Raw genomic sequence first — 288,358 nt, 5'->3', positions numbered from 1 at the left:
CAGTCTAATATCACTTGAGAACATACTAGGATGATAAAAAGCAAATCATTATACAGTATCGGAATGGAGGAGACCTAAATCTCCCAGCCATGTGAACAATTAGCTGCTTCCTTTACCACAGCATAGGATGGTTTTCACCTTTGTAAGTAAAAATAGCTCCAGTAATTGCTTTTTCTGTGTTTTTCTCCAAAGAGTATGGATGTGTCACTTGCTTCCAGTTGGCCTAAGTTTGTTTCCTAGCAGGACTGTGTGCTAGCTTTTTTTCTCCTTGTCAGGAGGAACACTGGCTATTGCTGGCAATCTGCTCACCATCCTCTATCCCTTACCTACTGCCCAACACTTGCTTTCCTCAAGTTTTTTTTTTAATAAAACTTGAGAATCATTTGTTGACACCCCCTGCAGACCAGAGGGTTTGAAGAACCGTGAGGTTCTTCAAGTTTCCAGCATTTGCATGTCCCTTCAAAGATGTCTGGGCAAAACCTGTGGTCAGTCCTGCTCAGAACAAGCCACCCAGGCCCTGCCACATGCATTCTGCATGGACACACTGGGAATCAGCTGGCTGTACTGGAGCATTTATGCTCCCTTCCACATTTTGAAGGTTTCAGTAACACTGCCTGCAGCTGTCTACACTTTTGCTTCTTGATTTTAAAGCAACTTTTTGAGCTCAACTGCTTAGAACTCCCAGATGGGATTTTTAAATACAAAAGGAAAATGTTGAAAGGAGCTACCATTGATCCTAAGCAGAAAAGACAGCTCCTGACACAACATGCACATACTGTTGAGAAGAAAGCAAACAAGTGTGATGGGACTTGGAGGAGAAATTTGAGTAACACTAGTGCAAACATCAGAGACAAACTAAAAGCTGTGGCCTGATAATGATGTCCTGAAGGCCTTTCTTTTATGTTATGATTACTCCTGGTCTCTCTCCTCTTCTGCCTTCATCCCTGTATCTTGATTCTCCTACATCTCTTCAGTGGGAAAGGAAACTTGTTCCAAAGTAAAGACCATAGTAATGAGCTAATAGAACTGGCAGAAGCACAGAACCTGCTTTCCTAGCTATGGGGTGACATCCCCCGTGCCAGTAGGGACAGTCTTTCACTTGCCCGTAGATGTCTAACTGTGCTTGCAAATTGTGTTTGGATTTTGGTTTTACAGGCAGAGATGATGCGACTAGTCTTCAGATGTCCTACACCTCTCCTCTTCACAGAGTTTGTTTTCTGCAGTCCTAAATCAGTTTCCTGGGCCCAAGTTCCATGGGACATTAGTACTGACCCTGCAGAAGGTTTTGAAGATCTCTCCTGCACTGTATCTTCAGGTTTCTCATTTTGTTTTCAAAGGGGAGACCAGTTCTGTCTATGAATGGGCTTCAGAGCAGTATCAGTGAGAAAGGCTTTTTTTTCTTGTCTCTGCTTGGATATTTGGCCCAGTGAAAACAATAAAGTGATGATGATGATAATAATAATAATAATAATAATAATAATAATAATAATAATAATAATAAATTGCTGTGCATCTGGACAAAGAGCAGGTTAACAGGGTCACACTGCATGCCCACACCTGCTGTTGTATGGGAAGAGCTTTTGCTTAATGCAGTGTTCAGGCTATAGTAATCTGTACATTAGTTACCCTTATGAAAAGAGTTTGGAACTGCTCAAAAACTGATATTGCAAGCCTTAGAAAACTTTCAGGGTAGACTACTGTAGGCTTCAGCAAAACTTTACCAGTCCTTGGCTAAAAAAGCTTCATTTACTGTAAATTGTAAAAGTAAAAACAAATGCAGCAAATCCAATTACTGTGGAATACCAAACATCTGAGTGCAAGATGAAGGAAGCTGTACATGAGTGCTTGACAAGAAAACTATTGAACATAATAAATTATGTGCCTCTCCCAAAATAGCTATATAGTGCAGCAATACTCAATCAAGAACAAAAGTACAAGCCTGGTGTATATCAAACTTGGGACAACTTACTCACAAAGACTACTTTGAAAGTGAAGAAATAGCTTTGAACTGCACGCCGTGCCCTTGCACAAATACACATGCATGCAAATTAGAAAGCAAACTCTCAGTAAAAATGAAGTGATGTGACAGCATCCTTCTCTATAAACCAGGACAAAGGCTGTGGAAATAGAAAAGAGAGCTGGGAGGAATAGCTGAGCACAGAGCCAGCACCCCAGCTGGCAAATGCAAACTGAAGGCCACTGTGCCCTATGGCTGCAAGCCTGTTGTGTGCCCACTATTCTTCTGGGGGGCACAGCTGCAGTCAGGCTTTTCTTCTTGGTGCCTGATAACTCTTACAGTGACAGCCACAGAGGCAGGAGCAAGAAACTTCAGTGGAAGAGAAATGGCAGGGTTAAAAAAAAATGCCCCCCAACAGCTATGAATTATTATTCTCTCTCAGAGTTTCTTTCCAGACCTAGCACCATGTATTGTTTGTTAATAAGATAAACCGGGTTTGATTCCAACATTATATTGTAGCAAACATAATAGTTTTCTTCACTTGTTTCTTTAATTATGCAGTGTGGTGAGGTTTTCTTATTCAAGCCAAAGTGTTTAGATTTACCCTTAACTCAGAAATTTTGCATTTCAGCTGTGTCATGGTTTAACCCCAGTCAGCAGTCAAACCCATACAGACTCCTCCACCAGCAGAATCAGGATGAGAATCAGAAAGGTAAAAGCTGGAAAACTCCAGGGTTGAGACAAAGACAGTTTAAAAGGGAGACCAGAAGCTGTGCACACATGCAAAGCAAAACTGATGCCCCTCTTCTTTGCTGGTCTTAAACATACCAGGCTTTCCTTACTTCAAAGATAATATGAAGACTTTTGTATCTTGGTGTTCATGATAAACATCATATGAATTAATGTTAAACTCCTGATACAGTGCTGGAAGGAAAATTCAGTTTCAGTTATTCCAAATTAATTTCCAAATTTCCTAATCAATAGTTTTCCACTAATTTCTTCAAAAGCAAGGTAGATTTCAAACCATGCCTTAGCATACAATCAAAGGAATTGTGCTTGGAAAGTGGGGGGATATTCATTGGATAGGAATAATTTCCAAGTCATCAGTCTGTGTTTCCATGTGAACAGAATCCTCAAACCTCTAGCTTGAGAAGGGATGTGAGGATTGAGAGCTATTGAGGTGATGGGATCCAGTTTGTAGGGAAAAGCCTAGCACTGACCTATAAACTAAATACACATAAGATTAGGCTGGCCTTCCATAGCAAGCTATCAGGCTTTCTCTCATTATCAATTTCTAAATGAAAATGTTTGCTCTTCTAGTAATGTTAACATACAAAAAAGGGTGCCATTCAAGATTTTTGCTTTTAAAAAATAAGGTACAGACAATGTCATTTGGTTATTCTTTATCCCTGAGAAAAATCCAAATTTGGAGAAGTATATACTGCCAGCATAGACCTGTATTTACAGGGACCCACTCAGCTGAAACTTTTTTTTTTTTTTTCCCCAGTGAAAGCCTGGCTTTCACCCAAATGCATTTGGCTTAAATGTTTCTAGATAATGGGACTAAAGCATCTGTTGGTGTTAATGACAATTTGCTGCAAGCTCTGGTGCCTGTCATCCCTTCTAATAATAAGTAAATTACTTATTAGTCCAAGAATTAATTAAAAGAAAAAAGAAAAAATGAAAAAAAAAGAGGTGGTTCTTACAATAAAATTGATTCCAGCTATACATCTGGCCAAGATCTGTAGTACATACAGTATTGTGACAAAATCTGGTCCTAAGTGAGGGGGGAAAAAAGTCTAAAAACTTGGATTTTAGACTTGATATTTGTTTAGTCATGTAAAATTTGTGTTGCATAAAAATAGAAGCTGGGATTATGAAAGTAGACAAAGGAATTCATTCATGTCCATTCTATGTATTTTAATGAGATGGTAACTAAACCCTAAGTCATGTTGTCTTGGCAGGGTTCAATATCTGTGTACAGAGTACTCCAAGGATTTTGTAGTGCTCGCTATAAGCACCATGAATTAATTGGAAGGTTGCTCCTTAGCTGCATTTAATGCAAAACTTGAGCCATTTGGCTGAAATATTTTCTTTAGGTTTGTATAGTTTTGTTTTCTTTGGTGCTACAGCAGGTACTGTGGAAATTTCAATGCTGCCTGTAAGACCAGTGGGGAATATATCATTCATACACCTCTGTTATCACTGCCTTTTAGTTGGGGACGGAGAGGCTCATCCTGACATTTGAAAGAGAAATGACCATGCTCCAGCACCCAGCCTGGGAACGGTACAGAACTGCAACTCCCCTGTTCTGCTTTCCACATCCAGAAGTTGGGTAACAGTTTTGTTACCAGACCCAGAGACACACCTTGAACATTTCAGAAGCAGAAAAACTATGATTTGTAAATTGATGTACTTTTTTTTTTTTTGGATACAATTATCTAATAAATAATTTTCATAAATTACTGTTGCCCACTAGCTAAAGAAGCAAAGTATTTCAGGCAACCTGTTGTGACTACTTGTAGCACAGAAAACACACAGATGCCTTCTTTTGGATCCAAGTTTTCTGACAGCCTGATTTGTAAATAAGATTTGTATATTCACACAGTCCTAGTATTTTCGCTGGCAGGAAATGCAGTCAACAAGCTGTGAATAGTTTTCCACACTTTCATGCTTCATTTCCAGTGAAAGGATCATGTGTGAGTGACTCGAGGGGAAGGAGCTGCTGAGGCGTATAAATACCTCTGTTACGACTCTCTGCTGCTTGGAAGTGATCCCGTGTCTTGGTGCAGTTCTGCTGGGAGTGCTTTCTGCTGGAAATAAATCTAAACAGGATATGCACAGAGTTGGGTGGGTACTAACAGAGCCTCCTGTATGGAGTGATGGCTTGGTTTGAAAGACAGGTATCTGCTAGGGAGGGGCAGGGCCTCTCTAGGAGTGGGGAATTCCAATCCCCTCCCTCCAAATTATTGTAATTTAGAAAATTAAAGGGGCTTTTCAGGCAGCGGTATGGGGAAAGGAGTAACAGTTCTTTGGTAGTAAATACAACAGGACAAACAAACAACAACAACTACAGCATTAATAATAAACAGAACCAGGAACCTCGAGGGCCTTTGTTTCACAAAGCCCGGGGCAGTCTGATCCCTTGGGACCCCGAGAGCACCAAGCTGGAGCAGTGGAAATTCCTGGGCTGGTGGCTGGAGCAGCAGGATGTCCCAGGCAGGCAGGGGGAATGTCCCAACAGACAGGAGGGTGCGGAGCTACAGCGTAGCAAAAAGAGCAGTGCTGGAGAAGCCACGACAGCCGACAGCCGGACAGGGCTGGCCCAGCTCCAGCAGGGCAGGCGGAGGAGCTCAGAATTCCTGGGCACACGAGCTGATGATGGTAGGTTTCCCAGGACTGGATTTTCTGTTGACAGTGGATTTCTCCCACAGCAAGCAGCACCCTGGCCCTCCTCTCCAATGCCAAGAGCAAGAGAGAGAAACTGCCCCCAGCTGTGTCCTTTTCCCGCCCCAAAACTTGCTGTGATCTCCCCCCTCCTTGGTCACCTCTTTTGTGTTGGTCAAGCACCCCTAAGGACCAGTCTCCTAGCAACTTCTGGGGAAAAATTCTATAAGAAAAAGAAGTAACAAACCTAACCCCACAACAAGTGATGATTGCACAGGAGCAGAGGTATCGTTACCAATAGGTAAGGCTTTATAAAGGCTTAACATGGCTCCAGCCTGTTACTTAGGCTAAGTAGAAGGCAACTGTGGGAGAGTGACTCAGCTGGAATAGGGGTGGAGAGATGTGAGAGACATGCTGTGTGACTGCCACATGTCCACATCATGGTGTATGGTGGTTGGTTGACTTGGGCTTGTGCCTTAAAACTATGTAAACTGATAATTGGCTAACTGCTTTAAAAGGCCATGTGTTTGGCAGTAAAGAGCACTCCTTTGCATCTGCCTGGGGTCCCTGTGTCACTCACTGTCGCAACAGAGATATGACGTGTGCTCCCCTAATGTCATTGAAAGTACTGATCTGGCTTCCCACCTGATGGCTTTGCAAGCGCTGTACAGCGGTCTGTATCTGAAAGTGTGGGCTCACACAACTGGAGACATGCTGCTCTTTATTGGGAGCAGCTTTGGTTAGCTGGGGAGTTACTGCTGTAATAATGCATTGATATGTCATTATCTGCTGTCATAATGGGATGTCTTCACCCCTGCAGTGTCTGTATGTATGTTTTCATTAAAAAAGTGTTTCAGGGATGAGTTGTGATCCAGGAGGAAGCTGAGGTTCAACATGTGTGTGAAAAGTGCATATTGTATGGCTTTATGCAAGATATTTACTATATGTATTATGTTATATTGATTAGTAATGTATTAATATTTTGATAGTATGGTAAATGTAGTTTTGTAGTTAAAATGTAGTTTTTATATACCAACCATAGGAAAACGTAAATCTTTCAGAGAAAAAGAATTTATGACTTCCTTATCAGAAGAGACCAACTTCTCCTGCCTCGCTCAGCCCTGAAGATGCCATAGAGATTAAGGGAAAAAAAGTGACACTAACCAGAGACAATTCTTTGTTTGAATGGAATTTATGCATCATGTATGAAATGTATGAATATTCAACAGGCTATTGCTTTTAAGAGATAATCCTTTGTTAACGGGGGTCCTTCTTTGGAGTTTTTTGCTTGGGAAGGCACCCAGACATCTGTTACTTTGTTTTTATTGTCTCATATTGTCCTAACCCTAATTGTTCAATTTTTTATTACTCTAATTCTATTTTTATATAAGTTTTATTATTAAACTTTTAAAAATTTAAAACAAGTGATTGGCGTTTTTCACAATGTGGAATTGGTGTTGGATCTTTTCAGTTAAAATATTTATGTGGCAGAATGGTCAAACTCATTTATAAATTTGACACCTTTAAATAACTAGTTTTAGAAAAAAAAAATACTCAAGTGACATATAAACAACACATTTCATTTGAGCTCATTTTGGAAGTTAAGGTAGTTCACACAATAGTAATAGCTGAGTTTTGGCAGGTGCTGAGGAAACCATGAGCTAAATTTGGGGAGCCTGAGGAAGAAATTTCTAGTCCAAGAGGCTGGAGAACTAGTGTGGTTTTGGGGCAAAATTCCTTCTTTTTGAAGTGAGATTTGAGTGTGACTTCCCCTTTCCCAGGAGAATGTGTCTCACCGCAAGCAGTACTCTGGTCCAGGTCTCTTTCAGCACTGTTGATTGGGTTTAGCATGTAATAGAGACAATTGTAATATTCACAAGGCCAAAGAGCAAAAGATACCTTTTGGCAAGAGGATCTAAACTTGGGTTTAGAAACCTGAGGCATAGGAAAGCAGTTTAAACTTGAGTTTGTGTATTTTTGGTGAACAACAAGATTCTTGGTCCCCAAATTTTGAAGAGGAACTCCAGGAAAGGCTTCATGGCAGTGAATGCCTCTAAGAGGGAAACGCCCATGTTACAGGATGGGTCCACAGGGCCTTCCCACCACACTCCTGCTGCCTGCACAGAGTGCAGATCTTCCAAATCCTCTAGAGGGGCCTATGCTGGTGAGAGCCTGGCCCATGATCAGGGTGGGACTTCCTTTAAGTGCCTGCTACTAAATTTAAGCAGTGCTTAATCCTGCTCCTTGCCATCACTAAACTGATATTCAAAAATGCTTTGCATTGGGATAATGCTGCCATTTGAGCTGTTTTACAGCACATGAAAGCCTGTGATTACAGAATGATAATGTTTGACACAGTGATAAAAGCCAGGAAATTCACCATCAGTGGTGGTGTTTCTCTTTCTCTTGCCTTCTCTGCATGACAGCTCTTGTGTAGGCAGTAATTGAGTAGAAATGACAAATAGCAGTTAACTCACAGCCTTCTGCTTTGGTCTACATTTTAGCATTCCTTCAAGGAAAAATGTCCCTTAAGAGTAAATATTTGTGTCTGAGTGATATGTGTTATAAAATAGCACAGCTTGGAGAATCTGCTGTAAATATCAACATCAATGTAGGTGAGACTAGGATTTTTAATTGCCCTTGCAGGTTTTGCCATTAACCTGAATTTCTTCTCTCTTCTTCCCCAGTTTCATACTTTCCCTGTTACAGTAATTGCTCAGAAACTGAAGTTTAAATAATGTTCTTTACACAGTTACTATCAATTGGGTAAATAGGCCATTTTGGCATTGAATTTTTCCCCCAAAAAAGCCATTGAGTTTTTGTCTATGGTTCATTACTGTTTGCAATTAGCTGGGTGGGAAAAGAAATGGAAAATGCTGATTTATGTTTAATGAATGACAGCTCCCTATTTCTGGTTGCTCCATATTTCTGGTTTAAAGGCTGGTTTATTTATTAATAAGTACATTTTCTCTGTGTCTTTGATCATTAATACAATCACAGTGATACTGAATATTTAAAAGGAGGTTCCAGTTTATCTCTAGCATATGTGCTGTATCACAACACAAAGTATCACCTCAAAGGAACTATGCTCAGTGAATAAATACAAAGGAGGCTCACTCTCCTGTTTGGAGTGAATGTACTGCTGGTGAAAGTGATAGGTTTACCACTGATTTGGACTGATCAACTGTCAGGACAGACTATGAAATGTCTCCTAAAATAGCTGCTGATGAAATTCAAACAAAATTATTTTTTAAAAAATATGTATCTTAATAGCTAGATTTGAAAAGGAATAACCTGGTTGTTATAAATGAGATGGACCAAATTCGATAAATCAAAATTTGGAATTTTATTGAGAGACAAAATAACAGTCTCGGACAGCCACAATTAAAAGGACAGCGTGGAGCCCGGGGTCACCGCTGGGTGAACAACGATAACACACTCTGCCAGTCTGTTATCCCCCAAGCTCACATTTTTGGTTTGCAGCAGTCTTTTTTTTTACACTGGATCACGGAGAGAGGTTCGGGATGTCCACGGTCCTCCCTCTGGGGCATCTTCATTAAACATGCAGGTTTCAGTTTTAAGAGTCTGAATGGATCAGCGGAGGAGGACAATGCTGTTAATGGTTGGGTCCAGGTGTGGTGAGGAGATGTTAATTCCGGATGGAGACCATCTAGATACGGATCTGATACAATCATTGGGTCCTCCGGGCTATCATCCCCGTTTTCCGTTGCCTTTTGTTTCTTTTCAACGATTCCTGGCAGTGACAGTTTTCTGTCCTCCTTTCTGGTAATTCCAATCAAGCTTTCCTCGTGTCCCTCCCATGCCTTTTCAGGCTAGAGAAATTCTTGTATTTTATTAAGCCACCTTACAAAATGCTATTTTAAACAAAACTTAACTTCCAACATGCTAGTTTATACAGAACTTATAGAGTTTGTATTACATTTTATATTCTATTAACATGAATTAACTTTAGGACATATGTTACATTCCTTTTAATGATTCCCAGCAGAGCCATGTTTGTGTCTCCCTCCTGGTAATTCTAATCATGTTTTGTCTCGTGTCCCCCGCCCTGTCTTTTCAGGCAAGAGAAATTCCTGTACTTTTACTGAGCTGCTTTCTTCTGAGTTAACTCATAGCATATTGGATTAAAACAAAACTTATAGGGATGGTATTACATTTTATATCTTTTAACACGAATTAACTTTAGGACATATATCACACTGGTTTTCTGAAGTCCCGGACTTTTCAGAAATTTTATAGATTTTGGTACCTTTTAAAGTCAAGTTATTTCATTAAAATAACTGAGTTTGATCTACTACCTAATTAGGGGGGAAAAGTTCCTCTCAAAGCCAACAAACAAAACAGAAAAAATCAACTCCAACTTTCAACATCAGACAGCACCAACCCCTTCTAGGCTGAGGATCTGAGGATCTGTTTCATGTGAAAACTGCTCATGTAGACCTTGGTTTCCCAGTGTGAATAACGCCAATCACTTGTTTTAAAATTTTAAAAGTTTAATAGTAATAAAATGGTTATAAAAATAGTAATAGAATTAGAGTAATAAAAATTTGAACAATTAGGGTTAGGACAATAAAAGGCAATAAAAACAAAGTAACAGATGTCTGGGCGCCTTTCCAGGCAAATAAGCTCCGAAAAAGGACCCCCGTTAACAAAGGATTAACTTTTAAAAGCAATAGCTTGTTGAATATTCTCACATCTCATTCATGGTGCATAAATTCCATTCAAACAAAGAATTCTCTCTGGTCAGTGTCACTTTCTTGCCCTTAATCTCTACAGCATCTTCAGGGCTGAACGATGCAGGAGAAATTGGTCTCTTCTGATAAGGAGCTCATAAATTCTTTTTCTCTGAAAGATTTACATCTCCTGTGGCTGCTGTCTCTTTGTGAGTATCCCCTTCCTCTCTTTAAAAAAAAAGTCTCACATACATAATTTCTATTTTAACTATAAAAACTACATTTTAACTACAAAACTACATTTACCATACTATCAAAATATTAATACAGCATTACTGATCAATACAACATAATATATATAGTAAATATCTTGTGTAGAGCCATATAATATGCACTTCTCACACCCAGCCTGTCAGCATTTTGTCCCAGTTCATGCATAGCAGGTGAATTTAAAGGGAAAACTGTGTTTGGGATAAGACGCAGCAGTTCCTTCCTCATGTAATATCTTTCTGTTTTGTGTGTGCTGCGGGAAGCCTTGGATTCAGGTTGGATTCACAGTCCTTTCCCAGGACTGCGGCACGAGCCCAGACCAGCCGAGCCTGGCCCAAAGGGAAAAAGCGCTTCCGGGGGTGGGGGAGGAAATCAGGGTTGGGCTGGGCAGGACAGGGCTGGGCTGGGCAGGGCAGCTGACTGCTCCTGCAGGGAGCCGGGCAGGGCTGGTAGCATCCCTAGGGCCAGGACAGCATGCCTAGGGCCGGGACAGCATCCTTAGGGCCAGGACAGCATCCCTAGGGCTGGGACAGCATGCCTAGGGCCAGGAGAGCATCCCTGCACCAAGCACTCCCTCACCAGCCTCAGCGCCGCTCACCTCCAGCTTCAGCTGCTGAGAGCAGAGCCATACAGAGTCGGAGGCCAGTTCGCCAATGGGCAGTAAATCAGTGAGAAATAATTCCCATAACTTAGCCCACGTGTTCAGAGTTTAGTTGCAGCTGGTTCCATTAAACTTGGTAGATATATTCCAGGGTAATGAACACCTGAGTTGTAGCCTGTCTCAGTGTGTGTTCTGGGGGTAGATGTATCCCTTTGCTGAATGCTAGTAAGCATTTGCTTATATACTGTTAGTTTTACATTTGGGATTCGTTCACTATACAGCATTTCTGCTTGGAAAAAAATGCATTTGTGTGAAGCATGGTCCATTGTGAGGAGAGGCACTTGCTGCTGGGTGCACACCTGAGCTGAGAGCTGGTGCATGAAGGACCAGATACCAGGTCAGAACCCTTGAATAGCATGGAAAAACACTCAGGTGTTGGATTTCTTTAAGAGACTAGACAACAGCCGATGGCGAAAGGAAAAGAGTCTGCTCTCTTTCACCAGGTGGGATATAACAGCTTTTTATTCTCAAGTCCTGCCCTGCTTGGCTGGAGCCCTTCCCAATGGCTCCCCTGTGCCGAGAGACCTAAGCCCCTCCCGTGTCGGGGCTTTTTCCCCAGGGGGCAGGGCCCAGAGGCAGGGACAAGACACTACACAATCAGGGATAAAGTGGGAGGGGAACAGAGTTAGGTTACATTTCAGTGTGGGGGATGGGCACTGCTGGGCAAGGACAGACCACGTGATACAGAGAAAAAACAAAGCATTACAACATTTCCCCTTTTCTTGTTGAATTAAGAAGGAGGAAGGCTCGGTTCGTGGGATATGCTCAGAGTTCGGACCTTGAGTACCTTTAAAGTTGCAGAAGAAAAATGATCTTTAGTGCAAACAAACTGTCTAGAAAATCACTGTTAAGGGATAATGATAATTAGAAGGAGAAGGTTTGGTGCCTTCTCCTCCTCCAGGCAGCACTGGCCACTTGTGGGGCCTCTGCAGGCGGCTTTGCACTTTTAGGGATGAAAGGTTTCACCCACGCAGCTGGCACCCACTTGAGATCTGGGGGAGTGGACACATAGGCGTACCCACGACCCCAGGTGAACTGATCATGAGGACTTTTTATTTCTCTGGTCGCTGGATCCTTTACTATCATATCCAGTGACTTTTGCTGAAAGGCAGAACTGGTTAAAGCAGGATTATTTAGTTTAACATTTACATTTTCTATTTTTTTTGAAAAATTCCCTTTAGACCTTTGAGGCCTCCTGCCCCCATTGTCCCGAAAGTCCAGAAATTGCTTATTTAAAGGGCATTGAGATACCCAATGTCCAGCCCGATCGCACAGGAGACACGTTGTTCCTCTCTTGGGCGGTGGCCGTGGCACAGGTACAGGAAGCACGGTGTCTGCAGCAGCAGCTTTTTGTGGCGGCTTGACTCTGGCACTGTGGTTTTGATGAGCTTTTATGAAGGGAATCTTCCTGGCACACACCTGGAGCACGTCATGTAAAGTTGGAGCCGGTTCTATGGACAGGCTGAGGATAGCTGCCTTGCACTGTTCATCTGCATCGGCCAGAGCCATCTCCTCCAGGACCTGTTCCTGGGCTCCTTCATTCTTAACCTGTAACTCGATAGCTCCTGTTAATCGCTCCACAAATGTTACTAAAGGTTCTGATGGAAGCTGCTTTATTTTACTGTAAGGTTGGAAAGACTTATTGGGCTGGGTTGCTAATTGAATTGGCAGATTCTTATTATCAACAGCCGTTTCAGGATTTTGCCAAAGCTCCGGAAGTAAATTTTTTTGGAGGTCAAAGGGAACTGTAGTATTCCTTGCTAAATTTGCTTTTAAACGATTGCAAAAGTATTCTCTTTCATATCCAAATTTGGCCTGAGCTTTGCATAAACCCTGAATCGCTTGTTGGGGGAAGGGGTCCCAATTACTGTGGACAGCACTCCCTCTTTTTGATTGTTGGTATGCGAAAGGGGTGGCAGAAAAGCTGGGATTGCTTCCGGGTTCCCAGCTCCCCCCACTTCCTCCGGGGCATGGGAACTGGGAATGTGGGTGGGGAAACCGTGGGAACCAGGGGCAGGGAGGGGCCTGGAGGCTTGAGCCACACGGGGTGGAGTTGGAGGGCAGAGGTTTGAGGGTAGGGGGCAGAGTCAGAGGAGAGGGCAGTGCCGGGGGTGGCACCGAAGGGAAGGAGGTGTCTGGGGAGTAGAAGGAATTGCGGGAAGGAGGGACAGACAAAGGGAGAGACTCCTCATGGCTGGGGAGCACATGGCTTCGGCCATTTCGGAAAAAGGAATCCCCTCCATCTTGTGACCCCCCCACCTGGGGACCACTAAGATGGGAGGTTTGAGCACTCAGACTGCCTGCAAAGGTACAAGCTGGGGAAAATTCACAAAGAACTGGCTTTTTTCCCTTTTCATTTTGCTTTTGCAATGCAAACTTAATTTTTAAGCTATAAAAAGCAAAATTTGCATTTTATTTATTATTAGAGGAGCCAGATTCAACTATTTTTTTTCGTTATAGCCTCCCAACATTCTGGGAAGCTTATTTGCTCTAATGATACGTGTGGAAACTGAGGAAACAACCACAGAATTAATTTTTTTGGCTGTTTCTTTGAACAATGGGTCCCCCCATCATCCAAGGCACTTAAAATTTGGTAATAGACTCTTTTTTGAGACACAGACAGCCTAGCACCCATTTTTGGCTCAGATTTTGAGTTTCTGTGTCCCCTTTAACTATGACTGAGAAACCAAAAGAAAAAAAACCTCGCTGGAGAGAGAGGAAAAAAAAGCCAAAAGGGGAAACAGTTTCCTTTTCCACCCCCGCCCCAGGCTGCAGAAAGAAGTGTGCTATTAAAGCACTTTGAAGGTTTACTCTAAAAGCAAAAACCTTCCCTGAAAGAGAAAACCCCCTTTTCCCTGAGGTTCAATGCCTCTTAAAAAGATTTTCCCTTAGAAAACCAAAAGTGGTACTCACCAAAAATCCAGCATTCCTTTCCTTTCTTTCCCAATCACTCCTTTTGCCCGGGACTGACCCTTTTTGGTGCAAAAAGAGCTTCCCAGATCCAGGGTCATATTTCCACGAATTTGTGGTCACCTTCTCTGGGAGCAGCTTGCCATTCGGGGGGCTTCTTCACAGCACTCCGATGGGTTCTTTAAGTCCAAAGGAGAAAGCTACAGCCTTGCCTGGAATCCTGTGTTTCGGAGACTCCACAGCGAACGCCAAGCCTGACGGGTCTGTGTCTGCATGGGTGGGCTACGTTTCGTGACTCACGTACCTGCGTGAGATTCCTCAGCCACATGCTCCCTGAGTGGTTCTTCCAGCTTTTTGGGAACCTTTTGTGGCTTCGAGCCACACGTAAGGCATCAGATGTTGGATTTCTTTAAGAGACTAGATGACCGCCAATGGCAAAAGGAAAAGAGTCTGCCCTCTTTCACCAGGTGGGATATAACAGCTTTTTATTCTCGAGTCCTGCCCTGCTTGGCTGGAGCCCTTCCCAATGGCTCCCCCATGCCAGAGAGACCTAAGCCCCTCCCGTGTCGGGGCTTTTTCCCCAGGGGGCAGGGCCCAGAGGCAGGGACAAGACACTACACAATCAGGGATAAAATGGGAGGGGAACAGAGTTAGGTTACATTTCAGTGTGGGGGATGGGCACTGCTGGGCAAGGACAGACCACATGATACAGAGAAAAAACATAGTGCATTACAATGCTCAGGTGCAATAGAGTTGTTTCAGGTATGTTTGTCTTATTTATTCTCAAGTAAGACCATTTACTTAGTAGTTAATTTCTCTGGATATCTTCAGGCTAAAGATTTTTATGTGTGACTTTCAAAATATTTTTGTTTTTGAAGTACATTGAGTGCTTCTAAAACATTATTTTGTAAATTGCTTTTTCTGTATTGCTTATTTAGTTGTGAATAGACTTTTTAATTGTTTTAGTCTAGCTAAATTTTGAGTTCCTTGCCAAGGAGTTTGTATAGCTTCAAAGGTGGATCAGGCTTGAAGAGAACAGGAATGCTCTGGAGCTGAAATAAATGCATTGCTTGGTTTTCACTTCAGGGAAAATTCTAGTGCATGGTAGACATTACTTCAGACTAAATATTAGCAGTATGCTCTGAGTGCACTATGGGAGGTCAGCTTGTTCTGTTCCCAAAGAATATAGCAGGAGGTAAAGGCAGGAGAACAAAACAGTATGAACTGAGTCATAAACTTAGCTGCATGGTTGTCTCTTGTGGAAGTAAACAATAATTTGTTTAGGGAGAATTGTGTGGTAAGAATATTTTCTTTAATATTTTCTTTAATATTTTCTTAATCCTTAGTATTCCTTGTTTTTCTAAAATTAGCTACATGTTATATAAGACTGAGGATTTGGAGGAGAATAGAACAAGTCCTTGTTCTGTTTCTGTCTCTGCTCAAAATCCTTCATGGTCCCTCTTCTCTAAATTCTCCAAATCTTGTCTTTATTATGTTTCCTATCAGGTTAAACCACAGCTACCATGGCAATGCAATGTAAAGACAGAAGAGAGCCCTCATTGACATGTTTCAAACTGAACTGATTCATTTAGATTAAAATAACAGTGAAGGTGGAATGACTTGGATTTTTACTTTTACTTTGTTGTCCAGTTTAAATTGGTTGCTGCTTGAGAATCAGTGAAATCCTTCTGGCAATGTGCTGAAACAGTTAAAAGCAAATTGAATACATTTTGTTCAGCCCAACAGTTTGGAGGTTTAGAAGATAAGTACTTATCAGCATGAATGAACTGTGAAATATATTAGAGAATGAAGGTTTTGAGGAGAAGTTACATAAAAAATCCACCCAAACTTTTATTTTAGAGTAAAGCAAAATGATTATTCCTGCAGAGAAGTCTTATTTTTTGAATTTCAGGTGATTTTATTGTGTGGGCCTGACATTTCTACATCTGAAGAGACTTTAGCCTGCTAGCAGTACTAACAGCTTCCCAAGGGAAGAGTTCTCAAGAAAGTGTCTTCTCAAAACAGTCTTGGCAAAACAACTATCCTTTCCCAAAACAATCTTTCTCCAGGTGGTGTTTTGCTGTTTCTCTAGTTTAACCAATGGGATTAGAGAGGTGTCATTCCTATTCACCAATCATGTTAATCTGTATCGGAATACCTTATAAAAGGTAGTAAGGATTAGACAATAAAGCCTTCTATAATCTTTGCCTTCTGAAATACTTGGAGTCTTTAGGGTTTTTTTGTGTCCTACAGCGACATTACTGAACACATCTTTTAAATATATTTTAATGACAATTGACATCTGAACTCTCCCTTCAGCTGTGTAGGAGAAAATTATCTATTCTTGCATTTTCCTTGCTGCAGTTGTAATAACCCTTGAATGTTCTTGGCCAAATGCCTTTCCAGAGTGATACAAGGTATTGGCTCCTAGATAGTTGGTCTGAGCTGAAGAAAGCTTTACTGCAGATGGCATTGCAAACACTGCAGCAGAGTCATCACCAAGCAAACTTATTTTGTGGTTCCTTGGAGAGTACCAAGTGCTCCTTATTGTCATTACAGAGATGAATATAAAATAATTTTTCTAGCCAAGGTACATATGACACAGAAACTGCAGGTGGATGGACTACTGCCTATGTGTGTTTGCACGAATCTGAAAAGCATTTATTGTAGGAAATGTGTGAAACAAGTTAGATCAAGAAATGAATTGGAATTCTGGTAAAATTATATATGAACATAACCAAAAAACGGTTCTCTTGAAGCACTGAGAGAGACTGATAAAGTTCAAGTGACCATCATGAATGAAAGTCACAAAATGTAAGTTGTCAAGCCTAACACCTTTCACAAGCCTAGTGCCATTTAAGTATAATAGAAAACAAAATAATTCCACTTTCGCAAACATACAGTAGAACTCCTCTGAGTGTACTGTGGTCCATATGTGTTTTCAGAAATCCTTTAAAAATATAAACTATAACACAAAAAGGAAATAAACCTCAAGACAACTGATTCAAATGGAAGCATTATTCACCCCTTCCAAGGGTTACTATCTTTTTATCTCAATTAATGAGTTTTTTCACTTTTATGCTTCCAATTCTCTCCCCTTTCCCACTGAGGGAGAAAGAGAGCAGCTTCATGGGCTGAGCTTGATCAATTCCAAATTTGGCATTTTTACTTTTGTAATGTGGACCACCTCTAAGAGCACACTTTGGATGTGGAAAAGTAGCACCTATAATTTTCTAGTGTGGCTTGTAGTTGAGCTGGGAAATGCACTGCATACATCAGTGCTCATTACATATTGCCCCGGATGGGAGCAAAAACCATGCTTGTGGTCTTCACCTGGCAGAAATGCTTCCCTCTACAACACCAATTTCTTAATCACTGCCTGTACAGTGCTGTTCCTGTGGGCTGTGATGAGTGTGTGCACACAGGGCCTGGCTTACTGCTTGCTGGCTGTTAGTAGATGGTCATGCCGTGGAACTGCTGGTTTCTGTTCCTGCAGCAATTAACCAAAAGACCGTGTGATGCAGTAACAGAGTATCAGAAAAGATGCGAAGGAAAACAGTTTTCAGTGAAGAAAGAGGGGAAGAAAGATGGCCAAATGCCATGAATACTCGGTGCAGAGTGGGGGGATTGATTTCAGTGACTCGACAGCTGTCTTAAAATCTGTCCTGTAATTGCTTTAATGATTTGGAAAACATGGGTTTTTTAATGAAATGGCTTAATCTGAATGAAAGTATGAAAACATCTTCTATGTATAATCTACCAGATTGCTTAGTGACAGCAGGTATAGAAATCTCACAAGGGGGATGTAAGGGCAGGGATAATGCAAGTAGCAGCCCTGGCTGGAGACGCAACACAGATATGATCTTTGTGCCTACGCTGGGGATAAATGAAAGACTTTTAATCTCTAGAGCTTTCACTTCTATTAAAAAAAATTGTTATCTGTTCCCTTAAAAGATGCAGCTTTCTTTCTTTAATGTACATTTTATACTAACTTGGTTAGAAGGTAACTCAAAGCTTATTCTGCTGTAGCAGTGGATGGAAACATTCAAAACTCCCAATTTATCTGTTGTCAGAAGCAGCAAACTATATGATTTCTCATTTCAATGCCATCAAATAATTCAGCATTCAAATTAATCATAGACCTCAGGAAAATCAATACTACAATTATGCATGAAATAAAGCATGGCTTCTGTTTAAATAAGCCTGCTCATTTCTAGTGTATTCTGATTCAGCAAATCTTCAATATGCAGTTTGCCACCTGGGAAGGCTGCTCAGAGCAACGCATTGATGGCAGAAGTGCAGTACCTGTGTCTTCAGACAAATGTTCGTGCTTGGTTTTTCCTTATGATACAGGTAACAAAGAACTGCTGAAGGATCATGTAGGTAATAAAGAACTGCAGCATCTAAAAATAAAAAAAGCAAGTAAGTTCAGGTCTGCAGGTCCAAGATGTGCAATTGGCAGCTGAGATCTGCAGAGATAAACTGCAAGTTCTCATTCTATCGTGTGGCAACAGTGACCATCGTGTCCAGGGATGTTACAACCACTGGCAGGGAAACAGACGAGACAAGACTTTATTCTTAAGCACGAGGATCCATCTATTCCCCCCTACCCTGGACTAGGGAGGGGGTGAGAGCAAAGAGGGGTGAAGATGAAGAGAGCAAGCAGGGGCAGGGTCGTGGGTTTTATCTCGTATTTTAGGGAAGGAGTCTTAGAGTTTAGGTCAAGGGAGGAGATCAGATGTCAGACTCTTCAAAACAGGACTCCACAACTCCTCCATTTATAAATTGATTAAAAGGTGTGTTGAATAACTTATAATAAGAGGATTTGGGGGAATATGACTTACTGGTTTGCAAAATTAAAAAGAACATTATTAAGCTAAATTAATAAGTAACAGAAAAGCATTCGAGACTTAATTACAGAGTTAAAGTAACTGAATTGATGATACTGAATTAAATGAATACATTTTCACTTAATGGGTTAATAGTTCAGTGTCCTTTGGCTTTTGATCTTCTTACCAGAAGGGGTGCAGTTCTTTCATGTCCTCTTCTTAAGGGGCACAGTTCTTACTCTTTGGTCTTGGCTTTAGTACTGGTGTTGTGGGTGTTACTATTGTAGGTGATGCTGACTGTGAAGTGAGGAACGGTGTAAGCGGCAGTGGTAGAGCTGTCAGCAGGACATGGCAGGGTCTGGCCTTCTCTCGGGGCTCTGCAGTTCTACCACACTGTCGCGGTGCTGTTCCTCACGCTGATGAGCGCGGCCACGGGCTAGCTCAGTCTCGTGCACCGCGGCAACGTGTGAGGTCGGGGTGGCAAGCCGGGCGAGCCACCTCCTCCCTGTGGGGTCTTGGTTCCCCTCGCAGCGACAGCCAGCAGATGGCAAATGCAACCTACGGCAGCTAATCAAAAGGCGGACTCCTCTGGGCTCAGTTAAACAGGATTTTATTCAGGGGGAGAGGCAGCACGGAGCTCAGCACTCCCTGACCCACCGCCCAGAAGAGACCCCGGGGGCAGGCGTGCACGAGCTTTTAAAGTGGGGTGGAAACAGGGGTGGCGACAACCGGTCAGGCAGTCACAGGGATCGGGGGGGTTAACCGGGGGTGTGAACCATGGAACTGGGGACCAATCACAAAATGAGGGGAGGGGGTCTCCTGGGCCCCAGCCTATCACTCGGCACCCCTCCTGGAGGATTCTAGAAGCCAGGGAAGGGTCTCTGAGTGGCAGGCAGGCGACCATGAGGGCGGGGGGGGGGATTGACAGCGACAGGTGCAGGCAAGGGATGAATGACAGAAAACGTCGGGTTTTACAATAGACAAAACAACCGATGCAGAAGGGAAAACCAATGCAGAACACAGGGGTATACAGTGAACTAAACCATTATAAAAATAACTTAAAAATATTACAAAAATAACTTAATAACTTAATAAAAACAATTCTCACACCACCACATCTCCCCCTTTTTTGTTTTTTCAAGAGGAGTGGGACTGGAACGGAGGAGGGAGGTCAGTGATGCTGCGTTGGGTACCCCAGTCCATGCTCTTCTTCATCCGGATTTCTTTCTTCGTCTTCTGGGGTCCCCTCCAGCACCTCTTCCAACTCCAGTCCCTCCTCCTCATGGTCCTCTTCTGATGGCATGGTGACATGGTTAACTGTGGGGGAGTGTGAGGTGGCAGAAACCAAATTATACAACCTCTTTTTTAAAAGTCCGAAAGCAAGGATAACAAGTAATAAAACAAACACAGCAACCCAGTTTTATCATAGATGAAGCCCAACCGGAGATTCCCCAATTAGAAGACAGTCCGCCCAGCCAGTCCTTGGTCTCCCTTTTGATGTTGGTCACTTGTCGGATGGCGGTGTAGTTGTTCGGTTGGTGGACCAGCCATCCAACGACTGGGAGACTCAGGCTGAGCATTGCCAAGGCTCCGAGGGCTAGGTGGAACCTCCTCGGAGGGGGGAATCCGGCTCGGGTTGCTGTTATGAAAAACTGAAAGACACTAAACAAATATGTTACTTAAATTTGACAACAGCAGGGAAAGGGATGACTCTGCCCGGAGCTGATGTTCAGCTCTCCTTGTTTGAAGTTTTCCTTTTCCGCCTCCACGCTGCCATTTTGCGGTGGCTTGCGGACTGTTGATTTTGCCAGACCCTGGGCTTTTGGGAACATAGGGCCTCACCCACTTAGCTGGAATCCATTTTGGTCCCGTGGGGGTGGACACGCAGGCGTACCCACGTCCCCACGTGACCAGATCGTGTGGCCCTTCTGTCCCTCCAGACCCAGGATCTCTGACCATGACCTGCGGTCGTTCTTTGACCCCAAACAGCGAGCTGGCACCAAAGTGCCGGACGATGGGCGGATTGAGACCTTCGTAAGAACAATTCAGGAAATTAATGGTAAACAAAGCTCTGGCCAGCCTGACTGATGGTGACTCTGTCTTGAGGACCCTCTGCTGCTGATGTAGCACACGCTTGATGGTCCCATGGGTCCTCTCAACCATGGCTTGGCCTGTGGGGGAGTGGGGGATGCCGGTCTTGTGCTCCACCCCCCATTGCTGCAGGAAGCTATGAAGCTCCCTGGATTTATACGCCGGGCCATTATTGGTTTTCAGTTCTCTCGGAATGCCCATGAAGGAGAGGGCGTGGATGAGGTGTTTTATGGCATCCCCGGCCTTCTCCCCTGTGTGGGCAGAGGCGAACACGGCTCCAGAAAAGGTATCCACGGATACATGAATATACTTTTGTCGTCCAAATTGTGGGAAGTGCGTGACATCCGTTTGCCACACCTCACAGCTCTGCAGCCCTCGGGGATTAACCCCTGCATGTAGAGTTGGAACAGCCTGCTGGGAGCACGATGGACACGCGGCCACAATCGCTCTGGCCTGTTCCCGCGTAAGGTGGAAACGGCGAACAAGGCCAGACGCGTTTTGGTGGAAAAGCTGGTGGCTGAGTTTCGCCTGCATAAAGATGTTTGGCAGGGGGGCCATCTCAGCGGGGGCAGCAAGGGCATCAGCCTTCCTGTTTCCCTCTGCGATGAACCCTGGCAAATTGGTGTGTGATCTCGTATGCATCACAAAATAGGGTTGCTCTCGGTGGGAGACCAATCTAACTAATTTTGAGAGCAAGTCATAAAGTGCTATGTTGGACACCTCCTGTAAAATCGCCTGATCTGCTCTGGATACCACCCCCGCCACATAGGCGGAGTCTGTGACCAGATTAAAGGGTTCGGGAAACCGCTCAAATGCCCTAACGACAGCGGCCAACTCAGCGACTTGAGGTGATCCTTCCACCTCGGCAATATCAGCCTCCCACTGCTGAGTTTGAGGGTCCTTCCAAGTCAGAACTGATTTGTGGGACCTTCCGGACGCGTCTGTAAAAACGGTTAGAGCCTTGAGGGGCCTCCTACTGCGAACTTCTTTGAGTGATAATATAAATTTAGTTTCCGAATTAAAAATTTTGTGGGCAGGCCGATGAATAGAAATTTGCCCAGTGAAGGAGTCCAGAGCGAATTGGAGTGCTTCATTCTCCTGAAGCAAATGCTCCAACATAGCTTTTGAAATTTGGCCCGATCTCAAGCCAATTGGGATGTGAATACATTCGAAGTCACAACTGGCCAACTCTCTGATCTGGAACCTTGCCTTCCGGATCAGCTCAGCAACCAAATCCTGTGGCCGGGTCATCCTCTTGGACCGATGATGACTCAGGAAGACCCACTCTATGATCAAGAGTGGATCATTCCCTTCACGGTCCTTCTTCGGGATGCTCTTCCATTGGAAGATCATCCCATGGAGGTGTAGCAACTTTCCCATTATTATGAATTTGAAAGGAAGCTCTGGGTCAATTCTGTGAGCTTGCCTTTTGGACATAGCGTCCTGCACCTTTTCCAAAGCCTTTTCTGCCTCAGGGGTAAGCGCCCTAGGAGAACTCAGCTCCTCTCCCCCTTTCAATAAATTAAAAAGGGGGGCTAGGTCGTTGGTGGTGAGACCTAGCCAGGGCCTTACCCAATTCAAACTCCCACACAGCTGGTGGACATCTGCAAGGGAACTTACTTTTGTCCGAATTGTCAATTTTTGGGGAACAATGGTCCGCCTTCCGATTTCGAGCCCGAGGTACTTCCAGGGCGGCATCCACTGAACCTTTTCTTCCTGTAGCTCAAACCCTGCAGCAACCAGTGCATCGACTGTCAGACCAAGCACATGGGAAAGCATGTCATCATTCGGGGCGCACACCAGGACATCATCCATGTAGTGGTAGATGATGGCCTGTCCCGTGGCTGCGCGGACAGGGGACAGCAAGGAGGCCACATACCACTGGCAGATAACAGGTGAGTTCTTCATCCCTTGCGGGAGAACTTGCCAGTGATAGCGTCTCCTCGGGGCTTCCCGGTTGATGGTGGGAACCGAGAAAGCAAAACGTGGGGCATCGTCAGGGTGCAGAGGAATTTGAAAGAAGCAATCTTTTATATCTATTACAGCCAATTGCCAATTTTGGGGGAGCATAGTCGGGGAAGGCATCCCAGGTTGAAGAGACCCCATGTCTTCAATAACATTATTAATTTGACGGAGGTCCTGAAGGAGCCGCCACTTGTCCTTCCCTGGCTTTTGAATCACAAAAACTGGGGAATTCCAAGGGCTGTCGGTTTCTACGATGTGGCCCTTGGCCAACTGCTCCTTCACGAGCTCCTCGAGCGCTTTTAATTTCGTTTTTGAAAGCGGCCACTGCTCCACCCAAACTGGTTCGTTTGTCAGCCAATTAAGTTTTTTGGTGGGACGCTCTTCAATGGACGCTGCGGAAATTTCCATTGAGGGGTCGGGTATGTCAATTTTGACCCCCCACTGCGACATGAGATCTCTGCCAAGCAGAGGCTCCTTGTAATCTAAAACAAAAGGACGGATGTTAGCTAATTGTCCTTTTGGCCCCTTAATTTGCACTATGCTCCTGGATTGTCTCGCCAATTGCAACCCTCCGACACCTTGAACGTGTCCAGCCACGTCCCGCAGAGCCCAATGTGACGGCCAATCCTGGGCTGGCACAACAGTCACATCTGCCCCGGTGTCTAAAAGACCAGAGATGTTAATTGTTTCCCCGCCCACCCTGAACTCACAGTCTACCCGGGGCCTTTCTTCAGTGATGGCTTGCACAGGGCAAGCCACTGGGGTGTTGTTCGGTCCCCAGGTAGGGATGATTTGTGTGATCACCTGTCCCTTAGGAATAAATGTGGGTGGATGGGTGCAGCGCAGCCAGAGGACGAGATCTCCGGGATTGTTGATGAGAACCCCTGGAAGAATCTCGACCTCTTGCGGGGTGTACTTACAGTCCCCGATGATGACAAGCTCCTTTCCTTGGACTGGCCAGGCTCCTTGTTCTTTGGTGTTTATGGAAAGGAAGGTCCAATCCGCCGTCCTCAGATGGAGCGCTTCGGTGAGCCGCAGCCGATAAGGTTCATGCCTTGATGATGTTACTAAAATTGGCTTTGAAAGGTCATGGTCAGTACTGTATGTCAAATCTGGTATGTCACGTCCGGTATTATTGTCTGTCTCAGTGAAAGGCAGCGTATCATTGGCGCTAGATGTTTCTTCCCCCTCCCCCGCTGCTCGGTCCGCCCTATTTCTATCTTCGCGCCGGGCGGACCTGCGCTCCCCCCTTAGTTTAACTGTCGGGAGCTATCTCCCGACCCTCCCCTGTTCCCACTCCCCCCGCCTTCCCCCCTTTTCTTTTTCAAAGCTTCAACGGCATCCCTCAGTGGGCAGGTGTTCGCCCAGTGCCCGGGCTCCCGGCAGATTAGACACCGGTTCTTCTGGGGCGCATACGGTCCGCGTGTCGGTCCTTGGGTGCCAGACACTGCTGAAACTCTCGGTGTTATTGATTTCCCTTCCCGGTCATTTCCCTGCATGTAGGGGACCTTTAGCTGACACACCCTGAGCATATCTGGAAGGGTCGGAGGGGGGTCCAGAGGGAGACTCAAAATTGCACTCCGGCACACGTTATTTGCATTTGCAAACACCATCTCCCTCAAGATCCCATCCCTTACCGCCACTTCCGTTACTTGCACCTCGATTGCTCGGGTGAGCCGCTCGACGAACTTTGTGAAACTTTCCTTGGCCCCCTGCATGATCTTGTAATAGGGTACGACCGGGCCGTCTGGCACCATTCCAAAAAACGCGGAGACCGCATGCTCCCTGGCAATCTGGAGGGCTTTGATGGGGATATCTGAGGTTTGGTCCGATGGGTCGGCCCATCTCCCCTCACCCATAAGGTGCTCTAAAGTGAGGGGGTTCCCGTTGTCGTCCACCGCAGTCTCCGGGTCTCGCAGGAGACTGGGCAAGGCCTCCCTGAGCTGCTGCCTCCATGCCGCTACCCACAGTTTGAACTCTGTTGAGTCAAGCAGGCAGGAGAACAGCTGCTTCAAGTCCGCAGGAATAACAACAGCAGCATTGAGATCTGAACGGAGCAAACCCCTGAAATAGGGGCTGTCCCGCCCATAATCTCGATGGGTCTTGCACAGATCCCGGATGGTGGACTGGGGGAACAGGTGATGGATCGCTCGGACCCGCTGCCCTCCTCGGGAGCCCTTATAAACGACTGGGGATACTGAAGGAACAGGGGAAGGCTGATGCATCCCTGCAGGCTCAGGCCCTGGCCCCGCCCCCTCCGGGCCCAGACCGTGGGAACCGGAAGGGGGAGCGTGGGAACCAGCAGGGGGAGCGTGGGAACCGGAAGCCCAGGAGGCAGGTCTTCCGGCAGGGGGCGTGGTTTGGGAACCTGATGATGTAAAGTGGGTGTTCCCATGAGGGGAGTAACTGGGAGGAGCTGTGGGAGTGGTCTTGGAAGAGGGAGGAAGCATGGGTGGAGTCTTTTGGGGGATAGGAGGGGCTGAGGAGAGGAAGGGGTTGGGCTCATCAAGGGCAGGAAGAAAGGGATTGAAGGAAGGAGGGTAGGGGGATGGGGAGAACCGTGCCATGCAGTCTCCTCCATCTTGGGGATAAGGGGTAGGGGAGCCATTTTGTGGTTGGGGAGTCTCAGCTAGACTAAATCTAACACGAGGTTTATTAACTGGGTAAGATGGGGAAGGGTGGAATTCTTGAGCAGCCGGGCCAGGGCTGCCCAAGAAGCCCGCAGCAGTCTGGCTAGGACTGCCCGGGCGGGGGGGGTCGAGAATTCCTGGGGGAGCCTGAGCCAGCAGGTTGGGGTCCTGCTGCTCCCTTCAGAATTCCCTTCTGGGGACAAGGGGAAGGGGAACGGGGACAGGGAGAACAGGGGGAGGTTTGCCTAAAACTGGGCTTTTTCTGCACTCTCTTGGTGGTAGTTGAAGCAGCTGCTGAGAGCTGCACAGCCAGATTAAAGAATTTTGTGGCTTGCTTGTCCCCTTGGAACACCAGATCATGGATTTTGTTTTGTACAACCGTCCAAAACTTGGGGCGGTACACCTGCTCCGGGGACACACGAGGAAAGTGCAGGAAAAGCCACCTCACAAACCCCTTGAGCTCGCCCCTCGAAACCTTTAACTGGGCGAGCTCCACAACCGACTTAAAACTATAATACACACCTTTTTGGGCAGCGGAGAGTTTTGTGCCCATATCTCCGAAACCGAAACCAAAATCAGGGGCTCGGGGACACCTCAACCCGAACAAATCCCCCTTGCCTGCTGCCCACCCGATGACACCCAGACAAAAGCAAACTTAACAGAAAACGAACGCGGAGGTCACTCCCCTAAAACCGGGCAAAACCTGAAACCCAAACCCAGGGGGTCCGCATCGAAAAATAAAATCGCAGTGTCTAAAACCCCTGTGGACACTTCCACCCAAAAGACAACTGCCCGAAACTTAAAGTTTACAAAACGAAAAAGAACAAAAGAGCACCCCGAGGAGAGTAACCCGCAGGGGAATGAGGCTAACCACCACCCCCCCGAGCCGCGCAGCCTGGGATCCCCCCCACTCCTGGAGGATCCCTCCTGAAATTAGGGTCTCCACACCGGGAGCACCCTCCGAAAGTAAGCCCCCTCACGAAGAAGGCTTACCCCCTCCTGGGATGCGATAAAGCCTGGGGTCTCGAGATTAGCTGCCTGAAGAGGACCTGCTGGGCGCTTCAGGCTGTCCTCTTCGTCCCTTGGGAGCGTGAACTTACGAAGCCGCTCGACCAAGGGTAGCGGGGCGTCCAGGGACTTTTCTTCCGGCTCTTGCAGCCTCAGTCCGTGCCGCGGGGTCCACCTCGTGACCGGGGGGTGCCCCACGATGGACGCCAAACCGCTGTCGCGGTGCTGTTCCTCGCGCTGACGAGCGCGGCCACGGGCTAACTCAGTCTCGTGCACCGCGGCAACGTGTGAGGTCGGGGTGGCAAGCCGGGCGAGCTACCTCCTCCCTGTGGGGTCTTGGTTCCCCTCTCAGCGACGGCCAGCAGATGGCAAATGCAACCCACGGCAGCTAATCAAAAGGCGGACTCCTCTGGGCTCAGTTAAACAGGATTTTATTCAGGGGGAGAGGCAGCACGGAGCTCAGCACTCCCTGACCCACCGCCCAGAAGAGACCCCGGGGGCAGGCGTGCACGAGCTTTTAAAGTGGGGTGGAAACAGGGGTGGCGACAACCGGTCAGGCAGTCACAGGGATCGGGGGGGTTAACCGGGGGTGTGAACCATGGAACTGGGGACCAATCACAAAATGAGGGGAGGGGGTCTCCTGGGCCCCAGCCTATCACTCGGCACCCCTCCTGGAGGATTCTAGAAGCCAGGGAAGGGTCTCTGAGTGGCAGGCAGGCGACCACGAGGGCGGGGGGGGGATTGACAGCGACAGGTGCAGGCAAGGGATGAATGACAGAAAACGTCGGGTTTTACAATAGACAAAACAACCGATGCAGAAGGGAAAACCAATGCAGAACACAGGGGTATACAGTGAACTAAACCATTATAAAAATAACTTAAAAATATTACAAAAATAACTTAATAACTTAATAAAAACAATTCTCACACCACCACACCACACCTCCTCTGCCATGCCAGCTGCAGGGCACAGCAGGCCCTGGCACTCTGGCCAGCCCCACCTCACCTCCTCTGCCACAAGGCAGGAAGGGTAGGCACGGGACCTGAAGGGAAGGACTTCGGTGGGAAAGAGGGGATCTCAAAACCACGTAGTAGGTACCATTTTTTAGAAGGAGCACGTGGAACGGTACAGCCGCTGTCTTCTCGGGCAGGGAACAGGGGATATGGAAAGACAGGGGGCTAAGGAGGACACAGGACAGCAGGAGGACGGTAGCACACCTGCGTCACTTATGGACAGTTTCTGACCTTGTCCTGCCTTCAGGGAAAGGGGGATAGGGGTGAAGAGGGGCACAGGGTGATGGAGAGACGGTAGCAACTCTGTGCCATCCTGGCAGTTTTCACTCCTTGCCGCACTCTTAGGACCAAAGGGTAAGGAAAGGTATAGGCAGCTTCACAGAAACTGAAAAATATGATGGTTCACAGGAGGGAGGACCACTGATCTATAGCACCGATACTCTGCATGCAAATTGTCTGTAATAGTCTGTAAGTAACCACTAGGGCTATACCTCGTGCAAGTTGCAGCAAACGTGTTGGGAGAGTTAATAAGAGTTCCCAGCATGGTCCTTTTTGCAGGCAGACTAGCTGCTTGTAGCTCTTAAAAACTGTGTCCCATGAGGAATGAAAAGACTTGTGATGGTAGGTGTTAGTCCCATTTTTCAGTCCCAGTAAGCCAATCCCCTTACTGGATGTTTCCCTCCCCATAAGCCTTCTACTCCCATGTTTCTATGGGGGTCCCGCAGGGGTGACTTACCAGGTGCCGGTCTTGTTCTCATTGGTTGCCCGCATTCATCTACCATTTGTTGCATTGTATGGCAACAGTGACCATTGTGTCCAGGGAGGCTACAACCCCCAGCAGGGAAACAGACAAGACAAGTCTTTGTTGTTAAGCACAAGAATCCATTTATTCCCCTGTACCCAAGGCCAGGTAGGGGGTGAGGGCAAAGAGGGGCAAAGATGAAGAGAGCGAGCAGGGGCAGGGTTGTGGGTTTTATCTCATATTTTAGGAAAGGAGTCTTAGAGTTTAAGTCAAGGGAGGAGTTCAGATTTCAGCCTCCTAAAAACAGGACTCTACAGCAGCTATGGAATTTTACTCATAAAAACTCAAGTGTATATTAGCTTGATGAGGTAAAGGGTCAGAAAAAGGATCACTCAAACTGTGGCTCCAGCATTTCATTATAGCTGCTGGGACCATATAACTAGTACTTAGAAGATGAAAGCTTTTAATTTTACTCATGTCTTCACACCTGCTGGCAATTATAGCATCATCTAATTTGGGGTTTTATGCCTTTCTTCTGGCAAACTGAAGTCCATTCTCATTTAGAGAAGGTTTTAGCAATAGTTCTGTACAGTGTGAAGGTCAGTTCAAGAGTAATGAAGATTTTTGCGTGAAAAAGTGGTTGTCAGGATTGATGTTTGAGCTGCTTGAGGACAAAAGTGACTCATCTGGTGTTGCTTGCGAGGTGAGAAGGCAAACTGGGAGCAAAACCTGTATCTAATATCTACGTATCTGGATCTGTCTTTCTTTTCTCATTTTGTCTCTCATTTATTTTTCCTTCAGCAAAATCCAAACTAAATCTTTTCAACCCAATTCTATTAAAAAATTCAATTAGTGATACAGGTGGCTGCGCACTATCATCGTGTTGGCTTTTAATCATGCTATTGTGAGTCTTTTTCCTGAGCCCTGAGTGTTACAGAATAATTAACCTGAACATGCTGAGACAGAAAGCTTTTCTTAAAAAAGAAAAAATAAGTCTTCAAAGTATTGTGTATTTACTAGCTGTTTATGAGATGTGGTAAGAAAAAAAGGATAAGTGACCTATCCAGACTGGACAGGTGAGCTCTTAATGTTGACTTACTTGTAGCAGTCCTCTATGAGTGGAACAGATTGTCTTGTGTAAGAGAGTGCAAGCTGACTAATGAAATGAGCTGAAGGCGTCCAAAACTGAGCCTCCTTTGTGAAAGGACTGACCATAGCTTTCAGGAATCTCTGAAGGTTTTTGTAATTGCTTCTTATGGCTGTGTCTTAGTTATGAAATGCTTTCTTTTAATTAAACCATCATTTGTCTGGTAAGTACCACTTTTACTTGGTTTTTAATTAAGGGAAAAAACTGTGCTGTGCATTGTTGAGCATTCAGAGCATACTAAGTGAAGAATTAAGAACCGTACAAACAGAATGTCAAACCTTTTGAGTGTTCCTTCATTAGCCCCTTCCCCAGACCTAATTTCTACACTTGGGTTTTGCCCATGCTGCAGTTGTCATGGCTATAATGTCTATTAACACTGCTGCGATAAAATAAGTAGCAAAATTTTCATCTAAAGTCCCCCTATAAAATAGGCGTTGGGAGGAATAAAATAGATTGGACAGGCCGAGGGGGCCGAGGGATGGGGGAAAGGTCTGATCCTTTCTTCAAGAGTGACCTTGCCTCGCAGAGCACAGCAGAGCCCAAGGAATGCAAGGGCTGTTCTGGCCGTGCTGCCTCTGCTGTCACTGTGACTGAGTGTCCTGAGACTGGGGAGGGAGGAGCTGGCTTTCAGAACAGAGATTTTCACTTTTGAACACTTTAAATGTGTATTTTGTCCCATAATAGTTCCTTTTTGTAAGACAGTAGCAGTTATTCCCCTTTTAAGGGGTAGAGAATAGAAATCATATATTGAATCACCAAAAACCTGGAACAGATTCTCTTTGATGGGTTCATCAGGCAGAACCGGAGCACAGGACCCTATACTTGTCTCCTCAGTCTCTCAACTGAAGCAAAAGGACATAAAGCCACTTTTGCCCTTACAGATCTCTTCCCCCATCCAAACTGCCTGGATTTAGCCACAAATTTTAGCTTTTCTTGATGCTACAAATTGACCAGTGTGACCTATGACTCACTGGGGGCAGGGAAGTTGGGACAGCAAAAACCACTTGTATATGAGACTTAGGGATTTAAATGTGGGGCTGGGGAAGGTGAGAAAATCTTGGTGCTTTGGCAAAATTTGTTGCTGTGAAGTACTAATTTCTGCTGTTCTTTTCAGTGAAGGAGTCTCTTCCCAGCCCCAAAACCCTGCACTGGGTTTTTGTTGTAAATAATGAAAAGTTGAAGGATTTTTTTTTAGTTAGATGAAAGAGCACCATGCTAATTTGCAGAAAACTGTTATCATTACATGATTATATAAACTGTGTAGCTCTTCTGCTGTTTTTTTAAGTTTCATTCCCTTACTGAATTACTACAGTGACATTTAATCTGGTCTAAGCCAAGGCCTTTTTATTTAATATTAATACAAGTCCTTAAACCAAAGTATATGTAGATAAATTCAGTATAAAACAGTGCACAAGTTCCTTGAAGTTGTGAGTTATGAGAGTGTGTTTGAGAGAGTTACAGTGATTTTGTTTTTAAATGAGACATGGAAACTTGATAAATATCAAGACATCAAGCAGTTTGACTCCAATTTATTTAGAATGATTTATGTGTCACTTCCCATACCGCTGCATCAAACTGTCTTATGGAGTAGAAGGCAGAACCACGTGAAAAAAACCCTCCATGATCTTTCCAGAGTGTTTATGAGCCTAAATAACAAGTGTCATTGTGCAGGGTAGCTCATGAGGTGTTGAAGTCAGTAGAAGGTTGCTTGTTGACTCCCGTACGTTTTAAATCTGACACTGGAACAGGATGATCTGATGGGTTGTGGAGCTTGTGATGGAAGTAGCCCAAGCCTGACTCTAAACTAGCCTGCTGTATTTAACCCAACTTGGAATAGTGCTTTCCATCATCTTCCTAACATCAGCTGGTCTCTGATATTGTGTAAGAAAAAAAATATGTAAATGTCTTAATCATACAATAAAAGAATGAGTACATGAAATTGCAAATTTAAGTATTTAACAGAAGAAAGATAACTTAAAGTGAATGTTATATTTTTCTTGGAATAAATCAGGCTTTTCTGATATAGTCAGATGAAATTACAAGTGTAAGGATAACTTCATGATTGTTCTAGGAGGGCGTAAAGGAAGTTTACAAACTTCTTTTATTCTGTGTGCTGCCTATAATTGGGAATGAGATTTGCTCTGTCTGCATATGATTAGTTTCCATTGGACATGTAGCAGAGATAGACATCCTGGTTTCAACTGTCCTTGTTCATGTGTTGGGGGATAGGTTTGGTTTTTTGGTTTTTCTTTTTTTTTCTTTCCTATAGAATTCTTCCCCCATAAGTCGCTAAGAGACTAAAAACTGATGCTTAGAGGGTGCTTGACTCACACAAAAGAAGTGGCCGAGGGAGAGGGAAGATCACATAAGTTTGGGGGAGGGAAAAGAACAGGGCTGGAGGAGCTGAGCATTCTCTTCCTGCTCTTGGTATCGGAGAGGACGGCCAGGCTGCTGCTTGCTGCAGGAGGAGTTCACTGCCAACAGAAAGTCCGGTCCTGGGAATTCTACCATCATCCATCATCTGCTTGTGTGCCCAGGAATTTGGAGCCCCCTTCAGCTGCCCTGCTGGAGCTGGGCCAGCCCTATCCAGCAGTCACAGCTTCTTCAGCACTGCTCACTTTGCCGGGACATTATCCCTGCCTGCCGGGACACTCCCCTGCCTGCTGGGGACCCTCGCCGTTCCAGCCACCAGCCCCATAGTATCCACCGTTCCAGCTCAGTGCTCTTGAGGTCCCAAGAGATCAGACTGCCATGGGCTTTGTGAAACAAAGCCCCTTGAGGTTCCTGGTTCTGTTTATTATTAATGCTGTAGTTGTTGTTCGTTTGCCTTGTTATACTTACTAGTGAAGAACTGTTATTCCTTTCCCCATAGCTCTGACTGAAAAGCCTCTTTAATCTTCTAAATTATAATAAATTGGAGGGAAGGGATTAGAATTCCCCACTCCTAGAGAGGCCCCGACCCTCCCTAGCAGATAACCTGTCTTCCAAACCAAGACATCATGATAGATTAAATGTTGGCTCTCTTACTGCCATGTAGTAACTTGGATTTACTATCTGTGAAATAAGACAGTCTTACTCCAGTTATCACTGGCTGGGGGAGCCCTTCTCTGTCTGCTTTCACAGCTGGATATAATGCATGTTCTTGCTGATAGTATCAGCCAAGAGATCAGGCACACAAATATCCTGGCTCAGACTTTTCCAGGTAGTGCGGTTCTTTGCAAAACTTGCCAGTACCACCTTCAACAACATGGAAGATTTATGTTTACTGCTGTAAATCTTCTAAAGTCAGACATAAGATGAAGTGTAGGTACGGTTTATAATCCCCTTAGAATTTGACTTCTATGGGCAGAGGCTCTCATATGATGCAGCAGGTCTCTCACTTCTGGGCCTTCTGGCTCCAGTTGGAAACTCCCAACATTTATTCCCAGTGCACAGAGCTTAATAAAAAACAATTCCCTTCTTAAAGAAGGTGACATCTATGCCCTCCCAGAGGTACGAGGGGAAAGGATTTTAACGGGCTGTTGAAAATACCCTGCATAGGAGTCAGCCTTCAGCCATGCAGCCTTCTGCTCCAGCTTACTACTCATGTGTCCTAGGTTACAATGTAAGGTGTGCCCAAAGTATGTATTCTATCACCATCTACATGAGATATTGAAACTAGGTTGGGCAGTGTTTCCCTTGCCCCCTCCCTCCAGACTATCTTCTGTTAATGGCCCATCGATGTCCTGCTGCATGACTCATAGATAACTCCCTCTGGGAGCTATCTCTGCTTAATGGGCAATCAAGGACCCACTGCAAGACTGATAAAATTATATCAGCCCATTGTGAGATGCTCTGCCCAGGGGGAGGAGCCAAGCATTCCCACCTGGGTATAACCTGGGATTTGGGACAGCACAGGCAGCCTTACCCACTGGATTCCTAGAGGACAAGAGCTACCAGACCTTACTGCAGGAACACTGCTTCAACAAGACCACTTCACCTGGACTGCTACCACCACAGTTTCAGGTTGTGTGACACTGACTGTGTCAGTGATCCTTTGTACTATTGCATGTGTTTTATTATATTTTATTTTACTTCCTTTTTTTTTTTTTTTTTCCCTCTCCTTTTTTTTTTTTTTTTTTTTTTTTTTTTTAATGACTTGGAGTCTCTCGCTGGTTTTGCCTTCAAGCCAGCACATCATGGGGGGAAAAAAAAGCCTAAATTCAAATATTTTTCCTGTTTTGCCTTACAGTCAGTCTGGGTTTACTCCCTCTCACATAAATATATGCATAAAAAGTCTGCACATCTGTGCTGGAATCCTGGCAGGTTTAGGATAGGTAGAGGATCTTGAGGATTTCTAAACAAGCAAAACTGTGTTTTCTGAATCACTGGAGTTATTTTATTTTATTTTTAAAATTCTCTGTCTTTCTCTCTGTCATGTCATGCACAAATTAGTCCTTCAGAGAGTAATTTGAAAACAGTGACTGTGTGTGACAAGAAGGTACAATGTGAAATGTGTGGTACTTTTGTTTTCAGTTAATTAGAAACTTGAGATATCTCATTACTAGTAAAGCTTCAGGTTTCTGTTCTTTGAAGCAGACAAATTTCTAATCAGGCATAATTACTGAGAAGATCTCCTTGGCTGGATCCATTAACTTCCCCTCCTCTTGTTTTTAGGTAGTTTGGGGGTTTTTTCCCCCTCCTTTTTCTCATGTCTTGTCCTGAAGACAGCAAAATATATAGCAAACCTCCAATGATTACCTGAATGGCAGACATTTAATGGCTTTATAATGTATCTGAATGAAGGTTATCAAATCTGCTCTGCTGAGCTTTTCAGCTACAGCTCTTTTATTCTCTGTCTACTTAGAACTTAAAAAAATTCTCTATGCAAAAGAAGCATCACTTTCCAAGTACATGTTAATTAATTGTCCATTTGTATTGAACTTGGACATAATTTGTGAAAAATTCTTACAAAGTGCCTGTCTTTGAAAGTTTTTTTGGGTAGACCACAAAATACAAATGCCTCTTTATTGTTAATAATTGCCTCTCCCTGTGTCACTTTAAAATTACTGCTTTCTCCTGAGCAGTGAGAAATTATGCATTTCAAGTTACTCACCTGAAGCATTTTCCGTGGGGACCTTACTCACTAATTCCCTTAGTAGCCTCTGAGGCTTGCTCTCCTCGTGTCCAGAGCTGAGGTTCTTCTGACACTTTTCCGCCTGTCACCAGAGATTTTAAACTTGATGGCTGTGTGCTTGCCATGGCCAAAACAGCCCCAGTCTCCACTCGGCTCATGAGATCCACTCTGCTGACAAGGAGGGCATCTTTCCCAGTCGGCTCCCTTAGGGCCTGTTCCATAAAGTTGTCTTCCAGGTTTTTTAGGAATCTTCTGTCCCAGATTGTACCAGCTCTGTGATGCTCTCAGTTATTTTCTGGAAAGTAAGTCAGAATGGCTTTGTGGATGTCTGCTTGGGTAAAAGCAAAGGGTCTCAAGAGCTGCCTGTAAGGTTTAACGAGCTGCAGTCTGCTGTGACTTGCTCAGTGTTGAGTCCAAGTGTGCTCACTGTTCAGCAGAATTTCAAATGGGTTTATGAAAATTACTCCTTGAAATGAAATCTTGCTGGGAGAACCTGCTACTGGCCTGTGCTCTGTTTTCGAGTGTGCCTGGTGTCACCTGAAGGGGGAACAGAATTGTTTGTGATGGCTAACTGCAGATTTTGACAAAAAGTACCCGATGTTAGGCTATACTCCTTGTATCTTTAGATCCATCATGGGTTTTCAGCTGCTTATTAAGGCTATTTTTAACTTTTTCTCTCTTTGAAATATATATTCCCTCGAGGTTGGTTCAGTTAATTGACACATTTCTTGAAACAAAGGCAGGCATCTCTAGGTTGGATTAGGCAATAAGCAACATAAGTTTGGCTGGCACATGTGGCATGGATAAACTAGCTTTTATCTGATGTTTCTCTTCTTTTTAGTCTTGATTTGTCACTGTTTTCACTGTTTCCTTCTTTCTTTTGTCTTGTTTTCTTTCTCCCTTTGTGTATTCTTCTACCTTGTGTTCTGAGGCTTTCTAGAGGGTAAGACTACTCAACAGTGAATAAGGAATACTGAAGTTTTCAATTCAGTGATTTTGAACAAAAGGAAAATACACTTTAGTGGATGTAGTGGTTTCACGTTCACTAAATTCTGGTCTTTCTGTGGGAGAGAGACTAGGAGAAAAACAGAGCCAGCTCAACTTTAAAAATGAACAAATAGTTTTATTAACACACACTAAAAGAATAGAAAAAAGAAAGTTGGAAAAAAAAACTAAAACAGAATGAAACTCCAAAAACACTCTTCCCTCCCCTTACAAACTCTTCACTTTCCTACAAAACAACATAAAGAGACAACACTTGTAATTTTCAGTCAGTTTGACTATCTGACAACAGTCTTTCAGCAATTCTTTAGGGGAAGGGTCTCTATTAGAGTCATGGATCTCACCAACAACTTAGAACAGTTCTCTTGTGGGTTTTTTAACTGTCACAAAAAACAGTTGCCTGGAGAAATCTGCCTTTGTGACCCTTCCCATTAGCAGGTTCCCAAGCTGCTTATGGATCATGGGTCTTAGACTTTTTCATATTGGGGTGTCAGTTATTAAAGATGAATAACTCTAAAGGCAAAGGATTCTTCATCTCAGGGTGCAGAGATATCTTCTCACTTCTTCACTGGCGCAGAGAGCTTCTCATCTTTATCTCTGTTCAAGCATCTTATAGGATTAATATTACTTAGTCCATCACAAACACCTTTGCTCAAATCTACACACAAAACTAAACAATCATCTCCCCAAATGCTTATCTTTCCCATGATTTAAAGCAATGATCTAAATATAGAGTTCATTTCTATGGCTTAAGTAAGAATGGAACAACCAACTCTTTAACCCTCTGTCCCAACAGTCTTTTCACTCTTGCTCTACTGACTTCATGCTGGTTTTTTTTCTTTATGTTCACTCTGTCCCTTTCTTACTCTCTCAGAGAAGGGCTAAGCTCTGGAAGCTTCATGTTGCCAGGAAAGGGTTAAATATGCCTAGAGTCTTTGTCTCTCTCTTGGTATTCCTGATATTAGATGTTCAAAGCCACACTGGTGAGGGAGGAAGAACTCTCACAGAAACATCAGAGATCAGAGCACCTGGGCAGTCTGGAATCACAAAAAGACCAGGCAGGATCATAAATGCCTTCTCAGCCCACCCCTCAGTGTCAATCGGGGTGGTCTCAGCTTAAATGGTGCCCATAGCTCTTATCAGGGGCCCAGCAGAGATCTCTCCCTGCTCCAGGGAAGTTTAGAGAAATTAGTTGTTGTAAAGTAGCAACCTCTCCTTCCCCTCCTCCACCCGGGAGCCGATGGAATCCGGCCAGGCCTCAGGCCAGCTCACCCCCAAAAAGGGGGGACCAGCAGGCCCAACTCAATGTTATCTGTCTCTCCCTGGCCAAAGGAAAAAAAGGAAAAGGCCAACTTGCAGGAAATCAAGGGAGTTTATATGGTACTTCCCAAAGTTGTAGCTGACAATTTTCAGTGGTCAGAACAGATGCCAATATTCCAACTAACCCTCTGATAGGTCCCTGTCCTTTCTAAAGTAATTCCCAGGTCCTGACCTGGAGAATTATTCTACTTTCTTCTATAACTAAAAAACCAAACTGTACTAACCCATGACAGTGGATAAGTAATTGAGAACAGTATTAAACAGTATTGCAGTTAGGAAAAAAAAGTGAAGGCAGAGGTGTTTATAAACCAGAGCCCAAATAATTTGGAGTCCAGAAAGAAGGCAGAGTACCAAACTAAGCTGCTTCAAAAACTCAAGAAGCCTAATCTCTGTCCCTGACTTTCCTTCAAGAAAGTATTCTTTTGCTTTCTTTCATTTTTTCTTGCTAGAATTTTCTTTGTGAAATAATCCAAAAATGTAGGCAAAAGTTCTATAATAGCAGTAGTAGTAAACTCCTGTGTGGTATTTACCTAAGACAAATTTCTACCGAAATAATCTGCCTGTTTGCTTTCTATTGCTGCTGTTTTCTTATTACACAGGTTATATGACACTATCTCCCCTTTCTTAATAATTTGCTGTATTTCATTGCACTGTAAAATTTAAACCTCATTTAAGCAATGTAGTGTACAAATCATATCATCCAGAATTGGAAAAAAATACCACAAAAGTGCAGTTCTCAGGACTTAGTTCCATTTTGTTATAGCTGGGAAACTGGGATCTTTGCTTCTCAAGAAATAATGCAGTACTGTGAGAAGCCTCAATTGCAGTTCCAGTTCCTAAAACAGCTAGTGAATATTTCCTGCTGATCACATATGTTAAAACAGATTTTATGGGTTGTTTTATAAGCAGAAACTGAAGCAAAACTAGCTTGAGATTTTTCCCTTCTTTAATCCTAAGAAGGAAAAGAGGCAGAGACATGAACTGGTAACTTATAAAAAAATTGCTGTGAAAGGGAATTTAGCACTCTTTCTCTGTAAGAGGTTTTCAGGCAGAACTGAAGAGCTGCTACTCTTACACTCCTTGAATACATCAGGCTTTAATATCTGAGCTAAGACCCAGCAACAAGTAAATAAAAAGGCGTGACTGAAGGGTTCCTGTAGCTGCCCTTTGCCTTTGCTGATTTTTGCTGTGTATTGAGCACATGCTCTGTTGGTAGAGCAGGGTCTTGGAGGAACTTTCTAAGATGCCTCCAAATAGTGCACCCTAAATGTTTTGATACACAAGGCTTACTCTGCACAGAGATTTATGCTGCCAGGCCTTGCCTTGATCTGAGGAAGTTCATCACTAGTTTAATATTATGTTCAGACTACTATTTAAAATTACCCTTCTTCTGTGTAATGACAGGAGGCTCTGGGCGAACCTGCTAGCAGCTGAGTCCCTCCAGCTTTCCTTGGTTGTGCAATGTGGATCAGCTCTGGAGTGTGACTGGGACTCCAGCAGTTGCAGTAGATGTGTCTTGCTGGGTCTTACCTCTCCCACCTTTTTCTGTGATTACAATTAGCTGGAAAGCAGAGGCTGGGAGGAGAAGTTAATGAAATGAGAACATGCAACTTCTAATGAATTATAGCTAAGATAATTGGTTAATTACAGAAACTTGCTACTTCTCCATTACTAGAACTACCTTCCCCTGATGGCATTTTTGGTAACTGATTTCTGTATTAAAATGGAAATGTTGGTATATGCCTTTTCCTAAGTCACAGCAAATCCACAGATAATGTGACCAGCGTCTGATGTCTTACTGAGCACCATTACACAAAGGGGACCCCAGACTGGGGCCTCCCTGGAATGCAGTGAGCTGAATATATATTTATTCCCTATCTGTTGGTAGAGCAGACCAGAACTATTTTTTCAAGGAATTTGTTTTAAAATTATGCTGATGAGACATGGGAAAGGACTAGTTTCTTCCCATGAGTCATTGAAAACTGATATAGTCACGAACAAAGACCCTCTGACTAATTAAAGTTAGAAAGTGGTATGTTTATTCACCGGCGGGCGGCACGGGAGTCATCTCCGAAAGGCGTGGCCACCCCAAACAAGGCTCTTTGCTCTCTATTTATTTTCCAAGATCTTACCTACAATACATATGCATAACCCCAGCGCCTCCCATCCCCGCTCTGTATTAAAATGAGGCTATTAGTCCTTCATGCATGCGCAATTCTTCTCTTGAATTGGATCGGTGGTCTCGAATTGGGTCGGTGGTCTCGAATTGGATCAGTGGTCACAAAGGATGAAGTCAGGAGAGTCTTCATCAGGTCTCTGTGACCCTCTGGCACTGTCCAAGGTCCCCTGTTTCATGATTGATTGATACCAAATCCAGGTGCTGGCCATTGTTCTTACTGGTTTCAATCTGTTCTTATGACGGTTCACTTACTCCACTTTTTCTATAAACAAGCTCATAATATAACAGCTCTAGCTTGGGCATCTAATAATCATTAACCTACCATTTACTAATCTAACTTACATCTTGATCAATATAAGTTGTTTCTAACCCTTAGCTAAAATCTTAACTCTTTAAAGTCATGTCTCATTTTCCCACTCCTTCTTCAAAGTTAGTAGATTCTTTTACTAATATGTAAATTCCTCTTCATCTAGCAAAACTGTGTGGTAGGGGTCCTTTAAAACTGTACTATATGCTCTTAATATTAAAGTTAAAGCTGCTAGTTGCTTCAGCATTCTCCAATTCCAAAGAAATATTATAACAAACAAAATCAAACTTATACCAACTAAATTAAACAAAACAATAATCAAATAAACCAAGGTATTGACCCAACCAGTTGCAGATGGTGACTACCCCAAAAGCACATCCCAATGATGGGATGGGCCTTCTACTAACTTTTAAATACTCTCTGTATAGTCTCTGTGCCATGATGCATTGCAATCAAAGTTCTCTTTCTTTCTATTTTTTTTTTCTTTTCTTTAATCCATGGTGTTTCAATAATTGTGCAACTAAAGTTAAGTTCATCTCTATAGGCACAGGCAATATTTCTTGAACAGTAGTCAAGTTTGCCTTTATACAACAGGTGCCTAATAGGAAAAATCACATTCTTCAGTTTTGACAAAGTTACAAATGGACAAGTTAAATTAAGTTTACTTACACAGTTGCATTTCTAATTTTTAGCATCTGAATCAGAGACTTACAGGAGATAAAATCATAAGCTTTCCCTTGGCACTTATATTTACCAGTCACATTCTAATGCAGTGGTGCTGCATTAGCTGTGGCTACAGCAATGGTCATAAATGCCACGACTTTCCAGGCTATACCTATTTGATTACCCATTACAATTACAAGCTTTCCTATTTTTCAAAAAGTTGTTATATTAGACTTATCATTTATTTTCCCAAGAAAGTTTTAATTTTAGTTCATTGTCACCCAGTATAACTTTCTAAAGTTTCTCAGGAGCTTTCTTCACTTGTGAGTGATGGATCCAGGTGCTTTGTTCCTTGATCTTGATTGTATTAAAGATGAGGAGGCGCACTTGGAATGGTCTCTCCCACCGTGGTTCCAAAGTTTTTTCTGCAAAAGACTTAATGTATACATAATCCCCAGGCTATACATGATGACCATGTACTGGTCCATCTAGTTCTCTGGTTTGAGCCCCAGTTTTATAATTTGCTGCTTAATTTGCTGCACAATTTTGAAATAAAATATGGCCTCCTATCTAAAAACATTGTGGCTGGGACTCCAAAGCATGGTATTATTTCTTATAAGACTGCTTTGGTTACCTCTTGTGCTTTAGCAGTTCTGGAAGGGAAAGCTTCTGGCCACCCTGAAAAGGTATCTGTTAATACCAATAGGTATCAGTACCCTCTTTTCCCAATTTGCCCAAGCTTTGGTTTAAAAATATTTTTGGGATTAGTTTGGAGGCAAAGGCTACATTGGCAAGTCACCTATGTTACTATATTTTACAAATTTCTAGCTATGATTCTATCCTTCAAATAATTATATAAATCATCTATTCCCCAAAGTGTTTTTTCATGTTCCTCTTTCACTAATGACTATAGCACGTAAGAGGGGAACAAAAGTCTTCCTTTCCTTTTATCTGTAATAGCCCACCCCTCTTGTCCTTTATACTGTGCTTTGGCTTACCTTCAATGGAAATTTGCTCATCTGGAATTAAGGCTGCCACAACAGTTTCAACAGTTACCTCACCTTTAGTGGTTTCTTTTGCCTTTCTGTCCACCAGCTTGTTTTCTTCATCCAATTCAGAGCTCACTTTTTGGTGTGCCTTGATATGCATGATGGCTACCTTTTCAGGTAGCTGGACTGCCTCCAAATTTTATTATCTCTTGTGCATGTTTAATACCTTTTCCTTGTCAATTCGACAGTCCTCTTTCTTTCCAGATGGCTCCATGTGCATGAACTACCCCAAATGCGTACCTTAAGTCTGGGTAGATGTTAACTTTCTTTCCTTTTGCCAGCTCTAAAGCCTGAGTTAAGGCAGTTATTTCAGCCTTCTGTGCTGAGGTGTTGGTTGGTAATGGTCCAGACTCTATGACCTCTCTGCTCATGGTAACCACATACCCAGCATGCCTTCCACTGATGACACAGCTGCTTCCATCGGTGGACCAGGTCTCAGTATTCTCAAGCAGGGTATCCTTCAGATCTGGGCAACTGGAGTAGGTGGCATTGATGGCCTCCAGGCACTCATGGATCACTGGTTCTCCCATGCTCCCGCTGAGGAAGGAAGCTGGATTCACAGTGTTAGTTACCACAATCTCAACATCATCTTGTTCTACCAGTACAGTTTGGTACTTCAGAAATCTCTGTGGGGAGAGCCAATGTCCCCCTTTCACTTTTAGGACTGCAGACACTGTGTGGGATACTAGCACGGTCATATTCTGGCCTAGGGTGAACTTGGGTGCTTCTTGGATGTTCACTGCCACTGCTGCAATGGCTCTGAGGCACCCTGGCCGTTCCTTAGCTGCTGCATGCAGCTGCTTAGGTGACTGCCCTGTGACACAGGCCCAGGTTTTGTGCTGGTATTCCCAAGGCAATCCCCTGCTTCTTGTATGAGAACAAAAAGAATGGTTTACTCACATCTGGAAGTCCCAGGGCTGGAGCTGACATGAGGGCCTTCTTTAGCTGGTCAAAGGCTTGCTTCTTTTGGAGATCCCTGCTCCCTTCTGTGATCAAGGCATACAGAGGTTTAACAAACAACCCATAGTTAGAAATCCACAGTCTGCACCAGCCTGTCATGCCTAGAAAAGTTCTCAGTTCTTTTACTGTCTGGAGTTTTGGAGTCTGGCATATTGCTTCCTTGTGATCCTGTCCTAAGGTTCTTGGTCCAGTACTAACCTCGTAGCCCAAGTAAATAACTGTCTGCTTCACCATCTGGGCTTTCTTCTGGGATATGCAGTACCCCTGTAGGCCCAAAAGTTTAGGAGGCTTACCATCCACTCCAGACATGCCTCTTGAGTTTTAGTAGCTATCAGGAGGTTGTCCACATACTGTAACAGTTGTCTTCCTGATGGAGCTTCCCAGGATTCCAGATCTTTTGCTAGTTGTTCTCCAAACAAGTTGGGCAATTTTTTGAACTCCTGCAGAAGCACTGACCATGTGAGCTGAGTTTTTTATTCAAATGCAAAAATTTTCTGGCTGGCTTCATGGAGAGGAAGGCAAAAGAAAGCATCCTTTAAATCTAAAACAATAAACCATGTTAGTTCAGGTGTTAAACAAGTTAACAAAGTGTAAGGGTTGGGAACCACGGGGTATAAATCCTCAGTTATCCTATTAACAGTTACGATCCATCAGGCTTTTTAACAGGAAAAAAAAATTCAATCACTAGGCTAATCCCTTAACTTTTCTTCAGGGGGTATTGCTTAACTCTAACTAGTTAACTAGTGGTGGTTTTTTTTTTTTTTTTTTTTTTTTTTTAACTTAACTTGCACTGGGGGTGCATTCTTTGCTCTCCTGGTATGTTAGAAGCTCAAACCCCAGAAAATACCTGATCTATTATTTTCCTGTAAATCTCACCTTCACTTTTAACTTTAGCCTCATTAGTTACCTACATCAAGCTTAACTATTCCACATATTGTTGGTCCTCAACCTCCAAAGTAATCTCTCCATTTTTAATTTTTTGTTTGTTTGTTTGTTTGTTTTACCTCTAATAGTTCCAATAGATCCCTGCCCAAAAGTGCTGATGAAGCCTTGGGCATATATAAAAACCTGTGAATTCCCAATTGTTTCCCAAGTTTATATTTCAATGGCCCACAAAAATAGGCTTTTTCAGATTGGCCAGTTACCCCTTTTACCATAACATAATCATCTGTTATTGGTATTAAAGCTTTATTTAACACTGAACATGTTGCCCCTGTGTTTATCAAAAACTTCATTTCTTTTTCTTTGTTCCCTAGTTTCATTATAACTAGAGGGTTTCCTAGGGTAAGATCCTCCGGTCCATCTTGGTTTTTCTTAACATGAGCAACCACTGCCTCCCCGTTGTGATGTTCTGTTCTTTGGTTTGTTTCTGAGTCCAGGATGCTGTAGCTTCTTCCTCACTGTCACTGCTGGGCAGTGGGAGAGATTTAGGAGTAAGTGGAGTACTCGGAGTAGGGGATAAAATAGAAGATGAAGCTGAACTTGAAACAGAAATCAGAGTTGATTCAGCTGTGCTTAAACCACTTAGGCAAAGGAATTCCTTTTATTCATCTGGCCAGATCGAGTTCTCAGACCGAAGTTACCCTTATTTTAATTCCAACAATCTACAAACACAGTTTCCATACCTAAAATCACAACTAAGCTCTTGTCAAGGGTTTCTATTCCTTTTTGCCAAACTGGTTCTGTCCTTTGTCTGTCCTCAGTCTATTTCAAAAACATTCACGCCTCAGCTCTCAGAGGCTAATCAACTCTTTCACTCAGCATGTGCTGCACTTAAAACTTTTAACACAAGATGGATGTTGCCTCAAAAATACAGTTGCAGTGAATACCATCCCCGTAATCAAACACACACACCACAGTCACAGCAGGGAGGGGGCTTTAAGGGTTTTCATACACCCCACTCGCTTCGTTTTTCCCCGGCCGTTTCAGTCGCCCGAAAACGGAACCGCGGGTCCAAACTCCTCAATCGCTTTGTGCTGGTAGCACGTCTCAACAAACTCTCAATCGTTCTCACAGTCAGGACACATTCACACAGTGTAACAACCACAAATCAGGATTTGCCCTGACAATTGCTAGTCCCGGATTCTAGCAAACTGAGCCCTCTATGGCACAGCAAATGGTAAAATCCCCTTCTGCCAGCAACAACAATCCAAGCTCTCCACGGCCCGGTACAACAGCTTAACAGCTTTCTCTGCTGGCAACCAAGTACAACTGCCCAGATACCAATCAAGCTTGCAAGCACACTACAGAGGCACAAGTTGTGCGTGGGACGTCTCCCACGACTTACCAACAGCCTTTCCTGACCATGCCTATGCCTTACAGGTCAAATCACTTACGACACAAACTCTTACAAAACACAACACACACGGTGCGCCAATAATTCTTCCACAGCCTAGACACGCAAACCCACAAAACACAAATCTGTGCACACTACACACACACCCGGCATGTGTGGAGCCGCAATCAGGATATTCTGCAACCCACGATGGGACACTTTGCATCCTAAAACTCAGGCTAGCCGCTCAAATTATGGATGACCAAGGTACCTTTAAACCACAAACTGACAACAAAACCGGTTGTCCTACTGCCGCTGTTGCCCGCACCATGGGACACAGATTATCAAGGCACAACAAAAACCGGTTGCCGCTCCCCACCACGGGACACGGGTTACCAAACCAAACCAAGCCAAACCAGGCTCTGCAGAGCTGTCACAACTTAGGCATGCGTTGTGCACGAGACGTCTCTCAGTGTCTTACCAACTGCCTATAGCAAAAAGGTACCTATTTTTCAAGTATAAACATACCTTTTTGTCCGGAGTTTTAGGAGTCAGGAGTTCTTGTCTGCTGCTGGATGAACAGGTCAGGCAGTGGAGCCCACTCTTCCAGGAATATCCTGGGGGCGCCCTGAGGGGGTCCTCCACCCGAGCTGGACCCACAGCCGAGCAGAACTTTCTCGTGCCTGGCTCAACAAATTGAGTCATTGAAAACCAATATAGTCACAAACAAAGACCCTCTAACTAATTAAAGTTAGAAAGTGGTATGTTTATTCACTGGCGGGTGGCCACGCCTTTCGGAGATGACTCCCGCGCCGCCCGCCGGTGAATAAACATACCACTTTCTAACTTTATTTAGTTAGAGGGTCTTTGTCCATGACTATATCGGTTTTCAATGACTCACCCAAATGACTACCTGGAAGATGAGTGTCCTTGTCAGCATGTGAGTTGCTGAGCTCTGAGAGGCTGAAATTTATATGAAGAGGTTATAAATATTCTGTGACATATAGTTATTTTCTAGAGCTAAGGATTATGCTGATACCAATGCTTGTTTCGTGGCATCGGTTTGCCCTGTTGTTTGTTTCACACTGAACTTTGCTCTGTGGGTGCCCCATGCTGTAAATTCCCAGTGTTGCACAGTAGTGAGCACACTGATGGGGACAGCCCTCTGAGGCAGCACCATTACCTGCTTAGGTGAGGGGGCCAAAGGCACAGCTCAGGGCAGGTGGGTCCCTGAACATACCAGCATGTTTTGGTGTCTGTGACTTGGCTGTGGTTTCATAACTTCTGCCCAGCACAGCAACCAGGTTTCTGAAGTGTTATAAACGGATAGCCAATTTGATTAATATAAAGAATTTATTCCATAGTAAAAGTACAATTGAAAGAAAAACACAAGCAAAAATCAGTTCAGCACTGTGCCAGGCAAACAGTACCAGGTGAGGCAGGGAGGGGATCTCTGGCACCGCTTCTCCGTGTTTCATGACATGCTGCTATCACAGAGTCCTTTTTATATGCTCCCAGGTTTTTTGGGGGTCCTCTTCTTCTTCTGTTGGTCTTGCCCTCTCTTACATGTTGGGATATGTTTCTCTCTTTATGGCAGTGCTAGACAAATCCTTTGGAATGCACACCTTCTAGACAAATACTCATGCTGTTTTCGTTAAAAACTCCCTGGAATACACATCTCCCAGATGAATATTCATGCTGGTTTTCTTTTTTCTGACGAGATTATTTTTGTTTCAGCATGAATTTATTTATATAGTGTATTACATGAAGGCTTGGGCTCACATACATCTTTCTTTTTGTGACTCCCTGTGACATACTAGGAACAAGAAAGGGCTGACATGGACCACCTATTAGTTATTGCTTCACAAAGTAACAGCATTTGCGTGAATCACCTAGCAATAACTGAGGAGTACCACAACAGTGGTGACACAGAAACACCTCAGCCAGGCAAGAACAATGACAGAAAAAGGACAATTCCAGTATCCTAGAGGTGTTGACTGAGATATGCCCAAGAGAAAAGTAAAGGTGGTAGAAATAAAGGTAGCAGCAAAGCCAAACTATTAGGTGTTTTATGGATAGTTTTAGGCAGAATTACAGGTGTGCAGAAAAGGACTTCCCATACCTCCCATGTAAGCTTTATGTGTCTGCAGCAAGCGAGCCTCCAGCAAGCTGCAGTGTGCCTGTGATGCCCTGGTGATTTGTTTGTGTGTGTCTCATACAGAGCGTGGTGAGTTGATCCTGCTTCACTGCTGTGTGGATATGCAGGAGGGACTCCTCATCCTTTCCGTCCAACACACTAAGCAAGAGCTGGGTGGCAGAAATTGGTCTCATGAAGGCTCCATCTCAGTGTTTGCAATTCATGATCAAGGTGCAGCTTTACTTTCACGTACAGCCCCAGTATAAGATTTGTCAGTTTAGCTTTTGTTAGCACCAAACAAAAGCTTGTCAACATTTTGGCACTGTTAATTCCCCCGTTGCAGTACCTTGGAGTTAAAGTAGAGACCAAAGCAAAGTCAGTTGAGTGTCTGTAAAGTTGTCCTAGGTTACAATGTAAAATGTGCCCAAAGTATTCATTCTATCTACATGAAATGTTGTTGTGCACCACTGTTTCCCGTGCCCCCTCCCTCCAGACTATCTTCTGTTAATGGCCCATCAATACCGTCCTGCATGACTCATAGATAACTCTCCCCAGGAGCTATCTCTGTTTAATAGGCAATCAAGGACCCATTGCAAAACTGATAAAATGATATCAGTCCATTGTGAGATGCTCCGCCCAGGGGGAGGAGCCAAGAATTCCCACCTGGATATAATCGGGGCCTTGGGACAGCACAGGCAGCCTTACCCACTGGATTCCCAGAGGACAAGAGCTACCAGACCTTTCTGCAAAGAACACTGCTTCAACAAGACCACTTCATCTGGACTGCCACCACCATGGTTTCAGGTTGTATTCTGACTCTGTCAGTGATCTTTTGTACCATTGCATGTGTTTTATTTTATTTTACTTTTTTTTTTCCCTCTCCTATTAAATTGTTTTTTCTGACTTAGAGTCTCTCGCTGGTTTTGCCTTCAAGCCAACACATATATTTTGGTGCCCAACGTGGGGCAGGAGGTACTGAGAAAAGTCAGAATTACAATTTTGTAGTGAGGAAAAAAGAAACAGCTGTCCGCTATGATGCTCAACATGCTTTCATATATCTTATACCTAGCTCTCTACATTTTCCCACACATGGGGCAGTATTTGCCGGTCTTAATGCTCATGTGTAGACCAGGGTATGGTACCAGAATTGCTGTATTGGTCTATTATGTTTATTGTATGATAACCTCTGAGGCAATGAGCATCATTCGGAATATATACTCTATTTTGTGTTCTTGTCCTGGTCCAGAATGCTACATCTGGGCTCTCAATAATCGCACCCAGCCCCTGTGGGGAGGGGTAAAGAATGATTTTTTCCAGTCTTTTAGGTATGGCACAGCAGTTTTCAAAAGTATTAAGTTCTCTCTAAGTGCCAAGGACAGCATAATATTGTTGTTAGTTCTGCTTTGCCTTCTCTGCACGGCCTGCACCATGCTCACCATGTTTAGAAATCAAACACTACATGGGGTGGTGCAGCGTCTCCTTGAGGAGGAGGGAAAAAGAAACAAATGCAAAACAATGGCATCCGTGTCTACACAAACTGTCGTAAAGGAAACAGGAACCGCATCTATGCAGACTGTCACAGAAGAGAAAAGAAGCAAAAACAAGGCAACAGTTTCTGCATCTACTCAGACCATCACAGAAGAGAAAGGAACCAAAAACAAAGCAACAGTTTCTGCATCTACTCAGACCATCACAGAGGAGAAAGGAACCAAAAACAAAGCAACAGTGTCAGTGTCTACACAAGCTGTCACAGAGGAGAAAGAAACCAAAAGTGCCATCAGCATCTCCACACAAACTGTCACCGAAGCAGAACAACCTAAACCAGTGGCAGTTGCCCCTGTTCAGAAGAAGAAATCAAAGAGCAAATCAGTCCGCATAATGACTGATGAGGATGTGGCAGGACCTTCGCACCCAGCAGAAGAGACAGAGCCAGAGATCATCACCCGCTCTCTATCCCTGGGTGAACTGCGTGACCTGCGGAGGGAATTCACCCGCCAGACAAACGAGTCCATCCTAACCTGGCTGCTCCGCATCTGGGACGCTGCAGCCAATGACACCATTCTGGATGGAAGTGAGGCCAGGCAACTGGGATCGCTGTCTCGGGATGTGGTCATTGACCAGGGGATCGGGAGAACCCAACAAACTCTCAGCCTCTGGCGGCGACTGCTAACAAGTGTGAGAGACAGATACCTTTGTAAAGAAGACCTCCAGGTGCACCAAGGAAAATGGAGCACAATGGAACAAGGTATCCGATGCCTGAGGGAATTGGCTGTGCTGGAGATCATTTTCTCAGAAGACGAGAGATTTCCTAAAAGCCCAGATGATGTCCAGTGCACATCGCAGATGTGGTTGAGATTTGCACGGCTTGGACCAGAGATGTACTCCCGTTACCTGGCAACGCTGCAATGGAGGGAAGGTGAGGACAAGGTGGGCGTCTTGGTCAATAAACTAAGAATTTACGAGGATACTGTCACCGCCCCATTTCGTACCCATGTCTCATCCGTGGAAACAAGGCTGGCTGAGCAAGTCCGGAGCTTGATTGAAGAGGGCCATCAGAAACTGAAAAAGGAACTTAAGGAAGAAATTTACCACATCTCGCCAGAACCAACAAGAGTCTCTGCCATTAGGAGCAGGTACCCACCAGCCAGGGAGAGAGGATACACTCCACGGGGTAACCTCTGGTCTTTTCTTCGGGAACATGGAGAAGACATGAGGAATTGGGATGGAAAACCCACCTCCTCCTTAGCAGCCCGGGTACGTGAACTGAAGAGAGAGACACCTACCACGAAGAGCTCATCTAGAGCCAACACTGCTCCAGTCTCAAAGGCACAGAACCCCAGACAGTATAAGAAGAATGATATGACTGATCCACTTGAAGGGACCTCAGGAACATATTTACAGGAAGAAAGCAACGTGTACCATGACCAGGAATAGGGGGGCCCTGCCTCTAGCCAGGTAGAGGAAAGGGACAATCAGATCTATTGGACTGTGTGGATCCGATGGCCTGGCACATCTGACCCACAAAAATATACGGCTTTGGTTGACACTGGTGCCCAATGTACCCTGATGCCATCAAGGTATGTAGGAACAGAATCCATTTCTATTTCTGGAGTGACAGGAGGGTCCCAGCAGCTGACTGTATTAGAGGCCGAAGTGAGTTTAACTGGGAATGGGTGGCAAAAACACCCCATCGTGACTGGTCCAGAGGCCCCATGCATCCTTGGCATAGACTACCTCAGAAATGGATACTTCAAAGATCCAAAAGGATATCGCTGGGCTTTTGGGATAGCTGCTGTAGAGACAGAAGACATCAGACAACTGAGTACCTTGCCTGGTCTCTCAGATGACTCCTGTGCTGTGGGACTACTAAGAGTTGAAGAACAACAGGTACCAATCGCCACAACAACAGTACACCGACGGCAATACCGCACCGACAGAGACTCTGTGATTCCTATCCATGAGATGATTCGGAAACTGGAGAGCCAAGGGGTGGTCAGCAAGGCTCGTTCACCTTTCAACAGCCCTATATGGCCAGTGCGTAAGTCCAGTGGAGAATGGAGACTGACTGTGGATTACCGTGCTCTGAATGAAGTCACCCCACCACTAAGTGCTGCTGTGCCAGACATGTTGGAGCTTCAGTACGAGCTAGAGTCCAAGGCAGCAAAGTGGTATGCGACCATTGATATTGCCAATGCCTTCTTCTCCATTCCTGTGGCAGCAGAGTGCAGGGCCCAGTTTGCCTTCACCTGGAAGGGCGTACAGTACACCTGGAACCGACTGCCCCAGGGGTGGAAACACAGCCCCACCATCTGCCATGGACTGATCCAGACTGCACTGGAAAAAGGTGAGGCTCCTGAACATTTACAGTACATTGATGACATCATTGTATGGGGGAACACAGCAGGGGAAGTCTTTGAGAAAGGAGAAAAGATCATCCAGATTCTGCTGAAAGCTGGTTTTGCCATTAAGCGAAGTAAAGTGAGGGGACCGGCCCAAGAAATCCAGTTCCTGGGAGTAAAGTGGCAAGATGGACGGCGGCAGATTCCCACTGAGGTCATCAATAAGATCATCGCCATGTCCCCACCGACCAGCAAGAAGGAGACACAAGCTTTCCTAGGCGCCATAGGTTTCTGGAGGATGCACATTCCTGAGTACAGCCAGATTGTGAGCCCTCTCTACCTGGTCACCCGCAAGAAGAACGATTTCCACTGGGGCCCTGACCAGCAGCAAGCCTTTGCCCAGATCAAGCAGGAGATCGCTCATGCGGTAGCCCTTGGCCCAGTGAGGACGGGACCAGAGGTGAAGAACGTGCTCTACTCAGCAGCCGGGAACAATGGCCTGTCTTGGAGTCTTTGGCAGAAGGTGCCTGGGGAGACTCGGGGCCGACCACTAGGATTCTGGAGCCGAAGCTACAGAGGATCTGAAGCCAACTACACTCCCACAGAGAAGGAAATCTTAGCCGCCTATGAAGGACTTCAAGCTGCCTCAGAAGTAATTGGCACTGAAACGCAGCTGCTTTTGGCACCTCGACTACCAGTGCTGGGATGGATGTTCAAGGGAAAGGTTCCTTCCACGCATCATGCCACTGACACCACATGGAGCAAATGGATTGCCCTCATCACACAGCGCGCCCGTATTGGAAACCCGAATCGCCCTGGGATTCTAGAAATCATAACTAACTGGCCTGAAGGTGAGACTTTTGGATTATCTTTTGAAGAAGAGGAAGAACAAGTGACACGTGCCGAGGAAGCCCCACCGTATAACGAGCTACCAGAGACTGAAAGACAATATGCCCTTTTCACTGACGGTTCCTGCCGAATTGTAGGCGCTAACCGGAAATGGAAGGCTGCAGTATAGAGCCCCACACGACGAGTTGCACAAGCTACTGAAGGACAAGGTGGATCAAGTCAAATTGCAGAACTTAAAGCCATCGAGCTAGCTTTAGATATTGCCGAACGAGAGAAGTGGCCAAGACTCTATCTCTACACCGACTCGTGGATGGTAGCTAATGCTCTGTGGGGATGGCTGAACCGCTGGAAAAAGGCCAATTGGCAGCGCAGAGGGAAACCCATCTGGGCTGCTGAGATTTGGCAAGACATCGCCGCCCGAGTAGAGAAGCTGACCGTTAAGGTTCGACACGTGGACGCACATGTGTCCAAGAGTCAGGCTAATGAAGAGCATCACAACAACGAGCAGGTGGACAAAGCCGCCAAGGTGAAAGTATCACAGGTGGATCTAGACTGGCAACACAAGGGAGAAGTATTCTTAGCCCGTTGGGCCCATGATGCGTCTGGTCATCAGGGGAGAGATGCAACATACCGATGGGCCCGTGACCGAGGGGTGGACCTTACTATGGACAACATCTCACAGGTCATCCACAACTGTGAGACCTGCGCTGCAATCAAACAGGCCAAGCGGGTAAAGCCTCTGTGGTACGGTGGAGGATGGTTGAAGTACAGGTATAGGGAGGCCTGGCAGATTGACTACATCACCCTTCCCCAAACCCGCCAAGGCAAGCGCTATGTGCTAACTATGGTGGAAGCCACCACTGGATGGTTAGAGACCTACCCTGTGCCTCATGCTACTGCTCGGAATACTATCTTAGGCCTTGAAAAGCAGGTCTTGTGGAGACATGGCACTCCTGAGAGAATCGAGTCAGACAATGGGACCCATTTCAAGAACGGCCTTATAAACACCTGGGCTAGAGAACATGGCATTGAATGGATATATCACATCCCTTATCATGCACCAGCTGCCGGGAAAGTTGAACGGTGCAATGGGTTACTTAAGACTACCCTGAAGGCGCTCGGTGGGGGGACTTTCAAAAATTGGGAACTGAACTTAGCAAAGGCCACCTGGATGGTCAACACTCGAGGGTCAATCAATCGAGCTGGTCCTGCCCAGTCTGAACCCTTGCACACAGTAGATGGAGATAAAGTCCCTGTGGTACACATGAAAGGCATCTTAGGAAAAACTGTTTGGATTAATCCCACATCAAGCAAAGGCAGACCCATCCGTGGGATTGTTTTTGCTCAAGGACCTGGTTCCACTTGGTGGGTAATGCAGAAAGATGGGGAAACCCGTTGTGTACCACAGGGAGACCTAATTTTAAGTGAGAACTGAGTGTAGGGTTTCATTCTGTATATGTGTATATTTATCTATCTAGCTGTAAGAATGTATTAATTTAGGTATAATGTAGATGGTCATAGAATAAGGGGTGGATTATGTCCTAGGTTACAATGTAAAATGTGCCCAAAGTATGTATTCTATCACCATCTACATGAAATGTTGTTGTGCACCACTGTTTCCCGTGCCCCCTCCCTCCAGACTATCTTCTGTTAATGGCCCATCAATACCGTCCTGCATGACTCATAGATAACTCTCCCCAGGAGCTATCTCTGTTTAATAGGCAATCAAGGACCCATTGCAAAACTGATAAAATGATATCAGTCCATTGTGAGATGCTCCGCCCAGGGGGAGGAGCCAAGAATTCCCACCTGGATATAATCGGGGCCTTGGGACAGCACAGGCAGCCTTACCCACTGGATTCCCAGAGGACAAGAGCTACCAGACCTTTCTGCAAAGAACACTGCTTCAACAAGACCACTTCATCTGGACTGCCACCACCACGGTTTCAGGTTGTATTCTGACTCTGTCAGTGATCTTTTGTACCATTGCATGTGTTTTATTTTATTTTACTTTTTTTTTTTCCTCTCCTATTAAATTGTTTTTTCTGACTTAGAGTCTCTCGCTGGTTTTGCCTTCAAGCCAGCACAAAAGTTAACATAACCAGAACCCTTAGCTGACAAAGTTTAAGGCTGTTGTATGGCATTTGCAAGTCTATGTGCTGTCTAATGCCCCCTCTGAGCGCAATTATTGTATAAACTGAACAGAATGTATTGAATGAACATGCCAACTTCACCTTCTACTTCTAGAGTTGTAACAGTGAAATTCTGTTAGGTTTGAGATTATATTAATTGAGAAGATGCTATTTCATTCTCCACTGACTCTCATAGCACTCTTTTGTGGTTCAGGAAGATCTATGTTTATATATCTTCCACTGGAAAATCGTTTATATTCAGGTCTGAAAGAAACCTAAGTAATAATGCTTATGGATGGTTATATCCTAACAAGAGACTGCCTACCTGCTATCCAGGAGAAACACACAGGAATTGGATTTTTGCACAGGTTAGTACAGAAGACCACAGCTTTGCAACCTGGCAACAAACTGGAAACTTCCTTCTTGCTTAGATCAGTTATTTTAGCAGAATCCATGTCAGTTTGCTCATGTGTGAAATCAAGTGGTTTTTCACTTTCCTGTTTTGATGATATTGGAGCTAGCAACTGAATTAGGAATAGTGCACTTTGTGGAACTGGATGATTTCAGAGGCTTGCAAATAGTTTTCAGGCTCACAAGGTTTCACATATTCACAAATATTTTTATGTATCTTTTCCAAAATAACCCCTTAATTGTGATTATTCATATGAGATTTTCATGATGCCTTAAGATTCAGATGCATTGTTCTTCTAATGTAAAAGCAATCCCTCTTGTAAGCAGACCATGCAGCTGAAATGGTCAAAGTAGGCAGAAAGACACTAATGCTGCCAGCTGAGCCTCTGTTCCAGTTTGGTTGTAGGCAATAGCCAGTCTGTAAAGGCCACCAGGCCACCCCTGACAGTCAGATATTGCAATAAACAGTGGGAATGGAGGGCAGCAAATATGGTGTTTTCTCAGCATAGTTCATCCAGCTTCTCTTAAGCAGACTAAACCTTGATATAGTAGCTCGAATGCTTACATTTGCAGCACCCAAGTGCTATAGTTCTCTCTAAGAAGCCTAAACTTTCAGAATGATTTCATGATTTGCCACAAAATTTTTAAAAATTTTGCCTGCCTTCATTGCCCAAATGTTAGCCTGCACACTTTTGTCCTGCAGGGAAGCATCCTTCAATTCTCAAGGCCTAATGCAAATGGGATCCTTCTCAGCAGTTTGTTGTTGAGTAGAGAGTTGTTTGGATGTGTGCCATGGGGTTTTTTTCCACTCTAGAAACAGCAGAGATATATCTCTAGAATTCATATCAGTACTTTTGTTCAAATGTACCTGGAAGATAATCCTAGTAGAAACCCAAGTGTATTGTGGTGCATGTTTTCCTGATGACTAGCAAGAGTTAATAGTAATTAGTTCCTTGCTGTGAATGTAAAATGCTTAAGGATAGAGAAATCTCTAGCCAAGGATTCTTCAATGTACTAAAGAGTGTTTCATGTTTTACATTACCTAACTGTTATTTCCAATACCTCCAGACATAATTCGGCATCATTGCTGGATTTGGGTTCTTTTCTTCCCCTGAGAGCAGTCTGAACAGAAAAAGTACTGACAAGTGAAATACCCTTTCATTTCATCTAAGTGTGTTGCCCTCCAGGCCTGAGCAAGGACGTATTTGGGCAGCAGAAAAGCATGCACTGATGCATCCAAACTGATGTGTAGTTTAATAATGGAAATTAAGCTTTGCACTTTTTTTCATGAGAATGTAACTTGCAACTAACTAGTAAGCTGTAGTTTAGTTAAATTGCAGGGAGGACAGGGAAAGTCGTGTCCCCTGTCATATCCTTTCCAATTAGATAGGATGTGTTCCAATAAGCAAATTGACAGGAATATTTAAGTAGAGACAAAGGTTTATTAAAATTTCCAATTAATGGTATGGACCATTGTGAAAATATCTAGTTAATTGGGATGGACATATTTGATCAAGTTTTCCATAAAAATGTTCTTTGAGTAGTCCACTGCAGTGTCCTGGAGAATAATGATCTTCCTGTACTTGAAGTGATTGAAATTTGGATTGACAGGAAACTGGTCCAGCACAATTCACAATGGGATTTAGCCTTTGATCTCTGTACATTGCATACTGTGTATTTGATTTTTATCAAGAATTGTCATACTACAACTGATAAAGCTCATCACATGGTTGTTTACATATGGACACCCAGGGAAAACTACTTGGCTCACAGTGCTGATGTCAGGTGTGTGCTGCTGTAGAGCAGCTGTTCCTGGAGAGCTCTGAGGTAGGAGTCTCTGGAATTGCTGGTATCCTGCAGACATTGGCAGAAGCACTCCAGTTGTGTGCTCCAGTGCTTCTAATATGCACTGAACTGTGTCCCTAATTCTGGAACCTGGTTTTATCCCATTCAGCACTGGGATTAGCCTAAGAGGTGTATAATTCCTTCAGAGGCTGAGTGCCTCTGCAATAAGATTCAAAATTTTTCATGCAGATGAATGTTTCTCTAATCAAGGAGCTGGCTCTCAAGTGTCTTGTGGTTTTTTGGGGGGGAAAAAAAGTTAGACTTTGAGTTTTGCATGTTGAAGGCCTTTGAAGAAATTCACACACACACACACACCCTCACATCTATACATCTGATACCATCTTAGAATGGAAATGGAACTGTGATTCAAGAGGACTGTGGAATACTGGGGGAGTATTCTGCCTGCTCAAGTGTGCATGATACTTGCTTGGAATATTTTTAGATACATGCAAGGGAAGACACATGAAGGAGGTTTATTATCTGAGGCTGCTGCTTAGCTTTAACATCCTAAGTATAGTTTCTGTCATGTGCTCTTCATGTGCTTTGTTTCCATGAAAGTCAGCCTACCTGTGTCATGTCAAGGAGCAGAATTTCAGTAGTGGTTCCACTAGAGGAGCAGTTAAACTGTAATTCATAAGTCAGGGACAATCTGGTTAACTCTGAGAGTTTACCCCTCTACTGAGTGCAGATTACACGGGTCTGCTGCCATAACCTTATAGTGGGAGCACTGCTGGCAAAAGAACAGGCCAGCCTCCTTTCCAGACAGCCCTCTAAAAGCTCTCCTACTCTCTGTGTGCTTAGAACTACAGCATAAACTGGCATTTCATCTTTTGCTGCCTATGTTTCTTGTGATCGCGGCACACAAAGCAATAACACGGGGACCAGAGATTTGCAGGGCAGAGTTGCTCCTCAGAGAGAGACCCCTGCCTGTTTATTTCTAACTTTTTATACATTTGTGGGTCTGGCTGTGGATTGGCTCCTGGAGTTATCACCTCCCAGCCGAATGGCCAGACCAGCTGTCAGTTACAATTGTTTTCAGGTTAGAAATATACAAACAAAGGACAGAGAATGAAAAACAAAAAGTTTGTTTATGTTACCTGTGATGGAAAAAGGGAAAAACTGCTCCTAATATTGTACAGAAGCTAAAGAGACTGACTCCATCTTATGAACAATCAGAAGGCTTTAAAAAAACTCAGAAAAACCAGGGTGACAGATTCACAAACTAGTTTAGAAAGTTTGACTTCAGACATTGGCTTTATAAATGGGCCTTTTTGTTTGCTAAGAGTTTTGCTGATTGGTAGATTCCAAAAATTTTTGGGATAGTGTAATTTGAAACTATGATGTAGCTAAAATAGTGTGGTACTACTTCATAATTTACTGTGATGTATCTAAAATATGGTTAGTTTTACACATTTTCATAATTCTTTCATGAATTTATTACTCTGATCTTCTAGTAGTTGTGGCACTATCTAGTATAATTATGCAAATATCTAAGTAAATTAAATCTTTTGAGCTGGGTGTACAATACAGATTACAGATGATAAAAACCTAAGTGCAACTATTGCATAGATGGTAAAATGAATATGAAATGCAGGCAAAGAGTCAACAATAATATTTAAAGGTAATTCCTCATACAACAGTTCAGTAAATGAAAGAAATACAGGCTTATTTAGAATTTTGTGTGCATGTATTCATCCCTTGAGGTCAGTGATCACTTAATGTCACTTAAGAAATCTAGAACAACAGGAAAAATGGTGAGAAAGCATAGTTTAATGTAACAAAGAAATAGTGATCTTCAAGTCGAGTGTTTTTCAGTGCTTAAGCCTGTTGTTACTAAGAAAAATGTATGAGATTACCTTTATGGGCAGTATTTTTTATAATTCTTATGCAAAAAATGAGGGCATAATTTAATACGCCACTAGAGTGTGAATTAAAAATGCACAAAGCAAAGTGATTCTTTAGTTTCCCCCTCAAAAATAAAGAAAAATGGATAAATAAGGGGGTATCTTCATTGGAGGCTGCCAGAGCTGTGATGAGGCCACTGCAGCCTGAGATGATAGCAGAGGCTTTGAGCTTTATGCCTCTTAACTGCTTCCAGACAGTGATTGCCAGTGCAAGGGAGGGGTCACATTTCCTGATTCTTGTGGCAGAAATTCAGTCAACAAGAACCTGCCACTGCAAAGCATATCTGTCTCCTGGTTATTTGTGGGGTTTAGCAGCTTCTTTTGGCTGCTTGTTACTCATCAGTGATGCGTTTCTGCTGGTGAAGTGTGCTCGCCTCTAAGTACAGGTTCTGGGGGAAATGCTCAGCTGGGTGTGGGGCTCAGCACAGGTTGGCTGCATGGACTCATGCAGTGGCATTTTCCCTTTTTGGAGAATGAGCCTCCAGAATAATTGAAACATCATGTTTTCTATTTTTGAACGGTTTCATGTTGTACATAGTCCCATCCCAGTCCCTCACAGATCTGTTCTTTCCATTATATGCCCTTATGCATTGTTCCTTATTTCAGCCTTGAAATACCCTCTTTTTCTGTTTCATCTTTTAGCTTTTCACCGTCTCTGCCCTTATCTTTTCCTCACAGCGTGTGTCCCCCTCAACTTTCATTGCCTGTTTAAAAGTGGGACAGTGAGAAACATCCTCCAGCCTTTCGCTGTCTCCTCTCCTAACGCAGCTGAGGTCATTAAGTGATTGCTAGCAGTCCATCCAGCCTCAGGAACAGCATGAAAGGACAGCAAGTTTGGTGCTGGAGAACTTCCTTGGGTCCATCCTGAGAGCAGCCACTGCATTTCTGCTAGTCTGAGAGTGATGTGATCTCAGAGGAGGCTGCTGGGTTTGCTGCTCTGGTTTGTGTACCTGGGTTGGTTTACAAATAAAAATCTAGAGAAATAGGTGGAAAATAGAAGAGAAAAGTGAAATAGAGCTTGTCAAGGATATTTAATAGTTAGGAGAGGTTCTTATTACTTTTTCATTAATTATATATTGCCTCCATTGCAGTTTCAGACTGTGCATGTAAACTGTGGTTCAGGTTAGTCCTTCCAGGTTCCCGGTTGCTTTGTTAGTTGCCAGTCTTATGACCTGGGTGTGCATTGCTAACACCGGGTTTTGCCATCATGAGCTCCAGGGTAAAGCCAAATCGTCACTTTGAGGTGGGATGTGCTTGTCTGTGCTGCCAACACTTCTAGAAAAAGTCAGGAATGATGGATTAGATTTCTGGAACCTTTCAGAGCTATTCCTGTGTGTTGTGAAGTTGATGATGTGAATTGTGCCAACAGGCGTGAGAAGGCTGAGAATCACTGGCTCGAGGCAGTCCTCTGAAAGGGAGGGTCCTCCTGCTTCTCCTCATGGGTCTGTGGGTCCTTTAACTCCACAACCCCCTACCACTGTCAGCAAGCAGGGAGATTCTGAGAGCACAAGGATAGCAGCGCCTTCACATGAATCAGAAGAACTGAACTAAGGAGAGAATGTTAAAAGAATTATAGCTGGTTTTGTTATGGCAGAAGAATTGATACTGTGTCAGGACAAGTCTTCATCTGTGGCTTATTTCCCTGTGCTCACACAGCAAGGAAAGGGCAGCTGAAGAACTGAGCTCTTTATTCCCAGTTCCCTGGGTAGCACTAGTAGAAAAGCATCCAAATTTCTGTTATCCAAACTAAGGAGATAATTCTGGTTCATCTAACTTTATACTGAATGGCTACTGACAAAAATGGTAAGTAGTAATTAGCCAGGACTTAAAATTATCCTAGCTGGTGAATAACTGCTGGGAAATACCAGTGTGATCTGAAATCCAATTAATTTGCAGGCAGAAGGGTCAGGCTGGAATTTTAATGGTGCAAATGGGCAGGGACCTGAGCTCACTGGCACTGAATGGCTGTTAGTTCAGCTGGAGATTTTTTGGACTTGCTCTAAATCATCAATCACTTAAACACCAGACTTCTGAATTTACTCACACCTTTTTGTTTTGTTTTGTTTTGTTTTTTGTTTTAATTGTAGTCAATAGTTATCAATAAGTGTTTTTTCCAGCACACAATTTGCAGATGACACAAATTCCTTGGGGATAGTGAGATCCAGAGAAATCTGAGAAATACAGATGGGGCTTAATCACCTATCAAGAACAGGACAGAGAAATGACTAAGGCAAGCTGGTAAAAATACTTTTGTTTAAGTAGTAAATATCATTGCTTAGGAGTAGGTAAGTTAAAGTCAGTCACAAGAAAGGCCTAGTTTTCATTTTGGTTTGAATAACTTTAAATCAAAAGGGCAACAAAACCAGCTAACTTTATGTACACACAAAAGAACTCATTGGATAAATGGGTATGGAATAGTAAATTCATACTCTTGATGCTGCCGTGCTGTGAATGATTTCATTATGTCACTTCTAAAACAAAACAGAAGTGGAAGGTCTTCAGAAATCTGCAGTGGAAATAGATTTATGGACAGCAGCTATGTAAGAAGACCGTTCAGGACTGCTGAGTGTCAGAAGATTGGTAAAAAGAACTGCTCTGGGGATGTATGAAATAATGTACTCTGCAAGAAGAATTGCTCAGATGTTCCTATTTATTCTTTAGCATAACACAATAGCAAAGGAAAAGTTCATCAAAGTGACAAAAATCTAATATTTAGAGTTTTAAACCAGGCAAATCACAGAATATCACCAGGGTTTTCTTAAAGGTATGGTTATTGAGAACATGTTATGCTGCATCTGTATCATGCAAAATGAGGAAAAAAGTCCTCCTGTTCAAAAGTGTAAATCTGTTCCAAATACCTTGGTCATTGGAGAACTTCTGCTGAGAGGAATTTTTTTTTCCATTTTGCTCTGATTTTTTCACCTTTGCATGATGCATTTTTTCCCCAGCCACTTTTAAGAGCTGATTACAGATTGCATAAATAATTTATATGATTCATCATAGCAATTTTTTTATCACCAGAAAATCCTTTTCATTACATGTTATTTTGGTTGATCTTCATAAAGTTCTCACATTCTCAGAGGGCACATGTTGTGCATACCTTTTTTTTTTGCAGCTAATTGAAGCATTCAACTCCTTTTGCTGCATGTGAGAGATGTGTACAGTAGGCACTAGCAGGATATCTCTATTATCAGAACATCTGGTATTTTAACATTAGGCATTTTACATCCTCGTTCTTTAAGATTTGGTGAAAACAATGCTTATTGCTTCATTGGTGAGCTTAACCTTTTCTGTATATAACTAGAAAAATGTTCTTCCAGCTGTTCTGCAAAATCTGTTGATCAGTTTCTACAGCAGAAATCCAGGCAGTTTAGTTCGTGCATTTTATTCCACGTGTGATTCTAGGTAAAATCAGTCCCTTGAGCTGCCTAACCTCTCTGAGGATGACAGCATGTATTTTGCAGCAGATTAGAAATGTTTGGGAGGCATCAATCCAAAAGCTGGTTATGCGGCATGGTTTTTAGATTGTAGAGCTCTGTAGAAATAATAAAAATTTTTTAAAAATTTTTTAAAAAGTCACACACAGTATTTATTTGGCATTGGTTTGGGTTTTGCCTCATTGCTTCAGAAGTGACTCAAATAAAATACCTAATAATACCTTAATTAATATTTCCACCTCTTTTTTAAGAATTGATGATCCTCTATTTCTACTGGAGAACTAAGCTGGATAGCCTTCCTTTGGTTTAAATCAGAGAACCAATCTCTCTCATTTGCTCAGTTACTACAATAAAGAATGTGGCTGTAGGAAATGGACCCAGCTGAGGGAAAGCTCTATCCCTTACTGACATTAGTTCTTATGAGGAAAACACACATGAATATTTGGGTCCATAGGATTTGCTTCTCATGACTCATCTGTAGTCAGCTCTTCAGTCAGTCACTTGTGATTATGTGAATGTTTAAGAACAGCAGAAAGCTGATTTGGGTTAACCATAAACCATAACAGTAGGTCAGTATGTGGCTTCATAACTGGATTGTTGGATGGATGGGGGGACTTGGTGCTCTGCATGTCAGGCAACTTAACAGCATTTTCCATAAAGTTAGAACAGCCCTGACATGAGCTCAACATAAGGAATCCCTGTTCTTGGGTCAGAAATGAACAGGTGAACAATGAACCAAGTTGCAATTTTGGGTAGTTTTGTGAAGTGGGAGAGAAAAAGCAGCATCCAGGAGGAACTGCTGGCATCAGGGTAATCCCAAAGCAGCCTGAATATCCTGAATGGGAAAGTTCTCATTCAACATTCCCTCCAAGCTTTTTTGAAAACTGACTCAACCTCAGAAAAATCATGATTTGGCCTTGACAGCATTTGATATATTGTCAAATGAATTCTGAGCTTCTGGCATGCGCAAATTCTTCAAGAAGCGAGCACTCAAGGGAACAAAACTGCATATTCTTTTGGAGCTGCTTGTATCAGGAACACCTAAAGCATCAAACTTGATGGACTTGGCATAAATTGCAGTAACACAAGCAATGGAACTCACACTTTCCTGTGTCGTAATCCCCTTCTCTTGCTGGGGTGCTGCTGCAGGGCTTTAGGAGCTGCGGAGTTAAGACATTACAATGAGAGAACCATAGAATTGCAAGACACACCTTTGGGGAGTCAGGTGCTTTGAGTTTCATTACTCATTATAGCATCATTTTTTGACCTTTTTTTTTTTTTTAGTAATAATTGGATTCAGTAGGTTTGTGCAATGCTGGGAAGAAACTTTGTGACTAATTTTATCTGTAAATAAAGTGCCTGTGAACAAGTGGGTGAAGTGGGCTCTGATTCTGTGCCCTCTTTAGGATCTGTCGACTTAAGGAGTCTGAGAAAACAATGCAAAGCTGACCAGACAGCCAGTAAATCTGACAAACATTACTTCCATAGACAGGAAAGAACCTGGCTATTTTTATGATGAGGGGTGTGGGGGTTTTTTGTTAATTTGGGAATTTTGTGTAGTACTGGTTTGGTTTCTTAATGGGAACAGGACATGGTAAACCAAGAAATTATCTAAGTGTTTTGAGGTCTGCTTATCATGTTAACTCTTTCAAATTTTTCTCTCTTTATCTGGGAGAGATTTGACAGTACAGTGATTTCAGATCCTTGATAGTTTTAAAACTGGATGTGTTAATCTGGAAGATATGAAACACGATGTGGCATTGCAGCCCGTCGTACAGCTAGGACAATGAAAACCTAATGTGGCAGATGCTCCGGAGCACTAAAAAGTGCTTTGGTCTAAAGTGTTCATCAGAAGTGGCTTTGATATGATGCCACTGAGCTCTGGGAAGGTGTGGATGCCCATGGCAGAGAACCCGCATAACACATTTGCTAATGTGTTCTCCTCCTTGCCCAACTGCATACAGGAATAAAGCTCAAATTCAATTAAACTGCTTATTGCTTGTTGACTTGATCACTTATGTGTGTGTAAGCACTCTGCACCTCCATCCTAGCTTCACTCTGAGCATTTCTCAGCAATTCAAGTGCGCTATTTAGTTACTGTGCTGCACAAAAGCTGTTGAGATTCTGCACCTGATGCTGGTGTTCGCCAGCAGTTTAAGGCAGAGGCAGCTCCAAGAGAAGCTGTGGACCAGTATGGAGGGGGAAAGGCAGCTTGCCCTGCTCACTGTGGACTGCAGGGAAAGGGAGCTACTGACAGCAAGAACTGGGTGGGCTGGAGTATGGGTGTAGCTGCCTTTTGTGTCCTGTAAAATAAAAGGCATTGGTGAGCTCTGTTCTCCTGAACATCCTGCATGGGAATACCAGCATCTAATAGCATCCTTGAAAAAGCTAGCTTTTACTGCTGTTGCAGTATTGCATCTGCCATGCTGATAAAATGCTCACTCTGCCAAGTGTTTTCTCATCTGTGGTGAGAATGGGGAAATAAATACATAATCAGCATGTGAGCAGTCCACAGTGCTGCCCAGTGCCAGCAGACTGGAGAAACACTGAGATGAAATGGTGGAAATCACTCCTCTGCTTGCAAAGGGGGGCTTGTTCAGCCAGCCTGGCCCACCCTGGTGTGGATGCACTGGAGTTGCTGGGGTGCACTCTTGTCTGTCCAGCTGTACCCCAGGGGAGCTGCTAACAGACAGAATTACTCTGCAGCTCCTGGGCATGGATGTGGGAAGTATGGTTTTGTTTATCCCAGCATGTTGTAGGTGGGGAGAGGCATTCAGATAAGGAAAGCCCTTTCCTCCCCTACAGTGTCCCTTATTCTCTTATGCAGTACAGAGGAGGCATCAACAAAAAGCATCTGCACTGGTAGAATTACTGAGAAAATCTCAAATGCAACTGGTATCACAGGTATTTAAACAAAAAATTGTGTGAGATATTGCTGAGGCTAGCAGCACAATCCTCAGTTGTTCCAGAACAGAGCAAACTCCTGAGAGAATTACCCTGAGGTGAAAGAAAATAAAACCGTAGGTTATAGTTCATTGCAGAAGTTGCCTGCATGTAAAAAAAAAAAAAAAAAAAAAAAAAAAAAAAAAAAAAAAAAAAAAAAAAAAAAAAGAGGCAAATGGGAGGGGAAGGGGAGAGGTTGGGAAAGAGGGAGTGAAAGAGTGGGAGAGGGGAATGTGCTGTGCACTTAGCTGAGCAGCAGGAAGGAAAGCTTGAAACAGGATTTCTCAGCTTCTGATGTCTGGCAGTTGTTTGCAGGCACACTAGTGGTGTCCGTGTGGTGCTTTGCAGGATGTGGACTAAAGGCGAGTCAGAGGGACTCCAGACTTTAGGGATTGTGGTGGTGGTGTGCTCCTCTCTGAAACTTTTGCACTACCTTGGGCTAATTGACTTGTCAGATGGTAAGAGAACTCCAGTTTTGCAGCTCCTGTTTGCTTGTGTTTAAATGTATGTGAATGTAGGCAGCAGATGACTGTGGAGGAAAGTGGTGTCTGTCAGTGCAGAGATTCTCAATGTGGGCTTCATCTTTATTAAGAATCATACAGGCTACAAAGAGGCAATTCTGTTTTATGCCTTATTGAGGACTTTTGTTTGCTTTTGATATATTACGTTCGCCAGAAAGAGAGCCTGAAGCTGTGATGGTTTTTGCCTTGTGTATTATTTTTTAACTTCTCCTAATTATTTTTTCTTACTGTTAATCCTTGTTCTCTATTGAAAATAAATTAGTACCAAACTTGAAAAAGGAAAGGCCCTCTTGGGATAATGGAACCAGAACTGATAATTAGGTGTATGATTTCGTGGGGCTACAAGAGTTTTGTTGTGACATTTGCAGATTAAAGATATGAATTGAATGCAAACAAAACAAAACTTTGCCATAATCGCTGTTCCAGACACTTCAGCAAAATAACCTAAGAAATACTTCTGTTTTCACCAGCTGAAAGATTTGGTCTCTCTTTGACTTGTAGTGAATCAATGTAATGAACTCAAAAGAAAATAATGAAGTTTTTTTGTCTTAAAGGTTTTCCTGGATTAGTAAAGCATACAGGTTTTAACAACTAAGTGTGCTTTAGGGTTCATCTTTTCATAAAGGAAGGTAGGTATCGCAGAATTTTTAAAGAAAATAACGTCTTGATTATGCAAATGAAGTATTTTTTAAAACAAGGGGACCCCCATGTCACTGATTGCATTCTTGCTTCAATAATTAACTGTCAGGTTTATCTAGCAAAAGAAATAGTAGGGATAAAATGCTAGCATAAACACCTACGTTACTTTATTCAGATTTCCTCAAGATATGGGTTAGTACAGGCTGGCAAAAGATTCTAAAAAAATAAAGAAAAATTATATATTAAAATCTGTTTTACTGGATCAAGAAATGTAGATGGAATTTTAACCCTGCTACAGTAAAATCAATGCTGTCACATAATCCTAGATATCCTACTGCAGAATTATGAAAAAATATTAAAATTTGCTTAATTAAGAGTTATTTCTATTAAGAGATATAAATTGACATGTATTTGTTATTACATGATTGATTTCCTTATTACAAAATGAATACTGTGGGAGCTTTTAGTTTACTCCTAGAATGTCACTGGATTGCAATTACATAATTACAAATAAATTAAGATCTCCAACAATGACAACTAATTTTAAGTAATGGAGCAGAAATACTTACCTTAAAATAAGCTACTAAGTCAAATGTTGAGAAATTTGCATTGCTATTTCATTTGTCTTGCATAAACCGCAAGAATGTTTTTATACCCCCTTTGCAGACCTAATTACTATAATTCCAGTGTCTGTGGTTCCTGAAGCAATTACTTTTCCTAGAAGAAAACACTCACTAGTGTTTCCCCAGCAAAGTCAAGTATGTGACAGGTGAGAAAGGTGTCTGTGTGAAGGTGAAATGAGTAAAAGTGAAGAGATAGCCCACACTGTATTCATGGAACAGCTCTGCCTGTTCTTGCTCGTGGTCAGCAGTCAGTGACTGCTCCGTCTGTGCAGGTGCAGGAGGGGCTGCATTTACCTCTGTAAGGGACCACAGTTACGCAGAGCTCTGATTGCATGGGCTGCCCCACATGTAGGAGCACAGTATTATAAACCTGATCAGATTTGGATAGTTTTTTATCGGAATTCTGTGTTTCCGGCTGCAAAATAGTTCACTTCAAAACCAAGATATATTTACTAGGTACTTATTATATGAGCCTATGTTTTTCCCTTTTGACTCTGTTCCTATGTTAAGAATTATTTATATGTGAAAATAGAATATTAGTATAATGTGGGTGGTTGTTAATGTCATGCAATACAGATTTCAATAGGTCAGAGATCTTTAGAGGTGGCATTAAGTTATTTTCTTTGATATGCTGGTGCCAGCAATGGAGAAGGCAAAGTTAATGCTTACATTGCAATGTATTAAGTATTTTTAACATGTTTATACTCAGTAGAAATGATCACTACTTTTACTTATAGAAATTCCAGGTGCGTTCTCATAGCTGTGCATAATAACACTAAAATATGACACTGCAGTTGGCCACATATACTTCTTTTAGAACTGTTCTTTTCTGAAGATGGAACAGGCTTACTTAAACAGTGTTCCTTTGTTCTGTTTAAATAAAAAATACTACTACTAAAAACAAAACAGCAACACCACCACCACCACGAAACAAAAACAAAAACAAAACCAAAACAAAACAAAAACAAAACAAAACAAAACAAAACAAAAAAAAAAAAAAAACCACCACACACACAGAAAAAAAAAAAATGGCTGGCAAAACCTGTTCCTGTGTGTACTTCTGGGCAAGTCCTTGCTGTCTTTGCAGCCCCCTGAGAGACCAGTCATTTTTGTTCAACTCCTGACTCAGGATCATGTGCATTTCTCCAGCTGTACCTGTGTGCTTTACTTTGTTGTCGAACTTATAGCCCTTGACATCTGTCTTTACTGAAATCACTCAGTAGGAATCTTCAGGCCTTTTCTCAGTTCTTTCCAGCTGTCAAGTCAGTTTCCATCTGACCCACGGCCCTTTCATAGACAAATCTTTTCCCCAGCTTCTAGGAGTGAATGATTTGTGAGACAGCCAGCAAGTATTACTGGGATGAAGATGTTTGTCTTCTCTGCACGAAGATGCACTCTGACAAACATTCTCCAGCACTTCTGGCCATTCAGTGACCCATGCTGAAAGCATGCAAGAACTGAAGTGAAAGGTCCTGTATCTCTTCCTCTCCTTTAGCTGTTTCTCCCTTATGGGAGAAAATAGAAGGGCGCATCATTAGTGTCCCAGTTCCCTAAAGACAGGGAAAACACAGTGATCAACAGTCCTCGGAAGCTAGGAATGACCACAGGATGAGAATATCACAGGACACATTTCACACAGCCTCATGTTTAGGATTGTCTTACAGAGGTTCTGGTTGAGAAACGGTTCCCCTCTTGCCTTTCTCTTTTTGCGTGGTGCAAAGCTCTTGGTGCAGTGTCAGCTCCCAATAGGCAGCACAAGGCAGGGCAGGAACAGCTGCCTCTGACCCCTTGCTTTGGGTTGATTGTAGTAGATACTAATGCTCTATAAGGAATTTGAAAGTAGGGGTGTCATCTGACTGACTTATTGGGCAACACCCTCCCCCATGTCCTGTTCTTTAATTGCAGGTATGGGACTGATCATGACTGGAATATAGAGGTGCCCTCCTTGAAATTCTGGAGCAGATGGCCAAGAGAGGGAGAAGAATGGGATGTGTTCTTAGTGGGATGGGCAGAGTGTGGAGGGGAAGATAAAAAGTATACTAGTGTGTGAAGTAGAACTGTTTATTGTGCTTTATGCCTCAGTGTTTGAAGAACTTGGGTGCTGAGCTGACTCAGAAGTTTGTTAATGGTTTGAAAGTCAAAACCTTTGTAATGATGATGAAACAGATAGATAACAGTCTTGATTAGGTATTTTACTAAGCACAACTTCATATGGGCCTTTCTTAAAAGACATGCAAAAAGATTATACCAGTATACCACAGCAAAACTTCTAACACATCCCACACCATATTCCATGATTGTTGTGCTTCTGTTAATTCCTCATGTATGTAAAAATGCCGTAGTACATGAATTTTGTACCTGCATATGTATCTTTCCTTGCATCTTGCCTCTATCCCTTCAGACTCCCTCCCTACATCCATCACTTTATCTGCTGGGCAGCATGTTGTTAGAAGCACTTAATATTCTGTAGACTATTTTAAAATAAAATTAATAGAACTGTATAAAGTTTGATGGAAATCCTCATTTTTATTTCAAGAATTTTTGTTTGGCTTCAGTTTTTTTCCAAGATAAAATGCACTGATTATAAGCTGGTCTAACAGATTTCTGAAGAGGGGGAGCTTATGCTTTACCCATTTTCTGGACCTGCAAGAGAGACTGTGGACTATAACTACTGCCTCAAATCCACCTTGCAAATTCGCAGACTTCAAGTGGGTGTGCATGTCAGAAGTGCAGTTCCCTGAGCCAGGATGTGGTGCTGGGTGCTGCCCTTGATTTATGGGGATCCACATTCCATCCAGCTGCAGCAGGGGTAAAGGCATCAGGTAGCCAGAGGGGAGATGGATGCAAGCTTTGGGACCTGCACTGCCTGCAAGGCAGGGGTTGATTTTAAGGAAAAGCTAATGTGGTTCAAGAAAAAAAAAAAAAATCTAAACTAAATGGCAGCATCACTGAAGCTGAATTTGTCCTTGCACAGAGCTTGTAGCTGGCAAAGTTATTCTTCATTTATAGCTGTGGAAGGTAGAGATTTTCTGATGCTCTTGATCCAGCTGTCAGGCTGCTTTATAGATGTTTCAGTGTGTGTGATCGATTGTTGCAGACCAAACTCTATACCTGATGAGTCTGTTTTCTGTTCTCTCACTGTTTATTGTCTCTTCCCTTGCAAGACTTTCCTCAGATGTACTGTGGAAAGCAAGAGCTGTTGGATGATGAGGGATTCAGGCAGAATTGTGCATCGGTCCCATGCAGGTTACTTTGTTTAGTGGAGTGTTTCCAAAACAAGGTAATGAAAGAACCAACCCAAACCTCCTGAAGACTGGAACAGAATTCCGAAGTGTAATCTGAAGGGATTTAATTTTCACAGGAAGATTATTTATTTTTCTTTCCAATAGTGGGGAATACAGCCAATATCTAATAGAAAATGCATACAGTAAGGATAATAACTTACTAAAGGAATTGGCATCCCTGCCTGCCCTGCTCAGCCAGGCCAGAGTGATGCCCCCATGTCCTATCCCTGTGTGCTATCCCTGTGTGCAGTCTGGATTACACAAGTCATGAACAGCTCCCCAAGTTCTGTGATTTGTCTCTTCAGTCCTGCCATTGCGTTACAAGTGCGTTCCTAGGTGTTCCTGGAATTATTTTCCTGAGTGAAGGAAGCAAGCTGGGCTCAGTGCGTAACCACGAGGTTGGGTGTGCCCAAAGAGCTGACCCCTTCTTTGTGTGGTGGCCATCAAAAGTCTCCAAAATAGGAATGTAATAATCTGACATTCGGGAAGAAATCATCATCAGAGATAATTGCTGTCTGTCAAGAGGTAAAACATTAGCAAGTGTGGAAAAGAAAAGATGCTTTCCATGTATACCCTTAAATGTAGCCATCAGTTGAAAACTTGGTTGTTGGTTTTTTTTGTTTGTTTTTATATGAGAATTTAGCAGAAAGAACAGAAGATATTTTCATTTTTCATGATTTTTCATTTTTCTTCATCATCAAAAAAATCTTTCTTTTTCTTGTTTCTCCACCCTTCTTTTTAGTATTTCTAAAGTGATACTATAAGGCTCTTTAAACGAGTTTTATTACAGTTAATTCCCCCTCTCCTCAGGCAAGCTGCAGCTTTATGTACCAGATTTTTATTATACCCAGAAGCTTTCTGTCTGCTAATAAATAATGGTGGTAAATTTTATATGAAATAAATGTGATTTCTTATTGCAGCAGAAAGGAAAATAAGTGTGGAATTTTTTCCCTCTTGCCACACATGTTTAAATTATAGAAGTGAAATAGTGTGAAAACAGCATTCGCTTTAAAGAGACATGGCCAGGTTAAGAAATAGGTTTTTGGCTTGTACCGTTAAAGATGACTTAGATCATCATTACACAAAAAGTGCTTGAAATCTTGCAGTCAGATGTGTTTAGTAATTTTTCATCTGGCCCGTGAGGTGCAGCCAACTGTGGTTTTTGTTCCCATTACTGCAGTGAGCTCCTGTGAGCAGTGCCAGCCTCGGCATCCTGAGAGCAGGTGAACAGCCCCAAAACAGCGTGAACAGCCCCAAAACAGTCCAGCCAGGACAGGAGATTATCCTCTCCCTGCAGGAGGAGAGAGGGAAGCGAAAGGGATACAGAGCTGGAAGGAACAAGAAGTGTGTGACCTGAACCTAACTGTGTGAACTTTGAAGGAGCCCATGAGGGTTTTGAAGATGTGTCCTTCCACCAGCCCCAGGGCAGTATCTGAGATGATTTTGGTGAGATGTTAAAAATTGCTTGTCTTTTTCACTGATTTGCCAAAGTCTCATGGACACACTGTTATTAGAAAATCTTAAAATCGGAGTTGTGCTCCAGCTTCCCCCACGGATGCTGAACCCATTCTCACTGACTTGAAGCATCACACATCTAGATACAGACCTGCCTGTGCTTTCATGGTTGTGTCCTTGTTTTTGGAAACACACAAGAACCACAAGAAAGCAAATGTCATGTTTTGAAATCAGGGATAATTTCACTTGGCTTAATATATTTATGGTTGTAGGGGGAGAGATTTCTTTTGGCTGAAGAGGATCCTCAAGAATTTCAGGGTAAGACTGCTTTTCTTGAAGAAATTGAGTCAGAGGTGCTTATAATTGGAAAGGGATAGCTATATAAATTGTCAATATAAATGTAATATAATTAACATTACTTTAAGCCCTCTTCTGCAATTGTTAAACCCACACATGGGAACCTTGAATTGAGGATGCATATCCAAATGTATCTTAATTAAGTCCCAATTAATCTTAATGTATCTTAATTAAGTCCTAATTCAAGTTAATTCTTTCTCTCTTAAAAGGAGATTTCACACAGTTGAAAGAGTAAAACACTTAATTTGTCCATTTTATGTGTACCACCCTTCCTGACAGCAGTGTTGTGGCAGTCCCTGGCTCCCTGCAGCAGCCGTGTGGCAGTGGCTATGGCAGTGCCAGTGCTGGGGTCTGTCACTGCACCTTGTGCAAGGGGCTGCTGCGGCTACCCCAGGGCCAAATTGAGGGCTCCCAGGTGCCAGAGCAGAACTGGCAACTCGCAGAGACTCTGTGTGTATTTGCACATACAGTGCTCTAGCTCTCCATTTCTAGCAGTCCTATTATTTTGGGATTAGGCCAAAACTTATTTAAATTTCTTTCATGTAGATGAATAAAAGGAGTATTGACACTGCAAGATGAAATCTGAAGCATTCTGAAAGAGAAGTTTATCTTCTTTATTCTTCACGCACACCATTTAAAATATTTCAAGCTAATTATTTCTTCCTCCCTAAAATAAATAGGACTGTGTACCTGCAGACTGCTCAGGCTTCTCTAGGTTGATCCTAGATCAGTTCTCATCACTTTTTATGGGTCTGGGTTGCCTTTTCCCTTTGATGATCCACACCCTGATGTCAGAGCCCAGAGCAAAAGGGAAAGAGCCACAGGGCTCCTCTGTGCAAGGTTTAGCTCTGGGATGGGCTTACCCATGATGGCACATTCATCTTAACCTGTTCCTTGTGCCTCATATTCTTCGGCAGATTTCCTCCTACGGTTTGCATTAGAGCTGCTGCTGACTTCCTTAAAACAGAATGGAACAACCAGAATTTTGAAGTCCAATATATTCAAATATTTTCATGGCATCTTTAAAATCAACTGACTGGTAAAAGCGATCAGTGCACACGTGTGCAACATTTGCTCTAGTGACTCTTTTCCAAATCTTGCTCATATTGCCAGCCATTTCCCAGTACTCATGGGCACTCTATCTCCTCATCCTGGTTTAACATCTGTGCTGCTAAATGAAAGTAATCAGAGTCAGCATGAAAATTTAATAAGCTGGGTTCTGGCATTGGTCATGTTCCTAATTCTGTATTTGTTTTCTGCCTGCAGAAGTCCTCAGACATTGTCAGCGAGAACAGCTCAGGTGATTACAAGTACTGGTGTTTATTAGTCTCAAATCACTCTATGTTGGTGGTATTTTGAAAACAGACCAGGTCTCTGAATTTGACAATGCTTTTAAGGGACTTATCAAAGCCAGACCCCAGCTTGGGAAGATTTAAACCTCATGGCCTTCTTTTTCTAGGCAGAGAATTACTGAGTTTCAGAAGCAGAATAATCCTTAGACAGATTAGTTGAATCTAAGTCTTCTAACCCTGAGCATGGTAAAGTTGTAAAAAATATTTTGGCTTCATGGCAACTCATCACGAGTATAGTTGGTTGCATTTATGTCCTAGTAAAGTGTCGTGCAACCATCCCTTTTGGCCTTCCAGGAGAAGCAGAATAAGGACACAGAAAAATGGAAGTTTTGTGCTTGTCCCAAATAACTTTTCTTTTTTTGCCACAGGAACTAAGTTGTAAGGTTCCCAGCACCACTATCTGGGCCAGGTTTAAGAAATTGTTAAACCACTGTCTGTTTCCTGAAGCTCTCCTATCTTCTCTGCTGGGCTTTCTGCTCCCTGCCTGTTTGCTTTGCTGCCTGGCTGGAGCTGCTGGTGGTTTGGCTCTTGCATGGGAGTTCAGGGAGGTCTTAGTTTCACCCCTGCTCCGGTGCTGCCACTGAAACACTCCAGACCATGCACCACTCATTCACTTCCTCCCTCCCCCTTCAGTGGGATGGAGAGGAGAAGTGAAGGGACAGAAAAGTAAAGATCATGAGATCTAGAGCCAGCAGTGAAATAAGAAAACAAACAGTAACAGCAACAATGCTGAGTGTACAGGAGAGGCAAACAATTCAAACCCCTCAGTCCACTCACTCCCTTCCTGAGGGAATAACCCTAGCATCCAGGTGTACTCCTTCTGGCTGCTGCAAAAGTTAACCCTCTCCTAGCCAGGACCAGGACGCCGGGAGAAGCTGAGGGATGAAGGATGGGGAAGAATTTGTGGCCAAGGCAATTGGCTAAAACAGCTGTTCTTGGGAACATCACCACAAGCCAGGTATGGCCGTGGGGAAAGGAATTCCTTGTAAGGAATAAACTGTTGGGAATCTTGAAAAAACTTCCTGCTTTCACACCAGATTCTTACTGATGCCAAAGAATATAGTGTATTGGATGGGGGTTTCTAATTTTTTTTTTTTTATTTTTTTTTTTTTTTTAAATTTCCATCAGGAACTGACATTTATTTGGATAAAAAGTTTTAGGGAGGGAATGCTCTCACCCTGGACAGCAGTGTGTATGTGTAAAAACCAGTACCTGATTTACAGCTGCCTGCTTTCAAAATGCTCTGTGGGAGAAGAATCTGAGTGAGTACAGGTACCCAAGCAGCTTTATCTGAGTCAGGAAGAAGTATGTAATCTGTACGTAAAGGAACTTAGGTGGCAGCAAGGTGGTTCAGGGACTGTCCTTTTATCTTAGTGTCCTGAAGCCTCCATTCTTGTTCTGCTTATTGACAAGCCAAAAACTGAGACATCAATGTTTTTATGAAGAAGACATCCAGGCACTATTGGTTGCCCGAGATCAGGATCCATTTAAATACCTGTGAGGGTGCTGTCCATACAAGCACATCTTGAGAACACAGCCTGCGCCCAGCAGGTGTCCCTGAGTTGTGGCAGTTTGTCCCCACCCCACCGGGTGTGCGCCGTGTGTCAGCAGAGAGATTGCTCACAGCACCACACACATTTCAGGATATTTCCTCTTACTGAAACATCTGGATATGTATTGGAACAATACTTTTTGAGCTGTTTCTTCTGTGCAAATAGAGCTTAATTGGTATTTGTGTTCTGCTTAATTATGCTTCACATTTTGGAGCAATCTGTTCAACTTGAACAGTTCTCTGAAGTGGGAAAAGTGGTCTTCTGGGAAGTACTGGCTCATTTGGATGGGATCTTCAGCGTGCTCATTTATGGAGGTGTTTCTCTCCTCAATTCTGCCTGGACCAAACTAATTTGTTTTTTTCCTAGTCTTTGCCCAGGTAAATTGCCATAATGCAGTGGTCCACCTGTTAAAAGAGGAAAATTGCTCCCACATTCACACTGCCACTGTTGCATTATATTTCTGTGGCAAGTTCTGTTTTATATACTGCTGTTTCTGAATCTGAAAGGAAGTGCATGCTAACACACATACACACAAATTTCCTTAATAAATGTGAGCAAACCTCCATATGTTTTCAGCTTGGAAAAATAAATATTTTTGTTTTAAAAACCTGAACCAAAGCTTCATTCAAAAAACAACAACAATCCAAAGTCAAAGTAGAAAAAACAGCTAATTGTTTTTTTAAAATCCTTAGCATGAAATTGCTGCTTTGCAGAATTCCAGTGTAGGTTATTAGCATGAATGTATCTGAGCTCTGCTTATTTGCTGCAGAGTTCCCCAGTGAAGAAGCAAAATTTTATGGAACCGGGTAACTTCAGAGAGGACAAGCTGCAACGAGCTGCTGTGCTGTCAGTCGACTTTGACAAACTGACCACAAACATGGTGCAGGGGGGAAATGGATTCTGGCTGTATCACAGTCACGTGAACATTTGTGAGAAATAAAATTTGAAAGAGTGCTCTGGCTGTCCCCACCTGGGGCTGCTCCTGCATCTCCCAAGATCTGCATTTGGTGCTCCCCCTACTCAGGGTGCCTTGGGGAGGACACAGACAAGCCCTCTGTGGAAAGGGGATGCATGAACACTTAGAGGCACAAGTTCTCTCTCTCCAGGTGAAAAGTCCCAATCCAGAATAAAATCTCAGGAGAGGCTACAGCTTTGTGATCCATTGCAATTGTGCTCTTAAACACTGTACGTGGTTGAGAGTGCCCTTACACGGAGTTTGTGTGGTTTAACTTGTGTTTGTCCCTGTGTCATTACCTTTTCACCTTCTTTTTCTGAATGTTTTATAAGTTCTCCTGTCAAATCTGCAGCCAGTGCCAAGTGTGTGTTAGCCACTGATCAGAAAAAGTGCCTCTGAGAGGGGAAAATACCCTTAGGTTTTACATTGTAGTTAAAACCTGCCCGAATATACAAATACACAGTTCTGGTTTTCCCATAATAACTCAGGGATAAAATGTCCTTGAATTAGGCACTGAACATTACTATTAATTACTAGTAATAATTACTATATTTGATTGCTTGATTTCACCCCATTATATATTCATTGATTATTGCTCTTCCAAAACCCATTTTCTAACTCAAAGCTAGAGCAAACCAGTCTAAATGGAAATCAGTGCAGTCATAAATCAAGAACCTGAAGTGTCTGATTTGCTTTGCAATGACAAAAACCCCCCACATCCACAGCAAGAATTCACAGAGAGAATAAGTCCATTTGTGATGCATTGTCTTGGCTCATCAGAGGTTTTTTATTAAATTACCTATTCCATAAAAGGAAAAAAAAATAAGTTCACTTACCTAATTCATAATTCAGAAGTCTCTTGCAACTCTTTAATGAAGTGTCCTCTGTAGAGTTTCTGATATTTCTTCTAAAAAGCATCATGTTTGTGTGCTTGACATTCTCATGACTTTTCTTTTCTCTTGCTGTTTTGGAATCAATCTTGCCTTGTTTCCGGCTCAACCTGCATTTCCTACCTTGGGAAACCAGTTTAAGGCCAGTAGCTCCTGCCTGCATATCCTTTGTGTGCAGTGGAAGGACACTCTGCAGTCTCCTCTGGAAATGGTCACAACAAAAACAGTTCTAATGAGAGCTGGACTTCATACAGTGTCTTCAGAAACATTTGAATTCAAATTTGACATTATATATTTCACATTCAAACCATTGTACCTGATCTTAGCTGTGTGCTAGCTAAGCACACAGCTTTGGGATGTACCTCAAAATTCCGGTGTCTCCTTTTTTGGAGAATAACATTGGATTTGCATCCCTGTGTACAACTGTGAAAATAATTAAAGGAGAGGCAGAGGGCAGTATTTATACATTGTGAATAGTTTATTGTAAGGATTAGACAAGAAATCTAAAAAATCTAATTTTTAGTAATTTTATTATAATTAGCCATTTTTATCTTGGAATTTTATATGCTGTTGGGTTTTCAAGTATCTTCTCATCAAGTGGTGGTTTTGCCGGTTCACATAGGCAGAACAACCCTACTAAGCTTGGCTGTGAAATTAATTTGATGTTGCTGGGTTAGTGGTGAAAATCACAGAATCACAAAATATTCTGAGTTGAAGGAGAACCACAAGGACCATCAAATCCAACTTAAAATAGACCTGAAAGAGTCAAAAAGTCACATCAAAAAAAAAAAAAAAAAAAAAAAAAAAGGAGTGAATTAGGAGACACCACTCTCTTTTTGGTTTATTGCCTTGAGTGAGTCCCTTTTGAAAACTGAACTCTCCAGCCAGGCAGAATAATATTAATAATTATTTTTAATAATAATAATGGCTGTTCAACTTAATTGTGTTTAATTTTTACATCAGTAGGTAGATCAGTAGGTACCCCTGTGCCATTTTTTACCTGCTGTTTGCCATGAGAAAATTTTCCTTGTCCCTCTTTTGGGATCACAGCGGAGTCTGAGCTGCCACTCCTGTCCCTGTGCGGCTCCAGGGGTGTGCAGGATGTGCCAGGCAGGGTCGGTTAAAGCCTGGGACATGGCGTCCACAGGCTGGGACACTCTGGATGTGCTGGGGGAGAGCACATGGCACAGCACAGGAATGTGCTGCCAGATGGCGAGGCTGGGGATGGGGAGGCTCAGAGCCCCAGGGACATCCCAAAGCTCTTGCCCAGCTCCTGCCCTAGTGAGCACCTATGCACTCAGGCCTTGAGTTATGTCTCTTAGGAAATTTCCAAATATTTGCAGCTGATCTCTCGCAGGTCAGACCGACTTCCTGCAAGACCTGCCCAAAACCACATTCTCTCTGGAGATTAATTTCAATATACCGTGGGTAAACTAGAGTTAATTTTTTCTTCAGGTCCTTGCTCTGAAAATATAGCTATTTTTTTTTTTTTTAATAAAAGCAAGATGCAGTCTAATAATTCTTGCATGTAATTTAATCCCCTTCAGTGTTTGTAAAATTACCCATTTCATCTAATGCCTGTCAGTTTTATAATTAACACTGGGCATATTAGCTGCACTTTATGCCTTGATTTTTTTCCTTAAGAAAAAGTGAATTTATTACAGGCAACTTGTTTTCAAAGTCCTCCCATGAACCATGGAGGCTGGTGTTCTGCATTTTTACCTTGCAGCCTTCAGATGCAGGGGACAGGTCATTTGCATCTTTATTAAAATCATCATTTACACCCTTTAAACTGTTTGAGGCTCTGGGTTGTCCTTGGCCAGCTCTAGCACTGTATGAGGCTTCACTATTGCTTATTTGGCAGGCACGTGGGCTGGAAATGATGCAGGATCGCACCTGAGGAAGGTGGTAGGTGCTGTTTGATGCTTGTTTCCTCAGCACGTGTGGCCCAGCAAACCCAGCCCTGGGCAAGGCAGGTGGGTGCAGGGGCAGCTGCCAGCACCAGCAAGGATGGGCAGGCTCAGAATCGTGGCTTCTCAATCCCAGAGCCGAGGCAGTGGCTGGGGAATAACACACAATTGTTTTATGGTGCACAAATAGGCTTGGGATTGGTGGGAGCTGTCCCTGCCTGTGACAGGGGGCTGGAACTGGATGATCTTTAAGGTCCCTTCCAATCCAAACGGTTGTGTGAAATGCAGGACCATTTGCAGGCACTCTGAGTATGAAACTTCCCAAATTGTAGATATAATAAAAGGCAAAATTGGAACAAATATGAAAAGGTGAATAAAGCAAGCCTCATTAAGTAAATTCTAAAGTGTATTCTGTTAAAACAGAAAAAGGCTTTGCTAAGCTTTTCAAGCTCATCAAGCTCTCACTGAGCAGCTGCATGGTGCCCAGCCCTGGGTGTGTGTCTCCATCAGCCAGGCAGGGATGTCCTGCCAGCTTAGGAAGGATAAGGATGCTGTAAGCATCAGGCAGGTACAGGTGTCACTGAGCTGGGGAGGTAACTGCACTCACCCCTCGCAGTGGGTGCAGTCAGTCCAAAGGTCTGTTCATGCATCTGTGAACTAAAGAAGAAAATTAACTTTAAACCAGCAGCAAGGTTGTTTCCTACAATCAAATCTCTCAGGAGCAAATTGTAAACATGGTGAAACTGAGGAAGAATGTGGTATTAGATAAAATATCTTAACATCATTCCTATCAAAAGTTTAAATTTGTATATGTTTACGTATATACACTTCTGCTTGCTCTCACCACCTTACAGTGAGCTTCAGTTTAATAAAACTGTAGTGGTTATAAATGCAAGAGCTCATATTTCATACAGTGACACCTCTGAAGAGCTGGGGGTACTGAGCCAGCATGGTAATGAAAATGTAAATAAAGGAAAAGACAATGCCCATGATGAATAGTGAGGGCAGAGGAGGAAGTGCCAATCTCCTGGTTTGCCACTGAGGTTTTTGTGGTTAATTTATAGGGTATCAGGGAATGGAAGAAACAGGTTGAAAAGAGCTGACTAGAGGGCAAGCACTGAAAGGAAATAGATAGCAAAAAGTCCCAAATCTTTGTGGAGGGTGAGGTGCGGCTGGTTCTGTCCCCACACCAGGTGGGGAACTGGTGGGGAACTGGTTCAGCTAGCCGGGCTGAACTCCGGCTAGCTCTGGTCAGCACAGCTACAAAATGTTCCCAGTTCGGATAGGCATGCAGGCTATTTTTACCTGCTGGTCGCTGGACCAAGTAGTGTCTTGACAGCAGCAGCAGCAGAAGAAAAGGATGGCTCTCAGCTTTGCAGGTTAAAAGATGTTTATTCAGGCCCAGCTGCGGGAAGTCCGCAGCTGGTCCAAACCTCAGGCCAGGGGGGCCAGCAAGCAAGAGAGAGCAGAGCAGAGAGAGTTTGAATTTCCCTCCTCCACCTTATAAGCGGGGGAGGGGTTCAAGGGAGGTTACAACAAGACAAAAAATCAGGGGATTCAGGGGGTAAATAAGGTGTGCCCACCCCCAAGCCTCTGACCAACCATCTCCAGAGGAAAGGAATTCCCCCCAGGAGACCTATCACCTGAAGCCCTCTCCCTGAGATTTCGCAACCTGGGAGGACTCCTGAAGTGATAGGCAGGTCGCCCCAGAGCGAGGCAGGGCAGAGGGGATGGACAAAGATAGGTGGGGGGTGGGATGATTGACACAAAACACCTTATATTATACAGAAAACACAAAAGGGTTACAGAAATGGGGATACAGTGAAATGAACCATAACATAAACTTCTTATAAAAACCTAATAAACAATTCTCGCACCGCCACAGTGAGGACTACTCAGGTGGATTTTTCTCTCCTTTTTTCAACCATTCATTTCTCATCCCTCATTTTAAAGAATTTCTTCCCCACACTTTTCTCTCTTCATAGCTTCTGCATTCCTTTGTTTTGTGGCATTAATTCTCTTGCAAAGAAATTGGCTTTCCCCCTTTTTTCCCATTTTCTTTTCTTCCTGCAGCAGACATCCTTTTTCATCTCCTTTCTTCTAACAGGAGCTGTAATTTCTAGACTCTTCTTTCTCCCTTTGTGTGGGGAAGGTGTGTCCTTCAGGCTTCTTTTGGCCCCTTGCCAGCCTTCAGTCCCTTTTTCTGCACCACAAACAGCTGATACTCTGCTCCTGTCCTGTGCTGTTACAGCCTCACACCTTTGTTCCCCTACTGTGCAAGGGACCTTCAGAACAGGATTTAGGAAGATATTTTATCTGTTCAAGACCTACAAATGTTGACTGTGATGATGCCAATGTAGTGCATTAAGAGGATGGCTGGATTCACCAATATTTTGAACCGATTTCTTAATACTGACAGAATGAATCAATGTTAATTAACCATTAGCTTTTACTGACTTATGCCCTTCATTAATAACATTCAATTTAATGTGTGTATAGGTATGTATATATATGTGTGTGCATATGTACTCTGCAGAATTATTTAGCTTATGAAAATACACCTTTGGGCTGGTCTGTTCTTTCACTGATCTAGCCTGCTCTGAATTCATGCCTTTTCTCTATTGAGGGTGCCTCTATTTCCTTGCAAAATCCTACTTAAATTGGTGGTTTTCAGCAGAAATTGGTATATTATGCTTGAGCCAAATAACCTAAATTGTTTTTACAAGACATGAATTTTGCAGGTTTCACGGTAAGGGTAGTGTTTGCTTTTATGCCAAGCAACTTTTGGATGAGGGCTGGATTTCCATGTCAGCTGAAGGCTGGATCTGGTCCTTGAAGTTTATAGAATCTCAAACTAATAGACAGTGTCTACATGTTTGGACATTGCATACACTGCTGGGGGATGGGCTTGTCAGGGGAAAATATGCATCACAATTGAAGTGAGGTTATGGTAATTCAGGATGTGATAGTATTTTTCTTCCTTTTAGAAGAACACGCTCTTGAATACAATGATAGAAGTGTTTTTCATTTTTTATCTCTTTCCCCAAAAAGTCCTTATAAATTCAGGCTGAATTAATTCCAGATTCTGCAACTGTGGACAAAATTTGAATTTCTCCTAGGACTAAAGTGACCTTCAACCTCTCTAGAGCAAGCTTTTTGGTTAGCACACAGAGGATTTCCCTCACTGTTTCCCCTCAGCATAAAGTTGTTGTCTGATACACCTGAGGATGTCTGCTCTCTCAGGTATATTTGCACAGCTTTCTCTAAAGTCAGTACTTTGGAAGTACCATTCCTCCACACTGTTTCAATATTTAGGTATGAAATATCTGTGGTTGCCTTTTGGAGCCATGTGTCTGCTGCTGCCCTGCTGCTCTTGCCACCATTTTGACATTATGAATGGGCAGATAATTGGCAGCCCAGGAAGAAATGTGAGCTATGGCTCTGCTCCTGTGGCTTTTATTTTTATTTCAAGAGGTTGAAAACAGTTACACAGACCAGTTCTGTTGGTGGTTTCTTTTTTATCTGTTGCTCTTGAAATCCAGTCTGTCCTATCCATCATGTTAAAAGAGCAAAGGTAACAACCAAAATAAATATTTTTCTGTCTTTTCTTTCAGATAAGATTGAAGATGAACTAGAAATGACGACAGTGTGCCATAGACCCGAGGGACTGGAACAGCTTGAAGCACAGACCAACTTCACTAAAAGAGAACTTCAAGTTCTTTACAGAGGATTTAAAAATGTAAGAACGGTACCGTAATGAACAGAGTCTAATATGTATGTCCCTACCAGCCTCAACTGCTCAGCTTGATTTTGTATTATTCCCCTGCTACACGTTAGTAGTTTTGTATTAGGTCTCCCTTACCACAGCAAAATGAGCACAATCTGCCTCTCCATCTAATATTTATGACATTGCAATCTGCCTAAAACTTGGTTTGGATGAATATTCACCACATAATGGTCTCATCAAACTTGTTCCCCAAATGTCAGCAAGCACACTTCAAGTACTTGAAGATAACCTGGAAATATTTTTATAGCTACTTATTTAAGCCTTGTTGTCGTTTCCTAATGTTCAGATATAAGTGGTGCTGTTCACTCATGATCTCTAACTGCAGAAATCTTGCTCTTGTAGTAGGGTCTCTGAGGAGCACTTTAGGACTTTAGGGTCCTGCATAAGCAGGGACCAAGGCTGGTGTGGCAGGAGCCAAAGTGAAATCAGAAGCTGAATTTGTGTTAAGACTGAGGAGACCAGAGAGAGGCTGCAGATTTCTGGGCAAGCAGGCAGCAGTGCCAGCTGGCATGACTGGGTGTGCAGAACAGCTCCGTGCCCAGCCTTGTGAGCCACTGTTCCAGCCAGGCTCTCTGGGAGCCCAGAGCCACAGCCTGGCTCTACTGCTACCTCTCAGGGGCTGCTCGCAATCAGGATAAATGGATGAGGAATGTTGAGGCTACATGGAGCAGATGCTTTATGGACCTTGAAGAATGAGTACTCATTACATGTTTGCCTGAGGGTCAGTGTCACCCAGGTGCTTTGTGCCAGCTGATGTTTTAATGATGATTAACAGGTCAGAATCAAGCTGGCTCAATAAACACAGAATGGTTTTTATATATTCTTGCAGGACAGCTCCAGAATTCAGAGACCATCACAACAAAATGCTGACATTTCTCTGTCAAGTCTGTTGGGTAAAAACTTGCAAAAGAAAGCTGAGCTACCTTAAATACAGGCAGTTCTGAGGAACCTGTGGGACTTTGAGAAGGGCCTTTCTTTTTGACAGATTTTTGAAGTTTGATCAAATCACATTTCCAGTGCATATTTGACTTTTCCAAGGAGTCTAGTGGTTTCACCCTTTGTTTCATCTGAGTGAGCCAAAGCACAGCTCAGCTTTCTGTATTTTTGTTTGGTGTGTGTGGCATATTTGTGCAGCATTTGCTGCACACCGGAGGTCATTTCACATGTGAGGCTGCTTAACTGAACACTGACCTCTTCATGCTTTTGCCAGCCAGCAGGAAATCACACGGCTTTTGAGACAGAGCTTGGCAGGTTAACACCCCAATATGACATGACTGCGTATAGAGAGAGGATAAACCCAGTTTTGCTAAGATCTCTGGAGTGCCTTCTGTATCACTGTTGGGTGCAAATCCTGTGTGGGAGAGCTCTGCTCTGTACTGGGGGGATTTGCAAGCTGCAGATGCAAACCAGTGACCAGACTTGGAGCACTCAGCACACAGGACATTTACCCACTGCCCTTCCCAGCTCCACTAGAACTTTACACTACAGAGGCATTACCTCCCAGGGCAGTAGTGGTAAACAAGGGTATTTAACTTGTGATGCAAACCTAGGACATCACTGAAGGTCTTGGTATTAATTGGCAGTGATGGCAAGGTCTTGGTTTATATCTGGTATTAGGACAAAGCAGGCTGTTTTTATCCAGCTGATCCGCACACAATATACACAAAGTTTTGTATCTAAGGTTTAAATTGACATGGAAGTGCAGCATTGACAGTGGTAGCCTGGAAATCCTGGTTTCAGTGGGATGAGTAATTATGCAGAGGAGGCAAGCTGGCTCATCTGTTACCATATTTGCTATTGCACCAAACCATCTGTTCCTTGGGATGATGTTACAGTGCCATCTGGAGATTCAAAATCCCTATGGGAGTACAGTCATTTTCCTCCCTGGCTTTCACTTACTGCTTGCTCTCAGTGATTATTGCACAGGCCCTGTTTAGTCACAAGGCAACACCTGGATAATCACAGAGCCATTTGCAGGAACTTGTGTTGGGCACAGAGGGATTGAGGTCCTGGCTGCAGAGGATTTGGTGTGCAGAACCAGGGATGGTGTTCCACCAAATGCAGCTCAGCACAGCCTGGGCTGGCCTCTGGACTAGTGCCTGTCTGACCAGGGTCCTAATTCTCAGTACCTTTAAACCTGTTCTTTCTTTGTCTCTGAATTCTGTTCCCCCTGCTGCCTCCAAGTCCTGATCTTTACCCAGGGTGTCACTAGTCTGGCCTGGTGTTTTGCCCCAGACTGATTGAGGCTGCCAATAAATTAATCTCCAGAGAAGTCGAGCACAATAACCAGGCCTGTATTATTGCTGCCTGGCCAAATGTACCCTCTCTTTGCCTTCAGCTTGCTTTTCCAGTCGTGAAAGTGTGCCACCCTCCAGCATTTCTTGGTTTGAGGACCAACAGTTCACATTTATGTTAGCAGTTTCCTCTGCCCGAGGGATTCTGCAGTATGTGAATGATCGCCTGTGGATTCCTCCCGTTTTAAGGAGGCTGTAATCTGATTTTACTCTCCTTGTGTTAGTTCCTCCCTTGACCCAAACCCTAAAACTCCTCCCCTGCAATACCTTATAAAACCCCACGACGCTGCCCCTGCGAGTCTTCACCTTTACCTCACTCCCCAGCCTGGGAGAAATAAATGGATTCTCGAGTTTACGAAACAAAGACTCCTCTGGAGTGTTCCCATGCCGGCAGCTGTAACCTCCCTGGACACAATGAACGTTGTAGCAACACGATGCTACAGACTCCTTCGCACCTCTCCATTACCTGTGGTCAGACTTGAGCCAGAGAAACGTGAGGTGTTTGGTCCCATCTCTTTGGTTGGGATTCTATAAAAGCAAAGTTACAGGCAAACCCAGCAGAGCCTCTGGTGGGTCTTGCCTTGGTACAACTTAACAGAAGAAAATGTGATACCTTCTGTCTACAGAACTGTAATAGACTATGAACACGAAGAAAAGTTCCAATAAGAATTTATTACATTGCAGCAGGCAAAGCAAAGGCAAATACAGCGCTGGACGGCAGGGGAGTCTCGCTCCACCAACTGCCGTGCCTTGGCAGGTTTTTCAGTCTTGCTTTTATCTTGCTTCTTTCCTCCGATGATGTATGTGTGACGTGTTGCTAGGAGGGTCTCTTTCTGTCCCTCGGTGGTCGCAGAGATGAAGGCTGTAGTTGTAAGCTGGAATTCCTGAAACTTAAAGCTGATTAAGCAAGTAGAGAAGGAATGGGCAAGGGTCTGTTTGCCTATAAGCTTAGATAGTGACATAGTAACTTCCTGTTATCTTGAGTTATTTGATCTCCAGTGAACAAAAAATAGTTAATGTTTATCACAATTCCCCCATTTCTCTTGTTCTTACTTATTTTTGTTCACTGTATCTTTGCAGTTCTTGTCTAGCTAACTCTAAAGTTTCTAAATTTTCTTCTTCAGGTATCTGATCATACTTAGTCCTAAGAAGCATAAGATGTGCCGCTTCCAGCCGGCTTTTCACTATAGTAATCAGTTTATTAAATATACATGGTCTAAAGTCTGCTTGCAAATATTTATCATGCCCTCCCCTGGGTGTCCAGTCAGAGGCGATTGTTTTACAGCCCCAATATCCACAAAAATATTCCCCAGGATAATTACAATATCCTTTACTGTGATTTGAGCTTGGGCACATGTAAAATCCCATTAGGTTCAGTACTTTTCTACAATGATCTATGTTGGTCAGATCACACAATCCTACTCTGAAACTGGGTGCTCCTACAGTAGTTACAGTTTGCAAAATCTCATTGTCATCCCATCGCCATAGTGACCATTTAAAGGGTTGGTGTGGTAGATTGTCTAAGGCATTAATCCCTCTTAAGTATAACATCAGCAAAAGAAAGTAATCGGCTGGGTCACGTGGTGAGCATCATTGGGGGCATAGGAATGGGAGTATATTTGAGGATTGTTCCATTTCATAGACCGCAACCTGTCTCTCTGCCCAGGGTCCTTGCTCTAATTCCTGTTCCTGAGGCAATTCCTCAAATATTGTTTTGTTGTCCCACCCCTGGGGTTTCTTTCCTCCACAGCTTTTTACCCCTCTGCCTTTCCCGTCGACTCGGTTGCCTCGAGCCACGGGGGGTACCATCTTCTCGGCAGCAGGGATATTCTTCAGGAGGTCCCCGGGGGCGACTCTGTTGCCTCTTGACATAGGAATCCCAGTTCTGATACTTAACTGGGGGTGTATCACACTGGATTCCCTTTAGGCGTGTGCGGCAGGTGCAGTCAACAATTTCAGCTATGAACGGGATGGGTTCATTAGGGTGATAATAATAATATTTTGGTTTAATCCTTAATGCAAAAATCCTCCACCACTCTTCTGATTCTCCTACTAATCCCTCATATTTAACTTTATATTCTAGAATCCAATTAGTTATGTTCTGCTGCAATACCCAACAGGGGCTGCAAATTCCTCTAGGAGGGGTTCCTCGCCTACAATGACTCCACCACCTGTCCCCGCAGATTTTACAAATATAACAAACAAAGGGATAACAATTGCACTCTGGGTCTCTACACTTTATCTTAACATCAGAGTTACAAATTAATCTTTCCTCCGTGTAGTGTGGTTCTGGTGCATATTTTACACGGTGTCCATTCATTGACGATCTCTCCTCTGGATCCGTAACTTCAGGTCTCCAGGATTGCTTGTTACCTGCTACTCAGGAGTCGGTTTGCTCACTGGCCCTTTAATTCTGCTAGCATGGGTCCCTCCCTTCTCTGCTGTTCTGACTGCAGTATCTGTAGTAAGCAATACAAGGTAAGGGCCCTCCCATTGTGGGGCCAAGGTTGCTTCTTTCTAGGACTTTATCATTACTCAATCTCCTGGTTGCACCTGGTGCAGTTTCAAATCTAGTGGGGGTCTCTGAGCTAACCTTCCCTTATTCTATAGATTTTCCCTATATTTCATTAGGCTGGTAATGTATACATTCATATTTTGATCCCTCAACTTTGGATGATCTTGCGGTTCCTCTATATTGTAGGGCATTCCATACAACATTTCAAATGGAGATATTCCCATATCCGATCTAGGTTGTGTCCGGATATTAGCAATGCTAATGGTAGGCATTTTACCCATGACAATTTGGTCTCAATCACGAGTTTGGTCAATTGTTTTTTTAATTTCTCCATTCATTCTTTCTATTCTTCCCGAACTTTGGGGGTGCCAGGGGGTGTGATAATCCCATTGTATTCCCATTATTGCCATGGTTTCCTTAATTATTTTGGATGTAAAGTGGGGGCCTCTGTCCGAGTCAATGGTTTCCGTGACCCCATATCTGGGAATAATCTGCTCTAATAGGGTCTTGATCACTGTGCCGTTGCTCTTGCCGTAGGGAATGCCTCTACATAATGGGTTAGGTGATCCACTATTACCAATAGATATTTATACCTCCCAGTCTTTGGTAACTCAGTAAAGTCTAGTTGGATGTTAGCAAATGGCCGGTATGCTGTAGGTCGTCCCCCCATTAAGGTTTTTCTTAAATTGGCCTTATTTACTTTTAGGCAGGTAACGCACCCCCTCACTACCTGCTTTGCCAAGTTATCTGCCCCAATACACATATGTTTGGTGGCAAATTGATCTACTAATGCTTGTGCCCCCCAATGTGTTTTGCTATGTATTCTCCTCATAATATCCATAGCTATGGATTTAGGCAGTACAGTTCTATTATCCTCTGGAAGTCGCCATTCCCCTTCTGGGTCTTCTCTCAACCCCATTCCTTTCATCTTTTCTTCTTCCTGCATAGTAAAACTATATATCTTTTGCAAATTCCCTCTGCTAGTCTCACGCTCTTTTATTTCAGCCTTCGGATCTTTCTGGGGGGTAGATTGTGACGTCTGCAAAGCAGCCCTTCTTGCTTCCTGATCTGCTGCATTATTTCCCCTGCTTTTAAAATCCAATCCCTTTTGATGCCCTTTCAGGTGAACAACAGCAATTTTCCTAGGTCCCCTCAAGGCCTTCAGCAGTTTCCTGATTAGATCCTGGTGAACCAGGTTTTTTCCCTGGGAGTTTATCAACCCCCGTTCTTCCCATATTTTCCCAAAAGTGTGTATAATCCCATAGGCATATTTTGAGTCAGTATAGATGGTACCTGATTTATCCTTCAACAACTGCAATGCCCGCAGTACAGCATAAAGTTCACAGGCCTGCGCCGACCAAGATCCACTTAGAGGGCCTGATTCGATAACTGCAAGTCCTTCTCTCCCAACTATTGCATAGCCAGAGACCTTTTTTTCCATTAATTACTCACGATGAGCCATCTACAAACAACCTACCCCCCTCTGGGGAGATGGGGTACTGTTTAACCCTTATCGGTGTCTCTGGATATTTAATGATTACCGAGAAGGGGGGTATATTCAACCTTCCTACACTATCAGGAGTGTACCATACTTCTGAGTTAATTTTTTCCTCATCCTCTGCCCTCAAGGGACAGAGTTTTATTTTGATTTCCTCATTTACTACTTCTATATTAATACCCATTTCTATAATTAAGTCTCTCCCTAACAAATTATAATCTGCTTCTGGTACTAGCAGAAGGTTCCCTATTCCCATTTTGGACCTCGATTCCACCAGTACATTCTTAATAACAGGGACTTCAAAGGGCTCCCCCTTCGCCCCTACCACTTGAGCAGTTTCCTTTGATATCTTACATCCCTCCGGTAGTACCTGGACTGTCGATCGCTCAGCTCCAGTATCTACTAAAAACTCAAATTTCTGCTGCTGAGGACCTATTTTTAATTTTATCAAGGGCTCCTGATGTTTTCGTGTCCCCAGCAAATGAAGCCCCTGACTCCTTCAGTCCTCTTTGAAGACTCTCTCATCCCTCAGCCGCTTCCTGCAGTTTCTCCGAAAGTGTCCTTTATTTCCATAGTAGAAACATACGCCTCTATCCTTTTTCTCTACCCAGGGAACCCCTCCCCCATTTCTCTGGGCCACTTGACTTGTTTTGGGAGGGGCATCAATTCTCCTAGTCTCCCTTACTGCTGCCACCATCATTCTTACTTGTCTCTTGTGACTCTCTTCATCTCTTCTCACACATACCTTCTGTGCTTCCCTCAATAGTTCATCCAGGTCTCTATCTTGCCAATTATCTAATTTTTCTAACTTCTTTCTGATATCTTCCCACGATTTAGCCACAAATTGTGTTTTTAGTAGTGCTTGCTCTAACGGTGTCTCAGGATCTAAGCCCGAGTACATCTACAGGTTTTGGTTTGTTTTTTTTTGTTGTGGGTTTTTTTTTTTTTTTTTTTTGTTTTTGTTTTTTTTTTTTTTTGTTTTGTTTTGTTTGTTTTTTGGTTTTGTTTTTTGGTTTTGTTTTTTGTTTTTTTTTTTTTTTTTCTCAAGCGTTCTAGCTAATCCGTAGGTGTCTCCTCCTTTTTCTGTCTCTCATTAAATGCTTTGTTGATGTTCTGCCCCGTAGGCACCGCTTCCCGGATCCCCTGTACTATTATCCCCCTCAGATCCTGCATATTGATTCTGTGATCCTGCTGCTGATGATTCCAATTGGGATCCTGCAAAGGCCACTTGGTGTCTGCTAAAGGTCCTTGTGCATGTTGTGAATCTCATATCTGCATCCTCACTCGTCTAATCATATTTCTTTCCTCGGCCGTGAAGAGAATATTCAATATGGCTTGCAACTCGCCCCAAGTATAAATACTGGGTCCCAAAAATTGGTCCAGTCTCTCGGCCACCCCCAAAGGATCTTCCAGGAGGCTCCCCATCTCCCTCTTAAATTCCCGAACATCCCCAGAACTCAAAGGTACTGAAACAAACCCTATCACTGGGTGAGGTCCCTGCCCCCCCCCCCCACAGGCATTTCTCTTAGGGGATATAGGTTATGCTGTCTAGCCCGACCTCGGGTTATGGGTCCCTGCACTTCCTCAGGGGGCTCGGGATTACTCCCTGCTTCATGAGGCTCCATTGGAGGTGCATCTGGAATCTGGGGTTTCTGAGGGGATATGTAAGGAGGTGGGAGTAGTAAGGCTTCTTCCTCTTTACTCCTGTCTTTCTTTCGTCCTCCCTCGTTGAGGGGAAACAGGAGCACTTCACCCCCAGGTCTTGTAACCCATACATTAGCATATTCACTTTCTTCCAGACTAAAAGGAATTTTAGTGTTTACCCACAAGTTGAGTTTTTGCCTCACCCAATCTTCTGATGATCCAAAAATAGGCTAAAAAATATTCCAGGAAATCTCTTTTCCACCCCATACTACCACACAATAATGGATCATTTTAGCTTTATCTTTACCCCCTGTGTTAGGGTAATGTTTCCAATTGTCTAATATGAACCCCAGTGGGCTATCTGTTTTATGGGAGTAGAGGGCCTGCTCTTCCCCTGTCCCATCTTCTGGAGTGCCCTCACACAAGTGTGGTGCAGAAATCACTCGCTTCCCCTTGTTCGTGGCTCACGCCCTCTCGGACAATGAGAACCACACTACTGAGGGTCCACAATCGCTTGGAAAATCCGAGCTGCCAGTTCTCCTCTCACACACACACACACTCGCAGCACTCCAGGATACCTGACCTAGACCGAACGGAATCTTCCACACAGATACTCACGCGTCTTGCGTCTTCGTCCGGACCTTTGTGCACAAAGTTTATAGGGTCTGCTGGCCTCCTTTGCCTAATGCTTTGAATTTAGGTTCGTCGGTCCAACCGAGACAGGAATCGGGTCTACCAGGGCCGCCGACTGATCGGCGGGGCGCCCCCCAGGCAGAACCAAAAGTCCTATCTTGCAGGTGGATCCGAGTCACGGCACCAAATTGTAATAGACTATGAACACGAAGAAAAGTTCCAATAGGAATTTATTACATTGCAGCAGGCAAAGCAAAGGCAAATACAGCGCTGGATGGCAGGGAAGTCTCGCTCCACCAACTGCCGTGCCTTGGCAGGTTTTTCAGTCTTGCTTTTATCTTGCTTCTTTCCTCCGATGATGTATGTGTGACGTGTTGCTAGGAGGGTCTCTTTCTGTCCCTCGGTGGTCGCAGAGATGAAGGCTGTAGTTGTAAGCTGGAATTCCTGAAACTTAAAGCTGATTAAGCAAGTAGAGAAGGAATGGGCAAGGGTCTGTTTGCCTATAAGCTTAGATAGCGACATAGTAACTTCCTGTTATCTTGAGTTATTTGATCTGCAGTGAACAAAAAATAGTTAATGTTTATCACAGAACCACCAGAATTGTTTCAGCTAAACAGCAATATTGGCCCAGGAACAGAATGGCCATGAGTAGGCACGGGCTGGAATTAGAAGAAAGTTTCTGTCCTCCAGAGGAGTAAAATTTGGTGAGCAGTTATGGAATTGTAGGGAGGACAGCATTGAAGTATTTTTATTATTAAAATTGGTAAATTGATGAATTGACTAATGAAGTGACAAACAATACAGAGATTTGAGCTTGGTAATTTGGAATCTTCCACTTAGGCTGTTTATAACAGCTTGCATTCTTTGGAATCGAGTACATAGATTTAAAGGAATTGGGGGGTTTATGGGATTTTTTGCTCGGTTTGGTGGGGTTTGTGCTGTTAGGGGAAATACTTGTTAGCTGCAAGGGATAATTTCTTAATACTAAATCAGGAAATGGACAACCCAAATAACTGAGGGGCTGCTGGAGACATCCTTGCTTTAGTATGATTATTTTAGCAAATCTGTAACAAAGTGTAGTATGAGATGTAATTGTAACAAAGTAGGATTGTAGAGATTAAAGTGAGCAGTATAAGCAAGGGAGAAATGTTCTGATACTTTAATAATCCCCAAAACATCTCCAAAGTGTGAGAACATAAAGCAATAAACTATACGGGATGTGTGAGTGCTTAGAGATGCAAATCTGGATTATGGGTTTGTGTGTGGTCAGCTAATTTACCACCTCTAATTTAGCAAAATGTGACGCCTGGATACTCATCCTCATGTTCTAGCCAAGTGAACTGAGGAGGGTCTGACAAGCAGGTCATGCTCAGCTCCCCTGTGGTCCCTGCATTTCTGCTCTGCACATCTCTGAAAGCAATCTAAAGTTTATTTCTGATTGCAGCAGAGGAAAAATGCAATTCCTGATTTATTTTCCTTTTGGTTTTGTGGGTTGGTGCGTTTGAGTTTGTTGGGGGTTAAGTTTTAGAATTTTCCCCCCCCCCCATAAGTTGCTAAGAGACTAAATACTAATGATTAAAGGGTACTTGACCCACACAAAAGGTAGTAGATCACTTAGTCTGAGGGTGAGGAAAAGGCTCCGGGGCTCCGGGGCTCCAGGAGCTGAGGGTGGTCTCTTCTGCCCTCGGTCTCGGAGAGGAGGGTCGGGCGACTGCTGGCTGCGTGAGGAGCCCACTGTTAACAGAGGGTCCGGTCTGGGGAATTCTATCATCTGCTGGAGCACCCAGGAATTCGGAGCCCCTCGCCTGCCCTGCTGGAGCTGGGTCAGCCCCATCCAGCCGCCGCGGCTCCTTCAGCACTGCTCACTTTGCCTGCCGGGACACCCCCCTGCCTGCTGGGACATCCCACCGTTTCCAGCCATCAGCCCGGGAGTTTCCACCGTTTCGGCTTAGTGCTCTCGGGGTCCTCCTAAGAGATCAGACTGCCTGGGGCTTGTGAGACAAAGACCCTTGGGGTTCTTGGTTCTGTTTATTATTATTATTATTATTATTATTATTATTATTATTATTGCTGTTGTTGTTTGTTTGTCCTGTTATATTTACTAGTAAAGGACTGTTATTCCTTTCCCATAGCTCTGACTGAAAAGCCTTTTTAATGTTCTAAATTATAATAACTTGGCGGGAAGGGATTGGAATTCCCCATTCCTAGAGAGGCCCTGCCCCTCTCTAACAGATACCTGTCTTTCAAACCAAAACAGGGTTTTATGGATTTTGGTTTTATGGATTCAGCTCCTTTGTGGTTTAGTGATTTGAAAGAAGATGGTAAGTTCAGATGCACAGCTCATGCTGCCAGAGCTTGATAGCTAGCCTTGTGAAAATGAGGGATTTGTTCTGTGCTTGACAACAGTACAACAAAATGTTAACTGTTCGGCATTTTTAAAGAATTCAGATGTTAAGGAAATGAGAGATGTTTACCTAAAACCCTGCTATCAAAGTAAAGCCTTATGAATACTACAGTGAAGGACTGTGCTTTTCTTACTGACAAGAAATTTTCTTGAATGAGTGAAACTCTATTAACTTCAGTGGAATTAAAACTGACACTAAGCTCACCTGCTCTGTTTCACAAGAGAGATTTCTTTTGAGTCAGCAGAATTAAGTAGTACTATAGCACTAATGAGGCCTCTTGAGCATTATTTGGCTCTTACAAAACAAAAATTGTGATCAATTAACTGCAAATGAATTGGTAGTAGCATATGTGTCTGAAAGCAATCCAGTTCTAGAGAGCTAAATGGGCTGATCAATGTCAGCGCTGGCTCTCCCCAGCACTCCGAGAGCTGTGATGCAAACTTTCATTTGGCTTCCAGATGGATCATCAGAAGAAATAAGGATCATGTGGAAATTCAGAAAATTAAGCAGGCCCAATGCCTAAAACTGCTAGGATGGCCCTTGCCTCTGTGAGAGAGCATAGGCAGTGGCAGCAGCAGGCACGTGCCCATCTCTGGTAATAAACAGAGGGAAGGGACCTCAGGGACTCTGTAATTGTGGGAAGCATAGAGAAAAGAATGATCAGTCCCTCATCTACAAACCATCTTTCAGCAGGTGACGTGGTTCTTAGAGAACGTAATGGTTGTGTTATCATGGGAAGAGAAGGAAATAAATCTTGGTGTAGCACTGTGCTGGGAAGGATCGGTTTGGTGTGCCAAGCTTGGTTTTAAAAAGAATGACAATTTGGTGAAATACACTTCAAGGGCCCTATGTGATCTCGTAGCAGCAGCACTTGATTGACCAAGGAGAACCGTTCTACCCAAGCATGGCTGTGGATGCAGTTCTGGGTCTGATCAATGATTAAAAGATACCATAAATAAATATCAGATTCTTTATTTAATGTTTGTTAGCTTACAAGCTTCAGAAAATGTGAATGTTTAGGAAATATTTAGATGAATCTCTTATGGTAGGTGTTAGCTTCTATTTATTATTATCTTCCTTTGATGATTTCTGCTTTACAGATGAAAAAGTAACCACTTTTCTTGTGATAAGGAAACCAGGCAACGGATGTTTTAGGAGGAACTTTGGAACAATTTGAGAATACTCATCTAACTAGTGTGAAAAATGCTAATCACTTGTTTTTAAAATTTTGAAAGTTTAATAGTAAATAAGATGGTTATAAAAATAGAATTAGAGTAAAAAAATGGAACAATTAGAGTTAGGACAATACGAGACAATAAAAACAAAGTTATGGACGTCTGGGTGCCTCCCCGAGCAAAAAAGCTCTGGAGAAGGACCTCTGTTAACAAAGGGTTATCTCTTAAAAGCAATAGCCTGTTGAATATTCATACATTTCATACATGATGCATAAATTCCATTCAAGCAAAGAATTGTCTCTGGTTAGTATCACTTTTTTTTTTTTCCTTTAATCTCTATGGCATCTTCAGGGCTGAGCGAGGCAGGAGGAGTTGGTCTCTTCTGATAAGGAAGTAGTAAATTCTTTTTTCTCTGAAAGATTTACATTTTCCTGTGGTTGGTATATAAAAACTACATTTTAACTACAAAACTACATTTACCATACTATTAAAATATTAATACAACATTAACAATCAATACAACATAATACATATAGTAAATATCTTGCGTAGAGCCATATAATATGCACTTTTCACACTAGGAACCCTGCAACCTACAAAATCACAAATGGCACATAGAGAAGTTGTCAGATTGACTGTTCACTCACTCTGTCTAAAGAGCAGTTCAGGACTACCAGGCAAGGTGGTAGGAGTCAGGTTCCAAGAATGGAAATCTGGTGGTTCATTGTGCAAAGAGTTATATTTTGTGAAGTTCCCAGCTGAAGGATCTGTGTTAAAGTGAGGCAGGGATCATAGCATGACACAGAGAGGGATGCATGGAGTGTGTATAGTGCCAGGAACAGAGGACCTTTCTTGATCCCAAGTCTACCCTGGAGCTCAGTATAAGCATCAAGCCAGGCTATGTGTTCCAGTTCTGTGAGTTTTGTGAGAGTTAGTCTGCTCAGATAATCAATCTCCAGCACATCCTACCAGCAGGGACAGTGTTGCCCTGAGATTTTAGCCTTCTGATTGTTTGCATTTTTGTAGTGGAGTCTCTCATGGATTGTAACATAAACAAAGTGATTGTTTTCACATTCTTCTTTGGAGGAGGGACAATTGCTGGACGCCAGTGGGGTCGGAGAGGTGGCAGCCTCATTCTCCAATCCCTGGTCATTGTCCAGAAACTATAAAAATCGAGGTCAAGAAATAAACTGACTTCTTTTTGCCCTGCATACAGACTGTGTGAGTATCACTCTTTTTCGTGTCCTCTAGTGACAGGACACTGCTCTTGCTTCCTCCTCCCTCCCTGATGGGAGCTTGGGGAATTTAATGGCTGAGTGGGGTCATTGCTGCAGCAGGACACAGACCCCAGGGTCTCTTGATCGGTGCTTCTGGGTGTGGGAGAAAGCTGACATTTCTGTGCTCTGTTAAAAAGGCTGAGTGCTGTGGTTATTTTATTGGTTTGTTCTGGTTTAGTTTTCAAAATTGGTTGATAGGCAAATTTGAGGAATAGTGCCATCAGCTGGGAAGTATTTTCTGTAACTGAAAACATCACATGGTTAGATAGCAGTGCTCAAGGCTCTGTAATGTATGTTATAGCAGCACTGAGCTGGTGGGGGTATGTTTATTATTGAGGTTTGTTTGTAAGGATTTACTAGTGTGCTATGGACTGTTCACCTCTGTGGATCTGTAGTCAGGCTTCTGGCTACAATCTGCTGCTGAGGATTATTGGGTTCATATCTGTGAAGGCATTAGACAGGGAGGTGTTAACTGACGTGAACATTATTTGTAATTATTAGATGAAAGCTTCATATGACATAAGGCATGGGCTGCGTTTCTAGGTCATTCTATAAAACAGCAATGAAACTGCTGAAAGCACAGTTAGAAATGTTAATAATTGTGAATCAGCTTTGTGAGATGCTTAAGATGAAATTGCAGTCTGAATTACTTTAATTTCTCCAGCTGCACAGCCTGTGCATGCAGATCACTGTGGGAATAGAAAGGTGATTTGTTTCATTGCTCTCTTTGGGCTTGTAGAGTTTTGCAAATGAACATTTACAAACCTGTGTTTTTTCTTTATTCTCTTTCTGTCTTTTTTTTTTTCCCCCTTTTGTCTTCCAACAGGAATGTCCTAGTGGGGTTGTTAACGAAGAAACATTCAAACAGATCTATGCACAGTTTTTTCCTCATGGAGGTAAGTGGAGTGCTTTGTGCCTGTCAGGGTTCTTGAAGCCCTAACATTGCCTACTGCCAGGTGGCTGCAAAACTGCTGCAGATTATCTGCATGAGAAATGGGAATTGAGCTGAAGCTTTGAGGGGTTTTAAGCAGAAGCACAGACATCACGGTAATAAAATTTTAGCCCCTTTGAACAGTTATTTCACACAGAAAAACCCCCATAAAGATTGCCCCTCAATGTCATCTCTTTATTCCCCAATCCAAAGTAGAAACTGGGGGTTGATGCTTTGTTCTATTCTGACTTTCTGTTGGCAGAAAGGGAAATTGCTTCCCCCCAGTGTGTCTTTGCTTCCCTTCTGTTGGACTGCTGGGCATGTAGTGTCTAGCACAGGAGAGTCCCAGACTTCTTTTTGGCCTGAAAATTAATCAAAACCTCCTTAAAATTCTTAAAACAATTTTTAATTGATAAGTAAACTCCTGGCTACCTGAAATGATCATTTTTGGTGTTTATGTGACTAAGACAGGGCCATGTCATGAATGGGCATATTAAGGTATTGTATTAAATCTCTCAAATGATACATGTTCTTGCCTTCTAAAAACGTCAAGAATCTATATATTCTAACTGGATATGTTCTGTGGGGATGCTGTCGTCAAATTGAAAGAAGTGAGTAATTTAAGTGGTTTTTTAGCAAAAGATTAAGTACTTGAGGCTTTCCAAAATATCTCACTCTGTAGTAGCTGCAGAACACGCTCTTTGGGGAATGATGACTGACCTTTCTGCAAGGATGTATGTGTGCATGTGCATTTACCTAAAGAAGGTCATTAACAAGTGTTTTTTCAACTAAATTTCTAAATAGAACACATTATGCTTATGTTTTACAACCCATGTGACCTCAAAAATGTACACCTATAAAAAGTTTGCATTAAATTTCAGTATGAACTTGATGATTTCCTGTTGTGATTTTCTAAACCCAGCAGTTTAAGATTCAAAAGGACAAAAATATTCCTCTAGGTGAGATTGCTCTCCAGCAGCCATGGGTCAAACTCAAGTAACTGGAGCAAGACCCTTCTGAAGTTGAGCATTCCCTGGGGGTCTCTGCTGTGTCTCCCACAAAACAAAAAGGTAGAAAAAGAATGCTGCATATTGAAGTCACTCTTTGGTATTTTTGCTGTGTTCACCACCATTCGAACTAGAGACACTGTGGGATGATTGGGGATTTTCTGCTCTTTCTGCCCCAAAATCCAAATAGTTTCCAGTGTAATAAAAGCTTTTGCGTTTCAAGGCAGTTTTGAGGGAGGATGCCTAGATTTTGCAAGACCATGATAACATTTATTGATTCATAGAACACTGGGTAATGCTTCAGGGTTGAGTTATATACAGAAGGAAAATATGTTCATAACTTGTTTAGAGCCATGGGGTGTGATGAGCTGCTGTCCCTGCCCTTTGTGCCTTTCAGATGCCAGCACGTATGCACATTACCTCTTCAATGCCTTCGACACTACACAGAATGGCTCAGTGAAGTTCGAGGTGATTACTTTGCGTCTTCCTTCCATTCTACTTTCTCAGTTTTGTGCTTTTTAACCTTTTTTGTCCAGTTTTCATTGCAAAGTAGTAAGAGTTGTTGGATTAAATTTTGGAGATTTCAGTCTAAAGTCAGTCGATATTTTCAAATCTGGTTCAAATTAGTTTATGCAGATGAAGTTCCATGTCAGTAAAAAAAGATCTAGATTGTGCTAGTCAGGATCAGAGGGAGAAAGTGCAGAGGTTTATGCAGCAGAGTGGAGTGGCTGAGGAGAGTTCCATGTGAAATGAGATGAGGGACAGAGAAAACTTGCATCTTGTCATCTGCAGTCATCATGCATTGCATGATGCATTGAACAAGCATCTCAGGTACTTGGAAACTAAATGCGCCCTTTAACTAAAAAGGCATGTTGTAGTGGCTGCATACAACCTCTCTTCATGCTCAGCTCATAGCTGTAGGTGTGCAGCAAAGGGATATATTAAGTCATAGACTTCTGGAGGATGAACTTCATAATTTTGAAGACTATGAAACTCCTATAAAACTACAAATCATAGGCAGTTTTGCCTTTGCTGTCAAATGTCCAAAAACCTCTGGTAATTTCCAGATAAGACTGGGAAATGTGTTTGTTCATTAAATGTAAAATGGGGGTGTTTCCATATGTATCTGTGTGTCTCTGTGGCAAGGGCTGCAGTGGGAAGTTCACATGCAGCAGCTCCTCAGTAATTAAAGGTGTTCAGAAACCTAAACAGACTGAGAACAGAAAGATACTGTTAAAATAACAAAAACAACAAACTAACAAAAAACCCAAACAAAATTTAAAAAAAAACCCAAACCCACACAACAAAAACCACAACCAAACCTAGAAAATGCTGAACTTTCATTCCTGGCAGATATGTCTCTTAACTGGTTGTCAAACAGAAGAATTTTGTCCCCTTTCTTGTATTATTTAACATATTCAAATTCCTTGGAGGCTTGGCAAAAAGGAGCAGAGGTTTCTAAGCAGTGCTGCGCTGCCCCATGCAGAGTTCATGGAGATGAATAAAGATATTAAATGAGTTACCAGAACCCGTATATCTCTGTTTGCCTGAAGGTCTGCCTGTGCTAAAAATCCCCTGTAGCTATGTGACTATCAGTGCCTGAGCCACCATGCAGTATAATTAATAAATCACAATTATCAGAAGCAGTAAATTTACTGTAAACAAAGAAAACCAATGAAAATTATGTGTGCCACACTGAGTAATTAGTAGTGGGAATCACATCTGGTCAAGTCTGGCCTATTTTGGCAGACAACAAAATCTAAGGCTCCCTATGTCAGAGGAGTTTATCTCTCAGATAGGATTTTCTCCCTTCTTTGTGAGCACCTCGATCTGGAGGTAAGAAAGCATCAACTTCTATTTCCACAGACACAATCCATCTGTGTTTAACCAAATGGTGGCAATCTGAGTGACAGCCCCTTGCAGCAGGGAGGAGAAAGGCTGCTGGAGCATGTGGCAGTGCTCTTAAAAAGCAGACATCCCAGTGATTGTTTCAACCATTGAGTTCAGTCAGACAGGACTCATTTTTGGAAAAAGGAGCCAGAAGAGGTTGATAAGTATATGCTGCATCCTAAAAAGATAAATATTTAGACTGACATTGTATGAAGAGGGTGATTTAGAAAAGGATACTATGAGAATTCACACCTCTCTCTCCTCCCCAAACCAGGATTTTGTGATGGCATTGTCCATTCTCCTGCGGGGAACTGTCCACGAAAAGCTGAGATGGACATTTAATCTGTATGACATAAATAAGGATGGCTATATAAACAAGGAGGTAAGGCTGTTCCTGACAAATGTGGTTGATTTTGGAAGGGAGAGTTGATTGGGTTTTGTTGCAGAACACAATTAATTTTACATGCAGCTAATTAAATGCAAATCAGAACGGACTCAAGCATTTGTCTGTGTCTAAGCAAAGTGCAGAGTGATCTTATTGCATAATTTTCCAGACATATTTTTCTGCATTATGGTGTCTTTAATGAATTGTGTTAGCCAGGAGCAAAATGTTGATTACAGCTCTGAGCCACATAACCTTTGTGAAGGGGAGGGTGAGGGTGCAGTACATGGTGACTGAGGCTCAAGGGCTTGCTTTCTGCATGGGAAGATACTGTGGGTGTCATCTGAAGCTGTACAAGCCTCCAACACCATTCCCAAATCCTGCAGTGTCATCTGTTTTTGTCTTCTTATCTGGTATTCTTGTTTCCCGTTGTGGGAAGCCTTGGTTTTGAGCGTGGTGACCTTGAATATGTGTCAAATGCATCTTGGTCAACTCTAACCTATTGTGCATCCCTGGAGGGTTTGCAGTTACAGCCACTGGTTGTGGATCTGAGGGGTAATTTGTGCAAGGTGAAGGGAGGGACCAGATTCCCAGTTCCAGCTGTGCGAGTCCCTGGCCCTGGAGGAGGCCTTGAGACAGAGTTGTTGCCACAGCGCAGGGTGAGCACAACCCTTGTTCCCAGCACCTGCTGTGCCAGAGCCAGGCCAGGGGAGGGGAGGGAGCACTGGGAGCATGTGGCACAGCAGGGGCAGAGAGAAGCAATTCTTCCTACAGGATGTTTGTGTGTCTGGTACATCTGTCTCTGTGAACATGCGCAGGCATTCCAGGTGCTGGTTTGTCACAAGAGGAGGGTGAAGAATAAGGCAGTACAAGACAGAAATTGGCTCTCATTTATCTTAATTTCTTTTTTGTGCTTTTGTTGGCATGCTGCCATGGCAGGAAATGATGGATATCGTAAAGGCAATTTATGATATGATGGGAAAATACACGTATCCAGTGCTCAAAGAAGATGCACCAAGGCAGCACGTAGAAGTGTTTTTCCAGGTACCCGGGTTTTGATGCGTTTTTCTTAACACTTGAGCTATGCACGGGTAGACTTTCCTGGAAAGTTGAGTATATACTTTGTTATATATTCCAAAATAAACCCAAGCAACCACTCAGCCTAGCACTGCAATGCCTGCTGATTTCCTAGCTCCAGAAGTATCTCTCTGGTCTCTTAGCCTGACCCTTTGCCTTGGGATGTGCCACATCCAGTAAGTCTGAAGCCTCTGCATGTGTTGCAGCCCTTCTGTGCTGCTTCTCTCAACTGCCTTAAAGAATGACAGGAATGTGGGTAGGGGTTGGTCAGGCAGTGAATAAATAAATGATGGAATAAGGACAGAGGTTCTGGTGTGTGTCAAGAAAGCAGTTAGAGGTGACCTCAAAAGTGCTCCAAATCCCAAAGTAAACAAGTCCTTAGCAGCTGGCCAATCCAGCACTTAGTCTGTGAGCTACACTTGTTAAGTGCCCAACTTTATTCAGGTTGCATCAAGATACTGTACTGTAATCAATGTAAACTAAATTTTACATTATTTTATTTTGCAGAAAATGGATAAAAACAAAGATGGAGTTGTAACTCTAGATGAGTTTATTGAATCATGTCAGGAGGTAAGGACTAAATTATAACTGCAAGCAAGCTCTGTCTCATGTCACATCATTTGCTTCCCTTTGGATAAACCCTATTTGAGACAAGATGCTTCTCAGGATCCTGGGTTTTCCTTGCTATGTGAAATAAATAACAAAACCAAACCAAAACAGCTTCCAAACTGAGTTTGTGATGCCCTGTGAAGCCTGTGACTCAAAATTGATATAGGGTCAAGCAGAATATGGGAGATCATATCTCCATGTGCAGTGCTGGGACCAGTGCTTTTATTTTCCTGAGGGGACTATAGTGCCTCATTCTACAGACAAGCAGACAACTGTAGAGAAAGCTCTTAACTGTCTTAGGTTGTTTTGGGGTTCTGTTGGTTTGTTTTTGTTTGTTTGGTTTTGGTTTTTTCCCCTTCATTTTGAGAGTCTGCTACTGCCTCTGTGTGTTGCCCTAGATGTCCTTATCAGGTACATTACTGAAACTGCCCAGAGTCAAAGATATCTCAAATTCTTGTAATTACAGCATTGAGTTATAAAAGCAGCTGATGTTTTCACGGTCAAACATTATTAAAGCAAATGATGTCATCATAGCAATGATTTCAAATTTTGCTCTTTTGGAAGTAAGCCCCCTCCTGCAAATTCCATATATGAGGTTGGCTATGATGTGTTTTTGTTGGTATTTTTAGGACTGGCATAAAGAAACATCTGTATTAACATGCAATTGGCCTAATGTCTGTTGTCTTAGACCTTGATTGTGTGAATATTCGCTCAGAGAGATCTCTAATATTTAACCAGTACAATAATGGTGTAAAAGGCAACCTCTGCCTTTTGGAATGTTCACATTCGTGCACAGAATTGAATATTGGCCCTTCTGTGCCTTTCTGCACAAATTCTTTCCAGTTCTGCAGCCAGACAGCTCTTCTGTCCCTGGGCAAGGGGAAGGTGCTTGCTGTGGAGGGCTGGGCTGGCTTCTGCTGGTTGGGTGTCAAACCTAGCTCTGGCCACATCCAGTCCAAGTCACGGACTTCAGGCAGCAAAATCCTTGTTTAGCAGATGCATAATAGAAGTCTAATGTTTTTCAGTTACTTCATTCTTGGTCCCCCCTGATTGTTTGGCTTATTTTTGGCACCATCTTTATTTGATCGTTATTATCCTATTATGTGTATTATCCTTCACATTCTTAACTTGCCTGTAGGTGTGCATATGATCAGTGGTCTCAGTATTGAAGTGGCTTTACTTTACCTGTAACTGTTTTAATTCTCTGACCCCAGTTGTGTTGGGTTCCTTCTGCTGCCGTCCTGGCACTGGGAGCAGGGCAGGCTGATGCACTGTCAGCTGTTGTTTCCTGGCAGGCAGGAGCAAGCTCTGCAACACCAAGATTTATTCCTTTCATCTATATGAAGAACAAACCAAAGTATGCAGCAGTGCTCACCTGTGCCATTGCAGTGGCTCTGTGGACAGTGAAGCCCTGGCATGACCCTGGAGAGAGTGATTGGCTTCCCATGGCAGGTTATGCCTTGCACCCACTGAGTGAGCAGTGACAGGGATGATGCAGCGTCACAAAACAACTGAGAAATGCAGTGCAATAAATCTCTTAAGCTGCTCAATGTGGAAAATTGTTTTCATGTTACAGGCAAACATCTGTTCTAACTTTTGGAATAACTGAATTCCTGGGGGCTGGGGGGGAGGCCACCATTATGTTTTTGAGTACTAATCTGAGTCTTTTCTTGAATTACAACAATTCAGGAGAAATAATCCAGGATTTCCCTTGAGTTTGTCTGTAACTTTCTCATTTGGCTCTAGGAGCCTCAGAGAGGCTAAGGTTGCACAGATTTGATTGCATGTGTTTTGGGTCTGAGCTTGAATTTCTAGCAGGAAGTGCTCTCTCAAGGCAGTTTTCTTGTCGGTTCAAAACCTGCCATTCCATTTGGACTTGTGGAGTACATTAGCCAAGAGCACGTTTGCATACCTAGGGTCAGGGATATCTGAGGGTTGAGCACAGGCATCAACACGGTGCCCTGCCTGGCATAGCCTGTGCTGGACGTCAGGCTCAGGAAAAGACCCTGTGCTTGGTGTGCCTCAAACTAACCCAGGGCTGAAGCACGAGCCAGCTGCTGTGCTGAATCAGGCTTGGGCACTGAACCAGCCCCAGCTCACAGAGAGTGAAAGCATTCCCACAGCAAGGCTGCTGCCTGCAGGAGCAGCTACAGAGCTCCCTGGTGTCAAGGTAGAGCTATGAATTCTGCTTGTCCATGCTGGTTTCATGGAAATATTTTCTCCTTGCTTTCAGGACGACAATATCATGCGATCCTTACAGCTCTTTGAGAATGTCATGTAACGAGACGAGCACAGGAGGAGTCTGAGACTTCTATATAACAAAGATCTCCTTTCTGGGTGAAAGATTTTACAATTGAGCCATGTCCAGTGTGTGAGGATTTTGTATGACATGTCCAACCAAATGGCAACTGAATGCAACTGATCCCACCTCTTCTCCCCCAGAAGATGCTGGTGGACCTTTGTTTCATTTTGGAAGCATGTGAATATTTTAATAAATCCCTACAAGAGAGAACTGCTGCTCAAAGTTCAATGAGTAATACAGAGCATTGTTTTCTAGACAAGTCCTGCTTTTAATCTAGCGAGCTTAATTCCCTATGAGAGCACGTTGATAGCTATTCAGCCATCTATTGCAAGTGACAGCTCAGTCTGTACCTCCGTTCAGCACAATGTTCTGTGGATGTCTTGCCATTAATCTACTTTGACAAAACCCCAATCTACCAAGGCAGTCTGTGAAAAAATGAACAGTCAATGTTCTTGAGACATTAAACAGATAGCCCATGTAGCTGGTATCCCCATTTCTGCAGAGATCATGCTTATCCTCTCACATGCACTGGTGCCACCATGTTGACTTTGGTGGAGTTCTTCCTGAACATTTTAACCAGGAGGTCTTCATGACAGGGTGAGCCAGAAAGGAGCATAATATGATACACATAATAATATAAAAGTACAGAATAAATCCTGTTCAGGAATGGTAAGTTCCCAAGAGACCAGGCAGGTGTGTAAGGGCTGGTACAGAAAGATGAGCACCTGCTCTGGTCCCAGCCTCCTGCTGAGTCCCAGGGACACCAGGTGATGCTCCACTGTGCATCTCAGTAGCACCATGACCATGTACTCTGGTCCTTTTGCTGTAGTTTGGCACACACTTTCTAGGTTCATCACTGGACATTACAGTAAGGTCTTGCCCCTTTGGATTTATTTAAGCTTTCTTGTTTGACTTAGTGAAGAACAAAGATGCAGCTGTGTTTCAGCATACAGACCTTGGCATTCACAAAGTACCCAGCACATTTGAGTGGGAGCTCTTGAATTGTTATTAGCCTCAGAATGAGCTGCCATGCCTGTATTTTTTTTTTTTCCTACAAGGTGGTAGCATGCCTTGTAAAAGCCCCATTGGTTTAGGGGTTTTGTTTTTAATTAATAAAACAGAAAAGTTCATATAGTGAATTTACACCAAGGTTGGATGATGTGTCAGCTGGGGAACGTCAGAGCCTTCTGTGAAGAAGCCTCTTAGGCAAGCTGACCCACCAGAGTGCCATTGCCACCTCCAGGCAGACGATGGCTGAGAAGCAAAGGGAAGGAAGAAAACAGCCAACTTTTCCAGCTGCTCAAACCACGCAGATGGGACAGTCCCTGCCATAGTGCTATATCACTCCCATCTAGTAAGCATCTATTTTTATTGTATCACATACTATTTTACAGACAAACTGGTAGCACTGAAGATATATTTAAAAATTATGTAAGTGGAAGGTTTTTATAATACAGAATATGTAGAATGCCTCAGTTCTGTAGCCCTAATTTTATAAAAATTTCATCTATTGAGGCATTCTTGATTACAGAAGTAGGTCTGATCGTCCTAATACAATGATAACGCCAGTTCCCCAAGATGAGGCATTTGCAGCAGTGATCCAGCAGCTCTGGTGAAGGGCTGGGATTTGCAGGAGGGAGGCCATGCTGCGGGAGTACCTTTTCTCCAGTTGTTGGGTATTATCATTTAGGCTTTATTTAACAGGCACTTGGTAAAGACATCAGTTGTAGCTGAAATAATAAATGCACAGTTTACACCATTCCTTCTTGATTCTTCCTGCAATCACTTTAGCAAATGACAGAATCTAATATAATTACCAGGTTTTCCCTCCCATCAAAACTGCTTAGTCTAATTTTTTAAGCAGTTCATGTCAGCAGAGGGAGAAGTGGTCAGGACAATGGAAATGAAGGATTTGAATCAGGCTAGCACAGTGCCTTTTTCCTTTAATAGTCTTGCTTCAAGGGTGCTTATGAGATGGCTCATACAGATAGAAATGTTTGGAATGTGACCTTTTCAAAATAAAATATTATTAGTTGCTTGATGCCATTGTCCTTGAAGCTAAATTAATTTCTGGAGTTATTGTGATGAATTTGGCCTCAGCGGTGTTTGCTGGCCCTGCTGGCAGCAGTTCTGTGGTGGCTGCCTTTGTCACCAGGGTGGTCACTGCTTTCTCTCGAGTGTGGCTCCAGCTCAGCAGCAAACAGCTGGTGTCACTGTCCGTGCGTGCTGACATATATTACTGAAATCAGGGTACCAGTACCAGCCCTGCACTTCTGCTATCTCCTTTCCTGCTCCACTGTGCCTGCTTTTCATTGCCAGGAACAATGAGGGTGCATCAGAGAGGGAGATGCTGACAGCTACACCAAATCTTCCCTTAGAGGATAACGAGCTTTGATTTCTATCCCACCGGGGTAAAACCCCTCCCACACACCCCAGATGTTCAGGGCTGAGTTGAGCTCCATGTTTCCCCTGAAGCCCATAGTAGGTGACACAGAAGAACTTGCAAAGTGCCACCCACAGCTGAGTTTTCCCAAAGCTCAGATCGCAGAATCTATCTGTGTCAGAGTCCTTGCCATTGCAAATCCAATTATTTTCCTGATCCCGCTGTTTGTCCATGATCCCACTGTTACAGCCAGAGGCTGGGATGCACTGGTGTATAGAAGGCCTCTTGGTTTTCCATCAGCAGCTTCTGTCCATGGCAGGTGTGCTCCAGCCAGCAGGTGAGACATCAGTGACTGTGAGAGAGCTGCTCTCTGCATGGAAGTGGCTTTGGGTTTGCTTTTCACGTTTTCTGTGAATGTTACTCTACTGTAAACTTGCCAAGCCTCTGCTTGCTCATAAATGGGGCTTGCAATATTTATGACAAGCACTACTACAGATTTCTAAATAAAACACACTATGCTACTCCAGTCTACTACCCTCATCAATCCCCCTGCCAGTAGGCAGAAGGCAGTTTCTGTTACAGTCAGATTCTGTCAGTGCTATCAACTGTGCACATTTCCTCCAAGTTATGAATTTTTAAATAATGTCTGAATCAGGACTCTGACTGTTTCACTAGTTACAAACATTAGTCTGCATCTTCATGCCAGCATTTTATAAAGAAAGCCTTTCTAACATGCATTTTAGGTAACAGTCTATTGACAAATAGGAATGTGATAAATGATAATTAAAAAAAAAAAAAGGTACTGTGCCTGTTCTGTGGCTGTTTGTTTTCCTGTTCCTCTGAATGCAATGCACTATTGTGAATAACCATGAGCCAAAAGCTTGAGCCATAAATACCCTGAGGTTCAGGCATCGTGGGTAGTGGCATTTCCTGACTGCAATATGTGTTGAGAACAAAAACCCTTGTGTCTGTGGGTCACCTCTGATGAGATGGTAGCAGTAGTGTGTCAAACTTCTTCTTTATATAAGTGCCATGAAAGATCTAAGGAAATGTGCAAATAATGTAAATTGTGGTAACTAAAGCCATGTTAATGGATCAGCCATGTATAACTTCACTGTTACAAATGCTATTCTCTGACGGCAATTTGTATTCAATTTTGTTGAATGGTTTTAAAAATGTTGATTTTAATAATAAAAGGAAATACCTGCAGGAGGGCATCCTTTCTTAAACCCAGTATGTATTTTTTCTCAAGGGACACTGTCAGGTTAAAATTTGCAACTAAACTTTTAAAAGTGTAACTCAAACATGTATCCTTGGCGGGGGGTGGTGGTGGGGGGGGTGGAGGTGGGCTTTGAAACTGAACTGTGCTGTGAGCTAATGCATGCCAATGATTTATTTGCATCACTAATTCAGGGGTGCTCTTCCATCTGAGGTGGTAACATACACTGAACTGATAGTTTGGCCCTTGTGTAAAGTTCAGAAATGTTCTTCTTGCTGCACCACTGATAGTAACTTAGGGTGGTAAAAACTGAAAGCCTACAGGCATGTCTTCTCCCTTCCGCAGTTCTGCTTAAGTATAAGCAGGAAGGCAGACAATCGCATAGAAGAAAAAATGAAAACATTATTTTATGTTATAGATAAGAAAAATAACCCAAAACCTCACAGTGTCCCTTTAGCTTTGGTTTATTGTAAGCAATCATTCTGACACATGGAGGACTGCAGAAACGATTTTGCCAGACTATATATATGTGTGTACATATATATATATATGTTTGCTAAACTCCATTTTGTAGAGTATTATCTGTCTACCATTACATCCCAGGAAAACAAACATTCATCCATGCAGAAATATGAAAATAAAGGTGCCTGTGTGAAATGTGGTCTTGGTCACTGCAGTGCCTGCCCAGCACCTGCTCCTGCAGGCAACTCCTGCTCCCAGAGACAGCAGGGCCCTCTGGACAATGCCAGACTGGAGTTCTTGCTCCTTCTGCAAGAAGAAGGTGCGCTAACTGCCTGTTCAACATCTCTCACTCCCTGGGATGTGTCCCAGCTGCTGCCAGGCAAAGCAGGCTTGGGCTCAAAGCACGTGCGTAGGCTTTTTGTTCACTTTTTGGCTGAGGTGTGTTTGAGTGGCTGGTGAAGCCTGAGTTACTGCTGCGAGATACTAGCTCTAATGGTGTGCAATCGCGGTGCACAAAGCAACCACACGGAGACAAGAGATTTGCAGGGCAGAGTTGCTCCTCAGAGAAAGTCCAAGGCCAAGCCAAGGCCGAGAGCTTCTCTGCCTATTTATTTCTTACTTTTTATACATTTGTGGGTCTGGTTGTGAATTGGTTTCTGGGGTTATCAGCTCTCAGCCCAGTGGCCAGACCAGCTGTCAGTTACAATTGTTTTCATGTTAGAAATATGTAAACAAAGGACAGGGAATGAAAAACAAAAGGTTTGTTTATGTTACCATGTGTGAGAAAAGCGAAAACTGCTCCTAATATTGTGCAGAAGCTAAAGAGACTGACTCCATCTTACAAGCAATCAGAAGGCATTAAAAAAACTCAGAAAAACCAGGGTGACAGTTGTGTTCTGAGCCTATCACTACTGCAGTCTGAGCATCCTGTCCTGCTTCTTCAGGGGTCCAGGGCATTGCACCTGGATGGAGGGGCACTGGGGAGGGAGCAGCTCTGCACTGGCCCAGGGGCTGTCTCTCACTCTGGGGCACAGCAGGGGAACCTCAGGCATGTGCCACAACTCAGCATATGCAAGATTAGTTTTAAATCCAATAATAGCTTTTTTTTTTTTTTTTTTTTTTTTTTTTTACTGACAGCTTAGTTCTTTAACCTTTGCTTTACCACACAGGTCCAGCAAACTGGAAAAGGAGTAGGCCTGGACGCATTGGCACATGAAATCCTTTCATTGCATCAGATCTGCACTGTACACCATCAATCAATGGGAGCTGCAGGAGCAGAAATTCCGTGTGATGGAGAGCTGCTGATGGATCCACCCCTGCTGCTTGGCCAGGAGAGCCTGGTTCTCTACAAATGGACCCCTGTCCCTATCACCCTCCAGAAGGTGGGAAATAATGAACTGAAGATCTCCAGAACCTCAGTGGATGTGGTTATTTCCAGCCCGTTCTGTTAAAACTTACCTTGTTGTCTTGCAGAGGAGAAGTCTCTCTCCATCTGCTCTTGTAGAGACTGGGAATTGCTGTGGGGCCCTGGCTGGAAGCCCCCACAGAAGAAAGGTGCCTCCTGAGCACAGGATGAGTTGTCACATTGCCTGGGACATTCTCCTGGAAACTCACCTACTGTCCTGTCCCTGTACACAGCAGCCTGTGAGGAGCCTGGGAGACATAGAGTTGTAATAAATTATATAAATAAATTTGTGCGGAAACTAAAATAATCTCTCTGAAAAAAAGAAAACCAACATGAATATTCATCTGGGAGATGCATATTTCAGAGGATTTTCACCCAACAAGATTACATCGAAACCAGCACGAATATTCGTCTAGAAGGAGTGCATTCCAAAGGATTTGTCCAGCACTGAGATAAAGGGAGAAACATGTCCCAACTCGTAAGAGAGGGCAAAACCAACAGAAGAAGAAAAGGACATCTCCCTCTGCCCCCGAAAAGCCTGAGAACATATAAAAAGGACTCTGTAATATTCGCATTTCGTGAAACACGTGAACACTCTGATAACTATTTGGTGAAACACGGTGACACAGTGCCAGAAAGCCCCTCCCTGTCTCACCTGGTACTGTTCACCTGGCACAGTGCTGAACTGATTTTTGCTTGTGGCTTTTTACAATCGTATTTTAATTATGGAATAAATTCTTTATATTAGTCAAACTGGCTATAAATTTATAATACACTGGTGACCCCACTGTGATCGCAACTTCGGGTCTGTGACTCTTCCTCTCCGATCAGGGGGTGCCCCACTATTAATTAGTGGCCTGACGGTGTGGGAACCCCACAGCAACCCCACTGCGTCTGAACATTGAAATTAAAGTAAAAGCCATAAGCAAAAGAGAGAAACAAGCTTGGTGCTCCCAGGGGCCCATAGAGGCCCCAAAAGAGGGTTCCTTAAACCGCGGTAATTTATACTCATAATTCTACGTGCACAAAGATCCATGCGGCAAAGAGGAGACCGTAAGTACCGCTGGTTGAGTAGGGGTGACTGAGCGTGTGAAGTGAGATGTGACGTAGTCACAAAGCCAGTGTGGACCCCTGATACCCCACATTTCCCATATCCCGCGAGGGATAGGGTCGGCAAAAGGACGATGCGATTTTGAAGAGGCTCATTTCGTACATAAAATCTGAATTTCAGGAAAAGGGGTTCGGACATTGGTCACGGAGGGGGCTAAAAGGAAAGGTACGCTCTCAGGAAATCCAGGGATGAGTAAGCCTTTTAGCCTGAGACCAAGAAGGTCAAAAAGAGAAGGAAAGAAGTAAATAAAAGGGAGCACATTACCAGTCAGAACTCTGTGGGGCAGTCCCCTGTCAGCTGGAAGATTGGTAACCCAACTCATCAGGCAAAGTAAGTACCAACTAAAATTGAAAATCAGCACGCGACTAAATAAGACACCATGAAAATTGCCAAGACAATTGTAGATCCTTTAGAGGTGTGTTGCCAGCACCCTGTGAAGGGCCTGGACACTGATGAGAGAGGTGACTGAGAATCAGACTGAAACATCCAGTAAAATGGGGCAGAAAAAAAAAGAAAGTAAAGTTCAGAAAGGATTCCAAGAAAAGTCTGGGAGAAAAGAGGAGGGAAATCCCAGAAATTCCATCAGATAGCCCACTGGGATTTATGGATTTATGTTAGAAAATTGGGAAGATTGGCCTTCATAGGAAAGAAAATCTAAGGGAAAGGGAATTCACTACTGTATAGAAGCCTGGGGGGGAAAAGAGATTAGAAGCCATTTGATGTGGCCCATGTTTAAGTCTCTTGAGAACTGGATGCGTCAAGCTCTAAATACTTATGTAAATAGTAAGGAACGATCAGATCAAGAGGAAAGGGACTATGCAAGGATATGGACAGGATCAGCAGTTAAGATTATTTACTATTAAAACTAAAAAACCAACCGAGACCAAGAATGAGGCTTGGGATCCGCTCGACCACCTACTACCCCTATACCTTGCCCCGCAGCCCCAGCGTGGCCAGCCTCCACAACCCCCACCCCAACCCACATACCCGACACTGCAGCCTCAGCCCATTCAGTCTTCACAACTGCCACCCCAACTCGTGCAGACCAGGAGACCAACCGCTCCCCCTGCAGTAATGTGTTTTCCCCCTTCAAGGAGGACACGGAGAGAAATAAAAGAAAAAATTAGTAGTGAGAATAGTGAGAGCAACAGAGATAAGGAAAAGGGACACAACCTCCTCCCTTTGAGGGAAGTACTGACAGGTCCCCCTTAACACTAGAGATGTCCGAGCCTTTAAAAAGGAGATGGGTAAACTGATAGATGACCCACCCCCCCAGGGGTGTCAAGACAGGTTAGACCAGGTTTGGGGACCCAGTATGTACACACAGGATAATATGCAGGCAATACTAAACACATTGTTTTCTACTGAAGAGAGAGAAATGATAAGACAAGCAGTAATGAGAGGATGAAAATACCAAAATCCACAAGGGGCACCTGAGAACCAGAAGTAGCCAAAACAAAAATCTGGGTGGGATCCCCAAACAGAAAGGAGTCATTGAAATATAACAGATCTAAGGGAAATGATAATACAAGGGGTTCAAGAGGCTGTTCCCTGAAGACAGAACATTAGTAAAGTATTCGGAGAATATCAGGAGAAAGACAAATCTCCTACAGATAAGCTCGAGAGATTACAGAACGCCTGCAAATGTACTCAGGGGTGGATCCGAATTCCCCAATAAGAAAGGCATTGTTAAAAACAGATTTTGTAGCAAAATCATATGAAAATGTACGAAAGAAACTCAAAAAGTTAAGAGAATTAGCAAGGGAAAAGTTGACAAGAATTGTTAAGAGAAGTTCAGGTTTATGTGAGGAGAGATAAAAAAAACCAAAAAAACAAAAGGTTCAGTTATTAAAGTATTAGTCACAGCTGTTAAAGAAGCTCAAAAGCAAGAGCATTCCCAAAGCCCCACAAGATCAGCACAAAAGCAGGGAGGCCAAAAGAAGCAGTCTGTCCCACAGAAAGGGGCAGCAGAGAGTCCCCAAGACAGACGACCTGAATATTATTATTGCAAAAAGAAAGGGGGAAAAAAAAAAAAAAATATATATATATAGACAGAAATTGCGAGGTAAGAAAATTTTTCAAGAGGATTAGGGATGTCAGGGGCTCTTTATTTTGAAGTCCAAGCCACCACCTGAGCCCTTAGTAAAGTTAAAAATAAAACCAAGAAAAAAAAAAATTAATAGATCTAAAAGATGCCTTTGGAGTTGTCTATTAGTAAAAGGCAGACAGGATTATTTTGCCTTTCAGTAGGAAGATCCAGAGACAAAAAAAATCCAACATCTTAGGTAGACAATGCTTCCCCCAAAATTTGTTAATTCTCCCAATTTATTTAGACAAGCACTAGAGCAGTTTTTAAATCAGTTCGTGCCAACTGAGATAATCCAGCTCTTGCAGTATGTCGATGACTTATTAGTAGCTGGTCAAAAAGAAGAAGTAAGGGCACACAACATAACATTATTGAATTTCTTGGGGAAAAAAAAAAAAAAAGGATTAGAAGTATCGAAGTTGCAGTTCACCAACCAGAGGTAAAGTACCTAGGGCATTAGATCACAAAAAAGAAAAAGAAGTGAGACCCTGAGAAAGTGGCTGTAAATGAATGAAAGCATATATAATATAGAATGTAAATTTTGAAGTTTAACCTTGTTTTTCTAGAAAAGGGTAGAGTGAATTGTATTGTTAAAAGAGAAGAGTCTCTGTGCTGTACGAGGTAGGTAATGTTTAACCTGTCCGGAGAGTAGAATTCTAAGCAAGTAGGACAGAGGACCAAAAAGTCAGGCTTGTAGAGAGGGAAGTGAGAGGAATGACAAGATTTGTTTTTACAAGCAAGCCCTGGGTCTGCTGGTAGATAAAACTAGCAGAGAGATAAGAGGAACAATGGGAAGGATTCCACTGAAAGCCATAGGTTTATTTATAAATGAAACTGGATATCGAAAGATGAAAGTAACAATGGGGAAACCCCATAAATCCCATAAGAATTAAAAATTAGCGGGGCTATACATTAAAAGGGGAATCTTAGGCATTTCAGAAAGTCTGTACCTCTCAAACACCTCAGCCAATGGGGAAAGAGACGGAAATGCAGCCAGGAAATTGGGATAAAAAAGAGGCTGCGCCCTCTGAAAATTTGAGAGACCCCAGGGGAAATGCCCCATGGCCTCTCCCTTTATTTGAATAAAGTAAAAGGACTCATCTGCCTCCTTTCTGGACATAAACCTCTGGTGTCTGTGGATTAATCTTCCTAACAAAAGACAAAGAGAGGCTAGAATCTCTTTGCCAGATCTTCCACGCAGCCCCTGCAGGCTGCACCGTTTGCTCTACAGCCCGGGGCAGCCGCGCTGCCTGCGGCTGTGCTGCCCCCGCCCCGCCGCGGCCCGTGTCCGCTGTGCTGCCCGTGACCCCGCCGCGGCCCGTGTCCGCTGTGCCGCCCCCGCCCCGCCGCGGCCCGTGTCCGCTGTGCTGCCCGTGACCCCGCCGCGGCCCGTGTCTGCTGTGCTGCCCCCGCCCCGCCGCGGCCCGTGTCCGCTGTGCTGCCCGTGACCCCGCCGCGGCCCGTGTCTGCTGTGCTGCCCCCGCCCCGCCGCGGCCCGTGTCCGCTGTGCTGCCCGTGACCCCGCCGCGGCCCGTGTCTGCTGTGCCGCCCCCGCCCCGCCGCGGCCCGTGTCCGCTGTGCTGCCCGTGACCCCGCCGCGGCCCGTGTCCGCTGTGCTGCCCGTGACCCCGCCGCGGCCCGTGTCCGCTGTGCCGCCCCCGCCCCGCCGCGGCCCGTGTCCGCTGTGCTGCCCGTGACCCCGCCGCGGCCCGTGTCCGCTGTGCTGCCCGTGACCCCGCCGCGGCCCGTGTCGGCTGTGCTGCCCGTGACCCCGCCGCGGCCCGTGTCCGCTGTGCTGCCCGTGACCCCGCCGCGGCCCGTGTCCGCTGTGCTGCCCGTGACCCCGCCGCGGCCCGTGTCCGCTGTGCTGCCCGTGACCCCGCCGCGGCCCGTGTCCGCTGTGCTGCCCGTGACCCCGCCGCGGCCCGTGTCCGCTGTGCTGCCCGTGACCCCGCCGCGGCCCGTGTCCGCTGTGCTGCCCTCGCCCCGCCGCGGCCCGTGTCCGCTGTGCTGCCCGTGACCCCGCCGCGGCCCGTGTCCGCTGTGCTGTCCGTGACCCCGCCGCGGCCCGTGTCCGCTCTGCTGCCCGTGACCCCGCCGCGGCCCGTGTCCGCTGTGCTGCCCCCGCCCCGCCGCGGCCCGTGTCTGCTGTGCTGCCCGTGACCCCGCCGCGGCCCGTGTCCGCTGTGCTGCCCCCGCCCCGCCGCGGCCCGTGTCCGCTGTGCTGCCCGTGACCCCGCCGCGGCCCGTGTCCGCTGTGCTGCCCGTGACCCCGCCGCGGCCCGTGTCGGCTGTGCTGCCCGTGACCCCGCCGCGGCCCGTGTCCGCTGTGCTGCCCCCGCCCCGCCGCGGCCCGTGTCCGCTGTGCTGCCCCCGCCCCGCCGCGGCCCGTGTCCGCTGTGCTGCCCGTGACCCCGCCGCGGCCCGTGTCCGCTGTGCTGCCCGTGACCCCGCCGCGGCCCGTGTCCGCTGTGCTGCCCGTGACCCCGCCGCGGCCCGTGTCCGCTGTGCTGCCCGTGACCCCGCCGCGGCCCGTGTCCGCTGTGCTGCCCCCGCCCCGCCGCGGCCCGTGTCCGCTGTGCCGCCCCCGCCCGTGCAGCAGCCCGCCCCTGCGCCAATGACTCCCGCAACAAACGCTGCCCGTGCCCCACCCCCCCTCCCCCGCCGTGCAGCGTTTAATGCCCGCAGCATCTGTGCCAGAACCCCCCCCGCAGCCCCGGCCACCCCGTTCACGTTGCATGCGCGACTGCCGACACAAAAAGCCACCTCAGCCCTGCCGTGGGAGGCGCCGCTGCCGCAGACTCCAAACACATGGGCCGTGCGAATAGCACCGCATGTCCCACAGGACCATCTCTACCCCGACCTTGAAGCAGTTCCTGCCCCAGACCCCGCCTACATCCCCCCCTCACTACTAGAAAACTCGAGTTTAAGACAAAACTCCACTTTACCTTCCACTCTCTCTCTGCCTGAAAGGAATTAATCTACAAAACTAATTCTGCTCTCATATCTGCTATAAATGCCCCTGTTTATGATATAGAGAACTGTGAAAAGTGCATATTATATGGCTCCACGCAAGATATTTACTATATGTATTATGTTGTATTGATTAGTAATGTTGTATTAATATTTTAATAGTATGGTAAACGTAGTTTTGTAGTTAAAATGTAGTTTTTATATACCAGCTACAGGAAAACATAAATCTCAGAGAAAAAGAATTTATGACTTCCTTATCAGAAGAGACCAACTCCTCCTGCCTCGCTCAGCCCTGAAGATGCCATAGAGATTAAGGGAAGAAAAGTGAGACTAACCAGAGACAATTCTTTGTTTGAATGGAATTTATGCATCGTGTATGAAATGTATGAATATTCAACAGGCTATTGCTTTTAAGAGATAATCCTTTGTTAACGGGGGTCCTTCTTTGGAGCTTTTTGCCCGGGAAGCACCCAGACACCTGTTACTTTGTTTTTATTGTCTCTTTTTGTCCTGACTTAATAAAGAAATTATGGGTATTGATCTAGTATCGATACCCAACTGTGACGGACAAAAACTCTCTAACAGTTTAAAGCTAGAAAGTGTATGTTTATTACGGCCGGGCAGCGTGTGGGATAGCTCCCTAATACGCAATGCCAAATTCACAGGTAATTACAAAGCCTTTTATTTACAAAAGTGTTGAATACCCAAAATACAAATGCATATTCATACCCCTGTCACCTCCCATTTCTTGCTTCGTATGCTAATTGGCAAAAAGGCTATTAAGCATGTGTACTTTGTTTCCTAAAATGAGTCAGGGGTCTATTCTGGGGAGGCGTCACCCAAAATGAGGAAGTAAGATGAGTCTTCCTCGTCCTGACCTTTCTACCTTTTCAATGCATTTGTGACAACATGTGTTCCTTGGTAGAACTTATAGTTTCCTGTGTTCAATGGGTCCTTGAAGCAGGAAATCTGCAGCTATCTTATGTCCTATTTACCACATTTTGTTTTTCGTTACATGCACAGCTACATAAACAAAAAGCTGACAAGCAATGAGTTACTAAATCTGGGATAGCTTATCTAAGATCCGGCTTCTGTTAACTGTGAACAAAGCTTACCTATCTACTTCAGCTAATTCAGCAACTAATTATCTTAACTTTCCTAAAAATCCTTAATTCTTCAAATTTAATGTCTCATTCCCCACTTCTTCTTTGAAATAAGTAAATTCTTTTACTCAGTATACAGAGTCTTCCTCATCTATCTAAGCTGTACAGCTAGTGTCTCTCAAGACCAAGCCATATGCCTTTGACAGTGATGTTAAAGCTGCCACTCATCGTGACATCCTCTAAGTCTAAACAAGTATTACAACAGGTAACACTAAACTTATGCTGACTAAAATAAGCAACACAACTACAGGGTGGATTAAGGCATTCAATATACCGGTTGCTGTTGGTGACCACCCAAAAAGCACATCCCACCAATGATGAGACAAATGTTCTTCAAGCCTTTTAAAAACCCCTTTGATGGTCTCTGTGTCATGGTGTATAATTTCTCTTAAGATTTCTCTCAATTTGTGATGTTTCAACAATTGAGCAATTAAAGTCAAATTCATTCCTATGGGCACAGGCAGTATCTTCTGCACAGTGGCTAGGTTGGCCTTTACATATTGATATGATATTATAGGTGCCCGATAGGAAAAATCACATCCCTTAATTCTAACAAAATTGCAAACACACAAATTGAATTGAGTCTCATTCACAATTTGGTTCTATCTTTATGATGAGGCATGCGGTCCTAAGACAGACCTTGTCCTATACACACAAGTGAAGTTGTCTGTTTGCCTGGATGCATTTACTACAACAGTTACAACTTTCCACATAATGTCCATAATAACTATTAGTCTATTTATTTGTTGTTCCGAGTGAGCCTCAGCTTCAGTTCGTTATCACCTGGTGTGACCTTCCAAATTCCCTCTGGGCTTTCTTCACTCAGGAGTGATGGATCCAGGCCTTCTGTTCTTTGATCTTGATTGCAGTGAAGGTAGTGAGGAGCACCTGGAATGGTCCTTCCCACTGTGGTTCTAAGGTTTTTTCTGCAAAAGACTTAACATGCACCTAATCCCCATGTTCTACATTATGTACTGGCCCATCTAGTTCTCTGTTTTGAGTTGTTTGGAAAGATAGGCCACTGCCCTCCGGTACGGGCCTAAGTTCTGTGCTAATATTCCCAAGGCAATCCCTTTCTTCTTGTGGGAAAAAAGGAAAAATGGTTTACTCACGTCTGGAAGTCCTAGGGCTAGAGCTGACATGAGGGCTTTCATTAGTTGGTCATAGGCTCGGGTTGCATCTTTTGTCCACTGAAGATCTCTGCTCCCTTCCGTGATCAGGGCATACAGAGGTTTAACAAGCAACCCATAGTTATAAATCCACAGTCTGCACCACCCTGTCATGCCTAAAAGGGTTCTTAGTTCTTTCACTGTCTGAGGTTTCAGGGTCTGGCATCCTTGTGATCCTGCCCCAAAGTCCTTTGTCCAGCACTGACTTCGTAACCCAGGTAAATGATTGCTTGCCTCACCATCTGGGTTTTCTTCTGGGATACTCGATACCCTTGCAGGCCTAGAAAGTTCAGGAGGCTTACCGTCCAGTCCACGCATGTCTCCTGGGTCCGGGTGGCTATTAAGAGTTCATCCACATACTCGAGTAACTGTCCTTCTCCTGGTGGAGGTTCCCAGGACTCTAAATCCTTTGCAAGCTGCTCCCCAAATATAGTGGGGTAGTTCTTGTACTCCTGCAGTAACACACACCATGTGAGCTGAGTTTTTCTCTAGTTTTAGGGCTTTCCTACTCAAATACAATAATTTTCTGGCTGGCTTCATGGAGAGGGAGGCAAAAGAAAGCATCCTTTAGATCTAGAACAGTAAACCAAGTTAGCTCAGGTGTTAAACGGGTTAACAAGGTGTAGGGATTGGCAACTACTGGATACAAGTCTTCAGTTACCTTGTTAACAGCCCTTAAATCTTGTACTAATCTGTATGACCCATCAGGTTTCTTTACTGGCAGAATAGGAGTATTAAAATCAGATTGACACTCTCTCAGTAGTCCTAGCTGCAGAAAGTTCTCAATAATTGGGCTAACCCCGTCTATATCTTCTTTCTTTAGGGGGTATTGTTTAACCTTTACTGGCTGTCCTCCTTCTTTAAGCCTGATTTGCACTGGTAGTGCATTCTTTGCTCTACCTGGTATATTGGAGGCCCACACTCCTGGAAATACTTGATCCGTTATTTTCCTAAAATTTTCCTTTTCACTTGCCACTTCAATTTCTTTCGTTATAAGCATTAAACTTAACAGTTCTACATATCCTTTACCTCCAAACTAATTTCCCCATTTTTGAATATTATTCTTGCTTTCCAGCTCCATTCTCTCTTTCTAGCAAATCTCTGCCCAAAAGTGCAGATGGAGCATTAGACATGTATAAAATCGATGGATGCCCCACTGTTTTCCCAATTTATACTTCAATGGTTTGCAAAAATAAGCTCTTTCAGATTGGCCCGTTGCCCCTTTTACCATAACATAGTCATTGGTTACAGGTATTAGGGCCTTATTCAACACTGAAAATGTTGCCCGTGTGTCTATCAAAAATTTCATTTCTTTTTCTTTGTTCCCCACTTTGACTATAACCAGAGGGTCTCCTAGGGTAGGGCCCTCCGGTCCCCCTCAGTCCTCCTTTACATGAGCAACTACTTTTTCCTTTTTCTGATCATCTTTTTTATGTTCTTCACCCTTTCTTAATTCTGGGCACTGCTTTTTTCCCCTAACAAAATGTCAGCAAAATCTTGTTGCCAAAAGCACACACAGTCTAATTCCCCTCCAGCACACAATCTGGATACAATACAAATACTTTAAATCCTTCCGCTCTCTTAAATAGAGGTATCCCTCCACTGATCAGGTGGGGAATTCAAAAGGCTTTTAAGACTTCAGGCTTGCAAAACTCCTAAAAACACCTACACGGGTTACTTACACACTCCAAAATCGCACAAATCAAAATGCTTACAACACAAACTCTCACAGACCACGATACATACGGTGCACCAATAATTCTTCCACAGCCTGAACACACAAACACACAAAACCACAAGATCACAAAACACGGATCCGTTCACACCACACACACCCGGTGTGCGCGGGGCCGCAATCGGGATTTTCCGCGACCCACAACGGGACCCTTCGTGTCCCAGCACGGGCTCGCCACTCGGATTGTGGATTGTCAAGGTACCTTTAAACTGAAACTGGAGCCACCACTGCTCCTAATACACAACAATAAAACCCGTTATTTCACTGCCGCCGCTGCCCCATCACGGGACACAGATTACCAAGGCATCTTTAAACTGCAAGATGACACAACAAAGACAGGTTGCCGCTGTCCCCACTACGGGACACGGACTACCAAGGCACCTTTAAACTGCAAGATGACACAACAAAGACAGGTTGCCGCTGTCCCCACTATGGGACACGGACTACCAAACCACTGACACCAGGCTCTGCAGAGCTGTCACAACTTTTACAAACAAACCCAAGAGGCGTATGTTGTGCACGAGACGTCTCTCAGTGTCTTACCAACCGCCTATACCAAGGTACCTATTTTCAAATATAAACATACCTTTGTCCGTAGTTCCAGCAGATTCTGGTCTTTCCCCGGGTGGTCAGCAGGACCGCAGGAGCCCTCTTCCCAGAAAATTCTGGGTGGGCGCCCAGAGGGGTCCTGGACCCCGCTGGCCCCATGGCCAGAGAGAGCAGTCTCCTGGCTGGCTCACCAAAATGCCTTATTAAAGAAATATGGGTATTGATCTAGTATCGATACCCAACTGTGACGGACAAAAACTCTCTAACAGTTTAAAGTTAGAAAGTGTATGTTTATTACAGGGCAGCACGCGGGATAGTTCCCTAATTCGCACTGCGAAATTCACAGGTAATTAAAAAGCCTTTTATTTACAAAAGTGTTGAATACCCAAAATACAAATACATATTCATACCCCTGTCACCTCCCATTCCTCGCTTCGTATGCTAATTGGCAAAAAGGCTATTAAGCATGTGTACTTTGTTTCCTAAAATGAGTCGGGGGTCTATTCTGGGGAGGGGTCACCCAAAATGAGGAAGTAAGATGAGTCTTCCGTGTCCTGACCTTTCTACCTTTTCAATGCATTCGTGACAAATGAATCCTTGGTAGAACTTATAGTTTCCTGTGTTCAATGGGTTCTTGAAGCAGGAAATCTGCAGCTATCTTATGTCCTATTGTGATATATGTCCTAAAGTTAATTCGTGTTAAATGTTATAATATGTAATTCATTCTCTGTAAATGTAATGATAACCATAAGGAGCAAGTTTTATTTCTAATCGAGTATACAACAGGTTAACTGTGACAGGTGGACACAGGGAATTCTCTGTTGAAGATTACACGGAGGGACACAAGGAAGCTATGCCAGGAAATACACGAAAAGGGACACATGAAAATTTCTGCCGGGAATCGTTAGAGGAAAACACAAAAGGACGGAAAAGGGAGATGGAGAACCCGGAGGACCGAATGATTACATCAGATCGATATCTTATCCGTCCCCGCCCGACATTAACATCTCTACACCGTACCCAGACTCAGCAATCACGACATTGTTCTCCAGCGCAAATCCATTCAACCGCACCGGAACCCGAACATGAATATCTAATGAAGCTGCCTCGGAAGAGGGAGTCTTAGGGTCCCGATTTTCTCTCAGCAAACCAGTGTATAAAAATCGGCAGCCCCAGACCAAAATGTGAACAGAGGGGGTGACAGACTGACAGAGTGTGTTACCGTGTTCACCCGGCGCCGAAACCCCGGGGTTCGACGCTGTCCCTTTTAATTGTGGCTATCCGAGACTGTTATTTTGTCTCAAAATAAAATTCTAAATTTTGATTTACTGAATTTGGTCTATCGTATTTATTGCACTATTTACCACATTTTGTTTTTCATTACAAGCACAGCTACATAAACATAAAGCTGACAAGCAGTGAATTACTAAATCTGGGATAGCTTATCTAAGATCCGGCTTCTGTTAACTGTGAACAAATCTTACCTATCTACTTCAGCTATTTCAGCAACTAATTATCTTAACTTTCCTAAAAATCCCTAATTCTTCACATTAATGTCTCAGTCCTAACCCTAATTGTTCATTTTTTGTTACTCTAATTCTATTTTTATAACCATTTTATTACTATTAAACTTTTAAAATTTTAAAACAAGTGATTGGCGTTTTTCACACCCAGCATTTTAGAGTCTGTGTTTGCTTTTTACATTGCAGAGAGCCAAGGAGTGAATATGTTGATGTTGTGAAGGATGCAGGGGAAGGGCCCACTGCTAGTAATGTCCAGTCATCTTGCTGTTAAAATGTCTGTGAAAAGTTAGTGCTTGATCCAGGATTTTCCAGAAGAATAATAAAATATTGAAAAATGTTGATTAAAAAAAAAAACAAACCAAGATTGATTTTTCAATCCCAGGGTTACATTGAATTTGTTGATTTTTTCACAGAAACCAATCCAACTTTTGTGTTCTAATTATCTTACCGATTTACTTATAAATAAATATAAATTGAAAATATATAACAGTGTAACTATACATGAAGATAAATGTCAGCACAATGTTTTCTGTCTGAACAAATCTTCTAAATTTTAGAGAACTCAGAACACAAAAAAGCACCAAAGCCTTGTTCCCTTCACAAAGCACAAGCTGTTATGGAAAAGCATTTGTCACCAACCAGTTATAAGTAAGAATATTACCCATTGTGATGAGTGAGAATTGCACTGGTGGGAGGCACTGTCTGTGTTGTAACTGATAATGAGGAAAACTGTTTGGAAAAACCTATCTGTGTGTATGACAAACTGAGTTGTAAAAATACTTCTAAAGTGTTCTCAATATTTGTTTCAGACTGTTGGGGTTGGGTTTTTCTTTCCTTTTCCTTGTGGAATTTTTTCCCATTGAGTTGCAAAGAAGCAATGATGACTGGGTGCTTGAGACTTCGGGGAGGGAAAACTCTCGCTCGCTTGATCTGGGCTTTCGGAGGGGGATGGTGGAGCTGCTGCTTAGGGAAAGGAACATACTGCTGCTGTGGGAGCCCAGCTCGGTCCTGTTCCTTCTGCTGTGGGGTGAGCTTCTGCTCCCACTGGAACTGGGAACTTGTTATTGCCTGTCTCACTAAAAGAGGGGCCTGTCACCATTTTCTCGGGTGTCCGGGGATCCTGAGCCTGCCCCTCTTTGCCCTGCTGGGATCAGGGTCGCTGTTGTCCTGCCCCCGCTGGTTCTTCAGCATTACTCTTGAGTTTTTCACTACTCTGTAGCCCGCACCCCCTCTCTGCCGAGACCTCCCGCATCTTCAGCCACAGCTCCGGAGTTCTGATGCATCCCTCCCATCCCTTCCCGTCTATCGGCCACAGCTCCAGAGGTTCTGATCCATCCCTTCCCATCTATCAGCCACAGCTCCAGAGGTTCTGATCCATCCCTCCCATCCCTTCCCGTCTATCAGCCACAGCTCCAGAGGTTCTGATCCATCCCTCCCATCCCTTCCCATCTATCAGCCACAGCTCCAGAGGTTCTGATCCATCCCTCCCATCCCTTCCCGTCTGTCAGCCACAGCTCCAGAGGTTCTGATCCATCCCTCCCATCCCTTCCCATCTATCAGCCACAGCTCCAGAGGTTCTGATCCATCCCTCCCATCCCTTCCCGTCTATCAGCCACAGCTCCAGAGGTTCTGATCCATCCCTCCCATCCCTTCCCGTCTATCAGCCACAGCTCCAGAGGTTCTGATCCATCCCTCCCATCCCTTCCCCCGTCTATCAGCCACAGCTCCAGAGGTTCTGATCCATCCCTCCCATCCCTTCCCATCTATCAGCCACAGCTCCAGAGGTTCTGATCCATCCCGCCCATCCCTTCCCATCCCGGACAAAGCCGCCACCACCACGTGCTCCCTGAGCTCGCCCCACAGCGCCCCCTGCAGCCAGGCGGGGGTCATGGCACCTGCCCTGCCCACCGGGAGCCACCAGCGCCCCTGCTGGCTGTGCCCGGAACTGCACCAAAGGGGAAAGTGCCGCGCTCAGGGAAGATAGATGTCCCTGGGTTCCTGGATCTGTTTATTGTTAATGCTGTAGTTGTTGTTTGTTTGCCTTGTTATACATACTAAAAAATAACTGTTATTCCTATTCCCATAGCCCTGCCTGAAAGTCCCCTTAATTTTCTAAATTATAACAATTTGGAGGGGGGGGGATTTGAATTCTCCATTCCACGGGAGGCTCCTGCCTTCCCTAGCAGACACTTGTCTTTCAAACTAAGACACAGACTTTTTTAAAATTTACCCACTTTGTTTGCCTTACTTTATTTTGCACTAAGCTGTGATATCATAATGCTTAAGTCTTGAAGAACATCTGTTGCAAACCAGTTACTGAATTGCTTTTAGTTCCTTTGTTATTCAAACAACAGAGCTGTGCACAAACAACAAGATGCTTTGAAAGGTAAGGAAAGTAAGGGATTTCTACCTCAGCAATACATTGTAGTGATTTCACCAATGAAATAAAATTAACAGAATAACAAAGGGTTTTGTTTCTGTCCTATTCTAGCAATGAATATTTAGTGCAGGTCATAAATAAAAAATTGGAATATAAGGTGTAGATTTCAGCAAATTCAAAGTGTCCAAAAGCAGAATTTCAGAGCTTAAAAAATTTCCTTTTCTGGGAGCATATTTAATCCCAGCCTGGAACAGAAATCATGTTCGAGCCTGTGAAGAGGATATTCCAGGGCTTGAGCAGCCCGGCTGAGCACAGCCCAGAGACATCTCTGTAGAAACAGGTGTGACAGTTGCAGAGTCCTGCAGGTAATTTTAGATGTAAATAAAAGTCACGTTCAAAGGCATCCTGTTCCTTTACTACAGCTTTACTCTGGGTTTGGTATGAACTTGCAGTACCTGGGTGTAATACATGATATAAAAAGTCATGCTGAAACCAAAGTAATGTTGTCTAATAAAAAACCTGGCATGAATAGTCATCTGGGAGATGCATATCCCAAAGGATCTCCATCCACAAGATTACCAGCCTGAATTGAAACCAGCCTGAATATTCTCTGGGAGATGTGTATTTCAGGGGATTTTTACCAGCACCAATATGAATATTCTCTGATCTTTACCAGAACCAACATGAATATTCATCTGGAAGGATTGCATCCCAAAGAAACTTTATGATAAAGGGAGAGACATGTCTCAACATGTAAGACAAGACCACCAAAAAAGAAGGGACCCCTCGAAAAGGATTGAGAGAGTATAAAAGGAACACTCTGATAACTGTGTTTGGTGAAACACGGTGGAGTGGTGCCAGAGAGCGCTTCCCTGTCTCACCCGGTACCGTTTGCCTTGCACAGTACTGAGCTAAGTTTTACTTGTGGCTTTTTATGATTGTGTTTTTACTATGGAATAAATTATTTATATTAATCAAACTGTCTATCCATTTATAACATGGGGGAGCTCTGTGCTGTCACTGTGGGAGCATCTGGCCAGCTCCTGTGTCCCCAGTCCCACAGAGCAAGGCCTGGAGGAGCTGCTTGTTCCTGATGGAGCTAAATGGAGCCAGAGGACTGGAGAGGAAATTTTGGCAGCTGAGAACTAAGGTAGTGCTTCACAGACTGGATGAGTACATTAGCTGTGCCTTTCCTCCAAGGATGAGTCCGCGGAGTGAGGAGATGCCTTGTTGTAGGGGTTTGGAGAAAGTCAAGAGCAATGGGCTGGAGCTGCCCTGAGGGAAGAGCCAGAGGTGTCTCATGGCACTGACACAGTCTGGAAGGGATGGACAAAACCCTGCCTGGGTCTGTGTTAGTAGGGAGAACACAAAAATATGACAAAGCTGGTCAAACCTGTTCCCTGTGCTGGGATTTTGGAGATTTTTTTTTTGCACTTGGTAAAGAAGGGGCAATACTAGTGTTTGGCTGGTCTTTTGTGGTTGTTCTTTCCTGATACTCTGTGTCCTGCTCTGTGGGCACCTGGGCCCTGGCTCTGCAAGTTTTTCCCTTTTTCTCAATGAGGGGCAGCACTGCAGCTCTCAAGCCCTCAGCTTCCACCGATCACACATGCAGAGTTGGGGATTAACCCAGGGGACAGCTGACGTTCAGGTACTGGAGTACTGACATGGAAACATACAAATGGTCTGACACTTCCATGGGGAATAGGCTGGACCCATCCCATGGCTCGAGATACCTCTGAGTGCTCCCTACTCCCTGCATGGAGCTGGGCAAAACAGCCAGTGTTATCATCATGTGTGGAACCTATGGATGTGTATGGGTGTGTGTGGAGGAGTGTGGATATATGGAGCATAGGGATAACGTCACACATTCTGCAGATTCTGTTGTCACAGGCTATATAGGCTGTTACAGGACATTTGGGGATGAAAGGGTTTGGAGTACTAGGACAGGAGTCTCCAGTGAATGTAGTTTGCTGTCGTAGAGCAGGTGCTGGTCATGCCCTGGACAGTCCCTGCCTGGCAAATGGAAAACAAAAGGCTGTGAGTTTTCTCAGAACAGCTCAAAATTTATTCAAATGCAACTAGAAAATATGTGGTGGTAAGTTATTGGGATTTTAAGAGAGACAGTACCACAGGGAGATGTCTTCAGACCTGATTTATTGCTCTTCTTCTGCAGACTCATGGAGAGTGAGAACGTCTTCATCACATACGTCAGGAGTTTGTGGCCAGTCGTCACCAGTGGTCACAAGATCACAGCTTGCAAGGTCTTTTAAAGGTTAACTAGCCAATAATCTACTGCCACACATATTGTTTTAACTTTCACACCAATAGCTAATGATACTGTATCATGTCCTGCTGCAATGCTGTGAAAAATGAAAGTTCACTCTTAGAATAAATTTTTAAAGTTTAATAAGGGAATAAAAAGGTACATTGTCCAGCACTGGTGTGTTCCTGGCTATCAGCCAATGAACACACTGGTACATTAAGATAGAGCTATTTACTTTACTAAGGTACATACATCCATATTCATAAGTTTCATGCATTATTCAAACATTCCTGGTAGCTTTTGATGTTGTAGAAAAATTCCTTTGTTTTGGTTTTTTACTCTGACTTATCTACATGACATTTTGCAGATCAGGACAATAAATTTTATTCCTTCTTGTGGCTTCATCTTGTTCTTTCACACTTCTCTGATAATGAGTTCTCAACATGTTCTTCTCTAATTCTCCTCCAGTGCTCTGGTTTGTGTCATGGTTATCTTATCACTTAGAGAGGTCAGTCAGCAGATGTAGGAAACAACTTGATTGCTTTATACAGTTTTCTTGGTTACACAGAAGTATTTTAACATCTTATATTTTGCCAAGGCCTACAATACATTTATTACACTATTACTTTTATAAGTTTTAAGGTGTATACATTAACATAATACATTCATCACACTACTATTTCTATAGGCTATACAGTGCATACTTAAAATGAGAAATTAGGTTATATCAGCAAACAGCTAAAAGGAGTTATAAACTGTGCTATATTTAAATACTTACAATTAATAACAACATGTAAAAGCTAATACATAAATGCAAAAGTCAATATTATAGGGTCATTTTTAACAATGCGGACAATATTGTCCAATCATATAGTGACACACAATCCTACAAAACCACAACTTAAAACTTCTTATTACCTTTATAACTACTTCTGTATCTTCACTTTAAAACCTTAAACTCTCCACTACCTAGCTTAATCTGTTTCTGCTTAAACTACAAATCCACATTCTTGCTTTATGGTCTTGTCTTGGTTTGAAAAGACAGGTGTCTGCTAAGGAGAGGCAGGCCTCTCTAGGAATGAGAAATTAAATCCTTCCCTCTGTGTTATTATAATTTGGAAGATTAAAAAAAACCTTTTCAGTCAGAGCTATGGGGAAAGGAATAACAGTCCTTTACTAGTAAATATAACAGGACAGACAAACAACAACAGCAATTATAATAATAGTAAAACAGAACTAAGAACTCTGAGGGCAAATGGTGGAAGCTCAGGCGCTGATGGCTGGAAGCGGTGGATTGTCCTCAGCAGGAAGGGGGGTGTCCTGGCAGGCAAAGTGGGCAGTGCCGGAGAACCCACAGCGGCTGGACCCAGGCTGACCCCAAAATCCAGCACGGAAGTGAAGAAACTCCGAATTCCTGGGCACTCCAACAGATGATAGAATTCCCAGGACCAGACTCCTCCGTTAACCGTGGACTCCAGGCAGCTACCAGTAGCCCGACTGTCCTCCCCGGAAAACCAAGAGCAGTGAGTCCACCACCCTCAGCTCCCGGGAGCTTTTTCCCTCCCCCAAAACTAAGTGATCAACTTCCTTTGTCCGGGGTGAGCACCCTTTAACTATCAGTATTTAGTCTCCTAGCAACTTATGGGGGGAAAAAATTCTACAGGAAACTTAACCCTCAACAGGTCTCTAAAGCTGGAACCCTTTTCCAAGGCTTCAAGTTGAACCTTGTATTCTCTGCTGTATTTGGGCCTGCATGCACGAGGTTTTGAGAATTTTCTGTGCCTTGATTTCCCACAGTAAGTCCCATAGAATTACTCTTTATTAGACTTATATTTTCCCTTGCAAATGTGACATGGCATCAGGTGTGTGTCTCAAGATCGTGTTTTTCAGGACATCACAGGGAAGAGTGCAGTGTTCCCAAAGTGGCCCTCAGTTTTCCCAAAGCATGTTCAGTGGATGAGCCTTGCAGAGACCCACTTGTCCTCAGCGAGGGTGGCATCTGAGCCACGGGGACAGCTTGTGTCATTCCACCATGTGACACAGTCCAGCTCTGGACACGAGCACAGATCACCAGGGTTGCCAGGCTGGAGCCAAACCTGCACAGCAGTTCTGGGGGGCTGCCGCTTCTCCCCTCAGCCATTGCTATGTGAGTGCTGACTGCCTGCATGTGGCGTAGAGGCAAACTATAGCTGCATGAGCTAATCCTTCCCTCTGATAACAAGGCCAGAACTGCACATCAGCTTTATTCCTTCTCGTGCCAAACTTCCAGTCCTCTGGCAGGGAGAGATATGGCCCTGGCATACACAAATTCCCTGTGATAATTGAACCAAGGCTCTGCCAGGGCACTGATGGTCCCCATGGTGGGGACATACTGGTCAGTACTTTTCCAGATGCCACAAAGCTTCCTCAGGGGTGTGTGATGATGTGGCGTGACCACAGGTGTAGCAATAAATAGGATATAGAGCCTTTAAGGACACCAGACATTTTCACCCTGTCAGATAATTATCAGTCTCATACCCAAGGGCATGTTCTCCATCAACTTACAAGTGCTTCCATGATTTTTTGGTTATTTTATTTTTGCCAGGTCCAGAGGTATTTTATACTGTAGCAAAGATAAACTAAATAATCATGAGGGAAAATGTCAGACCTTTTCATCCATTTTTAGGGATTCCCTTTTGGTTTGGTGTGTGCATTCCCAGGCAGACAGGTTTATGTCTCTGACACAGATCAAGATCAAGGATGACCCTGGGAAGGAGTGGCCTGAAACTTGCTCTATCCCAGATGCCCAAGGAACACCAATCTGGCTCCAGCCCAGAGCCTGTGGGGGGCTGCCTCCAGCTCCTCACACACAGAGGGCAGGGATCCCTGCAGGTAGCACCCGCTGAACCGTGAGGAAATGCTGTAAAGACTTTTTCTGTCCTTTGAGATGCAAACCTGAAGGTAAGTCTGCAGTGATTTGGTTTCATCCCTTTAAACGATTTTCACAGTTTTTTGGGAAACTTCTGTCATAAAATTCTCTCCTTTTCCTTATTTCCACAGTGTTCAAAACTATCTACTCCAAAGGTAAACGTTTCAGTGAATGCTTCAGTAAAATGAAAGGGTTTTTTCATACCATTCACAGCTTTGAAGACCTCTGAGTTCATGCCCTCAAAAGCAAGTGCAGCAATGTTTTTGTTCAGGCTATTTACACCCCGTCAGAGCTCAGAGCTGAGTTAATGTTTCACCTCAAACTGCAGTAGATTAGATAAAATTTCCTCATTCCCAGAGTTACCCTTTTATTTTGTCTGCCCTGCCCCGTTTGCTGATACAGGAAAAACACATTGCTTAATCCCTTTTTACAACTGTTGAGACTAATTTTAAACACAAAATATGTTTCTGTACTGCATTGCTTTTTGCTGAGGCAGTTTCAAGACTACCAAGTCTCAACCCATGCCAAGTAATGAGAGCTGTCTTCCTGCTGACAAAACTACCAGCACTGTTTGATAGGTTTAGCAAGATAAACCCATGTGAACCTCCGTGATTTTTCTCATTTTGTTTCACCCAAAAGCAGGAAAGGCTTTCTCCTTGGACATTAATTTTGGAAATTCTGAAGTGCTCTTTGGGGAAACTTTTCAAAGAGGTCCTTCGCAGTGCAGATAGCACACACACCTGGTGGCTGACAAACCTGTGCCCGAGGGACTTTGCCAAGGAGCAGCTCCCAATCCTGCCATGCTGGAGCTTCTGGGGACCAGTGCTCACCTGTAACAGTAGAGGACAAGAGCTTCAGGTGAGACATTTATCTGCTCTTTCACTCCTCTGCTGGGAGCACACATATCCCACATGAATAACATGGAGCGACAATCTTCCAATGGCCAGAACTCTTCAGCAAGAATTATTATTCTCAAATAGTGAAAATAATAATAGGAGGTGTTGTCCTATAATCAACGTCCAGCTACCTCAGCAGCAAAACAGTGGGATGTGTCTGTGTCAGCTCTCTATGACTGTTCAGGACAAAATGAGAACACAAAAGATTTTGAATTGGGTATGTTGCTGCAGTGCTTGGAGACATGCCAAGAGCGGTGGGGGTCCCTGCTGCATCCTCACCTCCCAAGACACTGTGGCTGTTCAGTGGAAATATTGTTGTGCCCCTGGGATGGATCCCACAGGTAAGTGCCATCTCATTTGCAGAGAAGCATAAAGCAATCATGGAATAATGTAAAATGTTTTGGGATTTTTTTCCTTAAAAATATTCCTCACCCCTCTCTTCACAGAACAATTCAGGCCTAGGTCCTCTGGGGGAAAAGTTAAACTAAAAGAAAGCCTTTTAATTAAGCTTCTTTGATGTTTATGTTGTTCAGAACAGTTCAAAATACCAGGCATTATTAGCAGAGATAACTCTCTGTCTCTTGTATATGAAAACTAGAAGCTAGTATTTACTGCAGCTCATTTGTACTCATCAATGAGTACATCTTGATCTGATTTGCTGTCTCTGAGTGTATTTCATCCTATTAACATAAAAGTATACAATTATTTCCAATAAATCCTAATCTGGGTTTAGGATCTTTATTTCCACAAAATCCTAACCTGGATTAGCTGGGATCTACCCAGCTTTTGACAGCTGAAGTCACTTGTATGGATGAAATATTTATTTAACAAATTAGGGAGCAAAAAGGAATGACATCATATCAGGTAAGAGCTTTGGTCAAAGATAAATTGTGCATTTATCTGAGATAATAACAGAACGTTGTGCACTTAAAGCTGAGTGTCCAATTAATTGTCAGTTCCCAAACTCATTCCTGTATCTGACGAGGTTACACCAACCTTCTTCTACATTTGAATTGTATTCTTTCTCTTTAAAGTGGAGTTAAAAAGCATGAACACTGCGTGCTGATGTGTACGCAGATAAAATGTTTTCAGGTTAAAATAGGCAGTGTCATAATGGAAATAATTAAATGGGGTTACAGACTGGAAAAAAACCATGCCTAGTATCAGTCCAGAACTTTTGCTCTTACTTGAAATGTAGTTCTGGTTCTGGTATGAGCATCACAGGCATATGGGCTGTATTCAGAACACAGCAGGTTTGGTGACAAAGCATTTTCTGTGAGCACTGCATGTTTCTCGAAGAGCAGCTGGAACCTGCAGGGCATTTTCACCGCAGGAGCGGCTTCACCGTGGGTAGTGGCTGGTTTTGGGGGCTGCTGCAGTGCACTGGGCACCCAGAGGCTCTGAGGGGCTAAGGCCTCCCTGAGCTGCCCCTCAGACACAGCAGCTGAGAGCACCCCAGTCCTGCTCCCCTCTGCTGGGGCAGCCTGGTCCCTCTCTGCCCTTCCATGAGAAGTGAAGATGTCACTTGAGGCACAGGGATGACAGGGCTGCATTTGCTTGGTTTTTAACTAAGCACTTTAAATTGTGGGGAGAAAAAATTGCAGTGTTGGATCTACGATGCAAACAACAGGACAAAATACAGTCCCACTAATGATATCGCCCATAGCTATGGGGCTTGAGCTGTAGTAGGAACCTGTTGCATCAAAGTCCCTTTTCCAGAGCAGGAGGAAAGAGTGGAGATGAGATGGGATGGGGCTGGGCACTGAGGGTATTGGTGTGTCCTGAGGGTGGGAAAGGGAAAGGGAAAGGGAAAGGGAAAGGGAAAGGGAAAGGGAAAGGGAAAGGGAAAGGGAAAGGGAAAGGGAAAGGGAAAGGGAAAGGGAAAGGGAAAGGGAAAGGTTATTACCTGGATTTGTGTTCCCTGGCAAAGGCCTCAGCTGATGGTGATGGCTGAGCAGCCCTGCAGCCTGGGACCAGGGCCATGGGTGAGAAAGCACTTGTGTTCACTTTATCATTTCACCCAAAGAAAGCAGTAGGAACTGAGTAACAACTGGTAAAGACTGAGTGGTTTATTTTCTCTGTTGCTGTAGACACCGTTGTCAAGTCACAGAGTTCGCTGTAAATAAGTCTACAGTATAAAACACAATATTTCTTATTCACAGAATGTCAGTTTTCTCCCTCCTCTTTCTAGCCTTTCAGGCATTTATTTTGGAAAATCTAGAAAGATTAAGTTATGCAATGATGTGGCTTGGCAGTCACCTTAAAGGCTGAAGTGGGGCAGTACTGCTGCTGGGATGGCATTTGGCTCAAGGTCACTGCTGGTGCTGAGCTTCCGCCTTGTCCTGCCTGTGCTCTTTTCTGCAGGTATTCTTTGGCAAAAGTCCCACCCTCACCTCTCCCTGTAGTATGAGAGGGTGTTGCTTCTGTTTGAAGCTGCCAGGAGCCCAATGCACAACTACAGAGAATAAATGTGCTATGAACTGATGATTTATCTGCATTTTCTGGCCAAGCAATTAATTCTGCTCTTGGAAGGCAGAACCAAAGCAGCAAGCAGGCTGTAAAGCTAGATCAGGGCTGATAAGGTATTCCTCCCTCTGGCCCTGTGCTAGAGCAGCCTATTAAGGAATCATCTCCCTCAGGATCCCTGGCCCCAGCGAGGATCAGCTCCGGCTGCACCGCGGCGGAGCTGAGCCTGGCAGTGCCCAGGGACAGAGCAGGGACCCCGAGGTGCCAGGACAGGGGTGTGCAGTGCTGTGACACTGCGCAGGGCTGGGACAGAGGTGTGCACTGCTGCTCCCCTCCCACGGGGCTGCAACCTGCTGCTCAGGGCTGGCAAGTCGCTGCTCTCACCTTACCTTTTGCAGACACTCTTAGTGCACAGGCGCATCTTTCCATCACCTGAAGAGTTCGGTGGTCCTAAATGTGACAGCCGTGTGCTAATGGGTGGTGGTGTCTATGTGGGGTTGAGGGGAGAGCATTGGCCCCTGCGCAGTGGGGCCAGCTTGGGGCTGGTGGCTGCATGTAATTGTAAATGTGAGGCCTGTGGGGAAACTGAGGCAGCTGGGAGTTCTGGCCCAGGATTTTGGAAATGAGCTACCATGGGAACTTCAGGCAACTACAGGTGCTGGTGGATGCCTGAACTTCCCGTGGTAGCTCAGGCACCACAGTGGGTTCTCAGTCCTGGAGATGAGGGGGCGAGTAAGGAGAGGAGAGTGAGAGCTGCTCTTGTGAATCTCTCCCTCCCAGGCAGACTGGACCCCCTCTCCCTGTCCACACTCTCTTTTTGTTTCAATTTCTCACTTTGGAGACCTGCATTAAATTTCTCTCAGCCCTCGGAGAGCTCAGAAGGGAATTCAGATGCTGTAGGTAAAAGCTGCAGCATACAAGCAGCATTCCTGCTGGGAGGGTTTGTGTCCCAGCAGCTCAGCAGCTCACTGATACATCCCTTGGGCATGCAACAGGAACCTGTGAAAACCCAATGCAGCAAAGAGAGGGCGTGGAGGAGGAGGAGTCTGTTGCCATATTATGTGAGCTTTTTGAGATGTTTACAGTTCTGTAGCTGAATTCTCCCAATCTGTACTATAAACAATCATTGTTTTCCACATTCCTCTCTGATGAGAGTCAACTGACTGACTTGTAGCCTGGCCAGTGAGATAGAGAGGTAGTAACCTTGTTCTCCAATCCCTGGTCATGGTTCAGAATCTATATAACTGAGGTCTTTATAAAAAATAAGGTTCTTTTCTTCAGTCTTCTTAGAGTCAGATTCTGTGAGTATCTATTCGTGTCCTCTAGCAACAGGAGTCTGCTGCCAAGGCAAGCTCCTTGAGCCACTTGTAAAATTCTCTGTGTTTAAGGGTCTCTGTGTGCGGCTTTCGATGGAATTTTCTTCTATCTAGGGCAAAAGAAGTAAGCTGAATCTACAGACTCTTCTACAAACCTTTTTGTTTCAGTCAAGTGGAATCAGCGTGGCTCTTTTTCAGTCCTGAATTGTGTCCTTCATGTGTATCTTGCAGTTCTTAACTGTTTGTATGTACAAACTGAAAAGTAAAAACTAGAAACATTTCATCTACTTTTGAGATAAAATTTGACCTCAGAGCAAGGCAGAATGGCTCCTTCCAGCCTCGGAAATCCAGATGAGGTTTCTCAGAGCTGGTGACCATGCTCACCTCCAGCACCAATAGGAAGAAGGCAGCAGCACAGATTGCTGGCCAATGCCAGCAATCACTGCCGATGGCACTGGGCCCCTGGGGCAGAGCTGGCCTGGCCCTGAACTGCCTTTGGAGTTTGGAGCAGGCATCTGTATCTTTGCAGAACCAAAACTGTGCAGCCCAGAGTAAGAAAATGTAACAATTTTCCGGACTCTTCCCCCTCCCTTCCCAAAAGGATGCCATGAATTTGAGTTGACAAAGCAGTCCATTTAAAGCAGAAGACTAATGAATATGGCAGCCCTTGCTCTTTTGCAAGTTTAAACACCTCACCTTTGGTCAAAGAACAGCTCTAAATCATTTTACTTGCAAGCCCTAAGCAGGAATTTGTATTCATGGTAAGACACTAATTGAGTTAATTTGTTTAAGGCTGGGACATAATTTCTAATAGTGGAGGAGTCTCTAGGCCCAGTGCAATTGTCTCCCTGATAGGGCATTAATATTTAAAGGAGTTATAATACTCTGCCAATCTGTGTCTTTTAGGAAGTAGGTTAGCAGTTATCGATGGTCACTTGTGTGAAGGATTAGCTTGACTAAAGCTGGTACTTGGTAGACCAGTGCCTGCCCCTGGCCTTTCCCATGGCCTGGCAGGGAGGGGCCCGGCGCCTGGGGCAGAGGATCCGAATGGAATGTGGATAATGCGGAGGGAAATAAGGCGGTGCACTTCTGGAGGGTGCTGCTGCGACTGCTCCCTGCTCCGCAGGGCTGGGCTCGGGCAGCGGCCGGGGGAAGGCTGCAGTGCTTTCATGTGGCTGCCAGTGCTGCTGCCGTCAGCGTTTCTTGGGGAGGTGTGAGCCGGGCATGGTCTGAGCGAGGAGCTGTTGGTACGTGTTCATCTTGACAGTGTGTTACTGATGGCATTCAAGACAAATAATTTGACCTCTGAGTGCCTTAATTTCTCTGTTCTTAGAAGTGGGGAACATTTATGCTATTTCTTGAGTGATTTAAAATGAGGACAGTTCCAAATTTAAAAAATTCTTGCTTGTTTTACTGCTCTATTAAGTTCCACATTGCACTAAGAGACATGGTGCTGAATGGTCATTAAAAATAAGGTAGTGTGGAAACCAATCCAGATGAAATACCTTTGTGCTTATTGTAGATATTGAGTATTTGTTGAGGAAAACTGAACGTTGGTCTGGAAGGACATGCAGCTGCAGTGCAGCTTTGACTGTGCTGCCTGCAAGAGTAAAATAAATGTGTTGGGTAAATGTGGGCTATGGAGGTGCTCAAGAAAATATGTGGCTGGTTTTCCCCCAAAGCTTCTGCAGTGAGGAGTGTTTCACTGCCCCGCAGGAATGTGGACATGTGTAAGATGAATGATTGTGTCTGAACTGTGCTCTTCGAGGCTTCATCTCCTAATTTTTCTGTATGTGCTCATCTGTCAGTGTATTGCCAAACCTTCAATTAATGCATCACTGGCATCTCCTTTCACCCTCCCTCCCTTCAGCCCCACCGGCTCCTTTCCCGTCCTGGGGAGGTGCTGCTGAGGCTGGTGCTCAAGCAGAGTGGAGACACAACTTCTCGATCCTGTCTGTCACTCCTTTCCTGCTGGGAGAGGTCAGCGAGTCCCTGCTGCTCCTCCCCTGCAGGGGTGGCCTGGGACACATCGATGGCAGGATTGAATGCTGAGCTCCCCGAGCTGTGCCTGCCAGCACAGGGCTGCAGGGAAATACAGTTCTCTTTGCCATGGGCATCAGAGATGACCAAGGAAAGTAATCCCAAATTACCAGGGGAGCTGGACAGTTTATTTGACATTTACCTGTTACCTGGAAGCTTGGAAGAAAAATTCCCACATGTTCACTGAGGATTTTGTAGCCATGTGTTTGCTGCAGCTTCTTGGTGTATTGACTATGCCCTTGGTCATCAAACAGTGTTTAAGGCTACATTTTCTGTTAAAATGAAACCCTTTACTGGACAGAAAAATATAAATACACAACTGACATGTCTCTCTCTCTCCCGGAGCCCTGGTTCCATTTTTGCCTCGGCTAGCTTGAGAGAGAAACCACGGCTGGAAGGATTTTTCCCTTCAGGGTCCCAAAAGATCCCTGAGGCTGCAAACCTTTTCCTTTAGAGAGAAAAAGGTCCTCATTGATGGCAAAAGGTCCTGCCTGTGGTCCTGCCTTCACAAGGTCAGGAGCCCAGTCCAGTCCCCATCCCTGTCCCAGAGATATTAGCATGTGGTCCCATGGCTTTTATCCAGGGGGAAGGGGCTAGAGGTAGGGACAAGCCCCTACCCAATCAGGGATAAGGTGGGAGTGGAGAATGGGCAGGGAAAAGGATCAGGGACAAACCTCGTGATGCATTTTCCGAGGGAACAGGGTTATACAGAAGAAACCATTACAAAACCCAATATAAAAATGAAATACAATATAAACCCAAATAATGCACTACAACACACAACCTTATTATAATTTCTTCCCAGTACTGGTAATCTCTGACTAAAGCCCCTGCCCTATATCAGCAATTACTGTTTTATTAACTGACACACTGAGCAGTGAAGAAATGCTCTGGCTATATTCAGCTCTGAGCACTGCTGTCAGCTTTTTCTTGCCCAGGAGTACTTACAGATTTCCATTTCACTGCCTCCCAGTCTGATATATTTATTATCTTTACAGTCATCCTGTGCAAAACACATTCATATTCATCAGGAATGCTCATGAGAGGTTCCTCAGCTGAAGTTTATGAAGTTTCATACTTTAACTGAAGTCTAATTTGTAAAATTGACTTCTTTCTACGAGGTTTTTTTTTTTTTTTTTTAAATGGACCAATCTTCCTTCTTTTCAATCAAAATTGTGGTCTAATATTGCTGTAAGTGGGTAAATTATTCTCTCTGGTCCAGCATTTTCACATTATAGTGAGGAGCCCTTGAGAGCATCTAGAAACATCTGAGTACCATTTCAGAGAATGGGCTAGAAGAGCAAAGCCTTGTTGGAAATGCTGATATGGGACCGGTATTAGAACATACTTTGTTTTGAGAAAACCCCATCCTTTCTCCAATGGAACGCCCCGGATTCATAGTACTTGAATGTTCAGGTGTTTTACTGGCTGTGTGTGGGCAAAGTTGTCATTTCCTGGTGCTCTGCTTGCCCATGGCACAGTACCACAGCTGTGCATCTGGCTGAGGAGGCAGAGTGTCCCCTGGGCTGTGGGGAGCTACAACAAAAAGGATCCAACCCTAGCAGAAAACTCATTGTAATATTTGTGTTATTATGGGGCAGCCACATTGGAAGCTGAGGCCCTAAATGCCTCATATGTGATGAGAGAGGTGCTAGGTCTGAAAAACAGGTGTGTGACTGGAACAGCACTTCCAGCAAGGAGCTGGAGATCAGAGTGGAGCAGAGCACAGCACAGCTCAGAGCTGCCACTGTGGCACCTGCTCCATGGCCAGCACAAGGCAAACTTAGTTCCACTCCCAGAAAAGTCAACAAAACCCATTTGAAGTGCAATGACCTCATGCTGTGCTGCACGAGGAGTGGCTTGCCAGCATTGCTGTTAATAGCAGGCATTTATCCCAGGTACAGTCAATGGAGCACAGAGTTACAGCGCTTCTGTGAGGCTGGGCAGGGGAGCCTGAGACTAAAAGAAGCTGAAACTGCTGTGTGTGGGCAGGCTTTCTCTGAGCTTCAGGGTCTGACTGCTCTGGGAACTACCCACATATTTTCCTATTTAATCAAACCCTTCCCATGGTGCCATTCTTAACATCAGCTAATTGCCATCCCATACTGATAGGAGAGGGGCTAGAATTTGTTGAGGACTTCACAACTTGAGTTGTCACCAGGATCTTTTATGTGGTAAGCGATAGAAATGCTGAAAAGTGATACTAACCAGAAAAAAGGGCAGGAGCTACTGCACATCAAGTATGTTAAATATCACTCTGTGATGGTTCTGACCATGCAGCATTTCTTTTCCCTGTCTCCTTCCCTTAAAATGTTTTTTCTTAAACCACAAAACTTTTTCTTTCTTTTCTTCTTCACAGACAAGCAGAGCAAATACAGAAAAAATCTCCAGACATGTTCTGCAGATATTTTTTCTTCTTCAGTCTGTGTCTTTTCCTTCCAACCCAAAGGTAAGTGGAGAGTTTGTTTTGCTTTAAAGGGAACATTTGAATTATGTTTCACATAAATAATGTGGGTCAAAAGGAAACTATGCTTCCAGTTATCCAGCCCATCCAGAGGAGGCAGGGTGCAGTCAGGGATGCGGTAGAGGAGAGAGCAATCTGCATAGATCCCTAAACCACTATATGTCCATTAACAGTGCAACCCCTGATTTCCTGTTCAGAACCAGCACAGTTTTTTGGGTTGTGGTTGTTTTTTTTTCTTGGGTTTTTTTGTTTGTTTTTGTTTGTTTGTTTGGGGGTGGTTTTTTTGTTGGTTTTTTGGGGGGGGTTGGGGGTGTTTGTTTGTTTGTTTTGTTTTGTTTTGTTTTTTTGTTTTTTGTTTTGGATTGGTTTGGGTTGGGTTTTTTTGCCAGAAATGCCTCCCACAAGGCTCCCAGCTCTGTTATTACCATCCTTGGACCTACAAGTCCCACATTTGTTGAAATATTTACATCTATACTGTGCAAAACCTGGTTCTGCTGTAAGGTCCTGTTTAGTCTAAATCCTGTAGGCTCCAAGACCCTATTAACCCAGCTGTGAAGGAAACAGAAGAAAAACTCTTGGTGAGAGCTGTGAGTAATTCCATGGCTGCTTCCTGCTTGGAGCAGGGTCCTGGCACTGAGAGCAACAAAGGCTTGGCCTCCCACCTCCTCCTGCCCAAAGCAAGAACAAACTCCTAACTCTTCACTCAGTTACACTTTTCTCAGGTGAGGCTGCGCCACCCTGCATCATAACAATCACCTTTTACAGATCAAATCCCATCCCTCTTACTGTCTGTGTGAGGGTGCAGATCTGTCAGCCTCATAACCCAGCTCCTGCCTTCAATGTCCAGCCACAAAATATACATTTTGGTGTTGTAATTTAGAGTTGGATGCTCAGTATGCCCAGCATCTGGAACAGCACTGCCAACAGAGCTGAGGGGTGTCTGTGAAGTGCTCCTTTCCCCTCCAGTATTACTCCTGACAGCAGCTGTATGAGCTGACACATGTTAGGAGGATGAACCTTAATCTAGGGATTAGAAAGGAGGAGCTTTAGGGCTGTAAGATTTGTCTCAGGTTGTCATAAATGGGAGGAAAAAAGAAATGGATATTCCTTCTATAGGCTGTACAAGAAGCAGTGGGAAGGGGAGATTGGGGTTTATTGTTTAGGCATGTGATCTACAGACCTTGCTTGGTTTTTCAGTGATATTTTAAGAACATTCTTAAAATACTGTATGTGCAACCTGTAGCTATCAGCCAAGTCAATTTGTCATTTTCCCACCTCTTGAATGTGCTAATTATTCGGCCAAGACAGCAACTTGAGCAAATGCTTGTGATTTCAATTATCTACTTGGTTTTAAAAAAATTCTATACAGTTTGTTTGTTTGTTTGAACACAAGCTGGAAGCAGCTGCAGCTGCACACCAGATGTGCCCAGCCCGGCATGTAACAGTTGGTGTTTGTATCCACAGGAGCTCTCTGGGCCATGGATCCAGCTTGCACGGCAGGGGCACAACATTCTTTCCTGGATTTGAGAACCTCACCATGGGATACAACAAATACCTCCGGCCCTACTTTGGTGGTATGTTGGCTCTGCACAAGGGAGCATTTAAAATCAGTCTGTAAGGCTTATGTGGAGGAGAGAGCAGGCTTCAAGTTTTCTGCAGTTTCAAAGGTTGTGTTTCTTTTAAATTAGTTGGTGTCCCAGGCTGCTTTCCTTTCTATGCATCCACTGTTGTCTTGAATAGCTGGTGCACTTTTGTGTGGGGCTTGGGAACATGTCCAGCTGTGTGGCAAAGAGCAGGAATTTACAAACTTTAACATCTCTGTGAAAGACCTAACTAAGTAACTAAATTCTACTCTAACTGTACAGGCTTTTGTTTAGCGCCTGACCCTTCTGCTTTACTTTTGGTTATGTACAGCTATTATAGCTATTTATGCAGCTATAGGGGAACAAAGCCATTCTTCTTGCCAGGATTATTGACTTTTGATATGCTTTCACCTCACATGGAGACACAAACCTGTTCCAAACCCTGGTGAGACTCTGGAGAATTGGGAGCAGGCAGAAATTTAGGAACTTATCTGAGGCTATTGAGCAATCTGGGTGTCTAGTCTCCCACCTTCCAGGTGAGTGCTGTCACCACACAGAAGAAAGGGTTTCTCAGAATGACATTCTGAACCTGAAAAGTATTCAAAGTTTAAGAAACAGCAATGACCATTTTTATTTCTATTCATTTTGGTTTTGTGCCTGAACCATTAATGAAACCCTGTTTGACAGAAAAATTTCCCATCAGCTTTCACAAGGCCATGGATATTTCCCAGTGCAGACTCACCTGCTGCTACTGGCAGCCCTGAGTTTCTTCCTTTTTCTGGCCATGGTAATAAATGTCTGAGAGAATACAGAATTTACCATCTTGTTATGCCTAGAATGGCTGACCTGATGCAGGACTAGAAAAGCTCCTCTAAATCCTGTGACACTAGTGAGCACATGCTTCTTTAAGACATAACAGAGATCCACTGCATCTGCAGCAAATGTTAAACAAAACCAGCCAGGACTCTGGTGTGACATCCTCCAGAGGCTGAGTCCTCAGTTCTGTTCTGTGCTCAGTAAATGCCGTGGGCTTGAGTCTGAATAGTCAGAGATGTGAACAACGGCTGCTTAAAAACCCACACATCTTCTGCAAATGAAATATAATTACGAGCAGTTTAAAACAAAAAATCAAAGCCAAAACCATCTGGAAAGAGTTTCGGAAATCGTGTCCATTTGTCGTTCCTCACTGTGATTTAGATGCTGAACAGCAGTTTCAGTAGTTCCACGAGAAAAGGCACAGCTGTGCTGTCACCCAGGCAGAGAAGGCTGTGCTGGAAAGCGCCAGCCGCGCTCGGAGCCCCACGGTCCTCCGACATCGGCGGAGCCCGGCCCGGCTCGGGGTCCCCGTGTCTGTGTTACCGTGTCCCTTTGTCCCCCTGCCCCCATATCTCTGTGTCCCCCATATCTCTGCGTCCCCCTGTCCCCGTGTCCCTGTCCCTCTGTCCCCGTGTCCCCGTGTCCCGCTGTCGCCCTGTCCCCCTGCCCCGCTGTCCCCGTGTCCCGCTGTCCCGCTGTCCCGCTGTCCCCCGTCCCCGTGTCCCGCTGTCCCCCTGTCCCGCTGTCCCCCTGTCCCGCTGTCCCCCTGTCCCCGTGTCCCGCTGTCCCCCTGTCCCCCTGTCCCCGTGTCCCGCTGTCCCCGTGTCCCGTGTCCCCCTGTCCCGCTGTCCCCCTGTCCCCCTGTCCCCGTGTCCCGCTGTCCCCGTGTCCCGTGTCCCCCTGTCCCGCTGTCCCCCTGTCCCGCTGTCCCCCTGTCCCCCTGTCCCGCTGTCCCCGTGTCCCGCTGTCCCCGTGTCCCGCTGTCCCCCTGTCCCCCTGTCCCCGTGTCCCGCTGTCCCCGTGTCCCGTGTCCCCCTGTCCCCCTGTCCCCCTGTCCCGCTGTCCCCGTGTCCCGCTGTCCCCCTGTCCCGCTGTCCCCCTGTCCCCGTGTCCCCCTGTCCCGCTGTCCCGCTGTCCCTCTGTCCCGTGTCCCCCTGTCCCCCTGTCCCGCTGTCCCCGTGTCCCCCTGTCCCGTGTCCCCCTGTCCCGCTGTCCCCCTGTCCCGCTGTCCCCCTGTCCCCCTGTCCCCCTGTCCCCCTGTCCCGCTGTCCCCGTGTCCCGCTGTCCCCCTGTCCCCCTGTCTCCCCGTCCCCGTGTCCCGCTGTCCCCGTGTCCCGTGTCCCTGTCCGGGGCGGTGCTGCCCTCTCGCGGTGGCTCCTGGCGCTGGCGGCTCTCGGGTCGCGGATCGCTCTCGGGTCGCGGATCGCTCTCGGGTCGCGGATCGCTCTCGGGTGGGAGCTGGAGCTGGGCAGAGGGCGAAGCTCCTCCGCATTTCAGGAGTGCCTGTGCTCGGCAGTCAGGGACCTTCTCTCCTCTCGGTGGCTCCTCCCCAGGAACTGGGCTGCACGGGGCTCCCTGAGCTGTGGGAAGTGCTCTGTGCAGAGGCTCCTGGCCTGGCTCTGTGCATGGTGTGGGCTGGGATCGAGGGACAAAGTGGCCCTGGCTGCCTGTCCAGCAGCAGATGCCACTGGAATGCTGCTGATCTAAGCTGCTGAGCTTCGCAGCCGGTGCTGCTGTGTATTTAGCCCCCTTCTACCGTCACCAAATACAGAACTCCACCTTCCTAACACTGACAACTGCATTTTGGATCATGTAATTTGTGAGCCTAATGGTCTGAAACTGTCTGACCCTCTGGGCCTCTGCAGTTCTAGTGACAGCGAATGAACCTGAGGACAGTGACCACCCTGCACAGCATCCTGAGTGGCTTTACTGTGCCCTTCACACTTCCATTCTCTCTGCTGAAGCATTTCTTTCCCTCTGCAGGAGAACCCGTACAGATTGCAATGAGTCTGGACATTGCAAGTATTTCTAGTATATCTGAGAGTGACATGGTAAGTGAAAGAGCTTTTATTTTTACAAGATAAGACTGGGATATGCCTGAGAGACTTCACATGTATTCCTGAGTGTCCAGCACAGAAACGGTAATTTTGAAACTGCTTTGTTGTTGAACACTGTCAGTGGTGGGACGAAAACAGAGCTTATTTATGACTGCACACTGTGTAGATGCCATAGTAATGTAGGCTTACAAGTAAATAGAAGTGGTTCCAAAAGTCCTACTGGTCAAAAACGCAGCACCTTCTGGAAATCCGACCTGGTGGAAAGAGAAAAAATCAATCCCTTGTGGCATCCCTTGTGAGGAAGGAGGTTGAATAGTCCAGCAGTGTCTGTGATGTCCAGAAGGCTCAGCAAAGCATCAGATTCACAGCTGAGTGGGTGCTGCTTATTCTTTTCTGGTGGGGCACTGTGAGAATGCTCTAGTCACTGCAGGTTGATTTTGGCAGGCCAAACTCAGGTTAATCCCAGTGTTCTTAGATTCAAAATTCCTGTTAAAATTGAAGGCACAAGTTTTCTTTTTTCACTTGTTTGGGATTTTTTTTAAGATGTCCCTGACATAACAGGTTGGATTCACTTACCTTTTTTCTCCAAAGTGCCAATGCCTCTTTGATGACCAAATTTATAGTATGTTTGGAATTTCCCAGCTCTTGGCAATGACTGATCTGAATTGTCAATGACTTGTGGCTTGGCCTCAAGTGTATGCTTCCCATCTGTTCTCTTACCTGTAAAATGGGCGCAAAAACATCAGTTACAATAACTGCTCATTAAAAACATAAAGTACTGTAAGTATAATACTTAGTCTTCAAACTCCACACCTTAGAGTGGAAGTGTATTAGAAATATTTCAGAATGAAATCTGTGATGAAAGTGAAGCTTGAAGCTTGGCTGTGACAGGTTGAACAAGGATGTGTTCCGTCTCTTGTCTCACACACACGTGGTGTGCCCAGCTGTGCTGTACAGGTGCCTGGACACCCATCCCCAGGCTCTGCTCTGTTTCCCAGGATTACACAACCACCATCTCCCTGCGGCAGCGCTGGACAGATCCTCGGCTGGTCTTCCATGGCAACAAGAGCTTCACGCTGGACGCTCGCCTTGTGGAGTTGCTCTGGGTGCCAGACACCTACATTGTGGAGTCAAAAAGGTCCTTCCTGCATGATGTCACCGTGGGCAACCGCCTCGTCAGGCTGTTCTCTAATGGCACTGTCTTGTACGCCTTAAGGTACAGAGACCTCTGGCTTTGCTGTTCCTGGCTCAGAATAGATTTCCAGAATTACCCTGGGCAGGAGCAGGTACCAGCTGTCATGGGTCATGAGTTTGGCCAGCTGTGACCATTCTCTGCTGATCCATCTCCCCTTGTCCTGGCCTCTGGAAATGCCCGTCAAGGATCAGGATCTCCTATCACAGTACCATGCTGTGTCCTAAGGCCTGCTCAGAAAGCTCTTAACTTTAGGTATCACTAAAGAAAAATCCAGTCAGATGGGGCAAGGGAGGAATGGAAGGAGGACATCACAACAGTAAAAGTTTAATGGATAGTGGGAAACCATTCGCTTATCCAGTGCCACATAGTGATGACTTCTGTTTTTTACCAAGACATGTATTTGTCCATGAACTGCACGAAGATGCACAGCATTTGAGTTAGCACTTCCTACTGTGCTCTCCTTAGCTTGCAGTAACTGAGTCCCAGTTGCCTGGGAGTAACTGCAGAGTAAAACTCACCTACCTCCATGTCAGAGCAAGCCAGCGTATATGTGCAGTTAGTCACTGTGCCTCATGTCACAAGTGCTGACTCCTTAAGATGAGCAAATCGTAGCAATGGGGAAAAAAAATGTGAATCTACACTCTATATCCCACCAGATCAAAGCAAAATTCCTCTTCGGGCTACATTTTCATAGGGGTGGCTGCTTGAGGGTTCTCAGTTAATTCATACCATAGGTCTAAATAATCTAACTGACAGAGCAGAACATTGTGATCCAGTTTGCTGTGTAAAACATGTTTTTATTGCAATTTTCAGAGTTCTTTCTCTTCCTACAGAATCACTACTACTGTTGCCTGCAACATGGACCTATCAAAATACCCTATGGACACACAAACATGCCGACTGCAGCTAGAAAGCTGTAAGTATAACCTTCTAGAAAAGTCTAATTTTGTTTATTCATGAGTAACTACATGTCTTGAATATTTGGATTAACCACAGTGGCTTTCTGGAGTAGATTTTTATTCCTGCAAATTATAATGTCCAAAAGAAAACAACTTCTGTGTCATCATTCTTCAAATGTTTGTGTTGTAATCCACAGCCCAGAGAATTCCTATCACTGTGCAGTTTATGCAAAAAGTGGTAATAAAGAATATTTTACGAAAGTCTTGGTAATTCAATCTTCCACAGAAAGCATGAGGTAATGTTAGTTGGTTTTCAAAATTCAGGTCTTTGTGAACACACAGCTTCTTCAGAAATGTACTTGTGGGGGAAGTGCATGTGATAGAGTACAACAAGGAACAATTCTCACATGTTTAGATAGCTACTACCTACTGCTTTTTTTTACCTATTTACTACCCAAATCCCCACTGTAAAAGGACATTGGGAAGGGTGGTTCCCACAAGAACTGAAGTTGAGCATAGCTCTCTCAAACTCATGAGCTGAAATTAGGTGCCAAGTTTATGGCACCTGCCCCCCAACTAGGGAAGGGATACAGAGGATGGAGGCCCTTGTCAACAGAAGAGTCTCAGACTGGGGAGTTTCTAGAAGAGGAATTATCAGTGAGTTCTATTCTCAGTTAGATTAAAAGCTCACCTATGGCAGTGCTGGCTGAGAAAGACTCCAGGGCAATGTGGACCACTGCAGGGGTGTTACCCCAAAGCTCAGCCAGCGCAGTGCTGCTGCTCCGGACCTGTGCTGAGCAGGCAGCCAGCTCCTGCTGCATGGCACAAAACCAAACTTCCACTGTCTCAGCATGGAAAATTCATACTAGCTTTTAAACTTCTGGGGCTGCAGCATGAAACACCTAGGGAAGCACATATTATTTTCACATTAAAATCATATTATTTCACCATGGTTAACTTTATTACAAAGAATACCTTCTGAAATAATAATGATTGGCCTGTTCTGCTAAAGTGGAACATGTTTAGGCCTGGTTTAAAATTGATTGGGTCCTACATCATGCTCAGTTGCTGTATAATTCCAATGAAATTACATATATATTGCCCACTGGAGATTTCATTAGGATAAGTGCCCAGAAATAATGCTATTTAAATATACGCCAGATGAATTAACAACAATCTATCACTTATTATAAAATTTTCCTGAGTAACCACAATTTATAAAACCACTTAGCAACTCTGAAAAGTCACATGTTTAGGATTCTGCTCAGGGATTCATGCTTTGAACACCTAATTTAGGAGTTCATCATGCCCAAGCTCTGGTAATTTGTGTCTAATAAGAAAACACAATTAGATGTAAACAGAGCTGCAACTGCATCTGATTTCTTCTATCAGGACAAATGGTTTATTATCAGAATCACAGCATCCTTACTCATGGTCTCAAAGAAGGGCTCTTAATAAAAGAATTAAATCCGTGAAACCGATGTACTTGTTTCCTAAATTAAGTCAAATTTTTGAAGGGAATGGCAGACTGGCGACTCAGTACAAGATTTGTCCCTCAGACTGAGGTATCCCTCAGTCTAACCTGAGGTCATCACTTACGTCCCTGGAGTCACGCACTCAGATGGCATATATGAAGTCCCACTGCTTTGAGGCAGGAATTTGGTGTTACTCAAATGTTGTGTGCATTTATTTGTCCTCAGTAACTTAATGTCTTTGAGGAGAAGAGGAATGATGTGTAGAAAAGGTTGTTTTTATGAGCAGGTTTTCTGGACAATGTGTACCCAGTCAGAGCAGCCTGGTTCATAACCACATAGTCTCAACTGTAAGCTCCTGACTAACTGAAAATGCATTTTTGATGTTTTGAAACACTTGAATAGATGACTCAGTGAAATGTGCTTCTGGGCTGTGGTAAGGGGCTCATTAGGATCTGAATTCTCTTTTTTAACCACTGTGTTTCTCCTGCTCTTCTCTCAGACTAAAGAGAGAGACCATGTTTGAGGGTTAACCACGGCAGTACTAATATCCCATGGTATCAAGCTGTGTATGTCAGGAATGGATTATCCTTGAAAACATAAACACCCTACGTAAACAACTGCAATAGGCTCTCAGCAGCCTTGCACGTTGTGTGTCATTCCCAGAGGTGTGTGCTCCTGTCCACAGCTGGAGCAGCAGACTGAGGGAAGGAAGCACAGCTGATGTCCCCCCATGGTCAGACACAGCTCAGGGGCCTCTGTCCAGTTTGCAGTGCCCGGGTCAGGACTCTGCTCCCCGCAGGAGACAGCAGGGCACAGCTGGGCACTCCCTGGCCACAGCAGTCACACAGTGTCTGCACTCCTCAGGGGGCTACGATGAGAGCGATGTCACCTTCACCTGGCTGAGGGGAAACGACTCCGTGCATGGCATCGAGAAGCTGCGGCTCTCCCAGTACACGGTGGAGCGCTACCGCACCCTGGTCTCCAAGTCACAGCAGGAGACAGGTAAATCTGGGAGAGAAATAAGCAGGGTATTCCCCATCCTACCTCCTCTCCTCTTGTGGGCTAGGATGGTCTGACTCAGTCCTGAAGCACTTAAAGCCTTTAGCAGATCTTAATCTCACAAAAAGAGATGAACAGAAAGATGATGACATCCTATTAGTTGTAGTCCTGATATTCTGTAATATGGAAATCCACAGAAAGATGGAGGTTTAAAATATACTGTATTCATTTGATGGATTTCCTTATCTTCCTCCACACATATCTGAAGAAACTCTATTCCTTCTATCCAGGTATGCAATCTATAGATATTGCAGAGAGCAATGTTTAAAGTAACTAGGAGTGAAATTAATTTTTTAAATATACATTTGTTTGTAAATTACAATTCTATCATGATAGAATAACATATTTTTGTAGATCAGAATTCAATATCTTTTTCATTATCAGTGTAAAATACTCTTTTCTCCAATTACAGGTACTATGAAAGGAGGAAAAACTTCCTTAGAATGACATGGTTTTAAAAATAACAACATTTTGTTGTTTTGTTGCATACACAGCCCATGAACAACATGGACTTTGTTTCTACACTTCAAAGGGAATTATTTTTTATAGAGCAGAACTATATCCTGAAAACACTACTGTTCCAGCCTCAGAACCCATATGTCAGTATTTACAACAAATTTGTATTTAAAAGATGACTGAATTTTTTTGAGCACAAAAAGATACCATTGTTAAAAACCACAAACCACTAATGCAAACGGGGGTCTGATTCTCTGTGATGATAAGGCACAGGGATGCTTTGGTAGGTGAGCCAGAGCCTGCTGACATCAAGAGACAAATATTTTGTCTGTTTTTCAGCCATCAGGTAAGGCTGACCCTGGCAGTACCTTTCAGAGCATGTCTTGGGAAAGGTGTGCTTTGCTGAGTGTGAGAAATCAGGTGAGAGCATCAGCCCTGCTCTCCTTGGAGCTGAAGCCCTGCTGTAACATTCCCGCTGTGCTCAGAGGCAGGAGCCCCTTTGCAAGGCGTGTGCTGTTCAGATGGTGTTCAAATTCCTCTTTGCCTCAGTGCTGTGCATGTTCTCCCTTGTCAGGTGTGTTACCTGCATAAACTCTGCTGAGCTCCATCAGCTGAAGGGCTGGTGCTGGGCTGTCCCAATTTTACTTCAGCTGTCCTTGGGAATCTCACATTCACCAAGACTCTTCCTTTCATAAACAGGCAATTACCCACGGCTGATATTACAGTTTGAACTGAGAAGAAATGTCCTTTACTTTATTTTGGAGACCTATGTTCCCTCCACTCTTCTTGTCATGTTGTCTTGGGTTTCTTTTTGGATCACACTGGACTCAGTGCCTGCAAGAACCTGCATTGGTGAGTTCTTACCTGAGGAATGGAGAACACTTAAGCAGGCAGAGGAGCCTTTGAAGGCTGGGTAGACAGTACTTTTCTTGAGCTACCTGCTCAGGGATAAATGGTCTGCTTGACTTCTGCTGTTCTATGGGGCAGAGATGGGTTGTTGTGGAAGAGATACTGTGGAAGGGACTTGTGCCCACCTGTAGGGCTGTGTGTGGCTGAAACTCCCAGGAGATCCACTGCAGCAAGTAGAGCACACAATCTTTGTGGTGTGCTTTGGCAGGAGGAGGATGGGGGGATTTTTTTCCTGAAAGCATGAAAAAGACAGCCAACTGCCTCTTGGAGCCAAGCTGCCAAAGACAGGGAGAGCCTGTGTGAAACTAGTGACTGCTACAAAAGCAGCTCATTTGCTATGATGGATGATTTGGATTTGGTCAGAAGTTTTATGCTTTATCTGGGCAGCAATAGAGGGCAATGACATGAGCAGAAGGGTAGGCCAAGACTTCTCTGAAGTGTCCACTAGAAGAAGGTCTCTCTGTTTTCCCAGGAGTTACAACAGTGCTTTCTATGACAACTCTGATGATTGGCTCACGAAGTTCACTTTCAAAAACCAACTGTTTCATTAAGGCCATTGATGTTTATCTTGGCATCTGCTTCAGTTTCGTCTTTGGTGCCCTTGTGGAATATGCAGTGGCTCACTATAGCTCATCACAGAAGAGTGCAGCTAAAGTACCACAAGAGGTAAGGACCGAGGTACCTTAATAAGGCCGGTGGTCTTGGACTGAGAGCAATTAGTCCTCTATTAACTGAATAAGACAAATGGTCTTCCTGCTATGGATATATCAACAATGCTTCTCCTAAATGGCAATAAATCTAAACCTTTGTGTGTAACAAACACACAAATAACACAGGAGTGCTTTGTCTTTGACAGACATCTGAGCAGCGGCCTTAATTGGCGGTCCTGTTGGGTTCATGGGACCACATCCAGAAAGGCATTTGGGCCTGGCTCTGGATTTGGTTCATAGCCCAGATTTGAGCTCGTGTGAGCAGGAAGCACCTCTGCTTCTTTCAAATGCACCCAGAGAAGAGCCAGTATAACACAACTCTTCAGTCTTCTGTCAAATAACTCCAATAAGGGAGGTACTTCCTCCTACCAGGGGAAAGCTGAACCCTTCTTCCTCTCTTCCCAGAAGATGCTTCCAAACATCTGTACCACAGTGTTCTGTGGGGACTGTAAGTTGTCAAGGACTCTGCTTCAGTGTGAGAAATTAAATAATCAGGTATGACTGTAGTCCAGTGGTCATCACGGGCTCAGATCCTGTCAGGGGAAAAGGAGGCTTCCCACCTCAATATGGAGTTCCCAGGCATCCAGTTACTGCATAGACAGGAAGAGATGGATATCCTGTAAGAGATGGATGTTGGATTACACAGAGTAAGACTTGCTCAAAGATCTAAAAATATCGCTAGAAATACAGTGGTGGAAGCAAGCATCTCTAGGACCTCAGACCCTCCTAGGATTAGGCAGCAGCTGAAAGGTGCGTTTGAGTATTGGGATGACCACATATGAAGCTGTGCTTTTGCCTTTATCCTCGTGGTCTCCTTTCTCTCCAGGAGAAGACAGACCTTAAAACTGTGCACTCTTGTTTCCTAGGGGCCTGTAAATGAACTGTCTGATGAAATGGAAGAAGTTAACATCACCAACATCCTCAACAACTCCTTCACCAGCTATAAACAGAAAATCAGCTTCACAAGCATTGAAATTTCCAGCGATAATGTTAACTGCAGTGATTTGACCATGAAAAGTCATGAGAAAATCAAGTGTGTCTTGAGAAACAAAATGCACAGGATTATTGGTTTTTTCACAATTCAGAACCCCAGCAATGTGGACCATTACTCCAAATTGCTTTTCCCTTTGTTTTTCATGGTGGTCAATGTATTTTATTGGGCTTATTATCTATATTTTTAGTAGAAATTATTTGCTTCATTCTCCTACTTCAGCAGGAAGGGAATTATGCCAGTGGGCATCCAGGTACCTAACCTCAGTGAATTCAATGTGGACAAAAAGATTCCTTGTGTTTCCTGAGGTACCAAGCAGAAGTGTGTGAGATGGGCATGCATCAGCAGCACTGACTCTGACAGCATCTGTTCAGCTGAGTGGCTGTCCTGGGCTCTTCTGCTCATACCTGCATTTCATTCCACACCTCACCTGGCTGGAGGTGGGTGTGCAGGACTCCTCTGGCAGCTACAGAGAACTACAGGCGGCAGAATTATTTTGGTACCTTGGAGCAGGTTAGAACCTTTGAGTTGAGATGTACCAGAGGATGTATAAGATAATGACTGGGTTTTTTTTTTTATTTTGTTTTCCAGAGAGAACAGAGAGACTGTGATTGCTGGCTCAATAGCTGCTCTGTTGCAGTGAGAGCCCTGAGGCAGCAGCAGTAGCTCAGTGCAGTGCAGCACAAAGGGATGCTCCCGTGCGTGGTGCTGCTTTGTCCCGGGTGCTGCAGTGCCAGGACAGTGATTCGGTACTGCACAGTGGTGCCTCACTGCTTTTAACATCTGTCACTCACTGAGGTAACCCTCACTTGCTGAAGTTCTCCATTCCTGAGACAGATGGAATGTTGTTGTTTGTAGAGCAACATTTTTTCAGAGATTTGGAAACATGAAATAGAGGCAGCAAAATCATTTTCTAACCCATGTCTTATACTCTTCCTGCTGTTTTGCAACTGAACATATTCTACCACTTTCCATGTCTTCCTCACAAATTATTTTTTTTGTCCCAGACAGTGTTACCTTCAGCCTTCACTGCTACAAGCAGCTCAGTCCTTGCCAGCCATAGGTACAAGTGGCCCATTTGTCATCCCCTCCTTTATGTGGCTATGCAGCTGTGGCAAGTCAGCAGTGCTGCTGGGTGAAAAACGTGCATGGGTTGAGGTAGGCTAGTCTAAATCACTCTTTCACTCTCTATTTTAGGCTGAAACACTGTTAATTTTTTGAGAATAGTCATATTCTAAGTGGGCTTTGGAACCTGCCAAAAGTCAGCTTTGTTTATCCTGCAATCAGCAGGAACCAGAGTTTTCTTTTAAATATAAATGAAAAGTGGATACACAGTTACATTAAAAACCAAATGCCATTTGGTACCATGTAGCTTAAGAGTACGGTAAATCTTTATTTGCTGATTGTAAAATGAACATGTTATGGCAGGGTCCCCCACCCCAGCACCATTTTTTGGTCTGTGCTGCTTTCATCACTGAGAGGGGGAAATCCTGCAGTTATGTGGGCAGAACTGGAGCTGCTTGCAGTGGCTGCATTCAGCAGAGTTCTGGCTGGGTGAGGCCTCTTAGTTTGTAGCTTATGCTACAGTCTCAGCAGGCAGTGTTTGCTTAGCTTAAGGATCTTTTCTTGGGGGTTCCTAGGGAAAGTGAGCAGAGCATGTGAAACTATAGATTTTTTACTTCAATAACTTTTTATTGAACCACTCCACCATGCTGTACTGTGAGGGATCTAACCCACATATTCATAAATCATCACTTTTACAAAGAGCAGTGCAAATAGACAGAGGGGAACCGGCTGACAATGGCAAGTAGATAAACACAAACTCCAATAATGAAGTGTTGGCTTGTATATACTGGCACTTGAAGTCCATTCCATTAAATCTAATAAAGTGAATGTTTGTGATATGAACACAACCCCTCAGAGAGATTCTCTACTAAAAAAAAAAAAAAAAACAAAAAAAACAAAAAAACACCAAAAAAACTAAAAAACATTATTTCTTTTCTGTGTTGGTTTCTTTCTTTAAAACCCAACAAAAATGCCCTAATGTGTTTTACATTAGCTGCCAAATATTAATGTTAACAAAAGGAATTTCTTTGTATAGAGTCCTCCAAGATGATCAAGTCCAGCTCTTCTTTTCCCCAGCCCTGCCAAGGCCACTGTTAGCTCTTTTCCCCAAGTACCACATCCATATGGCTTTTAAATCTCTTCAGGGATGGACACTCCACCACTGCCCTGGGCAGCCTGTTCCAATGCCACCACCTTTCCAGTGAGGAGATTTTCCATAATATCCAACCTGAGCCTCCCCTGGCCCAGCTGAGGCCGTTCCCTCTGCTCCTGTCCCTGTTCCCTGGGAGCAGAGCCCGACCTTCCCGGCTGTCCCCTCCTGTCAGGGACTTGTGCAGAGTCACAAGGTTCCCCCTGAGCCTCCTTTTCTCCAGGCTGAGGCCCTTTCCAGCTCCCTCAGCCTCTCCTCATATGACTTGTGCTACAGACCTTTTCCTAGAAAGGCCTTTTCCAGCCTGAACAATTCCCTGAATTCTGCAGGTGGCTGCCCACAGGGCTTGCTTTCATTAGCCACAGCTTTTGTTGCAACTTTGATGTTTTGACATGGCTCAAGTCTGGCACCAGAGGTGAATCCTATTTTCCTCAAGGGACAGGAGTAGTTTATGCAAGATCCATGGGGAGCAGAGACAAGGTGAGAGAATATTGCTTACCTCACAGCTTGGTTTCTGGTTGCTTTCCCAGAGTAGGACCAATATAGAAATATCTGTGCATTCATTGTCATGGAGAACACTCAGTATTGCTGTGAGAGAAAGCAGGAGCAGCTGAAGGAACACCCCCCATATTTCCTCTCTGTACCTCATTTCCTGGCTGGTTTTAGAGACAGGTAGTTTTTGCTAATGTGACTTTCCATTACAAAGTCTTTATTGCTTTGTGTAATAAATGATCAAGCCCAATTTCATGAATCAAAAGATAGAGTTTTATTTCAAGATTTAAACTCAGTCTCTAACAGCCACAATTAAAAGGAACAGTGTTGAACCACGGGTTTCGGCACAGGGTGAACACAGAAACGGACCCTATTGCTCCAAACCTACCCTGTTCACAAAGTGTGTCTTGACCTGCTGGCTTTTGTACAGTCTTTCGCTGAGAGTGGAGAGCTACCGTGTTACTCGTGTCCTTTTTTTGCTTCATCAGGTATTCATGTCCATGTCTCCGGTCAGTTGACTGGGTTCCTGTGGTAGCACAATGTCGTGATTGCTTACTCCAGAGTGGTGTTTAGAGATGTAAAACTCGGCTGGAGCACATAAGATACCTATCTGGTGTTGATCACTGCGTCGTTAGCAGATTCATCTCTGGGGGAGACGCGTTTTATTTAATCATCTCTTCTATTCACTGAGTGAATGGGTGTTCTGATGGCTTCCCGGCAGAGACCCTCCCTGTTTCTCAACCCTCATGTCCCCCTCTCACATTCCTCTTTCAAACCCCAAGTACATTTTATATTTTACAAAGCTTAATTCAGATCGAACGCGAATTAACTTTGTATTACATATCACAAGACTGAACACGAATTAACTTTATGTTACATATCACACTTTGGAAAATATTAACTTTGCTCTGTAGACAGAGAGGACCTACAGTTATTAGTGGAATATGCTAAAGATTTAGTTCCCAGTAATAATAGGGCTAAACCACAGCAACACCAGAGGCAAAACCAATATTATTTGAAATTAAACTTCTCATAAATATCCAGCTATGAAGTAATTTTTTTATCAGCTGCTCCTATATAAACTGGACAAGACAAACTGTCCTATCAGTCAGCATTACGGTTGCTGAGAAAAATGTCTCTGTATTCATTGTCTGCAAGTTTTGGAGCTCTCCCTTTCCATTAGACTTTCCCCAGAAACACTGTGGTTGCCACTCTGAAGAACTTTGTTGGTAGCAGCACCAGTATCAGGTTTGGGCTTCAGCCTCCTCATGTTCCTCCTGTCTCTGCCTCTGCAGGGGATGGATGGACAGGCATCCATAGCAGGCAGAGCTGACACTGCTCAGACTGTCAGCTAAACACACACTGAAACATTGCTGAAGTCAGAACCATGCGGCTTTGGGGTTTTCTATTTTGTTTTCTTCCAGCTGCTCTCCAAATGCTTGGAGCACATTTTTTGCAGGTCTGCAGTAAGAGCTAGGCCAGTCTTCCAACTCCTGTTGCATGCTGAACCCAGAAGGGGCTGAGAATAGCGAGGGGCCCACATGGACATGGCTGGACACTTTCACACTCATGCCAACTACACCCTAGGGTCAGAGGTAAGTGGGTGCTGTGATACATGACCTAAAGTTAATTTGTGTTGTGAAGTGTAATTACTCTACGATGAAATGTAATAATATGCAATGTAAAATTGACCTGCTTTCAGTCTAAGTTGTGATCGGTAAACCTAAGGTATGTTTAGGGTTAACTAAGACTAAAACAGCATGGAGGGACACGAGGGTCAAGAGAAAGAAGGAATTTCTGCTGGGAATCGCTCCGGGACAAACCTACAGAAAGGCACCACTAGCGGAAAATGGGAGATGGGCGCGCTAACGATTGAGTGATTAGATCAGATTGATATCTTATCTGTTCCGGCCTGATTTAACATTTCCAAACCTCCTCCGGACACGGCAATCACGGCATTGTTCCACCTTGAGAATCCATTCAACGGACCCAAGACCTGAACATGAATACCTAATGAAGCTACCACGGAGGGGGAGTCTTACAGTCTCGGTCCACTCTCAGCGGAAGACTGTATAAAAACCAGCAGTATTAGACCCAATTTGTGAACAGAGGGGGTGACAGGCTGACAGAGTCTGTTACCGCGTTCACCCAGCGTCGAATCCGGGATTCGACGCTGCCCCTTTTAATTGTGGCTACCGGAGACTGTGATTTAAGTCTCAAAATAAAATTCTAAATTTTGATTTACTGAATTTGGCTTGGCGGTTTATTACACATGCGAAGCAGAATCCTAACTGTATTTCCCAATGTGATATATGTTTTGAAATAAATTTGTGTTTCAAGTGTGTTATATGTTATAAAATAAAACTGTGTTACAAGTTAGGGTTTCCAAAAATTGTGAAGACATTTCTGGCTGCTGAAACTAATTTGCAACTGTAAGAATTCCAGACAATTGCAGGGTGAAGTCCAAATTTGCAACCGAAAAGGACTGGGGGACAGGAGATGCCTCTTCCATCAAAGGTGGGTCCGCTACTTCTCCAGTGATCAACACCTGATACGGATCTAGGAGAGGGGAACCCAGAGATGTCGCTATCAGCATCCCAATGCCAAGTTCTCAGAACCCAATTCAAGCCCTTGACTTTGCCAGGAAAGGCATTCAAAAACCAAGCAGCAAGAGAAAGAAAGTATATGAATATTCACAGTAGACAAAAACTAACAATAAAATTGCCTCAAGGAAGAAAAACTGTATAGAAGCTGCTCCCTGAACCTAGGAGTTTGTGAATGGGGAGGGATTGGTTCATTTGTGGCCGTCCTTGCATTCACCCAACTTCGATACCCGGGATCAGAGTTGTTTCTTTTATTGTGGCTGTCCCAGCTTGTTTTCAAATGGCGAAATAAAATTACTTTATATTAAATTGGCTATGTATCCTCTATAATACCCAACCTTTGCTGCCCTCTGCCTGCGGGACCCCCAGCCCACTGCCCAGTTTCTGTCCTGCTGCTTGTAGCTGCTGCGTGTGCAAGACTCCTTCTTGTATTGCTCTTTTATTCTCTGGGTTTGTGTGCCAAGGTCTGACGTGTTTTCCCCAAGCCCTGGTGTGTTTGAAGCCCTGCTGTACCTATTAGCACTCCAATGACACTGGTGATGTACACAAAAATTGCATTTGACACAAAAATCGCTTCATTCTGCATGAAACTGCAGTAAAACATGACACCTTGAGGGTACTGTGATAGATATTTTGAGATAAATTCGTGTTCTATATGTTATAAACTATAAACTGTATTACAAGCAGAGGGTTTCCACCAGGCTGTGGAAATCCTCCTGTTTGCCAAGACTGATTTGCAAATGTAGAGACTCCAGACAATAGCAGAGCAAAGCCCAGATTAGCAACCAAACGGAATGGCCAAAGAGGAGATGTCCCATCCATCAAGGAAGAGCCACCTGCCTCCTCAGGTGATTAACAGATACCACTCTAGAAGAGGAAGACCCAGAAATGTCACCATCAGTATCCCAATACTGATTTCTCGGAACCTCATTCAGGCATCCAACTCTGCTGGGAAGGAGCATTCAGGACCAAGCGGCCAGAGAAATAAAACACATGAATATGTATTTTAGATATGAACTAACAATAAAACTGCCTCAGGGGAGGAAAGCTGCATAAAACCTGACCACTAGATCTAGGCAATCGTGAACGAGGGAGGACTGGTTCATTCGTGACCATCTCTACATTCACCCAACTTCAATAACCAGGGATCAAGGTTGTCTTTTTTATTGTGGCTATTTCAGACTGTTTTTATTTTTAAAATGGCAAAATAAAATTACTTTATATTAAATTGGCTACTGATTTGTCCATAACAGTACTATGGTCTGTGGAAAAAAGAGGGCTAATGGAAAAGCACTCCCAAAACAAAGGAAGAAGGAGGTCAGAAGTCCATGTCCTCCTCTCAACAGGAAGAGGAATGATGATGGCTCTTGCTTCTATCTGCAGTACATGATAGGAGTGTACAGAAGAAGGGTTAAGAGGAGCAAGCTGGATTTGCCAGGGTGGAAATGTGGGCAAGGCATATGGGTGAAATGGCCTCCTGGTATTTTCTGTGAAAGTCTCCTCGTTGCAATTCTCACCTCTCAAGAGAATTACTTCAGGGAAATGCCACATTAACAGCTGCTGATATTTCCAGCACCACCTATCTGTTCTGGGGTGGGAGGCTCAGATGTTTCTGGATAAGACTGCAGAATTTTCAGAAGTTTAGTCTACTTAAAGGACAGCAGAGACAGGGAACAGACTTGAAAAGAGCGCTTGATATATCTCTCTTCTTGGAAAGAAATAACTTGTGGGAAAAGGAATCAATATGTCTTCATTGAAACAAACCCAGTATTTGGTACCAGCACAGTGACATCAGGCACTTCTTTTGTCTTTTCAAGTTAAAATTTGGATGTCTGCAGTGACCAGCAATGAATATGCTGAAATACATAACAGGAGAAATCTACAGTCAGCCACTGTTGGAGACAGGTGCGATGTGAGTCACCAAAAGTCTGGTCAAAGACTTTCATGGAAAGGTCAGCTTACAGGTAGGGGGTAGATATTAATTCTGATTTTTTTTTAAAATTATATGTGAAACCTTAAAAAAATGAATCTCCATTATAACCTACAAAGATAATAATAAAAATTTTATTAAAATATGCAAAATTTATAATTTCATTATGCAATTAAAGTCTTATAGTCTAATAGCCCTGCTGTATTTTGCATATTAGTGAGCAATTGCTTTCTTAAAGCTCACAGCAGAATCATTTACTTGAAGCTAGAGAATAAGTTGATTATGGTTCTCCTGCTTTTGATTAATGGATTTAATAATCATTTTACAGTAGGATTAACTTATAGTTCATGTGCTTACAGCACTAATGATGAGATTCATGAAAGCAGTGTCAGCACATAGGACTGGCCCCAGAAAAGTCCTGGAGATCCCAGGACTGCCCCAGTCAGCACTTCTGGGAAGAACCAGCACATGGCACCCTCATTTGCCACTTAACTTCAACAAAATTAAATACTGCTCTCAGATGAGCTAAGCACCTCAATTGCAGCTCAGTTCTGGATACTGTGGGGGGAAAAGTTTTCCTAGGAGATGGGTACAGCAGCAGGTAATGCACATACCCACAGGGGACAGCCACCTGTAACCTGCTATTACCTAGTACAACAGGCTGAACATTCTTTAATGCTTCTTTTGGGCACATAATATAAGTATAAAATTCCTTGGATAAGAAACACTGAGGCAGCCAAGATTACCTGTTTCTAAGGAACCTCAAGTACAGGTAGTTAGTACAGCCTAAGAGACAGAGCACTCTGGATTCTAAACTTGGCTCTGGATGTTCAAGAAGAGGAACCAATTGCAGGACAGAGAAGGCAGAAGGAACACGTGGAGTATTTTTGTACTTTGCTGTTAATCCTCACAGGAGTCCTGTGCATGTCTACGTAAGAACCAGGTCTACAGGTATGGCAGGAACCACACTGAGAAACCTCTACTTAATTAAAACTCACGTTGACACAAATAAAAACAGAATAAAGAGCCAAACCATATTTTATCTGAAAGAGCAGTACCTCAAAAATCACTAGCAACAGGATTTCAAATTGCATCAGCCGCATATCTTATCTATTATTACACAAAGCAGAACAATGTGATACAAATCAGAAGCTGAGTGTAATACAGCCCAGGACTGCTTTGCCATGTCCTCTCTCTGCCCGTAATCCAAACCGTGTTTCCACAGGAACGTGGCAGAACCCCTTGAACTGATCATGCCATGTGGAAATATTGGGGGAAAGCCAGGGAAATTTCTGCACAGCCAGTGCAGCCCTTCCTGCTGAGACCAGGGCACATGAATGCTGCTCCACCTCCCTGTTCAGGACATAATTCTCCAAGGTGTCATTTCCCAGACGATGGCAGCTGGCTCCCCATACTGCTGCCTCCTGCCCTCACTGGGCTGTGAGCCTCCTGTGCCCTCGCCCTGCAGGCAACACCTGGGGGCTGCTGACTGAAAGATCAACGCTGCTTGTCCTGCAGCTCCAGCAGTGAGTGACATTCATCCACTGCTGCTTTTGTTTCCTTCTGGGAGACATTTAGGGTTAATTCAAGGTTTGTGCTGAAAATCAATTTTTCCCTACCAAAGCAAGCTTCAGGGATTAGGGACATCCTGAAATAATGAATATTTCATTCCAGAAGCAGATGGGACTATGCCTTTAATGTGACTCTTCAAACCCGGCTGTGCATCCTGCTCTCTCTCCCTCCCCCTCCTCTGCTCTGACTGCCACACATCCATCCAGTGCGGGGAGTTCTCCTCAGCTTGTCATAGCTGGCTCGATAATGAAAGACATTCAGAGGATTACCAGACCATTTCTCCATGTCATACCACAGTCTTTTAACCTCAATTTGTTCCATATGATCTCAAGAATCTCTGACCAAGTAACCCTCAGCTGCAGATCATCCACCAGGTGGCAGCTGTTTAAACAAGACTGCAGGCACTTCCAGTTCTTAATTTAAAGACTGAACTCACCAAGAACTCATTTTAGAATTACATGAGTCAGGTAAATGCCAAAAATGCTTTCTAGGATATCTATGATGGATTTCCTCTGTGCCAGCTCACAGGAGGTACTTCCATGCAATACACTCACTGTTTTACAGCTTGAAGATCCCAGGCTTCCTGAGATATGCCAGATAAAGCTCACCCTGGTAAGGGTGAGCAGGGGTGGTGCTGGCCTGCAGCCCCTTCCTGCTTTGGCTCAACTTCGCACACATGGCTTCATCCCTATAAAGATTCCTTCATATATGCCTTAGCCAATCCTTGTCCTATAGGTACTCATCTCCTACAGCTATACAGACAATGAAATAGACTGTGATGAGTAGACCCTATAATGCAAAACTAGATGTCCAATTAGAACTTGATAAAGAAATGTGAAATAAAACACATCAAACAGGACGAAAGACTCAATTTCCCGTTAAATTAAGTGGTTAGAGGGTGTTTTTGACTCTCAATGTTAAAGCATCAATTACACACATGATTTACTTGTTTACAGTCTGATTCAGAGTTCAAAGCAAAAACTTGCACCTACAGAATATGAATTTATCCTAGTGATCAGAGGAAAAAAAAAAAAACAGTGTCCTGCAGGTGTCTCCAGGCTGGCTTTGAGAAGCATTATCAGTATAGGCTGAGGGAAATTGCACTTTGTGCAGTTTGGGAGAAGTACATTATTTTGAAGCAGCCTGCTACTTAACTCAAAGGAAGAGGTAATCTAAAATGGTGCAGAAGATATGGAGCTGAATTTGGGAAAAGCCGTGGAAATATTTGGAATGAAAAGTAAACGTATGACCTCAAAAGATTTGCCTTTGTGAATACAGCCAAAGGATGCAAGGCTGGTACAACAAAATGCATCCTTCACTGAGCTTATACAAGCAGCTACACACCATGAACAAAAGAAGAGGAGGAAAAGCTGCTTGTGGAAGATTTAAGGAAAAGTAGGCACGAGCATATCTTTTATTTCAGTATGTTGACAGTATCTTAGTTTTATGTGTTTATCTTCAAACTGTGATACATGTATGGTTATTTTAAGCTAACACCCAGAGATATTTACTTTGTAGGCAGTGGTGATCCTTTATCCATGGCATTATGTTTGCAGGGCTGCAGGTCCGTGATGCCTTGCTTCCACCTCAACAGCAGGAAAGATAGATTGCTGGTGAGCTGCACGTGGTTTGAACAATAGTAAAAGCAGCCTGTGGGCCAGCGATACAAAATCTCAGCAGCAGGGCAAGGGAAGGGAGATCACAGAATCACTAGGTAGGAAAAGACCTTCAAGCCCATCATCAAGCCCAACCCAACCCTAACGCCTCAACTAAACCCTGGCACCGAGTGCCACATCCAGTCCTTCTTTAAACATGTCCAGGGATGGTGACTCCACCATCTCCCCGGGCAGACCATTCCAGTACTTTATCATCCTTTCAGTAAAAAACTTTTTCCTAATATCCAACCTGTACTTCCCTTGGCACAGCTTGAGACTGTGTCCTCTCATTCTATCAGTTGCTGCCTGGAGAAAGAGGCCAACCCCCACCTGATGCAACCACCCTTCAGGAAGTTGTAGAGAGTGATAGTTGTAGAGAGATTTCTCTCAGGAAATAGGGAGCATGTCTAAACCCTAAGGTGGAGAAAAAACAGTGCAACACCAGGTGAGAAATCACCCTGCAAAGCCATATCCCTGAACTGGCAGCCATACATGCAAAGAAAATGCATGAAAAAAAAATCTGTGTAACCTTTCCTCTTCCTTCATAACCTGCAGTATAAGCACATCTTAAGACACTGAGGCAGAGAAGTGCTTTGAAAAAATGAGCACACCATCTAATATTTCAGCAGAATCTCCTTCTGAAGCTGTAGAACTTTGCTCATGTTTGCCTGTGTTCTAAACCTTTTCACATTGTTCTTAGAGCCAAACATGGACCACATTATTTTGTGTTGCGAAGCACAGACACTCATAAACACCGAAAGGAAAATATATGGAGACACAATAGGTCCTTTAATGGTTACAGGACTATTTCACGTTAAACCTGAGAGTTTAAAGTCAATTCCAGCTGTCATGGATTGCCTCTTGCTTGTATAGAGCCTGTAAATAAAGTGTTAATTCAGACCCCCTAGCTGTGATCAGGAATGGATCACATTTGATGTTGCACCAAGCCCTAGTCTCTAGAGCACTGGCCTTTGGGGTGTTAATTTGTACACATATTTATCTTTTTATGATGGTCTATTTCACCTGATGGAGGGGAGGGGCACTCATAGCAGTGACTTTTTTCATTTTACACTCCTTTACCCTGTTCTCCTTTCTACAACAGCTGCAATGTAATGTTTCAGTAGAGCAAGGCTTTGCAAATTTGGCTCAATAAGACACAGAGCAAAAAGCTTTTCAGAGAGCTTCAACTCAGCTGTCAGAAGGGGCAGTTTGGTCTCTGTGCAAGCAGTACTCACATTCCAAACTGCATTAGAGAAAAGCTGCTGGAGTTTTATGCATTTTTATTATCAGTTCCAGATTAGGAATCTGATACTAATTTTTTCTTAAATTTTGTGTTTTGAGTACAGCTTATATTCTAAAACAAAACCAGGATTGTGATGTTTTTCTCTCACTAGCTTGCTCTTTTTTTTTGGTTTGCTTTTTTGTCCTCTCCCTGGCTTTATTCCAAAGACCTTTTTTTTCTGCTTTTTGTTACACTCTTGAGATGAAGCACTGCATGGTTACAGCAGTGCTGGTAGCACTGGTACAGGTTTCACAGAGTTTCCCTGCCTTGTACCACCGAGGCTGGTGGAGGCTGCTAAGAGAAGGAGATAGCTGTGGAAAATGTGATTTGGCACTCTGCTCTGAGCCCAAGGACTGTCCGGCCGGGACTGTGCTGGATCGCTGTGGCTGCTGTCCTGAATGTGGGAACGTGGAAGGTCAGACCTGCGACTTGGACCAGGGCAATCATTTTTATGGGCAGTGTGGAGATCACCTCGAGTGCAGGTTGGATGCTGATGAAGCAAGGTTTGGGGAAGTCCCTGAACCCCAGTGTGTGTGCAAATCTCAAGAGAGCATCTGTGGACCTGATGGGAAAACCTACGAAAACATCTGTCAATTCAACAAGGCTTATGCTGCAAAAAGAAACATCAGCATGAAACATAAAGGGCCATGTGAATCAGGTAATGTGTACAGAGGCACTTAAAACAAAAAAAAAAGAGCTCATTCTTATCTTCAGAGGTGTTACTAGCTACTTTAGCCTAACTTCATTAAACTAATATTGTGGTTTTGTTACAATTATCATTATTCTGTTATAATACTACTTTGTGTTTCAGCATCTGGTACAGACATCTTGGTCTGTTATAAACCTCTATATTAGACTAGTCGATTAAATCTCATGGTGACTAATAAGACATCAATCTACAACCTGGGTCTGTTCTGAATAATCAGAGTAGGAATTTTTTTTTACAGAAGTTGTATGTGTAGTTGGGAATCGGTAAACAGATGGGATAGTCTGGGAGGAATGGGCAAATGATTGTTATTGTAACATGACTGACCTATTTTTAAAGTGATGAAGTAAAGTGGATCTCATTGATATATATATACACATACATATATATATATGCTGTGTATACATACACACACACAAGTACATGTATGCATGTGTGTATGTATGTGTACCTGTGTGTATCCACCTGTGAGGATACATGGTAAGCAGTGAAGCAGAGGCAATAGAAGAAGATAGGGTTTAATTAACAGCTCTGTTCTTTTTACCAAAAAGGTCCAAAATAATCCGATTCAGAATCATCGTAAAATCTAGCTAACCCATGAAAGAGAAATCCAAAGACTAGAACCGAATCAAGCTGAAACAATTTCCCTAAAGGACTCTTAAAGTGCATAGTGGTCTCTGATGATTGCTAATTGAAGGATTCTTAAGTGGGCATAGAGGGGTCTCCTACTCCCTGCTCATATGCTGTTCCCATTCTTTGCATTACTGCAAGTCATTACTCCTGGGCATTTTTCACTTAAGACACGACTATAAAATGAAATTGTGAAGAGGCTTTTGTTGGTTTCTAAATGAGAAATTACAGTGACTTTTTAAGTTAATCAAATATTTTCCCAAATGAAGTAAGTAAAAGAGGTCTGTGGGTCACAAATGGGTCACAGTTCTGGGAATCTAAAATTGCAGCTCTGGCAAAGGACTACATATGGGAGTAACTCAGGTATATTTTACCCATTCCTCTCTAGCACTCTTAGATTGTGTGCTGTGGTTTTATCTTGAATGAACAAGGGATATTGAACACTTAGAAAGAGTGATGAACAGCTAGTATCAGGCTTCTTTCCTCTTTCTCTAGCTGCAAGAGGAAGATGCATTAAGAGAATCCTTCATTTGCTATCAGGGTATTAAGCTGGGAAATGAAGCTTGTCAGGAAAGGGACATTCACACCAGCCTGCAGTACAACTGCAGGCCTGTTAACTTGGGAAGGAGTCCTTGTTTGGGATTAAGTAGAAGTAGTTCTTGTGACATAACAACCCCAGAAGATTTCTGCCAGAAATGCCACTTCCTTAGGGAATGCCGGTAACTTTGCAGCAGCGGCAACTGCTCAGGCACACACTGCTTAAAGCAGTGGTCCCTCTAACTAATTTAGCAGAACTAGCCACATACAAAAGGCTTTTTAATTTGGAAGTACTACCACTTACAATTGCTGGTGTCATCCAGCAGCTCCCTGTCGCCCCAGAGGCGCATGGCACTGCTGCTCTGCATGCAGGCATCACCACCAGCTCTTTCCCACTGCTTCCCTGGCTCCCCAGAAAAGCTGGAGCCTCTCTCCAGGAATGCAGAGAATTATTCTAACCGCTCAGCTTATTGAATTGCACAGGAGCTTACAGACAGCTGTGTCGTTGCTGTGCAGAGTTTAGTTAAGAAGGAGGTTGTGGAGGAGGAAAGGGCCCAGCTGGAGCGTGCCTGAGCTAGGCAGAGCGCTGAAGCTTGGGCAGAGTGCTGAAGCTTGGGCAGGGTGCTGGGCTGGCAGCGACAGGGGTCATAAATGTGCTTCTCTTGTCCCCCAGCTGCCGCTCCCTATGCTGGCCCGGAAGGTTCACCGCCCGGCCGGAGCCCGGGGCTTGGAGGGGCTGCAGAGGGGTTGCAGGGGGCTGTAGAGGGGCTGTAGAGGGGCTGTAGAGGGGCTGTAGAGGGGTTGCAGGGGTGCTGCAGAGGGGTTGCAGGGGGCTGTAGAGGGGATGCAGGGGGGCTGCAGAGGGGCTCGGAGGGGTTGTAGAGGGGCTGCAGGGGGGCTGTAGAGGGGCTCGGAGGGGCTGTAGAGGGGCTGCAGAGGCATTGCAGGGGGCTGTAGAAGGGCTCGGAGGGGCTGCAGGGGGGCTGCAGGGGGCTGCAGAGGGGCTTGAAGGGGTTGCAGGGGGCTGTAGAGGGGCTGTAGAGGGGCTGTAGAGGGGATGCAGGGGGCTGCAGAGGGGCTCAGAGGGGCTGTAGAGGGCATGCAGGGGGCTGCAGAGGGGCTGCAGAGGGGATTCAGGGGGGCTGCAGAGGGTCTCGAAGGGGTTGCAGGGGGCTGCAGAGGGGATGCAGGGGGCTGCAGAGGGGCTCAGAGGGGCTGTAGAGGGGATGCAGGGGGCTGCAGAGGCGCTCAGGGGGGCTGTAGAGGGGATGTAGGGGGCTGCAGAGGGGCTCGGAGGGGCTGTAGAGGGGATGCAGGGGGCTGCAGAGGGGCTCGGAGGGGCTGCAGCACGCCCAGCAGGGCTCGGAGGGGCCGCCCCGGCTGTCCCGGGAGCCCCCAGCCCAGCCCAGGCCGGGCCGGGCAGGGGGCACCGCGCTCCTCCCCGGCTGCTCCAGGGGCAACCGGTGACAAAAGGCAGCAGGACCCTGGCTCTGAGAGCAGCAAACGCTGCAGCACGAGCTGTCCTGATTGCAGTTTGCATGCGAAACAAACACTGAGCACTGTGGGGTTTTGGTACCAAGCTATAAATAAAACCTTCACTCAGCTCAAAATACTTTGTTTTGTTTTTCTCTCTTTCAAAGCATCTGCTGTTTCCTCTTGATGCCAAATGGATTAATTATATACAGCAACCCATGAATAAACAAATAACAATAAACTCCTTTCATCAGAGGAGTACAGCATTTCATCTTTCTTCTCTTGCCAGAAAAAGGAAAAGGCTTAGCTCGCTAAAGAAACGTGGAAAAATCCTTTCTTTTCCTGAAAGCTAGTTTTGATCAGTTTATCTAACAATTTACCAGGTACAATTTACTAAGTACGTTGATTATATACAGATTTTCCACACTTAAACCATCCCCATTCACATTCAAAGAATCCTTGTTTATAATTTAATGAACTAACAGAACAATCTAACAGTGGTTCTTTTTATATTTAGCTGTGTCACATGATTTATTTTAAATGTAAATTTTAGAGTAAAAACAAATAAACAAGCCACAAAAATTTCTACCACTTCCATCTAATCAGACATGGATTAGCAAAAAATTATAATATACAATATGAGAAAAAATCCTATTAATTATGCAATTTATTGGTCTGGAGTGATATAGGGTTGATTGTGAAAGGTAAAACAGTATTTTGACTTTTCTTGGCTTCTGGTTTATGTCTTCTATAACACAGAGGGATAATTCATGACTGACTGGGACTGTAAAAGGAAAGAAGCAGCTCCTGCCCATTCAGCTCTGGATGCCAGGACATCAGAACTCTTTCCATAGCTATCAACAAAAACTTATCTACTCCAGGAATTAAAATGACAGGTTATCATAAGACTACAGCTCTGTTTCTGATCTGTTATGCAATCAAAGTACACACAGTTATGCATGGGAGAATTTTTTAGAACAAAAAACCTGAAACACTCAAAAAATAAAATTATAAACTTCTGTTTAAATTGTAGTACATTACTTCAATTTTCTTCCACAAAATGCAAAATTATGTTGTAGGCTGTAATATTTTATTTCTGAAGGCACTTCAAGTTTGGGTGGACAGTGAAAGTACTGGTGGTGTGCTGAGATTCAGAAAGGGCAGTTTGGTTAGATCAGAACTGCTGCTTGCTGTGAGTTTGGTCTCAGGTGATGCTCAGCTGAGGACTGGGACCAGGGCCAGACATTTCCCAGCTATCTGCTGTATTCTCCTCACAGTTACTGGCAAGAGGGTTATTCCCAGTATGGAATTATCCTGGTGCATGGTATGCAGTGCTGGACAGCCGTAATGTGGATTTATAATTCAGACCTTGGTGTCCTTCAGACTGCAGACGTGTTCCCATGGGTGGCTGAGCCACGGCTGGGGACAATGACATGGGCAGGACCCAGTCCTTGGCCGCACATCAGTGTTGGCAGGGGATCCACAGGACACCTGAATTAGCAGCACGTAGTGCTTTCACGTTCACTAAATGTTGGTCTTGGTACTTACTCTTTTTGTGGGAGAGAGACTAGTAGAAAAACAAAGCAGGCTCAACCTTAAAATTAACAAACAGTTTTATTAATATACACTAAAAGAATAGAAAAAAAGAAAGTTGGAAAAAAAACTAAAATGGAATGAAACTTCAAAAACACTCTTCCCTCCCCTTACAAACTGTTGTTCTTTATGTTCACTCTGTCCCTTTCTTTTCTCTCTCAGAGAAGGGCCATGCTCTGGAAGCTTCATGTTGCTAAGAAAGGGTTAAATATGCCCAGAGTCTTTGTCTCTCCCTCTGTAGCTTGTGGTGTTAGATGTTCAAGGCTGTGCTGGTGAGGGAAGAAGAACGCACAATGAAACATTAGAGATCAGAGCACCTGGGCAGTCTGGAATCACAAAAAGACCAGGCAGGATCATAAATGCCTTCCCAGCCCACCACTCGGTGTAAATCGGGGTGGTCTCAGCTTAAATGGTGCTCATAGCTCTTATCAGGGGCCCAGCAGAGATCTCTCCCTGCTCCAGGGACGTTTGGAGAAAGTAGTTGTTGTAAAGCAGCAATCTCTCCTTCCCCCTCCCACCCGGGAGCCGAAGGAATCCGGCCAGGCCTCAGGCCAGCTCACCCCCAAAAAGGGGGGACCAGCAGGCCCAACTCGATGTTACCTGTCTTCCTCTGGCCAAAGGAAAGAAGGAAAAAAGACCCAGCTACAGGAAATCAAGGGGTTTTATAAGGTACTTCCCAAAGTTGTAGCTGACAATTTTCAGTGGTCAGAACAGATGCCAATATTCCAGCTAACTCTCTGATAGGTCCCTGTCCTTTCTAAAGCAATTCCCAGGTCCTGACCTGGAGAATTATTCTACATCCCTCTATAACTAAAAAACCAAACTGTACTAACCTATGACACAGAGCAACAAAAATACTCACCAAGCAACATCTGCCTATTTGAAAAGTTTTTTACACTGTCTCTCTGTGGGAATAATTTAAAGAACCCCTGTGAGTCAATGTGGACTTTTGGTTTCTTTTGTACATTTTAAGCTTAACTACAGTGGCTGTATCATTAAAAGGAGTGTGGTTTCAATTAATTTTAAGATTTAAAAGTATGTTTTAATATCAGACCCTCTGTGATCTGTTCATAGGCAAAAAATTTCTCATCCAAGATATTCAATTAATGCTGATATGAATAAAGATTTATGAAATAACTGACAGATTCTGAATGTATGGTTCTCATGAAAGAGCAAGCATTTAAGGATTTAAGTTTCCTACTTTGAAAAGCCTTACTTTTGAAGAGTAGCAGGATTGTTTAATGAGGCATTTATAAATGGGAAATTTGATAGTTTTCAGTATAATTTGTTTGAAATTGATTTTAATCAGTATGCATTTAATGTCTTCTGCACAGACATCAATCCTGAAAAAATGACAAATATGTTATAAATTATTGCTTGAAAGCATGGAACAAGTTGTTACAGTTTCAAATGCCAAAGAATAAATGCTGCACCTAGGTATTGATTCAAATTTTGCAAGTAAAATATATTGATTGTTTTATTATTAGTATTTTCTTATTGTTTCAATTTAATATTTTATTATTAATAAAAACTTTAGGTCTCTATTTCCAAACATCTTGGATGTGGGGGGGGAAAAAAAATTAGTACAAGCCAAATCACCCAGAAAATGCATTCCTTTTTGAGCACTTGTCTGGAAATAGATAGAAAACAGGTTTTAGAAGGCAAAACATTTCTTGTTATCGTTACATAGATCGGGGGGGGGGGGGGGGGGGGGGGGGGTGGAAAAAATAGGCAGAGATCTCCAACTCAGGAAATCTTTGACAACAGTAAATCCACTGTTCTGTCTCTGCCACCGGACATGCTCATCCCCTGCGAACACGGGAGATGAGCAGACGCTGACACACGCGGGGGGATGGATGTGCCGGGCGTGGAGGAGTCGGGGATGGCCGTGCGCCCGGTGCCTCCAAACCCCCGCGACGGCTCCCTCTCGTGGCTGCCGTCAGCTTTTGCTCCGGGAAAAGGGAAAAATGAGAATTCCGAGGCAATCAATAAACACTGGAGGGGGCGACAGTACGAGAACATGAGGAAACAAGTAAGTGGAAATGTAACAGGTGTAATAAGCACAACATGAAACCTTACGGAAATAATTGAATTTCAATCCCTTTCATTCCTATCACGAATATTGGATGACATCCATAGCATTTGAGGATAAATGTAAAATGCATTAATGCTGTTGTAACATGTGACGTCCATGGGTAACAGAGAAAAAGCCAGCAATAGCAGCATTTTGGCTTTTAGGTAACCAAAATGTAACACATTCAGAGCTGTCACACAATCAAATCACCCTGTGACTCCTGTGCAGTAGAATTTCCTCTGAAGCCCAGGCTGGGTCCCGGTGGCTCTGCTGTGGGGCCTGAGCCTGGTCCACAATGGCACCTCACAGGGCAAAATTAAGCCCTCAATTTCAGCTCGGCTTCCACAATCATCTGCAAGGGGAAGAACAGACCTGAATAAGCATTTTTAGAAAGCACAGATGCAAGGTTTTCTGAGCTTTAAAGGATGCTTGGAATCGCATAGATCTACACAGGTGAGAGCCCAAAAGCAAACACAGTCTGATGGTATCCTGTGAAGCAGGGATTAATGTTAACAAAACTTTTGTGTTTGTGTTCTTTGTGTCTTCTAAAGCACCCTGTTGGCTCTTTGCAGCTCCTGTTATTTCTATGCCACCTCAGGATGCCCAGAATTACACTGGCAATGATGTCATTTTTGGTTGTGAGGTGTCGGCCTATCCTATGCCACAGCTTGAATGGAAAAAGAAGGGGAATAAAATGTTTCTGCCAGGAGATGATACCCACCTCTCAGTTCAGGTAAAACTTGAATTTACCATTGCATACAGTTTGGGAACAGGAGCAGGGTGGTTAATCTGTGAATTCCTCCTACAGAACACAATAGTGTTGAGGTAAATCGATTCCCAACAGGGGCCCTGTGACTATGCAAAGAACGATGATTTCCCTCAGTGCAGCAAGATAAGCACTCCTGCACATGTAGGACAATCGTCGTCTTCCCTTCTCGTCAGGGCTTCAGCAGTCCCAGCAGAAGGAACAACAGCCAGGGTACCACTTACCCTTCTTTAGGAGGCTTTAATCCAAGCCAGCTGAAACTGTCATGAAGTGTGAAAGTTCCCACGGAATGTCATGCAAATCCATAAAACCTGGCTGCTGAGTGTCAGCTTGGTCAGACCACCTTGGCCCTCACAACTCCCCCAGAGTCACTCCCCATCTCACCCCGAGCTTGAGCACTGGTGGAATGCTTTGAAGAAGCAGCAAGTGGTGCTGGGACAAAGGACAGGGGTAGCATGGGGAAGAGTGGCACCATGAGGAACAGGGATATGAGCGCTGTACAGGGCAGTGAAGGTGAAAGAACAGAGATGGGAAAGCATGAACACAGAGGTGCAGAGCAGCAAGATGTAAAACACAGGGCAGCAAGAACAAGCAGAATCAAAGCATGATGGCTTAAAAAAAGAGCAAAAATTGTAATGATACTTAATCCATACACAATTATTTTGAGAAACATCATGGTGTCTCCTAGCTACTTAATTTCAACCATTTCTTTCCCTCTCAAAGGCAAGAGGTGGGCCTCAGAAGCATGGTGTGACAGGCTGGCTGCAGATTCAAGGCCTCAAAAAATCAGATGAAGGCATTTATATCTGCCACACCAAAAATAAGCATGGTGCAACATATGCCTCTGCAAGATTGAAAGTCATTGATGGTAACTATTTTTTTTTAATTGGGTGTAAAAAATATAAAAATGCATACAAGCAAGGTGCAAGGGATGGGGTTGTTGGAATGCAAATGAAGCATAGGAGAAAACTATCCTAAGCTGCCTACATTTTCACTCTTCTATGTGCTTTTCTTTCACTTTTTCCCCAATGGGTTTATAGAGTAATATTTTGCTGCAAATTATACCAGCTTCCAGAAAACAGGAAGCTGTGGAGGGGAGCCATACAGCTGTGACACATTATTCCTCTGCCCTTATCCCAGAGAAGTCCTTTGATGTTAGCAGGACCCAGAACAACAGCTGGTGTAACTGAGGGAGTCTTTGAATCATGGCAGGTCTGCTTAGCTGTTTACTTTTCATAAAATTAGGCAGGAAACAGTTGTTGTTCCTTAATAAGAGTGGTAGAAAGATGTAAGAAATAGCTTTATTATTGATTTGCATTGGGCCCAGCCCTGCAGAATAATTACCTTCTTCCTCCACAGACAACTGTTTTTCTTGGCAAATTCACAATAAAGATGCATTGTCATATTTACCTGCTGGTCTAGGGGACTTTGTCACTTGTCCAGTTTCTACAAGTGGCTTTCAAAATTTTATTTTCTCTGGGAATATTTGCAGATGCTCAGCTGCTGCAGAGGACTGGTGTAACAGTTTACTAGTATCAGGAATTAAATGCATTTTCAGCATGTCCTCAGCACAGGAAAGATGAGGAACAGTTAGAGTGGGTCCAGAGGGGGCCACGGAGATGCTCCAAGTGCTGGAGCACCTCTGCTCTAGAGACAGACAGAGCAAGCTACTGGTAATAAGCCTGGGGAAGAGAAGCCCTTCCAATCCCTAAAGGGGGAGTTCTAGAAGGAGGGAGAGGAACTTTTTTATACAGGCAGATAGTGGTTGAACAAGAGAGAATAGTTTTAAACTAAAATAGGAGAGATTTAGATCAGATGTTAGGATGAAATTCTTTACTCAGAGCATGGTGAAATGCTGACACAGGTTTTCCAAGAAGCTGTGGCTGCACCATCCTTGAAGTGTCCAAGGCCAGGCTGGATGGAGCTCAGAGCAACCTGGAATAGTGGAAGTGTCTCTGCCCATGGCAGGAGGTAGAACAAGATGTGCTCTAAGATCCATTTCAAATCAATCTATTCGGGGATTCCATGATTCCATATAGAAATTTACTCATGACCTCCAGTAGTATGAGCTCAAGCCATCAGCCAAAACCCCTGTCCTTTTCACAGACAGCAAGGATTGAGAAACTCTGAGCTTGCTGTACAAATCGAGACCCATGCTTTCCTCTGTGTTCCTATCTTCAACTAATTTAAACTAATTACATCTTGCAGACCCATCTCCTGCATTTGCATTTACTGCTGGCAGTAGAAGTGCAAGCTACAGCATTGAATACGAGGAGTATTATGACAATTCTGATGAGGAAGATGATGAAGAATATGAATCCGGGAACTACAATAATGAAAACAACACTGAATAATAATTTTATACATCTGTTGTCCAAATCCTTTCGCACTGTTATATTTACCAGTAGTATCTCTTCTGTAAATGGCTCCTCTCATAACACACGTACTAACTTGTGTATCCACCTTCCTGAAATGCAGCTTTGGATGAAGTGTATCATGCTACTCAACAGAAATAAGAACAGATGTAACACCATATATTTAGACTATTAAATAACATCCTTCACAATGCACCTTTCTACTAAGTATGCCAAAGGGATCCAATTTTATATTAATTTAAAAATTATCTTATAATTTCTTTCACACGTTCTAATTTGTCTAGCAAAAATGCCAATAGCTAAACAAAATTTTTACTTTGTATCAATTTTCTTTCTTTTTTTTTTTTTTTTCTTTCCCTGTGAAGTACTTACTAAGAAATATCAAGAGATTGTTCACATGGCAACAAGCCTAAGTATGGAGGTTGCAAAACAGTCTTTAATCTTCTTAGTTCATGTTTTCTCATAAGTTTCAGTAGGATTTTTCTTCTCATTTGAAATTTTCCATGTGTCATCAAAGGCATCTGTTTTTTGCAGGATGATTTTGGTTATTGTTAATAGATACATGAAGCAATCATGGCCTAAAGCCAGTAAGTGCTGTTTTACTGTCAATACTCAAACACAGCCAAAAAAGATTCTTTGTGCATTCAAACCTATGAGCACAGGTCTCCTTTGGGAGCCCAAACCTTTGGGCTCCTTCTTGTAGCAGCTGCTGCATTGCACCCCACAGCAGTGGCTCCCTTCCTGCAGCCTGGGAGCAGTTCAGGGTTCGGGATCATGGTATTCCCCCTGTACAGGATGCTGATTGGTGGGCATTCCTGCAGTTTGGAGGCAGTAGCTCTGTAGCTCCCCTTCAAACACACAGGGATTGCACTCCAGAGTCAGGATGTGCCCTTTGGCTGTGAACAGGGTGCCCTATCCCCGAGCCATCAGCATTGCCAGGCTGCTGGAAGTGCAACAAACCACAGGAACACACGAACATTGTTCCAACTGATCCATGAACCAGGCAGCAAAGGAGATGGAGTCAAAACCACAGCACTTCCAAGGGCTTAGTGAGCACCCTGAGAAATTTCTCCAATGGCTTTTGTTAACTAATCACATGAAGGCTGGCTCTGAGTTAATGGGTAATGGAAAACACCAACCCTGCACTTACACCTCTGGTTCCCACTGGCTGAGGGCAGATGAGCAGCAGTAAATTACTGAACACATTCAGGACTAAAGAAGCAGGAGCTCAGGCATCTGCAGGGAAAACCCTGGTATGTGCAGGTTCCTTGGGTCGAGGCACAGCCCTGCACAGTGATCCCTGCACACACTGAGGTGACCACCAGCCGGATTCATGGTGACAAGGAGGCTTTAGGGGCACTGTACACACACACTGCATAGGATTTTTAATGCATATACACTGCCTCAAAAATTCTTCTTTTAATGTGCTTTTATTTTATGTTATTTTATTTTTCTTTCAGAAAGATTTTTCACTTTACAATTCTTTAAGAAATTTGCTATAGACTGTGTTTGCCTAGAGGTATTATTGACCTCTGTCCAGCAAACAGGGAAAGAGTAATTTATTGCATTTCAGGCTTCATGGGACATTGTCAGCTTATGAGAAGAAACTGTGTCATTGTGTTATTGAAAAAGACTAATTTGTTTTAATTAGAAATAAGAAGTGGCTTCATATTTAACTACTGATTTTGTTTTTATGGACTCTTCTTGGTCTTCTTAGTGATATGTTAATAACTTTTTTTGCTTATCCACTATATATTAACTTAAACATAACATTATCTGATAGAAATTACTGTTTAGTTTTTATGAAACTATTTAATATGCAGACATATACTCAAGATCAATTGTGGTCTGCATTGCAAATTAATGGATTAGATTACTAAAGTAATCACTAAATGGTGGCAATATATATTGGTATAGTATAGTATGTGGCACAGAAAATAATCTTGAAATCATTTGCCATAGAAAGAAATTAAAATTCTTCAGAGCCTTTTGCTGTTGTTAATGGAAAATGAAAAACAGAAAGAAAAGAATGTTTGAATGAGAAAATGTGCAGCAGAACTCTAGCAAACACCGGTCTGCAAGTGTTTGGTCTATTTAAGCAAAGCTAACTGTCCCTGAACAAGGAATTTTAAATTAAATATATCGCATTTCTCTCTCTATGTATTTTTATATGTATTTAATAAGTTCTTGTAAATTATCAGCTATTCCTTTCAGTAAGAAAATTGCATTTCAGGAAAAATCCCAGTGTGATGCAAAAAAAAAAAGGAACACTGATACCTTGAAAACTTCCTAGTTTCTTCTTTGTGGGAGGGGACACAAATGGCTGGTTTTGTTTATATGCTTTAATCAAGTAATTTAGCATTAAATTTAAAGCAGCATGGAAAAGGTTCAGTCCTCTCTAAGCAGTACACTGGAATGGATCTCATTGTGAATGTACTGTCTGTAGCAACAGATCTGTTTACATAACCCAACGGAACAGCAAGTTCAAGAAGTGAGGTTTATTCAATCCAGTAGGAAATTAGTATGGCATGAGCTGAAAACAAAGTATTAGTCCTGTATTTTGCAAGGCAGACCTAAAGCCTTCTTTAATTGAGCTTCCACAGAAGACTGTTAGTTACATGCAAGTCTGAACTTCATGGCACAGCTTCCTCCTGTCACACAAGCATCTTCACTGTGTCATTTCCGCCTCCCTCCTGAAGGTAAAGTAATTGTATAGAAGTTGCTAAAGAAATGACACTGCTTAATGCAGAAGGTTCTTCAGGCAGGGCCCTGACATAGGCTGGGGTACTTTCACAATCTAACATTATTACTTGCTGTGTTCAAATTCTGTCAGCTATTAGTCTAGGAATATGCTAATTCTTTAACTGGAGCAATTTTTTTCCCCTTAAAATAATTAGGATATAGCTTACAGAAATCAGATATAGAAAGTCTGTGTTCCAGAGATTCAAATGATTCAGGTGATGGTTAAAGGGGGTGCCAGGGCTGCCCTGCACAGCTGAGCACAGTGTGGTCTCCCTGCCTGCCCCCTGGAATAGCTTTGTGCTCTCCCCTTCTGTCCGTGCTCAGCCATCCACTCGGGCAGAAGACCCGGGCTAGGGGAACAGACATTTCTGGCCAGGAACAAACACATTACACACAAACTGGCAATTTCTGCTGGCTCATCCTGCTGAAAGCCCAGCTCTCACTCACACTTAGGTACATATGCTATCCACAGACTCTGCTCGTGAACCATTTATTTATTTACTTATTTACCCAATTTCCATAATTTTGCTTCAGACAAATAATTAATGAAGTTATTTTCTATAAAATCACATAGTTCAGTGATTTAACTGTGATAGTTTATGTACGAAGAAACCACTCTTCCTACCCTGATTAATTGACATAATAATTATTTCTCGACCTCACTGCTTAAGATTCATCCAGCAAATACACCCAGTCCATGTTTTCCTTCCAGGTCTAAAGCAATTTCCATTTCCAGAGACATCCTACCGGTGCGGGTCCTTCTTCGGGGCTACTGGGCTTCACATGGGAATCTTTGCTATGCGGGCAATAACGCACCAGGGAAACATTAACAATTTTACATCAACTGCTCGGGCCCATTATGATTGCGAGGCGGCCGCCGCGCTGCTCCGGGCGGAGCTGGCAGCGCCCGTGTCCTCACCGCCCCCGCGCCGCCTCCGCCCGTCCCTGGTCCGCCCCGCCCGGCCAGCGCAGCCCGCAGCCCCGGCCGGCCCCGGCGCTGCGGCTTCCCCCGCAGGGGCCGCCCGCTCGGAAGGATGCGCCGCGCCTCCAGGTGGGTGCGCCCGGCGGGACCTCGGCCGGCCGCTGCGACGCGCCGGGCGGTGCGGGGCCGTGGCCGCCGCGGGGCCGGGCCGGACCTCGGGGCAGGAGGAGGATGGGCGGTGCTGAGGTCCGCGGTGCGGGGCGGGGGCCGTGGGATGCGCGGGGCCGGCGGGGCGCAGGGGCCAAAGGTGCCCGGGTGCCGGCCGGCCCAAGGAGCTGCGGCGAGGCCGTGCCGGCGGCCCGGGCTGTGCCGCGCATGGGACACGCGTGGGGCCGGGATGCCGTGCGGGGCCGGTGCTCCCGTGCTCCTATCGCCCTGCTCCCGGTGTTCTGCTCCCGCCACCCAAGCTGGGACCGCGGCGGCTCCACGCCGGGGGAGAGCGGCCGCACCTGCTGCTCCGTGCCGCTGCTCCCCGAAGGCAGCGCTGGGCTCCTGCGCCGCTTCTTCCCCGAAAACCAGAGGCAGCCCCGCTGCAGAACTTGTCCGAGACGAACACCAGCCACTGAAACGGACTCGAACGAGGGGGGAAGGAACCGGTGGCGGGAAAGGGTTTCGGGAGACACCACTGAGGTGTCACGCATGTGTCTGGCATCGCTTGCGGCTTTGCTTCGCTGCTGGCAGCAAGGGTCTGGCAGCGTGAGAGAGGCCATTTTCGGCATTTATTTAAATAGTTCAGTACAAGGCACATAAAAGGACCACTAAATTTTGGGGTTTTTTTCCCCTCAACTGTGACAATTCAGGAGTTATCCCTGTCAAGTTGTTCTTGGGTAGAGCTGGTTGAACTTTTTCAATAGAGTGTTTTCAGTCAGCAAGTGTTGATTAAAATCAAAATGTTTGTGGGAATTTTTCTGTGTCAGCAAAGTTTTAATTAGGAACCTCCCTGGTTTCCTGCCAGTTTGCTTGGCTCCGTGGCTGCCTGCCCTGGTGACCTGCTGCAGAGCTGGGCCACCAGCATTTCTGGTTCTTGGTACTTTTACAGGCTGAGGAGGAGAGATGCCTGGGACTTCGGGGACCTGGAGCAGTGGGACTAGAACTACCCACAGAATTTTGTTCAGCTTCTTCTTGAGTGTTATGAAAAAGTGAGAAGTGTGGGGGGAAAAAAAATTGTATCTAATATTTTCCATTAAGATGTAAATCTGTTTCTTTGAAAAAGTTGCTGTTGTTTGTGATTAAAAAAGCCACTTCCTGTTCATGTCTTCTTCTACTCCCAAATCAGTTAAAGCAGCCAGGATCTGTCTGACTGCTGGACCATCTCTGTTGACACAATTGTTTTCTTAGGAATCACCTTTTAGCCGTTGATAAGGGTTTGAGCGAAGGAGGTGTCTGGATGTAGTTAGAACAGAATTTCTACCACTTCAAAGTCCATTACGCAGTGGGATCATGAAGATTGAATTGAGAACATTCATAGGGACCCTTTCCTATAAAAACTTTAATATAATTGGCTGTGAGAGCTGGTGTTCCGTAGTGAAATAATCAATGCCCACTGTATGGGACCAAAATGAATAATTATTGTTTTACCTGCTAGTGTTCTATGAATTCAAAAACTGCTGTCACGTGTCCTAGAATAATGACTATGTGATGTTCTTTGTGTGACTAAATGTTTACCTCTGTTTAATGTCAATTATTGTACTAACCATAAGAATTCTTTAAAAAGAGTCCGTGGCTCAAGTTTCTATTAGAACTGTTCAGCTCATATTCTTTATAGAAAACTTGTCTTGCTAATGCTAAAATGCTTAATTACAGGAAATTACATTCTGAACCACATAGCTCCTCAACCCAAACTGGCTCTTTTTGTCATCAAGCTCTTATTTAAGCAGTTTCTAAAATTACAGAATTAGGATGGCCTGATGTACTGAAAATCAGCTTGTCTTCAGAGACATTATTGCTGATGTTAAAAAAAAAATAGTTTTGGAGGTAAGGAACAATTGTTCACTTCTGCTTTTTCTTTTGTTTGTTTGTTTGTTTGTACCTCTTCATTTATAGCTATTGGCATGTTATCTTCCTTGGTTTGATACTGGGGTGGAAAAAGTGTGAAACGCATTGCTTGAAACAGATTGTCCCATGGGGAAGGACCAGGGTGGGTTTGCTGCCTTTGTGAGTCTGTGGGGTTTGATGCCTCACAGAATCCATAGTGCTGTCCTGGCTTTTTCTTGGTTTCCTTTTTCAGATCACTCCTTTATAGTGTGGTTGTAAAATAGTAGCCCTTGTTGTCAAGCCATTCTGTTCAATGCCTCCATTTTTTCTTCAGCTCCTCTAGAAACACATTTCTGATACATGATACACCTTCTGTGTGAAGGTTCACCCTTTCTTAATTTCTGATTAGAAAAAGCAATGGGAAAATTTATGCTCTTTCACAATTTACTTGGAGGATGATCCATTATGTGTGAATGTGTTGGTGATCCTGGTAACTCAGCAAGGAAGTACAATGTTAACAGTCTTTTTTATCCTTGCCAGTGAGGTTCTCATTTGCTTTTCAGTCTTACTTTGTTTGTAATACTGATCAAGTTAATGCACTCTTTGAGTTACTTTGGGAATGTCTAATAAAAGATAAGTTGCAATAATCTGTTTATTAAAAACAAACTCAAGTACACTTCTCCACCATTTTGCAGTTATTTTTATGAATGTACTGTTATTGGAGTTTGCATTTATTATTAAAATGATTGCAGCGTGACTCTTCAGTGTGCAGCTCATTAAAAACAGTGATTTAAATACAAAATATAGTTTCTTAAGAGATTTCTTTAGTTAAATTAAAAATTTCTGCAGAAAAGCAAATTAAGCCATAGATCTAGTGAATTAAATTTTATATAAAAATTGAAGAAATAATCCCTAAACAATACTAATATATGTAATAATTAGCATATGGTTTCAAATACATATACTTTAGCATTTCAGATTGAGGTTCATCCAGTGTGAATTTGAGCGTGATTTATCATTGGGAAAGGGATTAGCATTCAGGTCTGCAGGTTTTTTTCCCAGCTCCTTCATAATTCAGCACCCAACATTTCACACCTGGTGAAGGGGAGGGCGCATTTTCCTTTTTTGCCTGCTTGTGTGATCTAAAGAATATCCCAGAAGACTGTTTAAAGAATGTGGAATGTAAAAGACAGAGAGGGCAGCAATGTAACTTTAGCCTGAGAGCTCCCCTAAGCTGTCTCTCCTTGTGCTTTGGTGCAAGTGACAGTACAGAATAGAGGACAGTGAGAATCAGGCCCCTTGGTAAATAGCCAGATTTTTCATTAGTTAAACTCTTGGTAGTCTTCAGAGTTGTAAAAAGGAATGTGAATGCAACAAATAGTGGGAAAATATTGACAAGGATGACTTGGTGTTTCGGACACGGGGGGAGATGGGGCTGCAAACTGCAATTGTAAAAGTACACAAAAACATTCTCCGGATTAAATGGTAAGGCCTAATTGATTTTGAGGCACTTGGTTTTAGTTGTTTTAAGAAGGAGCAGATTTAATTATTCTGTAAAAGCTTTGGCACAGCCGAATGAAGACAGTTAAATTTTATTAGTTAATTGCACAATTCTGCGTTTTATCTCATTTTGAAACATTCCAAGGATCTTAAGCCATGATGATGAGATTGCATCTTCACATGGAATATTGAACACCCCCTGCATCGCATTTTAGACACAAGTTCTCCGTGATGGAATGTATCATTCAGTTCAAAACAATGTTTTGTAAACTACTGTGGAGGGAAGAGACTGGAGTTTTCTGATAGGTAGCATGTACTTTTGAGAGGGCCTTCTGATCTTTTTCATCCTTGCACATAAGCTGTGGTTTGAATTTCATGCAGCTTGCATTTCAAGTGCTAGAATACTGAACCTCTGAGACCTATGAGAAAAGTGCAGGGGTGAATTTCTAGGCTGTAGTTCCTTGGAGTCTGTTTTCAGATGGGTTTTTTAATCTGACAATTCTTAAAATTTATGATGAGAGGGTTTTTTCAGAGATAATTAGGGAGTGTAAAGGTCTAGGTCCATTAGTGTTAATAGCCTAACAATTCATCTTCATTCTAGAAATGTTGGAAAATATTAAATATGGCCTGATTCTAGTAATGTTGGAAAATGGTAACTACAAGGCCTGATGTTTATACAGTCTTTTTTCCCCCATAGGGCATTGTGGATTATTGTGTAACAGGAATGGTTCTCTCAGAACCAGGAAATGGATCTGGTAAGCATGGTTGTTTTTTTCCTTCTGCAAGGGATGTTCATAAAGCCTTTAATGAGAAATATTTCTTAGCCAAGAAGGGATTAAAACACCTTTCTTCTCTGACAAAAATACATATAGACACGGGAAACTCAGGGACTCATCCAGTACTATACACATCAGTTGTCTCTTCACAGTCATCAGAACTCATAAAGCAAAGTGAACAGCCAGTTGTAGGTAAAATAAAAGTCACAATACATCTTAACCTGAGGAAGTGCTCAGACCTGTCCATTCAGAAAGAGAAACAACATTGAAGGAAAAAAATGAGGCAAGTCAGGAACCTGATGAGACCCGCATTTAACGCGGGGCCATAATTTTCATTTCTGATGTCAAATAATTAATCTGCCAAATATCCATCTAGCTTTAGCAAGGAAGGAACATGGTTTTTTCTGTCCTTACTTTTCTTAGGTTGATTATTCAAGACCTTCATCAAAGCCTTGTAAAAGAGCTGCCTCATTTTGTGACACCTCTCTGAGGGACATACTGCTGATTGTGTGCTCTTTTGAAGGAGGTGAGGCTTTTCATTATTGAACATAAATTGCTCACATAATTGCCCCTTAATTTTTCTGACTCGGCAAATTCTGTGCTTAAATGAATTACATAGTAACCAATTAAGCTCCAGTGACCAAAAATGGTTCAAAGACAAAAATTCCATTCTTCTTTCTTCCATGTCTCTCTTGCTGTCTCTCAATTTCTCTGCCATCTCTCTATGTCTTGCCATAAAGGTTGGACTGTCTAAATTCTGAGCTTGTCTTCTTTTTTTATGTTTTTCTTAATTTAATTGTATCTCAGTTTTGCTGGGTCCTGCCATCTCAGCATTTGCTAAAATAATTATTTTATTGAACCAGGAGCAACCAAGAAGTAAGACAAATTCTTGTGGTAAGGCAGCTTCGTCAGATCAGGCCAAGATGTTTTTCTCCTTGAGCAGTTCCGTCATCCTCTCTGTAACGTTTTGGAGCAATTAAGTCTGTAATCTCTCCAGATCCTTGGCAAAAGGGGGTGAAGGGCTTTTATTTGTGCGTTCCACAAGTGTAGATTTTATTACTTGTGAGTTCTGGTTGCTGTTTTCTGCAGTACTTCCTTTACATTAATTATTGTGGGTGAAGAAGTACGGAGGAGCTGCTGGTCAACAACTGGAAATTTAGTCTTATTTTTAGACTAGAGCTTCAAATAAAAAAGGCTCTAGATTTAAAAATGTGCATACTAGAGTCCTCCTTTTGCAGTGAGCTGGAGATTATTGTGAATGACTAATTTCTTGTGGCAAAAATTTTCTTAATCCTTGTGCATGTTTGATTCTGTTCTTTTCCATTCACTAGCTAACATATGAAAAAAGATATGCAGCTTAGAAGTGGAGAAAAAGCTTTACATTTTCTCCTTTGTTTCTTACCTTCCTAATCTACCCTGAGGCTCTCTAGTGTTAGCAATCTTTCACTATGTTTTTATTAAAAGTGAAAGGTTTTAATATACAGGTTTACAGATGAAGTAGCTACTGACTTCTAATCCAGTGACTGTGTATATCAGACCTGACAAAAAGTGGGAATTAATTTTTTTAATTGCTAGGGAATTCGAATTTCAAGGAATAGGTAGCAGAAGACCTTGTGCGGTTAAACAAAGGAATACTCCTTTTAAAAATTAATTAAATTTTCTTGGCTGACACAGACTGAAATTGATTCTTTGAACTCGATCCTGATAATGTGGAGATATTTACCAGGTAAGGATCTCGGTCGGAAATAGCATTGGTTTAGATGTGTTAGGACAGACAGGAGTGGAGGGGGAGTGAGGCTGACACTGCATTATATGGTGCATATGTAAATTTGTTTCTAAGTACAACAGCCTCAGTGTCCAGGGAACCCAAACTACTCTTCTGCACGTGCAATTTGAGACCCCTGTTTCTCAAGTTTATGTTTCTTTCAATATGGAAGGGATGCTCTAAGGAAAAAAAAAAAAAAAAATCAGAGCACTTTTACAAATTCACCACAGTTTAATACACACATCTGAGGAAATTTCAAATGACAAAGTAATTAGAAAAGCATTATGTTGATGTTTATGTTTAATCATGGTCAATTAGTCTAATTAGCATCTAAACAAAACAAAATCTTAGAAGAACCTTAAACCTGGGTAAACAAAAATGGCTGATGAATTCCTAAAGAAATTGGCTGTGACACTACATTTTCATTTGAGAATTCTTCCTGAAATATTTGTTTGTGCCATTAAGAGTTTTCCAGATGATCTCTTTGATGAATGGCCAGTTACCCCAGTACAAAAATGAAGATGTAGGGCTGGCAGTTTTGTGGTTCTTGGATCAGAGTGTGAGAGCCCAGCTTCAGCACAGCTCAAAGGTAAATACTTTTTGTAAACCACACAACATTTGAATTTAGAGTATGCAGAAATGAACCTGCCAATACATCTCACCTATTAAAGCTCTTGAACTCAGCTGAGGGAAAATGACTGTATGGAGAGAGAGAGAACCACTTAATGTGATGTTCATCTTATCAGGCTTCTTACCATTGCTTTGGAGTTTTGGCATGCAAGGAGTTAATATTTTAACAGCTATGCTCATTAAACATTTTTAGGGTACTTTGCATTTCAATTTTTTATTTCAAACATTTAGCTGGGTTCTGCTATATTGTGTTATATTTCACAGCTGGGTACACAAGATTTATTCTTTTAATAGTTCTATTCTTTTGACAGTTATTCATTTATGTGGTTTCCACTGTATTTCTCACATTACTTGGCTTTTCTGCATTTTAAATACAGAAGAGGGAAAAGTAAGATGCATTTTTGAGGAAGCAGCAGTTAATTCACCTTAACTGTAGGGGACAGTCATAATGTAGATGTTATAAAGAGAATGTCAGTAAGATGAGATCAATTGATCTTGAGAAAGAATTCTGTTGGAGCCTCAAGCAAGCCTTTAGCAAGAATTGTGACAATGACTGAGGTTTGGCTTCACTTTTGAAGCCTTCCTTGCTTTCTGGTGGACAGTCCCAATCTCCAGAATATTTTTTCCTCTTCAGGTTTGAAATGTACTTTCTCACTTAATATTAAAAAGAAAGTTTTATACTATACTGAATTATTTTTCCATTAAAGCAATGTGTTTCCTTCAGTTATCAAAGCTGACTTTTTATTTTAAAGTCTGGTGGACTTCTCTAATGCCAAGGAACAGGAGGTAACCAGTAAAAGTGTACTGGTGCTCCATGTATTTTCATGAGCAGAATTCCTACTGATGGCACTTCAAAGGCAGTGTGGCTCTACAGTAGTTGTCATCCTGATCTGTAATTTCTCTTTATTATTATTATTATATTTCTTATATTTATTCTTTTATTCCTAATATTATTTTTATTATACCTTTATAATTACTCTTTTCCCTTTATCTGATGTTGTGGGTTTCTGTTTCTCCTGTTATCTTGCCTGATTCCGGTGTAACTGCCTGGAGAGGCCCCATCAATGTACAGTGTGCTGTGAGGGGTTGGGTAGGACACTCTACCCCAGACATTTTATATCCTTAGAGAGAGCTGTAGGAAACATTTGTGTGGGGGGGAGCAGCAGGCAAAAATGGGCAGTGCATTATTTATATTTAATCACCTGGAACTCTGTCATCAGTAGGAAAAATATCTAAGCTGACCCATTGCCAGCTCAGCAGTGTGCTGTGAGTGACCACAAGCCTGGTCACTGTATGGGGAAGGTTAAATGGTTAATTACTGAGGAAAATTCTGGTTAATATTTCCAACTGATTTATTGGAGAGCACTTGGAACAGAAAGAAATACCCTGTACTGAAAGGATATGGTGAAACACTATCAATTTAAGAAAACAGTTTTGCGTCGGTTTATTGTTTCTGGTTTTCTCCTACCCCATCAGTGGACATGAATCAAACTGGTGATAAATCATATTTCATACACTGCCTTTGCCCATGGCATGTGCTCCTTTGGAACCAGGCTGGGACAGGAGGAGTTCTGCAAGGCTCTCCTGGTGTGTAACCATTCAAGGGACATTCCCAAATTCCAGCCCCAGTCTTGAACACTCAAGTTGATTGCAAATGCATTTCAAAGTTTTTTGGTGGTGTTTGTTTGTTTTTTGGGTTTTTTTTTCCAATGGTTTGATTACATTATCTGCCAGTACCCTTTAGTTTTCAGGCCTGGTACAGCAGCCTCTCACCTGTGTGGATAGATTCCCATGGTTTGGAGCACAGTATTTGCCAGCTTGTTGAACAAAAGCTGTGTGTGAAGGTATGTGAACACCCTGTTTTGGCGCTTTTTGTAAACATTTTCAATCAGGCAGGCTGTTTGTGCGTGCTCCAGGAGCCAGAGGCAGCAGAAAGCAGCGCTGGGTGCTGCTGTGCCGGTGCTGCTGTAGCAGCTCCGAGAGCAGCAGATGGCACGCTGCCCCCATGCCTGTAAATCCTTACCTACGGGTCCCGCTGGCAGCTCTCTGCAAACTGGCTGTAAACAGGCTCACGCTTGGAAGCAGAAAAGTCAGGCATCAATCAAAGGACTAAGTTAATACACACTTAAATAAATATTCAGGACTGCCTGGATTGTTTTATTTACAGAATGGATAATGGAAATTGTGCCTGCTTCAGCCATGTTGTAATGATTCTGTTTGCTATATGCTTGCATACAGACAAACAGAAAATGGTTAGAGAACCGTGAAGAGTCTAAGGAAAATGTAGAACAAGTCTTCCAGATAAATATACAAATTTGATTCATTAATTAACTCGTAATCTTAAACTTGTACATATAATAAAAGCAAACTCATTGTAGAAAAAGAGATCTGGCTAGGTAAATTAAGGCATTCTTATTAATAAGCCCACTGGGGCTTGCTGTCTGAGGAAGGAGAGCAAAACCTCTGAAACTTCTTCCATGATGCTGTAATACACTTCTAGTGCCATAACCATTCCAGTACAAAAATAATGCATCAAGACACTGTCTTTGGAACTGGCAGACCTTTGAATACATAGATATTAAATTTCTGTTGAATACTGGACTGGACTCTCTGGTACTGTACAGGACTGTTAATACCAGTCTATCAACTGTCTATCAGTACATATTTTGTTTTAATGCTGGCATGACTTAGTTTTCATAGTGTCACGGTTTTGTGGTGTATTGCTGGTTTGGATGCTGGAAGGGTAGGAGGAAGAAAGTTGTCTGGAAAAGCGGTGCTGCCAAGAACAGCAGACATTTGCCCTTGGAGGGGGAAAAGGCAACAGGAGAGGTTTGTAGCATTCCCTGGAGCAGTTCATTGTGCCGCTATTCCCAATTCTGCTGGGATAGGCTGGATCAACAGCCTGTGGGATGGGCAGGGTTTGCCTGTGACTACCCCTAATTGGACATTAGGTACTGCCAAGGTCAATAAAACTGATAAGTCTTGCTGATTAGTGTATCAAAAGAAATGCAACTGAGTGAAAGTAGTTACTGACATTTCTTCAGTTCACGTAGAATTGTTAACTTGAAACAAGTTTAACACTAAGGCAGCTTCATACTCGGGAGTTCTGACACCAGTAACAGTTCAGTTTCCGCACGTATACTGTCACAGTGATTGTAAAAATGAGATTGCTTTGACTGAATGCTTTTCTCTTGAGGTTGCACTAAGAGTTATTCTGGAAGTGAAAAACAGTCCTAGTTCCTGAAAAACATAGGTGTAGAGACAGAAAGTTCTTTTTATTGTCAGATCTTTTGCATCGTATTTTTCTGGGGGAATGCTTTTAGTCGTCAAATGTTTTGTAATTGAAAACAGAATCATTGCGCGGAAAGTGCGGTGAAGAAGCAGCACGTGAGGAGGCAGCTGTGGTCTCCAGGTGCCGGTGCCCCGGTGCCTCGATGGCTCGGTGCCCCGGTGGTTCTGTGCCCCGGTGCCTCGATGGCTCGGTGCCCCGGTGGTTCTGTGCCCCGGTGGCTCGGTGCCCCGGTGCCTCGGCGGTTCTGTGCCCCGGCGCCCCGGTGGTTCTGTGCCTCGGTGGTTCTGTGCCCCGGTGGTTCTGTGCCCCGATGGCTCGGTGCCCCGGTGGTTCTGTGCCCCGATGGCTCGGTGCCCCGGTGGTTCGGTGCCCCAGTGGTTCTGTGCCCCAGTGGTTCTGTGCCCCGGTGCCTCGGCGGTTCTGTGCCCCGGCGCCCCGGTGGTTCTGTGCCTCGGTGGCTCGGTGCCCCAGTGGTTCTGTGCCCCGGTGGCTCGGTGCCCCGGTGCCCCGGCGGTTCTGTGCCCCGGCACCCCGGTGGTTCTGTGCCTCGGTGGTTCTGTGCCCCGGCGGTTATATGCCCCGGCGGTTCTGTGCCCCGGCGGTTCTGTGCCTCGGCGGTTCTGTGCCCCGGTGGTTCTGTGCCCCGGTGGTTCTGTGCCCCGGCGGTTCTGTGCCCCGGTGGCTCGGTGCCCCGGCGGTTCTGTGCCCCGGCGCCCCGTTGGTTCTGTGCCCCGGTGGCTCGGTGCCCCGGCGGTTCTGTGCCCCGGTGGCTCGGTGCCCCGGCGGTTCTGTGCCCCAGTGGTTCTGTGCCCCGGCGGTTCTGTGCCCCGGCGCCCCGGTGGTTCTGTGCCCCGGTGGCTCGGTGCCCCGGCGGTTCTGTGCCCCAGTGGTTCTGTGCCCCGGCGCCCCGGTGGTTCTGTGCCCCGGCGGTTCTGTGCCCCGGCGCCCCGGCTGTTCTGTGCCCCGGCGGTTCTGTGCCCCGGCGGTTCTGTGCCCCGGCACCCCGGTGGTTCTGTGCCTCGGTGGCTCGGTGCCCCGGCGGTTCTGTGCCCCGGCGCCCCGGTGCCGCTGCGGCCCAGGCGCGGTGGGAGCCCAGCGCGCGGCGCTGTTGCACCGGAGCTCAGCGGGGTCGGGCGCGCTCTGTCAATGTCACCGCGCTCTTACCCGATCGCTACGTGTGCGAGGGCGGCGCTTGCTTCGCCTGCTAAAAGGAGTTTTTATTAAAGTGCGCTTAGGCGAGCTCTTTACTGTGAAACGGTTAACGGTTCGCTGCTCGGATCTTTCCAGCCGGCCCTGGATGAGTTCAGAGAAGCCCTGCGTTGGTTAATCCGTCCCGTGTGCTGCAGTTTGAGGGAACCCTCTGGAAGTGAAGAACCTTGGCAATGGGGTGTTCCAGCAAGCCGTGCTTTTATTTTGCCCCAGCTTTAAATAGCGGTGATGGGGACCCAAGGTGGGAGAGCAGAAATGAAAATCCTGGCTGCAAGGTTTCTGGGGAGCAGCCTCATGTGCGCACGGAGAGATGCAGCCACCACCTGGCACCAGAGGGGTGTCGGTCACACAGTCTGGGAACCTGGGCTTTTAGCCTTGGCAAAGCTGCATTATCATAAAAAAGTATCTCAAGGGTTTAGAATTTAGACTACAGTGCGTTTAGAGGGGAGGAAAAGAATAGTTTTCTTGCTGGACTGTGTTTGCAGCAGCTGAAAGCCAGGTGTGTGTATAGCCAGATGTCACCTGAGCACTGAGCACAGGCTTGTCCTCTCACCTGGAAGGGGCGTTCTCTTGACTTATTTTGAGATTTCTTCAGTATGTGTATATCTCTTTGATTACATCACCTGCAGACACAAATCATGACCTCGGAAAAAAAGAGAAATATACTTATTGTGCAGCGTGTGACTGCTTTTCCCCTGTGCAATGAAAGAGCAGAGATCTGCAGCAGTCCCACTGCCTTCAGTGGGATCCTTGCAGGTGGAGGAGTTGAGCTGTGAGTGGCTCAGCAAAAGCGCTGGGCCCTGGCATCTCCATGATTAATGATATCTTAACCCTTATGAATGATTATCCTTTCCTGGCTATAAAATACATACACTGTTTTATTTCATTACCACGAGGTGAAGATCCAACACTGACAGGTGCTGGGAATTAGCAGGCAGTTTTGAAATTGTTCTGTGCACTAGAAATTAGATCTCATTTTAATTCAGCTTTTCCAAACTGGTAAATGAGGTTAATGCCATACATATTCAGCTGATATGGATGAAGAAATTGATATAAAGTAGATCAACATAGCTACAGGGCTACTTTAATTTATACGTAAAGAGGCAGTGATAAATGAAAGTAATGCAGTAGTGGTCACTAAACTCCTCAGCCATCAGGGATTCAATAGTGTTAGCTGCTCATTAAAGACATAGTTGGGGTTACCGCAAATAGAAATTTGAAAAGAAATAGCCAACTAACCCTTAATTATCGAAACATAGAAAATACTAATTATGCCTTAATTAGCTTTTCTTTTAATGTACTGAAATTGTTACTTTTCGTGTAGCACAAATGGATAGTTATATCAACAATAAATAGCTTGTTTTAATAACTTTCTTTCACCTCTGGGAAAACCACACTCCAATTTTTAATATGCAATAATGCTTCTCTCTAGCCTGTAGGAGATGAAAATTATTAAGTAGCTTTATTTTTTGAAGATCTTACAGCAGCTTTGGGAAGAATTATTTCACTATGCATCAATTATTTTTAATTGAACTGAATACATTTCAGATTGCATGAAATGCCTCTCATTTAAGTTTAACATTTAGAGTTTGTTAAGGATATACCACAATGAGAATTGGATACAACTTATTTCTGTGGCATATCCTAGGAAGAATAAAAAACGGTTGTTTCAGAAGAAAAATATTGTTACTGATATTTTCCCCTTCACTGGGCCAAATCTCATTTTTACTCCATCATAGCTCCCACACTGTTCTCATCCAATCTCCCTGAAGTTTACATAAGAAAGTCAGGTTGGCTTTGGTGGATCTGGAATCCTCTGGTGCTGATGGGAAGCTCCAACAGCTGTTGCAGAGTTCCTCTCCTCGAGAGGCACCCAGAGCCTTCCCCTGTGGGTGTGTGCAGGAAGGAAAAGCCTAGCACAGCTGCCTGTGGTTTGTCAGACACAGAAGGTTTGTGTTTTTCCACCTACAGAATGTCAGGGAAGCACTGAGAAGTGCTGGTCATGAGAAATCCAAATTCACTTAACAGCCCGTGCTGAATTAAATAGAAGGTAAGTGTTAGTACAGAAGTCAAAATAAGTAGTTCTTAGTAACAAAACCTTGGCAAACTTCAAATCACAATGTCTGTCCTTTAATTGCTTTTTGAAAATTTCTTTATTGAATTTCTCCATTACCTGGAAATCCTGAACGACAAACACACCATGAAGATATAGAGACAAACAGTCAGAACTTTGTGGAATCATAAACCCTGGGTTCCTCATTAGATTGAGCTGTAAAGTGTTCTTCATTTTACATGTCCTCAATTCCATCATTTTTTATGTGGTTGTTTATGTGGGAATTGATGCTCTTCTTCCTGGACTGAACAGCACGTTCCCTTCTGCATTTGCTTGGGGAATTTTTATTCTGCTTTCTCTTTTCTCAGATTTTACATATTATACTCCTGCCTTCTTCCTTCTCTTACAATAATGTTTTAAAAGTCCTTTTAAGCCCTTAAAAACCTCGTTTTCTTTCCCCCCTCCCCCCCCCACGAAGTCCAGTGTATTTGCTGTTCTGTTACTTAACACCTCTCTCACTTGTCACCTTTGGGCTCCTTGCTCATGACAACTAAACCTGCATGAATCATTATAGAGATATTCTTTACTCACACATTTGCAATTAAAGCACTGATTTCAGTGCCATGCTATTTTATTTTAGAATTTTATAACACAGTTCAGCAATACTAAAAATAAATAGTAAGCCCAGTTCAGTTCTTTGCTTGTCTGTAGCTGAGCTTTATTTTGTAGCTGCTAATAAAGGCACATTATCATGTTCAGGGATTGCAATTATCACTGAAATGTGTAGGTCCATTAACTGCAACATTAGGCTGAGGGTATAATTACTGTCTAGAGCCAATATCTGTGTGAAGTTACGTCTATGATGCTATTAAGCTATAAGCAATATTTGTAAACTAATATTTAAACATTTCAGAATTGATTCCATCACTTGTGGACTCAAAATCTAATCCTACTTCTATTCCAAATTATTGATGATACAAGTGTTTGGCAAATACATTACTAAGTTATTTGGATGTGAGTATAATTTGTGATGTGAGAGGGAATACTGTTTTTCTAATAGCAAGTGCCAGAATGAACTGAGCTGGTGGCAGGAGGAGAAAGAAGCTGTGGTGACAACAAAATGCTGATAGTGGTACAGTGTGTGAAAAAATGCTGCAAACAGGATGAATTTTTTCCGGAGTTACATTTCAGATAATTTAGTACAGCAATTTAACCACATAAAAACCTGTTGCATGCTTAGAGGACAGGAAGGTAAAGACTTTCCTAATAATATCACAAGTGTGTTTTGTAGAGGAATAAAGCTGACTTTGTGCATTGATTTGCTTTCAGAAAAAATTCTAGAGTTTCTGCTGACAGAACATGAAGCTGCCTGTGAAATTAGGTGGAGAGTTCATTTGCAAAATTAGTCTAAGTCTGATGTCAGTAGTTCCACACATGTGGAGATGTTTGCATCTGTAATAAAGTGACCTTTTGCTGCATTTTGTTTTATATGCAAAATATGCATAATAGTAATCAACTTTTAAGTGCTTGTGTAAATTAATTTTCTGTTGTATTTCCTTGGCATTTGAGTCATAGCCACCCCTTTGGTTAATTTTTTTACCTGTCTCAGTAATGGATAGGGCATGCTGTTTGGCAGAAAATGTTAAGAGAATCACTCTTTCATAATTTTACATCTTATTTTGTATGTAAATGCATTTCAGATTTTTCTAGGACAGAGGAACTATCACATTGCTTAATAATATTTTTTCTGGTACAGATATACTTAAAAGATACCTAATGGAATTGCTATTTCTGCTTTACAACTGTTGTTTTGGATTCGGCTTTCACATGGATCTGCTTTGTGGCTTTCCAGCCTCTGCTCTGTCTTTGGCGGCCAGACTTGGTTGTTCTGACACTGTTTATGTTTGCTGCCCAGATCACTGTGACTTCATATTTATTAGATTGTTTGTATTTTTTATGTTATATTCTTTGTTTCAAAATTCACGTATTTGACCTCAAGCAGATTCTCTGAGTAACCTCTAACTGCTCGACCTTTTCCCTTGTGCTGCATTTCCCAAATCAATTTAGCAAGAAGGAGTAAGAAGCAAATAGGGCATCTTGGGGAAAAAAAATCCCCGGCAACCCAGACTAACTTATGACTTAGTCATCTAAAATATATTGGTTTCGTTGCTGTACATTGGTCTTGCATCCTCATTATTTAAGTAGCTTAATGAATTAATTTAACAGACCTTTCAGAATGTAAATTAACCATCAGAGTTCAGAGCAGAGTGAATAATTCTTTAATATTAGACTACAGCAATTTTTATAATTCAAGTTAAACTTAATTATGAAATTGCTTATTGCATATTTGGCAGAAATATGTGTAATTCAAAGAAAAAAAATATGCAAAATAGCACATCATAAGTACATCTGTCAAAAAAAGAACAATCCGGTAAAATCCCAGGAGTCAGAAAATTCTTGTTGATACTGGGTGAGTTATCCACCTTTCTGTTTGGGTCCTGGGATCGTGGTGTGCACTGGCCAGCACTGCTGAAAGGAGGGTTGTGTGATTTTACCTGATCAGTTGTTAACCTCTCCTTCAAAATTACTTATGAAATTTAGTTACCAGCAATTAGTGTATTACAAAAACCCTCCTCTGGATAGTCGTCTAGATTTTCCTTTAGAACAGTGTTGTCAGTTTAGATTTATAAAGGGGAATATGTATTTGTCTGGCAGTGTTCTTAAACAGGAATTTTACCACAGCACTAACTTCAGTGCATTGTATTTTTTTTTCCCTGAAAATATACTTAACCCAAGTAGCAGTCTTTCCAAGTAGCTTTATGCACTGATGATTTCTATTCTTATGTGGTGAAATTGAGTAATAATAATAATAATTAAGTGCAGACCTTTGTGACCTCAAGGTCAGTTGGTTTTTAACTTACAAAAAAGTGTACGTTAAACACGGCAAGGGAACTCTCCATCACTTGGGGCTCTTGGTTATAGTTGTAAGTTCTAGGTTAATCCAGAATTGCAAAGGACATGCTTTTCCTCCTTTTACCTTTTACTCTTATATCACTACTCCTGTTTTTTTTACTAAAGAGAATTGGACTGTTTGCATTCCTATTATGGTCTATTAATTGTATTTTTCATGCTTTTTAGAGTTATTTAGAGGTATTTGTGTGGAAAGAGCAATGTTGGCCTGATCAAGTATCATGGAGCAGCATGTACAGAAACATTTTGCTCTCTTGTCGAGCTGTTGTCACCTGACCAGCAATGCATCACTTCCACTCCAAAAGAGAGAGAGTCAGTGGAGCTGAGCTCCTAAGGACTCTTTCCTTCAGAGCAGCACTCACATCCAGTGTATAGGATGAGAAACCTTTTGGGGTTTGAGATAGAAATGAGGCTTCAACTACTTCCTCTGTTTCGCAGTTCCTTTGATCTGGAACCTTTCCAGAGGTGTGAAGTCATCAGATTTCACAATCAAATTTTTTTTTTTTTTTTTTTTTTTTAAATTTGGACTACCCTTGGCTTCACATGACTTATGTAGATGCTGTCTGGGAGTGTCAGCTGGAGAAAACATCCACATCACTGTAAAATGCTTCATGATGAATAAAGGGAAAAGACTCCTCTGAGGCAGGTGAGATGTCACACCTACTTCCTTTCTTTTGCACTTGTGTGACAATAACAGTACCAGGAAAGGCCTGCACAGAAATCTCTGCAGAAACTGCATTTTGCTCAAAGAGAGCAAGCACTCATGTTTCTATTTGAGTGGCAGTTTGTGGCTCATCTGAACATTTTGATAATACTTGCCCTCTATCTTTTTTTTTTTTCTTTTCTATTAAATATTTGAACTATTTGCGCTTTTCATCCCATTTTATTGTGCCATTAGGAAAAGCAGTAGAGCATTTTCAATTGTCAAGTTTAACTGGGAAAATACTTAAAAAAAAAAAAAAAAATACAGAGCCAATCACTTTTGCTTATGTGATTTGCTTTGGTGCTGAAAAGCCAAAGAGCACACAGGTATGGTGTTAGAGGGTACCATACAGTGTTTTTTCTCCAGGGAAAGGAAAATGAACCCATTGCCTCTCTATTGTTTCTTTTCTTTTGTGTTGCACAAGAAATTAAAGAGGACAGATCTTTCTGTGAGATCTTGCGTCAAACCAACTTACCCAGGGTCATTCTCCTCCTCAGGGAATATTTGGCTTGTCACCTGCAATTCTAGGAACACTCATAGAGGCCCTGGTGAGGAGTCAATGTTGTTAGGACCTTTCCATCCAGGTGAGGTGAGCCATGAGAGATCAGCAGCTTCCCTTTAGGGATCTACAGTAGGGCTGGTACAAATGTTTTGAAGAAGTCTGATTCTTTAGAAGCTTTCAAGCTGTTGACATTAGTTTGTTTTTTCAAGGCCAAACTGCGTATGCTAGAAGGTCTTCAGGGTGTTAGAGACTTGTTCTAGCTGCACAGGCTCTGCAGCTGCCTTCAATTTATACAGCCCCCTGCATAAGTTATTTCTGAGTGTCATGGCACCGTGGCTGAGTTTCGTGCAGTAGCAGGACTGCTTGGTAAAGCTGCCAGTACCCTTGGAAGCTCAGATATCTCCTGAGCTACAGGGATTTTAAGGAAATTCATACATTGCAAAGTAAATCAAATGATTTGTATTTATTAGTAATTGTGGTGATCCTTTTAAAAATGGTTTCACACACTGTGAAATCCTTTATTTATATCCTTTAGAAATAAATAAATCCATCGGTCCCATCTGTTGGGAAGCACAGGCTGTGTGAGAGGCAGAGGGTCAGCAAGGAAGCATGGACTGGGCTGGGAGTGCTTCTGCTCAACATGCAGTGAATAATCTGAAAAACCTGTTTATTTTGGTGTTGTATAAAGATTCAATCAAAGGAACACTTCCAGGCTGCCACCATGAATACTTAGATGGTGAACTATATGAAGTTATTTCTAGAGGTGCATAAATCTGTCAAGCGGGACTGATGTGTGATAGGGGGAGGTGTTTCTCTTGCCAACCCTGGATTACTTTTTGCAGTTCAACTTTGATTTAGTTTGCCTTTTGCTCTCCTGCTGTGCCAATAAGCAAATTCTTATGCAAATACATCCCTCCTGCTCACCTCTGGAGGGCCAGGGGGAGGGGAAGCAGGCGGGGCAGGTGGAGGCTGCTTGCTCTGCAATTTCCACACACACGTTGGTGGCTTTAAGCTTCCTGCTTCCATGACACTAGTTTAGCCCAAAACAAGGGAGAAGATATTTTTGAGAAATATATATTTCATTTTTAAGCATCCTTAACCTTAATAGTTATGACAAATTTTTAATATATATGCATTTGAGGTGGCGTTAATAATTCACATGTGTTTCATTAAGAAAAAGAACAGACTGTCTATAGGGCCATTAAGTCCTTACTTGGCTAAGATCATCAAAATTTAGATGACTTAAAATGGTATCTTGTTGGGGTCATAATATGCTGCTTGAAAAAAAGTACCCTGTGATTTAGTTTTGATTCTGACAATACTCAAAAGGATTTGTTGTCTTACAGACCTTTCTGCAAACTACTAATGGGATGAACACAATATATCACTTTTATAATAGTGCACTATTAAAGGCAAACATAAAGCAGTCTGAAGCCCATAAGTGCTGCCAACAGCTCCTGCTTTAATGAATTCCCTTTTAGATGTCCATTAAATGCTCATGGCAAATGTACTCATAATGGAAATGGCAAATCTAAATGGGTAGATATGAATAATCCATGGAGTTTAAATTCTGTTTATGATCATCTTCACATTTAGTTTTCAAGACAATGCAGTTTAGTTTTCATTACAGTTTGGAATAAAGAGGACAGGGAGTAATTGATTGCTTCAAGCAGATTAAAATCAATGGGTTGCTTTTCAAAGAACCTGTTCAATGCAGTAATTTCAACTTTAACCATTGATTTAGGGAACCCAACACAAAATGTTTTTGCCGTGTGAACTTCTATGTGGAAAGACTAATACTAATTTTATTTCTATATATCTGTATATAGAAATATATAGAGGTTGTTATCAGTATGTGCATGAGTAAACAGTGATCTATAGTAAGTTATTTTGGTATTATTGCACTCATGTAATGAATCAATGAGATTCCCGTCATCATTGGGATACTGTTTGTAAACCATTAGCACACAGAAATTGCAGCCCATCATACATCATTACTGTGATTGAGGCTTTATTACCATATTCTCAAATTGCTTGCTTGCTATAAAACTAAATAGACACCAGACAACTATAGGTAGACGATAGACTGTGCATTATTGGGCTGGAGTAATGAAGGATTATTGTAGCATAATGGGGCACAACTTATGAGGAAAATAAACTTGGCAGCAAAGGAAAGCTTGAGTGTTTTTAATGTTTGTTGTTATTGCTTTAAAGGTCAAATATATTTGTTATGATCGAGTTATCGTTTCCTTATTTCATGAATCATGCGCTTTTTGTGTTCTACGTAGGCCTTGTTTTATATTTAAGCATTTAAAACACAGGAACTGCACTGCACCTTTCAGCTCCAGAGGTGGATTTACAGTTCCAGGGAGTGGTGTGGTTGTTGAGGTGCCGTAGCTCTTCACACATTGGTTTTGTGCTGGACAGAGGCAGGAAAGGAAAACTGCATCAACAGACGTCACCTGTTAAATGTGATATAAGTTCTGCAAACACAAAGAGGCAAAGTATACATTAGCAATTTGGGGAGCTATAGTGAAAGGATTTATGATACCTTCGTTTTAAAAGATGAGAGGACATGCTGAATATCGACCTGGGGAATTTAGCAATCTCTTGTGACAGAACCAGGGACTTTACAGTACAACACCAACATACACAGGATATATTCAAGGTGTTACTTTCTCCAGCTACAGAAAAAAGTGTATTTTAGAAAATTGAACATGAGACATTCAGAGAGGGAAGCATCTCTTCATACTTCCATGAGATTTCAGAGATGGTTCTGAAAAAGACATAACAGTCTGTAATGGTGACAAAGAGGTATCAACATCCTTCATCCATTTTACTTGCCTCCTCAGAAGGATCCAAACCTTCACACTCTTCTAAATTTATGCTGTCAGTGCCATCCTTCATCAATATTTGATTCTTCTTTTCTAGAGTTTTTAGAATATCACAGCAAAATGTGGTAACTTCCATATTTTAGTAAAGTAGAACATGTTTCTGCCAGTTATGTTTAGCTGAATTTTTGCATGAGCCAGGGTTGTAAACCTTTGGGTGCTGATGTTTTGGGAGAGCAGGCTCCTTAGGGCTTGGCTATCTACAGGCAGAGACTGCTAAAAAACGTAACAGTGTTAAAACTTCTGTAAGTTGTTAAAAAAATTCCGTAAAGTGATGTACAGCTATGTACCTGACAATTCCAGTTTTAATAATAGCGATATTCCATATTTTTTTGCATGAAAGCTTCTGGAGTTCTTAATGGGGACTAGTGAAGCCATCAGGGTAGAGTACTCAATTACTGAGAGGCAGTGAGCACTTGATGTGCATTCATTTTTGCAAGGGATTTTGCAAACACATGCTTTTTAATGAAGTATATTTGACCTTTCTTTGGCTTCCATTTGGCATGAATTCACATTTCATTTCGGTTCTGAAAGTAGAGGCAATGTCTGTAAACCACAACACATCATTATGCACCAGTCCAAACAGGAGGTAAGGATAGGGGAGGAAATTATTGTTTTGCTGTATTTTATAGATGTTTGACAGTACACATGTATCATGATATTTTTAACTAGGATATATACAATAAGGCATTCCAGGTTGAGAAATGGTCAAAACATATTGCTGATATGCAATCTAGACACAAAGTGTTGCTTCTTATGAGTAGAATGTGTCAGACCTGGAAAACTTAGAGCTTTTGTCTGAGTTAGCTGTTAGTGCTTCTCTCGTGAGCTCATGGCTTTGCAGTGAGTCCTGCTTGCTGAGAGCCCTCCTGCAGCTCCCCTCCTTAGACAAGCAACTTCCTTGGCTCAAGGAAAAACCTTTTGAAGTGATAATGATTCTGTAATATACCGATAGAAGATTGTGTGATTCCATTATCTCTCAAATGGGCATTGGTTTGTAGAGAGCTTCCCCTTTGTCCTCTCATCAGGAATTGGGTTTGTTCAGTGCTCGGCGAGTCTGTTCTGATTTCCTCGAAGAGAGATGGCTGTCAGAGAGTCTGAGCGTTCTGGAGTAATCACTGTTAGGCAATGATCTTTTCTTGAGTTTATGACAGCTGTAATTATAAACCTCTCACCAGCTGGGTTTTTCATAGACATGATTACCACAGCAAATATGTTCAGCTGTTAGGTTTGAGGAATATATTTCTATAAACTTTTAGGCAGATCTTTCATGTAGTTGCAGAAAGTGTCTCTAACTTTATGATGTGTTGATACATTTTTACATAATAATGCCTTACATATTCTAGAGTGCTGCATGAAGTCACTTATTTTTATTTACGTTAAATTTCTTCATGTGTATTTGGTAATACTTAGATAGATGCGTTCTCATTTAATCAGTAGAAATCACATAATTTGCTCATTTCCCAGAAATTGTGAGGTATGTTTGATTGCTCTTTTTAATGGTATGAATTATTTTGGTTTGAAATATTTTTAAAACGTTTCATTTGGAAATATCACTCAGGTTTTGACTATTAGATTTAACACGATTGCATTTGGTTTCCTCATCAAAAGTGGAGAACATTTAATATTTATTCATAAGAAAAGTATTAGAGAAGTTGTCAATAAATTTTCTGTCATAATTGAATCATAGAATATCTAAATTGTTGATAATATAATCTGCTCGTTAAACAAAAGTGTCTAGAGAAAATGATGGATTAATTGACTGATGGCTAAGGTTTCTCTGAAATATAATGGTTTACCCAGTTTGATTTGATTTGTGTAAAATAACTTCTCTAATAAACAATTTGCTCAGAGGCAATAGAAGAAATGAATGGTTATCAAACCAAACTTAATTAGCCTCTCCTAGATTGATATTACTTGGGGAGTCTTCGTTTTAATTGTGGAGAGCTGGATATAAAGAGTTTGGTCCATTATATTTTTCCTGTATAAACACTATTGTGTAACTACCTATGGAATATAACATGTAAATTCATTTTAATAAGAGCTTGTAAAGTGAATTAGCTAATTATGCCAGGCCAAAAATGATTCCTTTAATTATTTTACATATTTAACTAGTACTTCAATTTTATTATTGTTAGTCTATAAACATAATTTGTATTAGCTCTGCCAAACTAATTAGAATATATAACTTAAACAGTTTTAAGAGTTTTGTTATGCTCATAATGCACTCTTCTCTTAAAAATACATTTCTATCATAGAAATATTCAAATAGTGAAGAAATTTTTGACATAGAAAAAATTTTATATGTGACGAAGAATACCTTTCTCTCAAAAATACATCTTCAGAAAAGTTCATATTGTTTGAGACTCTGGAATATTTGAAGGAAATATATGAAGAAAAAAACCTTTCTTTTCCTCGGAGATGGAGTGGAAACTAAACATAAATCATTGAGTAACATAACTTTGTGGGATTCCAGACCGTTAGGTTGTCCATGGATAACACAAACCACAAATACAGTCGCATTTCACCCTTTCAAAGGTTAAGCACATACGTAATTGTGTTAGTAGGTGAGAAGCTGCACAATCAGATTACAAAGGGTTGCTCTTAAAGGCTTCCAGTTAATTTAAGGTAAATAATTTTCTCTTTCCTTTAAAAAAAAAAAAAATTAAAGCATCTGTAGAAGGTTTACAAGATTTTAATATAAAATGTACATGAGAGGGCTGTTGTTTGAAGCTGAGTACGTGTGGAAAGCAAGACATTAGTGAGGAGTAATTTGGGTGTTCGTAATTATATTCATTCATGATTAATCTTGGGTTTATAAACTCAGAAATTAATCTGGTTTATTGTTTCTTCTCACACATGAAGTTTTCATTTTGACAGTTTGTTACTTTAGCTTTCCTTAGTATAGGGAACTACAGATAACTGAAAATGCAGGGAGGTAATAAGGAACATCTTCTACTTTTGTCTGTACCATCACTGGATGTCGGTGATGCACAGACTCGGGGACACGGAGCCTCCTGAGCGTGAACTGGTGCTGGGAGCCTGCCCTGGCACAGCGGGCACAGTGACAGGAGCCTGCCCTGGCACAGCGGGCACAGTGACAGGAGCCTGCCCTAGCACAGCGGGCACAGTGACAGGAGCCAGCCGTGGCACACCTGGCACCGTGACAGGAGCCAGCCCTGGCACAGCGGGCACAGTGACAGGAGCCTGCCCTGGCACACCTGGCAGAGTGACAGGAGCCTGCCCTGGCACAGCGGGCAGAGTGACAGGAGCCAGCCCTGGCACAGCGGGCAGAGTGACAGGAGCCAGCCCTGGCACAGCGGGCAGAGTGACAGGAGCCAGCCCTGGCACAGCGGGCACCGTGACAGGAGCCTGCCCTGGCACAGCGGGCAGAGTGACAGGAGCCTGCCCTGGCACAGTGGGCACAGTGACAGGAGCCAGCCCTGGCACAGCGGGCAGAGTGACAGGAGCCAGCCCTGGCACAGCAGGCACCGTGACAGGAGCCAGCCCTGGCACAGCGGGCACAGTGACAGGAGCCTGCCCTGGCACACCTGGCAGAGTGACAGGAGCCAGCCCTGGCACAGCGGGCACAGTGACAGGAGCCAGCCCTGGCACACCTGGCACCGTGACAGGAGCCAGCCCTGGCACAGCGGGCACAGTGACAGGAGCCTGCCCTGGCACACCTGGCACAGTGACAGGAGCCAGTCCTGGCACACCTGGCACAGTGACAGGAGCCTGCCCTGGCACACCTGGCACAGTGACAGGAGCCTGCCCTAGCACAGCGGGCACAGTGACAGGAGCCTGCCCTGGCACAGCGGGCACAGTGACAGGAGCCTGCCCTGGCACAGCGGGCACAGTGACAGGCGCCTGCCCTGGCACACTGGCACACTGGGCAGAGTGACAGGAGCCTGCCCTAGCACAGCGGGCACAGTGACAGGAGCCTGCCCTAGCACAGCGGGCACCGTGACAGGAGCCTGCCCTGGCACACTGGGCAGAGTGACAGGAGCCTGCCCTAGCACAGCGGGCACAGTGACAGGAGCCTGCTGCACAATGGCACCTTGAGCACATCTTTGGAGCAGAACCTCTGGTACTCTCAGCGTGTTCTCAGGAGCTCTCTCTGAGACTCGGGCACTTTGGTTTCAGTATCTCCACTCTGTCAGGCCAACAGAGCCCTGGGTCTGCGCGGGTGTCTGCACCCCTCACTGGAATGGCTCTGGGAACCTCACGGGTGTCTGCACCCCTCACTGGAATGGCTCTGGGAACCTCACGGGTGTCTGCACCCCTCACTGGAATGCCTCTGGGAGTCTCACGAGTGTCTGCACTCCTGACTGGAATGCCTCTGGGAGTCTCACCAGCGTTTGGAGAGCGAGATAGCAAGAACACACAGTAATCTTTGGCTTGTGGGAAGTTGATGGAAGTAACCAGTAAAGTCAAGCAAGTCCCTGGACACTATTTACATGTTACTATATTATGTGAGCTTCTGTGAGATGTTTACAGCTTTGACTGAATTTTCCCACAGCTTCCTGATGTAAACATCTTGTTTTTCCACATTCCTTTCTGATAATAGTCAACTGATGGAGTTCTAGCCTGGCCAGTAGGATAGAAAGGTAGTAGTCTTGTTCTCCAATCCCTGATCATTCTTCAAAACCTGTAAAAGTGAGGTCTTTGTAAGCAATAAAGCTTTTCCTTCTTCAGCCTTCATTTTGTGGAGTCAATCTGTGAGTATTTACTCGTGTCCACTAGCGGCACATTTACATATCAAACTTTATCAGTTAAATCTCATTAAAGTCCCTGAGAGTCTCACAACTACCTTGAGGTCCCTCCGGCTGTGACTCAGCAGTGCAGCAGAGAGGGCACATGGCCACCAAACCAAACCCAGATGTTGGATTCTGCTGAAAACACTGAGAGGAGGAGAGCAGCTCGGTGCAGATAGGTGCTCCTGCTGGAGGGCATCCTGGATGTCAATGTTAAAGACTCATCAATCTACAGAAAAAATCCAATGGCCCTGAGGTAGGGATTATAACCGCTCTCCTGACTAATTGTGGCAAGGACATCATGGAGAAGAGTGTAGCCAGATTGTGTGGCAGTTCCAACTAAATGTGTTTCTTTAAAGATTCTTCGCAATAATTTATATTCTTTGGTGAACTGTAATATTTTCCTTTACAAATCATTATTTCATTAGGCAATTTTACTCATTCTGAAATAAGCAAAAAAAACCTCAAAAGCTCTGTATACAAATTTTTGCCTTACAGGCAGGAAATAAGGATTCTTTGACTTTTTGCAAACCTTTATGATTCAAGGTAGTTAGTGATTTTTAATATAGAAAAAAACAAGTTTAAGGCACAGAAAATATTTAAGTTGGATCAGAAATGTAAGATTTAGCCTAAAGCATCTACATGTTGGTGTATGAATTGGAGTATTTAAGAAATATTAAGCAGTATACAAATGAACATAGGAAGAGATGTTGAAATATTTAAAATTCTTAAGATAAAGCATAAAGATAATGCATGTTAGAATTGTATTAAACATTTGTAATGTTTAATCTTAAAGCAAAGGTGATAACAATTTTCAGATCAAGTTTTGAAGTTGTAATATTGCAGAGATGTATGTAATGTGCTTCACTGAGGATGTGTTATTCTGAACTGGCATGTTTCACGTCACTGACCGACACATTCCTGTGGTGTGATTCTTGCTAAATCTTTGTAGCCTTTATTGGTATCCAAACACACTGTGCATTGTTAGATAGCCACGTACCAAATTTTATCTTGGTGTTGCATGAACATTCCCCTACAATGTATAGTGAAAGTAGTGATGATTATTTAATCATCATTACTGATAGTTTCAGCTACAGAGTTTCAACACACACTCAGGAGGAGTTATGTTGCTCGCTGTGCTTCCCAAGGAGTATGTTATGGGAACAGTCAATTTCTCATTCAGTATTTCATGGAACCAATGCAGAAGAGTTCTCTGCATCCTCTGTTCTCTCTGTTACAGCTCTGCAGGGCCGTGGGTCTGACTAACAGTTTGTCCTTGATATCCTGTCTGCTTGACACACCAAATGACTTGTTTTTGTATTTTAGACAAGGTCCTTCCTGAACCCTTCTCAAGACTCCCATCAGTCTTGTGGGAGCAAGGTAAAACTCAAAAAAACCAAAACAAAACAACACAACAATGTTTGCATATAACAAACGGCTCCTAATTCCTTTGTAGTAATTTTGATCTGAAAGCTAGCCAGATGGTTATTAATTAGAAGAGTAACAACTTTGGGTTTACTGCATGTTGTGTATTTTTATAATCTGTGGTGGAAACAGACTGCATTTTGTTAACATTCCAGCTTGATGTTAAAGCCTATCACAGACTCACCGTCCTCATTCCTGCCATGCCTCCTGACACCTCTCAGTACCGTAACTTTGACTGTATGTATGGCACAGCTCTGACAGAAGCTGGCCTTGACCTGGCCATTCAGAACCCAGGCAGTACAAAGAGATCCTTTCCTCACCCTAGCACCTGTGAATCTCTCATTTATGTTCATGCATTGTAAACTAGAGCAATCTTTTGTAGGTCAATTGGCAAGGTGGGCCAAAACTTTAAAGGTAACCTGCTGGAATAAACTCCTTTGATTACACCAAACTGGTGTTTACTTGGCTGTCTTGGTCCTTTATTTGAGATCTACCTTTGTGGTTTGTTCTATAGTTACTTGCAGGCTTCCATACCCTACAGGTTTGGTTCTATATTTGATGGTTTCATATTTTCCCTCAGGATATGACTAACTGTTTAAAAGTCTGAAGAAAGTAGTTTTAGGATTGTATTTAATAAGTTTATGAATGAACTAATATGGTCTGGTTGCCTGGAGCAGCAGCAGTCTGGATAAAAAGCCCTGGGAAGCCTCTTTTAGGGCTGTGTTCTGCATTCCTTTGTTCATATATGTATATATTCAATGGTTTGAAATGCTGCATAGATAATTAGCAATAAGTTTGAGTTTGATTTAGAGGGTCATTATGATGTCTTTTTGTTACCTGTATACTGGATTTGTAGTCAGCAACAGCTGTAAAAATAGTCCTCTCTTCCTGGATGAAGTTCAGAATGGAATAAAAACAATCTTTGTAATACTTCAGTCATATAGTAAATGGCATTTGGGGGGTAAATAGAGGAGGCGACTGCAAGCTTTAATGGAAAAAGGATTTTTAAAAGGATTGTCTCAAACATACCACAATAACTCTTGAGATAAGGAGGGGAGTTAAAGATGCAAAAGTGAAAGAATGCACTCTTACCTGTTGCCAAGTGTTTTTTCATGTATGCATTACAGCTCTTTCTGTAATGGTCAGTATTGCCCTTATTGTGTTCTGTTTACATGTCTGACTTCTTGTTTGGATTTTACTTGGTGATTTGGTATTAATTTTTAATGTGAAAGCACTTAGCATTAGGAGTTTGACATTTTGTCTGACCTTAATCACCAAGAGGATCATGAGAGGTTTATTCAGTGGGAAGAGAATTGTTACAGCTCTGACAGAAATGATGGGAAATAAGTAAACAGCCTTTTAAATCTTCACCAGAAATCAATAGAGTTTAAAGATGATGGACGTTGGTGTTTTTTGCTGCTTAAGGATTTCAACCTTTTACGGGAAAATATCTTCTCAGAGTGTCAGCGTTTTTTTGCCCAGCACCATGAATCACTGCTGCAAATAGAACACTCTGCATAGAGCACTTCATCATTGTTACACAGATGATGTTATAGATCTGTCTCTCTCTGATACTGCAGATGTTTATACTTTTACACATAGAGGTGTGGTGTTACTTCATAACTTTGCTAATTAATGGATGGTCAGCAAAGTAATTATGTGGTTTTGATAGTATTTAAACTGATTATGTCCTGGTTTTATTCCATAATTATAAAGCCTGCTATTTAGAACTTTTCCAGTTTTGTCTCCTTCCCTGTGTCTATAGAAATACCTTAATTCAAGTGAGAGTTCTCAACTTTTAGTAACTGGATGTAAGAGTTCCCCTGAAGCCTTTGTGTCAGCAGACCTTCAGAGCCAGGCAGATTTTGAGCAGTAGCATAGCAAATTGTGTACTTTGGCTTATCATGAATGATTTATTAGACATTAGGCTGGTACAGTAGTTAGCAATATATCCAGAAATAGCAGTATTCAGACCCAAGTATTTGTACATTTGCATCATCATAAATCATTTGTTGTGCTATTTGGGGTTTTATTATACAGTATTGGTTTCCATTTTAAAACAGCTAAGTATACAGTAAATTATATTCAAATATAGTAAAGTTGCTGTTAAATAGTAATTGAGAACTTGACTTTCAAGCTTTCAGTTAATTTGTTTGCATCCTTATACAGCCATTTACTCTGAATAAAGCGAAGGGGATTTAATTTTGATTTGTAGACAACCTTTTGTATTGAAAATGACTGTAGTGACTGTAGTTATATGCTAATATCTAAGTGTGCCACATATACTCTTAGGCAAAATTGTCCCTTAAGACCTCGTGATATGAAGTGATCTTTGATTTAAGGCTGCAGTCAGTACTTTGGCTACAACTGTGTTCAATGATTATTAAACTGGAGTTATAGCAGAGCAGCTGATGGAATTTTTTCCATAGTTAATCTCAATTGATTACCCATACTGAGTACAGAGTGGCAAAAAATATTTAAAGCCGTTCCTCGTGTTCCCAGTTCAGCAGCCAGGCCCTGCATTGCGCTGGGCTTGGAGCTCCCCCAGGACTGTGGGGATGGAGCTGGGATGGAATAGGAAAGGGGATGGAGCCTGGATGGAATAGGAATGGGGATGGAGCCTGGATGGAATAGGAATGGGGATGGAGCCTGGATGGAATAGGAATGGGGATGATGGAGCCAGGGGTGGAGCTGGGATGGACTCAGAGAATGGGGCAGGGACCCCAAGACTGGGAGCTCCAGGGCGGCGGTTGGATCTCTCCTGGAATCTTCGGGGTTGTTCACCTGCAGGAAAGGGGGGTGCACATACGCAGGCAGCATTTGGTTGTCTTCTTGGCTGGCTAACACATTGCAGCGTGCCCAGGGTTGAGAACAGTGCCTAAAAGAGAAAGAAAATCTTCCAAATATCACAGCTCTGGAGACATTTTCCTACCTTTCCTCCACTGTGTGGATTATGAGCACAGTTAGATAATCTTGATTTCACTTAACGTAAAACTAAACTAGCAGAAGTGGCAGGAATATTTCTGGACTGGAACCTTATTTCTGGATGACTTTGATGTCCTTACCCTCCTTTTTAATAAGTTATAAGACACAGCAAAGACTCACAGAAATAGGAAATAAGCACATAATGCCCTCTCTTTAGTTCTTGTTGTTTAGTCAGTCTGTTTAGTTGACTTGTCACTTTTAAGCAGATACTTTTGCTTACTTTGTAGTAGATTTTTGTATATTCAGATTTTTTTTTTTTTTCTTCTGTGATGGCAGGCTGAAGTTTTGCCTTTCCTTCTCTTTCCTTGTTTTAAGAGGACTGAGACAGACACCTGATGCTGGGTCAGAGACATTTCTTTCAGGGACAGAAGTCTGGACTACTTTGGAGGTTTTTCCTGGATAGCAAGCACTTTTCTTCATTTTTCGACCTTTAAGCATCATATACTTTTTAGCATTTTAATATTTGCCACATACTAATACTCACTATGGATTTTCTTTAATTGCCTTTTTTTTATGATTTTGTGTAGCTTTCTATGTATGGCTTAACCAGTGAATGCCACAGTAGCAAGCTGCAAGGTTTTTTTTTAATTTATTTGTTGTTTTTCTTTTTAACCCATTTACAAACCTTACATTACCTTAAAAAAATGTCACTTCCTTTGGCTTGTCCTGTTGCAAATGTGAAGTAACAACTGTGTGAATGTTAACCCACTCTGCTTTACCTTGGCTACAGCTTCTAGAGAGAGTCCTTCAAAGCAAGAGGGATATGCAGCAGGGCTGTAGACATCCAATGAAGCCTTTCCTGGCTGCCTGGGGAGCCCTGGGAATGAGGGCTGGGATGGGACAGGATCGATCACTCTAAGTGTGTGAGGGAAGGATGGGACAGCTGAGATTTCTGGGCAGGTAAAAAGAGCTTTTTAAGTTAAGGACGCTGCTGGCACAGGAACAACTTTGTATGGCTATCAAACACCTTTGGTTAGAAATTCACAACGTGCAGGCTCATCCAGAAGAGCCTCCCAGAGGGAGAATTTTGGAGGGAAAATTATTAACAGATTTTGAAATGGCATTTGAGTGATTTATAAAAGGATTAAGACACGGTTGCCTGTATTGGTACAAACTGTATTTGGCATCCACAAGATTCCTTCTAGATATTTTTGGTCTCTTTAGAAACTTTAACTGTTCTTTAACATGACTGAATTGTGTAGAATTTGATTTTGCATTTTCCCTTTTAAAATCTTGTATTAATAATTACGAATCTCTGAATATAGAGTAAAACTAATGAGATTTCTGCCTCATTTTTCTGTCTGAAAATAACCTCTTGATGACCTTTTGTCCATCTGGAGAGCAAAGAACAGTAGGACCTGTGCAAAAGGCAGTGGTGACCCTGCTGCTGGCACAGCCTTGCTGAGGTAGCTGAGGAGAGCAGCTGGTGGCCACTGCTGCTCTTTCCACTGCCTGGTTTCACTCCCTGAGCCCTCAGTGACTGCTGTTTGCACGAGGAGCGCTGTACAGTGCTCAGAAGAGGATTTTACTGATCTGTGCTCTATACTATGAACGAAGCTGAGTTTGACCAGGCTCTGCGGCTCTTCAGCAGAGTGCACCAAGGTGCTGAGGCTCTGTGACATCACTGTCCTGGATCTCTGTGACATCACTGTCCTGGCTCTCTGTGACATCACTGTCCTGGCTCTCTGTGACATCGCTGTCCTGGCTCTCTGTGACATCCCCAATGCTGGCTCTCTGTGACATCCCCAATGCTGGCTCTCTGTGACATTGCTGTCCTGGCTCTCTGTGACATCCCCAATGCTGGCTCTCTGTGACATCGCTGTCCTGCTCTCTGTGACATCCCCAATGCTGGCTCTCTGTGACATCACTGTCCTGGCTCTCTGTGACATCACTGTCCCAGCTCTCTGTGACATCGCTGTCCTGGCTCTCTGTGACATCACTGTCCTGGCTCTCTGTGACATCGCTGTCCTGGCTCTCTGTGACATCGCTGTCCTGGCTCTCTGTGACATCGCTGTCCTGGCTCTCTGTGACATCGCTGTGCTGGCTCTCTGTGACATCCCCAATCCTGGCTGTCTGTGACATCACTGTCCTGGCTCTCTGTGACATCACTGTCCTGGCTCTCTGTGACATCACTGTCCTGGCTCTCTGTGACATCGCTGTCCTGGCTCTCTGTGACATCGCTGTCCTGGCTCTCTGTGACATCGCTGTCCTGGCTCTCTGTGACATCACTGTCCTGGCTCTCTGTGACATCACTGTCCTGGCTCTGTGACATCACTGTCCTGGCTCTCCGTGACATCGCTGTCCTGGCTCTCTGTGACATCGCTGTCCTGGCTCTCTGTGACATCGCTGTCCTGCTCTCTGTGACATCGCTGTCCTGGCTCTCTGTGACATCGCTGTCCTGGCTCTCTGTGACATCGCTGTCCTGCTCTCTGTGACATCCCCAATGCTGGCTCTCTGTGACATCGCTGTCCTGCTCTCCGTGACATCACTGTCCTGGCTCTCTGTGACATCCCCAATCCTGGCTGTCTGTGACATCACTGTCCTGGCTCTCTGTGACATCACTGTCCTGGCTCTCTGTGACATCGCTGTCCTGGCTCTCTGTGACATCGCTGTCCTGGCTCTCTGTGACATCACTGTCCTGGCTCTCTGTGACATCGCTGTCCTGGCTCTCTGTGGCATCGCTGTCCTGGCTCTCTGTGACATCACTGTCCTGCTCTCCGTGACATCGCTGTCCTGGCTCTCTGTGACATCGCTGTGCTGCCTCAGCTGCAGCTGAACAGGCACAGTGCCAGACAAAGCTCTCTGTGCTTGCAGCACTGCCCTGCTTGCTCTTTTCTGGGGTGCTGAAAGTGCATGTCAGGCTGGGAGGGTGAGGTTGGTGCAGCTGCTGCAGTGCTGGATGGGAAGCCTTGTCTGGTGGTTCCTCTGCTCTGTAATTTCAGATTCTGGTAATTGTGACACCACCCCCCCCCCCCCCCCCCTCCCCCCCCCCCCCCCCCCCCCCCCCCCCCCCCCCTTCTGCGCTAGCACTGTGAGCTATGTGTGGAGTGTGTAAAGTCTTACTTTTGCTGATTTTTGGGGTGAAATCACTGGACTGCTCATTTCTGATCTAATGCTTGTTTTACCTTCCCTTGCCTTGTAAGTGGTTTGTTACAGTAATTTTCTGATGTCTTTAAAATTGCCATCTCTTGTTCTTGTGTATCATTAACAAGACTTCTTTGCCACATGTCTTAATTCAGTGTTGCAGAAGAGGGGACTGAAAATGGAGCCAAGTGTTGATCCTTCCTCAATGGTAATTTTGTTGGGTATTAATCGGTAACTTGTTTTGGATTGATATGCAATTATTGATCCCTAGATTAAATAGAATAGAAAATGTGAAGCAAAAGGCAGCAGAAAGACCACACGGAGCAATCTGTTCTGTGAGTGAGCAGGACTATAGCTCTGGCACAGCCACCTAGAGTGACAGTGACAGGGTGGGTGCCAGGGGTGGGTGCCAGTGCCACCTGCAGTGGTAGGGTGGGTGCCAGGGTTGGATGCCAGTGCCACGTGTGGTGCTGGAGGTGCCTCCTGTGTCGGGGAGCTGCTGGGATGGTGCTGTACATCTCCATCAGCCAGGAGGCACAGCAGCCTCATGCTCCCATGAGCTGTGGCTGGCCATGATTAACCTTGTGAACCCGGATTTGTAACAGAATGTAAAATCAGCTCAGGTTATCAATTACAGTCACACTCCATTGATGGCTGCCAAGGAGAGCTTCTTAGGAAGAAAAAGACATTGGGATTTTCTCATTTCTTCAGAAAGTAGCAAAAGATGTTATCATTCATTAAATCATAAATCTCAATAATAGCTAGTCCATAAATTTAATATCACCTTATTTTTTATTACTCACAGGTCGCTAATGTCTGTCATTAGCAAGGCCCACAAGTAATTTTGTTGTAAAACTGAATGAGGAAATGTTTTGTAAAAAGAAATTACTGCTTTTTAAAATGAGGGAATTTTATCAGTGTTTTCAGTTTTTAAAGTAATCATTTTAATCTATGTTGCAAACACTTAACCATTCAGTCTATGGAAAACTAGTTTTACATAATTCAGGGACTTCAGAGTCTTTATATTTGTTATAACTTTGAAGCATAATCATGAATTAAAAGCAGTATTTGGGATTATGATCTGTTTAGTCTATCAACTCTTCTCAACTAAACTGAATTTATATATTTTTAATACTAGTTGATGATGCTTTATAGCTATTCACTGTTAAATGCGAAGCAAATGGTAATCTAGTTAGATTTTTTTTTAATTGTTACACGGTTCTGTATGAATATGCAGAGTCTTTTTAAACAAACTTTCATTTGTTTTTCCTGTAATGTACTTCATTTATCATAAAAATGAATGAGGTTATCAGTCAAGGACTGACAGATTTTTCTTAGTTTGATTGCTACTGTCACCAGTGTTTTACAAATCTGGAAGTATTTCCCTTTAAGAATAGTTTTTCATTATTATTCTATAAATACAGACAGTAATTTATCTGTCCACCCCTGCAATATCTTATGATAGAGAAAAAAAATCCTATTACCAGTCCAAAATATATAGAAGATCTTTAGTATGCACTTCAATAATTTTTATTAGTTCTTTTCTCTTGTTAGTATTGAAAATTTGATTTTCAAGCCTACTAAATAAATAAACACAGAATTATTAGAATATGTCATCTTTGAAAAGCAGTAAGTGTTATTTTCTTGAAAAGACTTGTAACATACCTCTGGTTTTTCACATCTTACTGTCTTTACCTGCTAACAGTACCCACAGTTCATGCATGAGCAATCTTTAATCAAACTTCCCTTAATCCTTTTCCTTACTTCATTTTCTGTAAGTATGGATTTGTTAACTTCTTGCAAGATATTTCAGTCCTATTTTTAATTAAGGCTGTCTATCAGCAACCAAGGAAAGGGCCTTTAGGAGACCATTTGTCCTCACAAGGAAGGAGCCTGATAAAATCGTGGGGTTTTTTTACCAGCCCACAATTTAAGCAGAGTCTTATTTAAAACAAGCAAACAAACAAAAACCAACAACAAGAAACAACAGCTCCCCCAAAAAACAAACCGAACCAAACCAAAACAACAACAACAACAGCAACAACAACAAAGAATAAAACCAACGAACATGAACTTCGTGTTAGAGTAGTCCATCCATGGTACAATTCAAAATGTTACATTTCTTTCGGTATCCTTACTTGTTAGATTTGGGAAAACAAATTGCATTTAATTCTCTTTAAAGAAATTCTTGATTCCTATATAGAACACATGAAAAACAACTGAAGTATAAAATTCAAGTAACATAAATTTTTTGCCTCAAAAAAAAAAAACCACCAACACACACACACACACACAAAAACCCACACACACAAAAAACCAAATCCTCCCCCCAAAAAAAACCCAAAAAAACAACCCACAACAAAAAAAAAAAACAACCAAAAAAACACCAACAAACCAAATGAAAAAACAAATCAGAAAATTATTTAATTGTGCGTTCAGTCAGGGTTTAATATTGTCTCTTTCCTTCCTCAGCTATGGGCAGGGGTTCCCTGCCCACCCTGAGTGGTTTTCCCAAGTGCAGCTCTGGCTGTGTTGTTCAGAAGGGCAGCACGGTTTGCACAAGGTGTGATCGGATTTTGTGCACAAGCAAAGGAGTGTTCTGAGGTCTGAGGGCATCAGTGGCTGTTGGTTTGGATTTTATGTGTCTGGCTGGAATTCTGGAGGGCTGTATGCAAGCACTGATAGAGGATTGCCATTCCCAATTACAAGGGCATCCAAATTCAATTCTGAATCTTTGAAACCATTTAAAAAATATTTTATTACCTGTTGAATTTCTTTCTCTGTCATTCCTTTCTGTCTTCTTCTGTCCTTCTGCTGAACAAATGACTTTGTAATATATTTGCTAAAGGATTCTGAAGAGCTGCTTGAATAACAGTATAAGGAGCAGTGTTAACTATCCCTCTCAAATGCATTTGCATGTAGGTGATACATGAATTATACAAACAAAACCCTTCAAGTTTCCTTTTTAGCTTGTGCAGACACAAGCCAAATCTTGGATAGCAAGGTTCTTTTATGTGGGTTTGGGGTTTTCCCCCCCTCTCATCTTAATTAGGAAAGGGAAAATATAATTGTAAAAAATACAAACTAGGCTTCAGTATCTGAGCAGTTTTTCTGAATAGTGCTTCTACAACAATATTTAAGATAAATGAACGGAAAAGCACATTGGAAACAATGAGTATTATTAATGCCATGGAAATCAGCAGAACCTGAAAATCAGATTCCTGATAATAGGATCTCTTCTCTTGCATTTGGAATCCAAAAAGTTCTTTAATTCTCAGGTTTATCACTTCACACTCTTAAAGTTCATTTCTTCCCTCAATCCTGGGGTGATTTATGGTTGCTCTGTTATAGATGAAGTAGTTTCATCTTTCAACCTCACTGCATTTTCTATAGCATTTCTATCACTTAAGACCTTGATTCTCAAAATAAAGGTGAGAGAAGATGAATGTGTAGATGGAAGAACTCTCAGCTGGACCCAGCCCCAGGTATCTGAAACTTTGCGGTATCTCAAAGTTTAATGAATGTTTACTGTGCTCAGCAGAGCAATCTGAAAGGTCAAATGAAAACCAAAGGTATTATTGCACCGAGCTTCATCAGCGTGCCTCTACTGTATTCCAGTAGTGGAGCAGCAGTGTTTTGTAAGCAGAGGAGGGTGCTTTGCTCTATTCAGGTGCTTGGCACACTTGGGGATGGACACAGGCAGAGCTGACACACCTACCTGCCTGCGCAGCCTTTTGGAGTCTGTGTGTTCCTTTAAAGACTCCAGGACACAAACGCTCGCACCAAGTGAGTGTGACAGCGGTGGGGATCTGTGCAAGCAGCACAGTGCCCTGGGCTCAGTCGGTGCAGGCAGAGGCTGGGGTGTGCCAGGAGCCTCTCGGGCAGCTCCGGAGCAGCTGTGTGTGCTGGAGGCACGGTGGGCGCTGGTTCTTTGGGGCGCAGCCTGCCCGCGGGAGGGCTCTGTCCGGTCTCCGGGGTGCTGAGAGCAGCACTCTCTCGGTGTCAGGTGAGGTGTCCTCGCTGCCTGCTCTCATTGTGCCGAGAGCTGAGCCCAGGAAAGCTGCGATAATGAGCAGAGCGGTGCAGGGAGGTGATTGATGATCCCGGTTCTGACAGCTCCGGTGCCGACGTTCCCTGGGTATCCAATCCGGCATTAGCGTGCTGACAGCTCAGCATTTAGGACATTATGGTAATTTATCCTGCATACGCTGTCACCTGCACTGTCAGAGTTTCTTTTTAATGATTGTATAACTATTTTGTTTGTTTGTACTGCATTCTTTTCATTTGGCTAATGTCTCCTCATTAGATTGCACCTAGTAAATGAGAGTAATTAAGTGTTTCCTATAGCTCAGATGCAATGATTAAGTTGCAGAGTTGGTGCTGATTATGTTTTGTCATTTATCTATATTAATCTGAGAATAATCCAGATGATAAACACGTGTAATTTTTTAGCTAATGTTCAATAGATGAAATTTATAGCTTCTCAACGGAGCTAAACAATAAGTGTGTATTTATATATGAATAGTAAGTTATTGTACTTGTATTTCTGTTAAATAAACATAAAATTATCCATGCAACTAAGGAAAAAAAAGGGGAAATCTACTGAATGTAGAGATTTTCGCTTTTTAAAAATGCTTTTGTGTATGGAAAACTGCTACTCATAATTCATAGTTCAATGACTCTCTTTATTCTGTTTTCTCAGATATCTACAGAGATTCCTATGGTGATATTTCTGAGGATTTTTTCCCTGCAGTTATTATCTGTATTTGTTACTATTAATTCTAGAATACAAATTGTATCTCTAGTACTGAAATGTAATTTTCATATAAACACTTCTAAATTACTCAGTTTAGAAATGAACAAACAAAAAAATACACTAACACATCAAATTAAGCACCTCACAGAAATTTGTAAATCTTTATCTAACTTTCAGGCTGTAGATAGACAATAGCTTGAGCTATTTCCTCAACACAAAGTAGCAATAATTAATTTTGATACAAATAGTAATGGCAACACTAGGAGCACCCTGAGTTGCTTGATGATGTTCTTTTGCTTTCCTGGCTCTATGACCTTCCTAGCACATCACACTGTGATGTGCTATTTCTAAGCATATTTACTATTTCTTAATATATACCTTGAGAAAGTCAGACATAATTGTGTGGGGTTTATGCATCAAAATTCTGATTGGCTTCAAAAGTAGCAGCTTTTGAGTGTCCCCAGCTAATAAACTGCTTTAAAAGAGCACTTGGAAGAGCTGTTGAGGGACAGACTGTGGGCTAGTTTGGGGTTTCTCTTCAATGTGTGAACAAAAGCTGGACCGTGTTTCAGGTGTGCCTCTTGCCTGGTGTTCCTACGCAGCATGGGAATGCTGTGTGTCCCTGTGGTGTCAGAGGCAGTGCTGTGCTCAGTGTCTCTGGGTGTCTCTGGGTGCCCCTGGGTGCCCCTGGGTGTCTCTGGGTGTCTCTGGGTGCCCCTGGGTGCCCCTGGGTGTCTCTGGGTGTCTCTGGGTGCCCCTGGGTGTCCCTGGATGCCCCTGGGTGTCCCTGGGTGTCTCTGGGTGCCCCTGGGTGCCCCTGGGTGTCCCTGGGTGTCTCTGGGTGCCCCTGGGTGCCCCTGGGTGTCTCTGGGTGCCCCTGGGTGCCCCTGGGTGCCCCTGGGTGCCCCTGGGTGTCTCTGGGTGCCCCTGGGAGCCCCTGGGTGCCCCTGGGTGTCTCTGGGTGTCTCTGGGTGCCCCTGGGTGCCCCTGGGTGTCTCTGGGTGCCCTTGAGTTTCTCTGGGTGTTTCTGGGTGCCCCTGGGTGTCCCTGGGTGCCCTCCGGCTGCTCCGCTCACTGGGGCTGGATTCCAGCGAGATTCCAAACACATCTTGCTTTGGACCAGTCCCTCTGCTTTGGACCACTGTTTCTTGCTGGATGTGTTTCCCTGAGCCGCTCTGGACCCTCTCTGGGGACTATCTCCCTGGCAGGTGTGTGCAGTTCCATCGTTGAGCTCGGAGCTCCCCGAAAGCCCCGGGCGGGCTGGGTGCAGTCGGGGTGCTCAGCCTGGGGCCAGCCCTGCCTGGTCCCAGCCACCTCTGCTGCCGAGGAGATGAATCCTGGAGCTGGGCTTGCTCCAGAAGGACTCTCTGCCGTGCTGTGAAGAATGGTCAATAAAATCAATAAGATTTGCCATTTGTCCCTGTTTCAGGTGCTCCCACCCTCAGCAGCTGAAGAGGGGGGACGGTGGGTGTGAGCTGAGGGGGCAGGAGGCCCAGGGGGAGGTGGACATGGAAAGCTGCCGTGAGACTGAGCATGGAGTGGCAAAGACAGCTGAAACATGCTGGGCAGGAGAGCTCAGGGCTGATGGGCACGGCCCAGCCATAGCCAACAAATGTAAGGGATTTTCGGTTTGTGCACATTCGCTGGCTGAGGTTGGCTGAGATTTTTCTGATATGTCTTCTAGATGAGTACGCAATTATTTAAGGTTCAATTTTCATTCCTTAATACACAAAATCACATTAATGATACAACTCGGTAGACTTCTAGCTTGAAATACGTGTTAATCTGATCAAATTGTTGCTCATTAGAATTTATTTGCTTCCTGAGAACATCACTTTTAGGGCATCAGCATTCTTTCTGGAAAAGCAAATACTCTGTTCTGTTTATGTGAGTCAGTCCTGGAGTAGCTGCTTAATATCCCGTGTCTGGAATTCAGTTGTCTTTTCTCTTGGGTGGGTCAGGGAGGCAGTTGAAGCAGGCAGTGATGGCTGCTGGGCTTTCATTTCTTTGTGACTGGTAAATGAAACACATGCAGCCTCACCAAACTACATGACTAATGACAACCTCCAGTGGCTCCTGCAATCAAAGATTAATTTGCTTTATCAAGTTTAAAGAATAGTAGGTGATAAATCATGTCAAAAAGAAATAATCAGTGGCAGGCTGATGTTCTTTTGCACAGCGGAGGACAGGTGCAAGAGCGGATTCATCTGCCATAGACTGTTAATTTTGTTCTCATGCTGATGTGTTAATTTTTATTTAGTTGATTTTTAAGTCAAATGGGATGCATTGTCAACTAATATTTTACCTCAAATATATAGTATTGCCTTTTAGCTCTAAAATTAAACATGTTTAGAGTATATCACTTGCCATCAAAATATTTTCCATTTAATTCCTTTAATAATTGATGGATATATTTCTCTCCCATTGGGTTTGCTGCCTTGGAGCACGGCTTAATGTGGACAGGAATAAAAATATGCTGTACGTATCTGGTGCATACATAATATATTTCTTTTCCCTGCAGTTGATTCTTGTGTGGCCAGATCTGCTCTGCAGTTCTCTGCAGGAGAAGGCTGGTGTTATTCCTAGAGCTGCCCTGGCGCTGCAGTTGCTCTGGGCGCTGGCCCCGGGCAGCTGGGGTTTCACTGGTGCAGGACTTGCTGCCACCTCCTCCCTCCTGCTGGTGGCACAGCACGGATTGATCAGCGTGGAGCAGGAGGGAATCGCTTCTCCTGCTTCTCACTTAATTAAGCCATTCAGAGACTGCAGCTCTGTCACTTCTGCAATTACTGAATATAATAATCCGAATAAAATCTACAGTTGAAAAAATATCATCGTGGCATGACATGGCATAACATGGCACTGACTGCCCTTCATTTTTTGTGAATCCCGGTGTACACAGAGCAAGGACTGCATATGTTTGTTTTTCAAGGAAAATCCTGCGCTATCTTAGCTCTCCAGCTGCGCAGTCGATTGTTGAGCATTTTCAGTCTTTATTTCAGTTAAACTATGGCCCAATAACAAATTTGGCAACAATGTTTTCTGTGTGTAAGAGAATTTTAGTGAAGGAATAACGCAGATACGTTTAACTTCAGTCCTGCCTGGCAATGTCTATGATCTCATAGCAGTGTGTGAGCCCTCTAGTGGCATCCCGAGCGCTGGAAGTGAGGCTGCCAGGGGGCAGGATGCCCTCGGAGAGCTGGGCGTCTGCACAGGGCAGCTCATCCTTAACGCCGTGATGGCTCCGGGAATAGATTTCGGGAATGAGGTGAGAAGAGTCTGTGTTTGTCTACTTAGGGCCAAAAAAGTAACATATCCGCCTCTCAATTTAAGTCTAAATTTCAGTAGCTAAATTGAGACATTTCATAAATTTCCTTCAGCAGTCTTTGGGAATACAACTCAGCAGCGCTTTCACCCTGGAAAAATATCTATAGCTGTCTCCAAGTTGATAACAGATGAGTGAAGATAGGAAATAAATAATAGTATGGAAAGTATTCTTGTTTGAACATATTTTGCCAAAAGCACTGAATATGAAGTTGGATGAGAGAAAGGAGAAACATTCTGTGAGTATGACTGACATACTTTGTGATGACTTAGTAGAACACCTCGCGGCCAGCTGTCACTTCTGTTCACAGGTGTTCTAAAGCTGTCACACCCCTGCTTCTCTCACACAGCAAAGCGATGAGCTAATTCATTGTTAATTGTTGAATGCTCCTTTTAATAGCAACCAGAGAAGCCCCAGGAGCCATGTGGCTTCCTTAGCTTCTTATGCGTTTGAAAAATGATAGGGTTGCAATCTTAATGTTTGAAGCAGTACAATTTGAGTTCATCTGTGGAGTACTTGAATTTAGGAAGGCTTGGGGCTTTGTCCACTAAGTAAAAAGGTGTATTTTAGTTAAAACAAAAATGAAAATAAACATCTTCTCCAGGGCATCTGGTTCAGGTTTGTGTTAGACTTTGTCAGTGTGTGGTGTAGCAGGGTGTGATTTTCATACTTAATTGGATTAGTAGAAGGCAGAACAACTGGTGTATCTCTCTGCATCTGCACAGGAAGGAGCAGTGATAAGCTGTCTCACCCAGGCAGTGTGCAGGCTGGGGCAGCTGAGACCGTTATCTTGCCTATAACCATTTTCCATATCCTGAAATCAAATTTGCAGAACAAACAGCAGTTGGGCTATGCTTCATATTTCATTAGATACGCTCATCGTCACAAAATTATTTTTATTAGACCATGCAGAGATCTTTCTTACATTTGCTTTTGTGTGCTTATACAGTAATCAAAAATGTTAGTAATGTCCTGATATGGGTCTGTTTCACATACAGGAATATATTTTTGAAGTACACTTTTCAGACTTAAATGCTCTTTTGTTAAACATCACAGGAAGGAAAACAGTTGTCTTTCTTCTTCCACTCACCCTTCTTTTGAAGCAAGAAGAGGAAAAATACCCCAAGTATTTCAATGTTGTGTTTTGCACAGGTTTCATCTGTATCATCTTTGTTGGAAGAGTTGGTAGTTGGCATCATTTTGGATCAAAAGAACTGCAGTTAGGGAGGCCATGAGGAAGGTTCCATATTATTTCTCCAGAGCATTCTCACTACTGACGAGTTGTTTCTTGAGGCATGTAGCTCTGTTGAGAAAGATGTCTTCTGGGAACTGTCTTAGTTTGAAAGACAGGTGTCTGCTAGGCAAGGCAGAAGCCTCCCTTGGAATGGAGAATGTAAACCCCCTTCCTCTGAATTATTCTAATTTTGAAATTAAGGGGGTTCTCAGGCAAGGATATGAGGGTAGGAATAACAGTTCTTTACTAGTATGTGTAACAAGGTGAACAAACAACAATAACTATGGCATTAACAACAAAAGGAAACCCAGGAACCTTGTGACAGCCTTCTCGGCTGAGACAGGAACGGATGGATGAGAGGTTTTGCTTCACAAAATCCTGGGGCAGTCTGATCCCAGTGCCCCTGCAGGACTCAGGAGCACCAAGCTGGAACGGCAGGACATGAGCAGAAATCCCAGGCTGGTGGATGAAATGCACTAGAAGCTTTGTGATGATAGCTGGAGCTGCAGGACACCCTGGCAGGGCCGGGGGTGTGGGGCTACAGTGTAACTAAAGGTCCAGAGCAGTGCCGAAGAAGCGGCGAGGGCGGAGCAGCGGCAGCCCGGCTCCAGCAGAGATCAGGGCTCCCGGGCACCTCAGCAGATGGTGGTAGGTCCCTAGGACTGGGCTCCAGGGATGACAGCGAATTCTCCCCGCAGTAAGCAGCAGCTTGACCTTCCTCCTTCCAATGCCGAGAGCATGAGAGAGCGCAGCTGCCCCCAGCCCCATCTTTTACCTGCCCCCCAAAAGGCTTGTGGTATCTCTCCCCTCAGAGAGAAAACTCCCAGAGACAAAAGAAGTGTAGCCAGATGCTACACTCCTCTCCTGACTTTGGCCACTTCTTTTGTTTTGCTTAAGTTTTAGCAGTAGTTCGTTTCCTAGCAACTCATGGGAAAAATTCTGCAAGTAAAAAAGAAATGTAAACCCCAACAGGAACAAAAGTTTTATTTCTGAAGCACGGTTTTATATCAATTTAAGTATTATTAAATGATTTGCATGGCTATCATCTACACAATAAAGCATATGAGCACAAGATATGTGAACATTTTAGTAAGTAAAGTCAATATAAAATCATATTATTTTAGATTTTATAAGAATGTGCACAGAATCTGATGATTTAAGTAACATTAGTAGAACAGACTATCTTTGAGCTCTTAACAGCACAAGTCCATTCTAGTTTATGCATTTTCTTTAATAACCAGTTTCTGCTGAATAACAGCAACATTTAGATTGTTATTTAAATATTAATGTAATCATCTCAACATATGTGCTAAACTATGTGAACTAAAGATTTAGTTTTGCAGTACCTCATAAGATAAGGGTGAGTCAGCAGCAGCTTTCCACTGGGCTCCTGAGCTGCTTCAGATTCTCCAGCTGAGAGCAGCCGTGTCTGACGGCATCTGTCATCTTTGCATCGACAAGAACATCGTGCTTGCTAAAGGGGTCAGCAAAACGAACCATGTGCATGCTTAAAGACTGTTACCTGGGTCAGACTGTGAAAAGAGGTAGGACAGGAGGCCTGGGTGTGCCTGCAGACGCTGTGGCCTGGCTGTCATGCGCGTCCTGCGGGAGCCCAGGGGTGCAGAGGGCACCGGGCTGCTGCGGGCGCTGCTGCCTGGGTACCTGCAGCTCCTCTTTGGCTGCTCAGCATCAGCCACTCGGTCCTTGCCTGTGTTCACTGCCATGGGCCTCACTCAGCTCTGGGCTGAGAAGGCCTTTATTTACTTTGCCCTGCATTTTTCTCCCTTCGCCTGGTGACAGTCTGTGCTTCCCCTGTCAGAGCCAAGGCAGGTTTTGTTTTTCTGTACACAACTTCAGGGTGTCACCCCTTTGTTTCCTACTTCAACCTCCAAGGCTGCAGTCTGAAGCTCCCCATGTGTTACTGAGAATAATCACTGATCGAGGTTCTTGACCAATTTTGATTGATTGGTTTCATTAGTTTTTATTACTTTTGTAAGCTTTTCGATAAATACTTATGTAACTATAATTCTGCTCCCTGTTGGTGATCCAGAGTTGGATCTATTGCTGGGTTATCTGTATGGCATATTTGTATCTGGAATTTCTTGACTAATAGTATGCTCTGTCAAATTTTGGGTATATTGTTTGTTGCCTAATTTCAGCAAAAGTTAAGGATTGACAACTTTCTCTTTAAATTATACCTCCCAGATACTTTGTGTGCTCATAGGTCAGACCAGATCATTCCTTTTTCCTGATCTCTTGCTTGATTTCAGTGTCCTGTGTTTTAGTTTGGATTCTTGGGTGAAATTCAGAGTTGATGAATTTTCAGTGTCTGAAAATATTACTGTGTTTTTATATTTGAAAATAACTCCTCTTGAACCAAACTGTAGTTTTTAAGGGCCTGTCCTATTAAATTCTCTTTCCACTCTGCAGTGTTTTGAGGACTCCTGCCCCTCAAAGGGCCCTCCTAGTACAGACACACCAGGCTTCATTCACTCCTTATTCTCAAACATCTTAAAATTCCACCAATATTTCATTCCCACTAGTAGACAGGCTAGCCTGAATTAGGAAATGACAGGCTCTCCTTTGTTTGTTGTCCTGGCCACCTAGTTTATTAACCGTTGTTTTTGTCTGCTTTAGATAAGGAATGTCTTTGTCTTGGTGTTTTAACCACCAACGAAAAATACAAGAAAACACATATTATTAAGGTAAACCTAGGATTAAAGGTGCAGAAAAGTGTCTGAAAACTATTTTCCACCTCATTTTGCATCAAGCAGCACTTGGCAAGAGTGAGAAATGTGCCCCACAGCATCTCAGTTCAGAGTGAAAGATAGCTGTGGGAGGAATTCCTGGTCCTGCCATTCCCTACTGACGTGTCAGGGATGTGATCTTAACAGGGAACAGCAATGTCCTAAACAGTTTTATGAGTAGGGAGTTAAAATCTGATTCCATGCTCAATTAAAGAACTGTCATTTTGGAACTACAGAGAGAAAGTTGTGCGAGCAAAGCAAAACTAAAGCTTCAAGAGCTGTAAAAATCATTGTGAGTGGAGGAAATAATGTTTCAACTACACATCTGAATTTTAGCTGCATGATGATATAGAGACAATTATAAGGAATGTAATGCTTCATTTAATGATTTATGAGAAAATCAATTTGTAAGGAACAAATTTATGAAAACAGTTGAGCACAACAGCCTAAATATAATGCAGCTGGAAAGGCAGACAGTGCACCTCAGTGCTCTGTGCCATCAGCAGTGAGGGCTGGGCTGGCCATGGAGCAAAACTATTTAAGAGCAGTTGAATGAGCTCAATAGATATGTTTAATTTAAAGCATTTCTCGGAGTGATGCATGATGAAATAAAACTGCAGGGGTTTTTTTGTTTTAAATCTGTTTGAACAAAGGAATGCTTTCCCAAAGCTCTGATACTTTGTTTAATTAAAAATACAAATCGTAGTTTGCACGGTTTGTGCTGGAGAATTACTATTTTATATTACAGTAAGATGTTGCAATTATTATTGAAAACCTTATTTAATTTTTTAGATTCGGGTGTAAATCAGTGTTATCATGTTGTAATTGAAAAACGGTGCTCACCTTTTTTTCCTGAAGGTATCTTGAAGGACATTAATTAAAAATGCAATTTATTTAAAAAAAACTTCCACCTGAACTGCTGGTGCAAATTTTATGTTTGGTTGTGTAAATCTGTAGGAAAGCCTTAAAAAGTTACCTTTTCTTTAATCTTATGTGGAGCCCCTGGATTGTGCTTGTCTGTTTAATAAAGGGTCAGATTTTATTTATGTGGTTAAGTAGAACATAAATGTAGACACTTCACACGATGTACCATGTAAATGTAAGCCTTTGTAGTTACAAGTTTTTGTAGCTGGAGAATTGTTTTAAAAGGCATGTAATTTATTAGCTATCAGTAGCTGCTTTATTGCCTTGCCGCGCTGCAGTAATAAATAAAAGAAAGTGAGCTGATTTTACAAATGGCACACAAGGTGCACATTTTGTGAAAAAAGTCTTTTTTTAAAGAATTGGCATTAAATCCTTTTTTGTGATGACAAAGAGGCTAAGAGTGCAAACTGTATTTTCTGTTTATCGAAAACAGAGTCTCTTTTTCTCGAGGGCATTTTTTCCTATGATCATCAAGGGATTTCAAAAGCAATAAAGTGTGGAATCATTGTTCGACTTGAACAGTATTAAAACTTAGGTTTTAATTTCAGTGAAGTAATAAGATTTGAACCTGTCTCACATTACAGCACTGTAAGGCATTTAGCAATTGTATTTTAAAGGAGGTTTTTAAAATGCAGCTCACTTGAAAGCTAACTGTCTATGAGTAATTAATAGTTTCTCTTCAGCACAGGCTGTTGTGAATCATACTAAAAAATCTTGGGTTTGTTAATAACAAATTAAGATAATTGTAAGGAAGTTAACTCCTAATTAGTTTAAACTTACGATCTTTTTTGCCCCTTTCTGAGATGGATTTTCAAATTAAGCGGGGGGGAAAAAAAAAAAAAAAAAAAAAAAAAGACAGAGGGTTTCAGCATGATTTTCACCCTAGAATTAAAAATGAATTATCCATGTTTACCTGTACATTTCAAGAAATTGCATTTCTTGGTTAGCAGCATATGTCAGCTTGCCTTTAAGCAGCAGTGAAGTATTTCATCTGTAACCATAGTTTATAACATTAATACAATTTCTGTTTCAAAACGGCATGTTGAAGATAATTCTTCAAAGCTTCTCTCTTCTATACTGACATGGGAAACTCTGGGATACTGGAACTCAGTGTGCTCACTTTGGCACAGATATCCTCCGGGTTAAGACTGAAAATATTCCTACAGGTTGGTAGGTAAGATGAGGGCTGATGAGGGCATAGCCATACCTATGCCCTGAGGCTGGAAACACGCAGGGGTGATTTTGGGAAGGGCAGGCTGGGAACAGATGCCTGTTCCAGGAGCCACGGTGTTGGCGCGGATGCCTTGAGCTATGGCCTTCCATGGCGCTTTTGAGCAATAACTGCCTCCATCAGCCATCAGGTTTGTTCCTGTATTTTAGTAGATGGCCTAGACTGTAAATATTAGAGGATCTAAGATAAATCAACGTATTATCCTAAGGATACAAAACGTAAGAGCTATTTGTGGCTAGGAGCTCTTGACAGATAGTTTGGCTGAGGCAGATGATTGCCCGCCTCTTGAATCTGGCTCCCATTGCTGTGCCTGCAGGCAGTGTGGTGTTATAGTTGTATATTGATGTCAGGGTTACTACTGAGTGGCTAGCAATGACAGATGTCTATAATTAGAGGCAATGCTGCCAGTATTTCAGGGGAGCCGGCCTATGTTGAACAATTATCTTATTTCTGGCTTGCCAAAGAGGTTGTTCAAATTGCTGGTATTAGCTGTGGTGGCTAACACCTCTCCTTATGCCCTGGGATAAATGTGCAAAAGCGCTGTCATGTATAACCTTGGTGCAAAGCCTCTTCAAAAGATGTGATCCTGCTAGATTTCATGTGCTTAAGGCTTGATCTGGACACGCATAACACCTGCAGTGCTGTTATTCAGTACCGTGCAATAGTTTTGGATATAGAGATTTTAGAGCTTTACTAAGCAGCTCTGATCTTTATTCCCTGTTTTTAAGTGCCAAAGTGTTGCTGATTCTTGAGCCTTGTTGTTTATTGCACGTAAGTGTGCTGAGTGGGCCACTCATTTAGATACAATTCAGCATCTGAATAAAATAAGCCTGCACACTTGTAATAGTTATGGGGCAAGTCAGAGTATGGATTACTGCTATTCAAGTACCTGTAATTCTGGATCTTTTGGAGTGTTCTAACTGGCACAAATATACTCTTGTAACTACACAGTAGTGCTTCATTTCAATCACCAAGGATTCTAAACCAGCAATTTGGCTGATTGTTAAGCAAATCCTTGACAGGATACATGGCTTGAATTTCTGCAGTGCAGTGTATAGCTCTGATGGAAAGTGCAGCCCTAAACTGTGCTTTGAAAGCTAAATATCTTTTGGAAGATATTCAAAAAGTAAAAGCTGCTAATGGTATTTCTGTTTTCACTATATCTGTTCTTTAAGCCTTGAAGAAGAGCATGAGAGACAGTGGAATAAAAACTCTCTAATAGTGCTTAACAAAAATGAGAGTCTAAACAAGACTATTTAAGCTAAGCATCCTTTTAACTAGTGGCTAACTGAAAACCTAGCAGATAAAACCATTTATTTTTTCTTCTTTGTTTTTCACAGAGAATGCTTCTCAGGCTGCATCAGTAAGAAGAGCAGTTAGTTCATAGTAGGTCTCCTGTACAAGTTCAGCAGAATTTTACATCTTTCTTTCAAGATTTTTAGAAAACATAGATTAGGAAAAAGAAAAATAAATAAGTTAATAAAAACTGAGAGATAGTAATTGAAATAGAGATCAATTTCCATGTAAGAGAAGGTTTATTGCTGGCACCATATGGGCATTTTATAGAGCAGGAAGCAGGGAGTTAATCACTCTGGCACCCCAGACTCCTCTGAATCCTCCAACTAATGGGAAAGGACCGGGGAACAGGGCCTGGAGAACACCCTTTGTGGGAACTGTTAATAACTCTTATTGTCTGAGCTTGTGATGGAAAAGAATTTCAACAAACTGGGAGGGAAATAGTATTCATAATAATGAGCCACATGGCACGTTTACCCTTTCCCCTAGAAATTGGCTGCAATAACAATCACCTGATTTTTAAATGTTATGTTGTAGTCGGTCTCTTTCAGTTGAGGATAACTTTATGCAGTATTTTCAGCTAGGTTTAGAAGTAAGACTAAATAGTCTATATCATTTATGTAATTGGTGGGGGTGCTCTGGTTGTTACAAACACAGGTAGCAGCAGATGTGAAAGGAGCCTATGCACAAAGCGGCTGAAAGCCCACCTGAATCTTCAGAGATCCTGTCTGAACTAACTGAGGCATTTCCTTATGGCCTGTTTGGAGAGTTTCTTCATTTAGAGAGTTTAATCTAATCCAACATATTAGCTCATTCTCTTGGTTTAGGCTCTGAGCTGAGTATTTTGAGATTTTACCTTTTTAAGGCAGCTGGTAGGGAGTGGAAGTGACCAAGGTTTTCCTCTACTAAGGAAAGGACATTCAAAAGCCTGGACTTTTGAAGCCCTGTTTGATCAGGATGCATGATCTGACACTCTGATAGTCCAATTAGAGGATTCAGTTCTCATTTCCTGAAGCTGTCTGTGGGATGTGGAGCTGGATTTCTGCTGTGTTATAATGGAGCTTTTAAGTGCTGAAAATCCAAATACCTGAGTGTGATTTTAAAAACTGGGGAAATGATGAAATATGTTGTGGCACTCAATACCTAGAATGCCACCTGCAGTTAGTGTGGAGGTTTGGTGGGTGCTGGAGGGGTGTTGCCCAGGTAGGTGGGAGGTAGAACCCCATGGCAGTCACCCCTGCTTGGTTTGGGTTCCCAAAAACACCAGGGGACAGACAAACTCCCCTCCATGTGCTTCAGTTCTGCCAGGCCGGAGTAAATGTGGTGCAGGTCTGCATTTGCCCTCGCTGCTCATGACAAAATGCTTTAATGTTGCTGTGATAGTTCTCTGCAGCGAGGCCTGGAGAGCTTCAAGGAAGTTATAATATCTTCAGCATTTACACTGTGCCTAGGGGTAATAACTTTACTGTAATTTTCTGAAGATTCATTATCCAAAATCTTAATTCATTATAATAGCCCTTATGAAAACTGTAGAAACTAACATTTTCTTGTATTTTCTTATTTGCACAGTGTGAGAGATTCATTGTTCTGTTTTAATTTGTTTCACGGGGTGTATTTGAGTACATTCCATACAGTGCTGTTATTGAATTTCTGTGACTGTCATTACAGAGCCATACAACCTTTAGGAACTCATATTCTGAGCTTCCCAGTTCTGTAATCTGCTTCACATTTAAGAATTGATATAATTAGCTTTTTCAGAGTTATAATGATAGTGCCAAAAAGAGAAGACCTCCGAAGGCAAAGCAAAATTAAACATATCTAAGGCCAAAGAGTAGGGAAGACAGGAAATAAAATTTTAGTGTGATTACTGAATTATTTCTGTTTTCTTGGTCCATATTTACACGCAAGTATTTTGCTTTGTAAAACATTGCTTCCACACTTTTATTATCTTGTGCTTTTGGGACAGTTCAAGGAGTTGGGAAGTGTATGTTTATGTAACTTTATGTATGTTTATGTAACAGCTGATAGCCTGGAGAAGCTGTGGCTGCCCCTGGATCCCTGGAAGTGTCTAAGGCCAGGTTGGACACTGGGGCTTGGAGCAGCCTGGGAGAGTGGAAGGTGTCCCTGCCTATGGCAGGGTGTGATGCTGGCTGAACTTTAAAGTCCCCTCCAAACCTAATCTTTTTATGATTCTATAAAATTTCCCGGATAATTAAAAGATTCCCTGGCATCAGAGCTTGTGAATCGGCCGTCTTCCTTCAGGGTTCTGATACCACTAAGGTGGTTATAACAGTGCAAAGAGAAAAAAGAAGGATCCCTGGATCCTTTGCTTTCACACTTGGTTCAGTATGTTTGAAATTGTTACTGATAAGTATTGGAGGTATTTTGCTGGTCTGTTCTTTCTCTTTGCTGCCATGGCCACTGCTGTCACCTCTGACTGCAGCAGTGCCAGTGGGGACTGAGGGCAGTGGTGCCACCAGCTCCAGCCTGAATCAAAAACCCTGGGTGGGTTCCTGGAGCTGTGGAGCTCCTCTCGTAGCCTAGCATTGCTGCCTGTGTGGATGTTTCCCTCATGGTCACAGGTGTGTAAAGATGAGCTGGCGATGGTGTTCTCCTGTTAGCTGACACTTCGTTTTAGTTGCACAGCACTGGATACGCACGGAATTTCCTTTTGAAACTGTAAATCCAAAAAGGATTTGAGACTCATTTTGTCACTGTTTTCCAGGAGTCTTGAACCAAGGGTTTCCTCCTGGAACTTAATTCCCTGCTCCTCAGTGGCAGTGTCTGAGGGCAGTAGGAGTGCCAGCCTTGGGCTCCTTGCTGGAAGCAGGGCAGGGAGGGGTGAAGGGAGGAGCCCCGGGGTGTGCGGCTCTGAGTGCCTCTGCTGCCCTTACCCCCGGGACTCCCTGTAGGACCCAAGCAGAAGATGACATCGCCTCCACTGCTTTTTCTGACCCCTTTCAGCAGGGTTTCTCTCTGCCTTTTGAATATGTAACACAGCCTTTGTTGTTGAAGTGTGTTTTATTATTATACGTCCAAAATGCTCTAGCATTATTTTTTCATAGTGCTTAAAAGTCCAGGGGCATTGCATTGCTGTGGTGGGAGGGGATTACTTTTCTATTTTTATATGCTAAGAGCGTGTGTGGGTTTCAAAAATGATTTTGAAGAAGGTGTTTAAAATATCATATTTATTTTAGCTTACGATTTGCCACGCTACAGATGGGGTAGTTTTTATTGCAAATGCTAAATTCTTGCTGACTTGGAATGACCCTGTCACACGTGAAAACAAATCAGATTGTTGCTGTTAATGAGCTTTTCAATTTACTATTCAGTGGATCAGATAAGTGGATTTAAGAGGTAATGATCCTGCTTAGCACTAGGCTTATCTGTCAGATCCTAGTGGTGTGGGAAATCCCCAGGGACAAAAGCGTTGACACAGTTCTTGATGGGATAATGGCAATCAAAGCTAATGGATGATAAAAGGAGTAGTAAGAGTTACAAGGATAATTGTGGATTAAAGCACTGCTCTTTGTCAACACTGACTGCTGTTTTTGTATTTTATTTGTTAAACTCTTATGTGGGGAGAGCCTAGTTTGACAGCAAAGCACAATGAGGCGGGCTGGCTCCCGCAGCAGGAAGGGAGGCTCGGAGCACACACGGGTGGCTGCTGATGCCTCTGCATTCCTTGCTACCGCATTTTTTCTTGTCATGATACCGAACACAAAAATTCCTAAATATTGTTAAAATTGCAGCTGCTGTAGCATTTCAACATTGCGTTGTTTAAGGAGTGGATTTATTTTTTTTTTTTTAATTGGAAGGTATTATTTTTATATTTCAATATATTATTTTTGCTATGCCTAATTACTATAAGCAACAACTTTACATTTATAGTGTGAACCTAGTATTTTGCAACATTTAAATATTGTATTATATAGTACTATTTTTTTCATATTTTGATTGTCCTTGCACTACTGATCTTGTCACCAAAAACTACATTCATACAATTATAAAAGGTTAAATTAGCTTACAAATTAAGTTACCTCTGATTTTGGTACAATTTCTAGTTTAGAGCTGTAAGTTCACCTACTCATTAAGCTGGAGTTTAAAGCCTTTGGGATGTGAAAATACCATCGCTGTTATTGTTTTTACTGTCATTGTTAATTGCCTCAGAGGTGGAGCGTTGGTGGTTTGGTTTTTAAAGCAAGTCCCAGGATTACATCACTGCTGCGGGCAGGTGTGGGTGCAGCGGCACAGGTCCCGGGGATGGGCACGGGGCTGGGCACAGGGCTGGGAACGGGGATGGGCACAGGGATGGGGATGGGGACGGGGATGGGCACAGGGATGGGGATGGGGACGGGGATGGGAATGGGGATGGGGACGGGGCTGGGGACAGGAATGGGCACAGGGCTGGGAACGGGGATGGGGACGGGGACGGGGCGGGGATGGGGACGGGGATGGGCACAGGGCTGGGGACGGGGATGGGGACGGGGATGGGCACAGGGCTGGGGACGGGGCTGGGCACAGGGCTGGGCACAGGGCTGGGGACAGGGATGGGCACGGGGCTGGGCACAGGGCTGGGGACAGGGATGGGCACGGGGCTGGGCACAGGGCTGGGGACAGGGATGGGGACGGGGATGGCAGGGAAGGGAGCCGGCAGTAGATGGCACCAGGCTCTCACCGCTGGGAGCGGAGGCCGGGCCGTGCTGGGAGTGTCCGCGCACACCTCAGTGCTGCTGGCCGCGATCCCGACAGAAGGCACGATGCCATGCGGCCCGGGATGGCCGGGTCAGTGTCCCTAAGGGCTGGGACGGCTGCAGGCACACCCCCGAGTGCCGGCCGTGCGTTTTGTCCGGCAAAGCGCAGCCCCGACTGCGGGATGGGGCCGGCGCAGCTTTGGACAGCGGCTTTGCACTATCGTGGCCTTTCCGTCTCTAAAGTTGATTTAACCCTACGAAATGTTTTTATCCGAACTAAATATTAGGATATTAAAACCACCAGAAAACTTTACGAGGCTTACACAGTAAGGAAAAAATATAATTGCTGTGTCCTGTGTGTCTGCAGCTGTGCGCTGCCCACAGCTGGGTCTGAGGGGCAGGGTGCTGGGAGACCCACCCCAAAATGGGTGTTCTGGACTGGAAATAAAGGAACACATACACAGCTGCAGGCTATTGGGCTGTCTAAGCCTTTGTTCTCCGTTCATGAAAACAAAATAATGTCTGAAGAGTACCAAATTTACCAGATTTTATGACCAGCAAGGCAGGAACTTGTAAGCTCAAGGACATCATTGAATCACACCCCACCGAGGAGAAACCAACAAAAAGATGTTTTCTCCATCCCTTTGTAATTTTCTGTAATAAGCCAGGTTTTTGAATGGAGGCTGTATTGTTCTGAGAACAACAAAGTGAGGTTAATGTGAAAATTTGCTCTCTTTCGTGGGAAGAAATGTTTGTAAGGGTAAACAAAAGCCTCAGTCCCCACATCACAGGATACTCTCAGAGAGTGGATAAGACATCTCATAGGAGTGCTTCCGTTTGTGAGGCCGTGGGTTGGATGGACAGGCACTTATGCTTGTGCCTTCCTCCTGCAAAATCAAATCGGGGAAGGTTTTAGACTAACTGAAAATGTTGAAAGTAGTTAATATATATAGTATGTTATGCTGAAAGATTTACTTCCAGGTGTATGCTTGGATGTCTGAAGTCTTGGGAATAACAAGTGACAACCCTGTTCTGGAAGCATTTATGACAAAAACGTAAGTTTGTGCTTGGGTTCTATGGTGTATGTTTGTTTGTTTTTTTCTTTAATATGCTGTTAAGTTTGCTCTTTGCTAGAAAAATGTTTTCTGTGAATTTGAACTATTTGAATAAGGGATAGCCATTTTATGAAGGACCCAAATCTCATTTTCTGAAGGTATTGCAAGCCTCTAAGTGAAGGGTTGCAGCTCAGTATTTCCTCCACAGTGCCTGTGTGCCTTTCTCAGAACGGCTTAGGGAAGGTGGAGCTGAGATGTCCCAGCTCTCCTTCAGTGACAGACTGGCACAAACATCCCTTCCTTCTCCTTCCTGCACCCTCGAGTGTGGAATTGCCTGTAAAGTTTCATGGCAAATCAAAGTGGGGAACTGACCAAAGTAAACTAATCTTCCTTTGTTTTGGGAAGGTTTTCTTGGATTGAATTTTCTTCAAGATCTGGCAAATTTTTCTGTCTTCAAAATACAGATTCACAGAGGAGGATTCTCAGGCCTCATACTGAGGGAGACAAGAGGCGTTATCATCACCTGTCTTCACATCCCTGGCACTTGCAGAATAACATGGTGTGTTATTTTGGCAAAGAAGTGCTGCAGTACTCTCTCTTAAGAATATTCCTAGACAGTTACTCTGGAGAACATACCATTTCTCATGCCTCTGCTGCAGCAGCTTTCCTTGACTGCCAGCAAAATTACAGGGGTTTAGTTTTTATTGTTTATGGCCTTCATGATATTTTCTGATTTCTCCCGACACAAAAAGAGTTTCGTATAAAATCCCTTTTGCTCTTGAAGCAAAACAAAAGGATCCTTCTGAAAAACTGTGACTATACACTAAAAAATCTGAAAGTCCCCAGGAGACAACAAGGTCCGTGTGTGTCTGGAGAAAGAGAAACAAGTGTCTCACCTCTTCATTCTGCAGTGAGGGAGATGCTGTGTCTGGTCATTTGCTTCCAGTCCTCTGAATCTGGCTTACAGGACCTTTGAGCACTTCCAGTAGACTTTGGCCTGCTGGACACAGCTCTCTGCTTGTGTCACCAGGGTGGCCATGACCTGCTGGGACAGTACTGAGCAAAGCTTCTCTTGAGAAATAGCAACAATTAAAGCAAGGTCATTTTCTGATAATTCTTAAATTTCTGTGGAATACAAGGCATAAATGCTTTACTTCCTCGAAACAGAAGCTGAGTGTTATATCTTGCCTTAGGATAACAACAGTGTCTGTCCAGCTTTGATATGTGTCTGGAGGAGTTTTTGAAGACAGGCAGGTGGAAGGTGATGGATGGAAAAATACTGCTGGTGTTACTGTGGAGTTTCTGGAGGCAGCCAATGCCCTGGAGTGTGGTGGCTGGGCTGTGTTTTGTTGTTTCAAACTGCAGTGAACCTTGAAGAGCTGAGGAAAAGGGAGGCAGAGGACTCTTTTTTGAATACCAGATGCCTCAGTTTGCTTCTCTTGCTACTCATTGCTACCATTTAGAGGAATTCTCTGTTATATTTGCCAGCTGAAGGAATAGTATCATTTAACAAGTTGTATGAGCAGTCCTACATGTGTCTTGATTGGATAGGGTTGTTTTTGCGCAACTTCTCTAAGTTAAGTTTAAAAAAATTAGTTTTTTCATGTTAGAGTTTAGTGTTAATGGGTTTTAGTGTTACATGGAAGATTTTAGAAGAAAACAAGGTACATGAAAAGCAAAAAATCAGTGCTGCTTTTTAGATTAGTCACTGTAGTTTTTTCTCTTTCCTCGTGGCTTACTGTGTTTTCATAAATTTGAGTTGTTAATTGATTAGATTGAAGATTGTATTTAATGGAACGGATGCTACATCCTCACATGGACACCTCACTGAATGGCTGTAAGAAGTAGCTGTGAATCCTGGATAAACACAGATGTGTTTGTAGCAATTAAAATAAATGGTCTTCTTCCCAGTGGTAGCATGCCAGGTGGAAATTCTGGGTGTGAAATCATAGCATATTGATCTATATAATCCAAGCCCAATGATCTGATAGGGCAATCCAATCTGGCAACACTCCTGGTGCTCTGTTACTGGGAATATCCTTAGCACATTTGTAGCAGCAGCAGACAGGATCCCTGCCTGTGAGCCCATTCACCTGCTCCTCCTGTGCACATAGTGAGTGTTTTAACCACAGGTGTTTTGGAAAGTCACTCATCTACTCTTCCATCTTACCCTACAGATCCAGTTTTTCTTTAAGTAGGTGCCTACCTGCCTTGATTCTTCCCTGCAGGGGTAAGGAAATGCTGACACTGGAGGAGTTTTAGTTCCATCTGCTCCTTGAGGCTGTCCTGGGCATTTGGCTGGAAGTGTGTTGTCTTTATTTTGGCTGCAATCACCATTTTTTTTCTTCCTTTACTCTTTGTGAGCCTCTTCTGTTTTCTTTTTTTTTTTTTTTCAGTTATTATCAAAATCACATGGAAATTATTTATCATGAGGTGGATTTACAAAATATTTTCCCAAGTATTTAGTATTTGTGGTCATGATAAAACAAGTGAAACATGAATAAAAGGTTCACGTCCCAGCATTGCTGTTGGATGTCACTGTGGTGAATGCACATACGTGTCAATAGAGGGATTTTCCATGTTACAACTTTTCAGTGTGTATCTCTGAATATTTTTTGGAACATGCACACTGAAATGGCTCCTTGAATATATAGTAAACTAAAACTCAGTACTTTTACTCAAGATAGAACTTGTAGTTTTTATCTATTCACCTTTGTCCAGCTCTAATGAGAAGTATGTATCACATTGCTGTCCAAGCCACTGGGAGTTTTCAGGCTAAGTGATGATAATCTGTCAGAAATAATTAAAAGCTGACTGTACAGAGCTTCCTTGCCAACAAATTGCTATCTTTGTTTTTACTGAAACTTCACCACCACATATGGAACACATTTTCAAAGTTTTCAGGGGTTTTGGAGGCCCATTTTTCTTTCACCGTAATAGGAATTGGATAGCACATCCTTAAGAAACTTTGAAAGTTTTGTTTAAAATATAGAATTTTATTTCCATCTTTATGATTTCTGTAATGCAGCTGCATTTGTAATATTCTTAACTTGCGACCAACACTGTTTGTAAATATACATTCCCAATTCGTGTAATTCTTAGATAAGCTTAAAGGTTTTCACTCTCTCCTTTTATTATTTAACAAGTAAACAAAACCGCCAAACCAACACCTCACCCAAATTTGGTCCTTTGTGGCAGTCATCACCTCTATGGCTAGTGGCAGCTTATCTCTTGCAACTGCTTGCTTGGCATATTCCCAGCTCCCCTGTGCATGGGAGATGCAGCACCCCTGTGTGTGCAGGAATTCCTGTGCTCCTGGATTCCTCTGCACTGTGATGGTGAACCTGACACTGCCTTTCAGAAAAGGGGTTCAGGGCCTCCTGGAAAGAGGATGACACATCTGAAACTACACGGTTGTTTCCTTTGACTCTGTTACGTCGTCTTTTAAATCACTAAATCACTTGTATGACAAAGATACAGGGACTCTGTCCCTTGGATTTAAGAGCTGTCTTGCCATGAGTTCTTGGAGATCTGTAAACTTTTCTGCTCTTTCATTCCTCGCTTCTCTTCCTTACAATACTGGAAAACTGGTTTTGTATCATGAGAATCCTCTCTGGATCTTTAGAAGTTTTCTCAGATACCAATAAAGTTTCCCAATGTTTCTTAAAATACTTTCTTTTATGTGTGTTTCATCTTGCCTGATATCGGCAAGGCAGAAACAGAAATGGGAATTGTTGTGGTTCCCTCTGTTCACTCACAAATACCTTCCAGTTTTTATATTGCTCCATCTTTCAGCATCCAAATACAACCCTGAACTGAAAGAACAGATGTAGACAAAAGTACTCTGAATGTTGGATGAAGAAACTTCCTTACACAGTTTCAGTTTTCTCTTCAAGCTGTCACTGTGGCTTCTTGTTTTTCTTTAAATGTCTTGTAACTGAAAGATAAAGATTGTGCTCTTTTGCAAAATAGCCTTTTTATGATTTTGATATTAGTGCCAAATCTGGGCAGTTCATATTCCTTTCTACTGCTTTGTATGGTATATACTTGTTAAGGATTTAGTGCAACTCTAATCATCTCCAGAACTCCCTGTAGTAGGGATAAACTGTGAAATATAGACTTGTTAGAATGGGCTATTTCTTTAAGGCAATCTGAACCCATGTCGCTCTTCATAGAGATTTTATAAAGTAAATCAATGTCTGTCCATAAATTTAAATGGAGGAATTGCCTTGATAATTGCAAAATGCAATTATTTCCTGAGCAAATAATACTAAACATTTAGATGCTTCAAAATGTGTTATTAAGTTTATAACTTCCTGAAAAAAATATAGTTTATGTGTTCTATACAGTCCCTAGCCTGTGAATATGTAAAATCAATAATCAGTGATGATTTTAAGGCATTTAACATCTGTTCTTCAGGTTCTCTGTTCCCAAAACTGAAATCCTACTGCATCACAGTATAAATAGCTGGTGCTGATGATATCTCTTCCATCACAGTCTGTCATGAAGGATGTGGCAGCTGCAAATGAGAATCATTATGCACATTCCCACGGCCAGGGAAACTGAGCCAGACAAAGCTGGGCTGACTCATTTCACTGCCACTTTGGGGCATACCCAGCTCACAGTAGGCACAGCACCACCCTGGCAGAGTTTAAGGGGACAACGCTCTCAGTCTCATGGCGAGACTTTTGGAGATGTTCTGAGCAGGGCTGAGAGTTGGCCTCAATGATCCTTGTGGTCCTTTCCCACTTAGCTGATTCTGGGATTCAGTGGGTTTGATGCCGTGGTCAGGAATAGCTGCCAGGGCTCCCAAGCCATGAAATCACGAGGCCTTTTTGTTTGAACAGGCTGGTATCCAAATACAGGGTGTCAGAGAATGGATCGGGCTCTGCTCACTGGTGCCAAAAACAGGACATGAGACAATAGGCACAAACTGATTTGTGCAGTGCCCAAGCCCCAAGTAGACTGTGCACAGAGGCTGTGGAGTGTCTCTCCCTGGGGATATCCCAGATATTCCTGTGCCCTGAGCTCTGGGATGGCCCTGCTGGAGCAGGGAGGTGGCACCAGGTGAGCTCCTGTGGGCCCTTCAGCCTCACCCACCCTGGGATTCTGTAACCTCACTTGAAGAATCACATTCCCACACTTCACTGGTGTCAATTTACCCCTTTAATCTGAAGGCCAGTGCCACCTCTTCACCTCCTGTTGGGTGGAGCAGGTGAGCACAGGAGGGTGCACCCCAGCTCCCGGGGGATCTGCAATGACTCGCACAGAACTGCAGTTGTGCAGGGTCCTGGCTCTGCCCCGCCTCTCACATTTCACCTGCAGGAGCCGGCGGAGCTGCAGGGTTCCACCAAAAGGCTTTTAACATGTCTTGTCATTGCCTGATTCAGAGTTCCTCAATGTGCCACCAATAAAACAGCCATGGCTTTTCATGTCGATTTTGGTCTGGGTTCAGATATTTTTGTGAAATTCTTACCCAGTCATGGATGCTAACTTGTTCTCTGTTGGAACCTTTTGTAGCTGATTCTAATTAATATTCACTTACCATAAGTGGCAGAAGAATGCTTGTTCTTGGAATGTTCAGCCAGCCAAGCAAGGAGATAGCAGTAGTTGTAGTGTTTGAAATGACACAATATTTAAAGGTATATGACAGATAATAAACCACCAGGGCTCACAAAAGCAACTTTTCAGTAATTTTCTAGAGGGGGTTGTTACACAAACAGAGGGGAAGGTACCTGGAATATGACAATTGCTATCATTTTATTTCTCCATAGAACTCTAATACTGTAAGAATAATTTTAATATATTTCCTTGGGTTGAAAGATGAGTGCAGCTTTTCACATTCCATAAGTGAATTTTGTTTAATGAAAACCATACAAGGTGTACTTCTATATGCTGACTTGAAACACCATTAAGCAGCTAGCCTGATATTTTAAATATGCATGTGTTTATTTTCTCATGGCTTCACAGAAATCAGACTAGAAAGGACTTGAAACATTGCTAAGGAATTCAACAAAACCCAAATGAAACATTTATTTCATTAAGAAGATTTATGAAGAAACTAATGAGCTCTCTCTTCCTTTCCACTGGATACTTATTGCTTCTGTAGGATTCAGAACACTTTCAGAATCCCCAAGAAATGTAGGAAAGGCTCCTGACTGTGAGTGCTGGCCTGGTTATTCCTGTGTTTGCTGACAGAATCACCTTGCACTGCTGCTAAAGCCAGCAAGCATTCAGCATTTCCTGTTGTCTTCTGGAGGCCTGAAAAGGAATGTATTCTCAGTGGAACTCTCCAAAAGTAGAGTCAAGATACACTGTTGGTGCAAATAATACTTTCCAAGGCTGAAAAGTCTGGATAACTTTCAGAATACTCACATTATATTTGCAATAAATTAGCTTCTGCTCGTGAAATAGATGTAATAATATCAGGACCTAGAAAGGATGAGAAATTAGATATTTAATACCTTAAGTTCTCTTGAAGATTAGCATTGTGATGAAGCTGTGGGGTTTTTCTTTGCAGAAACTTGCTAACTGTTTCCAGAGTGGTTTCAGACCCCTCTGCATGTTGAGGGTGTCCAGCAGCACTGTCCTCTTCTTTTAAAGAAATAAACTTCTTTACCAGCAGTGTAAAGTGTTGAAAGACCAGCAGAAAGAGAGATCAGCTGAAAAAGCGAATACCCCAAATGCTGTCCATTAGAATTATTCCAAAAGGAACTCCAAGAATGGTGGCTCTGCTGCTTGGAGGGGTGGGCTTGTGCCCAGACAGCTTCAATGCTGCTTCACTTCACCCTGAGCTTGTATTAGTTCAGTTTAAAATTGTGTTCCCTGGCAAACCATAAAAGATTTCAAAAGTATTAGACACCCACTTTTGTGCTGGAATTTAATATGCAACTTTTTATTGGAAAATAATCGTCCTTGTCTGGCGAAATCCACCATGCAATATTTCTGTTAGTAGGCATAATGCAATAAAGACAGGGAGAGCTATTTATCACTACAAATTTTGAGGATTTCAGGATTCTTTTTATTATTTTAATATATTTCTTTGGTATTAAATCAGAAAAATGATAAATTACACCTGTCGAGGCTGTTTTTCCTTTTTCCCAGAAAATGATGTACAACCTAATTTCACTGGTCATTTTGGCTTTTAAAGATATGTATTTTTCTCCTATTAAAAACTCTACCAATAGAGCTTTTTTTTAATAATAATACTGAAGTACTTTTTATTTCAAACATATGAAGTAGTTTATAACTACTTCCTGGCATTGCAAACTTTGGCCTTTTCACATTATATTAGGTTTGTTGGTTTTTTTTTTTTTTTTTTTTTTTTTTTAAGGCTTTAAGTATATATTGCTTTGAAAGAAATAGTGTATTGTTAAGATGCTAGATGAAATGGATCAATTTTCAGTATTTGAAATAGATTAAATTGCGGCTCATCTGAACGGTTAAAATAATAATTTATTTCATTTCATTACTTTCCTGTACACCAATCAGCTTTTACACAGTCTCAGAATTGGCATTTTCCTTTTTTTTTTTTTTTTTTATATGCACTATCATCTTTTTGTAAAGGATAATGTAGAATTAAAAGCAAGCCATAATTTCAGCAATTGCACTACATAACAGGAAAGAAAGAAGAAAAACAATAAGAAGGTATCAACAAAGGCAACAAATGATTTGGGTTGGTATCAGGGTTTCCATTACTTTCACAATTATTTCAGGTTTGCATATTTCAAAATATATTAGCCCAATTTGATTTCAAACCTCAGTTATTTGAATTATAAATCATTATGTCCCTCCTAGCTGATCAGTTGTGAAATATCTTTGATTTGCATAATGGAATGTGTTAGTCATTCCTTCATGTTTGTGGAGCTGAGTGCTCTCTCATACATGTTTAGTTCTTTCTGATAATTAACTTTTTCACTCTATGGTAGCAAAATAGCTGCAGTTTTATTATTATTTTGTGTGGTAATTTGAGGTAAAATAATTTTAGCCTCTCAAACATTCTCAGTCCTTGTCTTTGTTAGCCTCATGTTATTAAAGGCTCTGCCCTGTAACTGAGAGGAGCCAACTATGAAGCTTTGCAAAATAAAACCAGGTAATCACATGTTGGATGTTACAGATTGACAGAGAAACAACTCTTAAATACTAAATTAGGAGATTTTCCAATACCAGGCAGCTATAAAACCTATTCTTACAATGTTTCAAAAAGAGTTTAACCTACTTAAAATGAAAAGGAAAATTCTTTGTTCTTATAAAAGTTATTGAACTCTTTGGTCAAAGATGTGCAGGAATGGGAGAGCGAAGCAAGCACTCAGAAAACCCTGGTGAGAGCAGTGAGTGTGCTGGGTGTTTGTGGGGTGTCTGAGTTCAGGGTGTTTTGGGACACAGTGCCAAACGCCTTGCTGAAGTCGAACCACGGCTGTTTCAACTTTGGTGAAGTATTTGACATGGTTTAGTACAGATGTGATGTATTTTTATCTCTTGTAATTGAAACAAATGAGATAAAAGTAATTTGGTTCGTGTGTCTCTTTTGGGACTAGAATATGTGCCATGAAAAGTAATTGCTTTAATTAATAACAGATGACGGTCTTTAATGTCCTAAGGTGAATCTCTATTGCATATATTTCTAGATTAAATTCAGGTTGGGTTTGCCCAAAGTCCATCAGACCCTTTGCTGCCAGCAGCAGCTTTGGAACCCAGCACAAAGTCCTTCTCTCTCTCGAGTCTGACACAGGTGAGGATGCAGCTCATGGATTTGGTAGACTCTTCAGAAGGTTAAGAAAGTGCTTGAACACAGATTGTGCTTTGAAGGCTCTGTAACTGAGCTGAGCAGTGAGCAGCAGTAAGTTATTGAATGTATTTCTTTTGCTTTTAAAAAGTCTGGAAAGCCCTGTGTTAGAGCAGAGCAGTCTAGGTTACAAAGCTGGGTATTTGGGACTGAGGAAATGGCAGGACTTGGATTGCCACTGCAACTGTAAATATTGACATTGTTGCAGAGTAGTTTTAATTACAGGATCACAATTATTTCTCTCAGAGGATATTTGACTCTTTCAGTTCAGAAGATGTGCCATCCTAGTTTCAAGAAAAGCTACTACCTACCACTAATTTTTTTTTTTTTTATTTTTTTTTTTTTTTTTTTTTTTTTTTTTTTTTTTTTTTTTTTTTTTTTTTTTTTTTTTTTTTTTTTTTTTTTCCCTGGGCTGTTGTCTGAATGTGTCATTCCCCGGTGACTGCTCTTCCTGGCATTTTTTCTTTTTGCGCTTTTCTGTCATTCTTACTGTTGCACTGGGGTGAATGGTGTGGTCTTGGCAGTATCCCTAAAGGTAAGGGGCTGGAGTTAATCCTGTGTTACAGATGGTTGGGTGAAGTGTGGAAACTGAACTGTAAAGCTCACACTAAATGCACAACTAGTTTAATATGCAAAAAACTCCTCCTAACTCCACTTGTCACTTAGTTTCCCAGAGTCTGTCCATGAAGAGAAGGCGGGGAGAGAAGCCATATAGCCAAGAGCCCTTTGAGGAACATAAATTAGATTTCTACTCTGAATTAGCCTCAAGAGGAATGAGGGTGGGAGAAGCCTGCTGCCCTCGTTAGGGCCTGAAGATAAGTAGGAGAAGGCTGATCCTCGTGCAGGTTGCTATTTCTAAAGAGTTGTCCACAGTTACTTGTTCAGGATCACGACAAAACAAAATCAATCCAGACTTCCAGGATACCTTTCAGCTATCAATCTCTTTCCTTTCTCACAGCATTTTTTGTCTCCTAAACTCACATCTTCTGAGACAAGTGAGGCAGTGTCACAGGAATAATCCTAACACAGCCCAGGTTCTTTTCCAGGGCAGCTTCATTCTTTATCCCAAATAGGTAGAGGCAGGAAAAACAGTATATGAACATAAAAGATTGCAGTTTAAATATCATAAACTACACAGGTGAAAAGTTCTATTTTATTACTGTAGTTTTAAATTTACCATTTTCTAACGGTCAAATCTTGATTTTCTAATGTCAATACTCCTGTAGGGCAGTGAACAAATGCTGCAGGTTAACAGAGGTAATATTAAAAGGAGAAAGCTGTGAAATGTGGACATGAACCTGTCTTAATTACAAGTCACTTGGAATCAATGTTTTGTCCCTATAGCTCAGTAAAAATGTGTCCTAGCTCAGGTTTTTGTACCTGTAGGTCTCATGAAGTTCCCATGATGTGAGATTTCTCTCTGAAAGCCTCAGAGCCCAATCCTTCTGAACACAGACAAAGATGAGGCCTTTGCTGGTTTGTTCTGGTTTCTTTTCCTGCAGGTGAAAGGTGAGGATGTAGATGTAGATGAGGATGAGTTTGAGAATTTCCTGTTCTCCCTCACAGTTTGATTTAAGGTGTGACTCGGATGCTCAGCAGTAGTTTTGATCAAGAATCAAAGGCAGGTTTATTTCTATTCTAGGGGAAGAGCTGATAGTGGGACAAACATTCAGCAGCAAACTTGGCACCTCTGCTCTCAGTGTCCCTTGACTCCTGTGTGCCTGTACGTGGCTGTTTATACCTGAACACATCTATTTAATTAGGAATTCGGACAGCAGAGGTACAAAGGCTGCAAATACTATCCTAGAAAAACTTTGTACAAAGATTTTCAAAGGCATTGGGATTTCTCCAGTGTTTTGCTAATCAAGGGACCCCAATTAATGTTCATTTATAATCAAAGAGACAGATTTTTCTTCAGTGATAACTTATCTGTTCCATATTCCCCTTTTCCGTGCAAGTATCCTGTTTGTGTATATTAACATATTTATTTGGAGGTATGGGGAGACATGTAACACACTTGATAAAACACTGCTGCTTTAAAGTCTTCTTTTTCCAAACAAGAATTTATTATATAAATCAAGACTTTATTAAATGGCTGGGCATATATGTATAAATTGGAACGGGTCTTGAAGTATTGCACCCTTAAACTGAACAAAGTGATTAGGATAACTGATAGCTAAATAAGGTTTTTATGTGCCTGTGGGAGCCATATTAGGATTGATTTGACAAGGCAGTTCAGCTGTGGCAACAGTCATAATATCTAACACAACATTATGTTTTATTAGTAAAATCCTTAAGTGTAGCAAGCTGTTTGTGTCAAAACAACAGTATATTTTAGGGAAGAAAAAGACTTACTGGATCGAAGGTGCATCATCAGGAATGATAATATATTAGAGCATTCTTACATTAAAGAGATCTTCTGCCATCACTGAATCAGTAGTTAACTGCACGCTGGAGTACTCGCTTCAGCTGAACGGGGTCATTTTGAAGAAATCCTAACAGTAATTTTTAATTTGCTATTTTAAAATATTGTGGCAACTTAAATACTGCTTCATCATATTTATCTGCCTTTTTCACAAGGAAATAAACAGACGTGCTGGAGGTATTTGGTAAATAATTGATTGCAGTACGTGGCTGACATTATCCGAAGATGTGCAGTTCACAGCCATTGCTTGAATTAAGACAATATATTTTTTTAAAAATTGTACTAAGGGTTATTTCGACAATTACTTATTTCTGGTTTCCTCCTTTGTTGTTGCTTTATGTATTTAATTGTAATAACTTTTCATGTATAAAATAGACTCAGTTCACCTGTCTTGGATTCACCTCTCCTATGTTCAAGTTATAAATCCTAAAAATTAGAACAGAGAGGTCATTTGATGGCATAACCTTTTCTGTAGGAAACTGGATTCCTCTTGTGTGAGCATTCAATTTATTAAAATAATTTTGCCATTGTCCTGTCTGGACTGCTCGAAACTGTTTCAGTAGAGAAATTTTAATGGAGTGCCAGTGATATATTCCTAAACTAGCAAGTTCTTAACGACCCTGGAAAGTGACTGCTTGATTACACTTTAACGGTATTTGCAAATAAAATCACAAGTAATTAAGGGGAAATCTCCAGGCTTTTGAGCAAGTTTGATGCATAATAACTGCCTGATTCAGCTTCATCTAGAGTAATGCTGTGTAGACAAGAGCTACTGAGATCAATAGCAACATAATGATAGTGGCAGAATTAAGTGAGTAACCTGAGAACTGTGTCTTCAAAATGCATGCAGCTGCCACCAGCCAGGGCCACACAGTGCACTCCTGCTTCCGTCCTAAATGTTCATCAAAAGACGCCCTGCAGGAAAATGGAGTTAGACGCTCTTTATTGCTGATCGTGTCTCTTGCCACATTTATCAGGGAAATTGGATTAGCAGTTGGCAGCTGCAGGTAGACAAGGTTCTGCAGTGATTAAATATGCAGCTTGGCTGCATTTGTTGTGACAGACCTTTAGTAAATTCTACTGTAAGCACCATCTGTCTAATTTGTATAAAGAAAACTTGGTGCTTTGAGCTACTGATAAAGAACTAAATGCTTTATCATAAACAAAACTTCTGCTCTAAATTATCTTAAACACAATTTATTAGGTTAAAGCTATTTTTCTATCATAATGAATAAATAATACATGCAAAAGTGCTTTCAGGTACTTCATTTTGCAAGTACTGAGAACAAAACCAGTTCAGTTCTTCAGTAAAATGCTTAGTATTGCAATCCACAGGGAGATGGCACTGTTAAAATATCACTATGAAAATGGTCCAGGACTGCCAAATTCATTTAATTTTGGGGTTTTACTAGGACTTTCTAACTGGCTAGAGTGTTGTTGTTGTTGTTTGTTTGTTTGTTTGTTTGTTTTTAATATTTCTGAAATACACCACTGAAAAACAGTTGTAACGAGAGTGCTCTTTCTTTTTAAAATACATTTGTAATCATTATATCTGCATACTAAGCATATGGTTAGGTTTCTTTTGCAGGGATATCAAATGTAATTGAAGATGGCCGATGTCATTACGTGCATTGCTTCCCTTTTTCCTTTTTCCTTTTTCCTTTTCCCCCCCCCCTACTTTCTTCTTCAGGTTTTTATATTACTAGGAAAAATTTCCAACATTAAAACAGTGCCTAATTTTCTCCTAAGAATGTCAAGATTTCTCCTGACAATCTGGGTAAGTAATCTATTGCCTGGGAAGCTGGAATCTCAGTAGTACTTTGTTTATAGTTGTGACATCATCAGATCTGCTAGAAATGCATGGAAAGGGATCTGAAGAAAAAGCAGTTAAATAGCAACATGCTATCTTTAGCTGGTTTGTAGAAACTCCATGCTGTTAAATTATTTAAAATCGTTGATTTTCAGCTTGAACACATTAAAAGTTTTCACACTAAGTGCCAAATGTTGCAAACAGCACTTTAACAGAATGATTTTGCTTTGATCCCTGTAGCAGTTCCTGAATAATTTATCACAGGTTATTGCCTTAATTCTGGAGAGGGATAGAGCAATAAAGGCAGATGAAAACACTCCAGTTGAAACACCTTGGGGCCTGCTCATTCCTCTGACACGGCTCTTTTGTTGGAACTATTTAGAGGTTATTAAGATGTGTCTCCAGAATTAAGAGTATGCTGTAAGGATGAAGACAGCCATCTTAATTCTAAAGACAAAGCACAATGACCCTTCACCTTTTTTTTCCTTTGTTGTTATTATATAGTAGAATTATGAGGGTAATATTATCGCTGCACCCAGTTGTGCCACTGTAGTTAAGGGTCTGTCAGACTCTCCATTACCAGCCCTGTTTTGGGGGTGGTGGGTGTGAGCAGCCTCGTCTGTTTTAGATGGCCTCAGTCAGACGCTTGGCACATATTGGCAAGTCAGAGGAGCTTTTCTGGGATCATTTACATCTCCAGCTCCTTCCCCTTGGAAAAAATCCATTGAAAAATGTGCTTCAGCACTTTGAAACAAAATACCTGAATTTATTTTTAAAATGGCGTAGTTATAATTAAATCTTAAGGAAACCCGTCACTGACATTCAGGGAAGGATATTCTGAAACTGAAGTCTGAACAAAATTGCTTCATTAGCGAGGAGTGTATAAACCCCAGAGTGCTGACAAGCTCCTCTTGCTGTGTCTCCTGTATCTGCTGTTCTTTTCTCCTGCTCTCCCTCTTTGGCCACTGCTGATGGTGCCTTTTGCTGTCCCGTGGTCCCAGGAGGGGCTGGGATGCAGCTGGGAGAGGGGCAGCAGCCTCAGGTGCTCCTGCCATCACCGTGGAGTTTGCAGGGCAGTCCGGATCCCTTGGGATGGCCCACAAAAAGCAGATGTAAAAGTGCGTGATCTTGTTCAAGATTAATAAATTTACGTTATTATTTTTCAATAATGTAAATGTATTTATTAATACATTACATGTATTATTTATATTAGTAAATTTTATGCACGTAAGTGCTATTCGGTTACTTACACTGGATAAAACTAGATTCTCTGGGGATTTCAGGAGTTTGGGAGGAAGGTTCTTACTGAATGTGAGGTAAGGAAACATGGAATCCAAGGTGATTTTTGCTCCTATTAGAGTTTAAGGGTATTTTGTACCGGTGACATAAATGGATCAGGATCCATCTCAAGATTCTGGAGGTTATTCCATGGGCTGTTCATCTGTGCTGGCTGTGGCAGTGTGATCTTACAAAGCTGAGTTCTGACAGATTCTGTCTGAACCATTGCTTTGCAGAACAAGAACTGTTTTACAGAACAAGAATATTAAATCTAAAACGTAGATCTTGCAGATTGAGGTAATTTATTAAAGAAGTGTGGCTATGGGATTTTTAATAATAATATCTCAATTTAAATAACAGATAACCAAAAAATGTTGTTTACGTAACGGTTGTTGTTCTTTCATTGGAATTCGAGATGTCTGAAGCTGCCCAGTGTTTTTGTAGGTTCCCAGAAACCTGGGACTGCAGTTCAAAGAAACTTGGACATCTACTTTTATTAATAGTTTTTGAAGTCTCAAAGCCAAACTGTTTCTTAAATAGATTTGTGAAAGAGTGTTTTCTTAAACCACTTTTTGTAGAGACAGAATAAGCCTGTTGGAGGCCTGTGGGTTGGGCTGTCCTCCTCTAGCCCACATCCCACAAAGCCACACGAAGTGAGCTCTGTGTCCCCCGCGAACAAAGGCTGCCAGGGGCCGTGGCTCTCCTTCTCCCCTGTCCCAGACTTGCTTTGTGCAGCCTCATCATCTCCTTTTTGTGGCTGGTATGGGCAAGGGAACCAAAATCAGAGTGGAATATTTCCACTCCTTGATCTATTGCTGCATCCCTGGCTGCCTTCAGAGAGAAGTATAAAGTGTTGCTGCCAAGTTATTTTAATTTTGATGTTTTGGCCACTTTGTCTGCTGAACAGTGATTTTCTGCATGGACAAAGCAGCGCACCAAGTATGAAAATACAGATGAGTATAAAGTTACAATTTTATATTGCATCTTCTCAGTATTGAACACTTCCTCTCTAGTGATTTCAGAGTCCCATTAAAGTTAATGAGAGTGGAGACCTCTGAGCGTCTTTGCAAGTTCAGGCCATTTCAATGCACAACAGAAAGGAAATGCAAATATTAAAATACCCTCAGCAACCTCAGTAGTCTTTGGTAAAGAACTCCATTTGTCCTGGGATAAATCTGTCTGTGCCACCCAGGTCAGCCAGGCTGATGAGTCTATATATGAAAAGTAGAAATTGGCCCTGGTCTGAGCTCACATGGAGCAGTTTACAAAGCATCAGCCATAATTTGTTCTTTATGTGATCAAGTAAAATGAATGTGTGACTCTTACCTTGTGTATTTGTCAACAATATAAATATTGCAGTGATAGTACCAAGTAGCACATTGCTGAAAAACCGGGGGATAAAGAGGGAACTCCTTGCTGGTTGTTTTTTTTTTTTTTTTTTTTTTTTTTTTCCACAGACCCTGCAGAACTGTGATTTTTTTTTTTTTTTTTGAAAAAGAAAAAAAAATACAAATCCCACCAGCAATTTAAAAAACAATGCTTACATGTGAGTTAATCAAAAAGTTTGTTTATGTTGTTAAAATATTTTTCATTCACTGGTGTTTCTTATTGATGTCTATTAATTATCCTGAAAACATCCCCTTAGTAGGAGCTAATTATCTGCATACAGTGTGGTCTGCATGGGAGCAGGAAGGATTCTGCAGCCACACTTCAGTCATCAAAGGGGAAAAAATGCATCTCAGAATTAATGTTAACACAGGCAGAGGTTTGCATGGTTTCCTCTAAACCAAGAAATCATTTTCTGAAGAAAACTTACTTGGAAAATTACTTTTAAAACCCCCAGCAAAACAACAAAAGGTACGTTAAAATAACGTTACGATGGGAGTCTCAGTGCGGCCTTAATTGGAGCTTGTTATGAGTATCAGTTAGTCTTACACCATTCAAAATATTACCAGCTTAAATTAACCTTTTATTGTTGAGATCACTTTAAATATATTAATACAGGAAGCACTTTTAAATGTTAATGCATAGTGTTCATATGTAATGTTTTAATTTGCATTATTCATTATGAGAACATATTGAATAATCCAAAGCATTTCCTAAGCATTTTCCTAATGTCAGCACTAGAAAACTTGTGGATTTTTTTTTTTTTTTTTTTTTTTTTTAAATCTGAAGATCCTTCTGGTTTTCTCTGGGGAAAAAAATTAATAAAAATAATAATAAATAAATAAATAAATAAATACCACAACAAAAAACCCCCAAACCCAGAGGTTTGAGCAAGACATTTAAACTAATGAATCCAAATCAGCTGTGTGTCCATTATTGGCTGATTATTGCTCCATCTGCTCTGCACGAAGGTGAAAATCAATTAGGGAGTGTGCTGGCGCTGGCGCTGGGCTGGGGCAGAGCCCCCCGGCAGTGCCAGCCCCTGCTGAGGTGCTGGTGGCACAGTGGGCACAGGACAGGCAGCAGGAGCTCTGTGATCCCTGAAATCACCGCACAGCGGTGACACAGGGCACGGTTCTGTTTGTCACACCCCGATCCAGAGCACAGCCGAGGGGCTTCCGTCCCTCTCTACATCCCCAGTGCTGTCAGAAACAGAAAAAAACCCAAACCCGTGTCTTTCATTCCAAACACAATGTACCAACATTTGGTTGAACATCAAAAGTGCTTAAAAAATACCATACAAGTGCTATCTGGGGAGATTTCCTTCTCTGGTATGAATCATGTCTTTAATTTAATCAGTTACTTTCTATTTATGTCAAGTCTATTAATATCACAACACCTGCAAGTTGTCTTGATCTAGAGGAAAATGGACTTCTGCAAACAAAATCAAAATCTTTACTTTGTAGTTTTCTTCAATAAGTAATGATAATGAACTCTGCTTGTTTAAAATATCGGGTACATTTTTAAACTAGCACATGTAGTAATGCCCCCAGGTATTTTCTTAACACTACAGGGAAATGTTTTGTATTTTTATAAATACAGAAGCTGTAACTCTTTCTCAGGCACACAGTCATGTTGGAAATAAACTGCGGAAATATGTAGTGAGGGATCATGAAAATACTTGGTTTATAATTTAGATGTCACAAAACTATTAAAATTGCTTATGTGTTTGGTTCATGGACAGAAAAAATAGCATTTAAGGACAATTATATGATCTACAAGAAACCAAGCTTTAAAAAATATTTTTATTTGAAGTCAGTTGTGAAGCTTCACTAATAACCTTCTTGGTTAAGAAACGGAAATGCATCAATATAAAATCAGAAGTAGGAAATGATCTTTTCAGTACTGCCAGGCTGCGCAGGAGCCCCTGATGATCTGAGGGCAATCCCCTCAGGTGCTGGGCAGTAGGATCCTGATGACCACTCAGAAAATCTCTCTTTAAGACCCTTGTGAGCCTGCAGGGATTTTATCTGTGCAGGCTCAGTGGGAAGACAGTAAGTCCAAAACAAAAGCAGTGAAATCTTTATTTCTCCTAAAACTAGTGGAAGAATTCCTCTATTTTCAGTTTTAGAGGACTGGGGAGGGGGCGGGGGGAGAACCCAACAACAGCAACAACAAACCATTCAACTCCTGAAGCCAGAGTGTGAATTAACATCTCATTTTCTAGTGGGCCCCGCTGGGTACATTTAACTTCATTAGTACTGTTTGTGCTTGTGTTGCCCTACAACTTCCTAAAATGGGGAAGATAACGTAAAAACAGATCCATGCTGCTTCCATTCCAGGTTGGTTTGACTTTGTTTTGCCTTGTGTGCCACGAGAGTCATGTTCCTGTGCAGCTGTGGGAGGAGTGACAGCATCTGACCTCTGCCCCTCTGGAAAGAAAAGGATGCATCCATGGACATGGCTTTTTGTGGAAGGATCCAGGATATACAATCCTCAGGACCCTTTCTTGATTTTTTTTTAAAAATGAATTTATTCCTTCTACTTCATTGATTTCAAATAAATTAAAACAGCGTCCGACTTTTGGATTTCAGTATTCTGTATTCTCAGTAAAAATACATGGAAATGTAGCTTTGTATGGAATTCAAGGCTCAGGCCTTCTCCTTTTCCCTTGCACAGGTTCAAAATGTTTTTCTTCCTCCCCCTCAGCATGTAAAGGAGAAGTTCATTTGGACCAGTCCAGCTGCATCCAGGTATTGATCCCAAGCATTACAGCACAGTGAGCTGCTGTGATCACAACTCTCACTTACTCTAGTTAAAGCAAAAAGGTAAATGGGGAAAGAAGGGATGGGCAAGTGCTAAATTTATTCTATCAAGTTTAAATATCCTTTGGTTAGCATGTTTCTTTTATAGTTTCAAATATACCCTCAGAAAATGGGCTTAATAGTGAAGAAAAGCTGTTTTACAATGAGATTTTATTCTGTTATGTTTGAGGCCTCAGCATTTCATATTGAAAATAGAAAATACAGAATATTAAGAAAAGTAATGTCAGTTTACTTACTTTTGTTCGATAAATAAACAATACAAAGAGGCAAGAGATAAAAGACTAAGATTTAATATAACATAAGGTGATGATTATTCTGTATTGAATACTAGCAGGAAAAGTCACTTATAAATCATTGTTAGAAGAATGTGTTGATAAACTTTTCAAGTGATTGTAGGAAATACTTTGGGTTGAAAGCCTGTCTGTAAAAAACCGAATTACACTGAGTAATCTCTCACCCGATCCCAGGGTTTAGGATTTAAGCTTTGTCCAGTAGATGGCAAAAATGAGCAGAAATGATTTCTTTGGAGTCCTTTTGGAAGGCAGGGGACTGTGGTACTTCAGCAGCAGGATGGAGCTGTCAGGCTCCCGGGTCAGAGGTGCATTCAGGTGTGCCAGGGCTGTGCTGGGCTGCCAAACGGGGCTGCTCTGTAGCACGCTTGCTTATACTAATTGAGTTTCTCCAGCAAATCAGGTTCCTTGGAAAAAGGCCAAAGGCTTTTCATAATTGTATTGACAAGAAAATGAATATGATAAATGGTGTTCATTCAGCTGAGACAAGATTTATAGTTTTCCTCTGGCGAGGGATGAAGAGAAAATATTTATAAAAATAGTAAAATTTCTTATAAAGTTTTATTAGGTGATCTCTCAAAAAACTTCATTAAAATATTTCCAAATATTTTAAGCAGCTTCAGGTGTTAAGTGTAGCATCTTCGCAAAGTATCCAGTAATTCATGATTAAAAAACAAAATCAAACAAACAAACCAAGAAAACAAACCCTCTGGATATGAAAGTCATTTATTCTTCTTGAAATATTGATATGTCAAGCTGTCAATGACGATCACAGCACCACAGCTTGAGAAAGTTTATTTGTCTTTTGTATTTGGACTACGTGGTCTCTGTAGTTTGTAGGTCAGTCCTGAATGAGCAGGTGTGGCCTGGCAAACCCTGAGTACCCACAGGTAGAACCTGGTTTTCCCTAATAGTGGTGATTCTCCTTATGGATTTTATTCTGCTTTCAGGCTACCTGGGTAAGATGTTGAGTGTTTAATGTTTTTTCCATACTAATGCCAGAATGCAGTCTAAGGTCCTTGGTCTAGAGTCAGGTATGTCCATGGAAATTCAATTATGAGTTCAGAGAAATATCCACCTTTTTCTTCTTTTCACTTAGTCTTTCTTACAGTTGGGTGGGAACCCAGAGCAGTCCTTCCCTGTGTTCCTCCCAGCTGATCCTTGGATTTAAGGATTTCTGTTCTCTGTAAAAAATGAGGTTGCAATAAGAAAATGGGTTGGAAGAATTAAGTTGTTAGGTTTACTCAGAGTTCCAGTCAGCTCGATCACACCTGATGTCTGTGGGTGAGTGCATGAAGCAGCCTATAGAAAATACCTGTGTGTACAGACAGCTCACACTGAGCTCGCAGAAAAGTCACCTGCCAGGAACGGGTTCATCCCATGCTCATTTAAAAGGTCCAGTTGAGCTGGATACTGGGCTGGCTGACCCTGTGCTGCTCCAGATGTGGGTTACTGGGACAAGCAGGACAATCTTTTCACCAGACTAACAGTGTTACACATTTGTCCAAATTAATATCATATTTCTTAACCCAAATAAAACCATGGACAGCAATAAGATGGCTTCTTCAACATTATTCTGATTTTTGAAGAACTGATTTTTTGAGTTGTGTGTTTTAACTATTCAGGATTAGGTACAAGCTTGAAAGAGCCAAAGTGCTGTAGAGACTGAAGTTTCCTAATCACAAGAAGAGAATGTATTTCTCATGAGGCAGCAATCTGTTTGCAATAGCAGTTATTGCCCACTTACAGGGACTCAAACCTCAGTATCGTTTTTTGCAGCTTGAATTCCTTTGAGCTAGAACTCGTGCTCAGGTTAAGTTCATGCCTTAGCCAGATTCCTTGAAGCTTGTGGTTAGAAACACTTAAAAATAATACTCTGCTTAAAACCAATTTATTCCACCTTATTTGATTTATAAAAGAAGCAATAAATTGCCAAAGCCTTTCTGTTGACCCTGGCTTTTATAAAATTTGACCATAGTTTCCAGTTTTCCCTGGTCAATGAATATGGACTCAATGCTTCAAGCTTCTGAATTAAGATAGCGAATCATCCTGGATGCATCAGCAGCCTTTGCTGCTGGGTTACATTTTGCCTGGAGGGTTTGGCTGCCAAGATACTCTCCCTGCCATGAAATCTCTAAAGGTGATTGCTTTCTATCCCATGAAGTTCCACAGAGGCTGTGCAGCGTGGCACCTTCTCCCTGCAGTGCCATGGGGGTGCTCAGAAGGCTGAGGAATGGGGATGACTTAGGAGAATTAGCAGCACAGCTCTGTTCTGTACCTTACCTGGCATCTGCTGCATTTAGAGAATTGACCATCCTCTCTTGAGAGTGAGCTGCACTGGAAGTCTACTCAGCAAAAATGTAGCTGCCATTAGTGAGCTTTTAGAGGTGGCGTGGGTCATCTGTGTCTTTTGAGAGTACCTTAGGTAAGTGAGATTTGAATTTAAATCCCAGATTAATACTGGACAGCTTTCCATCATGTGTCTAACTCATTTGTTTGATTCAAAATGTGAGGAACTCTGTAAAGGAGAGAGAAGCAAGGTCTAAAATACATTTCTCATGGCAGCATCTTCCACTCTATAGCTGAGCTGCAGAGCCTGGGGTAGGTGGCTGCAGGATCCAGCAGTGTGGAGCTGCCTCAGGCAGCAGCAGCCTGTCTGTCCCTCTGTCTGTCTGCCTGTCCACCTGTCCACACTGTGCTGCTGTTGGTTGGCAGGGCTGTCACTGGGCTGCAGCTCCACCCCAGAACAGGGTCAAACCATGGCACAGCTGGGGCTGCATGGCCTGGAAGTGTGAAACCCTTCCCATATATATATATATATATATATATAAAAAAATCCATAGAGTTAGTTTATAAGTTAATTGTACTCTGTAATGTGCAGATATGTGTTTGTTTCTTTTTGAAGGGAATCCTTTGCTGTTTTCAGCCCTGATAAAGTTCTGAATATTTTTCTGTTATTTTTTAGATCCCAACATCGAAGTGTTGATGGATCATCTCCAAACAGAATTCTCCTCTTCAGAGAAGCCAGTAAAGCGATCTGTGCATTAGTAGGTATTCATTAATGGTTCTTCTGCAGTGTAATCCTTTGCCATTGCTGAGCAGGGGTGGATTTGGGGAATCCACAGCAGGACTGCGAGGTGCTGCAGGCAGAGCCCCCCCTGGCAGAGCAGGGCTCAGCCTCGGGAGCTCTCGTTCCCTGCCCTGGGGCTCCCTCCTGTGCCAGGGCTGCTCGTGTCACCTTTAACCCAAGGCTGCTCTGGAAGCTGCAGATGTGTTCCAGCAAAGACACAAACACTTGTGAGGTTTGATCCAGGCTGCTGATTGATAAGTGTGGGTTGATTTTATGGATTTAAATTATATTCCAGCACTTCTGAAACATAATAGGACCACACCAGCTTTATCCTAGAGCACTCTTAAAAGTGTTAAAATAAGCTGCTCCATATTACTACTCCCACTCATGCCTGCATCTGCAACAGGTCTCTGACACCAGAAATTTGTATTACACCCCAACTGACATTGAATCTTATTTTGTTATCTCAGTATTTAGAAAGGAACATTACCAAGTTCTTGTACAGAAACCTCATTTGTAGTTCATATGAACTGGAAGAGCCATTAATGGCTTGTTTCATTTAAAGAAAGAAAATTGATGCATCAAAGTTGCTTTTACTGCATTCAGGCTGATTTTTGGGTCTGGAAATTGTGTGTCACAGGGCCGCCTTGATAAACAACTTCAACTGTGATGTTGCATTTGATCTGTTGGACATGGAAACATCTGTGCAATGTTTAAAGCATTTATTTGTAACAAAAATAACTTACAAATAATTTTTGTTTCTTTCGCAAATGTACCATGTTGTTAGTGAACAAAAATTTTCATCTGTGTTAGAGTAAATTTGTTAAAATGATTAAGCAAAATAAAAATAAGCTTTGAAAATGTGTGAAAGATGAAAGGCAATCTTAAGATGATCTAAAAAAATATCAAATGTAGTCATGATGATGATTCAGCCCTATTTGTCTTATGGTACCTGATCCCACTGCAATCATATTTTCCTTTTAAATTTTTTTTAATTTTAATTTATTTCCATCAGCTTTCACCATCCCTTCTGCACTTAGGAAAAACGTAACCATATTATTGGGCATCCATTCAGCTCAGTTGTTGGCATCAAGTTTCTAAACCTTGCTGAGTAAACCACACGAGTTGTTTTCAACCAGCTTCATTCCTAATTCATGCCTAAAAAAACCCCCAAAACCTCTACAAAGAAACCTTCTACTTTCAATCGCAGCTTTTATGGTGTGGACACAGTTGATAAAATTCCCAGCCCTAAGGTGTCGGTAGCTCTTGCACATAAGGACCAGAGAGCATTTTCTGACTCATGCTGGGATTTAATTGTGCAGCGTAAAAGGGAATTGGAGCCCAGTGCACATCTAGGAATAAAAACTGAACAGCAGAGCTGTGTCCAAAGCCTGATCATCTGACCATCTTTGCTAAATTATGGGAGAGAACCTTAGGATCGTGTGGCATCTCCTCCGAGGTGTGTGCCACAGAAGAGGAGAAGCGAGCAGAGAGTCACAGATGGGGTTGGGTTGGAGGGACCTGCTAAAGGTCTCCGAGTACATCCCCTGCATTGGACAGGGGCATCTTCAACCCCTGGGAGCTTTCTCCTGGGTTCTCTTCCATGTATTTCCTAACTGCTTTCCTAGGGAAGGATGGCATTTTGCTCAGCACAGGTTTAAGAGGATTGTACTAAATCTCCACCAGAAAAAAACATTTCAAATCACCCATCAGCTAAAAGCAGAGGAAAAATGGAGATGTGGGAGAGAGCCTCCCCCCAGCATCCCTGTGGGGGAGTTATTTTGCTTGTAAACACGTGCATGTGAACCTCAGGGTCCCATCAGTGATCCTTCCAGTACTGAGGTGTGACTTTAGAGGAACTGTTCAGGTTTTCTGTGGGGTGAATGAGTGCCAGGATTTGTTCTGGGCAGAGCCCACTCTCAAGCCCCTCCCGTGTGGGAGCAGGGATTTCACAGGATGCAGCTGGCACAGCTGGTCTGCCCAGCCTGGCCATCACCTGCTGGGCTCTGGGCACTGCAGTAAAGCCCTGCTCAGCCCCATTTCATACTGCTCTGGGAAGGTTTCCTCTCAGTTCCTTTTCCAAGATTCAGATGGTTTTAGAGTCTTTTTGCCTTCTGCAAAGCTCTGAGCCAGACGTAAAAAAGAGACCGAGTCTTCAGGTTCTGATTTTTCAAGGTTGTGCACTTTGTTTATTGTTTCTTATCTTACAATTTCCTCAGTGCCCAACGAAGGTCTGTGCAGCTGCTCGGGCACCTGGCGACTCCTCCTGGACTGGGCTGTCGCTGCCTCTTTCACTAATTGTTACGTGTTCTTTATTTATCATTATTTGCCAATACCTATCACTTATATTAAACAGGTCATCCTTACTTTGACCCAATCTCTTTAAACTACTTTGTGCCACCATCACTGCTGAAAATGGAGTGAGGGAAGAAGAAAGAAGAAGCAGGAGCCAACGCCCCAAATCCTCCATCTTGCCCCCATTCACTTCCATACTAAAAACCCAAACCTACTGTTTTCTCACCCTGTGATAAGCTAAACTCCAATCTTTCACACTCTTGTGGCTTGCAACCCTTCGTGCAGTGCAGGAAGCCTTTCCCATGGACTGGGATCAAAGCCAGTGTCCCTCTGGGCTCTGTGCCAGGGTCCCAGACCCCCCTGTCCAGGTCTCTGACCCTCCAGGGCAGCCGAAGGAATGCCCTGGACTCCAACAGTTTCCCTGCCCATTGTGAGTATTTCAAGATACTACAATTGATCAGCACTGAATGATGGCTGTTAGCATTTTTAACTTTTACCATTAAGTGATAGTTTCTAGATTTCTGTTCCACTGTACAAAAAGATGTAACTTCTGGAAAAGTGCTATAGGGATTCATTAATTATGTATGATCTTTTGAACATACAAATTCCTATAAAGTACTGATATAAAGGAATTTTGCATTGTTTTCAAATGCCTTTCTGAAAATCTTAATAATTGTATTTTCAAGGAAAACAGTAATCCATAATACTCTATGATCTTTTAAACTGTATTTGCCTTTTAAGCCTGTGTAATCTTGACAGATGCCTGAGAAAAAATAAACAAGTAAACCAAGTGATGATCATAAAATTCACTTTGAGTTCTTGAGCAATGTTTCCAGACCCTGAATTTTCCAAGTCTGAAAAACTGTGCAATTCAGATAAAAGAATGAACTCGTACATGCCTTCCAATCAGTTTTCAAGTTTTCTTCTGAGTTTTCAAGTTTTCTTCTGTACCATTCTTTCAAGTAACTTAAAATCACAAAAATAGTTGAGATTCTCTCACTCAGCATGATTTTATGACTGAAGTATTAGAAAAAAAATTGAAGATGCACAGCAAATGTCAGGAAATGACACCAGACAGAATGTGCTCATTTATCTTACCAAGTCAGCCAGACCTCTTGTATGTGCCTGCAGCTTATGGTGAGCTCCTCAGAGCTGATCAGAGACACATCTTAACCCAGGATAGATTAGACTGGAATTTATATGATAATCATTTCCTCTTTAAACTGAGAAAAACACAAGGTGATGGCATGAGGCAGAGAGGGGAAATAGAAGCAAGCATCTCTTTCTTTCCTCACACTACACCTGTGGGAAGGCGCTTCCTTTCAGTCTGGCTCAATTAATCCACAGACTGAGAGGACTGCCACAAACTCTGCCCAGGTTCCTCTCATACCTAGGAAGTTCTGTTTCCCACCACCTGAAGCCCTGGCAACCCCCTGTCTGAGCACCTGTCTTCCAGCTCTGGGGCCTCTGCCCGCTCCTCCCTGCCATGCCCTTGACACTCAGAGTTTCTGGCTCTGGCTCTGTAGGGAAAGACTTGGTCCCTCTCTACAAACAGCAAAGCTCAGCCTGGCTGCTCCTTTTTCTGAGAAGAACAGAACATAAAACAATAAAAAAAAATATGGCCCCATTGTATTGTGCTTCCATTGGTAAGTGAAATTTAAATTTGTTTTAGAACAGGATTTTCCTCCTCTTTCATATACAATGATATACAGAAAATGCATGCAAAAGTATTGTTTTCAGGGATTTCATTTGCACCAAATGAAGCACAATAATTTCTGGTTAAGTCCTAGGTCAATTGGGAGTTTTTTTGCTATGTAAACCTAGAGGTACATAAAAATGTGGTCTGAGATATGCCTCTGTCCAGTCTGCACTTCGACAAGGAATTAGTGACTGAAGTGAGGTGTATCAGGTGATTCTTCTCACCCACAGTGGTGATTGTCAACATCGTGTGCATTCTTCCTGAGTCTGGACTACACCAATCAAGGCAGTTTTGGGTAATACAGGATACTTCACACATATGGCCTTCTTCAGGTGATGCAAATCAGTTAAAAATTATACATGGCTTTGTTCTGTGGGGGCCCTGTACTGTTGTGTGCCAGAAATAACTGTGAAAATTTCTCTGAAACAAGCATTGGTCATCCAGTGTGTTGCTTTCTTTCCAACTTCAGTTTAACCCAAGTTGGTGATGTCTATTTATTTCTGAATGATCCCTCCACTTCTTTTCTCTATGAGCTGTAAAGTCTGAGCTTGGGCTGAAGAGAGAAGAGAGGAAAAATGGGTAGAACTGTGTTTGGGGAGGGTGAATGTACACAAAACTTGTAAGTCAAGATGCTGAAATCTTTAATATTGGACTGGAGTAGAGACTCCTTTTTCCCTAGACTGGCATAGAGTTATTTCATGTGTTTGACTGCAAAGCAGAAAAAAACCAAAAAAACAACAAATGCCTGTTTTTAAGATATGCAAATATGTTCAGTTGTCAGGGACTAAATTTGAAAGATGAATTTCTCCGTAGTTTTGAAGAGGAGCACCTCGGCGAGTGCTGAGTTGTGCTGCACAGATCCAGCTGTGTGCTTGGGGGAGTGCTGCTCATTTATCACTGATCCTGTGCTGCAGACAGCTCGGAGATGCCTTTGCAAATGTGATCTGCTCAGAAGATGGGAAGCCTGGCCTGGGATGCACTTAGTCAGGCAATTATCCTTGTTGGGGCTCCACAGCTTCTTGGCAAGGGCTGCTGCATCTTGTCCATTATGGCTGGAGCCGGTCTGAGGGAGCGAGAGTGATGTCAAATAAACAGCAGAGAGGAGAGAATTGAGAGGAGCTGGAATACTGTAGTTCACCGTTCTTCATCCACAATATATTTCACTTTTAGTTCTGTATGCACAGATCTCCTTACCGTGTGTTTTTGAACTCCCAGTGGTACAGAATGATATTTCAATGTATCTAGGGACCACCCATTTTTTGTTTTGCGGTTTCTTCACGTTTTAGTAAGCCTCTTCCCTTTCATTAGAAGAGGCTGACATAAAAATAATATTTTCAATATGCTGTTTTTATTTATCTACATTCTGTCATGATATACTTTGATGTAAGTTTTTAATTTTGCTTTGGCTTTCAGCTGCTGTAGCAGTTACTGCTCAGGGTCAGTGAGGAGGTTAGCCACAGTAGCACAAAACAATTTCCTGTGCTCACAGCTCAGGTAGCATTTGGATGTGGATTAAATTTTACCACATTTTCCAGTAGCCAGACACAATTATTTCTAATGAGCTTTAAATTGCTTCCAGAACATGTATTTCAAAACTTAGTGTGGTAATCCATTCAGTGTCAACTTCATAAGATAACGGGTCTTCTTCCAAATTTTGGTTAAACAGATTCTCGCAGCCTAGCAGGTATTTCTCAGCCGGAGTGAGCCTGGCAGCGGTGAGCTCGCTGCTTGGAGCTGGGCTGCTCTGCTCTGCCCTCCTCACTCCTGGAGCGGGGCTTCCACAGTGTATTGTGCTGCATTTCGAACTCAGGGTGCAGAATCGCTTTCTTTCAGCAAATTTATCTCAGTGCTGGACATGCACGTTGTGCTGATTTGACAGTACATTTTGTGGCTGTGGAAGCTTTTAAAAAATCACCTCTTGAAGCTCTCTCTCATCTTAATGATTCACATTTTCCTTCTTTGTCTGGGCACTTCTTTGCACTGCCCAGCATTCCGAATGCCTGGAAAGTGTCGCTAAAGCCTTCTTTATGGGCAGTGGTGAATAATAAAAATAGGAAAGGGGAAAAGGCAAGAAATACTTTTTCCTCTATAAGTATGATACATTCTCACAAGCTTCGCTTAGCCTCACTGAAATCTTTTTATATCTTCATCTAATTCAGACGTGTTAAAATATGATTCAGGTGCATCATTATCATCCAAAGCAGTTATTGGTTTGAAATCTAGAACCAGGGGGTGCCTCTAGGCGTGGCCTTAGGTGCTGAGCCTGGGGATGCTCCCTGGAGCCCCAGCAGTCCAGACTGCTGTTGGCTGCCTTGGAACTTCCCTCTGCACAGACACCTTTATGTTCCAACATCTTTGGTTGTACTGAGTAGTCGTTCAGTAATTATCTCATTAAATTGGCAGCCAAATTCAAGCCCCTATTTCCTCTCCAGCAGTTTCACCGGTATCTTTAAAAACCACTTTCCTGTTCCTATCAAAATTTTGTATCACCCCTGAGTCTCAGAGAGTTCATAATTTTTGTGAGTGACATTACTGCCAAGTGCAGGGCACAACATTGGGATTAAAGGAATTTTCAACAATTTTAAAAGTCAATGTATTTTAAGGTAGTGAGATGCAATTTCTCCCACAGTAAGAAGAAAATGGTGCAAGTTGGATTTCTTTCATTTGATTTTTAACACAGTAGTAGCACTGGGACTTCAGTGATTAGTCTCTACAGAGTTTTTGTTTTGATTGGAGCTATGAATTGCAAACACAATTTTTAAATTCAACACATCAAAGGTCACTTTAATGTCAATTTAATTTCTTTAAATGGTTTCTTTTAACAATAGGAGTTTATAAAATTGTATTTTGGTCTTCCACTACAGGGATTATAAATGTAAGCATATTCTCAGTAGCTGAGGAGTTGTTCTTGACCCGATTCCAAGTACCTCTGTAAATTAATTTATGTTCAGTAGTATCCATTGTGTATAAAAATATTCCCCTGAAGCTCCTGCTAAATGTTACGAGTAGATCATTTTTTTTTTTTTTTTTACCTACTCAGGCCTGGCACTGTGGTTCATATTTTGTTCAATAAATGCTAAAACACCGCTCTGTGCTGGTGCCCTGCTGGCGGCGGGAGTGGTCCCTCACCGCAGCTGCTCTCGGAATCGGCTGCTCCCACCCTCGGGCCCTTTGGAAATGGGTCCACGGGCACAGAACCCTTCTCCTTGGGCTCTGTCCACTTGTAAAAAGCAGCTTTTACTCTCACAGGACACCCAGGCTCCTCAGTACCTCTGGGGAGGGATGGCCCCCTGTTTCCCTGTTCCCTTCCTGTGCCCAGTCCCTTCTGCCCATCAGCGGGTTTTAATTACAGGGAGAGGTTTTTCTGGAGTAATGAAAGTGCTGGAACATCAGCAGCGGTGGCTACCTCCTAGAATTCATGTTCCCAGTCTCAGGGATTCCTAGGGTTTTTCGGCTTCTTTCCTCATCATCCATTTTTTAGCTCAGCTTGCAGGTAATTTCCATATTAAGTACATAATTGCCTTAATGAAAATTACTGAGCTCTTTTGTTGCTTTTTACACCAAATGGTTGAAGGACCTGTGGCTGCAGGATGTCATGCTTCAACAGCTCAGCTACAAACTCGAGGCTCTTCTTTTGCTGTATCCAAAACTTTGCTTATTTCTGAAGCCAGGTATATATTTGTGTTAGTGAAGTTGAGATTTTCAGCAGAGAATTTAATAGTGAAGAAGGGCAACTCAGGTTAATTTACAGCACACTTACCTTTCTGTCTTGTTTGTACCCTGAGAATTTTTCTGTTCAACAGTGGCTTCCAAAACTGGTGTCTGCCTTCCCACTTGATCTCACAGACAGAATTTTGTATTTAATTTTTTTTTTTTCCCCCCACAGAATTTGAAGTTCACTGATCTTCTCAATAACTAGACCAGGACTCATCAAAGACATTAATTCTAATTAAGATGATCTGTCTGGGATGCATTAAATAGTTCACTGTGGGAAGCTAAATGGAGTTCAATTTTTTGTAAGTGCAATTTCTTAGTTAAAGTATTAAAATAAATTAATATCCAGTTACACTATAAGACTTTTTTTCTTTTTCTGCTATGTATTACTTTTCAAAGACCTTTTAGATTTTGCTCCTGTTTAGTATATCAGAAATTTAACACCATTTGGAGTTAGTTTCTACGCAACAGCAGAGTCTGGAATGGTTACAGTTACACTGAGTTCCTGACTGTAGCATTTGGGATATGACGTGCTGTGAGACCATTTACAAATGTGAAAACCATTCTGGATTCTCATTTTAAATTATTTTTTGTTAAATTAAGAAGGCTTGATCTTGATTTTGATTTTGATTGATTTTGATTTTGTGACCATCTTTCCTAGCTAAATATTTGCTTTCCTCTTCCCTTCCAAACATTCCAGCTTCTTACAGACCCCAGTTACTTTTTCTAAGCAATCCCTGACCATGCTCCCATCTTTTTTCTTTTTTTTTTCTTTTTCTTTTTTTTTTTTTTTTCCCATCTGCTTTTCCTTTACACCCTGATGGATAAATTGCCTTGTGCTTGCTAGAAGTGGTGACCAACATTAATGTTTTAAACACTAACTTATGCCTTTCTATGCCTACATCAGGTGACACTAGATGGGCGGTATTTTGATGCATCAGGTGTTTGGAAACAAGGTTTTCCCTTTCATTCTTTTAATTGTATGGTGTAAATTTGTCATTGCTGGTACAGCAGCATTAAGGGAAAGAACTGAAAGGAGGCAGGGAGCTGATTTGGAGGTGGGAATTTGCTGGAGTGGGAAGGAGAGCTGTGCAGAGGCTGACCCAGTTTAAGCTGAAGCTCCAATATGTGTTAAATGATGCTCCAGCTGTGCGATCTCAGGTGAGGTTTTAGGGCAGTTTTTAATTGCCCCCTATAAAATCACAACTGCATTGTCATAACTCCCTCTCCCAGTGTGCAGTGTTTGGGTTGTGAGCAGGTAATTTCCAGTTTGCTCAGTGCTCCTTGATCCAAGCTGCCATCACAGCCAGGACAGCACGGAAAGCAGAGGAGCCAAGAGTCTCATTGTGGGCTGTTGTGCTGTTCTTTATGGGAATCCTTTCAAAAACCTCCAGCTTGGTGGTACTATCCTCTAGTTAAAATTGCCAAGAATTATGAGTGGTAACAAAGCCAGGTTGGTTGGGTTCTGTGCAGGCCAGGCTTGTCCAGGTCACATCAGAGGCTCGAGCCAGGCTGCTCCATGATGGGTGAGAGCTTCAGCTTTGCTGCGCTCTTGCGCTGCTTTAGCTCACTTACATTAATTGCCTGAGGTTTGAAAATAACTGTCATGAAGAAAAACTCCCTCCAGGGCACTGTGAAGATGAACATTACATTGTTACAAGGTACTTAGAAAACTTGGTGATGAGACCCTGTTAGCACAGGAATCTGTACAGAGGATTGCACTGGGATCTGCTGCACGATGGATCCAAAAGTCACTTCTGCTTGTTAATAGCTACAAAAATATTTACCACTCACTGTTATTTTTACATTATAAACATGGAGCTGAATTTAAAAGTCATTCCCATCTGTAACTGGTAAAACAGAGGCTTTTGAAAAGGACATGTTTGCTTTCTGAGAATACATTTAGGGTGTGTATACATCAGCAAGTGTGGAGAGACTATTCTGGTAATGGATCAAAACCAGGTTTTGCTGAGGCATGAGAAATTATAAAGCCATGTGTTGCAGCTCTGTTCAGATTAAGGAATTTGTGCTGATTGACCCAGTCATGGTCGGGCTGTACATCAGTGGCAGGAATTCAGAGCTTTGGGTTTAAATTTTGCATACTAATTGCTTAGCGGCTTTTAAGTTCTAGTCATGCTTACTTAAGAGATCTTTTACATCTTTTACATTTTTCTTCAAAATAGTAATGAAAATAGAGGCAAAAAATAAGTTTAGATAGTGCCATAAAAATATTTTAGATTTGCAGCTGCTTAAAACTCTTTTCTTTCTTACTTTCTTTCTTTCTGCAGGTAATCAGATCCCCTCTCATGGGACTTTGTCAAAAGATCAGGTTCATCTGCTGAAACTCAAAGGCATTTCCATCTGTTACTCTCCACTCAAAACTGCCTTATGTGGAAATTATGTCAGCTTTGGTGTCTTCAAGTTGAACAGGGACGACCACTTTGACAATGTACTTCAGGCCTGTGTCAAAATGCTGCTTTCAGTATTCCACAGTGACCTGCTAGCAAGCAATTACTCATCTTGGGAACTTTTATGGGAACTTTTATGTGAAATATGAAATAACACCACCACTGGCTTTGTATTGGTATAATGAGAGGGATCTAGAACAGCTCAAATACAGTTTTCAATTCACTTGAATTTATTTATGTAGTGACATCTGAAATACAGGTATGACTGAAGTGCCATGTGAAACAGGAGCTTTTTGAGAACTCTCACTGGGCTTGTAAAGGAGAGAAATGCAATCTTTTTTCCCTTTCTATACTTGCAAACCCATTTTGTTGCCTGCATGCACTGTAAAACATCCTCATATATCCAGCTACTCTGCAATTAGTTTCAATCTGTAAATTGTCACTGCACTGTGTATTCCCCATAAACTGGAAAACTTTAAAATTAGAGTACACCATGTCCTCACTTCTCCACAGGAAAACAGCAGATCCTGCATAATATCAGCCTGAATTCAAACTGTGTCTTTTTCTTTGTGACACTTCTGTTCAGAGCTGTCCTTGTCTTTCAGGATGGGACAAATCTGAAGTGGTTAGAGATGGTAACATCCAGGTTTATTTTTGTCACATAAAGGAAGTCCATGGAAGTGGAAAATTGCTGTCAGTTAAGTCAGTGTATTGTCTGTATAGTCAAACATGCCTAACAGGCACATCCCCAGATATCCAACGCTGAACTCCCTAAACAAGAATCCTTAAGAGGAAGATGATGGCTGGATGAGGCTGGGGGGCTCAAGCAGGGACCTTTGCCACCACACAGCCTGTTAAACGAGCTCACTTAGGCACAAAGAAGAGTCTCTCTCTGAGGTGCTTTGGGTTGTGATAAATCTTGGTGAGGTTTCCTGCAGAAGGCAAGATACGCCCGGAGTCCTGGACAGAACCATCCTGCTCTTCCTGAACTGGGAGCTGTGGCAGATGGCAGAGCACTGGAATGGGTTTGGAATATCCTGAGCTTAATATTTTAAACTTACTAGCATATTATATCCAATGGGAAATTTGAAAAGTTGAGATCTACTGAAGATAAGAAAATATTTTGTCTCTCAAAATATTCTGATCTATTGGCTAGTTTAGAATTTATCATGTCATCAAATCTGTAAGATCATTCTTCTGTCATCTGTTAATGTTGTTAATATTAGTCAATGGTAGTATCAGTATTTTCTGTGAATGTGTGCTCCTTTTTTTCAGTAATATCCAAAATGAAGCCACTCTTTAAACTCATTTTTGGAGTGTCTGACCCAGAATCATATGAGTTTCATTATCAGTTTAGAAGTCACCTCTTAATCTGCATTCTGACCTCAGTATCTGAAGGACTCACTGCAGTAGGTAGGAGTTGCTTTCATTTGGCTAAAGAAAGAATTTAAGTATTTAGATAGCTCAGGTTTTCAAAACAGCACATTGATGGGTATCTTAAAAAAGAAAAAAAAATATAAGGGACAAAGGAAGATGCTGAATTTTGATGTTTGGGATTTGGAAGGTGCTTGGATTTTGAATAGCTAAAGAATGTGACTGTTTTGGTTACTGGAGAAGTTCTTTTAAACCTGTAGATTTTTACAGAGTGTTTTTATACAAGCCTGAATTGTTAAACTTATTAATGTGCCTCTCCTGGAATCGTACTGAAAACTCATGTATTTATTATTCAGAAGAAAAATATTAATGTGCATACCGGTATCTGTGGGGTTTTGTTTTATTTGATCAGCATAGCTGTTGTGTAAATAATGCTTGTTCTGCACAGCTGTGATGTGATTTGAGGAATGTAAAGTATCTGCCCATGGAAAAAAGAAACCCGTTACTCAGTACTTCCAGAAAACACTTCAGGGGAGAATCAGAGCCACAGAAGCACACCTGGAGTGTGATACAAACACAGCATCTGATTGCAGTTCACTGAATTCACTCGCACTGTTTAGTTAATACTTTTGAACCAGACCACTGTCCAATAATTTGGGGGTTGGGCTGGGGAGTGCTAATCTAAAGTAATTTGGAATATGGAAAAGGAGACAGTATTTGGGGAAAGAAAAACTAAATCATGCAGTTACATTCCAGTCACCTCGGAACACCCTGCAGTTTCTGACAGGGAAGCTGTTTAAAACCTCCAGCCATATTTATTGATCAGGGAGCTCTTGGGGGAGGAATAGGAGCCCACACCGAGTGTTTACTCTAAGTATCTCTTAGAAATGCAAATTTAATTAACATAAAAGGAAGAGAAGAAAATGTAAAAGCTAAATAAGTTTCAGCTTTCAGGTGCTCTGTTTATTTTTCCCTCTCAAAAAGTGTGAATTTCTCACTCAAGGCAGGTAGGAGGAGTAAGAAAATGACATCTTTCCAGTTTTAGCTTCAAACTTTTGTGGTTTAGGCATGTGGGAGTTTAATTAGGAAAAACTATTGATTTTTTAGGAATACCTTAGAAAACATATTCAGTGGAATTCCTGATATTCTCTTGAGAGAAGTAAAACCAAAAATGTTAACAGCTCACCCTTTTTCATGAGCCCTAGATTTGCTTATCCAATGCTCTCCTTCAGTTCACCTCAATGTCCTTAAAGCAGCAAAAATAAATACAAACATACAGGACCAAAGCAGTGTGTGGAGTCTCCGTCCTTGGAGATATTCCCAGATACTGGAAGAAGTCCTGAGGAAGCTGCCTGGTGCTGACCCTGGCTTTAATGGGAGGTTGGATGGATGATGGTCTCATTTGGCTTCTGCCTCCATCTTAAGGGTCCTGGTCTTATTCACTTGTTTTCATGTTAGCTCCCCAAGACCTGTTTTGGTTGTGTCCACACACCTGTGCTTGTTTCCCATGATTAGTCAGCTGAAAGAGGCTTTTTTTTTTTTTTTTTTTTTTTTTTTTTTTTTTTTTTTTTTTAAATTTCCATGTTGCAGTGAAAAGGTGATCATTTTTCCATAATATAGATCAAGAATTGCTATTCAAGTCATCCATTAAATTCCTCATTTTTGTTAAAGAAATGTTATTTTCCATACTGCTGTAATGGCATGTCCAGAAGAACTACTGGACAGTTTATAGCTCTTAATGTTGATTTGATTTTTATTATCTCAAGAGTCTCACCTGCCACTGTGTTTTCCTAAGTAATTTTTCTTAATGTTTTATCCCTTTTAAAATGTTGGTATTTGGGACATAACCAATTATCAGACAGTGAAATATAAATTTATTTCCTCTGAGTTATTTGGCCACATACAACCTTGTGATAGATCCAAGCATTGCCTTTTTCACTGAATTGTATCAGTGCCACAAGAACATCTCAGAATAGCAGGGCTCAGGGCTATAAGCCATGTGAGGGGGAATTGAGTTTTAAACTGATTAGAACATACAAGTCATTTTCAGAAATGTTTATAAAAATTAAATAGCTGGCTTTTATTTTAAAAATTAAATATCAGGAGATCACTTCTCTTTCTCAGAAAACAGTATGTGACATTTTTCTCTATTCTCTTTATGTATGTGAAATCTTTGAGACTCTCATTGCTGTCAGCTGTAGGACAAACATTCCCCAAATTCTTTTTCCTGAGGGCTCATTCTGTTACTAAGTAAATACCTTTCTTGATTCCTCACTTTATAAGGAATATGTATCCCTTCCAAGGCACTGCAAATCAGCTGTAATGGAAGCCCCCCTGCAAGCTTTTATTGGGAGGATAAACACTTCAGCAGTTCCCTTCCAAAGTGTTTACCTGGCTTCTTCACAGCTGACTCAGTGGATCAGAGCCTCTTAAAGCAGTCTGCCTGGCATTTTGTCACTAATCTCTGCAAAGCTTTTCTAATTCTCATATGATTAATAGTTTAGGAAGCTGCTCATTGAGGAAAAAGTAGAACATTTTTTCTGTCTTGCTGCCTAATTTAGATGTTAAATTGCCAAATCCATTTACTTTTCAGGTTTAGTCTCGAAGGCAAATAATGCCAGTATTGAACTACAAGCAGTTGATGGACAAAGAAAATACCACTTAACTCCCTCTCCTTGCCTTTATGTGAAAACCAAACCAAAATCTTTTAATTTGCAGAGATTCAGCAATGACATTAAACTACTGAAAAACAATTTCCCTCCAGCAGGTTGTTGTCATATTGCTGAGACCAAAAAGCATCGTCAGGTCCTCTGGGGGTCTTGTTGTCTCTTCTAAAACAATATAACCCATTCTAAGATACGTGCTCACCTTGCAGCTGAGTGAGCTGCTGCCTGATTGGAACTTCATACATGAGGCAAAACCACACAGATAACAGGGAAGTGCAGGTAAGCCCCCAGACCTGAAATAAACCACTGCTAGTGAAGGAGGAACCCAAGGGACTGGTGCCACAGTTGCCACCCGTGTCCTCTGCCCCACCTGGCCCCCACCAGGGACGTGCAGAGGGCTCCATTTGCCTGACAAAACTGCTGAAGTGCTGCTGCTCCCTGCTGACACGCCTAGAGCTGGGGGTGGTGTTTGTGTAACCATGTCCTGCTTGCTTCGTGATCCAAGTGATTCCTACACAGGGGATGGAGCTGAGTGGATCAGAAGTGAGAACGTGGTTTGACTGCATTTTTCCTGATTATACTAAGATTTTTCTCAGTTTCCTTTATAATTCTATCCTTATTCTGTCTTCTCACCTATTTAGCTGTCCACAGCATAGAGCTGGTAGCTCCTTGTTGCTCCTGTCAGTTCTATTTATTTGGTTGGCTTGTGTCACTAAGATTTAGTGAGAACACTGTTCTACAAAGCACAGGGTTCCACATGCCCAAAAGAGTCATTCAAGAGAGTCTGCTTGACACTCCCTGTCTGCAATCAAAAGGAAAAATGAGCATAGAGAAGCGTATTTGATATATAGTTATGGGCAAGTATAAGTAGCTCTTAACACTCATATCAGATTCTCGTGAGCAACTGATAGCATAGACCTGTCTGCTGTCCTGCTAAAATCACTTACTGTCGAGTGTAAGATACCTGCTTGTGCAGTATCAACATGTTTAGAGCTACTGCTGTTTTGTAAACTGATGGTAGTGATTTACTTTTTATTATTCAATTTAAAAAAATAGAGTTAAGCACTGGTTAGTAAATACAGCAGAGCCCTCCTGTGAAATAAGTGTTTTCAAATCTCTCACTTGTTGTTATTGATGGTGATTCAATTCCACCATGAATTGCATTTCTAGTTCATATGCAGGACTGTTTGGGTTGGGAATACAACAGTGCCAGGTTCTGCGACCTTGGCTTTGGCAACATTGGCAGTTTTGAACTCAGCTCTGTTGCAGCAATGTCCTGCTCTCTTGCCCCATTGAATTCAGCCCTCAGAAGCTCATGGGTCCCGTGGAGACAGAGTTGGGAGGCTCCAGCTCATTTTTGTGAGCTGTTAGGTCACTCCCAGCTCCTGCTGCTGAGCAAGCTGGCTGCTTTGGAAGGTCAAGCCTTAGGAGACCACCTCTTCTCTGGCTGTAGCTGTCCCTTTAGTTTTTCCTCCAAAACACCCTTAGCAAGATGCTGTTAGGATTTAGATGGTGAAGGGTTAATAGTGTCAGCGCAGAGCTCAAGGAGTTAAATAGACACAGATCAAAATACCCCAGTATCTAGAGAGATGTGTTTAAATGAACACTGCAAGGCTGGCAGGCCTCCAAATTAGCATAGTTTAAAGAATTCAAGGTACATTTAATTGGTTCCTTCTAATCCCTTTTCCCTTAGAATGAGCATTTTAACAGTTTAATTCCTTTTGCTACCCCCACATCCCTTACTCCAGTGGCCCATCTAAAATAAATACTGTGAACTATAAAAGGCCTAGAGAAGCTCTTGCTGAAGCCAGTCGTAGCAGGATGGAGCCCTCAACACTCCAGACCCCTGGATGTTTGGAATTGCAGAGGATGTCAGTTAGGGCTAAGCTTGGCACCCATCAGGGTCAGCTGCTGCCTGCACAAGGAACTGCAGGGGCTGTGTTGGGCTGGAGTTGGCAGGTGTGAAATGAGTGGGTACGGGGTGGGAGATGGAGGTAGGGCAGGGGGCTGTGCCCAGGTGCCCACAGAGTTCCTTGGGTGCCAGGTCAAGGAGGTGGCAGCTGGGCAGGGGAAGGAGCCCCACTGTTTGCCAGAGCAAGGCAAGGGAAGCATGCATGAGAACCACAGGCCAGGACACTGTTTTTAAAGTATTTAATACCCTTTAATACCTTTAATATCGCTTTAATTACTAGTTAGTGAGTGAAGAGACTAACTGGCTGTTTGTGATGACCTTTTTACTGCCTTTAATGGCCCTCGTGCAGTGTTTGGCAGCTGACATGGATTGGAACCTCCTTGGGGCAGAGAAACACTGGGAAACCCTTCTCCAGGAAAGCCTGGACAACAGCTCTGTTGGGTTTAATCTTGCCTTCTCAGAAGGCAGATCAAACCAGAATTTCAGTTTCCAGGCATCTGCAGTCTTTTGAATGTGAAACTGAATACCAGTAAAATGTCAGCCCTCATCCTGCGCTTCCCAGAGGGACCTTGATGTTCATACAGGGGGGAATGAGGCTGGCTGCAGTTACAGGATCCTTAGCAGAGATATACCATGACATGGTATAACATGAATAACCAGTTCCCCAACAGCAAAGGGACTTGAGTAAAAGCAGTCTTCAAAGCTGCTCAGCCCCTGTGTCAAAATCAGACTGGGTGATTTATCACCTAGCCTAATGTCAAACAGATTAAACTTTGAGCTCTCACAGTACTGTGAAGTGTCATTATTAGTTATTTTTAATGGAAACTATTACAAAACTGTTTAATTTTTACGCAGATACAGTTGTCTCTTCCAGCTGTTTTGCTCCTTTAGACTACATTGTCACCTGCTTCTTCAGGCACCTAGCTAAAGAAGACAAGAAGAACTCTCAGAGGTAGAGACATTTCACAGGATGGACAGAGATCACACAACAGAACCCAGAAGTTCTACAGCAGGTGAATTCACAGTCTTTTCTATAGGGCATTACTATATTTCTGAATTCTCCTGGGTTTTGGGGTACTTAACACCAGGTAGCAGTGGCTATTTAGTGATAGAACAAATCTCCCCATGCTGGGATGCAATTCTGCATAGCTTCAGCTGTGTTCTCATGACAACCAAGGATTGAAGATATTTTTTTGTCATACTGAACAGTGTAGGCTCTGTACTTGACTGTATGTTGTCAAGTTTGAATATTTTATTTTGCAGTAGATGACTCAGTGTATCCTTTTCTATTAAAGGTAAATACAATAGAAATTAAATCTCATGCGTATGAAAAAGAAGTGGCCTCTGTAGTGCCTCGGAGAGATTGCCCCTTCTCAGCTCCCTCAGGTTTTCACAGCCCAAGTGCAGTACAGAGAGACCAAGATGTCCACAGCTACAGATCTCCACGTTTGCTCCATGCCACATGCCCTTAAATTCTGGTTAAACTAATTGAAAACGCTTATTTACAGGAATCTAATGCAGTCGCAGAGCTGCCATTTAAGGAGGTGTGTTTCACAGGTCAGGAGGCTTTTAAAAAAACCAGAAATTAATTAAATGCAAATGGTGAGTGTGGTAATTTGTGTTTCCCTGCTAGGTGGGTGTCATTTGTAAAAAGCCTGCCATACAGTCACCGGTTGCTGTTGGCATTTACTTGCTGCTCTAATTGAAGGTGAAAAGGAACTAATGGCAGCTAATATAATCCTGGCACTGCATTCTGAGAATATTAATGATGTTTATTATTGACATCATTACCAGAATAGGATGATTCCCTTGTCATATTACAGGTTCTTATGTTTTACATGTCTGACAGGGGTTTCGTGGAAGCAGCAGTCAGATTTTGGGGCTGTTGTGTTGTTCCACACTGCACCTCACGTGCAGTGATGGAAGGGGCAGAGCAGCAGGCTGGGCTCTGGGCTCCCCTCCATCCGTGGTAATCCTGATGTAATACTTTGTCTGTTAATACTCAGTAATCTTTCACTTTACAGCATATGACTAGGCAGCAATCTGTCTTTATTAACTTCAGTTTCTGCGGAATAAGTTATATTTATTTTGAATGCAGGCTTTCACATACTCTTTTAAATATTAATGGCTGGTCTCCAGCAGTCAGCATAAATATGATTTGCATTAGCACTGGTTGTATCATATTGAGTGCTTTCGATGTCAACTATTCAGGGTACTAATATCTGACATCATCTCCCGAGGTCACTGACAACTTTGACCTTTATTCTCAGGCACAGTTTCTATAGTCTCAGAAGCTCTTTTGAATTGATTTGAAATTTTGACTCTTCCCTTTATGAGGCAGTAAAATTGATAATTATTCAGATGGGAACTGAGCACTGAGCGAAAAATCAATTCCACCCGCTCTCTGCTGCGTATAAAATTACTTCTGAGTCTGCCGGACTGAATGAATGGCCAAGGTAAAAGCAGCAGGCAGGAATAGTGGAGAGGATTAGCTGGACGAAACTAATAGCCTAAAGGGATGGCTTTGGAGATGAGGGAGTGTGCCGGTTGGGGGTTATTATTAGCAATGATGGGACTCATTGATCATATGTTTACATCAGGTTTCCATTGGGTTATAAATCAGCCCTGAATAGAAACGGAACCCAGGGCCTAGTGCGCTATGGGGGCGCGGCGTATTAGATTATTCTCACTTTCACACTCGGATGAAAAGTGAGACATTGATTATTCATTGGCTGGCCATTAAACACCGGGTTTATGGACGATTTGACTATCATGGAAGCTAATGAACAAGATTGCTGCTTCCTAACCGGCGGTTTCAGTTTTCAGGACATCTGTTTGAGCTCGGTAATGCGTAACCCTGTTAAGGATCGGGTCACAGACGCTTAACGGCGCTGACAACCTGCGACTCGCCGGCAAAACCGCGCTCCGCTTCGGAGGTTTGGCAGCTCGGTGCCTGCGCCGCCGCAGCGCTCCCCGCACAGTTCGCAGCAGGGACTCGGGGCCGCCGCGGGGCTCCGGCAGCAGCCGGACACCGATCGCACCCGGCTCGGGCCCCGCGGCCGGCCCGGAGAGCTCGGGCAGCGGCAGCCCCGCGCCCCCGCCCAGCGCCCGAGGCGGGGCAGCGGCTCGGCCCGGCCCGGCCCGGCCCGGCGGAGCCCGCACCTGCCCGGGGGTGGCCGGCGCGGGCGGCCGCCGAGCCGGAGGAGAACGCGGCGGGCGGTAGGTCCGGCGGAAGGGGCCGGGGCTCGCCAGGGGCGGCTCCGGGACGCTCCCCCAGCAGGAACCGCTGCCTGGCCGCGAGTGCGGGTGGCACGCTGTCCTGCGCCCGCCGCCGGGAGCCGCGTCACTGCTCCGCGCGTCCGGAACGGCCGCATCATCACCATCATCACCACCATCATCATCACCATCATCATCGCCATCATCATCACCATCATCATCACCATCACCCCTGCGCTGCCCAGCGGGGCGGTGACGGTGCGGCCTCTGCGGACAGCGCGGTGTGACCGCGCCTGAGGCGCTCACGGCCCGGCCCCGAGCGGCGGAGCTGGGGGATCTCCCCTCTCCTTCCTACCTTGCTCCCTCACGTGTGCCCCGCAGCAGCTCGGGGCTTTCATGGGTTGACGTGACTGTGCAAAGAGGGAGCAATAGGGAGCATGGAGGTGAAACGGCTCGGTAGTGCTCAGGAGCGAGTTTCGGCATCCCTGGGAAGCTCGGCAGTGGCCGTTGGCTCTTGGCCGGGTTTTGCCGTGTCCGTGCTCGTAGCCCCGGGCGAGCAGCCTGAGCTCCATCTGCAGACAGCCACTTGGTGAGGGGATCTTACAGACACACAGAATTAACGTGGGAAGTAATTTGAGATATATGGGTAGAACACGATATTAAGTTTGCTGCACTCAACTATTAATGTAATGTTCTGTTCTAAGCACTTTGATAAATAGTTCTTAACGGCTCCAACTTTGCTGTTTTGGGGGGATCGAGAATTGAAGTCTCTGCTGCTTCACTTTATAAATAAAAAGTGTAATTTTTGGTCTTAAGAAGCTACCTTTATCTTCTGTTAATGATGATTTTGCTGAACTCTGCACATTAGGCTGTTAGCTCAATTTTTGTGTAGTAAAATACCATTCCTGTTAGTTCTTTCCAAAAATCAGTGAGTTTTGTAGCATCTTTCACCTGCAGTTCTAACAAATGTTTATGCGTCAGTCACGATAGGTAAAGAATTTTTGCTTGCATAGCCATCTCTGAAATGATTCTGTGTTGGGTGCAGAGGGGATAAATGGTTAGCTGGCTGAAGAGAAACAGGATTTCAGAGCCATTTCAGTGTTCACTTTCTTTCCTGGGCGTTTCCTGGCCAGGGATGTAAAGTGCAGAGAGGCCAAGTGCGGGAGGGCAGTGCCCGGTGATTACTTGCTGTGCATCCCTTTCAGAAAGATCCCGTGGAAAATAATGAACTGGGTTTTTGATGAGACCGAGCGCTGTAGCAATGTTTGGGTTCCCCCGGCCCCTGGCCACTGCAGGGTTGCTCCAAGGCTGTCTCAGCCCGGGCGGGCCCAGCAGGGGCCAGGGCCAGCAGAGAGCTCTTTTGGGGCCGGGTGTCTGTAGCACGAGGCTGCGCCCGAGCTGAGCCCTTCCAGGGGGCAGCGGGTGGGCCGTGCTGGAGGAGGGGACCATCGGCAGGGACGTGGAAAGAGCCAGCATTCCCTGCCAGAGGAGAATCTGGTGGAACACGAGGCCTGGAGAGGGACCTCTGTGACAGGAGTGTCGCAGTCGGTAGGAGGGAAGGTGTGCGGGTGAACCAGCACCAGAGACAGCAGCCAGGATGGGGGGGATGGGAAGTGCCGGGCAGGCGGAGGTGATGTCCTGGGTGTGATGTCCTCGGTGGGGTGTCCTGGGGAATTTGCCCGGGCTGCCCAGCGGGGCAGGGTGTGATCCAGGACTGCACCCAGTAATGGGAGGCACCAAGTGAAGCAGCACGACAGGCACTGCCTGGCAAGCGGAAACCAAGAAGCAGAGGTGCCAGTAGCAATGAAAAATCAAGTGGCATTACTACCTAAGATAGTGTTATAAATTGCCACTTTCCTTTTTTCCCTTTTATATAGTGAAGTAAGTGATGTTTTTGGGTTTTGGATAAAGCTCTGTGCCATATACTGCTAGTGTGGAGTTCTGCACAGTAACGGAGATAAAAACCTGCAGTGGAGCTGTGTTTGTAACACGTTCTTCATGGCCCAGGCAGCAGCACTTGCACATGAGCACATCACAAAGAAATCTAAACGGCGCTGGCAGAGGGTACTGGTGCAAGATGTTGAGTGCCTAAGACCTTCACTCATATTTGTGAGCATACACTTCATTTTAAGAGCAGATCAAACCCACAGGTGTGATTGTTCTTGTGCTTAAATGTGTTTAAAGGCTCAGCTGAATCAGGATGAGGGTGTTCAGCTTTTGCTGGCTCGAGGCTTGAAAGTTTTGATACAATAGTGAGAGGGATTTTCCCTGGGACATCTGTTTCAGCCTCTTAGCCCAATTTAAAAATGTTATCCAATACTACCATAACTTTCTTTATTAATTGAAAAGGATGGAGGTATACCAGCTGTAGCCAGCAGAGATTTGGGTGGCTAAGCAACAGAAAAGGCACCATATTGAGTAAGCCAAAAATCAGTCTCAAAGTCATTTACTTTAACTGGTGACAATACGTTTAGATTCTAGGGTTTCAACTTGATTGATGGTTTAATATCATATATAATCTTTTTAATGAGGGAACCCATTTAAATGTGTTAACATTTGCACTAGTAGTCTCCCATGTACATAACTGCATTTAATCATTACTCTGATTGTTTTTGTGGTTGTGTAATTTGCGTCAGTAAAATAACTATGTCAAAGCTGTGCTATCTTAATGAACGCTACGGTTACTTCTCTTTTATACACGCTTCTTACCGTTCGTGTATAAAAATGGCAGCAATCCCAGTCCCAAGTATATTGCCAAATGTATAGCTATCACTATGTGTGCTGTCAATTAAGAAATAAAAGAAATTAATGAGCTTGGTGTCTTTTCTAATTCTGCTTTGTTTGAAGCCTCATTGTGATTCGTTATCATGTGAACTGAGTAATTTAATTTTAAGACTTTTAATGTTAAAATACATCATCATTAGTGATGTATCTAAAGATTTCACGGTCTTAATAATGGCGCTAAATCAAATTGGGAATCCCCTCTTAATCATCCAAGCTGCGCTCCAGTTGCAGCAGCACTTTTGGGCCGGGAGAAGTTTCGTTCCGCCCAGAAGGCGCTGAGCAGCAGCCCGGGGAGGAGCACCGAGCTCCGCACGCCCTGTGAGGTGTCGGCGCCGCAGGGCCCCGGGCGAGGCAGCTGCTCCGTGTCTGCTTTTGTTTATCCCTTGCTGGTTTGTGTAGCCTTTAGGCCAGCACATGAAACAATCGCTTCTACAGGGTCAGCTGCTGGTCAGAAGCAAAGCAAGAAAAGGCTTTGCCTTAAAACGCCTCAGCCGTCGTTTCAGGGCAGCTGGCACCTGCTACTGGTGCGCAGCGGGAGGGTTAGGGGTCAAAGAGGCAGTTGTTCTAAACTCACTGATGGCTTAAAGGGACTTGTAGATTAATCTGCTTTATTAACTTCTGTATATTAGATAACTATTGCAGTGAATGACAGTCCGTCTTTCTGAATAAGTCCCTTCACCTCATTCTCTTTTAAATTGGCTTCTGAGTAATGAATATTAAATAGAATACATTTCAGGGTAATTAAGTGGAAACATTAGGATGATGTTTTACAATCGTTTCTATAAGTTTCTTGTGTATTTATCTGGCAATATTACTGTTCGTTGCTTTTTGCCAGCAGAACAAAAACCATAAATGTTTCAATTAAACAAGAGGAACTGGCAGTATTTCTCTGCACTAAACTCACGTCTTTGTGCTGCATAAATATTTTCAAAAAGCAAATAAGTTTAGGAGGAAGTATAAAAATGTTTTATTCCTTGTTTACTCCCTGCAATGTAATACTTTACTTGGAAATGTTCAATTTCTGCTGGCTGCGGTTCCCTTATGATAATAAACACTAAGAGGTGCTAGTTTGAGGAAGGTCAAAAAATATCGCTGTTCCATAGAATCTAACTAGTGATATGAATAGCACCAATAATTTTGTAAAGTTCACATTATAATTCAAAATCCAGTTAGCAGTGATGCTTGCAGTCTGGAAAGAAAGCAATATCTTTACAAAATGGATGGGGAAAGGTAACAACCCATTCTGTGATCTGCTACTGGCAGATTTGCCATGTGAGTGATAAAACTTGTTCTCCATGGACAAATTCCCCGCTCCATTTGGGAAAAAAAAAAAAAAAAAAAAAAAAAAAAAAAAAAAAAGTAAATTTAAAATTCTAGAATAGCAGCAGCTTACAAGGATGTTAATTGCTGTTGGATCTGATGGCAGTGGCTGAGTTGGTGCTGGTGTGAAGGTCCAGTATTGGATGAGGCAGTTCTGACTGGGAGTCAGAGCAGAGACGAGCAGCTGAAGGGGCTGTTTTGTGCCCAGAACTCTGTAGTGACTGGCAGACACTAAATATGTGTCCCACTTAACTTCAGCAGATGTCTGATTTTTAGGACTCTGGAACTGAACCTCAAAATCCACATTTTTCCTCGGCTAATGCTGTTGGTTTTGTCTGTTTGTGATCCTGAGAGATATTTGTGTCCTCAAGGTGTTTTCTGAAATCATTGCATCCATCTGTGTTTTCTTCCTTTGCCGCTTACTTGTTTGGACTTTTTTACTGAGAATTGAGATTCTTGTGTATTTGCATGCCTCCAGGAAACTTCACAGCTTTAAAAAAAAATACATTTAAAAAAAAAAAAAAAAAAGTCAGAATGGATTGTTGAGTTTTTGGAATGCTGTTACCTTCTCTCAGCTTAGCCTAGAATTGTCTAGGTAAACTGAGCTTAACTAGAGCAAATCCTCCCAGTGCTTTGCTGGGCACATCAGATGAGAGATTTGAGTGGGAAGAGCACCACAAAGGGCTGCAGCAACACGGGGTTTGACCTTTCAGTAGAACCTCGTTTCTGAATTCATAAGTTGTTTTCCTTTTAAAAGAAAAGGAATAGAAAAAATTAAAAATGAAGTGTGTGCAACCATTCTTTAAAATCTTTTTAGCGTGACAAGTAAAGTAATCTTCCATTGATACTTAAAAGTCCATCTGCAGAAATTCAGGCAGACTGTTAGAGAGATGCAATATCTATTGAAATGCTGAGTGTCAAACTGCCAGGGTAATGTATTTAGTATGAAATATAATATTCAGTGCATTTTGTTTTGATGACTGCATGAAATAGCCGTGTGCTCTTAGCCTTTGTTGTTGTTGTTGTGAAAGATGATATTCACTGCCAAGTGTTGGTGGCTGCTCAGGACATAGGAGCAATCTGCTTATTACCAGCTTTATCATCTGTCTTTGTGTTTATTTGCAAAAGCTTTGGTTACAGTTCAGTTCATCAGGATAACAAAAACTCTTTTAATTGTTCCACAGAAGAAATTAGAATCAATTTAAGAACAGTTTGAAAACAGAAGAGGCTTGCAATCTGTTAGGCAATGGGTAATTAATACTTGTTTTAGGCTTTTTAAATTGTGTGCTGGTCCAGTGCTCTGCGCGAGCCAGGGGAGGGGTCACGGTGCCCTCCAGACCATCCTGGCACAGTGCTCACAGCTGAGCTGCTGCCTTTCTCTCACTCTCATTTCCTTCAAGGGGAGGTTTAATGCCCACTCTGCCTCTTGCCCCTGCTAGTCATCTCCATATCAGATAATACAGGTAAAAATAATTATCCCAGTTCTAATCGTCTCTGGTTATTGTTGCTGCGTGGGGGGAACCTCTGGCTCTGTTCCTAGCAGGTGCCCATAGGGCTGAGCCCACCCTGAGCCCACTCTGAGCCCACCATGAGCCACCCTGCGCCACTCTGAGCCCACCCTGAGCCCACCATGAGCCACCCTGCGCCACCCTGAGCCCACCATGAGCCACCATGAGCCACCCTGCGCCACTCTGAGCCCACCCTGAGCCCACCATGAGCCACCCTGCGCCACTCTGAACCCACCCTGAGCCACCATGAGCCACCCAGAGCCCACTCTGACCCTGCTCTGAGCCTCTCTGAGCCACCCTGAGCCACTCTGAGCCACTCTGAGCCACTCTGAGCTCACTCTAAGCCCACCATGAGCCACCCAGAGCCCACTCTGAGCTCACTCTGAGCCCACCATGAGCCACCCAGAGCCCACTCTGAGCCACCATGAGCCACCCAGAGCCCACTCTGAACCTGCTCTGAGCCTCTCTGAGCCACCCTGAGCCATCCTGAGCCCACTCTGAGCTCACTCTGAGGCCACCCTGAGCCCACTCTGAGCCACTCTGAGTCACTCTGAGCCACTCTGAGCCCACTCTGAGCCACTCTGAGCCACTCTGAGCTCACTCTGAGCCACTCTGAGCCCACTCTGAGCCACTCTGAGGCCACCATGAGCCACTCTGAGCCACTTTGAGCCACTCTGAGCCCACCATGAGCCACTCTGAGCCACTCTGAGCTCACTCTGAGCCCACTCTGAGCCACTTTGAGCCACTCTGAGCCCACCATGAGCCACTCTGAGCTCACTCTGAGCTCACTCTGACCCACTCTGAGCCACTCTGAGCCCACTCTAAGCCACTCTGAGCCCACTGTGAGCCACTCTAAGCCACTCTGAGCCCACTGTGAGCCACTCTGAGCCACTCTGAGCCCACTCTGAGCCACTCTGAGCCACTCTGAGCCCACTCTAAGCCACTCTGAGCCCACTGTGAGCCATTACTGGAAGGTGTTGGTGGAGGTGAAATTGATGCTCTCTCCTCCCAAGGGGATTAAATAATGTGTAACTAATCATTGAGGTAGAGATACTTGTTTGTGACCCCAGCTCCATCCTGTGCCTCCGCTCAGAGCAGAGTGCTGGCTGTACAGGACAGACAGAGGCTCTCACTATGGGCACTGTAAAGGATGCTTAGGGATCCTCAGAGATGAGCCTGTGTTAGAAAGCTCTGAACCTGTCTGCTTCTTCATGTGCTGCTAAAAGCAGAGGGGAATGGGTATTTTGGTGAGGTTTTTAGAGAGTTCAGCCTTCAAGTACGTCAGATCGTCCTGAAGCTTGTGTTAAAAATCATGGCACGTTGTGCATTCTACAGGTCCCAGTTATTCACAGTTCTGTCATCTTTAAGAACAGCTGTAGGATCAGTAGTTACAGCCACTCATTTAGAAATGGCTGAATCTTAAATTAGCAGCTTAGATTAATATAAAATGACAGTATAGTAGCTGTAACTTAAAATCTCTGCATGCTACCAGCTAAAAAATGCAGATTAAGGATTGATGTCACAATCTTAAATTATTCCAGCCTGAGGTGGAATAAGTTGATGTCTAACAGGGAGCACAGATGGATAGGCAGGAAGAAGCTGTGCAGATACACGAGTTTGTAAACATCTGTCAGCTACAGCAGATACCCAAATACAAAATCTTGCACTTCAGGCGGCGTATGAGCATGTGACATTCAACAGAGGGTTTACATGAAATTCAGCACAGACAGGAGCAAGTCAACACACCCTGGAAGGTAATAATAATTCGTGAAACATATCCCCTCCTCCCTGAAGAAGGAGGAGGGATTCCATTCATCAGGCGTTCTCCATACTGCTGCTGTTAATTGTTCTGCTTCCAGAATTTGATGTAGCCAGCCCTTAGACCAAGCAAAATTGCAAGACTCAGTGCTTTGCTGTGGGGGAGTCTACAGTGGCCAGCTGACACCACTTGTGCAGTGCTGGTGGCTGTCGGCCTCCCCAGGAGCACGGTCTCCTCTGACAGAGTGGGACCCCGTCCTGGTGGGTGAGACTGGATGTGTGATAGTCCTTCTCGGAAAAAATTCAGGTGCAACGGCAATTTGAGAAGAACATATTCTGTCATGTAGAAATGGAGTCTCAGAGGAAAGATGCTACAATTACTGTTTGAAAACCTGCTGGGGCAGGGCAGAGCTGTGCTGTGAGCAGCTCCTCTGCAGGTTGTAGCTGCTGCCCCTGTCCAGCTGTGCTGTGGGGATTCCCTGGCACAGCACAGACCTCTGCCTTGTAATCCTGTCAATGGCATGGAAGGCAGCTCACTGCTGCCCAAAGGTAGGGAATTAGGAGCAGAAGCTTTGGAAAGACTTCTCTGCACTCTTGCTCTGGGTTATTGTGCTATTAACATAAGAACCAGAAGATCACAATGGCTCCGCTGCACATGGCAGGGGCTAAACCTGTCCTGAGGGTGTCCTTCTGAAGGTGTGCTTGTGCTTCTCTTTATATACAAACTCAGCTTTGACCTAAATTCACACACTCTTATTTTAGGACTATTTCTGCTGGCTCATGACTTGGACCTGCTTCACATGAATTCCCACACTCAGCCCTTTGGCCTCTTCTGAGGATGTGCTGGGAAATGCAGAGCTCCACATTCGCTGTGGCTGCTCCTTTTTCACATCACCCTTTGGACACTGGGAGAGTGGAAGTCTACCAGCAGGACATAAAACTGAAGGGAATACCCTGTGAGAGACATACCTGGAGAACATTTCAGTCCGTCAGCTGCTGGCATATTCTAGCTCATGGTGTGCAGTGTGTTTTCCTTGTCCTGACACCAGGATTGGGTTTTTTTCCTCAGCCGTTTGCACTAAATTAATAACAAAGGGTAGTGTCAGTTGAACTGTTGCAAACAGAGATACAGGATTTGGTCCCTTAAAGTTTTTGGCTCCAGCTGCTGAATCCTGAAATTTTAGTTACGAATGTTTATTTAAATATATATAATGGCAGCGTGCATAAAGAGGGTGAAATGCTACATCCTCTGAACAGAATCTGAAGGGATCTGGTCTATGGGGGGCAGGAATGCCAGGCTTGGCCTGAGGGCAGCGTGGAAGGCTTTGGGAAGGGCTCATGGACATCCCGCGCTTCCTGCCTGGAGCCTCTTCTGCCTCTCTCTCCCTCCTTCCACAACTCCTCCCTTTTTCCTGTACGAGCCATGGACATTGGGATGGGAGGGAGCTGGGAAGGGCAAAGGGAAGAAGAAATAGGAAAGTCAGAAGGGAAGAGAGCTGCAGTGCCACAAGCCTCCTGTGCTGCTCTGGACAGCTTGATAACGTTCTGTCTTGGACTAATGTGGTTTCATCCTGCAGGGGGAAAGGCACATGGTCCTTAAACTCTTATATATTACAAAGGCACATGGTCCTTAAACTCTTATATATTACAAAGGCACATGGTCCTTAAACTCTTATATATTACAAAGGCACATGGTCCTTAAACTCTTATATATTACGAATCTCAGCTGATGTGCGCTTTCTGACAGTTAAATATTTTTTTTTGTTCAGGAGTAATGGGCTGATTCTTGCTTTCTAGATAAATAAAGGATTTAGTTTCTGTATTTCATCTGGAAATTTTGGCTTTGAACATGAAAAAATATCAGTATGAAAGTCAATATTCCATCCTAGTAAAATAAATATTTTAGAACAACAGATTAAAATTGAAAGTATTTAATAATCCTGGAGTATTTAATTATTCCTGGTGTTATTAGTAAATGATGATCCATTTACTGATATAGGAAGAATTGATGATGAAAGAACTAAGAATTCCAAAGGACATTTAAATTAGTAATCTCAGCTCTTAAATTAAGAGCAGACTCCCTGAAGCTGGAGCTTTAAAAACCTACTAAATTTTATGTGCTAAACAATGAAAAAAATGTGCCTTTTTCAGATCAGAAGGGACACGAGTGCTATTAGCAGACAAATATTTTGTTAAAATCTGTGCATGTTCCTGATCCTTCTAAATCCTTTGTAAAGGAATACTCACACTGCTTTCTCTGGTGTTAATGTAATGTTCTTTTTGCTAAAATGTGATTTGTTGCAGCATAGTAAAAGATGCATCCCAACTTATGGGAAAGAGAAGTGAGTTACAGGACTTGCAGTGATGCAAATGTTCTGTTGATAACTGGCACAGCTAAGCAGCCTTTGCAATGGAAGGACAGCTTATCTTCTGCTTCCTTGATTTATAACTTAAAAAATGCTATTGTCCCAACAGCTGGCTTTGTTAGAATCTATGAAGATTAAAACCTAATGAGGAATGAATTATAAGAAGTCATAATTATTCTTCATGTTTGGAAAACAAGCCCTTGGTGGTGCTTGTGCAGAGGTTTGAGATGGTTTGCTCTTGTTCCAAAGCAGTACAGAACAGTTTTTGCCCTGTGGGTAATGGAACACAATTTGTGTGATACGTAACTTGTGAAGAGCTGGCCATTCCCACGCCAGAGCAAGTGTTCCTAACCCTGATGCTGAAATGATTTGTGCATTTCTGTGTTCCAGGTGATTTGTAGTGCTAGGATTCATCTTTTTCATTTAGTGAAACATGCTGTTTGACTTCGCCTTGGCCAGATATTACAGGCTGGTTTGCAGTGTGGCAGCTCTCTGGAGACCCTGCTCACAGCTACTAATTGGCCTAGAAGAAAGGATTTAATGATTTTCTACTTCCTTTGTGTTTGGTTTTAGGGTGTAGATATTTTGTAAATGTGAGTCAAACTATTTACTGGTGACATTTCACAAATTTTCTCTCTGTTTAATCTCTAAATAATGCTTTTAGGTTTGTATATGTTGTGGCCTTTGGCGTTTGGGACTAACGTATCCCAAGGATATCTCAGAGCATTTTATCTTTAAATGGATTCCATAGTTATTGTGTAATTTCTTTGTACAAGAATGGTGCCAATCCCTAAAATAAGTCTTACTCTTCCCAGCTAGACCTGCGTGCGTAGGTACAGGAGTAGAGCTGAACAAGCAGAGGGCTCGGGTGTGCCAGCCAATGGGCAAAGTGAATTCTGCAGCTTCTGCCTAAGTGCCAGCAGAACCCAAGTGTGTGAGCTGATAGATCTCAGTGCTTTAGAGAGCTGAGAACTGGCTGGATCCCTGCTATAGAACTCGGCAAAGCAAGTCACAGAATAAACGAAAATGTCTAAACTCTGAGGCTGGGTTTGTAGCTGTGGTGGAAAGGGTCCAGGTCTAAAGACCTCTGCTGTAATCACAGTTGCCTTGGCTGAAACTGGGAGTGTCCCACTCCGGTCCTGGCAGTGTCATACACACAGAAGGGTGGATGTGAGAAAGCCAGAGTCTTGAAGAGCAGCCTGGGTTTCATCTCAAACTCATCCAGATTGCTGGGCATACGTGTTGCTCTCTGGAAATAGAGACAACGGGCAAAATCCCGGAGGGAACTGCAAAGCCCATGCCTCAAATTAACCCTGCTCTAAATGTCAGTTCATATTTCAGGTTTTATTCAACTTTGCCTTTCGAGCTGAGCTTTGGCTTTTTTTTTTTTTTTTTTAGCTTTCTTCACCTGGTAGTTTTGTTAATGGAAATATTTTTTTGCAAGCAGTAATACCATGTTCATGTAGGAAACATCAGTGATTTTGCAGGGTTAGTAAAGGTTTCGTGCATTTTTCCTTCTCAGCACATCACACAGCTTAACAACAGCATCCATATTCGTGTAAACTGAATTTTCTTTCAGGTGATGTCAGTCCTAATGAACACCATCATCTTTGGAGACTGAAGAAACCAGTGGTCTGTGTCAAGACTGCTGCTCGGACTTACATTTCTTAGTGAGGATGTGAGTGTTTAGCAAATTCCACCAGATTCATTCTTCACATGCCAAAATAGTAAAAAATTTAATGAGATTTTCTTTGCTTTTGCTCCACATAGCGCAGAGCTGCCTGCTGCCCTTCCAAATGCCCATCTCTGTCCCTGGGCCCTTGCTCCATTATGCTCACGTAAAGAATGAAGAGTGGATTTCAACTCATGCACTCTGTAAGTATCTTACAGATCATTCACAGAAGTTGAGTGGCTCCATTTTGATGAAAAATTCTCTCCAACTTTTACCCCAACTTTTACACCCAACCTCAGATCATGCAAGGATATAATTATCCTTTTTCTAATAAACTTTGTGTTCACATTTCCAGAATTAAGAGGAATAGAAGTTTTGCAAGCTCATCAGGCTTTTAGATAGAAAGATGAAACAACAACACTGTGAAAATCACATCAGAAAAAATTTCTTCCTAGAAAAATCGTTAACCAATTTCTTTCTCTGAATGTTTTCCCAGGAATAACTGGCTTTGGGGGGTATTATCTGAGCACTCACATTTAACTACTGGTGTTGATTGCAATTTGGGTTGTGTGCATCTGTGGCAGACTCTGTAAACCAGGAAATATGCTGCAATTTGCCCTTTCAATAAAATCTAAAGCTGTGAATTTGGATATGCCCATCATGTTTCCCTGGTGACTCAATAGTGACGCTGTTATCTGGGATGGGAGCCCTCAGAGGGAATGCCTGTGCCTTGATCCAAATGTGTGCATTTTTTGTGTGGCGAGGCATTGTTTCCAAGAATATTGACCTGTTGTCTGTGCCTTTCTGCAGAGCTGGCTCTAACTTTATTCTGAATTGCTTTATCTCCTGGGCAGTCACAAGCCTCAGTGTATTACTGCTTTGGAGAATGAATTGTCTATACAATAAGAGGGCGCTGGAAAAAAATCAGACACTAAGATTAGCAGCAACCACATACATTAAAATTCAAACTGAAATCCCAGCCATGGAAGGAAACTAATAGAAGAAGAAAATATATCAAGAAGAGAAGCGCTGTCTCATCATTCACCTGTGCCGAAGGATCCAATTTTAGCCATATCCAACAGCACTGTCATTCATCTTCTTGGTGTGTTATTGTGATTTAAATCCAAGCTCTATAAGAGAGAGCAGTTCTTTTAAAATGATTGAGAGGGAATAAGGGTAAATTCAGTGTTTAGGAAAACTTTATGACATCACAATATTATACTTTACAGATGGAAGCAATATTTCCTACTTTGGAAGGAAAACTAATCATTTTCTATCTGCTCTGAGTCACTGCATCATTATAAAAGTGGGATATAAGTAGTTTTGTGCATTCCCAATCTTGTTCAAGACGACATTTTTGTTTATATAATGCTTCTGATTTATAGTGCTTAAGTATTAGCCTGACTACATATTAATTATATGGTTTTGATGCTTCAGTAGAAGAAGAAATTAAATATTTCACTTGAAGATAGAAACATGGAGCTGTAAATCATAAGGAATAAATTTGTGACTGTCAGAATATTCTTTTTACTGAAATTAGACTAGTTCTAATGATTATGTGTTTTGCTTAGCAGACATGGATATGTATAAGCATCTTTACTTACGAACAAGTCTTATATTTCTTTTAGAAGGGTGAAGAACGGGAAATAGGATTTGCAATATTTGTATTGCCCCTTTTGCATCAAGGTTATTTATTTCAGGCTGAGAAAAAGTAGGACACGTACTTACATATAACCGTAAAAGTCATCTTTGCTTGGCTCATTCCAGATTTATTTATTGGGAATGGATTCCTTTATTTCAGGTGGGATCTCTGTCTCTACAGTTCCTGTGAAATAGAAAGCATGCAGTTACCAGGTTTTACTGCTTGTTCCATTCTTCTTTTGTTTTAATGAGATCTTCTTTGAACATAATTGATTTCAAAGGGAAGGCATCATGTTTACTCAGGGACTCGGAAAAATTTGGATTGATACATGCACGCACCTATGAGTTAATTATGCCAAATAGGGAATCATACTCACAGTCCACTCCAGAGCAGCACTAGTCTCTTGAGACAGCAGGAGCTCAGAATGGACTGGGATGTTCAGAAATCCCAGAGCTCAGAACAGTTTCACAGCACTGGTACATGGATGACATGGGGTGCTGGGATCAGGAGAGGGATGCAGGGATTATATTCTTTGCTGCTGCCTGGCGATGCTGTTAATGCTTTCCATTGTGGGGTTGAATTAAGTTCTTGGAATGCCTCTTTTCTAAATATAACTTGTGGACCCTGGCCAAGGCCTCAGGGTTGTGGCCTCCTCTGGCCTGGACTCTGCATTGGTCACTGCGTTTGATATTCGGTGTTTGGGGTTTGCTGTGTGTTTGGGGTTTGGGGTTTGCTGTTGGTTTGGGGTTTGGTGTGTGTTTGGGGTTTGGTGTTGGTTTGGGGTTTGGGGTTTGCTGTGTGTTTGGGGTTTGCTGTGTGTTTGGGGTTTGGGGTTTGCTGTTGGTTTGGGGTTCGGTGTTGGTTTGGGGTTTGGGGTTTGGTGTTGGTTTGGGGGTTGGGGTTTGCTGTTGGTTTGGGGTTTGCTGTTGGTTTGGGGTTTGCTGTGTGTTTGGGGTTTGCTGTTGGTTTGGGGTTTGCTGTGTGTTTGGGGTGTGGGGTTTGCTGTGTGTTTGGGGTTTGGTGTGTGTTTGGGGTTTGCTGTTGGTTTGGGGTTTGCTGTTGGTTTGGGATTTGTTGTGTGTTTGGGGTTTGCTGTGTGTTTGGGGTTTGCTGTGTGTTTGGGGTGTGGGGTTTGCTGTGTGTTTGGGGTTTGGTGTGTGTTTGGGGTTTGCTGTTGGTTTGGGGTTCGGTGTTGGTTTGGGGTTTGCTGTGTGTTTGGGGTTTGGTGTGTGTTTGGGGTTTGGGGTTTGCTGTTGGTTTGGGGGTTGGGGTTTGCTGTTGGTTTGGGGTTTGCTGTTGGTTTGGGGGTTGGGGTTTGCTGTTGGTTTGGGGTTTGCTGTGTGTTTGGGGTTTGCTGTTGGTTTGGGGTTTGCTGTGTGTTTGGGGTGTGGGGTTTGCTGTGTGTTTGGGGTTTGGTGTGTGTTTTGGGTTTGGGGTTTGCTGTTGGTTTGGGGTTTGGTGTTGGTTTGGGGTTTGCTGTGTGTTTGGGGTTTGGGGTTTGCAGTTCAGTGCAGGCATGTCCTTTGTCCTTCACACTTGCTCCCAGGGGATGTTCAGAGTGGTTCATGTCCTGATTTCAGGACCCAGCTATGATCAGCTGCTGCCTCTGCTCCCAGTGCTGCTGCAGGGGCAGCAAAGATGGTGACAGAGGGTGTTGCAGGTGGAGAGGAACTGTGCTGGGGGCATGAAATTTGCCGAGGAGACATTAAAGCAAAACCTCTCTCCACAACTGTGGAGTTGTCAGGGCTTAACCTTAGTGTTACAGTTTTATAATACTTTCTTTCACTATCCCATGATTTTGGCTATATACAGGGCAACTGTAACTTTCATGATGATGATGATACATGTTTAATTTGGGATTTGTTTAAGATTTAAACAGGTTTAAACATTTAAAAGGTTTTCTAAAAATTCTGGCAAACAAATCCCAGACTTTTGTGCTTTCTGACACTGTGACACCCTACAGGTTATATTAACTTCAAAAGTCTATTAAATTTTGCATACTAAAAGCTGATTCTCAGCCTGCCTTTAGCAGGTTCACTTGTTATACACCTGAAGTTTGTAGAATACAGGCAATATTCCTCTGGCGTGCAATATCAGACCACTCAGGAACCTTGCCAGGTACATGGGCACAGGTTTATCAGAATGCTTCATTCTCCTCTGAATAATTGTCTGTATAAATCCTTATCCCAGGGACGTGCTGATGCCCAAGGCCATGAGGCTGTGACTGACACAGCCAATGTAATAAAGGCTGAACAGGGTTATTTGACTTGCTTGGCTGTAGTAGAAGGGTAGTGGGCAGCACTACAATCCCCTCCTGTTTCAAATTTCTATGCTAAACCAACATTCTTGTGAGGTGATGAAAAGCTTTAAGTAGCCTATAGCTGTGCCAGAATATGATGGGAATAGAAATACTGGAACTGATGCAGGTGACTGAGCTTCTCAAGAGCCCACAACAGAGAGCCCAAAGTGGCACTGCTCTTAAAAGGTTTGGAAAGTACTCAGGGATGCTGCTGCCACCTCTCTGGGGTGCATTGGAACTGGTTAGGGGCCAACACCCACTGCTGGTCCCACTCCACCCCAGCCCTGGTAGCTGTTAGTTTTTTGGCAAAGCAGGAGGCTCCTTTTAAATACAAATGTTTAAAATTGAGCAGAAATCAATTTCCATTTGTAAGGAAATAAGCACAAACATTAAAAATTATGAATAGAATAAAGAATAAATTGCTAATTGCATCCTGTACCTCCACAGCTCACCACACTGCTGCCAGACATCCCCATGCAGTGGAGGCAGGCAGGATTATTGCCCCTGATCTGGCAAAGAGAACTTTGCTGAGATCCCCTCACTTTGCAGGCACCTGTTCCCACAGCCCTGCGCAGGAAGGAGCCCTCAGGAGCAGTTTTGGGGAGACTTTATTAGCTTGGCTGTTGTGAGCCAGCAAAGCCTGACACAATCACAGCAAAGAGCATGGAGGCAACAAAGAACATTTGAAAAACTCTAAATGTGAAGTGCAGACACATTTGGTACTTTAAATCATTTCTGCATGGGTTTGGGATTGTTTTGGTGTTTGGGTTTTTTAAAAAATAGAATCACAGGATGGTTTGGGTTGGAAGGGACCTTAAGGATCATCCAGTTCCAGCCCCATTGCCATGGGCAGGAACAGCTTCCACTAGACCAAATACACAGACGAGTTGTGACAAATGGCAGTCAAACTGCTCATTCCAGGTGAGAAGTTCAGGTCTGGGCTGTGGCAGGCTCTGTAGGGTGTCCTTGGGGCTCGGGTGCGGTGTCACTGGCCAGATTTCATGTCCTACCCCTGCAGGAGCTGCTGGGGGGTGTTTGTGCTGTGCCAGGTGGGTCAGGTTCCGCCGTTCCCCGAGGCAGGCTGGGCTCTGACACCTGGCCGGAGGGGGAGCTGGGGCTGGCCTCGATGGCGCATCCCAGGGAGCCCTTTGCTGGACACCTGGCAGGAAGGACATTTGTGAGACACGTGAGATGGGAAAGCTTCTGATTGCAGTCATTTCACTGCTTGCTCTCAAGTGTTTCACTAGGCCCAGACTTACGCGTTAGATAAATATAATGGGCTTTTGAGGGCACCTGGTGATTGTTGGTGAGTCTTCCTCTGGTTTTCTCTCAATTTAATACATATTATCATTATTATTTTTACCACCCCTTGCAATGCATCTCCCACTCTCAGGTCTCCTTCAATCAAATGTTTGGCGTTTGTTTTCCAGGTCACTCAGAAAATGCTGGAGACATGTGGGCAAAGCTCTGCACTGCAAAGAGGTCTCCAGTCCCAAGGGCATGGATATGATTTGGCAACAGAGCACTGAGTGATAAACCAACTTGGAAAGTGCTGGGACCCTGTTATATTGTTATATATATATATATATATATATATATATATATATATAACCCTTGTGAAAACTATTTTCTGCATTTTTCTATCTTTAGCCTAAATGTAAGAATTTATAATTGTGAAAACAATGGGAAACCAGCCTTAGTTTGAAGAATACTTTCAGCCTTTCTTATCAAAATTTATAATCCTGTTGTTTTAGCTTTATGGAACAGTGTAAAAACAGTGTATAACCAAAGAACAAAAGGATATGCATTCCTTCTGAATTTGTGTCAGTTAATGATTCTCAGTTCTGTCCATAATAGTAAATAATATCTTATCAGTTCAAACCTCCAAGCTCACTCTTGAGTACATATTTGTTTGAAAATGAGATGATAGCCAGTACGAACTTTGTATGACACCTTTTTGAACTAATAAAATTACCATTTTTCTACAAAATGTTCTATATTTCTTTGCAGCATGGGTGGTTAATGGCAAGGAGGACCACAAAGAAGATTGAAAACGAGCATTTTCAGGCTATAAGTATAGCAAGAAAATTGAATGTTGCACAGAGTGAAATAAGACATGATGGAGCAAGACTTAGTGAAGTACTGAAGCTGTTACTTCACAAGTACATATTTTCCAGGTCTTTAGAAACTGGGGGAAAAAAAGAACCACAGAAAAAAATGAAGGTGTTAAAACCATTTACAAAGAATAAAGTTTATCCAAAACTGCAGAAGAAAGGAGAATTACACTGGGGAGCAGCAGGTATCCTGTGCTGGGCAGGAGGGGCTCTACTGGCTGAGGAGGTGCAACATGAATTGAAGGAAGACCTAACAAAAATGAGAACTGCTTAAGCAGTAACTCAGTTTATTATGTGGAAAAGCTATTACGTGCAATTACAAGCTTGCTTTGGGATTGGCTTGGGTTTTTCCATTATTTGCCTACGAAAAAAAAAATTCACGTTTGTCATGTTTGCTGACATTTGTGAATTCAATAACATTTCACCACTGCTTAGATAAGTATGGGAATGATTAATTGTGGCCATCAGGGAGGAAAAGTTCATACCTTTATTTCTTACAGAGCTTTTCCAGTTTTTTTCTTTGCAATTGTTACTTTTCTGCACATTTTCAAAAGGCAGTACGGCTGGAAGAAGTGTTTTGTCAGTTTGCTGTTCACATTTGAACTCAGCTGGAGAATGGATTTCAGCCAAAGGGTCTGAGCTGCAGGTATGCTGAGCATCTGAGGAGTAATCCATGGAGGTAAAGTGATCCACAGAGGCTACAGAAATCCATGGAAGTTACAGTTATCCAAGAAAGTTACACTAACCCGTGGAGATTACAATAATCCATGGAGGTTACAGAAATCCATGGAGCGTGTGTAATGCCTTATGCATTTTTTGAAAAGATATAATTGCCCTAAGGGCTTTGGAATTTTTTTCTCCTTTAAAAAGTGGAAGCAATGGAATGGGAAATATCAAAGAGGGATGTCACTCAGAACCCAAGCAATTTCCTCTCAAGGAACCAATGTGAGCCTGTCTGGTAATGCAAAGAGTTGAGGACTATAAAATAGGGCTGGTTCTCCCCCAGGTGTGTTTGATATCCTTGGAGAGCAAAGCACAGCCTGC

General features: G+C 43.1%; 3 protein-coding genes and 1 long non-coding RNA gene across 24 annotated transcripts in view; all 4 read left to right on the top strand.

Annotated features, from left to right (window-relative positions):
• LOC120759074 (Kv channel-interacting protein 1) overlaps window positions 1-106,254 on the top strand; it is a 332,257-nt gene extending 226,003 nt beyond the window's left edge. For 8 of the 10 annotated variants that reach the window (XM_040077971.2, XM_058422428.1, XM_040077968.2 and 5 more), the window contains 7 exons: window positions 80,827-80,951; window positions 95,267-95,336; window positions 96,776-96,846; window positions 98,543-98,650; window positions 99,590-99,694; window positions 100,235-100,297; window positions 102,570-106,254. In XM_040077971.2, the coding sequence (XP_039933905.1) occupies window positions 80,850-80,951; window positions 95,267-95,336; window positions 96,776-96,846; window positions 98,543-98,650; window positions 99,590-99,694; window positions 100,235-100,297; window positions 102,570-102,617 (567 nt within the window). In that variant the 5' untranslated portion in view covers window positions 80,827-80,849 and the 3' untranslated portion in view covers window positions 102,618-106,254. Of the gene's footprint in view, window positions 1-64,010; window positions 64,132-70,467; window positions 70,514-80,826; window positions 80,952-95,266; window positions 95,337-96,775; window positions 96,847-98,542; window positions 98,651-99,589; window positions 99,695-100,234; window positions 100,298-102,569 lie in introns of those variants that run through there. The other 2 variants (XM_058422429.1, XM_040077967.2) reach the window with 2 other exon arrangements.
• A 22,228-nt stretch (window positions 106,255-128,482) lies between these two features.
• GABRP (gamma-aminobutyric acid type A receptor subunit pi) lies at window positions 128,483-154,095 on the top strand. 6 transcript variants are annotated; one of them, XM_040078517.2, is made up of 12 exons: window positions 128,483-128,825; window positions 129,095-129,204; window positions 137,045-137,134; window positions 137,773-137,871; window positions 138,614-138,723; window positions 141,532-141,599; window positions 142,604-142,821; window positions 143,634-143,716; window positions 146,039-146,176; window positions 147,389-147,541; window positions 148,071-148,264; window positions 149,175-154,095. In XM_040078517.2, the coding sequence occupies exons 3-12, from the start codon at window positions 137,079-137,081 to the stop codon at window positions 149,487-149,489; spliced, it is 1,434 nt and encodes a 477-aa protein (XP_039934451.1). In that variant the 5' UTR covers window positions 128,483-128,825; window positions 129,095-129,204; window positions 137,045-137,078; the 3' UTR covers window positions 149,490-154,095. The 6 variants fall into 6 exon arrangements, with proteins under 6 accessions (XP_039934451.1, XP_058278492.1, XP_058278491.1 ...); XM_058422509.1 differs by lacking the exon at window positions 129,095-129,204; XM_058422508.1 differs by having other exon boundaries at window positions 128,483-129,204.
• A 6,604-nt stretch (window positions 154,096-160,699) lies between these two features.
• Window positions 160,700-173,349, top strand: LOC120759394 (kazal-type serine protease inhibitor domain-containing protein 1-like). Of its 2 annotated transcripts, none has more exons than XM_040078574.1 (4): window positions 160,700-161,706; window positions 168,634-168,794; window positions 169,551-169,695; window positions 171,036-173,349. In XM_040078574.1, exons 1-4 carry the CDS (start codon window positions 161,250-161,252, stop codon window positions 171,179-171,181), a joined length of 909 nt encoding a protein of 302 aa, XP_039934508.1. In that variant the 5' UTR covers window positions 160,700-161,249; the 3' UTR covers window positions 171,182-173,349. The 2 variants fall into 2 exon arrangements, with proteins under 2 accessions (XP_039934508.1, XP_039934507.1); XM_040078573.2 differs by having other exon boundaries at window positions 160,823-161,706; window positions 168,613-168,794.
• A 1,581-nt stretch (window positions 173,350-174,930) lies between these two features.
• Window positions 174,931-262,426, top strand: LOC120759224 (uncharacterized). 6 transcript variants are annotated; one of them, XR_005703132.2, is made up of 10 exons: window positions 174,931-174,995; window positions 179,098-179,155; window positions 179,600-179,702; window positions 180,851-180,902; window positions 181,407-181,530; window positions 228,625-228,698; window positions 247,062-247,210; window positions 250,463-250,544; window positions 258,448-258,577; window positions 260,564-262,426. It is a non-coding gene; the product is annotated as an uncharacterized LOC120759224 (long non-coding RNA). The 6 variants fall into 6 exon arrangements; XR_005703133.2 differs by lacking the exon at window positions 180,851-180,902; XR_005703135.2 differs by lacking the exon at window positions 258,448-258,577.
• The last annotated feature ends 25,932 nt before the right edge of the window (window positions 262,427-288,358 follow it).

The sequence above is a fragment of the Hirundo rustica genome, chromosome 14, assembly GCF_015227805.2.
Source record: "Hirundo rustica isolate bHirRus1 chromosome 14, bHirRus1.pri.v3, whole genome shotgun sequence".
Classification (NCBI taxonomy): Eukaryota; Metazoa; Chordata; class Aves; order Passeriformes; family Hirundinidae; genus Hirundo; species Hirundo rustica.
Note: the sequence above shows the minus strand (reverse complement) of the source record. Positions and strands in the feature narration are given on the sequence as shown.

Bases quoted from the DNA above. Each gene is read 5' to 3' on its own strand.
- GABRP (XM_058422508.1), top strand. From the start codon at position 129,083: ATGTTGCTGCAGTGCTTGGAGACATGCCAAGAGCGGTGGGGGTCCCTG. The intron at 138,724-141,531 runs GTATGTTGGCTC...TTCCCTCTGCAG, and splicing joins CCTCCGGCCCTACTTTGGTG to GAGAACCCGTACAGATTGCA. The intron at 146,177-147,388 runs GTAAATCTGGGA...TTTCATAAACAG, and splicing joins CAAGTCACAGCAGGAGACAG to GCAATTACCCACGGCTGATA.
- LOC120759394 (XM_040078573.2), top strand. From the start codon at position 161,250: ATGAAGCACTGCATGGTTACAGCAGTGCTGGTAGCACTGGTACAGGTT. The intron at 161,707-168,612 runs GTAATGTGTACA...TGTCTTCTAAAG, and splicing joins TAAAGGGCCATGTGAATCAG to CACCCTGTTGGCTCTTTGCA. The intron at 169,696-171,035 runs GTAACTATTTTT...TACATCTTGCAG, and splicing joins AAGATTGAAAGTCATTGATG to ACCCATCTCCTGCATTTGCA.